This window comes from Xenopus tropicalis, chromosome 2 (assembly GCF_000004195.4).
Source record: "Xenopus tropicalis strain Nigerian chromosome 2, UCB_Xtro_10.0, whole genome shotgun sequence".
Classification (NCBI taxonomy): Eukaryota; Metazoa; Chordata; class Amphibia; order Anura; family Pipidae; genus Xenopus; species Xenopus tropicalis.
The window spans coordinates 82,335,316-82,623,673 of NC_030678.2; the positions used below are offsets into that span (position 1 = coordinate 82,335,316).

At 38.3% G+C, this 288,358-nt stretch overlaps 3 protein-coding genes across 7 annotated transcripts; 2 read left to right on the forward strand and 1 right to left on the reverse strand.

Moving 5' to 3' along the window:
- Positions 1 to 32,130: 32,130 nt before the first annotated feature.
- dlgap3 (discs, large homolog-associated protein 3) lies at positions 32,131 to 190,628 on the forward strand. 5 transcript variants are annotated; one of them, XM_031895633.1, is made up of 13 exons: positions 32,131 to 32,685; positions 100,290 to 100,388; positions 103,613 to 103,697; positions 122,940 to 123,992; positions 130,653 to 130,858; positions 139,150 to 139,213; positions 143,129 to 143,363; positions 174,591 to 174,928; positions 176,114 to 176,199; positions 181,819 to 182,246; positions 184,518 to 184,609; positions 188,370 to 188,513; positions 190,311 to 190,621. In XM_031895633.1, exons 4-13 carry the CDS (start codon positions 122,997 to 122,999, stop codon positions 190,527 to 190,529), a joined length of 2,808 nt encoding a protein of 935 aa, XP_031751493.1. In that variant the 5' UTR covers positions 32,131 to 32,685; positions 100,290 to 100,388; positions 103,613 to 103,697; positions 122,940 to 122,996; the 3' UTR covers positions 190,530 to 190,621.
- A 29,501-nt stretch (positions 190,629 to 220,129) lies between these two features.
- Positions 220,130 to 221,074, forward strand: LOC105946653 (olfactory receptor 11L1). Its single transcript, XM_012958160.1, has one exon. The coding sequence runs from the start codon at positions 220,130 to 220,132 to the stop codon at positions 221,072 to 221,074; it is 945 nt and encodes a 314-aa protein (XP_012813614.1).
- A 23,737-nt stretch (positions 221,075 to 244,811) lies between these two features.
- Positions 244,812 to 268,408, reverse strand: htr1d (5-hydroxytryptamine (serotonin) receptor 1D, G protein-coupled). Its single transcript, XM_002938835.5, has 3 exons — positions 267,871 to 268,408; positions 249,152 to 249,217; positions 244,812 to 247,336 (listed from the first exon to the last, which is right to left on the reverse strand). The coding sequence occupies exon 3, from the start codon at positions 246,826 to 246,828 to the stop codon at positions 245,698 to 245,700; it is 1,131 nt and encodes a 376-aa protein (XP_002938881.3). The 5' UTR covers positions 246,829 to 247,336; positions 249,152 to 249,217; positions 267,871 to 268,408; the 3' UTR covers positions 244,812 to 245,697.
- Positions 268,409 to 288,358: the final 19,950 nt, after the last annotated feature.

Below are 288,358 nucleotides of genomic sequence, written 5' to 3' on the forward strand. Positions count from 1 at the left end.
TGGCAAGTAAGTGGATCTTCTCCCGGATCTTCACCTATGGGTGGGTGATATTGGGCTAATTTGGTCGCTTGGCCCTGGGGCCAAATGATTGAATAAGAACGGCGGGTTTAGGTGCCATTGGTTTGGGGACCGCCATCAACGAGTTAATACGATCCCTGATCCGATGGAAAAATCAAACCTGCCCAATCGAAATCTGGCCGATTTTAGGCCAGATATTGGTCGGACATGCCCATTGTTCATGCCCCTACACGGCAGATTGGCTGTCGAAACGGTCTAATCAACCCGTGTATGGCCACCTTTAGGGTGTTAATCCTGCAGCTGGGGCTTACATGTTGCCAGATTCAAGACTTTCTTCTTGTACTATTTGTGACATAACAAACTGTATAAGTTGGATGAAACCATGAGATATTTCTGTTTATGCTGAAATGTACCCCCTGCCCCCTCCTACCTGTTGTAGCAAATGCATTGTGTAGGTTAATCTCATCTAGGTGTGTATTGTGTGTAGCCAGCCGGCTCTGTCTGGCCCTTCTAATGTAATTGCCCCTATTGTGAGGGCACACAAAGCCAGACCCCATAGTGACACAATACACATAGTTACCCCTTGTGAGAGCAGTGCTTTGTCTGGTAAATGCAAAAGACTGAACTGGGCATGCTCACTAGGTGGCTTCCCATAGGCCCAGTGGGATTAGCTATGATTGGCCCCTCTGGAAGCTGCCTTTGGGTTGGCAGAAGGAATCAAACCCTGTTCTGCATTTACGACAGGGGCTGCTCCCTTTCTGGCTACAAAGGTGGCTGCCAAGAGTTCCAAGGAGCCTTTTGTCTGGGGTGTAGCCTCGCTACGGCAGGACACCCTCCCCTGTGTTCCCTGGAATCTACCTTAGCTGCGGCAAGAAGATTCCCCCCAACTGTGTGTATTTCCCTATTCCCTAAGGAACAAGAGTGCAGGCTGGCTACCACCTACTGGCTTATGGAAACCTGCTGATGGCTACTTGCCATTTCTCCAATAAACGCCTCATCCTGTGATACCAACTGTTTGCTCTTTGGGTCCTGCCCTATGTCTGTGAACTCACGGCCCTGAGGTTGTGACACTATTGCCTTTTATTTGTCTATTTTCTTTCTCTGTGAAACATAATTTACTCATATGGCATCAAGGATCATTAGCATTCAAATGACTGGTTTTATTTGTCATTTCTTAATGTTACAGCCAAATACAGTATTCGTTGGCAATTTTCTTCAGAAGCATTTGTTGCCAACCTAAAACACTTCAAAATTACAGAATTATTATTTAATATTATCTATGGGGCAAATATAAGCAAGCAGATAAACATGGTCTGTATTTCTTTCAGGGCTTTAACAAAATCTAATTTTGACCTCATTCCTTCCCAATCTGAACTACTGCAGCCTACTGAAAAACTCCTTTGCCTTATATCCCACACATGCCCCTACTGGCCCCGTCATTAGTTACTGTCATTTCCACTTTAGTTATAAATACTGACAAAATATATACTACAAACTGGAGTTACCATAGTCATTAATGCAGTCAAGTAAAAGAGTTAGTTTAGGATTCTGAAGGGGTCAGGAAAACAACAGAAGCCACATATATTGACACAGATAAGCAGGAGAATTTAGAGAGACTGTTAATTATATAGGGCTGGCATAGTTTTTTTTCTCAGGAAGGAGAGCAAAAGCTATTATGTTACCCAAACTAACCATACAATCTAGGCACAGATGGAAGTAAACCAGCACAGAGAGGTCCAGACTGAACACTGTTTGTCAGTGCTGTCCTCTGCAGCCCTTCTGTATCCACTGCATTGTCTGTGCTGTTACACTGCCTGTGTTTGGAAGCTCTGTTTTCAGGAGGGCAGGTGGTGGGAGGCACATTGGCTACCCCCGAGGATCATTACTCCATGACAATTTGTTTGAGTACTTATGAATATCCCAGGCCTGCTGGTCAATTTATACTGTCATGTTTTTTTCAAAATGCATCAGTTAATAGAGCTTCTCCTGCAGAATCCTGCATTTAAATCCATTTTTCAAAATTGTTTTTTTTTTTAATATTTAATTTTGAAATTTCACATGGGGCTAGCCATATTTTTCATTTCCCAGGGTGCTACAGCCATGTGACTTGTGTGATATCAACCCCCTCCCAGCAGCCGAACAATGGGAAGATAGCAAGATAGCAGGTCCCAGTAGATATCAGAATAGCACTCAATAGTAAGAAAACCAAATCCGGCTTGGGACTCCTTCATTAACATGGGAGTAGGAGACACAATAGGCTATCTGAAAGCAGTTCTAATGTGTAGTGCCCTGGCTCCTTCTGAAAGCTCAGAATCAATCACAATGCACTGAGATGGCACCTACACACCAATATTAAAACGAAAAAAATACATGTATTAGTTCAAAAATAACATTTTAAATGGTAAAGTGAATTATTTGCCATGTAAAGAGGTAATGATACTACATTTCACTTGTGCTTGATATGTTATAAAGAGAAGTAATCTAATGGAAAAACAGTGAAGCATCATGATCTAAGGCAGTGATTCCAAAATTGTTGGACTAGAGGGGGCACTTACTAGGGCGCAACCAGTGGGGTGAAGCTAGGCACATAGCTTTTCTGTCTGCCTATCCCTAGTCTTGAGTTCTGTGCGCAATGCCGAACCCCTATATCTCCCACTGCCCCTGCGCTTCACTCACCCCTTCCTTTTCACCACATGTGCACATGTTCACGTGGGACGGAGAGGTGGCCAGCTAGGTTGCCTACGGAACTCAGCACTGCAACCACTAATCTAAAGGAAAGGCTAGAAATAGTAAAATAGCAGTGTGCACCTAGAAGTCACGGTAAATCCTGAACAAAGTCAAAATAGAAACACTATGATATTATTCTGCAATCTAAAAACCTATGGCAATGCTTTGGTAGTGCAAAATATAAATCTTTTGTGTATATGCTTTGATTACTTACTCTGATGGTGGGTTCCTGCTGTAAAACCTCTTAGATCACACTGGCCACACAGATTTATATAAACAAATTTCAACCACAGTTAAGCTGCATTGTGAAACCAGAAATTTACACTGCAATCAGTGCAAGCAGAGTTAAGAGCCATATTCTTCAGAGGACTGCTGGTCTGTAATAGATTCAAACCCCAGAAACATTTAAAGCGTGCACGATAAATCCTGCACTGTGTTTAGTGGGTATGTCTGAAACCAATATTTATGGCAAATAATACAAATACAAAAAAATGGCCAATTGTCACAGATAAGCTAGCATTGCAAGCAAAAAGTATCAACAGTAGGTTGAATGTCCTAAGGGCATAAAGTTGATGCTTTTCTCTTGGCGAGAGAACTTGGATCAGGGCAAAAGTGTCCCCAGATATATATATATATATATATGGTTGTTTCCCTATGTTGGTAAAAAAGTGGCACACCAAACTAGCCTGATGTTCTCAGAACTCAGAGGAGCCAGAGCTCCAAACCACAGGTAACATAAATATGTATATTCATATCACATAGCTGTGTTTCGTGAGTCTGGAAAATAGGCATTCTTTCTGTTAAATGAATGGTCTGGTATTCACAAGCTGCATATGGAATTCTGTGGTAAAATAACAGAAACTGGGCTGAGTAAGTTCCCAGCTAGCCTTTGAGACCTATTTATTGCACCTAGTTATAAAATTGTAATCAAAGGGATAAAAGGAAAAAAGACAATATAAATCATGCACATTTCCTAAGCAAATGTACTAACTATGCTGGTTTTATGCATACATTTAAGAAAGTGTTCAGTCATTGTTACATATCTTGATAGCTACACACAGAAGTACACAGTGAACTGTGGTAAAATAAAACAGCTAAGAAAAACCATCTATATTCTATTTAGGAAGTGTTTTTGACCAACTTAAAATAAGAGGAATCCAAATAGCAAATTTAAAGCAGATAAGCTTGCAAAGTAACTGTTCAGTTCCCCAGACTTCTTATTTTCAATGTGGAATTCTTGTTAAGACAAATACATGTACCTATTGCTTTAGAGCTCTGCTTAGGACAAGTGCTTGTCTCTGTGGTATTTGCTTTGTTTTTGATGGAAAAATAATGGGGAAATAATAAAAATTCTGCAACCTACATTTTCTTTTGACTTCAAATGACTAGGCTATTCCCTGCCCTGTTGTAGCCAAAACCAAATCTACAATAGAAGGAAACCCAATTAAATCCTCTCTGAGCCTACAAAAACCCACCTGTTAGTTAAGGTAAGTGGGTTATGTTAGCTGATTTGTTTAACCCTTTTACTGCCAGCCGCCTTGGTCAAAGCGGAACTGCCAGACAGTTTTTAAACATTTTGCACTGTTTCAATTTAGGGGCCTTTCCTTGGGGGGACTTTTAGTTTACCCAGGAAAATAATATATTGTTTTTTTTCAGGACAACCTAAGCTTTCAAAATATGGTAGAATTTTTGTGTAATTCCAATTCTGTAACAAGATATAGGCTTCTAAATATCTAAAAAATGGAAAAAAAAATCATATTTTCCATAACATAAACATATACCTGTATACTAGAACCAGAAATTATTTGCATGAAAATACAACTGATTTGGAAAGTACCATGTCAATACCAAATATATATGGAGATTTCTTACTTGTATAGGTCAAAAACTCCCAGCAGTACACTACCTAATTTCCAAAGCACTGCTTCAAAAAGCTGCATACTTTAGATTGCAAGGCCAAAAATTAAACTAACAGAAGGTTTAGCCCAGAAAATTATACATTTTTCGAAAGAACAGATTCTGGGGAATCCAGTCTACTCCAAACTACCAAGTTATAATGCTTTCCTAAAGTTATTGGTTTTTATCAATATTTGTGATTTTTTTGAAAAATCGCTTCAAAGCTTCCAGTCTATAGTATCTTATCTCCTACAGGCCATAAAGTAACCAAATAAAACACCCAAAATTGAACGCCATGGATCCACTGAACAGTTTGAGACCCAATATGTATAGGTTTACCTAAGTATGTTGCATTTAGGGGCCCTAATGGGAACATACCCCCATATGATCTGTCATTTCAGCTTCTGCAAAATCAACACATTTACAGCATTTTATGTGGAATAAAGCTTAAAAAAAGTACACACACCCCAGGAAGCCATATTTTTGAAAAGTACACATTCCTCCGAATCTAAAATGGGTACCCATGTCTTTCTACTCCAAAGTACCAAGCTGCAAAGCTTTACTAAATTCCGATTTTGATGACATTTCTAAATATCACCTCAAAGCTTCCACTTTGCAGCATCTTATCTCGCATTTATTATTAGGTACCAAGATAAAACACCTTAAATTTGAACGCCAGGGGTCCACTGAACAGTTCAACACCAAATATGTATAGGGTTACTTAAGTATGTGGCATGTAGGGGCCTAAATGCGAACATACCCCATGCAATCTATCATTTCTGTCATTTCAGCTCCTGGAAAATCAACACATTTACATCATTTTATGTGGGATAAAGCTAAAAAAAAAAAAAGTATAAATATATAATTTATAAATATATATTTTTGGAAAGTACACATTCTGACAAATCCAACATGGGTAAAGAGTCCTTTCTACACCAAAGTACCAATCTGCAAAGCTTTCCTAAAGTTAGTGGTTTTTATGACATTTCAGAAAATCGCCTAAAAATATTGCAATTTGCCGCATTTATCGCACACAATTTCTTGCATACAAGGGCAAATCACCCCAAATAGGAACACCTAAGGTCTATTTAACAGTTTGCATAGATATACCAAAGTGGTATGTACTGACCCCAAAATGAATGTCGCCTACTTTTTTGAAAGTACACATTCTGATGAATTCAAAGTAAGTAAAGTTATTTTTTTACACCAATGGTAAAGTAATGGTACACCAAAGTAATGGCAAAGCACTTGCCCATTATCAATATATATAGGACATTAAAGGAATAGCATCATGGGAAAACATGTTTTTTTCAAAACACATGAGTTAATTGAGTTTCTCCAGCAGAATCCTGCATTGAAATCTGTTTTTCAAAAACACAAATTTATTTGTTGGTTGTAGAATAAAATTTTAAATGGTGGAGTGAATTATTGAGCAATTATTATTTTTATTGTAATTTAGAAATAAAAAGTATATATCATTATATATATACCATAAAAATCATGACAGTATCCCTTTAAAGGAACAGTAACATCAGTGTTTTAAAGTAATTAAAATATAATGTGCTGTTGCTCTGCAAAAAAATTGTGTTTTTGCTACAGAAAAGCTACTATATAAATAAGCTGCTGTGTAGCCATGGGGGCAGCCATTCAAAGGAGAAAAGGCACAGGTTACATAGCAGATAACAAGTAGATAAGCCCTATATAATGAAGATTTATCTGTTATCTGCTAAGTAACCTGTGCCTTTTCTCCTTTGAATGGCTGCCCCCATGGCTACACAGCAGTTTACTTATATAAACTATAGTAGACTTTATGAGGCAAACACACCAGTTGTACCAGTGCAGGGCAACAGTACATTATATTGTAATTACTTTTATACACTTTCATTTTTTGGTGTTACTGTTCCTTTAAGACATTCTGTGCATTAAGCTACCATGAAATGCCCCCCAGGGATTGTTTGTCAATATATTGCAATCTACTTCAAGCTGGCCAACCACATAAAAGTCATTCCTGGTCTGGCCAGTCCTACACCCACTTTTATCTGACTCATTAAGAATTCTGCTGTTTCATAATACATTTAACAAAGGGACTCAGTTTTACCTGCAACTTACTTGCTTTCCAAGTTAAAACCCCCAAATTGTTAGTCTTTTATTAGCTCCACTGGGACCTGACTGTAGCTGGGAAGGGTGAAACAACAACAAGAAATCCTCTGCACTCACCCATTGTCAATATATACAGTATAGGACAATAAGACATTCCGTGCATTAAGCTGCCAAGAAATGCCATATATTGTTCATATATTTATAATATATACTTGAATCAACGTGATTATTACTTGAAATGTGCACATTATATAAGCTGGAACATGCATAGCACATATTGTTTGCAAAGGCTTTTATTATATATCATTAGTCATATCAGCCTAGCAGAGGGAGTCACTGTTATTAGAACTTTGAATGTGCCTATGCTATAACCTGGAATGTGTATAGAACATAACTCTGTTGTGTATAGTTTAGCCATACTCTGAGTGATATGCCTGAAATTTGTACCTTGTAATCACCAGTACTTGGGGAATGTTAGCAGGTGGGTTTGATAACTTTTGTTTATATATATAACACAACTTACCAGTTAGGCAACAGTGTTTACTGAGATTGTACCTTTGTGCTTGGCACAAGTTGGAGTGCTTGCAGGTGCTTAGTAGCTTGTAGCTATGACATCGAAATTGAATTTCATATATATATTATTTCTTCAAAACACTCTCCTTTGCTATGCCACCTGCACCAGGAGCTTCTCCTGCACATGGGCCATATTGGGGCATGTACACAATGAGCGAGTAACTTGGAAACAGAACTTTTAAAAGAACCTGTTGTTTCCAAATATGCTCTAGCAGGGGGAACCCTGTAAGCTTGTTCTTCAGAGTTTGAATTATTTCATGCAAAATTACTTTTACAGACAAGCTAGGGGAATAGCAGCTGGATTTAAGGAGAGGGTCTAAACCTAGAGCAGTGAGGGCATCTAGAGAAGATATCAAAAGTTAGATAAATCTGGTACAATGTGAATGCAGAAGATAATTTTTGGAAAAAATAAACAAATATTCTTATTACAGATTTATGTCTAAAAGGTTACATTACAGAATTACCATTATTTTTATCTAAACATTAAAATGTTATATTTGAAATATTCTCTGAGAAGAGGTCAGTTGTGATATTTGATCAATATGTTGAAAATGAAAGAATTAGAAATAACTGTGAGTGAGCATGGATGTGAGCATGGAAATCAGAGCAGGTTGTGTAAACCCTGTTTGTCAATGCTATCCCTGTGCTTTTAAATAGGTAATAGAATGAGCACAACAAGTAACAGACAGTGACATAGTTTGTTTTTTTAAAGGAAAACTGTCATGGGAAAACATGTTTTTTTTTAAAATGCATCGATTAATAGAGCTTCTCTAGCAGAATCCTGCATTGAAATCCATTTTTCAAAAATGTAAATAGATTTTTTTCTATATAATTTTACAATTTCACATGGGGCTAGCCATATTCTTCATTTCCCATGGGAAATGACATGTGACATGTGCTCCGATAAACTTGAAGTGATATCTCCCCTTCCCTTTCCTCCCCAGCAGCCTATCCAGCAGAACAAAGGGAAGGTAGCAGGATAGCACTCCCAGTAGATATCAGAATGGCACTCAACAGTAAGAAAACCAAGTCCGGCTTGGGACTCCTCCAGTTACATGGGAGTAAGAGAAGCAATAGGCTATCTTAAAGCAGTTCTAATGTGTAGTGCCCTGGCTCCATCGGAAAGCTCAGAATCAGGCACAGTGCACTGATATGGCACCTACACACCAATATTAAAACTAAAAAACATACATTTGTTGAATCAAGAATACAATTTTAAATAATAAAGTGAATTATTTGCTATGTAAACAGTGTCATTTAGAAATAAAAAGTATATCATAAAAATCATGGCAGTATCCCTTTAAAAATGTCATAATAACTGCTTGAAACTGTTAGGGTATAGAAAACTATGTGTACGTGCATAGCTTAGAGGGAACTATGTCACTAACACAGAGGTTTTCATTCCTTTTCAATTCAAGACCCCTTTTGTGATGCAACAAATGCTAAAGGGATCCTTTTTAGTTTAAATACTAGTGAAAATATGTTTTTCATCCCAAATCTCACTCTAACTAGCTTTCGGGTTGGGACCATGACCACTGTTCCCAGTGTCAGACAGAGATGGCAGGGGTCCACCAGAAAACCCTGGACAATGGGCCTGCTTTCAGAACTTTAATTCCTCCTCTCCTCCCTCAAACTCTTTATTATCTTAGTCTCTTTTCTCTACATACTGAACTCTATTCTTCCATCTATCAAGCTTCCATGTTCCCATACAGAAATAGGGAATGACCATGAAATAGGCTAAATAGATACAAGCAAGAGGGCCCACTGACACCTGGGCCCACCGGGAGTTTTCCTGGTATCCTGGTGGGCCAGTCCGACACTGACTGTTCCCAACCTTTCTAGTGTAGTGTAGTATTGTGGACAAATATACATAAAGCTGGCCATACACGGGCAGATCCGCTCGCTTGGCGATGTCGCCAAGCGAGCGGATCTTCACCCGATATCCCCACCTACGGGTGGCTATATCGGGGAGGCATGTTGGCGAATTCGATCGAATTCTGCACGCGACAATGGGGCAGTCGGTTTCATGTGACATCCTTATTTTTTAATGATTCAGCTCCTGAAAATGTAGTATAAAGGCCCCCATACACGGGCCGATAGAAGCTGCCGATATCGGTCCCTTGGACCGCCTGAAATTGGCCAGATATCGATTGGCCAGGTTAGAAAATCCAGTCGGATCGGGGACCGCATCGGCTCGTTTATGCGGTCCCCGATCCGACTGGATTTTCTAACCTGGCCAATCGATATCTGGCCAATTTCAGGCGGTCCAAGGGACCCATATCGGCAGCTTCTATCGGCCCGTGTATGGGGGCCTTTATACTACATTTTCAGGAGCTGAATCATTAAAAAATAAGGATGTCACATGAAAGTATCATCAGTCTGACTGGAGATCTCTTGGAGAGACACATTTAGCCCTCTGGTTCCAGAAACATTTCTATCCCTCAGGGTGGCGTTGGTGATCTCTGCAGACAACATTACTTTAAAGCTTTATCTTTAGGAAAAAAACAAATCTCCCTGCCATGCTGAATGACTTATTATGGAATATTGAGCTATAGGACTACTGAATAAGGGCAAAGACACAAGAGGCGATTAGTCGCCGTGACATTTAAAAGTCACTTGTGGTGACTAATTGCAGCAATTTAGCGGTCATAGATAAATATACAAGTCGCCACAACTAAATGTGCGTTTGTGGTGCACAGATTAGTTGGTGACTTTTTAAAAAAGCAGTGCAAAGCAGCCTCAATGCAGCAAGCATGCAACTTTATTAGTTCTAGTGCAGTCAGACTAATGAAATAAAATGGCTTATTATAAGGGGTAGATTTAAATGGAATACATTTTCATGATTGTTAACAATTTTAATGATTTTCCTTCTTTATCAGGATTAAATAGTACCAGGGATTCTAATTAAAACAGTGCTCAATAAAGCTTGAATAAAACTTCTGCAGTGCAACATCATTTTTCTGGTGCTTGTATTAAATGTTGCATTTTTCAATGTAAAGTAATATTTGGTTCAAGAATTAAATATTAACTGTAGGAATTTCTGGAGGTCAGAGTAACTGCTAAATGTACATGTACTCTTTTCTCCAAGCACTTGATACCTTAAGAAAATCATTGGGTTTCTGACATGGAAATGGAAAATTTTAAATGAATTAAATAATTCTAGCTATGATAAATCTGGCCGTTAGGGTTACTCCACTATAATAACTGGGAGCCAGGTTACTGCTCAATCCTGTTAAAATATAATCTGGCCAATGATATCATATCAGTGGCCTAATTTAGGGGGCCCAAGGCCCCCAGCAAACAGGTGGGTAATGGGTGGTCGTGGTGGTTGTAAGAGGATTGGTGGTTGGTGGCAGCAGGAGTCTAGAGGTCAGGTTCTCCTCAGTAACCTAACTAGTAGTGATGGCCCCCCACCCTGCCTCTGCACACAATTTTTTCACTGGATTTGCATTGGCGTGATAGTGCAGTGGGCCCCTGAGGGGTGTGGGCCCAGGTGCGATCATGCCCCCTGCACCTATTTACTACCAATACAGCTGCCATGGAACCAAGAACTTATATTATGTCATTCTAATGGAGTCTGGATCTCTAGCATTAATCTGGTAAAACCAGACCTGATATTTGCCATTATCTTCCAATACCTTTTTTAGCTTTTGCATGTGCTTTCCAGTGTTGGGCGTGAGAGTGACACTTATGCTAGATTTTAGGACTCTGCACCTATCAACGGGGGTCAGGGCCAGAACTAGGGTAGGCAGAAGAGGCACCTGCCTAGGGCACAGCGGTGGGGGGTGCTAGGCAGGTACCTTTCTTTTACTTACCTCTAATTCTGGACCCTTTCCCCCCACCGGACCCTGCCACCCTGTGTGCATCAATTGTGCGCTCGCTTGCGCATGTGCACGTTCACACACGTGGGGGGGGGGTGGCTTGTTGGGGCGGGCCAAACCGACCGGGTTGCCTAGGGCGCCTGGTCGGCTTGGCCCAGCACTGATGGGGGTTTGCAAAGGGGACCCTACTGCTTGGTCAGGTAGCTCAGGGTTCCTAGGCATCAATAGGCTCAACAGTGCTTGCTTTTGGACAGAAGACGGGAGGGGCTGAGCGGCACTGAGCATAACTATATGGAAGTCAAAACTGCACATTTTTATGCAAGTACCTTAATAAATGGGGTTTTGAGGCACAATTTACTATATGAAAAAAATGCAACTGTGCTTGCGTTTGTAAATGACCCCTAATGTGTGCAAATAAAAAGTGTAATAACAATTCTGTATTGGGTTTGTCTACTATTTTTTTTTATATTATGTGATTACTAAACGTATTGCATGGAGTATGGATACATGGCAAATGAATGCTCTCTATCTTGACCCACATGCACAGGAATATTCATTGAATGAACACATTTATGATTGCCTGTTATGTCTGAGACTATGAATATGTCCCCTGTGATAGTCTCAGTACATCACTACATTTCAGCAATTAATGTCAACATTCACTTCTCCTATGATATATATATTTTTCAATGTATTATTTAATTTCAGTAATTAGGGAACTTTCGCCAAAACCATAAAAAGAAACAAAACAACCATACTGTCAGGATCAGTACTCAGTCTCCCTCCTTTTACTTTTAAAAGGGTGGTTCACCTTTAAATTAAAGTTTTGTATGATGTAGACATTAATATTCTTAGCCAATTGCAATTGGTCTTCATTTTTTATTTCTTATGGTTTTTTAATTATTTAGCTTTTTGTTCAGCAACTCTCCAGTTTGTTTTTGTAGCAGCTATCTGGTTGCTAGAATGCAGTTTACACTAGCAACCAGGCAGTGGTTTCAACAAGAGTTGGGAACACGAATAGAATTGGGTCTGTACAGAAAGATAAGTAATAAAAAAGTAACAATAACAATAAAATTGTAGACTCACAGAGCAATAGCTTTTTAGCTGTTGGGGTCAGTGACCCCCATTTGAAAGCAGGAAAGAGTCAGAAAAGGAAGGCAAATAATTCAAAAACTACAAAGCGTATATAATAAAAATTGATTGCAAAGTTGCTATGAATGGGGTATTCTATAATATACTAATGATATACTAATGATTTTGTCATGATTTTTATGGTGTACTTTTTATTACTAATTTACACTTTGTACATAGCAAATAAAAAATGCAGAAATGCATTCTACCATTTAAAATGTTATTTTTAAACCAACAAATGTATTTTTTAGTTGTAATGTTGTCAATGTACTGTCAATACAACCCAAATGATATCTGAAATCATTTTGATCCCTACAATGCTGAAATCTTCCCAGCCTTCAGGAAACCTGCTTTTCTGAAAAGGTAAGGGGGGGGGGGGGTCTGGGAAATCACTGGCTCTTATTGTTTTTAATGTATTTGGGGCTAAAATTCCCACTGCTTCTCACTGTATTTAATGTATTTTGGGTGCCACTACTTCTGCCCCTCACTGTATAATATAGTATAATATTAGGATCTGGAGTTATTGTTCATAGAATTCGATCCCATTATTTACAAGTGCATACTGTTTGTATATATCTATTTAGCATTTACTATACAAGCTAATTGAGGTGAATGGCAAATGGGGCAGTTTTTCCATAGTGTATTTTAGCTGGCAGAGAAATGCCTCAAGCCACCCTAAATTATTGGGAGATAATATAGACAGCTGTGCCTGTTTACACACTTACTAAAATTCAGGACAGTAACAGCAGTGCTGTTAGCCCACGGAGGAACTATCAGTTTGGGCCGCTGAATCCAGAGGTGTCATGTAGCTGCTATCTTGTTATCTTCCCATTGTTCTGCTGATAGGCTGCTTGGGGGAAAATGGAGGGGTGACCATATTCTAGTAGCATTAAAGAGTAACTAAAGTTTATCAAAGCACAAGTCCGGGGGGGACCGGGGGGGACCTGGGAAAGTAAGGAAATGGTTTGCCCCAAGTCAAATTTCAAAATGAAATATATAAAAGAATATTTCATCTTTTAAGAAATGGATTTCCTGATTTTCTGCTGGAGCAGCATTATTAACTGATGTGTTTTGACAATGACATGTTTTCCTATGACAGTTTTCCTTTAAGTACTACCCACAAGCTGCTTTGTTGTTGCTGGCTTGTCTTTTCAAAAGGCTTTTACAGATCCATGAAGAAAAGAGGGGAGATTTTGGGGGGACGGGGGTGGAAGGAGTGCTCTGCTGTTGGCTTGTATTGAAAAGAGGTTGCTGTTCAGCTCAGTGGTGCTGAAAGACATTGGGCTGTAACAGACACAGCAGCTTCTGCAATGCAAGTGGATTCCGCCTGCAGATAGAAACATCACCAGATTCCAGCATCTTTCCCCTTTGTTACTGTCACGCCGCTACCACCCGTAGGACAGGAGTTTGCTAAAATAAGGGCAATGACTCAGTGGTAAACGGAAACACCCAACTTTGAATCCATCTGTGCTTCCAGATTGCACACTCCTTAGTCAGCAAAGAGAATGACACATTTGCTTAGTTTTAAAAAATAAACAATTACAAAGGTGTTACTGAGAGACTTCAAGTACCTAACTTTACATAGAGTTCACTTATTTTGCTTCTTTTGAAGTGGGAGATCTATTTTATTATTGGTAGTTAGCAGGCCAAAGGTGTAACGATAGATAAAGCGGACCAAGCAACTGTTTTGAGTCCCAGGTGAATAGAGAGCCCAGTGGGGAGCAGTCTGATTGTAGTGTCATCATCATGTATTTACCATTTATCATCATGTACAGTGGAGGAAATAATTATTTGACCCCTCACTGATTTTGTAAGTTTGTCCAATGACAAAGAAATGAAAAGTCTCAGAACAGTATCATTTCAATGGTAGGTTTATTTTAACAGTGGCAGATAGCACATCAAAAGGAAAATCGAAAAAATAACTTTAAATAAAAGATAGCAACTGATTTGCATTTCATTGAGTGAAATAAGTTTTTGAACCCTCTAACAAAAAAAGACTTAATACTTAGTGGAAAAACCCTTGTTTGCAAGCACAGAGGTCAAACGTTTCTTGTAATTGATGACCAAGTTTGCGCACATTTTAGGAGGAATGTTGGTCCACTCCTCTTTGCAGATCATCTCTAAATCCCTAAGGTTTCGAGGCTGTCTCTGTGCAACTCTGAGCTTGAGCTCCCTCCATAGGTTTTCTATTGGATTAAGGTCCGGAGACTGACTAGGCCACTCCATGACCTTAATGTGCTTCTTCTTGAGCCACTCCTTTGTTGCCTTTGCTGTATGTTTTGGGTCATTGTCGTGCTGGAACACCCATCCACGACCCATTTTCAGTTTCCTGGCAGAGGGAAGGAGGTTGTCGTTCAGGATTTCATGATACATGGCTCCGTCCATTTTCTCGTTAATGTGAATAAGTTGTCCTGTGCCCTTAGCAGAAAAACACCCCCAAAGCAAAATGTTTCCACCCCCATGCTTGACGGTGGGGACGGTGTTTTGGGGGTCATAGGCAGCATTTTTCTTCCTCCAAACACAGCGAGTTGAGTTAATGCCAAAGAGCTCTATTTTGGTCTCATCAGACCACAGCACCTTCTCCCAGTCACTCACAGAATCATTCAGGTGTTCATTGGCAAACTCCAGACGGGCCTGCACATGTGCCTTCTTGAGCAGGGGGACCTTGCGAGCCCTGCAGGATTTTAATCCATTGCGGTGTAATGTGTTTCCAATGGTTTTCTTGGTGACTGTGGTCCCTGCTAATTTGAGGTCATTAACTAACTCCTCCCGTGTAGTTCTAGGATGCTTTTTCACCTTTCTCAGAATCATTGACACCCCACGAGGTGAGATCTTGCGTGGAGCCCCAGAGCGAGGTCGATTGATGGTCATTTTGTGCTCCTTCCATTTTCGAACAATCGCACCAACAGTTGTCACCTTCTCTCCCAGCTTCTTGCTAATGGTTTTGTAGCCCATTCCAGCCTTGTGCAGGTCTACAATTTTGTGTCTGACATCCTTGGACAGCTCTTTGGTCTTTCCCATGTTGGAGAGTTTGGAGTCTGCTTGATTGATTGATTCTGTGGACAGGTGTCTTTTATACAGGTGACTAGTTAAGACAGGTGTCCTTAATGAGGTTGACTAATTGAGTAGAAGTGTCTAACCACTCTGTGGGAGCCAGAACTCTTAATGGTTGGTAGGGGTTCAAAAACTTATTTCACTCAATGAAATGCAAATCAGTTGCTATCTTTTATTTAAAGTTATTTTTTCGATTTTCCTTTTGATGTGCTATCTGTCACTGTTAAAATAAACCTACCATTGAAATGATACTGTTCTGAGACTTTTCATTTCTTTGTCATTGGACAAACTTACAAAATCAGTGAGGGGTCAAATAATTATTTCCTCCACTGTATTTACTTAACACATTTGAATCTATGTGCTTTTTAGACAGAATACCTAAGAAGCAGGTAGTGAGGTAAGTATATGTGGCTTTTGCTATTGAAAATGACCAAAACCAGATGTTTAAAGCTGACAACATTAATTAAAAATAATTGATCACCTATTGCTACAAAGAAACCCTCCCTGGACAAAAAGTAAATTATCCCAGCTCCATTTGGTTCATTGTCACTGTAACATAAATAACAAACCCAGTATTAACCAATCAATGGCAGCCACATCTGTACAAACATCATATCAGCTCAATAAATCAAATCACATTTAGAGATATGTTTAGAACTAGCTAATCCCAGCAAATAAATATAGCACCTAAACAATGTGAGAAACAACCACTGTGTAGGAAAACAGTAATGGATACTGTGATCAATATTCATTAGCTCCTGAATATTGAGAAAACTGACATAAAATGAAAGGGTGAAACAAAATATAAAATGAATGCAGCGCCCCATGAAATAAACAAGCACAGTCTTAGCCATAAACCAATATAGAGAGTGAGCCAAAGTATCCAAGAGCTGCAAAATTAAAGTAAATCTTATAATCCAAACAGAAAGCAGCAAAATCCCATGTTATAAATGCGTTTGTAATCCTCCTATAGATCAATAAGAGAAAGCTCTTATATTGTGTGGTAAGACCTCCTTGTCAGAACCCTTGTTGAAACAGAGTGGTGTACAGATGTATTTATCTATTTAAGGTTTTATCTTGTTACCAGTAAATCAATTCAGACTGTATATATAGAGAATAAAAACTGTATATACCCACATACACACACACAAATGCAATTAGCATATAAATAAATAAACTCTATAACAGAACAGATCTGTGCTTCTGTTAGAGAGCTAATTTATAGCTGAAATTGACTTAGTGAAGGAAATAGCAGTAAATAGCAGGTGAAGGGGTGGGGGTATATGGGTGATCTGATAAAACCTGATGGTCTTATGTGGACTGCCTGCACTCTTTCTCTGTACAGTCAATTAGTGTTAATTATGCAGATCTCTAGAGCCCAAGAGCATCTTCAGAAAAGAGATAACTCAACGAACCTCTTCATGCTCCATTCCCACAGCAATGAGAGGAAAGTGCAGGCGGCTCATTTTAAAGGACATATCAACCCAAAAAATATAATGCTAAGCAACTTTGCAATATAAATGTATTAAAAATCTTTAGTGTAAATGAAATTGTTATTGAAAGCAGAATTTGCTTTACTCCTGGTTATGACTTTTTAAACAATGTTGCAAATGTCAGTCTCCTCCAGCAAGACAGGTCTGTAAATCTGCTGCTGCTTTCCTAGTTATAGCTTCTAATGCTAACGGACTCCTGCACAAATAGGGCAGCCCCCTCATAGAGGAACATGGGGTAATGTAGGTAGGTAATGATAGGTAATGTAAAAGTATCGGGCTACTACTTTTATGGCAAAAGTATAAAAAGCATGCAAAGAAAATGTTATCATAGATAATTTTTAAATATCTGGTGTCAGGTGAAACTTATAATGCACAATTCAACTCATCTGCTCTGCAAACAGAGGGGATCCAAAGCACTTGAGTTCTTACTATCACAAACAGATGGCCAAACAAATCAACACATTCTGATCTTTGTAAATGATCAAGTTTAGAATAAATAATTAGAATGATGTTAATCAAATTAATTGGAGTGGGTGAGGATGTACAGTTAGAATGAAACATCTTAATACAAAAGCATAAGGCAGGAGTTTCACTGTACTTTCACTTCCCTAGACTGTCTAAGGATACTGGGAGGTGTAGACTGGCCATATATAAGAAGGGTTATTTGATCAGTTTAGGCAGTATGCTATTAAAGGTTTGTTGTCACAGCAGCTAATTATAAATATCTATCTTGAAGAAAGGACCAGCAATCGAGTTCAATGTGGATGAAGTGTGAAATGTAATAAACTACAAGTACATGTTGAATCTGAAGAATGGTCCTTCCTTCAAAAGTACGTATATTTAATATGACCTTGCACCAGCTATTGGCCTGGTTAGAATGTTGACACTTCAGCAGAATAGATGTACATAATTCACAGTCAGTGCTATCGTAAAAGGGTTGTAGATCCTTAATATAACTCTCCCATTGTACAACACAGATGTTCAGAGCAGGTGGACCAACTGCAACCGCAAAACAATTCACCAAAGAGAATCATCCAACTTAAACTTACTACAACAGCCATCTTACTAATTATCAGCACAAATCACCATGTTCTTAGCCCACAATGCAGCATTTTCCACACCATTCCAGAATATCTGTGTTGCAGAAAAGAAACTGTGCATGAGGCAGCTTGTGCTGTATCCCTTGATAGTTGCTGACAGTTTGGTACATCTTTTACTAGTTGCGATAATATGGGTGTCAGAGCATGCAGAATCAATATTGACACTTGCATGTGATTTAATTGGTGCAAGTAGGAGCATCTTTTGGCCCAAAATGCAAAGTGGGCCATGGAAATACAGTCTTCACCAGGCAGATTTTATCACGTTTAGCTAGTATAATGGTGCTCACAAAATATAGACAAGAACAAGTAGGTGCAGGTACTTCAAATAGCATTTTTAGTGGTGCAGTTCTCTTATATTTGTGTCTAGTGCCTTCTGATTGTAAAAGAGCCAGTATCGGACAGGCCCACCAGGATACCAGAAAAACTCCCGGTGGGCCCAGGGGTCAGTGTGCCCTTCTTCTCACTCAACCATTTGCCTGGTATGCCTCTACCATGGCCATTACCAATTCTATATGAGAAGAAATGGAAGAAAGGATAGATAAAAGTATTTAAAAAGAAGTTATTAAGAAATTAAAGAAAGTGAGTGAAAAGGGAAGGAAAGGTGGTCTGGAGAGTGGGCCTTAGGTCTAAGGTTTTCTGGTGGGCTTAGCCTCCCCAAACCTGCTTGGCACCTTAAAAAAAAAAACAAACAAAAAGAAAAACCTCTGTTTCTGCAATTTTCTGGAAATTTTCTGTTCCTGCAAGCTCCATTTCTGCTGTAATCAGCTGTGCTCTGATTGGATCTTTCTTCTTGTGGATTCTCCAATCAGAGCACAGCTTTCTCAACAGACAGCAAATTGACCAATCAAGGCACAGATGCAGACAGGGCTCAGGGAGATATTACAAACTGCAGGCAGTGCAGAAATGAAGACTGAAAAAAAGAATCTGCAGGCTTTCAAATGGGGGTCACTGACCCCGGTAGCCAAAAGCTATTTTATAATATATATATAATATTTTATTATTATTGTAATTTTTTATTACTTATTTTTCCATTCAGGCCCCTTAACTATTCTTATTCTCATCTCTTGTTTAAACCACTACCTGGTTGCTAGGGTAAATAAGACCCTAGCAACCAGATAGCTGCTGAAATACCAAATGGAGTGCTGCTGAACAAAAAGCTAAATAACTGAAAAACCATTAAAAATAAAAGAGGACCATTTGCAAATTGTCTCAGAATATCAATGTCTAAGTCATATTAAAAGTTAATTTAAAGGTGAACTACCCCTTTAACCTAACTGATCCCAAACACAAATGGATGGAGAACCCCTCACAGAAGTGTATGTATAAATACTTTTACAAACTAAGCATTGTAGGGTAAAAAAAAAAACACTCCCACCTGCAATTTTGCACAGTATCCCTGGGAGTCAGTGGGAACAGCAAGAGGTTGTTGGGAGGTTAGTGGATTCACTGCTGGCAAAAAAAACTAAGTCTCACATTAGCTTTAGTTCAGTATATGCATGGCCCATCTTTAGCCTCCCCAAACAAAAAAGTCACCCTCTGCCTATGCTGATGTGTTAAATGCCTGAGTAACTACTGAGGAAGTAGCAGGGGCGGGCCGAGCCGACCGGGCGCCCTAGGCAACCCGGTCGGCTACCTCGCCCCTGCACCGCTACTTCGCACCCCCCCCCCCGTGTGTTCTGATGTGCATGCGCAGTCGCGGCACGGTGTGCGATTCGAAGCGGCGCAACGCAAAACTTAACTAGGGGTAGGCAGGAGAGGCTGCTGCCTGGCGCCCCCCAATCGTTGCGCCCTAGGCAGCTGCCTCTTCTGCCTACCCCTAGTTCCGGCCCTGGGAAGCAGATCCTGTGGCCACTAGGGAATGAAGCCTGTTGTACAGGGAGCCCAGTGTGGGTCTGCTTCAGAGTAACATCAGGTTCAACATCCATCAAGTTCAACCTTTTATGCTTATGTAACTTGCCTAAAAAACCTTTCAAAATATTTAGATGGGACCTTCTTTCTTCTGCCCTTGTGTCCGTTGGAAGGACCTACTGGTAAATAAAGCATTAGTGAGATTTTTATATGATCTCCTTATATATTTATACATAGTTATCATTTCACCCCTTAATTGACTCTTCTTCAGTGTAAACAACCTGGCCAGTCTTTCTTCATAACTCAGACTTTCCATACCCTTTACCATCTTACTTACCCTTCTCTGGACCCTCTCAACTGCATATTCTAGATGGGGCCTTACCGGCGATTTGTAAAGTGAAGAATAACACCCTCCTCCCGTGAATCTATACCCCTTTTAATACAGCTCAAAACCTTGTTTGCCCTTGCAGCTGCTGCCTGGCATTGCTTGCTACAGCCACATTTATCATCTTCAAGGATTCCAAGGTCCTTCTCCATTACGGATTTGCCTAGTGCAGTCCCATTAAGTGTATAAGTGGCTTGCATATTTTTACATCCCAGGTGCATGACCTTACATGTATCAGCATGAAATCTCATCATTTTAGCACCTGCTAAACACTTACTTCACATGCACTTGTGACCTCCTAGCACAATACCAGAGAGGGGCAAACAGGCCCTGGAAATTTCTTATACGGGGAGCCCAGGCCTACAAAGTTATGCTTGCAGTTATAACTACATGGCCAAACAACAGGGAGTTGGAATTACACAGGAAAGGCAGGATTCTACCGGGGTATCCTCTTGCATTTATCATGGCATTGACGTGGAAACCCTGGGAAAAATGTTGCTTCAAAAAACATATATCTGATCTTGCTGAATTGTAGCTAATATGTTGAGGTAGGCTGTGAGTTACAAATTAGCAACACAAAGGTAAACTATGGCTTACCAACAGCCCTGGACAGGCAATCTGAATCTGGCAAATGCCTGAAGGGCTGCTGTAAGATGCCATAGACAGTCACTATATAGTGGGCTGGTGGGGTTTTTTTGGGCGTAAGAGTACTTGAAATGCCAGGGTCTATTTTCAATCCCAGTCCAGACCTACTAACTAATGATATTAACACACCCTTTATAGAAGACCCTTAAATTAATATATTTGTCCATTCATTTAAGTCTCCCCACTTCAGAACAGCTTTGATTTTTAAATTAACTGCTAACTACTTGGTATCCCCAGCCCCATTAACTGAGTGGTTTTTGGCTAAAAGATATCTGATCCAAACTAACACACAGTGAGGCTACAGTGGCTACAAGCATGTCAGTCATCAGTGTGACACAACAAAGAAGTGCTGTTGTTTGACATACTCCTAATATAGCTTACTGTAGATCATATTCCTTAAAGCCAAAGATCTGAGCAGGGAGCAAGTCTATGACATACAGATAGCAGCATAAAAAAAGCAGTTGAGAACATTTCATCAGTTAATAAGTCTAAAAAAACAGAGTAAAAAGTACTGCCTCAGGCACATTGCTGTGTTGTGTGCATTACTCTATTCCAATCAGAGTCAGTTAGAAACTAGAATTTTAGGTAGACAGACATCTTCTAAGGCAGTGCTGTCCAACTTCTGCGGTGCCGAGGGCCGGAATTTCTCTAGCATACATGGTAGAGGGCCGCTAATGGAAGCCAGTTTTGGCCACTCCCCCTTTTTGAACCACACCTACTTCAAACCACACCCATTTTATCACAATGGTAGTAGTGCAGCAAAAACCCAAATGCTTGGTCCTCACTTCGGGGATATCAACAGTTATTCATATATAAAAGAATTATATTATGTCATCTTAAGACACACCCTTAAATCCTCCTCCCCTGTGGATAGCACAGCAACCCCCAGCAACATAATTACACACCTTAGGGACCATTTAATGGCTGTTTCCAACTACTAACAAACTCCCAGAACAAACCCTCTCCAGGTTCACCTCTCACAGGCAGCATAGGGCAGGCAGAGTATGGCACACACAGGCAGCACTCTGCCTCCCTTATGCTGCCTGTGTGTGCCATACTATGCCTGCCCTATGCTGCCTGCGTGTGCCATACTCGGCCTGCCCTATGCTGCCAGTGCGTGCCGTGCTATGCCTGCCCTATGCTGTCTGTGTGTTCTATACCCTCCGTGCCCTATACTGCCTATGTGCCATACTTTGCCTACCCTATGCTGTCTGTGTGTGCCATATACACAGGCAGCATAGTCCAGGCACTACATACAATGTCTGAGGTGTGAAGAGGTGAACAATGGAGGTGATTGCAGCCTGAGGTGTGAACACTGCAGGGGGTGAACAATGCAGAAACTAAAAGGTGTGAAAAACACAGGAGATTACATGTTTAAACAATACAGGGGGATTACAGCCTGAATCTGAGGTGTGAGCAATGCAAGGGGCCAGTTAATCTCAGTACTGATACTATTTAAAGTTTACACAAGAGTAAGCCATCAAAGCAGTCAGACAGGTGGGGGGGGGGCCACACAGAGGGGGGTCAGGGGGGCCGCCAGTTGGACAGCACTGCTCTAAGGCAATGATGTCCAACTTATTTCATGTCATGGGCCGACTATGTCTCATGCAGCATATGCAAGGCCCAGATTACATTCAAATAATGATGTCATACAGTAAAACCATAAAAATCCTTTGTAGGGCCATATCCTTCTTGTGGGCCTCCAGTTGGACAACCCTTCTCTTAGGGCAAAGACACAGCGACCCATGCACGATTAGTCGCAGCGACTTATATGAAACCCTATGGTGGTAAAGTCACTGTGACTGTCTTTTTTATAGTCTAATTTTTTTTTAAAGACTAATTGCCCCATGTGTGCCCTTAGGCATCCCAAGCTTTTTTAACATTTTTGCTCAGGGTGCTGCCAGCTTTTGTAATTTTGACAGCAGATTCAGTTGATAAGACATTTTTGGGGGAAATTAACATTCTAAGGGTGAAGACACGCAGAGCTACTAGTAGCAGCTACTTATTGTAGTTATTGTGGCTACTAAAACAGACAATGCTGATCATTTACTGATAATTGTCTCTATGTGTGTTTTAGCAGAGGCAATTCTCGGTATTGTCTATGGCATAGTATTTTCTGGTATTTAGCAGCCATGATATAGTAGCTGCTAATAGTAGCTCTATGTGTCTTTACCCTAAGAGGCCAGGTGACCACTGCTTGCTGTTAACAAGTCAGTGGAATGAATGAATGGGTCCCATATTGATAGTTGCTGAGAAGATCTGATATGCAAGCTTTCAAGCACTGCTGACAAAACAAAAAAAAGCAGACACTGCTTATCTCAGAGAATCTGTTCCTCTACATTTACCATATAGTTAGAGTGGGAAGTGTGTGCTTGTGAGTTCTTTGGTGAAAAAAAATCAATATGTTTACTCATTCCCTAGCAGTTGTTTCTACTGGCAATAAGCGATTCTACTGAGATTTTTTTGTTTGGGTTTTTTTTGCATCATTTGACCTTATTGATTCTTGGCCCCCTTCGCTGTAATGTCATTGTGCACAAGGGACCATGCCTTTAATAATGTTTCCCTCAGCCTTAGCATTGTCACTGTTTTTTCCCATGTTCTGAGTTTTATTTCTCTCATCTGCCATCTGACTATTCTGTTCTTTAAAGGATAAAGGCTATGTGACCTTTTTGTTCCATAGGTCTAAATTAATTCATGTTTAGAGAAACTGATCTAAACTTCATTTTGCTCTGGTCATGACTAGTGATATGTCTGTGCCATCAGCAGTGAGGGTGTGTGTGTTTGTGCAAGACAGGATGGTTTCTCAGGGTTTATATGCCTACTGATTGCTGTCAGTGTGTCCCCATGCAGAAGGATGAACACACTTGTTATGGTGACAGGCCCTGTTGCTTCTACTACAATATCATTAAAGGGATATAGAGCCAGTACTCACAGTTTGTGATTCCATTTATTTTTACTATGAGGCTGAAACACAGGAGAACTTTCTTGCTGAAATATCTCCCTTTTTTCTTTTGAAATAGAGCTAGACCCTCTACAAACATTACCATTCCATTTGACTAATTGTTTTATCATCCACCGTCTTATCCTCGGTATTTCTATTTTTTCTATTTCTTTTTTTCTCTCTCTTTCTCTTTTTAAAGATTCTTCACATCCCTTAGTAACAGTGACTCTTCCTTGGCAACAGGGAGCTTCCACGTAACACTTTTCGACAAACCAAATAGGCAGAAAATAGCTTCAATTGATGACGTAAGGAACCTCTCTGCTATGTGTATGATGCCCCTGCCAAAGCTTAACCCTTTTTCTGCTGAAGGATCCTACAGTGTTCTTGTAAATCCAGTATTAAAAAAATAATGTTTTCTGGTTGCTAAGATGTGGATGAAACCTGATGAATTTATCACTGTGAGTAAAGGAATAGTGTGACTGGCATTTTATATTATATAATAATATCTTTGTTACATGCAATAGGAGAACATTTCTTTCATTTAGGGATAATCATATATAAACACAATTATTATACAGGAGAGGAAGAGGTAGCAGAGCTATGAAGTGAGTATTTTAAGGTGACTTGTCTGCTAAATTGATTTCTGATATCAAACTGGTGCTATGTGCCAAAAGTGAAGTTCTCTATCCTACATATCAAGGGCTTATAAAGAAGCTATCTGTAGTTCTCATATTTAATAGAGAGCATCACCCCCCAGCATCCTCATCAGCCTTTGTTTGTAACTTAGCCCCAACTTGAGGACCTTGAGCACTGCTAACCAAACCCTGCAAGATATGCCAAGCTTTTTCACAATCTCAAACTGCACTCTAGCTTCAGTGCAATACTAGTTCAAATCCTTTTAATATCTTGCAGATTTATTTTTTGCAGTGGGGTAAAAATCTTGTTATTGTCTTTTTGATGTCTTTTGAGAAGGTGAAGAAGTTTACACAAATATGGAAAGGATGAATGTTTCAAATTTAGTCTTGAAACATGTAAAGGAAAGAGTTTAACAACATTGCCAATACTGCTCTATGGTGAGAAATAAAGATGCATCATTGAGCTTTGTCATTTCACATCAGTTCTCCTGTCTCTCTCCATTGCCCTTCATGAACCAGGACCACAAATGTCATTTGTACAGTAGGTGAATTGCTAAAGTCACATCTAATAATCATTTCTATCAGGAGAAGAAGCCCAGGCTGCTCTAGAGAGAAAGTAGGGGGCAATATTCTTGGTTACTGTACACTGCGTGAAATGTTTTTCAGTATAGGCACAGACAATAGAAAGGTATTAGGTGACTGGAGATATAGGTGTTAGGACACCTATATCTCCAATCGAGATGAGAAATGGAAAGTTTCCACATATCTTTGGCTACTAGATTGCCAAAATTGCTTATCACATATGCTTCTTGGCACTTATGGGTTGCCTTCTGACCACAGCCTACTCTTAGCCCTGAAATGGAAATGAATACATTTTGTGTCTACTTCCCATGCAGCACTTGGACTGTATTCTGAATTCTGACTAATGCCAGCCTTTTATCTGAACTCTGTCTGCTAGCCTTAAATACCATAGGGCAGTGCTGTCCAACTTCTGTGGTGCCGAGGGCCGGAATTTCTCTAGCATACGTGGTGGAGGGCCGCTAATGGAAGCCAGTTTTGACCACTCCCCTTTTTGAACCATACCCACTTCAAACCACACCTATTTTATCACAATGGTGGTAGTGCAGCAAAAACCCAAATGCTTAGTCCTCACTGCGCAGATATCAACCATTATTCATATATGAAAGAATTATATTATGTCATAAGACACACCCTTAAATCCATATGCCCTCATCAACTGTGGATAGCACAGCAACCCCCAGCACATAATTACATTTCCAACTACTACACAGAGGGCGGTCGCGGGCCACCAGTTGGACAGCACTGCCATAGGGGTTGTATAATTTAAGAAAGGCAGTGTGCAAAGTGTACAACAAAAATGTAAATCCCACACTATGACTTTTTCCCAGTAGTTCACAGTCCTATTTGTCCACAGCCCCTAACCTGAGCATTAGAAACAAGTTTTTTTTTCACTGTTCTGCAGGGTGGATGGCAAGTTAAATACATTTTTCAGGTGCCTGCCACAGCAATTAGGCTGCTGTCTAGCAGGGGCCTGGAAACTGTGATTTTCTGTAGTCGCAGCATAAGAGGATGCTTAGTGACACTTGACAAGACTGTGACATTGTCTGCCAATCCCAACCTTTGCTCTTTTACTTTAGGTGTCTTTGTGGGACCTTCTGTACTTACTTTAGTCCGAAAATTTGTTTTCAATCTCCAAATATACAGTATTAGTGCCTGTGGAGGAACGACTGATTTCTTCAATTATCCTTTGCTATTCCTCTTGGCAGTATGGACCTATCTAAATTGCAATGACCTCTTAAGCACAGGTCAATTGCAACAGAACTGAACAATTCTGAGTACATGCCAAATAAAAGTGACCTCCTGACTGCAGTTTATCAGGAAAAACTCAGCAACTTGCTCATGTAATGCTGTGGGCTCTATACATTATCAGTAAAAATGAATCCTCTTTCATTGTAAATAATTGCTGTTCGGTGCAGTAAAACTGCTTAATACAGACTGGACTTCTAAAAAGATATAAGTGAGAGGATCTTTTATATTTTTTTTGGCTTCTGGAGGATAGTAACATAGTAAGTTGGGTTGAAAAAATACATACGTCCATCACATTCAACCATAATGCCTATATATAACCTGCCTAACTACTAGTTGATCCAGAGGAAGGCAAAAAACCACATCTGAAGCCTCAAATATTAGATATTAGACTCTGCCATATTTTTGCAGCTAGTTTGAGTGGTGTAGCAGAGCTGTTGAGGGGGTAAATTTGACAGACCTAAGGGAGCATTTGCAATACACAAAAAAATGTTTTTACAGGACAATATGGACCTATATAAATTGCAATGACCTCTTCAGCACAGGTCAATTGCAACACAACTGAACAGTTCTGAGTACATACCAAATAAAAGTGACCTCCTGACTGCAGTTTATTAGAAACAAGTGTGTTGGTACCTGCTGTAAAATACAGTATTTGGCGAAAAAATAATGAAAACTGGCATCTACCAAGGAAAGAATGAATTGATAAGCCCCACACTAACGCTGAGTACTATTTATGAATCCTCAATCTACAACACTAGCCCAAAATTTCCTAGCTTCACTAGCCCAAATTTCCCATCCAGGTTCCTACCCTTTCTCAGGGTGAAAAAGTCTATCTCATTGGACCATTCACATTGGATGAAGTGAATTCATCCAATAAAACCCCCGGATCAAGACAGACTCCCATCTGAATGGTATAAGGTTCTGACAGACCAAATAACACCCCAAAATTTACTCTCTCTCAACCATACTCTGGAAAATAGCTCTCCTTCTCTGAAACCCTCATAGTGGTAGTCCTGAAGCTCCTACCAACCCATATCCCTCATTAACACAGATTTTAGCCCTATGCTACCTGATTCACTCAGACCAGTTTGGCTTTATGTAATATAGGTCCACAAATATTAACACATTTTTAAAAACATACAACAATTCTGGGTCCAGAGCAGTGGCCTCACTGAACTCCAGCAAAACATTTAGTTTAATAGCATGATCCTACCTACGAGCGATCCTGCATCAATTCGGCCTGAGCGATCCATTCATCATGGCTTAAAATGCTGTCCAACCAGTTAACAGCTTGGATTAATGTGAATGGCTTACTATCCACCCAGGTTCAACTTAACTGAGAAACCAGACAGGGCTGCCCACTTTCCCCCACTTTTTTGTCCTTGCAATAGAACCCCTAGGAATTGAAATAAGAGACTCCACCGGAAAAATGGGCCTGTCTCTTGCCAGTCACAAAGAAAATCTACCTCTATGTGGACAAATTGTTAATACACTGACTCATTATTAGCCTTACTCTATCTCGTAGATCAATTTGATGCATCCTCAGGCCTTAAGATAAACTTGCATAAGTCCCAAATTGTTCTAATAGACAACCATGCAACCCTAAACTTACCCCTGTACATCCCCCTCAAGTGCAGCTCAGAATTTAAATATTTAGGGATTACCATACACCTAGAGCCATCAAAGTTTGTAAAACATAACTTGGACCCTATTATAATTGCATTATCCTTAGATGTGCAAATCTGGACAAAACTACCACCTTCCCATATGTGAAGGATCAACTTGCTCAAGATGGTCTACCTGCCCAAAATTTTATACCACCTCCACAATGCCCTGATTAATATGCCCAAAAAAAGTCTTGAAAAAAATAACCAACTCATTTACCATGACCCCCCCAAATGCTATGTTAGAAGGCTGCCTAGTCGGTTCCTGGTATGGACTATGCAACCTCTCTCACTGCACACAAGTAGATATTGGTGGACTGACACCAATACCCCACAAAACCTGGACCCAAATACTAAAATACACAAAGGAAAAACCACCTATCTCTAACCACAGGCGGCCATCATGGTTAACTCCAATATCATCCATTTTAGATTACTTGATGACTATATACAGTATATACTGGCCCCTTCAAGGGATCAAATAACTGAAGGACCTTTCATCTCCACTTTCATGCAGATTTGAAAACTTATTGTAGATCACAACAGCTTCCCCTGTTCAGGCACTTCCAAATCCACCATGTGTTTAAGGCACACCTTGACCATACTAAACCTAGATGACATCCTTACGTCGGATGACCCCCAAAGACTGGTATCCAGGCTCTGTCATAACCTGCTGGTGTCATTCCCTGTCCATTTTAACCTAGCAGAGGCTGGCTGGCAAACAGCTAAGCCCAACCAATAACTGTGCCTGATATGGGTCACCATCTGTCTTCATTTATCACATGGTATGGGCTTGCACCATTGTGCAGAACTTTTGGTCCCAAGTGATGGGTTCCCTGGCCACAGCGCTAGAACTAACCCAAATTTTTTCTCCTACAGCAGACCTCCTGTGTATGTATGATTAACTTATTACTAATAACTATGCCAGAATCAGGTTTTGCGCAATACTATTCTATGCAAAAAAAGTGCAATTATGCACTGAATGGTTCCATGCCCCCACTTGTGGGTCTCCCCTCCCCAGCCACTCTGCTACCTGCCTGCGAGGAGGGAAGATGCAGGTGGGCAGGAGACGTGAGCAGGAGGCAGAGAGTGGGCAGGCGGCAGATCTGGGTATGGCTTGATGTGCGCTGGGCCCCTCCAAAGATTTTTTTTGGGGGGGCTTGCGGGACACTAGTTAATCTACTGTTAACTGCCCTGTGTGCCACTGTCTTAAAAGTTCATTTATAGGTGAAATAAGTTAGAATATTATATGCAATATTATAAGCAATTTGGGTACCAGCTCACAGCAATCCTTACATATTCTAAGAATATCTATTGGAATTACAAAACTCAGAATACCTCCTTGCAGGTTGTTATTCCTAAGAAGAAAAGTGACAGTAAAGCTGGCCATACACGCACCGATAATATCGTACGAAACCTCGATATTTGGTGCGTGTATGGCATGTCGGCGAGACGACCGATATCGCAGGAAGCTGCTGATATCGGTCGACTCGCCGATCGGACCGGTTAAAAAATTTTGATCGGGCACCATAGAAGGCGCCTGACCAAAATCTGCCGTCAGGGCTGAATCGGCAGAAGGAGGTAAAAATCCTATTGTTTCTACCTCCTTATCTGCTGTTTCAGCCCTGAACGGTGTGTGGCGGATCTGACGATGTTTCGTGCGACCGATGGTCGCACGAAAGATCGTCAGATCGCCGTGTGTGGCCACCTTAAGTCTCTCTTCTGTGTGTAATAAATTGTCATATAAGATAGACTTATACCACAAATGCAACAATGAAGGTCATTAATTACTTAAACAAGCATAATATCAGATTAATAATCCTGAAAGCCTGAGACATAAAAGGTGGGATGCATGTATAAGAATGAAAAAATGCTGTTGTTATTTGCTCTTGCTCTATTACATTATGTGCTGAAAAGGCCTGGAACTGGCAACTATAATAGGTCTGTTGACTGGAAGGTTTTATAAATCAGTACAGAAAATGACATAGTTATTGCAATTACATGAGAAATTGTGATTTGCACTGTACAAAAGGTACATACATGTGAAAATTATGGCCCCACTTTGAGGTTAAAAATTTGGTTATGGGCCCATAGCTTATAATAAAATAACAATGCGCATGTCAATGCACACATGTATCTGTGAGAGTGATATTCTAAGACAATTTGCAATGGGTCATCATTTTTTATTATTTTTGGTTTATGAATTATTTAGCTTTTGGTCCAGCAGGTCTCCAGTTGGAATTTAAGTAGCTATGTGGTTTCTGGGTTCAAAATTACCCAAGCAACCGGGCGGTGGTTTAAATATTAGTTTGGAAGATGATTTGGAGAGTGCCTGAGTTGGAAGATAAAAAGTAACAATAAAATTGTAACCTTAAATAGTTTTTTTGGCTGCTGGGATCAGTGAGATCTGGAAACAGTTACAAGAAGAAGGCAAATAACTCAAAACCTGTAATTGAAAAGTTCCTAAGAAGAGGACATTTTATAACATATTAATAGTTAATTTGAATGTGAACCATCCCTTTAATTTCTTTAACTATGTGGTCAAGATGCACAGTGTTGTTGGGCGCCAATAGCATGTGGGCTGTTCTTTATATGGGGGTGAAGTAATAGAAACTACCATGCCAATAGGTAAAGCACCCATATATTTTAAGACATATTAAAGTATGTGTGGAATAATGTATCAACCTCCACGGTGGCAATGGGCGAAGTTGGTTCGGGGACCGCATCAACGAGCCGATGCAGTCCCCGATCCGAATAAATCTTTTAACCTGCCCGATCGATATCTGGCAAATTTCAGGCATGCCCCTCGTTGCTGCCCCTACACAGGCCGATAAGCTGCTGAATTGGTCCAAGGGACCGATATCGGCAGCTACAATAGGCCCGTGTATGGCCACCTTTAACCTGCATACAAAAACTACTTAATGTAGTGCAGTGATGTGTAACTGGGGGTGGGGGGGATAAAAAAGCTCTATCCTTGTGTCACATTCCTATAAGTCATGAGGTCCAAGTTCAATACCCATATCCGTTATTTGGCTAAATAAACAAATATATCTCAGAAAGTCTCTGCTATACAAATATCACATACATATTTTATCTATACATCTCAAACAGTGGTCATTGTGGCCACAACCAACATTTGGTGGCCAAATAGTGACTATCAAGGGATTGCTGGATCCACAGGAAAACTCTGGTGTACATAATTTTAAGCATTTAATTAGGAATATATATGTAGTTTACCTATAACTCAGATCCACAGAAATCAGAATTAACATTACACATTACATTGCCTGCTGTTCATCTGTACTCAAGTACCTGACCTCCCTTCTGCTTCTGAGCTACAACCTCCAGAAGAAGTGAATCCCAGGTGGAAGCAGATGGCACTTCCAGATTCACAGAAATCAGAAAACAAATGTACATTACATGTATTCAGGCACACTGTACAAAGGTTTTTTTTTCAAAATATGTAATAGGGAAGTAAATTTTCTTTTTTTATACAGGCACTTTTTCTATAATATATAAATGATGGTTAGTAAGAGTTCTATATAGAGAGAATTATTGGGATATTTAAGAAGTAGGACTGTCCAACAGGAATAGAACTGCCAATCAGTGGACAGAGCAGCCAATCAATGGGAAAACTGACCCAAACCATACCAGTCTTTGGCTATGGTCACATATAGCTGGTTCTTGGCTTGTGTATAAATGTAGGCCAAGAAATAGCTCAACTGTTTTCCTCAGCCCATGATGCTGTCGGCACTGCGCTGATCGGTGTGCAGTAACACAGAGCGGATTTTGGCGCAGAAACACAAGAATGAATTTTTACGCCATAATCCTCTTCATGTGTCTGCACACAGGCCGATGCAGTGCCTATTAGCACAGACACTGGAGTGAATTGAGGCAAGACGTTTGACTGTAAACACAGGCAGAGAAACAACTATGCGTGACCATAGCCTTAATCCTATACAGAAAATCAAACCTACTTTCTCATAATAGATAAAATCCAGTGGATCTCAGACTGAGACTTGGTGGGTTCCCTTGGAACAGAAACCACAGCTAACAAGTCCTTGCCAATTGGTACATGCTTACTATAGTCCAGGTGGTTGGCTGGAAGTCATTTTAGTTAAAAAAATGTGCCACCCTTTGCAGCAGTGCTTTGGTGCCTATGTAGAAAATATGGCCCTGCAAATACACACAGCATCATGTGACCAGGATGTGGCTCAGTCTCTGGATGAAAAAGAACAAGTATCAGGCAGCAGCTGCCAGGAAGACCAGCAATGTTCTCAGAAGAGGTGCATAGAATCTGCCCTTACTGACATATTTAAAGGACCCGGGACCCTTGCATAAGGTGCAAGGGGGACAAGCCCCCCCTCTGGCAGATGGCTGCGCTCCCCAATAACCTGTAACAGCTATGACGAGTTTGGGCAGATTGTTATAAAGCTATGTGAGCCTATTCCTCTACTGCTCTCTCCTCCTTCTCCTCAGCCTCGCATCCACCATCCTTTGTTCTTCTCTCTCTTTCTATCACTATAAGTCTCCTTTCTACAGACACTGCTCCTTGTCTTGCTTGACTACTAGCCCAGCTATCCTGCACTGCAGCACAGACCCAGGTCTCCTCCCCCATGTAGTCTGCCCCCACCACATTCACCCCCTACTCCTCCCCCCCCATCTCGGGGATGAGACGCTCTGCCCAACTTTCAGCCTGTGCCAAACCCACGGAGTTCTCACTCCGATAAATAATATATCTCCAGAAAAATCCCTGGCAGCCTCCTGCCACGGCGAAGATGCGCTGCGCCCAGGATCTACTGCAGGAGCTGCTGGAGTGAGGAGGTAAGTGTGGTGCTGATGGGAGAGGCTTGGAGCTTGCGCATCCTTTCCTGCTATGTAGCGCTGTGTTGGGTACCGCTCTCTGGGTGCGCACCTATGTTCATTTCCAGCTGGGTTCCTTGCATCTGACACCCCTGCATTTCTAATCTAACTTCTCCTTCCTGCTGTTCCAGAGAGCTGCGGGGCTGTGCATGGAGAGCCGGCCTTGCTGCTCTAACTGGAATGGCTAGGGCATCACTATAGAGAAGCACAGACAGATGCGTTTTAGATCTTTCAGTTAATTATAGTGCGACTGTTGTTGGGTTTCCCCACCAAAACCCTTAACTCCGGTAAGCACTATACTATCCCAATGCACAGAAGTAACGTCATGTCACTCCTGTTATCAGCTGTTATGATTCAATTTTTTTACACTGGGTCTGGGGGGATTCTGTATGGCTTACTGGCATAGGCATGTAAAGCATAGACTGGACTGGTACTGTAACCTTTGTGCCACTCATGCTGGCTGTCAGAACTTTAGATTTTAGTGTCAATTTAGTGTCAATTACTAAGAAGCTGCTTGCCAGGGAGCTAATGAGGAGGGAAATGTAGTTGTATGTGTAAGTGAGTATGGTTCTGTTTATGCTTGATAATAAGGAGGCATGAATTATAATATAGATATATGGAAATAGAGGGTCACTGCTTTGAAATTAACCTACAGCTGCACACAAACATTATTTGATCTTGCTATCCAGCCACTTGCGCCGATTATGTATGCATGCACTTTACTAGCGTTGCATTCATTTGCATCAGTATTCTGAGATGCATCTGACCAGTGCCTGGTATATTTGCAGAAGCACCATAGTCATTATAGATGCATGAAACCTCTGTGTACCAGTGAAGATTACATTTATCACATGCAGATAGTTAAATAAAAGTGAAGAAATTCTACAATTGTTTTACATTTTCACAGCTGAAGTGCTACTTCATTTGAGTGACTGTGTCTGTTTGCTTTGTGTGTCACAAGCAACAAGCATACATGTACTTTTATGACATTTTCAGGCATAGGTCTCAAGACTAGGGCAAATAAATATTGGGATTTTGTGGCATTTTACCTGCAGAACTTGCACTTTAATGTACGCTGCAGTAGAGGGAAGCCCAAACAGTATTTATTAGCAGGATTATTTAAACCACAGTTTAATGTACAGTATGTATAATATGTATGTAATTTGTATGTAACTTCTTGTGCAAGAACCTTGGCTTTTACAAAGAGGGTGTTTTTAATTAGAAAAATGATTAACATTAACTCCAACTTTCACCTTCTGTTAAAAAAGGTCTAAAATGGTGCCATGGGTTTTTTCTTTCATTTTGCCCAAAGATAACTTGTTTCATTTGGACTGGAACATCATTAATGGAAAAGAGGTCTACTATGATTATTTTTAGTAAACCTCAGAAATATGTTTGTCTTTGGCACAGGAAAGTATTAAATCTTTTGCCAGCTCTATGTATCTTTGTATATTTGTTTCGCTGCCCCCTGCCCTTTTCAGCAGTAACTGCAGCCTCTGCAGTGTATGCCACCTAGCTCAAGACCCAAGTTCTGCAGAGCAAGGGTTACAGAGAACATAGCTCTCTCCGAATATTGGGAGTCATCTGAGGTGACAGCAGGTTGCCGTTGTTTCTTTAAGGCGCTACTGTAAAGTTTGGGCAGCTCGCTCGCTGCTTTTGCATGCATTCGCTGGACTTAAATAACCCACAGCCCCCCTTTTACTTGTGTCATTTGTCACTATTTTTAACTTTAACTTTATTGTTCAGTATGAAACAGGTGACATCCCACAATGTTTTCCTGTGCTCTTCCTGCCTGTCATTCAGCAGAAAATGAAAAAAGCAATGCAAAGTCTTCCCCCAGCCATCAGCTGGCACACACTAAATAGTCTCGGGAGTCTAAATGCCATTTAGTTGCACAGTTTGGAACTTTGGGAACCCCCCATGTTCTGTTTTTGTTGTGAGTTACCTTTTCATTGCTTTTTTTTTTACATTGCCCCTTTGCCTATATTGGTCACTAGTTGCTTCGCATTTTCAAATTTTTCATAGCAATATCAGTTTTTATGTTAATTGTAGGAATGCAAATGAATTCAGCTTTCCAACTCTGGCCCATGAAACCATAAATAGTTATGTAGATTTGTTCTACTTTTTTTCCCCCAATCCCCCTGAGTCACTATGTCACCCACTTCTCATATTCTCAGACATGGTGCTATTCAAGACCTAGTCATTATTGTACTATTGATCTGGGTGTCACCTTTTATTTGATGCGAGCAGTGACAGGCTTGGGGAGAATGCAGAGGAGGAAGTATGTGAGGTGACAGATGCTGTGCTCGGTCCCATATGAACTGCAGACATGCCTCCTCCCTTCCACCACAGCTGCTCTGTCAGAATGATGGCTTGGATCTCCGTTCTGTATTGCAGTCACTTACAGCTTCAGTTGAGGGGTAACCCTTATGCTGCTCCCAGATGTGTAGAACGGGTGAAAATAGACTTGTTCGACCTGGTTTCTGGAATATAGCCTCTATGTGTGTGTGTGTCTAGCCGTTCTGTTATGGTTATTATGATACATACTGTCTTGATGTTACCAATTACATGGTTCTCTGTGAATATTTGCAGTATGTTGGCTCAAATCATACAATCATACTTTATTTGAATTTTACTGAAGGACTTGAGGTAGGAAAAGAATATGAAATTAATGACTGCTGCATTTTGCTGTAGATAAATGATGGATGGGGGAAGCAGCAAAGCAATCATAGCAATATTGGGGGTCTGACTGATGCATATGGGTGCAACACCCATTATGTTCCCAAAGGTGTTGTTGCAGTGGCATCACATATGTACTTAACTGATATTTAGGAGGTAAGATTAGTAAAGTACCCTACCCTATGGTAGAAGAACCCTTTTTCTGTATGATAAGAAATTATACCAGAGAATAAGGTCTATTTAACAAGGAATCTTACTGTACAGGCTGTATCGAGTGTATTATGAAATGATTGTATACTAAGGACACTGATATTGGGAATGACCTTATTTTAAAAGCTAGAAGAGAATTTTGCAGATAATACCACATATTTACACACACCTGTTTATTTAAAAACATGGCAACAAAATTGTTTCCCATTACTCCTTATTGTCAGTTTGTGACATTATCCATGTCATGTAGAAAGTCTCAGCAGCACTCCAGATTATCCAAGGCATGTGTTATACCTGTAGCCACCATAAAAACTGCCTGGGTGCTGTCCTGTCTGCGTGACAGATTTGCAGCTGGGCTAAATCATTTATGTAGAATGCATAACCTGACTGCTGCACCACAGCAGAATGTTCCGTGTAGATCAGCGATCTGTGTCGTGACACCACCTTTCAGAAGGGAAACTTATGGATGTTGCTTCTTGTTGTTGAGTACTGCAGAATAGGATGGGTCATAAAGTGATGGCCAGGTTGGGTGGGATATTGGTGGTACTACAGTTTATAAGCTTTAGGCAGTGATTAGTAGGGAGTCATTCAAAGGTGGCAATTGCATTTACATATTTAAATGCATACTTATCAAGGGACATAAATGGCAATAAGTCGTAGTGGAGCTCTAAACGGGAAGTGTCCCATTAAAGTAAGAGGTATAGGTAAATATAGGAACATTTTCATTGATAACTTGATAACTCAAGCATGATTACAAGTCATTTTAAATAGATTTTTTTGCACAGAGATATCTGATATACAGTAATTTGGGAAGACAATCTTGAAGTCCATTTGAAGTAAATAATACTCATTTTTTTAAAACAGTGGCAATTAAACAGTACCTTGTACTGGATCCTAACTAAGTAGTATGAATTCATATTGGTGCCAAATAATCTTATTGGGTTTATTCAGTGTTTAAGTGTTTATAGTAGACTTGAGGTATTTGGATCCAAATTACAGGAAACCCTCGGCCCCAAGCTTTCTGGATAGTAGTTTCCAATTTGCGAAAGCTAGTTTAACACATCTTTGTGGATTTCATATAGAAAATGTTTAAATAGTAAAGATTTTGGTATCCTGGCCAAGTCAGTGGTTGAAACAGCTAAATGTGCAATTTGGAAGATACAGCAGTAATGTTTGATATTATTTAATAATAAGTACTGTCTTCTTTTTTTTTTTTATTTACCAGGGTTTCTTGATAAAACCACTGGAATGGGTCAAGAAGGGTTAAAACAAGCAACAGTTTATTAGACATTCTGCAGGTCAAATAGAGGACTTGATGATGCCTGCAGTATCTGAATGTATTTAGCATTTTGATGATAATTTAATGCATGCTGTTTTCTTAATATCTTGCAGTGCTGTGTTGATCATTGTTCCCAGGCTGAGTAAAAACATTCAGACAAAACTGTTGTGAACAGAACTCTTGGGACAAAAGGAATACACCTACATTTACTTAAAGAGGGGAGGTGTCTAAAGGTGGCCATACACAGGCAGATTTAAGCTGCCAATTTGAGTCCTTTTAGACTAATTCAGCAGTTTATCTGCCTGTGTATGGGTACCCCTGATGGCCCTGCCCAGCCAACATCTGTCTGAAAATTTGACAGGTATCCATTGGGCAGGTTTGATTTTTCATCCAGATTGGGGACTGCATCGCTTCATTGATGCAATCCTCGTTTCAACTGCTCCTCTCTCTGTCATTGTAGGGCCAAACAATCAAATTAGCCCGATATGCCCACCCACGGAAGGGAAAGATCTGCTTGTTTGGCATTTTGCCAAATGAACAAATCTTATAATGTATGGCCTCCTTAAAGGACAAGGTAAGGGTGCTAAGAGTTAATCTCTATCTAGAGGCATACCTCCAGTGGCATTATCCGTGCCCTTAAGACTCCTCATATGCCAGCTGATTTCCTGACAAGAAGCCGCATAGAAAAAAAGCTTAGATATTTAATGGAAATAACCAGAATTCCATGATCCTGCACCAAGACATGCGCAGTTGTGAAGATCAGAGGACAGTGCATGTGCAGTATAAAGTATTTGTGATTGTGCTTTCTCAGAACAGACAAGCAGCACTCACCCTCAATAAACAAGTAAAGCCCTCCCACCACTGAGCACGCACCAATAGCAATCAACAAAGATGGTTTCTATGGTGACACGTGAACAAGGGATTGGGGATATACACACAAATCGCCTACCATTCACAAGATATCATTACTCTGAGACAATCGGTGTGCCTTGTTCTCTGCCTCCTTATCATTTTGCCTGCATTCTACCAGTGCTGTTATACATGATCGCATAAACATGGTTGCATCTAGAGGGTGGGGGAAGATTGGTGCATTCGTGTTTAGATATGGGGTATATATCTATAGAGCAAAGATGGTGGGTGCAGTTTAAAAAAGCACACTGTGGGAGAATGGAGCATTATTTCTAAAAATTAATTTGGCGGTCTGATACAGGCAAGGGGGCTCTACAATATATTATGGTCTGGAGTGGAAGCCTTTCCTTGCTCTTTAAAGGAAAACTACCCCCAGAATGAATACATAACCAACAGATAGTTATCTATATCTATAGTTATATTATGTTAAGGCCTTTTCACATCCTTTCCCTTGATCCCTTGATGGGCAGAAATAATGCAGCTCTAACTGTAACATGAAGACGTATTGAAGCAAAAGGCAGAACTGTCTATTAATTGGCGGATGTGGCCTAGCATGTATGTGTGCCTTGGCTTGTTTGTGTGCACTGTGAATCCTATGATCCCGATAAGTGGCCCTATTTAGGATTACCCAATAGCACATACAACTAAAAAAAGTATATTTTTATGAAAATGGTTTATGAAGCAGGGTTTTACATATGAGCTTGTTTATGCAATATGTTTTTATAGAGACCTACATTGTTTGGGGGTATAGTTTTCCTTTAAGTTTCAGACAGACTATATTCTCTCCCTTGACTTGTATCATGTCAGTAGTGGGATTTGATTAGTCAAAAAAGGGGATGGGTTCTTAGTTTGGACACTGCAGAAGTAGAGATTTGCCATCCATAGAGTGGGGGAGAACTGGAAAACCAGCCTAAAAGTTTATGTTTACAGCTGTGTATATGGAGGTTCATAAATGTACATGTAATCATGTTTTATGGCAAACCAGCGTGTTTAATTTTTTTGCAGCAGATGTGCAAAAGTGTGCATTACTTCTGGCTATGCGCGATGGCCCAAATGGAATGGCCCAAAAATTGTTGCATTGTCAGTTATGTTAGGGTATTGAACATTTTGCACTGATTTGTTGTGTACATACTCTATATTAAAACTATTCTAAAATTAAATATTGCCTGCACCTTTTTCTTGTATTAGTATAGTCTTATCTTGACAAGATAAGACTATACAACAATTTACACAATTTGGTCTAAATAGAATGCACCCAGAATTGCAACTAAATTAAGAAAGTGGATATAGAATTTCAGTAATCAATTTAGGAATACAGGAAGCCCACATTTTTTTATACGGCCACTTTTCAGTACATAAATATCCATTCAAAGCTGTATTCATTCATACTGTAACAATGCACTGGAACCAAAGATGGATTCTTTTATATTGTGTACTTTATTGGGACTGTTACAAAGGACATAGCTGTCACTTGATTAGGTTTATACAACCTTGTCCTACTAACCAGCGTGTTGCCATTTCCTTTTTTCATTTAAGAGATGATTTAAATTTGTTTCCCCTGACAACACTTTTCATTTTTAACTTGGAATTAAGTTTAAACCAATTTCTGCAACCAATAACCTATGTTTTCTGTTGGAGATTACTTACATTTGCACTGTTTCCCTTGACAACACTTCTCAGTTCTAACTTGGAATTAATTTTTGAACCAATTTCGTGCATTGTGCTGACAGTTATCAGAGGGAATTACTTCATCCAATGCCATTTTGTGCATTCCAAATAGTGTGATCAATAAATTCACACTTGACTTCACACTGCTTATATAGGGAACTGAGCTTGCACAGCACATGCCATACACCATTACTATAGATATCATAAATGTAAAGCAACTGAACATAAGTGAACGGCTTCTTATACAGCAGTTATACAGTGCAGTCTCTGATGCTGTGCTGGTACAGTTACAGGAAATATTGTAGATGTAAAGCAAAAACAAATGTGTACTCAATGATGTTTTACTCTGTCAATGGGGCATATTGTGACCCAACAAAGGGGACATTGATTGCAGGAAAATGCTGGAGATATCTGTTGGTCTCTTTCCATTGCCTACAATGGCTAGTATTGCAAGGAGCCCAGGGCCTGTCATTTTAGCCTATGGTAATATATATGTTCTATAATGACTATTGCACACATAGCATGTTATAGTGGTGATCAATTTGTTGGGGCTCCCTGGTAGGTTGTTTTCCACTGACTATAATGGCAAGAGATCAGCAGAGATTCCCTCTATGTGCCATAACCTTTAATTAATTTATGAGGTAATGTAATAACCTGTGGAAAAGATTAATTCATTTCTAGTAACTCACAGCAATCAGTCAGGTGTTTGCCTTTAACCAGCAGACTGATGAATGCTGATTGGTTGATATGAATTACTAAAATTGGAGCCAACTTTGCACCTGTTGTTTGTTACCTCAGAATATAATTACATTTAAATGGCAATTGAAATGGGGTTAGGATTCCTGTGTAAGAATTGTATTCTACAGAGCTTATCTGTTATCTGTTATGTAACCATTTCCTTCCATTTGAATTTAAATGGCTGCCCCCGTAGCTACACAGCACCCTGCTTATGTAAACGATAGTAGTCTTTCTAAGTAGTCTTCATTTTTTTATGTTACTGTTCCTTTAACCTATTCCACTACATTTTGAGGTTAAAACCAAACCCAGTCATACATTTGGGGACATTGTCTCAGAAAATGGTGCAGTATATCACATGTGTAAAAGAAATGTAAACACCCTAAATATCCCCACCCAACCGGGACCACGAGCAATATACTGTATAAACCTGTAAAGCATGTGTTAAAAAGCAGCACTAACATCCAATTCCCTGGGTACAAGTCAGAGGTATAAAACATTGAAAACAATACAAGTTACCTGGAGGGGTGTATGTGTACTACTGTAAATGGTGGGGCTGGATGCACATGCCTCAGACCTTCAGCAAAGGATGCAGCTTCAAAAATGCAATAGTTGAATGCTGGCACAAATCCGGACTTACCGTGCCAACCTACAGCCATTGTACTTTTACAAGTCAGGGGCACGTATCGATGCAACAAGCTGTGAGAATTCTGTCATTGCCATCGTGTTCAGGGTAGCAGTAGCTGCAGGATTCCCCACTGTTATTAGGAATTAATGTCTGATTCATCAGAAGAAGCAAATAGAACACAATGGCACAACTATGCTGCAAGGAGGGTTTTTTTTTATCCAAAAGTACCTTCATAGAATTGCATCGATATGTACTCATCTTAGTGCACCCACGCTTGTAGTTTTGTTTATAAATAAGGCTTATTAGTGTGGATGCTTTGTAAAATATCATATAATATTGATTATTTATTTATGTGGAGATAAGGACATTCATTCTTCCGTGCAGTTGGTTACATATAGCCTGTTAAAGACATTATGGGTCTTCATAATTATCACAAGGCATTTTTGGAAGCACTAAGAATAAATGTGTCTCTTTTTGACTGTCCTCAACCTCAAACTGGGATGTGCAGGGCCCTGGGCTTCCACCCCAGGGGCCCTCACACCCCCAATGGGCCCCGCTGCCTGACCAGCCAATCCCACCCTAAGTATGCATACCTTATACTTAACTTTGCTGGGAGCACCAATGCTTCGGATCGGGTCAGGGTGTGAGGGGCCCACCGGGTTTTTTTCCAGTCTAACCCTGACTGTCCTTTGTATCTGAAGGTGGGGGATTACATAAAGAATCAGTCTAGGGGTGCTGAGAGTACATATACAACAAACCTTTTTTTTTATACCACCACTTTCAAAATTGTTGTTGTATTGGAGCTGTTTGTGGGCAGTGGTGGTCCTCTGTGACCTACAGTTCTGCATCTCAAGATCTGCTGGTAGATCAGTCTATAGATCAGTAGCCTGGTTCAGTGCACAGCTGTGCCAGTGGCACATCATGGTGTCTCCATGGTAACCAGCTGATTGCATGATGCTGGACAGCTGTACTACTCATCCAGCTTCTTCCATGCTGGCTTGTGTCTGTATTGTAGCTGTTCTGCTAGCGAGTAATGGGTTAAAGCTCTTATTCAAATGAACTGTGTTGGCTCGTCTTCGTGCAGTTTACTAGAAAAGGGTTAAGATTCAGCCTCTTCATCTTTTTTTATGCAGGGAGCTGGCAGGAAAACCGCTTAATGTCTGTGTATCCTTGTTTTAGCAGTTCTATATGTGGATTGCTAGCAGGGGTTGTTTAACACTGCTGTACATGCATTGGAATTGATCTCCATATGGTGTTAACCCATCTCCTGCTCAAGAGCAAGCTAGCAGCAACAACCTTTCATGCAGAGAGCCGAGAGGGGAACATGCAGTTCTTCATTAAAATAAGTCGATTAGAGGGTTTCAAGCCAATCCTTGGCTTCCACTTGCAGTGTTTGTTACCTGGATATGCTCATAGCAGTGTGGGCAAATTGATCAGGAGCACAGGGGGATCAGTCAGTATTACCCATTCCATTACAGATGTTACACATGTCCTTCTGTGTAAATATCCAGAAAACAGTGCTGTTGGGTGAATCTCAGGATTGACTAGTCAGTAGTAACCAGCACAGAAAGAGCATGGAGACAGCTGTGCTGTAAGGCTGGTAACAAGGCCAGGAGACCCTGTAAATTGTAGTGGAGGGGGTGCAGTTATTTCTTGTGAAATAACCTGATAATTATATTACAAGTCTTGCTGGTTGACAATTATGCTTTTTGCCAGTGTTATAAATGGGATCAGATGCTGCTGCAGACTGGCTAGTACATAGCCTTGCAATATGTGTCCAATTTCATTCTTAATTAACCATGGACCTTGTTGATTGCATATGTGTCTGGCTTAAATGGGTTGAAGTGCAGCCCTACCCAGAACAATATTTTTATATATACAATCTGGCCAACGTAATTCATATCCTCCATTCTGTTTACTCTACATTTATTGTACACAAGGTGCAGCCACTAAAAAAACACTAGTGAGTATGAGCTCTTGTGTAAAACAGCACTACTTCATTTCTCCTAATTATGGGCAATTCCTTTTTACAGGTTATATGTATGGGCTTCCCTTTTCTAGGCTTGCTGCTGGGAACGCTCTTATCATAAATGCAATTCCAAGAATCTGTGCCTGCATTATAAATGTTAAGGGCTTTTCTGAAACACTGTTGGCATGGCAACGCTGGTAGTTTATCTGGGGTAGAAGGTCCGTAGAGCACCAAGAGTAGGAAGAGCGGTGCATCACTTTGAAGCATGGATCTTTCTTGATGTCCTGCAGAGAAAGACGACTGGGCATTGCTTTGGTATCAGCACACATTAATATATGAGTGAAATATTAGTGGGTGCTGTGTTTGACAGAAAAGGGTTAGCTCAAGGTGGCAATGTATACCTTGGATTAATAGATGCTCATGCCAATATGCCAATGCCGTGATAACAGTAGTGAAAACCCCTTGTCCCGTTGAGGCTTCAAGTATTAATTAACAGTGGAGCTGTAACACAGGTAATACTCCAGTCAATTACGGCTAACGAGTTTATCATCAAGAACATTTTCCTGATTCCCAACAGGATAAACGTACACACCTCTGTGCTTAATCCTGTGGATAAATGCTTCCCTACAGAACAGTCAATCAGGTAGAAAATGGAAAGTGTCATTATTTTTTTCTTATCACCCTATTTCCCCTTAATCCTAGCCATTCATATTGTGATAGGGCGTTTTTATTTTAATGACTATTTATTACCGCTTTTATCTGTGGTATTCAGTCCTAATTCAGCATTGTAATTTCATATTTCCACTTCTAAAAGTCATTACTGAAGAGTCATAAAATAGATTTCTGTATAGGACATATGGCTTATTTTATCATTTTAATTAATCTGCAGATTACTGAAAAATCGGGCTTATTATGTTCTATAGTCACAACATTTGCAGCATTTGTGAGACAATTGCACCAAGTGTCATGCTTTTATCACATGAGCTTTTACACACTGGTTTGGCTGTATTATAGCTGTAGATGTCTCAGGCTGCAGCCATATTGTATCCAAATGTCTTTGTGCTGCGTGCTTATGTAGACACATGTCAAACCCATATGTTTATTCTCAAAGTGAAGCGCACCCACTTCTTATTAGTGCTACCAGTATTCTAGGAGACTACACACATTGGGCATCTACAGACTGAGTGTATTCTGTATGTTCAAGGTTCAGAATGTGAATGTATATGTGAATGGATACTGTTAGCTCTGATACTTTTATTCATATTATCCTTTCTTTTTGTACATCTGCATGTGACTAAAAAGCACAGTATAATACTGAAATTGTATGCAGATACAGATAGAGCAGCACAAATTATAGCAAACTATTCTACCCGTTACTGCACCCAATGCACTGACTGACAATTTCAGCATGTCTAAATGCTCTCTCTTGTCATGCTTATACAGGCAATGAGGAGCAGATTTGCAGAATAGGCATATTATCAATGACTGCTCCATCTGTATTTTTATCATTTGCATTTAATAATGCCTCAGTTTTTGTATTTATGAGTAAATATATGAATGTTGCGTTGTAACACAGTGCAGGGTGACAAAGGGTGAGGCACAAACAGTTGTAGAACGTTTGTTTCAGTTGATTTCACTATATTCAAAGTGTGTTTAGCTGATGAAAGTGTTTGAGCACAAAATTTGGTATATTAGATTCATGCAGCAATGGAACATGTAATAATAATAGTAGAAATCTTATTCAATAAACCTTTTTCTGTTCTTGAGTAGTGATGAGCGAATCTTCCCTGAAAAATTTACGAAACTGCTGGAAAATGTGTGAAATGCGGCTACAGTGTGTGCGTGTAAATTTTTTTATGTGTCCGTGACTTTTTCTTACTCCAAATACATTAAAGTCAATGGCTGTTTTTTCTTGGCAAATTTTTTGTCTCAACAATTTTTCAGCGCAGTTTCATGAAAAAAAATGTGATAATGGCTAAATATGGAATTTTGCAGCAAATCCATGCCTGGCAAAAAAAAAATCACTCATCAAAACTTAGGGTGTAATTATCTGATTTGGAAAGTGCTGAACAATACATGACTGTAAACAAAAATGGACCATTGAGAATTTAACACATATTCATTAGTGGATGATTGCTGTCTAAGAGGTCATGCCCAGTAATATCTATATGAGGTTATATTTTTGCCCACGTTTGTTTTGCGCTCTAACTTACAGAACCATTGTAAAATCCTTCCAACTGTCATGAAATCTCATCGACACACGGCTGCTCAGATTATGAGGCCCGCTGGGAAGGAAATGATTGCAGTGAGGCTCCTACTGTGTCAAGAAGCAATCAAATATTCAAATGGGGTGGGTTTTTATTTAACCAAATCTGCCAATATTAGCCTGGTTGCACATTACTCTAAGCTGATTCACACAGAATATAGATTCTTAGAGGTGCCATTTATTCCATGCACAGAATGTCAGGGAGATCAATTAATATATGTCTGTGCTGCTTTGCATATTAAAATGATTAACAGCTCAAGATGTCCTGACCCTGTTAATTGCCATAAGCGTGTTTTCGTCCAGTCTGTGTCTCTGACTGCTTGGGTGCCAGACAAACACCTTGGTTGCCAGCTACTTTTCGGTGTTATATTGGTATTGTAAAGCTGATTTCCTCCTATGTGAAGAGTGTGAGGATATTATTTTAGATTTTTTCCAGTTAGTTGTGAAATACAATAAGGTTACTTCTTTCTCTGGGTTAAGCAGAAAAACATCCTGAACTGTTACATAGCCATTGCATGAAATTTATGTAAGCCTTATATAGAGCTACTCATTATCCTCTGATTATTCAAGCGCAGCGAGTCCATGCACCATGGAGTTTACGGTTTAAAATTCCAGTGCCTCCAGTGAGGTTGAAGGATGATCGGGGGGTTTGGTGAAGGTCACAAGGTGTTTTTACAACTGAACCCAGGGCAGCAACAAGCACAAATACAGAATTATCCACAGCTACAATACCTATGCTAATTATTAGAGCTCAGACCAAGTAATGTATCCTTGGAATCCTAAAACCTATGGAAGATATATATATTTATATATTTATAAAGATGCAGTTATTTGCTGCCCTTGCTGCTCCAGGTGAACTATAGTTACAGTGTAAACCCTATGTAACACTTATCATTTCTAGTGTAATTTAGCAACATAAAATGCTTTTGCCTTCTTTAATTCATTTAATTCATAGAAGAGCTCTCCCATAACCTTGCTAAGCAGCAGGCCCAGACTGGCAATCTGTGGTTTCTGGCACATGCCAGAGGGGCTGCTGTAAGATGCTGTAGGCAGTCACTATTTATTATGGCTGTGGGGGCAGGTTGGCCCTATGGGGTCTAAGTGTTCTTGAAATGCCAGGGCCTCTTCTGAACTCTAGTTCCTAAAAAGGAGATTCAGAAACGACAGATGTGCAGTATCAACTTGTTGTTAGGGGATATAAGAGACATTGCTATTTTCTTAGGGACTTCGATAAAGTTAAATCAAACTAGTGAATTGTGACTTTTGAAAACACAGGACCACTATTATATCTCCCAGTCAGGTAACTACATAAAAATATATGCATAACTATGACCATTCATTTGTAGGTTTGTCTACCCAGTAAAGTCATGAGACAGAAGGTGTTATTTGCCTTGTTGATCTCCTTTTACTTGTAAAACAGCACAGATGTATGCCTTTCTACTCACCTAACTATGCCTCAGTATTGGAAAATGAAATGCAATGTAACTTGCTATGATATGGGCACCCTGGGTACAATAAACATGATGATAACAATAGCATGTCTACCCTCTTGAGCCTTTGTTCTCCTTGTGGTGATGGTTGCTTAGGAGATTTCAAGAGACCTCTGCTGGTCAGGATTTTGCTGGAGATTTCCTTAACAGACCTGCCATTAACCTGTCATATGTTACATTTTCACTAATGAGATTTGGTGGTGAAACATGCTTACTGAGGCATTATATATAATTTATTCTGAACATAGCTCTGATAGCAGCTTTAATATTTTACCTGACAGTAGCATATTTCTGATTAAAGTTCTGTGTGCATGCTGCTTGTATATGATCTGTATACATACAATGTATGAATAATTGCATTTGGAGTTGTATTGGCACACAACTGAACTCTCACTAATTTGCTTTTAAACCTTTTAAACTTCCAGAGTTTCCATGAATATCAAGAAATATTCATTCTTTGCAGATTTTATCCTATTTGGCCTACAAGCTGTCCCCCAGTTACTGCTTCGGCCAGTCCAATACTCTAGTAACCCCTGGTCTTAGGGCATATAAAATGATTTCATCCTCACAGGTACATTCTCAGCAATAAAAACAACGCACTTATCAGCTAGCAGCCATTTTCATTTCAGTAGAATGGGGAACACTTTGTCCATGATATTACAAACTTCTACTGAGTATGGATCACTTGATAACTCCTAAGTCAGCATTTGCCAGCAATACCTGCCCCTATCTTTTTGGTGTAATGAGATATCCTGAAGAATATTATCAGTACAGACGCAGGCAGCCTGCAGATACTCTACTAAATCATATCTGATTCCAAATGTGTCGCTCACTAGTGCAGCTAGGGACAAGAGGAAAAAATATTCTCAGGATTTTTGTGTTTGCTAAAAGAATCACCCACAATCCCATCTGTTGAAACTATTAAACACATAAATGAAATGCAGGAAATGTGACACCAAGGAATGCAGTGTCCAATAAATCCATTTAGTGGATCTACTAGTCTACAACACAACACAGGCACTGTAGGTGTAATTTTGGTATTAAGAAAGGGTAAATAAATTCATAAGGCATAAATCTTGGCTGTCAAAATTCTGATGCTGGGGCTGATTTACAAATGGACAAGTGCATTTATCAATAGGCAATTAGTTTTAAACTGTGTGCTGCTATGAGGAAATACATATCTACATTTGTGAATTGGTATTCAATAAACAAAAAAAGGATTTTTTTTAATGAGAAAGCTTCTCAACATTCAAAATGACATTATATTTGGAAGTTCACCTTTAACCTTCAACCTGCCACCAACATAGACGCTATGTTGATGGTAAGGGAGTTAATTGAATGCCACAAACACCAAATCTACATTTCTACATTCTTTTTAAAAGAGGAGTTTGCCTTTAAATTACATTTTTGTATGATGTAGACAGTGATATTCTGAGACACTTTGCAATTTTTTCTCATTTTTTATTTTTTGTGGTTTTACAGTTGCTTAGGTTCTGTTCAGCAGCTTTTCAGTTCCAAATTTCAGCAGCTAGCTGGTTTTAATTAAAGACTGGAATATGAATAGGAGAGGGCTAAATAGAAGGATAAGTAAAAAATAAACAATAACATTAAAATTGTAGCCTCACAGAGCAATTATTCTTTGGCTGCCAGGTCAGTGATTTGAAAGCTGAAAACAGTCAGCAGAAAAAGGTGAATAATTCAAAAACAATAAGAAATAAATAATAAGGACCAACTGCAAAGGTGTTAGAAATAGGATATTTTATAGAAAAAACAATAAAATAACAGGTTTTTGAAAAAACCTGTTTAAGTGAATGGGAAAAGCATATCATTTTACAAAGCATTATTTCAAGAGCAGCCTTGGCTGAAAGGGTTGCATTATCTTTTAGACCAGGGATCCCCAACCTTTCTTACTTGTGAGCCACAGTCAAATGTAACAAGACTTGGAGAGCAACACAAGCATCATAAAAGTTCATGGAGGTGCCAAATAAGGGCTAAGATTGGCTATTAGGTAGCCTCTATGTACACTATCAGCTTACAGGGGGCTTTATTTGGTAGTAAATCTTGTTTTTATTCAACCAAAACTTGCCCCCAAGTCAGGAATTCAAAACTAACTACCTGGTTTGGGGGCACTGAGAGCAACATCCAAGGGGTTGGGGAGCAACATGTTTCTCCTGAGCCACTGGTTGGAGATCACTGTTTTAGACTGTTACAGTATTCCAAGCAACTTTAAAGGAACAGTAACGCAAAAAATGAAAGTTTTTTAAATTCATTAAAATATAATGTACTGTTGGTCTGCACTGGTAAAAGTTGTGTATTTTCTACAGTAACGCTTCTGTAGTTTATATAAATAAGCTGCTGTGTAGCCACGGGGCAGCCATTTAAGCTGGAAAAAGGGAGAAAGGTTTTATCTGTTATCTGCTATGTGCCTGTGCCTCTTATCCTTTGAATAGCTGCCCCCATGGCTAAAGAGCAACTTTGTTTATATACGCTTCTGGAGAAAACACCCCGGTTGTACCAGTGCAGGACAGCAGAATATTATACTTTTTTTATTATTACTTTTATACACTTTAATTTTTGGCTTTACTGTTCCTTTAAATCTGTTATTCAATCTTGTGATGTTGGATTGTTTTGGATGTATTAGTCCTTCCTACACCTCCTTTTTACATGGTTTAAATGGCGCTAAGGAATAAATTCTGTGTGCAGATTCACCCACAGTGCCCCCTGACTCGAATGGATTCTGTTCTCAAGCTAGCCTTGGTTACTATTATAACCATGGCTGTGAAGACAGAACTACCCATTTGGCTGTAGAGCGGCTTTGTTTTCTGTGCTGTGAATACATATCTCTATGTGTTTACAGGTATGAGACCTGTCATCCAGAATGCATGGGACCTGGGTTTTTTTCAGATAAGGGATCTTATCTGTAATTTGGATCTCCATAACTTAAGCCTGCTAAAAATTATTTAGATATTGAATAAACCCAGTAGGCTTATTTTTACTCCAATAAGGATTAATTATATCTTAGCTGGGATGAAGTACAAGGTTCTGTTTTATTATTATAGGGAAAAAGGAAATCAATTTTACAAATTAGAATTATTTGCCTATAATGGATTCTATAGGAGATGACCTAACTGTAATTTGGAAATTTCAGGATAATGGATTTCCAGATAACAGATCCCATACCTTTACACTGGTAAACTAGTAATGCCCATGTTCATACGTTATCATACATTTGCTATGTCACAAAGTCTGTGCTGTCTTTGTTCCGTAGTTCTGACTCTTGGCTTTGTTCAAAACCCTCGTACATGTCAACTTTGCTTATTTACCTTAAATGACTTTTGGTATCAGAAATTTCCACAACAATTGCAACAAAAAGCATAAAGAATTCCTATGTGCACTGGTCTTCTAAACTTTCTTCATAATGTACTCTGCCAGCCACCCTACATACATAGTAGCAGTCTATTACTATCTGCTGCTGTGGGTTCCTGACTACCACCCAATAAACAGGTACTACATCTTCTCCTCTGCTGTCATTTAACGGTTTGCCTCCACATTATAGAAACCACTACATCAGTGATCCCTAACCAGTGGCTGGTGATGTTTCTCACCCTAACCCCTTGGATGTTGCCAGGCTACACAGGGGGCACCAATAGCCAATTACAGCCCATATTTGGCACCCCAGGAACTTTTTTTATGCTTGTGTTGCTCTCCATCTTTTTTGACATGTGAATGTGGCTCATGGGTAAAAAATGTTGGGAACCCTTGCACTACATCCCCACTGCATTCTTCTGCTACTTGTTGTTGTAAACCTTCTTGCACACCTCCTCTCTGCACACATAGTTTTAAAGCTACAATGGCATAATTTACATTTCATATACGTGCAGTGTCAATAATGTCATTAGTGTCCAATTTGCTTGGTTCAAGTCATGGACCAAACCCAATTTAGGGAGCCCTGAAATTACTGTCAGGTCCAATTTATCAGAGGAGGCTCAATGGATACATTAATGATCACTGCAAGTTGTAAGCAGCATAAATGCGTGCCAGTACCTTTTATTTAAGAGAATAATCAAATCAAGGAGACTAGGATCCCTGTGTATTTGTAACAGTGGTTGCCCATTCATAAAAATTTGGAGCAGGCTGTTAGGATTGAGAAGAAACTCATTTGGTCTGAAATTACCTTTCTGACTGTACAAAATTATATATAAAATTAAGCATTGCTTGCGTGATCTGGAGACATTTTTAAGATATTGATACTTCAAGGACACGGTGGTACAAACATTAGAATTCTTGCTTGCAATGTGTAAGTCAAAGGTTCAATTCCAGCTAGGGCATCATGTTCAAAGAGTTTGTATGATAGTTTGGTGCTTATGTGGGTTTCTTTCCCAACACATACAGGTAGGTTAATTATAAGACTGACATCAGTGTGTGTGTGTATATATGATAGGTACTTTGAATTGTTAAACTCCATGGAGGCAGGAAAATATGTATAATCTTTATAGGGATTTGTAGGATGTGGGGGTGCTATATAAATAAAGCATGATAATAATATAATTAAGCACTTTGAAAAAAAGAATAACCTGCATAGCATTAGTAATGAATTATATGAATCTTGGTGTATCTGTAGCATTTTTATTTCATTCAGAGCCCAGCAATTGCATATGGTTTAGCAAACCTCGCCATCAGTTCCCAATATAGTGTCACCATTGCCAGGTATAAAAGATGTAGCATTAGTGTTTCTGTGTGTAGCAGGACATTAAAAGAATGAAGCGTGGAAGAAAAAATGCACCTCTGATGATGGATTTTATATTGTCTGGGGGTTTTTTCCTGGGCACCAGGCTGATCCTCATATTCTTCTTCAGATGTAATGCAATATAACTTCAGGGTGTCCCATGCAAACATGTTCTAGTGATAGTCACTGCATTTTTAAATGTTTCACAGTTTTTCAAACACCAGAGTTATAAATGGACATGTATTTAAGGAGGGTTACCACCTACCCACTATTTTAAGTTTCACCCTTACCTTAAAGACATATACTAATTGACTTAAATTATTACTAGTGGCAAACAATATATTGCTTCACCTAAAACACATTGAAAAAGAAAATAATGGTAAGCCTGTACATTGTGTTACAGCTTTAAAAGACCCAAACCTGTTCTCATGTGTCATAAGTCTGTGAAGGTTCTCATTCAGCCAGGTCATGGTATATTTGTAGTAATAAGTCAAATAAACTGGACTTGCTGTGGTTTTCTTGAAGATTTCACCAGTCATCCAACTGGCTTTCTCAGTTCAGAATGACTTGTACAAGGATCTTTATAGAATAAATACCCTGGAATGTTGCTCCAATCAGCATAATCTGTTTATCATAACCAGCATGGGGTCAGGGATCTTATGAAGGTGAGGTGTTGATTGTATTAGCATGATTGGAGCTATGAAGTGTAATTATTCCTTACAGGGAGAGGTGTCAAAACAGCATTGTATGTGGCAGACAATAGGTGTCGCACCCCTGCTTTTATTCAGACTTGTTTTTTTCCGTTTTCACATATATGGATTTACCTTTAACACCTCTTTTGAACCAGTCATCTTCCCTGTCCAGGATTTGGACTTGGTAGTCTTCAAATGTGTGTCCTTTTAACTTTAGATGTAGGTATACAGCTGGGATTGTATATTTTGGGTGAACCAGTTACTGCCTAAGTGTGTTGCTAGGTTTAATGCAGACAGGGAAGTGGTGTTTATTAAAGAGCCTTCTAAGTTTTTCTGACACCCCAGCTACATATGGGAGGACTAAGTTCTTTCGCCTGTTATGTTTTCCACCTTCACTCGTAGTTTTGGTGTTATTGCTTCTCTTTCTATCAGTTTTAACAAAAGCCCAATCTGGAAACCCACAAGTTTTAATGGCCCCTCTGAGTTGTTCCAACTTTTTCGCCTTAGCCTTTGTGCTGGTGGGGATCTTTTCTGCTCTGTGGTGTTTGAGGAGAGCCTCAAATTGACCTTTTGAAGACACAAGTATCCTCATCTCCCATGTTCTTTGAACAGTCACAAACATTTAGTTTTTTTCTTGCTAACTATAGTAAGTGCTTACTATGAATACTATGATTTAGGGAAGACAAGCACAAAAAAACATTACCAGCCATTAATCACAGTCACCGCTAAGTATACAATTTGTGGAACCATTAGAACTGGGAAATATTACTACTGTTGGAGAAAATACATTTGTTCTTTTTCTCATCTGTTTACTGACTGGTTACATGTCTGTGGTCTATTGTATATGATTCTATCATATCACTTTCTTTTATTACAACCAAAAATATGCGCACATATCAGAGTAAATTTGGGCAAATTGCTTTATATTGATTTGTATGGGAATCACCTTAAGTGACCTACGGAGCAAGTAGCAATCAAAAGAGACCCATGGGAAATAAGGCTTGGGATTCTGGCATGCCTGGAGTTTTACTACAAGATATTCTTTTGAGACAATGGAAACTGGGGCCACATAGGGGCAAACATATAAATTTGAGATATTATGTCCAAAAATAGGGGCAAACATTTAAATTTGAGGTATTATGCCCAAAAAATTAACCACAAAATCTGAGGTTTACTAAAAGGAGAGTACAATAAGGTTTGGCAACTTAATCTTACTTTGGCAACATTTTGCTAGGGTAAGTTGCCTGCAAAAAATCACCACTGTATTTTTTCCATACAGTTGTAGTGTTGAAAATTCTCTATCTAGATTGTAAGCTCTACAGGGCAGGGACCTCCATCTTCTTCTCTCTTTGACTCTTAACTTATTGCAACTGTACCTTGTATTTATATGTATTTATTGTTATACTTTGTATTTATCTATTATTATTTTAATAACCCCCTGTTTGTATTAATCTATTCTACTGTACAACGCTCCGTACATAAGTAGCGCTTTATAAATAAAGATATACATACATACATACATACATACAGAATTTGTGCCATAAGGAAATTACGTCTATGGGATATTAGCATGGAGGTTGTGACTTAAGTAAAAAGTGGCTGCTCTGTCTTTATAATGGCAGCTTGTCAGCCTGAAACTGGTTATATTTGTCCTCGTACTTTTGATAAATTGGCAAATATTGAAAGTTTATAACTAGAGAAAATTTACCTGGTGCAAAGATGAGAACGTTTGTGATGCAAAGTTAATTCATCAAAACTTGTTGTACTCTCCTTTTTAATAAATTGCCAATGTCATGTTGAATTTTCATTTTTGGTAAATTTGAACTTTTACTTTTTAGTAAACATGCTCCATACACTTTTCCATTTCTAGATGCTTTATTACAAATACTTGTCTTGGAAATAAGATCAGCAGTAAAAATGCCAAATAACATTTTTAGTTCATTTTCAGATTTCTCTACCAGTAAAAGAAAGGTTTTCATGAGATAAACCATAATAAAAATGTTTCCAAATGAACTGAATGTAGCCCAATACACTATACACAAAGTAATCGTAAAAATTGTTTATAACTCATGATCCATAATGCTGCAAATTTTCTTGCACCAAATATAATGCATCTCCCATGTTTATTTGTTATATGACAAATCTAAGTGCCGTGATTTACACAAGTGTAGCATCTAATTATTATTATATTAATTATAATTGTAATTATGGTCAATAAATTCTTATTGGTATCATTCTAACCATTCACCCTGCTTGCAGATTCAAAACATAGGAAACTGCAAAAAAAAATTTCCATCTTGAACCTTGTACTTGGTTTGTAAATGAGTCCTTGGAAGGTGCCTGGCAGGATGCTGGAGTCAGTCAGCTTCTTGTGGTCAGAAGTGGGTGACTTTTGTTCTCTAGGCCTCTGGTAACAGATTTAGATTGCAAGCTCCTTGGAGCAGGGATCAGCAGTGCCAGAATAATCCTGCATATAACTTATATATAATATATATATATATTCATGTTAATAAAGGGGGTATATTTTCAATATAACTAAATCTTTTTTGCTTTTGCCAAGCAGGACTGAGCATAGACAACCCCATGTCATTCTGAAGATCATATATTGTATTTTTTTCACAAATGTGCCCTGCCACAACCTTACATAGCTATAAAAGGATTTTTTTAAGATTTTTAACTGCACAACCCATGTACATCCGGTACCTTGCTGACCAGAAGAATTACAATGCAAAGAAATCAGATAGAAAGGGCTCAGACTTAAACAGCATAAGGTGTCTTTTATAGGAACATAAAGAGAAGTGAACCCCTGCTTAATTAATACATTTGTCTATTTTGCTTTATGTACTTGAAAAAGCAATACTGATGAGCATATGAATGCCTATAATTAAAACACAAAAAACAATGTAAACATCAATTTCATACAAATATTTCATATTTATCTTAATTACATAAGTAGGCTTTTGGCAGAGAGCCCAGAAAACTTAACAAGCAACACCTGCACTTAGATACAATTGTAACTAATAAGCTAAACAGGTCTCTTGGGGGAACTGAGACTTGCAGGGAGTATTGCAGTTATTCTTATGTAGCATGGCTAATACTATCCAAGTTATATGCAGGATTATTCTGGCACTGCTGATCCCTGCTCCAAGGAACTTGCAATCTAAATCTGTTACCAGAGGCCTAGAGAACAAAAGTCACCCACTTCTGACCACAAGAAGCTGACTGACTCCAGCATCCTGCCAGGCACCTTCCAAGGACTCATTTACAAACCAAGTACAAGGTTCAAGATGGAAATTTTTTTTTGCAGTTTCCTATGTTTTGAATCTGCAAGCAGGGTGAATGGTTAGAATGATACCAATAAGAATTTATTGACCATAATTACAATTATAATTAATATAATAATAATAATTAGATGCTACACTTGTGTAAATCACGGCACTTAGATTTGTCATATAACAAATAAACATGGGAGATGCATTATATTTGGTGCAAGAAAATTTGCAGCATTATGGACCATGAGTTATAAACAATTTTTACGATGACTTTGTGTATAGTGTATTGGGCTACATACAGTGGCTTGCAAAAGTATTCGGCCCCCTTGAACTTTTCCACATTTTGTCACATTACAGCCACAAACATGAATCAATTTTATTGGAATTCCACGTGAAATACCAATACAAAGTGGTGTACACGTGAGAAGTGGAACGAAAATCATACATGATTCCAAACAATTTTTACAAATAAATAACTGCAAAGTGGGGTGTGCGTAATTATTCAGCCCCCTTTGGTCTGAGTGCAGTCAGTTGCCCATAGACATTGCCTGATGAGTGCTAATGACTAAATAGAGTGCACCTGTGTGTAATCTAATGTCAGTACAAATACAGCTGCTCTGTGACGGCCTCAGAGGTTGTCTAAGAGAATATTGGGAGCTACAACACCATGAAGTCCGAAGAACACACCAGACAGGTCAGGGATAAAGTTATTGAGAAATTTAAAGCAGGCTTAGGCTACAAAAAGATTTCCAAAGCCTTGAACATCCCACGGAGCACTGTTCAAGCAATCATTCAGAAATGGAAGGAGTATGGCACAACTGTAAACCTACCAAGACAAGGCCGTCCACCTAAACTCACAGGCCGAACAAGGAGAGCGCTGATCAGAAATGCAGCCAAGAGGCCCATGGTGACTCTGGGGGAGCTGCAGAGATCTACAGCTCAGGTGCGGGAATCTGTCCATAGGACAACTATTAGTCGTGCACTGCACAAAGTTGGCCTTTATGGAAGAGTGGCAAGAAGAAAGTCATTGTTAACAGAAAACCATAAGAGGTCCCATTTGCAGTTTGCCACAAGCCATGTGGGGGACACAGCAAACATGTGGAAGAAGGTGCTCTGGTCAGATGAGACCAAAATGGAACTTTTTGGCCAAAATGCAAAACGCTATGTGTGGCGGAAAACTAACACTGCACATCACTCTGAACACACCATCCCCACTGTCAGATATGGTGGTGGCAGCATCATGCTCTGGGGGTGCTTCTCTTCAGCAGGGACAGGGAAGCTGCTCAGAGTTGATGGGAAGATGGATGGAGCCAAATACAGGGCAATCTTGGAAGAAAACCTCTTGGTCTGCAAAAGACTTGAGACTGGGGCGGAGGTTCACCTTCCAGCAGGACAACGACCCTAAACATAAAGCCAGGGCAACAATGGAATGGTTTAAAACAAAACATATCCATGTGTTAGAATGGCCCAGTCAAAGTCCAGATCTAAATCCAATCGAGAATCTGTGGCAAGATCTGAAAACTGCTGTTCACAAACGCTGTCCATCTAATCTGACTGAGCTGGAGCTGTTTTGCAAAGAAGAATGGGCAAGGATTTCAGTCTCTAGATGTGCAAAGCTGGTAGAGACATACCCTAAAAGACTGGCAGCTGTAATTGCAGCAAAAGGTGATTCTACAAAGTATTGACTCAGGGGGCTGAATAATTACGCACACCCCACTTTGCAGTTATTTATTTGTAAAAAATGTTTGGAATCATGTATGATTTTCGTTCCACTTCTCACGTGTACACCACTTTGTATTGGTCTTTCACGTGGAATTCCAATAAAATTGATTCATGTTTGTGGCTGTAATGTGACAAAATGTGGAAAAGTTCAAGGGGGCCGAATACTTTTGCAAGCCGCTGTATATATATATATATATATATATATATATATATATATATATATATATGTGTATATATATACACTTTGCAGCTATGTAAATGGTATCTATAGCCTGTGTTATCTGTCTTTGGCTGCTTGGGTATTATTCCCTTACACTGAATATTGCTTTCAATTTGTGTAAGTTGCTTTCTTGTGTTTAGGGCTCATTACCAGAAAGAAGAAAGCACCAGGACTGAGATGGGATGAAATATTGATTGAAGAAGGGCCGTGAGTTCCTGGGGAGCTCTTAATTATTCAGAAAGACTTTTAAATATAAAACTGAAAGCTATTTCTGAATGTATACCCCCACCACAATTTGATTGTAGTTTTCGGACAGGAGCTGAGAAACCAGCTGGGATTGTGGTAATTAAGAATATATTGGCAGGCACCATACAATGGTTCATTGTTTGTCCTTTCAAATTTTATTAACCCTTTCCACCAGCCAGCAGCTGATGTGCAGTGCTTCAGTATTTATACTGTGTATTAACATCTCCTGTAGTGTGATGGTACATGGGGCTTTTTGTCGCCTGCAGAAAATGGCTTCTCCTGGGGGTGTCAAAGCGCTCAAAAATACCTTTCCATCAATATAAATTGAAATTGTTCAAGATTCATATGATTTGCAGTGTTTAGGTGTTTTACATGCACTGGTTATTTCAGTTCGTACTGATGAAAAGGTATTTCCAGCTGCTGTGTCATCGGTGCGGGAGAGAGGTGATTTCCAGCAGGCCACTAAAAGCACTGCATGCCAGCACCCTACATGTAATCAATATTAACAGGGTATTATGCATCATATGTTTAACAGATATCATGGACTTGGTTAGCGATTAATAGGTGATGCGCCCTTTCCAGACCCCCTCCGGAGCTTGAAAGGTAAGCATGGGGGAGTTAGGGCAGGCAGCATTGCAAAAGCTGCCTCAGGGCAGCAGAGGGACAGAAATTGCCCCTGACCCCAGAGCTACAGCCACCCTGAACATGATGGTAATTTTAAGGTTACCATAGCAGTTTGCATCAATAGGTGCTTACAGAAATGACAAAAGACTGCTATTTACATCATACATCTCCATTTATGGACCCTTTTGTCTTGGTTTAGGCTATACTCTTCTAATTTGCACAGTATGTGACCTTTCCATTAAAAGAGCTTTGATTCTTTTCCAAATTCCTTTTTATGTCCCCTCCTCCATTGTAACTGAAGAAATATCACTCTTCCTACTCCATATCTTAAAATGACAGCTGCTGGTGGTTTGTTGCAGGTGTAGAGGTATTTGCTGGAACTCCTGCGTTTGTAAGGGATACTGTTTCCAGCTCAGTCAGTTTTTATTCTTAGCATTACATTGTGATTTTGCAGCTGTTGCCCTACATAAAGGAACGTTGCTATTTCTGTAACATTAAAGGACCACAAGCTGAGCTGTTACTGGTTCCAGAGAAGCACTAGGGTGTGGAACAACTATTAATTGCTATTCTGACGTCCTTTTTATAATCTACCCTGTGCTCTCTATGTGATACTTATAATTTCTACTAGAAGTGTTTCTGTTTGGCGGAGTTCCGAAGACGGGGAGGTGTTTGTAGAATTCTCCTGTGTCCACTGATGTCATTACTACACCTATTACTTTCTTCAGCACTGGTTTGTTTAACTAGGGTTACCAGATTATCTGATGAATCAGTGACCCTGCTAAAAATTCAATTAACAATGCTACATTATTTGCAGATGCACTGAATTTAATTTAAATGCAATCAATTTACAATCAGTAAACCCTAGTAAAGTAAACCTTAGTGTCACAGATTCTCATATGATCTTGTGGGTGTAATTAAAATGAGCGACTACATTTACAAAACTGTTATACAGGTATGGAACCTGTTATCCAGAATGCTTGGGACTTTGGGTTTCTGGGGTCTTTCTGTAATTTGAATCTTCATACCTTAAATATACTAAAAATCACTTAAAGGAGAAGGCAGGGTAAAAACTAAGTAAGCTTTATAAGAATGGTCTATGTAAATACAGCCATAAACACTCACAGAAACGCTGCACTGAGCCCTCTGTCAAAAGATTTGTTGTCTTTGTTTTCCTGTGCCAGATACACGCAGCTCTCTTCTCTCTCCCCTCTCCTGCTCCCCCCTCCCTCAAGAATGCTAAGAACTCAGTCCCCCCCTTAGCAATGTGGATCTGAGCCAATCAGCAGGAAGCTATCTCATAGTCTAACTAACTGAGCATGTACACTGGTCTGGGCCTTGGTGCAGGAGTGAGGCATTATGGGAACTTTGTTTACACAGCTCAGTGTTTTTTTTTCCTATGAGGCTTCTGATCATCCTAATGGGAGAAATATGGGGAGACTTAAGGGCACTATTGAGAGAACTAAAGGTATGTCTGCAGCTTGAGATTAACTCTTTATTAGCCTTCCCTTCTCCTTTAAGCATTAAACAAACCCAATAGGATTGTTTTGCCTCCAACATGGATTACTGTAATTATATCTTCGTTAGGATCAAATACAAGGCACTGTTTTACAGTGTACTCTTATTACAGAGAAAAAGTTAATCATTTTTAAAAAATAGAATGATTTGCTTATAATTGAGTTTATGGGATATGGCCTTCCTGTAATATGGGACTTTCTGGATAATGGGTTTCCCAGAAAATGGATCCCATTCCTCTGCTTTAATTTAGGCATCCATACCATAAATCTGGAAGCTGTGTGCTGGCTTGCAGGGCTGCTTTAAGGCATTAGTGGGCCCATGGTAACAATTCCATTGTTATATATATATATATATATATATATATATATATATATATATATATTGAGAGATATAGGCAATTGAACACCTCTTAGTTAGCGAGTAAATTTGGGTATAATTAACTTTTTTTGAGTTGTTCTGTTAATCTCTCTCATGCTTAATGGTCTACTATCTCCACTTTGAAGCCTGCAGATAAGAAATGTAACCATTGATGCTTGACTTTTATAACATTTAGGGTTGGACTGGCCTTCAATGCTGCCAGGGTTACCCTGGTTAGCCCCACTCCCAATTGTTCTTATTTTCTCTCTCAACTATTGCACACATAAAACCATCATTTATTTTTGTGTGGTCTTTACTGCAGCAGTTCACTTCTATATATTCAGAACAGTATGTATAAGTGTAAAGATCCCATGATAGAAACAATACAGTGATACTCTGACCTACCTGAATTGTATGCATGGATAGCTCCTCCTTCACATTGTGATGGACAGCATTTCTGGTCCATAGAGAAGGTAGAAGAGGTGTTAGGGGTAAAACTGTGCTTAGTGAAACTATGCTTCTCCCACATTACTGACTATTGATTCATGAGCCCATCTGAAAGAAGACCAGAAAGGGGTATTATGGTTACCCATGCTCACAGCAAATGCAGCATTTGGGTCCCCCTTCTAACCCTAATGTATGCTTAGAGCCTGGGGGATAGAGCCATTCCATGGAGCCTCATTGTATATATAAAAGAGTAGTTGCACTGTCACATAGTGTTAGAGCCATACATTTATACAACAAAATCTAATAAAGGCTAATAAGGCTTGTGATATCCAAAAAAACAGTGTGTTTATAAAACAAATATTTGTTGTACTTCTTAAAGATTGTGAAGGTAACTGTTTGTTCCTCTTTGTATATGTGTACAAGGGCTTCTATTTATTTGCTTGTGTGTACATGGGTATGTAGGGTGCTAGGGGTTGCTTGTATATTTGTATATGTTGCTGTATGGTGCATTTATACATGTTAGAATAGTTGTTCAGTGGGCATTTCCCTTCTGCTTCTCTGATGGGACCAGCTACCCCAGTGTGACACTATTACCATATCCTTCTGTGTTAACACCCAATTCCGTTTTTAGCTTCCCATAGTGATCTCAGCATTACAGCGGAAGTGTGTATGTTTTAGATGTGTGATGTGTGTCAGTGCTGATCTGTGTTCCCCCGCATCCCCGAAAAGAACTAGCAGCGCAGCTCAGGCCCACGTCCTTACTCACCACTAATTGTTGTCAGTTGTCACGGTAACCACTTCTTTCAGAGAGACCCGGCTTACCTCTCTCTTATCTATTCTCCCATGCCTTCCCTCTATAGAGAAGCAGATTGCAGATTTTCTCCAAGGACGTGATGCCTCTAATATTAGGGATATTGTGCAGAAAATGAAGAATAAATGGAAGGCTGCAGTTACAGAAGAGGGGCCCCTGACAATGCAGAAAACCTAGGGAGCTATCTGAAAGGGGAAAATTACTTTAATCAGGTATGTCCAACCTGCAGCCCCCTACTATAACCCTACGAGGGCCTACCAAAAGGAGCGTGTGCCTTAAATAAAACAGCACCTCTGCCTTCAGTTCAAACCCAGCTGACATCTATTCATTCTTTCCTACTGCCCTATTACTGCCTGTGCCTTGCTTGCTCTGTATGATGTCTTTAGCCATTTGAAATAGTTGACTGCTTCAGTTGTTGCCTAGCTTTTGGCTCTTTCCATAGGTTTTGTTCCTTATCATATCAGTATACCACATTCCAGATCCTTTGTCAAATGTCTGGTTCTCTTCCTTATCTGAATTCTGGTGTAATTTCCATTTGCAGCTATTTTTTTGTAGCCATTCTGGTTTTCCTCATCTTTCCTTGAAGTTGTTTGAATGATATCTATTTTTCATTTTGGTTTCTGTAACTCAATCCCCATAACCCTTTTTCCTTTGACTGCCACTCATATTGCTCTTCTCTTCAGTTACTGAGTTACTGGTCACCTCTGTGCCCCCTGCTGGCTCTTTTGCCTAAAGCCATAACCCAGCCTGGATTTCTGTGAATTCCTTGCCTACTGCATTCTGCCACATAGTTCTCCTATCTTATTGTGTCTCATATTCAGAAAGAAGCGGGACAGTACTGACAGGCATAATAAAATGGACATAAAACACTATAATAACAATCAACTGATTTAGGAAGTATAAAAAGAAGCCATTTGCAGAATGGTTTTTGCTAGCTGAGGGCCTTAGCAAATGTTGCTGAGGGGGCTTAGACCCAATAAGAAGGAAAATGCTCTATGACATTGGTGTCGAGCTGGAGGTGGGATAGATAAAGCCCTCAAATAATGTTTAGTTGGCTTGAGCTTGTCTAGGGCCTCAAGGGCTATTTATTAAGTGGACAGCACTGTACTGACAACAGTATATGGAGTTGGGAGAAATTATAAGTTGGTGAAAAGGTTCTTAGTCTTCCAGAACTGGTTTGGTGTTAGACCCTAAATTTTACAATGTTGCCATCTAATGACATATTTGTGAGTTAGTGAAAGGGACAGCACTGGTTTGTCTTTAGACCCTAAGTTTTGTGTTTTTTTTTATATAATTACATTTCTGTGAGTCTTAGTTTAATGGCAAAATGCATGGAATTTCATGAATGGACCTTATGTTAAAGAGGTGTGGCATATAATTATTTATTGTGCAATTTATCTGTACACATTATATTCTACAGTAATAGCAGTGGCATTAGCATTTCATTTAACTAAAGGAAAATTAGATGTAAAATAAAACACAACAAAAGAGAGTTTTTATATATATAATTTACTGTGATGGGTTGCATACAGGAAACAACTTAACATTTTCATAGACTAATTGTATATACAAGAAGATGGCTGTATAAATCTTTGCCTAAGTACAAATTTATTTATTTATTATTCAGAGAGGAATGCTGAGAAAGTACAGTGACATTGTGATGTTATTACACTGGCTAAATGTCTTCTCTTTAACACCCAGGAGATGTGCCCTGTCTTCTAAACAAGGGTTGGCAGCTCATTCCCAGAATCCTTCCTTCCACGCGCCTCTCTCCTGGTGTTTGTTTGTTTTGAATTCAGTCAGCACTTCATTTATATACAGCTTTGTGTTCCCAAATTAGCTTCATTCACGGAGGAAGTCTGGCTGCTGCCACCTCTCCTGGCACATTCCCCCTCCTCTCTCTTATTTTCATGATATTCTCTCTCTCTCTTTCTCTGGCCTGTTTTTGATGTTCTCAGAATCTGCATTCCCAGTATCAGTAATAGCTACATTTCACATTATTCATTAGTATGTCCTTTCTAATCGGCTGGGAAAGGCTTGATAGAATCTCCCTTTTCTTTATTTCTAACTTTCTGTGATATTCCTCTTCTATGCCACTGATATCCGATTACCTGTCTCCCTTTCTTAATTGATTTAGTACTTGTTTGCTCTCCACTATTGTTTTTTTTTTTGCATTTACATTTTAGAGGACATTGTTACACAGTATAATTTAGATTTTTAATATTATGTGACTTATGGAACATGGTAGACAACATAGTAAAACTTCGGCAAGAGCAGGCCCTGTCCAGGGTGCTGAATCTCTTTCTATCCCAGCAATTTGGAATTTGGGGCTAATTTATAGTGAGATAAAATATCCCACACTATTTTTTGGCTGCTAGCTTTAACACCAGGAGCTGTAATGAGAAATGTAAACATTCATTATATATATTGTGTACACAATGGAGCTTAATTAGATTTATAATTGAAACAAATACAATTATGACTTAACTACATATATACATTGCGCAGTTGCTCTGTGATATCACTATGTCCTTGAGAAAAACTGTCAATTACAGGGTAGGGCATAAGGATTTTGTGCTTGAGGCTACTAGCCAGGTTTCTAATCACATGCTTTATTATGTGAAGCAGTTCTAATGTGTTTTTATTGTGCCATAGAATGTAAGAATACAAGGGTAATTTTTAATGTTGATTAGAACCAGTCAAGGTTGTGGCTTACAACCAAGGGATAGTTGTCAGACCCTGGCATTTCAAGTACACAGAGGTCCAAACAGCCCCCCACTGGCCCAATAAATAGTGACTGTCTATGCCATCATACAGCAGCCCCTCTGGCATTTTCCAGAATCCACAGGTCAGTCTGGGCCTAAGCCTATAGGTATACTAGTGACTTGCCAGTTGTAAATGAGTGAATGCCAAAGAATGTTTGAGATTGTAAAACATACCTATATTTTTAATTGTTTGACAACAGCTACCTCACAAGCCAAACACACAATACTCTTGTTTTTTCAAAAATATACCCAATATCAGATTTGGGAAAGAAGGGCTAATGACCAGTTCTAAATGGTCTTCTACTAAATTTGCTGAATTGTCAAATGATTATCTTCACTGTGCCAATAGCAAATGCATGCTAATATGTCTCATATTCTTTATCATGTACTGCCTCAATGCTATCTTGATTTGTACTTGTATTGTTTCTTTCTATTTGCATGTTATCTTTCTTTCCTGGGGCTGATTTGCTAACATGGCTTATCAATTTGCTAACCTAACATAGGTACTATGCATAATATGCTCTTTTGGTGAGAGGCAAGCATTACAAACAGTTCTGGGCTACTATAGTTTAGAAACAGGTATGTTTAGCATGTATACCAACTAAATTTTGCATACAGCCTGAACCAACAGCCTTGTTATTAATACCAGAGTTTGTAGAGAAAACTCTACAAGGTCCACTGATTTAGGAACAACTTATAATATTTTGGTGTGCTCTTTCTTGGTGCCAGTCAGGAGGAGAGCTGAAAGTGTAGCAGTAATGCTGTACACTTGTTCACGATAGCCGCTGAACTACTCTTTTCCCAGTACAATATTAGTTAATGGCATATTCCAATTCCAACTGTCATTTGTCTTTCATAGAAGAAACATGAATGTTTAAAGCACCTATATCCTTTTTTAAAATGTATTCTCTCACCCAGTCTCTTCCTCTTCTTAGTCATTTTAACTATTGATGTGTTTATTCCAATTGCAGCAGCTGGCTGCTGTCACTTTAAACCTACATGCTAGTAGGCAGCTATTTTGATTCCCATCTTTCCCTCCTTACTATTTATCTATCTCATTAGGGTTCTCAGTGTTCCCTTTAGCCCCCACCTTTCTGTATCTTTGCCGTCCTTCTTTCTTGTTTCACTCTCACATCTCTCTTGACTGTCCCCCTGCATATATCTCTCCACTGTCATTATTCTACTTTTCCCTTCTATATCCCTCCCCTATCAATATGTTTCTATTGTCCCCATTTTTTAAACATGTTTTACTTTTCTACTATTGCCAACATCTTTACTCTCCCCCCCCCTCCCTCCATCGTCCTGTCTCTCATCTCTGTGTATCTTCTCCCACTGCTGCCTTGTTCTGTCTGTATCCTAGCAACACATCTGCACATCTGCAGCAGAAGAAGAATTCTGTGGTACCTGCTCCCCCCCTCCCATTTTACTCCTGGATGATCCTTGCCGCTGTTTTTTTTTATAAGCCTCTTTACCAGTAAAGAGCTAAACTACATGCTATTTTAACTCCCTTCCTGCCTTGCAATGGATGCAAATTGCACTATGCTGTGATGTCACCAGGGCCAGTCAAATTTGCCCTTGGATATGTGAATATCTGTGTGAGTGTGTCCACAGAGCTTAGTTGAGGTTAATGTGTAATGTGCTAATATGCCCATATTCAGCTGTTATACAGGTGCAGCCTTCTGCCAATAGCAGTAAAGGTTATAGTGCTGGCAGCTGTAGCACAGTCTGTAGGTGAGAGTATCAGTGCTTTATTAATTGCGTGAAAACTCATTGCATGATAAAGAATTGAGCATACGCTGTCGAACAGGTATGAATTTCACCCGTGTTTATCTGATAATTTAGATTTTTAGTAAGTGTAAGATAATAGGTTATCTACAAACAGTGTCATGGAGTTAATAATGAATGTGATGTGTTGGTGCCAACTGTTCCATTTGCTCACTGTATATTCCAGGGCAATTCGCTCAAGGGGTGCAGCCTTCTTTTATAACAGGAGAAGATTTTTTGATATTGAATAATAATAAGATACTAAAACTTAATCCCCTATGCTTAAAGGTTTTTTCTGCTAGGCTGCGTTTGAATTATCTGTAAGATGAAATCTACACTTTATCCCCTTGTGAAGTTTATCTTATAGCTGTAAGATCTCCACATTCACTCTATAAGGTTGATTGATAGTGCTCATTTGGTAAGATTCTCTCCCAGAGATGCTGGTGTTATAAGCAGGCCTGGGGCATTTTGCTGCCTGGTTTCACCTACAAATTCCCCTTTGTGAAATCACTGTATCAGCAGCATGTATTGGCTCCTTCCCGCCTGACTTCAACCATCATTTAACCAGATCACAGTAACTATTCTATTGATTTGGAACAATATTTATCACTGAAAAATGAATGTATTTATACTGATTATTTATACTGATTTTAAATAAATGATATATAAACGTGCAGAATGGAAAGGACTAAAAATGAATCTACAAAGCTGTGCAGATGGCTGTGATATAATGTGTAACATTGTGCCGTTTATTTAACAGTCGCTTAAAAATACAGTATTTTATAGTTGGTCTGACTAAGAAAGCACTGAAGCAGCATTTAATGTTTATCAGCCTAATTTTGCATTCCATTTACATACCTCCCAACATATGAAATCTAAAAATAGGGACTTTGCTATGGCACCTTTTAGCAAACCCCCCAAAGACCGTAAAAAAAAAAGAAATAAACACGTTAAAAAACCAGACATGCTAATAAGATCAATGCAAAAATGGCAATAAGCACTCAGTTAACCTCAGACATGCTGGTAACATCACTGCATAAATGAATAGATTGCCTCACATATACTGGCAAAAGCCACAAACATCCAGCAATCCCAAGCTTCTTTTCTTTCTCTTCCTCCTTTGGCCTAGCATAAAACTCTTGAAAATAGAATAAAAAATGACCATGTCAAAAGAGTACAGATAGGAGGTATGTCTTTAGCTCATCCTACCCTCTGATTGTAGCCTTTTTGCCTGTTAATGCATGCCTGTGCTTTCAGCACCTGCTGGTGCCATATACTGTTGTGGCGGCACATGGGTGGGACTGAGGCTTCCCCTAGAGCACCACTGCTACTGTTACAACAAGGGGGCTTGTCTTACCCTAGGTGTCACTTATACTGGGCTGGCAAAACCTGGAGTGTTGGAGAAAAGGTTTATTGTAAAATTTCCACAGCTTCCAGCATCATTTAACAATTGAAATTATGCTGGCTGAGCAAACGATGTTTACATTGTCCTTAAGGAAAGAGGTTTTTAATTTTGCTTATTGATTTAACCAAAGTTTTTTTATTTTAGTTTTAGTTTTCATTCAAGTTGAAATTCTTTGCTGTCATTATTATCTTGATAATCAATTTCTCTGATGACACATGGCTGAGGCATTCTTACAGCAATAAATACAGTACATCACGTACTACAAACACCTAAACATACAGACTTTTTATTCTCTCCCACACACTGTAACACATTCTCAGCAGTCATTCCCACTCATGTACTTTAGATAGCCCCTCCCCTCATTTACACAAACTCTTTATAGCACTGCCGTTAGGGCAGTATAAAGGCGTAGTCAGGTAAACTAAACCTCCCACATAGCATAGAGCTTTCTTCCTGTCTCCTCCCCAATGGCAATGCTGGCACTTTAAAACTCAAGTCCCCAGGGGGATAAGTTATCCTTTAAAAGTTGTGTATAGGATGTCAATGTTTATCCTAACATACTCATATTAACACAAATTAAAGACTTCATATAATGCAAGCTGTTTTAGTTTGTCTATTTAGCAATTCCAAGCCCTATTTAAATAAATCTGACAAGTCCCATCAGTGCAATTGCATCCTTTATTCTTGTAGGCTAACTTTTCTTCACTGTGGACTGTTTTTAAAACATAATTAAAGGGATACTTGATGTGTGGGATAAGGCATTTATTAGGTATTTAGATGGGTTTAATTTGACAAGGGAAGAGAAGGGATCCCCTTTACAAAAGCCTATTCAGGGGACTTAATGTAACTTGGGCACAAGGCCAATTGATATCATAACCTGGAGCACTGTGTTATTGTCAGCATTTCAGTGGATTATTAATTTAATCAATTAAATAATCAGCACCAGTGCTGACATTAAGCTACTGCTCCAGGCTCCAAGCTGATGTCATTTGGCCTGGTGTCTGAGTGACAGAATTTTGCTTCTGGTTCCTAAATGACTCCCAGAGTGGCCCTCATTTATGAATCAGCGCTTAATTTGGTGCTAATCCTCGATCTCCCATGGTGCCTTGGGACATATTACTGAATTCATTCCTACTTGTGCTTTTATGAGTTCATAAATCAGGCCCATGTGTGGTAAAATCAACAGTATAGAAAGAAAACAGCATTAAGGTAGAGCAATGCACATACTGTATGGCTGATCTTATATTGGGTAGGAGTGAGGCAAGTAACATTAATATCCTCTATATCGTCAGCACACTGTCATAAATTCCCTTATATGTGGGTGAATTATATAAGGTTGGGTGACTTCTGTTTTTACACTCTCACCATATCCCTTCACTAACACTGCTAACCCACAGACAACACAATTTAATGTTTAAGAGCTCATTTACAAAATGTGGGACAGGGTACAAAGTGCTCTGTATTAAGGAGCATGTCCGGGCGGGTACAGCGGCCTCCTCTTTGATACTACCTAGCCTACATTACAGTCAGACATACAAGCAAGACAGACTGGGCTATGGAGCTCTGTACTTTCCACCTACAATAAGTAGATAAGTACAGTACCTTTGTCCCACAGCAGTGGTTGTCCGCCTCTTTCGGTTTAATTCCCCCTTAAAAGGAAAGTCTTTGCTTAGAACGCCCCTTAGCTTATAACAAGGTTATGAAGTGGCAACCATTTAGCCAAAACTCATATTAAAGACTGCAAATAGGTTTTCATCCCAGATCTCATCCTAACTGACCATTTTTCATCCCTTTAATTTGTTAGTCAGTGACATGAAGGGGGGCCACAAAACTGTTCAGTTAGCTTACATTTGATCCTAACCTTCATTGCTCATGATCAGAAGCAAACTAACAGAACAGTTGTGTCCCATGTGGCCCCCCTTCATATCACTGACTGACTAACAGGTTAGAGAACTGTAAAGGAGAAGGTTGTGTTCTGGCTATTTAGATATCAGTTTACTCCAGTCTTACTATGTGGCTAACTATATAACATTATTTTGCACAACCTATCTTTTTACCCAATTTTATTTTTACACTGAACTGTTCCTTTAATGGTCTGTAAGAAGCATTATTCCACTCTTGCCATACCTGTCCTTACAACTAGGCGACACCTGCCCCTGCTCCAGGTCCCCCAGGAAGATGAGTCCCACAGCTTGGGAACCACTGCACTGTACCATTACACCACATTGTTAGTGATGTGCCAACTTGCTGTCTTTCATTTTGCCCAAATCCATTAGCGTCAATGGGAGAGCTAAATTACACTGCTGTTAAGGTGTTTTAACTCTGCAATAACATATACATTGCCCTACATTGGTAGAGAAGCTTATTTCCACTATACTACTTAATACTAATACTACTAATAAAAAAGGTCAATGGGAGAGCTAAATTACACTGCGGTTAAGGTGTTTTAACTCTGCAATAACATATACTGTACATTGCCCTACATTGGTAGCGAAGCTTCTTTCCACTATACTACTTAATACTAATACTACTACCGGTAATAAAAAAGGCCAATTTACAATTAAACACTTTTTTCTAAACATGGCGCCTGGGCAGGGGGAAAGGCTCCTATCCCAATAATAATAATGATGTCTGTGTTTTTTTCTGTGCAACTGACTTCTCTTTTTTAGGTGGGTGAAATTCTATTCTAACTACTGAATGAAATTCATTCTCCCCTAAACATCACACAAACTGCTCTACTTTAATTAACACCACCTCCTGCAATAATGCACTTTGTAGTACTATCCTTTGTTTATATTGTCTTATTATTAACATATATAAAACACTTCTGCTCTAATTTTTAGCTTTATACTGGTAGATAGAGAAACAGGATAACTGCCATATATATTTAGGTTTTATAGTGCAATGGCTGCAGTGTACTTTTATCCTACATCCCTGCTATAGACTGTAATATTACACTGCTCAGCAAATCCTGCACAAGATGTACCTATTGTGCTTGTCATACCTGACCTGCGGGATAATCTTTTGAATTAGAGGAGATGTAGAGGCAACGTCAGTGATCAGAAATACAATGCGGTTCTGATTATCAGCACAGACAAAGAACGATGGCTTTCTGTCTATTGTAAAGTGATCTGACAGCAGATCACCAGGCCGGCTAGGACAGTGCGCCGTTTTAAATGAGCAAGTGATCACTTGACTACAAAATATAAAGGTAATGTCGCATTGCTGGGCACTGCAGAAAAGGCTTAGGCAAGATATTATTCTTGTGCAGGGGCTTGAAGTTGCTAAACTACAAATTCCACATCCCTCAACAATGAGAAGCGATAATTACCTTTCTTTGCAGAGTCAAGCATTGCCCACCATTGTGTTCTAGGTAGAGTTGTAAAAAAAAAACTTGGGCCTCTTAGTATGAGAGACTTGGTGGCAGCTATAGGTGCCTATTTATATATATATTTTTTTAAATTAAAAATTCCCCCAGCCCCGGGTGTAGAGTATTTGCAGAAATCCAGCACCAGAGCTGGGGGCGGGTGAGTGGAAGTGCTGTGTGACATCACCCATGTGGAAATGATGTCACATGTGACCGGCACTGACATCACATGTATGCTGCATGTGATTGTCACTTCCACATCTGGGGGGCGTATTTAGGTCTCGTGCCTAGGGTGGCACCGGACCTAAATACAACATTGACTAGATGTTACTGAGCCTCACAACTTATTCAATTTAGGGCCCCAAAACATTGGTAAGGTGACCTATTCTAGGACTTGCTGGCCCCTTGCAGCTGCAGGGTCTGCTTCCTCTGTAGTTACACTCCTGTATCTGTGCCATTAATAATAAGCAACACTTCTATGAAAAATATATAGATAAAATATATCTGTATATCTGTAAAATATCTGTAAAATATACAGATAATAGGAGTTCTATTACTATATAGAGGCAAGAGGAATCTTGATTTAACACGGCGTATCAGAATGTTGTTAGCGAATTCGCACTGCCTTCTATTTGCTTTCCCTAAAGAGTACCTAAGGTGTCCCTCGGTTCTACTGTCCATGTTTGTATCATAAGTGCTTTTGTGAAAGGATGTTTTGTATAGGCATTTGTTTGTAGATGATTTCTCTTTCCTTCCGACTGTGTAGCTAGTTGCTGGTGATTTTTTTTTTATTCATTATATATGCAGGAAGAATTTACTGTCAGCATTCTAAGCAGGAGTGCAGACACTGCTTGGAACCCAAGGTAAGGTGTGTTATCCCTTCAAAGCAACAGAATGCTGTAGACTTGTATGTAATTAGTATGTGAGTTCTATAGGAGTAGGATAAAGGGCTGGGGTAGCTAATGCAAATAAATACAAACTTTTGACTAAAATATTAATTTTAAAAAGTACATTGGGAGGATTAAATCCTGTGAGTTTACATCTGTCTGTGAAGGTGAATGGGTTATTTAAATCTGCTTCAGCAATAGTAATAAAATCCTGTGTACTTTGGGAATTATTACAAGCTAACATGGCAGAAATCTCCTTGGCTTGTGTAGCAGCAATACCAGGCTCCCCCAACTGCCGTGTCTTCTCAGCAGAGAGGCTCAGATTAAAGGATTAGTGGTCAGTTTTTATGCTTTCCAGATCAAACTCTCTTTTATAGCTTCTTATTTCAAATAAACAAAATGGGCAAAGGGGGAGAGAAAGGCTGGATGAGCATGTAAGACTGTAATATTCTGCTGTCATTGGGAGCTTTCATCTTTCTATACAATTGCTATCCTGACAACAAACGGATTAGCATTGGGACCCACAAACCAGACTGATAAAAAAAACACATAGCCAGTTAGGCAGCACACCAGATGACAGAGATAAAAAGGTACCCTAACTAAGAGTATAGAATACAAGCACTCTGCATTCACTGTGCATTCATATAAATAAATGATACACTCTTACTGCTGTCATCTAAAAACATCAAAGGAAAACAAATAACGCAATCTTCCAACCCCATATTAAAGCCATCACTGGATTCAGTAACATAAAACAAAGAACAGCCTGCTCCATTATAGCAGCTAACGCCAGAGGCCTAATTTAAAGGGGCAGTGTACCTCTGTGTTCTGCAGGGGCTCAATCAATAGGGCTTTTGCTTTTTTTTTTAAACAATTTTTTAACTATGTTTTAATTTACAAAAAAATCTATAATTGTTGTTATTTCTGTTTTGTAATTTGGATCAGTTATGCAGGGAGATTATCTCTGCACTGGTAATCTAACGAAGAGGGATTAAGCAAAGTCCAAAAAAAGGCCACAATTGGCCAACTTTGTGCACTTTGCCCATTGTGTGGGGCAACTGCAGGCAGGTTTATGCACACATGGCATATTAAAAAAAAACTTTTTCTGGCATAATGATGCCAATAATGGATTCACATTGTAATTTATCAGCTAAATGAGAAACATACACATTTTTTATAGGCAGAAATGTGCCAATCACAGGACAACACATTTTGTGGCATGATCTAAAATTTGCCATATATTTTCCATGATTGCAACGGTAACTACCACATATCACTGATGGCAAGATGGCACCAGCAATTCTCATGAGAATATGTCACTGTGTATCAATGCATGGTACCTCATCATTGGTGGTGTTTTGCGTAAGTACACCAAAGAAATTACACATCATTATGGGGAAGAATACTGATACTGATCGCAATAGAATATGTGAAAGTTAAAAGAAATGCCTGTCTATAATCGCTTGTACCTGCTCGTGTTTAATTACACTTCTGATGGGAGTTTTAAAAAAGCAGCATAAAAGCCATAGGGGCATACGAAGCAGATCATCAGCTTTCCCCCACTTGTGTTAACCAAGACTAAGGGGCTGATTTACTAACCCACGAATCCGACTCGAATTGGAAAAGTTCCGACTTGAAAACGAACATTTTGCGACTTTTTCGTATGTTTTGCGATTTTTTCGGATTCTGTACGAATTTTTCGTTACCAATACGATTTTTGCGTAAAAACGCGAGTTTTTCGTATCCATTACGAAAGTTGCGTAAAAAGTTGCGCATTTTTCGTAGCGTTAAAACTTACGCGAAAAATGCGCAACTTTTCGCGTAAGTTTTAACGCTACGAAAAATGCGCAACTTTTTACGCAACTTTCGTAATGGATAGGAAAACTCGCGTTTTTACGCAAAAATCGTATTGGTAACGAAAAATTCGTAAAGAATCCGAAAAAATCGCAAAACATACGAAAAAATCGCAAAATACCGATCATTACGAAAAAAACGCAATCGGACTCCATTCGACCCATTCGTGGGTAAGTAAATCAGCCCCTAAGGAAAGCAAATCTGCAGTCATGTGCTCTTTCCTGTAGCTTTATTGACAAGCATGGCATCAGCATGTGTTGAGCTCCATAGAGCAGATATCAGAGCAGAAATGCAAAAGTATTTATGCTTTGTGTAGCTCCACACAGGCCAACACCATACCTGTCAATAATGATATAGGAAGGAGCGCATGACAGCAGATCTGCTTTCCTCCATCTTAGTTAAAAATGCAGGCAGAGGAAAGCGTACAATCCACTTAGTGTGCCTCTACCCTTAATGCTATTACACTTGCGCCCCCCAACCAGTGTCATATATGACCCCTATTAAGTTTCTTTGCTAAATACCTTTCGTATTAAAAACATTGCCATAAACGGAAAAACTGCAAATGTATATATTTGGCCTGTAAACTACCTGCAACCTGTACTATTCACCTTAAACCCATTAAATATTATATGATTATTATATTTATAAGGTTATTATATTTACTTATATTTATATATGTTTTTCTTTTTCCTAAAGATACAATGTGTATAGACATATTTTACTGCTGATCCTGTCTCACGTCAAACAGATATTTCTGCCAAATCTACCCATCCATAACATCAACATGTAGGCTGTTCTGAAATAATGTGATTTATTTATTTGTAAAAAGCCCACATTTCACTGATGAAGAGCGCTCCAAGTCTTCAGGGTTTGTACAATTTAGTGACAAACTGATGTGCTCACTAATAGAATACAACGGAGTGGCAAATGTATCTTAACTCTGTATATCCTCCCACAATAAAACCGTAAAAGGTCATTACATAGTAATATAATAAGTTAGGTTAAAAAAAGACACACATCCATCAAGTTCAACCTTTTATGTCTATATAAAACCTGTCTAACTGCTGGTTGATCCAGAGGAAGTCAAAAACCCTATTTTCCACAGAGGGGGAAAAAATTCCTTCCTGACTCCAAAATGGCAATTGACCATTCCCTGGATCAATTTATACTAAGAGCTATCTCCCATAACTATGTATTCGCCTTAAGCTGGCCATACACGCACCGATAATATCGTACGAAACCTCGTTTCATACAATATTCGGTGCATGTATGGCAAGTCGGCGAGTTGACCGATATCGCAGGAGGCTGCTGATATCGGTCGACTCGCCGATCGGGCCAGTTAAAAGATTTTGATCAGGCGCCATAGAAGGCGCCTGACCAAAATCTGCCTTCAGCGCTGAATCGGCAGAAGGAGGTAGAAATCCTATTGTTTCTACCTCCTTATCTGCCTGTTTCAGCCCTGAAGGTTAGTGGCGGATCTGACCATCGGTCGCACGAAAGATCGCAGATCACCACGTGTGTGGCCACCTTTAGACTTAGACTTTCCATACCCATTACCAATTGCCCTTCTCTGGACCCTCTCTAATGTGATAACACAAATGTGATAATATCTCATTTAAGCCCTGGAGACAAAAAACATTTTTTTGTTTTAAATTGTATTGCATGAGGGATGGGCAAATTAAGGCACATAGATGTTCTCTCTTTCATCCTCTACCTGCCAGCTAACTTGCACAACATTCAAGTTAGGAAGCACTGCCTGTGACTTTTGTGTTCCTTAGTGCTCTAGCACTTCTGATGCCCTAGAACTTTCCACAACACAGGTATAGCTTAGTAACTTACTTTATATCAACCAATCATCAGTTAACTTTGACATGTTCAGTGCTGTTAAAGTAGATGTCTGAATATTTGCTGAATTAGGTTTGTGCCTGTGTGTGTGTGTGAATTTTCCAAATCTGACTTGCAGTAAATATAATTTTATTTAAAAAAAACAAAAGAACATTTAATTATGTAATGTTTTTGACTCAATGTACAATGTAACAGAAGTCAGCCGATTAACAGGCCTTTAAAGAACTGTGCAGTGCTTTGTGAGAATTGAAGCACTGGCTGAGAAGATCTGGCTTCTGCTGCATTGTTTTAAGACTTAGAAAGGGATTAAACAACCATTTGCTGATACGTGTACATATAACTTTAAAATCATTAAAATGTTCAATTAATGAATACTGCAAAAAGGAAAAAAAGACACGGGGTAGTGTTGCCCTTTTACAAAGCACCACATTTTGAAACCACCTTGACATCTCTGTCTTGACTTGTATTTTTATGAATATTTTTAACCTCAGTAACATACAACTCCCCATTGAATGCTTTCTTTTCTGAAACCTGATGCAATTTTGATGGCAGTTCTACTGATTACTTATACCTTACAGCAACCTTCACAGAACCTGGCATATCCTTCTTTTACTTTCAGTGCCTTGTTATCAAGGACTTCCCCAGATCTCCATTTATCCATTGTTCTGCATATGACAGGTTGTGTAGCCAAGGGAGGGAAGTGTCTCTCGGAAATATTCATTTTTGACTTCAGGGCTCTAGTTTTTTTGCTGCTTAGAAGTGAAGCGGGAGTGGGGGAGTCCTATGTGTGTCTGCATTTCTACCTGCATTCTCATTTGTATTCCACGAATACACTGGACTGCAGGCACCTGCCAAGACTTCAGCTTTCAAAGCTAAGACCTCTCATCCCAGCTCGGAACACAAGCACACATCCTTGGGGCTTGAGATAAGGCAGAGAATGGTTTAACCCTACCATGTCCTTTGTTGGATGCTCACATTAAAAAGGGTTTGTTGATCATCTTATGATGTGATAACCAAGCAAACTTGATTTTACGTATTATTTTATTGCAATATCTATTAAGTAAAATACAAATGCAGTAAAAAGTAAAGCAAATGCATTGGCACTTTGTTATAGCAGGAAACAGATATAATCCTGGGCTACAGCAGTGGGTACTCAGGTATCACAGCTCTAATGATAAACTGACTTTGTGAGGTGCATTTTCAGGATTTAGCAATGGCCAGAGTAAGCAAAGCAACCCTACATTTGCAGGATCCTCTCCTCTTAAAGAATGCCTACAGAAGATTTTGACAGTCTCGTTCTTCTTCTTGACAGCATTTTGAATGATTAAGGGGCAGATTTATAAATATGTGAGCTTACAGCTGCATACATAAACACTCACCCATGTTCTAGTCATTCCTATGGGATCTTTAGAAGAATATTTATCAAATGGTGAAAATTGGAACTCACCATTTGATAAATATTCGTCAAAAAATCCCATAGGAATAGACAGACCGTGGGTGCATTTTTATGTATTAAACTCTAATCTCACATTTTGATAAATCTGCTCCTAAGTGTTAGGGACTGTCACTGTGTATGCTGCAATAAGATTGTTTTAGCCCAGTCCTTTGTTAGAGTGTCAGGAGTACATCTGCAAACATGGCACAGCATTACATTTGGCACAGTACAGCATCTCTTCAGTTTTTCCTCTATATCATCATGATTTTTGGGTGTGAGCACAGTCTGCTGTATTTTCTCTGGGGCTTGCAATCTGCAGTGTATTCAGAGTGAACCAAACAGATTGGGTTTATTTTTGTAGGGCAGAAATAGGTATATATAAAGAGAATTTATGTACAGCAGGAGGATGCAGTATGTTTTTCCCCGCGGAAAAAAAGACACACATATGGATAGAAAATGGAATGTGCATATTTGGTTGCTCAGTGCACAGAAAAAAACACTCTTGCCTACAATAAGCCTTAGGCAAAGAGTAATCATGCTGGGGGAACATGAAGATTGAAGGAATTTATCAAGATTTTAAAAAATGAATATTCAGGGAATACGCTTTGTTTTAAAGAAGGAAACACTGTTACACCCTAGTAAATTATTAGTGTGCAGTTGGCCCCCCCATGAAAAAAGTCATAGTAAGGGCCCAGTGCACTCCACATCCCCCGCCGGCATCTTTCACCTGCCTGTTCCTTATCTCCCCGCTCACAAATAGGAGAGCAGCTGGGAAGGAGTTAGTTCTTTACCGCTATAGAGGGTCTGTTTCCTCTTTAATTATGCCACCGGTTACACATGCACTGTCAAATTTTTACTACCAACCACACAATCTTACTGTCGATCCCATAAAAACACTATTGAAGTCTATGGGAAAAAAATAAACTAAATTAGGAGAAAATTAGGAGAATTTTTTTTCCCTCAAACTAAGGGGCTGATTTACTAAGACACGATTTCGAATCCGAATTGGAAAAATTCCGATTGGAAACGAACATTTTGCGACTTTTTCGTATTTTTTGTGATTTTTTCGGCGTCTTTACGATTTTTGCGTAAAAACGCAAGTTTTTTCGGCGTCTTTACGATTTTTGCGTAAAAACGCGAGTTTATCGGCGTCTTTACGATTTTTGCGTAAAAACGCGAGTTTTTCGGCGTCTTTACGATTTTTGCGTAAAAACGCGAGTTTTTCGTAGCCATTATGAAAGTTGCGCAAAGTCGCGATTTTTCGTAGCGTTAACACTTGCGCGCAAAGTCGCGTCTTTTTCATAGCGTTAAAACTTAAAAGGCGCGACGTTTCGCGCAAGTTTTAACGCTACGAAAAAATCGCGACTTTGCGCAACTTTCGCAATGGCTACGAAAAACTCGCGTTTTTACACAAAAATCGTAAAGACGCCGAAAAACTTGCGTTTTTACGCAAAAATCGTAAAGACGCCGAAAAACTCGCGTTTTTACGCAAAAATCGTAAAGACGCCGAAAAAAAATCGCAAAATTACCGATCATTACGAAAAAAACGCAATCGGACGCATTCGGCCCGTTCGTGGGTTAGTAAATGTGCCCCTAAATGTCACCTATAAGTTTTCACGTGATAAACCATAATAAAATTTTCTCATTAATTTGGATCTGGTCCCAAATACACAGACACACAAAACTACTGATTGATGGAATTTGATTCCCAAATGCCTTCTGTTGGTTAATGGTGGAGTTGATTGGTTTTGCAGAGCCACTTCTCAACTGTATAATTTGTTACCCCATTAATTACAAGGCACATGGCAGTGCCAGTGAATTCAGCATTTGGGGAGAAGTTGCAATTTCATGCGCACTGTAGAGTTGCACCAACTACTCAAAATAATTGACAGATCAGTATTATCAGTCCAACAGTGTTGTCTGTGCACAAGTATACATTGTATTAACACTTGTGTAATTGGGCATGCAGCCAAACAGCATCATATGGCAGCCCATATAATGGCTCTTAAGCAACTGTTTCCACAAACTGCTTGTTGTTAGAGCTTCACTAAACTCCTAATAACCAAAAGAGAATATTAAATACTTGGAACTATGAATAATGTATTCAGACCATTATCTAGTGACGTCTATGAATCCATTAAACCAACATGGAACTTATAATGTGGGATTCTCAACCTCTTACAGTTTAAGGCACTTTGGTGTGAGTGTTTGACTTCCAGTTGATCTGAACTTTTTATTGGTCTCTAGAACTCTCTGAAAGCATCTCAGTTTCTGTGTATTACTGCTTTGTTTCTGGTAATGCTGCTTATGTAATGCATTCTCTCTAATTACCTTTATATAATCAGGGGTATAACTTGAAGTACAGAGGGCCCCCAACAAAGGTTTCTCTGGCCCTTGCCTCCCAGTCTAAACCCTCTACTTATATTTGGTTGAAAACCCCAACATAATTTTCTTTGACTTCAGCTTATTCTTCAGCTTTTTCTTTTTCTTATTATTCTTAGCGCCCCTCCATTTTCTAAACGCTACTCCTCCTACAGTTTTAGGGGTACAACACCCAAACTCCCCACACTTCTTCGCCCTATAGCAGAGCAGGTTGCTTGTGCTTTTGTAAGCGATCCCGCCCCCTGTCTTTTTGTGGCGTCGCTCCGAACCCACCAATTTTCCCATTGACTTTGACAGGGAAGATTTTCAAACTGCTGCCATGCTTACAGCTTTGAAGCTACACCCCCCAAACGGGAATAACATAATCATGGGGTCACGCCAAATGAAACAGTGACATTTGTTAGATGACCCCAAAGTGGGAGGGGCCAACAACAGCCAATCAAATTTCACTGATTGACTTTTATGGGGAAATTGAAACTGCTGCCAATCTTACAGCTTTGAGGCTACACTCCCCAAACTTGAATCACATAGTCATGGGGTCAGCCTGAATGAAAATATGATGATTGTTGGATGCCCAAAAGTGGGCAGAGTTGTGAACAGCCAATCAGATTTTACCTATTGATTTGGCGGAAATGCAACCTGCTGCCATTCTCATACTAATAACACCAGGGTCCCCAAACTTTGCAGGATTAGGCACCAGGTAACTGCAGTTCAAGGTTAGAAAAGGTGGGTGGAGCCACCAACAGCCAATCAGATGTCACTCGTTGACTTTCAGTGGGGAAATTTAAATTGCTGCCATTCAGACACTATTAAAACCAGGGTCCCCAAACTTTGCACAGTGGTTTTTACTATATAACTGTGGTCCAAGGTTAGAAAAAGTGGGCATGAAGTTTGTTTCTAGTTTCCTATTTTTATCTGTTGCTGCACAGCTGAACTGCTCGACTAATTGTTTTCTCTTAAATGGGTCCACCAACCATAATGTGGTCATAATGACAGAAAATGTTATTCTACCCAACTTTGCAATATACATTAAGGGGTGTGTTTATTAACACCGGAGATAAACATCACTGCTATTAATAAATAAATTTTCAAAGGTTGTAAATATATTTGTAAATGTAATTGCATGTGAAAGCTATGTTTGTTTCTTAAAAAAATCACAGTTCAGTGTACTCCAGAGCTTTTAATCCATTTTAGTCATCTGGCTTACAGCATTAAGTCAGAAAATTGAAACAGTCGCAGGGATGTTTCTTCTAATTTGGTCCTTCATATGCAAATTTGGATTTGGCCTAATCTTTCATGAAGGACTCAGGATTTGGGCGAATACAAAAATAGCGGATTCGGTGCATACCTAATACTGGAATACAGGAATAAGCACTGGCATTCAAAGCAGGTACAAGCAGGGCAAGCCCTTGCGAGTTTATTGTGAACGTGAACGTTCACTTGCAAGGGCTTGCCCTGCTCGTACCTGCTTTGAATGCCAGTGCTTATTCCTGTCGTTTATGTGAGAGAAAACAAACAACAGTAACACCAGCGTATGGCAAAGCACAGTAGAGCCAGCTCCTCTGTTCAGGAGTCAGCCATGTACTTACATCTAAAGGAAAAAGGAGACACATTTGAAGACTGGCAAGTCCAGATTCTACACGAAGAGAACGACTGGTTCAAAAGAGGGGGGGGTCGGGGTGCGACATCTATTGCCTGCCACATACAGTACAATGCTATTTTGGCACCTCTCCCTGGAACCTCAAAGCTCCAATCATGCTTACACAATAAACACCTCACCTTCATGAAATCACTTATCCCATGCTGGTTATGATAAACAGATAATGCTGATTGGAGCAACATTCCAGGGTATTTATTCCTGGAAGATCTTTGTCATCCTAAATTCTTAATAGAGAAAGCCAGTTGGATGACTAGCAAAATGTCTTCAAGAAAAAAAAAACCACAGCAAATCCAATTGATTTGACTTATTAATACAGGTATGCAAAAAATAGTTCTTGGGTAGTGGACCTCTTTAAGAACATGAATGGAAATTATGTAATGATATCCAGAACCTTTTATTTAAGATCCTTTGATCCTTGCTGGACAATTTTCCCTGTCAAAACTCCATGTCAGCACTGGGAGTATAGCCCCACCCCAGTACTCCAACAGAAGGACATTCACCATGGCTTTAAAAGCCTAACCCCCCCATCTGCATCTGTTTTGTGCTTCTGCTTTAGTTTTTACTGTCATTGGCAGCTAGTTTTCTTTTTAGCCTTGCTAGCATTAGCATTAACAAGGCATCCTAGGAACTGAGATTATGGACCATTAGATTTTTTTATTCCTCAAAACACATTGCCTTATATATATGGAGTCCTGAAGCTCTTTTGGGCAGGGCTCTCTTCACCTCTTGTATCGGTTATTGATTGCTTTATATGTTACTCTGTATGTCCAATGTATGAAACCCACTTATTGTACAGCACTGCGGAATATGTTGGCACTTTATAAATAAATGTTAATAATAATAATCCTGAGTTTTTCATCAGCAGAAGTGGTGTATGTGGCCCCTACACAACTCATGATTTTTATGCATGGGAGAGGAAGGTGGCAGTTAGCTAAGGTGCAGCTGCTAGTGTCAGAGGTGTCAGCTGTCCCAGCCCATTAGGTTAATGGGGATCCACTCCCAGTTTTTGGAATTCCTGGGATGGATTGTTGTCACCTGGTAGTGGGCAGTTGGCAAACATCTCTATTGGGCTTGAGCCTTATTGCTTTTTTCCCCAATACTGGGGTAGCATTTGTTTCTTTATAAGGAGAAATTGAGGGTTCAGAGCTAGATGCATTCCTCTATATGAAAATGCATTATATAGAACACCAGGCAGTACACAGTGTTTAGAAATGAACAGATTTTTGACTGTCATTGTACATAATATTATGTGTGCTGGGAGCAATTAAAAAAAGAGTTCTTCTTAGAACTGTATTTGTTTCCGCCCTAGATACAACTGATACATGACAGATAACATTGCTCCTGTTTCCAGGTACTTAAGGGTTTTTCCTGGAAATCCAGAGGTCCCCTGATTCTAGCATGTTGCTGAGCATGATATGAAAAGTGTGAAGAAATGTAATTATTGTGCATAGGAGGAAGTCCCAATTGGGCTTGGATTTGTAATTAACTAACTTGTATTTCCAGCCTGCGTTTAAGATTGTCTTAATTTGTAGTCTGAGGTGTAAGCAATCTAGCTGGATTTAAATGACTACGGTTGTGCTAATATAATGCATTTAGGAGCAATGAACAAACTGTACTCTCCACTGTTTTTTATGCAGTAAAAATAAAAAGGCCTTTTCAGCCAATTAATGGAATATATATGGAATAAATGTGAAACATAAATGATTCTAACCTGCATAATGCTACACACAAGCCTGCCCATTTTTAGTTTTGTGCTGGTCAGTCCTACCTTTTTTAAATGTAATTTTAGAGGCATACTGAAATGATCCATCATGAATTTTATAAAGAGTCACATGGTGCTTTTTTTTGTTAATGAAGGTAAGCAAAGCTACAGCATATGTGAGTCGAGGGGATACATCATAGCTCCTCTGCAAAGGCCTCCATTTTCCCTTGGGAACCACCCACCACATGCCCAAATATGACCCCCTCCCCTATACATAATCGTAAAAGTCAAAGGAGCGGAGTTAGGCTGTTCTGTCTGACTGCTTAAGTTCCAGTTGATGCTGATCTGGTCCTGTCTTCAGCTGTGCCACTCTGCCTTTTGTAGGCTTGTATATGGCAGTAATGGTGCTGCTTTGGGAGAGTTGCCTCAGCCTGTGATATATAAAGTAATTTAGTTCTCATTTAAAGATGATATTGCAAGTAAAATTTGATATACCTCTGGGGCTTTGTATTTAGATGATTCTATAAAAAGGATCTGTCAAACTGGGATACACTAAATGAAAGATATTTTTCAACATAACACACACTAAACTGAGCTGGATTGTGTTTTACTGACAGTTAAAATTTGCCAGGTTTGTAATGCTATGTAAGAGTGTGTACTGTACATAAACTTCATATGGAGAAGGCTTTAATGGTGCAGAATGGCTTAGCATAGTGCATAAACAGTCCATGTCATGCAATACCATGTTATACAAAATAAATATTCCAGTATTATACATCTGTGGGTAATAAATTAGAAAATAGAGTGTATGGTGCCCTTTGTAGTGCTGGTGCTTGAGTTGTAGGCAATGATCAAAAAGTAATCCCACAAAATGAATATATAATTAAAAAGAGTCAGTTCAGTTGTGGAGATTAACCATTGAGTATTCCATCCCCTTTATTTCCTGTTTAGCGACTGAGGAACAGTTTTTTCCAATGTTGGAAATGTAGTGCTGGTAAAACTTTACTTAGCACAACCAAAAACAACACCTCTAAACAGGAATCTCTCTTTTAGAAGCATTACACCTACATCCCTCCTAAGTGCCGGCCCTTCCTTGGGGGCACAGGATGAGCCTACCAGTGTTACATTCACAGTCAAGCACAAATGTCCCATAACAGAGATTTGCACATAAATTCATATAAACCTTTCACTTTATTGGCTTTGGTAGATCTTGTTCTTCAGCACAAATCAGAAGAATTCAGTCTGCAGGAATGAGGTGCTCAAACAAAATGCTTGTCTGTAAAAATGTTGGTAGTGCTCTGTGAGGTAGCTCCTTAAACGTTCTATGAATGACATTTTGTGCTGTACGTGTATGAGTGAGCATTGTCTGTTGAAAGCAGGATGAGAATTCCCTATTGATTCAACATCAGATATGTTACTAAGCTCTGACACAGTTTCATGACTATGAGTCGTGATGGCAGAAATGCAACGTGACTGTCTGAAATATTTCTTCAGATTGGGTGTCACACTGGGACAACTGTAACGTCTCTGGGGAATATTGGTAAGGCATGACTAAATACTCTAGCAATCATTTAAAAAGATCACAAAAATTAAATATCCAGTATCAATTTTAAGTATCAGCGCTGCAATTTGTAAGACATAAACAAAGATTAATAGTATGTCTGCCTACCTCTAGTATAGGCTCTACCCCTAGTCTGGTCAGCAGAGTGCAAAGTGGCCATGCTACTGTACTTTGTTGATGATATGGTGCATATTTAGTGATGAACATGCTAGCGTTATAGAATTAGTGCTTCTATGCAGGCTATTGGTACTTCCTAAACTAGGGGTAGGCAGAAGAGGCATGTGCTTATGGTGCAACAGTGTGGAGGGTTGCCATCTGGGTTGCATAGGGTGCCCAGCCAGCTTGTCCCACTACTGCTGCCTGCTGGTAATTATAGAGTTCCTTTTCACTGATCAGAGCCAGGCATTCAAGGTATTCTGCCCAGTAGTGAATGATGCATCGAACTAGCAACCTAACCTGGCATGTCAGGAAGAAAAAGGGCACATGGTATTGGTACTGGGATATTTCTATAAAGTCATTAACATAAAACATGCTTACAACATTCATGTAACCACTGATTAAATGGAGTTATATTTATTGGTTAAATAATGGTATAATAACATCATCATGATTTGTTTAGAAAGAATGCAGTATCACATGGTGATGGTTCTTCCTGGCTTCTAGGACACACACAGTGCATGACTAGCCTGTTTGGTAATGAGCGGGTTACTATTCTCTGAATGCTCTCAACTGGTGTATTAAAATAAAGCATAGCTAATCCCCCAGGTCTCTCATTAGGGGTCTCAGAATCTGCCAGGGCTGCTGTTACTTCAGCTTTGCTGGCAGAATATATCTTTGATCCGAGCTTCATTACCACTCGGAGGATGGTACCTCTAGACACTCAGATAATTGGTCCTTGGAGAAATAGGGGGGATCAGGTCAGAAGGCCTATCTTAATTTGCACAAAACAAAATTAAACAAAACTCCAGTTGCCAGAATGAAGGCAACTGTATGGTATGCTGATTTAAAACTATATTAAAAACAAACAGTATGGAGAAAGTATCTTTTATTGACTAATTGTTCTGCTAAAGCAGTGATCCCCAACTAGTGGCTCATGAGCAACATGTAGCTCACCAACCCCTTGGATGTTGCCCCCAAACCAGGTAGTTAATTTTGAATTCCTGACTTGGTGGCAAGTTTTGGTTGAATAAAATCAAGATTTACTACCAAATAAAGCCCCCTGTAAGCTGATACAGGATGCATAGAGGCTACCTAATCACCAATCTTAGCCCTTATTGGACATCTCCATGAACATTTATGATGCTTGTGTTGCTCTCCAAGTCTTTTTATATTTGACTGTGGCTTACGAGTAAGAAAGGTTGGGGACCCCTGTACTAAAGGAATATGATACATTTTCAGGATTCTGCTGTGCCATGCCCTGGAGCTTATTATGTTCAAAATGTCCTATTTTCATATACCTTTTTGAAATTCTAGGCCAATGTCATTATGGAGCACCCAAAACTCACACTCCATAGTGAGTCTGGCAAACACTTTGGCTATTGTATCCCTGAAAGTGCCCCCTTAAGGTATCGGGTATGTCACTATTTTTTTCAAAGGCTGTAGATTTGATCACTGGCCATGCACTGTGACTTCAGGGTACACATTGGGTTAATAGGCATGCAACTGGATCAAATAAAACTGTAAAAAAAACTTGAATGCATCTAACAAACTCTCAAAACATTTGAAAATCGGAAACTGAAAAAATTGCTTCCATTTTTCATAGGGCACCTCCCGTTGACTTCTACATGAACTCACAGACTTTTGGATGTTAAAGTTTTGTTCAAGTTTGTTTCAAGGAGCCCTAATTTGAAATCATGAGTTCAAAATTACCCCCTTAGACCCCTTAGAGTCATTAAATGTTTCTAATCCACGAGAGTGACACCGTTTTGGTGTATTAACTTTACAATGGGGAACATTTGCATCTTTTCAACAGGTGTAATTATGCCTGGCCCAGGCTAGCGAACTACCATTATAGACATAACTACTTTAGGGTTTCATTATATGTATCATATCGTTCATGCTAATATCCCCCATATGGCATACATTCTATAGAATTGTATGAAGAAAATATGCTGGCAATTACAATATTAAGTAAATACACAATGTAGCAAAAAAATAAATATGTCTGATGTATTGATGCAAACTTTAGTAAATATTTTGGTAATACTCCACAGTGATCTTTACCTTATATCAATGTAAGCTGTCATACTGTTTCTCCTGAGTAGAACTTGCTGAATGTTATAGATGCCAGTAAACCATAGGTCCCTACTGGCCATAAGAATGGCAGAATACTTGCCTTGATTTACCAGCTCATTACAGCTCGATTTACAGACTTCTTAGGCATTTGAGTTTCTGTGGGTTTAGAAAGCGATTAAGGCTATTTAAGACATTGTTTCCATGACAAGGGGACTCCTCAATTGACCCTTCACCTTGAGCCACCCCAATGAACCCCCCTTGTTACATATCTTAATGAAACACCAGAAGACAGAGGTGGAGAAAATGGCCACAGCATTTATTCACATTTTATCAAATAAATAGGACCTTGCCAGCCTAACCCAAGGTAATATTCTAAAGCCATAATTCCATAAGAGGTCACTACTATGCTCTGCCGTTCCTCGCTGAAGACTTGAATGAGTATTAGACTGCCTCTACCTACAGAGAGGATGGCCCCAAACTCTGCTACCAGCAGGAGCTGCATTACCAACCATGAGAGAAGTTCAGCAGCCCTGCTGCCGGTCCTGGATCTGCAGTGTCTCGATGATAGGAAATCCAAGCAGGCTGTCACCTAGCACAAGCAGTAGTAGCGTCTGTATCTATCAATCCACCGTGCAGTCACAGGAGAGAACCTCCTTTCTCCCTCTGCTAAAATGACCTGTGCAGTACTCTGGCAAGGTCCTACCGCTGCTGTGACAAATAAAACTTAAAATATATTATCATATATCCACTATTTTGATCCATAAGAAGGCAAAAAACCCAACCTGAAGCTAGTGCCAATTATGCCTCAAGAGGGAAAAAATTCCTTCCTGACCCCCTCGGAAACATTCCCTGGATCAAGCAATCGTAGTTAACATGAATTAAACACAAAGCTGACTCTCAAGTTTATACCATATAAAGATACAGAAAGCACAATATAACAATTCATTCAGCTAAAATTCCACATTCAGTTATTAATGGATAATATGAAAACCAAAAGAAGAGAAACTCCTGACATTTCCCAAAATATGCAAAAAGGGGGATGGTGGTGCTTTTCTGACATCACATCCCTCTCTTTCTCCGCCCCTCCCCAGGCCAGCCTTCTCCTGCCTTAACTCTTTCCTTCTCACCTAATCACACTTGTAACTGGTTCTGCCAATCTCTAAACATAAACCAGTGTAATCTGGCTGCTGGTTATTCGGATCCCTTGTCATGCAGCCCATGCGTTTATATCTCCAGGGCTTTCCTTAACTGACCTAAGTAATGTTCCTTTTTACACAGTATTTGATTCAGAGCAATGTGTAGGTACTGAGCCAATGGCTTTACCATATGAGCTATGCTGTTTGGCCATTATTTATTTTTTTAAAAATAAATGTTTTATATGGACTAATATTCAGATAACACAATGGCATTAAGCAGAATAAATATACATATATATATATACAAATAAAAATACGTATACAAAAGCCAGACTTTTAACCTTAAGGATTTGACTGTTACTGGGCATATCCTATTTTTGTGTTTGTGTGACTGTGATGGTTGTGTTGCAATACAAATGCTTACATGGTACAAATATCAATAAGTATTTTTTGTTTTGGGTACACTAGTAAAAGCTCCCAGCTGAAACCCATGGGAAATGGCTATCAATATAATTAATGAGTAGCCTGAGTCAAAAGCCAAGGCATTGATTAAACTGTAAGCTATTGGGTGTGATTACTGTTGTGATTGCTAACATGGTTTCTATTCTTGTACCAAATCATTCTTTAGAGAATTAATGACTGCCTTTAAGGAACAGGTTCATGTATCTGTGGATCCAGGTTGAAAACTTTCAGCTCTATTTGTGAAACATACTCACGTGTGTACTATAGTAAAATACATTATGCATGGGCCAAATGATTTTAATAGCAGAGAGCAAAATAATTGCCTCTGAAACTGACCATTTTGCCTTAAAAGGAGCAGCATTGTACTATAAATATCAGTCCTTTCTTTCATTAAAAATACACCCAACTTAAAACCTCTGAGATGCCCTTTTTTCCTAAGCCACAAGGGAGTTTATAGTATGTTCCCCTTGTATATATATGTAATAATCATGTCCCTAAATATCTCTATGCTAGGTACTACAACTCCAGCTACAAAGTGAATCTGCGTGCATGGTGTAAGTGAACAGATAAATAATAGATAACGCAATACCCATGTGTAGCGTCACAGAGATACTGCAGTATGTAAGACCTGACCTACCGATTGTGTAATTGGCAGGAAAACTGAACGTGACATTTGCAAATAACAGGCGTCAGCAAATCGTATTTCCTACAGTGTCTATAGAATAAGCCTTCTTCACATGGGTAATGGATTCTTTTGTAGTTCAATGTGTGTGATCAAAGCAACTATAAAGCCCACAGGCTCTATGTATTAAATAGAGATTACTCTCTAGTTTCTGCTCCTTTAGAGAATGCAGGTAGTGCAAAAAGGAAGGGGGGAGGTGGATAAGAGTTTACACTTAAGAAAGTAGTCATGCACACATCAGCAGTTCTATGCATTATACCCAGTTCTGCAATGTTCTACAATATTAACAATATTTTGGTTTTAAAAAAAATGATTTTAAAAAAAATCCATCAGAGATTAAGAACTCACTTGTGTTTTTTTAAATGTTTTTACCCAATCTGCCCAAAACAAATGTTATCAGTATTCCTGTACTATTCCATTATAACGCAGACCTCATTTTAAAACACTAGTACTTACCATATCATTGTAAACGTAGGCTACTGCACAAGAATTATTTTTATAGAAGCAAATTAAAGGCCTTTATTTTGGTCACACTGCAATAAAGTGAGAGCTTGCAATTACACACAATAAAAGGAAAAAATTGATTTCTTGAAACTCTCTGTTTCTTTGACATACTAAGATATTAGCTATAGTTTTAATCTAGAAGCATACAAATATATCTTTGATGAATGTGGATGGATATAGAAAGCCGTGTACCCAGAGGCAAGCATGCTCGCTTCTAATAACCTTTTCCTTAAACCATTACAAAGCACTGCAAGGCCCAAATGTGTGAGGTCTGTCTCATATGAAGATTGATTGACCTCAAGAAATTTGTTTTAGAGAAAGATACAAGCTAAAATTGGAAACTGCAGTGGGTATGTATAAGCCATGAGCAGGCGAGGGCTATTATAAATGCCTGCTGGAAGCTTTAATAAAGCAGAATTAAAATTTCATAAACATATTTATTTAAAATCCTACAGCCTGTCAGAATATTACTTACACCTCTAGTTAAATGGTCAGCCCAGTGTTTTAAAGTGCTACATGTAACATTAGTTGAGTGTAAAAGACAACTCTATCTATCTATCTATCTATCTATCTATCATCTATCTATCTATCTATCTATCTATCTATCTATCTATCTATCTATTTATCTATCTATCTATCTATCTCTCTATCTATCTATCTATCTATCTACTTTTTGAGAGAGTGAGAAAGTAAATGATGTATGTAACATTGGAGATTTTATTTGGAGTTTTATAGATTATACCTTAGTGTACAAAAACAACAAATAAACCTATCCAACTATTTTAACCTTTGCAAAAGGATGTGTATAATGGGATATCCTTCATGTATCATAGTAGTAACATAGTAAGTTGGGTTGAAAAAAGACATACGTCCATCACGTTCAACCATAATGCCTATATATAACCTGCCTAACTGCTAGTTGATCCAGAGGAAGGCAAAAAACCCCATCTGAAGCCTCTCTAATTTGCCGCAGGGGGGAAAAAATTCCTTTCTGACTCCAAGATGGCAATCGGACCAGTCCCTGGATCAACTAGTACTAAGAGCTCTCTCCCATAACCCTGTATTCCCTCACTTGCTAAGAATCCATCCAGCCCCTTCTTAAAGCTATATAATGTATCAGCCAGCACGACTGATTCGGGGAGGGAATTCCACAACGGAGTGGGTGCCCTCGTGTCCGTTGGAAGGACCTACTGGTAAATAAAACATTAGAAAGGTTATTATATGATCCCCTTATATATTTATACATAGTTATCATGTCACCACTTAAGCGCCTCTTCTCCAGTGTAAACAGACCCAACTTGGCCAGTCTTTCTTCATAACTGAGACTTTCCATACCCTTTACCAACTTAGTTGCCCTTCTCTGGACCCTCTCTAACTCAATCATGTCCCGTTTGAGCACTGGAGACCAAAACTGAACAGCATATTCTAGATAGGGCCTTGCCAGCGCTCTGTAAAGGGGAAGAAAAACCCCCTCCTCCTGTGAATCTATACCCCTTTTAATACAGCTCAAAACCTTGTTTACCCTTGCAGCTGCTGCCTGGCATTGCTTGCTACAGCCAAGTTTATTATCTACTAGGACTCCAAGGTCCTTCTCCATTACGGATTTGCCTAGTGCAGTCCCATTAAGGGTATAAGTGGCTTGCATATTTTTACATCCCAGGTGCATGACCTTACATTTATCCACATTAAATCTCATCTGCCACTTAGCCACCCAGATTGCCAGTTGGTCAAGATCCTGCTGCAAGGATCCTGCTGCAGTGATATGACTACACCAGAAGGAATTTTTGTGGCTGGTTATAAATTACATGATCCAGATGTGTTGCTGTTACTTGCCTCTTGCTTTATATATAGTAGTGGCACAGTACTAGGATTTATCTCTAATTTAAAAGGGATTTGTTTACATTTAGGAGCTATATTTTAGGACATGTTGTCCTTCTTTATGCATCTATATCAACAACATTTTGTATGTTAACACAGAAGATGAGCTAATGGATATTGTTAGAGGGGTGAGCATAGGCTGCATACAAACTGTACCTCTTCACACCTTGTTGCCAGTGTAGACTGTTGTGATGGGCGGGTTGGGGGTATCCTGCCCTGGCAAATACAGAATGATTCTGGGATTTATGTTTAAACCATTTAAGAAGTTTATGAAATCTTAAACCCACATACCAACTGTTAGTGATAAAAGATGTACCTTACAAGTACAGGAATGGTTCTTAAAAAACGATTGGGCAGGTTTGAAAATGTTTGTTGTTATCAATGACATCTGTTCAACTAGGCTATATTGCTTGAATTGATGGACAAACCATACTTTTAAACAATTGTTTCAGGATAAGCTTGGTCCTACGATAACTAAAAGATCTTTTAAAAATCATAACGTGTATGTCCAGCATGGGGCATGTGTATGGCTACCCTTTGGGTGAATTCCAAAAAAATGTGTTATCTTTCTCCCAATGTTCATTTTATCTTCTCCAAATATTCTCCTGGCAGTCTTTATATGATAGCTCATTTAACAACATAGTTAATTGATTTTGTTGTTTTCAATTTAATTACCTGAACATCTGTCATTGTGCTAATCCTCTTTAATTGTTTTGAACTATCGATATACCTGAAGTAATCTAGTGCATGTGAATGCTCATAACAAAGTGTTTGGTTAGTCTGTGACCCCCAGCTGCCTCATGTAAAATGTTATCTGTTAAGGCAGAATTGCATACTGCTGCTCTTCAAGATAGATCTTTTTACTTGCTAGTCCAAGTAAAGTAAAGGCCCCCATACACGGGCCGATAGAAGCTGCCGATATCGGTTCCTTGGACCGACTCGGCAGCTGATCTGCCCATGTAGGGGCAGAAACGAGTGGGCTGGCCGACTGATATCTGGCCTGAAATTGGCCAGCTATCAGTCGGCCAGGTTAGAAAATCCAGTCGGATCGGGGACCGCATCGGCTCGTTGATGCGGTCCCCGAACCGACTGCCCCATTGCCGCCTACATAATCCGATCGTTTGGCCCCGGGGCCAAATGTTCGGATTATTTTTTTTTAACTTCAAGCTCCCCGATATCGCCCACTCATAGGTGGGGATATCGGGGGAAGATCTGCTCGCTTGGCGATCTTACTGTGTATGGGGGACCTTAAGACAGCATTATTGTGCATTTAAGAACTGAATCCATCCATAAAAAAAAAACGTATACATCTATGCTCATTGTCAGTATCACACAGTTGTACTTGTGCTCCATTTACTAAATTACACAATTAAATTTCAGGAGTGAAATTATGCTGTGACTTTCTCTGCACTGCAGTGTGTCAAAACATGACAACTACTGCGTTTGTAAACTCTGTACAAAATAGTATCACACCCTTTGTCTGTTGCTTATCCATTAAGCTTCTAATCAAAGGTCTACATTTGCACCATCAGTTGCAGATTGAGGACTTTAAACAAAGCCTAACAATGTCAGTGCTTGTTATTGTGGTCTGTCCTTGGCTTCCATAAGGGTGAAGACACACAGAGCAACTCGTAGCAGCTACTTTATCACAGCTACTAAATGCCAAAAAATACCCTGCCATAGACAATGCTGAGAATTGCCTCTGCTAAAACACACATTCAAACAGTTATCAGTAAATGAAGTAAAACAAGTAGCTACTACTAGTAACTCCATGTGTCTTCACCCTAAGAAGAGTTAGCACACCCAGTTCCCATAGACTGTGCTTGTGCGCCAGAGGGTTATCAGCAGATTTCTAACTGGTCTTTCTGATGTTGTTTATACTATTCTTTGGTAAATTGCAAGGCCTTATTCCATAAGCAGTCCGGCAGTTAATGAAATTGCAGAATAGATCTAATAAGCAAGTCTGGGTTAATGGCGTCTTTAACATCAGCAACTTCTTGTTAAACACTTGTTTTAAATTTTATACTCCAAACTCTTCCCCCCCCATGCTTTCCTTATTTGAATCTGCATCTATTCACAAAGCATTAGACAAATTAAATTTTATTATGGCAATATTCTAGCTAAAGTTAATGTTGAAGAAATAAAAAGTATAAAATGGAAAATTTGCCAGTAAATGTGCATTGTATTGCCATGGCAGTCCATACAGACATGCCTGCAGTCTTTTTTATATTTAATAAAATGATGGTCTTGTGGCAAACTATTTAATATGTGGTTATACTGTTTATATGTAATGTATATATATATATATTGTTTCTTTATGCACTCTGAACAAACACTGGATCCAATTTACTGGAGTTGACATTTTAAAAATGTTTTAGTGCTACACTGGCCCAAGTGACTAAGGAGCACTTTAGGATGGTGGATTGCTGTGCACTTCCATAGGAAACACTGGTGAACAACCTGCATTCTAAAGTCCCTTAGTTATTGCTATAAGAAACTGTCTCCTGGGTAAATCGGTCCTTGGGTCCAAAGGACATAAAAGAGTGTCAATGTCCTTTTAATTAAGCCGCCCCAATTATATTTTTGAGCATTCAAAGGTCCAAAGCTGTAGAGATCTAAAAAAATAACATATGGCAAATGCAAAATCATCCACATTTTTGTCTTCCACCATCAGATAAAGTTATTATAATACATCCTTCTCCTTTAATGGCACATAAATGTGTATTTTTTGGCAGAGCAGTGAATCACTGCTATAAACAGCTGCCCTACATTTACAGTATTACCTATCACCTTTGCCAGCAGATTGAACTGGCACACTTATTGCTTACTAAACGTTTTGCAAGTCTCCTGACACCATACTCACACTGTAAGCTTTTCTAAAACAGCGACCCTGGTCACCTAAACCTTCTTTCCATCTGCTCATTCCCTTGCCAAAGAATTTATTATATTAAAATGGCTAAAGAACTTATCATCACATTTGTTGCAACTGTCCCATTTTTAAATAGCTGTCATTGAAAAGTAAGGGGTTAGAACCAGACATTGGTAAATACTGTGTTATCACACATTGTAACTACCATTAAGAGTTTAAAGGAACAGTAACACCAAAAAATGAAAGTGTATAAAAGTAACTAAAATATAATGTACTGCTGCCCTGCACTGGTAAAAGTTGTGTGTTTACTTCAGAAAGTCTACTATAGTTTATATAAATAAGCTGCTATGCAGCCATGGAGGCAGCCATTCAAAGGAGAAAAGGCACAGGCACATAGCAGATAACAGATAAAACTGTATTGTATTCTACAGAACTTATCTGTTATCTGCTATGTAACCTGTGCCTTTTCTCCTTTTTTCCAGCTTAAATGGCTGCCCCCGTGGCTACACAGCAGCTTATTATATAAATTATAGTAGTGTTACTGTAGCAAACACACCAGTTTTACCAGTGCAGGGCAACAGTGCATTATATTTTTATTACTTTAAAGCTCTTTCATTTTTTGGTGTTACTGTTCCTTTAACTGGTATGTATTTGGTGATATTTAATGCATTTACATGTAAGTATATGGCATAAAGGTTGGTTTACTAAAGGAGAGCAAAAAATCCAGTACAATTTGCAATTTTTTTTACTTGCATGCAGCAATACTTAATACTTAATACCAGAAGTTTACAAATTCTGCACCTATCTTGTATTGATCCTAGTAATTGTAGAGGAGCCCTATGGTGTAAAGAACTTGTGGCTTACAATTTTCTGTAACCAAAACAAAAGGTAAGCCTAGTGGTGCTCCAAAGAGACTTTCATTATAATATCACTGAAATACCAGTAATACTAAGCAAATTAACAAAACAAGGCAGTGTTAGATTGCAGTGATACCCCCAGACATGGCAATAATACAGTTAAATGGACTGGAATGAAAGCAATGTTACCACAGGCAGATCAGAAATACAATTCCTTTTTTGTATATTAACCCACACACATCTAAAAATCAAGTGGACTTATGAGAACATATGAGCCCACTCAGGCCAGTAATACAGCATTAGCTCAACCTCTCTGTTTCTGATTCATATGACCCCACTGAATAGTTCACTTTATGAGTATTCAAGCACAAATTTTTCCTTTGCTGCTAACTTGCTGAGCAACTTAATTCAACTATTCAAGTTGACTTATTTAGTAAAAGAGAGAGAAAAAAAGAATATGTGTCTGTGTGTAAGGTTCCCATAATTTTAAAACAGAAAAGCAGAACAGATCATGGAAAACAAATATAGTGGCACTTGAAGTGTACACAACTGAAAATATGCAAAGAACAAAAGATATATGTTTGCACATGCTTTGTGAGGTCTAATATTATACAGCGATTATGCAATGTGATAACCAGCATTAAAGTGATACTGACACGAAAGAACAACTTTTAAAAATATGAATCTACATAAAAAGTTGCCTATAGGTCGTGTTGATAATTTTTTAAGGATAGGGCTGCTTTTGTAAGTAATTGTTACTTGAAATCCCAAAACCTGACTGTTTTGCCAGCCTGACTGTCCCTTCTCAACCTGTCAGTTATAGGTTTTAATGCTAACAGACATCTGCTGCACAAATATGGCCTCCCCCTCATAGAGGAACATGGGGGATCAGATAGGGAATGTAAAAGCTTGGACAAATACTTTGATGGCAAAATTATAAATAGCATGCAAAGACAATGTTATGATAGATGTAAAAAAGTTTTCATTTCTGGTGTCAGTATCTCTTTAAATGGGATGACCAAACGCTTTAATTAGTACAGTGATCTTTGGGATAAAATGGTATAGTGACCCAGAGCATTAAATGGCACAATGACATTCAGAATTACATAGCAGACACCCCCTTAACTTTAAATAGCACAGTGACCACAGCATTAAAATGAACAGTGACCCACTCCATTAAGTGGCACTAGAAAGCACAGTTATCAACAGCATCAAGTGACACAGACACCCAGCATTAAGAGGCACAATGGCACACAGCATTGATTGCGCAGTGACCCTACACCATTATAAGCCATAGTGATTTGCAGCATTAAAAGGTGTAGTGACCCAAGTATTAAAATGAAGAATGACTCCCCACTTAAAGAAACAAAGTGCCTCTTAGCACAGAAAGGTACAAGCATTATATGTGACAAACAGTATTTAAATGCACAATGACTATTATTACATTACATGGCACTGTGACGTCCAACATTATTTGACATACTGACCTCAAACTCACTAACTTTCTAATTGCTAGAGGTAAGGAACTGACAGCCAGAATCTCTTCAAAGCAGCTCTTTTAATTCCTACTACATGCTAGGCCTGCTTCTTTTTCACAGGAGGGAGCTGGAGAAGTGGATAGACAGCTCCGTCCTAATACTGTAAACTGCAGCACCAATATTCAGCCCATTTTGATGCACAAATTTTAGCATTGGTCCTTTCTGGGGCAATAATGTGACTACCTCAGTGGCTTTGCCCTTGAGCCAACCATGCAGCAACGATTTTGAGACTGGTTTTTACCACTTTGTCAGCCCCCCACCAAGCTTGTAACAAGGCTATATCTATATATATATATATATATATATATAAAAACTGTCATAGCACTCGTTCTACGTTGCCATAGTTATGATAATCTCATATACAGAAAATATGCATTCGCTCTATTTTTCACTTAACTTGTTTATCAGCCTGGGCCCTTAATGAGAACTTTGGCTTATTCTGCTGCTGCCACTTAAAAGGTCAATAATGACCACTGTTGTAGTCAATACATTTTGTGATCCCACATATATCCTATCCGGGCAACAGTGGATTCAGTTATGCTTGAGGTATTAAGCTTTACCTTGAAGGCAAGACAAGGATGTGGGCAAGATCATAGCTCTTACACCAAGTTTTTATTTTTGTGTTTCCTTTGTGTTAGTCCAATAATGGTTGCCCCTATTCTAACTATATTACATACCATAACTATATACTGCAATAGCAAATGGGGTAGGTGAAAAGAAAGCAATGTCCCAGCCAAAGGATACTTTCTTTCACATTAATTGAATTATATAGCCTTGTTAACTTAATCCTGGAATTAGGTTTATTCATAACATCTGTAAATGTTTTAGCTGTTATGTCTTGACATAAGGGAAAACTCATTGGCTATGTAACCAGATCTGTAGCCATTTTGAAACAATGTAGATGGTCAAATTGGTCAGATATAGAGCTTTATCTAGCCAGTAATATGGAGGAACTTGCTGTCTGTTGAGTATATGACTGCATACTGCATTCCGTGGTATAAATTTTGGTGATTGGATGACTTACGAAGGTGGATGTGGGTGCTGAGATCAAACGGAAACATCTATTACTTCGTACTTCATAAATTAATGGTGGCCAGAAGGGGCAATTTAACGTTTTAGTCACTTATTGATGTCCTCCATGGAGTGTTATATATGTGAGTTATATTTATATAAAATACAAATGGTAATACATCTATTGATCTGCCAGGATGGCATTCTGTTTATGTATCTTTGAGTCTATATGCGTGGTGTGGTTGCTTCATCTTAAGCCACCTGTTAGTCCCTGTATCTCAGCAGGTTTGCAGATGCCCCTTGCTGTTTCCTTGTCTAATTACACCTCTCAGGGTGGAACGCCTCACTAGCTGACAGCTGGTTGTCTTCCAGAAGTGTTATAGAAATTATTACTTTGATCACTGGCAGAGGCACTAGAGGCAATAACATTTATGATAGGCCTGGAAATGGCAGGACCTAAAGAGTTAAGGTAAAATGTTCTAAAATAGAGACTGAGAATGTCTCTGTAGCTAAATTGTTTCTCTTATTTTTCCTCTACCTTCCTACCAACATCAGCTGCAACAGCAGCTTTCAGCCTCTAAAATAATTTAGGAACCATAAAGAGAGACTCGGACTCTTGTCCAAGTATAGTACAGTAAGGTAACGTAACAGAGGTTTATTTTATGTGTAGGATTTTTCTGATCTTAGAATGCTTTCTATATTATTATGTTACATCATGTTTTTAAATTTTTTAAGTTTAATCCTATAAACCACAACGATTGTCAGACTTTTAAGACAGAACACTACATATGCTCCATGTTCTATAATCCTTGGCAAAGACGAAAGTGTGTGAGCCAGCTTCTATAACCTCAGTTTTGCTGATGAGCCTCCATTTTTACAAAATGTTTATCTTCCTTTGTTTTGTTTTCTCTTGCTAAACTAGCTAAACTTCATGTTATTTTCTATCCTCATTTCCTGTTCCCCTCTACCAAAAGCTCTCATCTCATCTTATCAATCCATTTGTTTTTTTTTTCTCTGCCTTCTTTCTTAACCTTGCTCCCAGAAGATTCTCACCCTAGCTGGAGCTCTATGATACTTCATTGTACCTTTGTTGTTCTCACGTATTATTCATTAGAATAGATTCCAGCAGCCTGGGATTAGTCATTTCATCCCAACAAGCCTTAATGTCTCAACATCAGAGTTTTGGAAATATCAATAAAAAGGTATTGAAGGTACTGAATTCTATAGGCATTTCCTGCTATTCTGTGTCTGTGTGTATAACTTATTGATTTAAGACTATTATGGAACAGAAGCATTTGAATTCTATAGATATTTCCTGCTATGCTCTGTGTCTGTGTCGAATCCACAAACCCTTAAGGAATTCAACTTTTAGATCGACACGAAGAGGCTCTCTCATGCGTGTGACCAAACATGGCTGCCTGCTATGAGCATTTTTTGCACAAAATATTATTGTTCCCCTTAACCAGAGTGTGAGCTATTAGCCCAAGTCACCAGTGGGTGAAACAATTTTCATTTGCTAGGGCCCTTTAATGAAAGTGGATTTACACACAATTCATTACAGTGTAAAGCACAACTTGCTTACTGGACAGTTCTGTCCAAACATGTTATTATATATATACAGTATGTATATAAAATGATATAAAGATATACATAAAAATATATATTCTTTTGTACCCCAATCATTTAGATTGGTTTACATTTAAAAAGTAGGTTTTGATGGTGTCTTTTTAAATATAGTACATATCTGCGTCTTTCTTCTTGATATGGACCAGCCTTAAGGTGGCCATACATGAGGCGATTTCGCTCGTTGTGCGATGAACGATTATATCGACAAACAATCGTATGGCGATCGAGTTCCCATACGATATGCCATCCACGAGCAACGATAATTCGGGAAAGATTTCGTCGCAACATTATCGTAAAATACGTACGATCGTACATCTACGTACGATCGAATGTCGTTGACTTCCGCTGCTGGCAATCGTGACATGCGCAGAGAACAATCGTTGAAAGACAAATGTCTGACACTCACACCAACTGGCAGATTTTATCGTTAAACGACCAAAATTTTTAAACCTGGCCGATCGATTTTGGGGACGATAATGTCGGCTCGTTTAGTGGGATGACGATCGTTCGTACACCACCAACTATACGATAACTTAACGATAGCATCGGATCGTTCGGGAATCGGTCGTTTGTAAGTAAAAAATCGGTCCATGTATGGCCACCTTAAAGGTGGTGACCTTCAGACCAATTTGGCAGCTTATCTGCCGGTGTATGGGCACCCCCGATGGATATCTGCCATAAAATTGGTCAGATCTTAATTGGGCAGGTTTGATTGTACGTCTTATCGGGTACCACATTGGTCCTAGGGCCAAATGATCGGATTGGCCCGAGGTATGAATATCGGGAGAAGATCGGCAAATGAGTGGATTGCAATGTGTATGGCCACCTTTAGTTGTTCCTCCCATTCTGCATTATCAGGGTTAAACACCTGGTGTCGGGTTGTGGTTCTGGGCTTCTGTATGCGTGATATTTACCCTAGGAACATTGCGTCTCGGGGAGGAGACGCTCCTCTGGCTGAATGTTAATAGGCTGAGACGAGCATTTCATTAACTAGCAGTGCTGCATTGCAGGATTTCACTAGCTACAGTCCAACTTTCCACTGCTAAAGCTTCAAATGTATTTTGATTCTCTGATAATCAGACTCGGATGATGCTGGTCTTCTATCAGCCAAATGTAGACTAGTGAATGATCTGATCAGTACAAGCAGTGGCCATCATTTATAAATGTATAAATTTATGTATAAATCGAAGGTGATTTTTTACAAATGATACCAGTATCTCATGCTATATCCTTTTTTTGTCCAATTTAGTGTCTATGACTAATTCCATAGTACAGGTATCGGACCCCTTATCCGGAAACCCATTATCCAGAAAGCTCCGAATTACGGAAAGCCTGTCTCCCATAGACTCCATTATAATCAAATAATTAGGATTTTTAAAATTGATTTCCTTTTTCTCTGTAATAATAAAACAGGACCTTGTATTTGATCCCAGCTAAGATATAATTAATCCTTATTGGATGCAAAACAATCCTACTGGATTTAATTAATGTTTTATTGATTTTTTAGTAGACTTAAGGTATGAAGATCCAAATTACGGAAAGACCCCTTATCCGGAATACCCTTGGTCCCGAGCATTCTGGATAACGGGTCCTATACCTGTACTAAGAATGATAACCTCCTGACACAGGCAAGCTGTTTTATCAGAAAATGATACACAGTTTTTTTTACCTATAGGATGCCAATCTGTTTCCTGGGTGGAAAGAACAAGCCTTTTGTTAGGATTGCTGAATGCCCAGGTGCTCCCATTGTATGAAGCGCAATGATAAAAACAATGTGAGTACAAGCTTCTCCAGAACATCTTGGTTTGGAAGTGACAGTAGCTCCAGTGTTTGCTTGCATCAATAGGCGCAACTGCACTCTATTCGAAACAGAAACCAGGATAAACTATATACACAACTATACAGAAGTGCAAGGAGTGTCTTTTGCAAGAACCTTTAAAGGAGAAGGAAAGGCTAATAAAGAGTTAATCTCAAGCTGCAGACATACTGTCAGTTCTTTCAATAGTGCCCTTAAGTCTCCCCATATTTCACCTGTTCAGATGATCACAAGTCAAACAGAAAGAAAAAACGCTGAGCTGTGTAAAGAAAGTTCCCATAATGCCTCACTCCTGCACAGACACCCAGACCAAGTGAACATGCTCAGTGTGTAAGACTATGAGTCAGCTTCCTGCTGATTGGCTCAGATCCAGTTCTTAGCATTCTTGAGGGAAGGGGGTGCAGGAAAGAGCTGCACAGACTCTGGCACAGGAAAACAGAGACAGAGGACAGTGCAGCGTTTCTGTGAGCACTTATGTCTGTATTTACATAGACCTTTCTGATAAAGCTTACTTAGTTTTTACTTTTCCTTCTCCTTTAATTAATGGGATTGTGTTTATGCAACTGTGGGAAAATGTGTTCAGATGTAAATGACCCCTACAATCCACTTTCTTCAGCATCACCAGGGATCATTTACAGCCTTAGGTACAGAGTGCAAAGTACAATTTCAGATGCAAACGCCATGCTTTTTACCCACAATGAACTATTTTTCCGCCAGAGTCCCAACATCAAGTTCAGTTAGCATCACTTACAGTGCAGACATCAGAATACACATATTGATGCAACGGAGGTTACACATTGATGCAAGTGACTTAATGAATTGCGTCAATGTGCACTTTCCATTGCGTCCATTTCCCATAGTCTAGGGAAGGGCTCCACAATGTTTTTTACTTGTGAGCCACACTCAGATGTAAAAAGTGTTGGTGGGCCACACAAGCATGGGGGAGGCCAAATAAGGACAGTGATTGGCTATTTGGTAGCCCCATGTAGACTGCCAGCCCACAGGAAGCTCCGCTTGGAGTAAACCTGTGTGTCTGTGCTTCCAAAACTTGCCTACAAGTATTAAAAATGCCCACCTACTTTGAGGCCACTGGAAGCAACATCAAAGGGGTGCTGAGCTCTTGAGGGGTGTTGCTCTTGAGCCACTGTTTGGGGATCACAAGTCTAGGGTGTATAGAAATTTTTTTTTCGAATTCATTTTCTGAATGTTTTGTTTTAATTCTTAATGTGGGAACAACCATATGATTTTTCTCAGTGTATAAACATCTTGAAAATTTTCCACAAAAGGCAAAGGCAACAGCCACATCTATTGTTTGTGCATGCAATCCTACCTTGCCTAAACTGCCCCAGGCTGCCAGGCTTGTGTGGTTTTTAAAGAAGTGCAGGGTCGGCCCTGGGGAACAAGGCGGTACCCCCCAGTGACTTGTCAGGAGATATCAGTACCTGAATTTGACACTGTATTGAAACCAGTGTATTTCAGTGAAGTATAATGCTGTTTTGTACAATACACTGACTTTATTTTATTATCCCCCTTCCTAAGTAATAAATTACAAGTATTTGAATATAGCAGGGTTTTAGCTGGTAGCCTTTGCACTATATTTTATCTGCATGTTTGTGAGCTTATTTAACCACGTGCATATATACACGTTAGTATACTTAAATTACAAAGCTGATGATTTAATGACAATGCCTCTCACAACAAGTGAACACTGAAAATTAAAAAAAGGCGGCCTTGTAGGCTGCACAATATTATAAACAGTTTATTAATACAGTATATTTCGCATATAAGCAATGATTGTTATTAATTTAGCTTGAACGGTAAATAACATTTAGCTGAACTATAACAAATTGGAAATATGTAGTGTCTACTCTTGTGCATTACTAAATCAGAATTACTGTGAAGAACTAAGGCATGTGAATCCCATTACATTACTTTATGTAATTACGGATGTTCAAGATGGCTACCCTCTGGTGCATTCATGGTTGCCATGGTGACTGTGTTTCAGTTCTCGAAGGTCTATGCACATTTTTCTAAACTCCATTTGAATAGTCTAGTTCTTGTCATAAGTATTTAAATGCCTTTGCCATCAGGCAAAGGCAACCTCTGGTGTCCTTTCCATTGTTAGGAGGCTGCAGTTCGGGTCACATATAAACATAACGCTATAAACATAATGAAACTGCCCTGCATATCTGTTCCTAACTGATCACAACGATGGGAATTATAATTGCTCGCCTCACATTTAAAAATGTTAACGGGAATAGTTATAAATGTTTTTGCCATTAAATTACCTCAGGCCAAATGCACTGGAACTTTTCAGTGCGCCCTTGTGTGAATTACTCATTCAGCAATAATGAAGGGGCCTTTGTCAGTCCTAATGTGTTAGTGGTTCTAATAATAACTACTCAGTATGGCTGCCCTCCGGTGCATTAACAGCTCTTTTGGTGAAATTGTAATAAATATCAGAGTCCTGTGGATCATTTTTACAAACTCAATCTGGGTTTCGGATAGAAGCAAATGAACGACCATTAGGAGCGTATAGCCTTTGCACAGAAGCATATCCATTTTACTTGACATTAGGAAAAGGCAAGATTTATTAACCCTTTTACTGTCGGGAGGCTGCATTTCTGTGCATGTGCCAGATATGTGAAAATAACTAGCAGTGGCTGACTAAAGGGACTAGTAATTACCATACAAAACCAGCAATTTAAAATGTTTGATTTTCTAGCATTAGGTTTTTTTCTAGTTATGTCTCTATATCATCCTCACTGTCTCTCATCAGTTCATCTGCATCAATGTATAGCATATTGTGTATTTAATTATATGGTAGAAGCATCACTGGGGATTGCTTTATATGGCTTTATATGCCAATGCGGCACATAGGGACATGCTTTGTTCATTAGCTCTCTCATTATTCTGTTACAGAACATTGAAATAGATTTTTGATCACTTGACTGCATCAATTTATGTACATTTCTACATGTTATGATAACCAGTGAGGTATCATTTTGCAACCTTCTTTATCTACTCTTACCTATGTAATCCTATGCATTCCCCTATCTACCTACTATTTTCCCTCCTCACCATTCTCCCTCCCTCCCTAGATCTGTTGCTGCATCTGTGCGTTATTCTTTCCTGTCTATTCTCATTCACCTCTCGCTCTGTCTCTCTCTCTGTCTGTCTAGCTCGTGACAGGGGATCCCGCACGTTGTGTTACTGGAGCTCTGCAGACCATGAAGTCAGCGGGATGTTAGACTCCATCTCGGCGCGGTAAGAAAAGCTGAGCTCATTTCACCCTCTGGCTTTTCTTAATTTCCTTGTCACAGAAAAACAAATCAGAAAATCATAAAGCAGTGCTACAGTGCAAGCATTAAGGTATCCTGGTTGTATAAAGAGAAATGCAGCATGGGCAGTTTCATCTGTTGCATTGAGATGTCTGGAAGTTACAAATAACCAGTGTATTGTTTTCATTCCTGTAAAGAAATAGAGAATGTTCACTGTGTGTCTCTCTAAGCAGTTGCTGTTGGGCAGTGTCAGACTGAACTGTTAGGAGACTGGGATTTTTCCTGGTGGGCCCTGGCCTTAGTGGGCCCTGTGACCTTCCTGGAGCACAGAGCATCATTTTTTTTCTGTCTCTTCCAGGATTTACCTTATGTTTTATTTATTTCTATCAGAAAGAAAGATAGGAAATAGGTAGGAGTCTGTGATGGGGTCAGGGAAATGACTATGGCCAAATTTGTCACATATAAGTAGGGGGATTCCAAGGAGCCTGTTCATTTTATAGAGCTTACAAGGGGGGTTTCTCAGAAATGAAAGAGCAAGAGCTAATAGATTCCTCAAACAACTTTATAATCTGGGCCGTAAACAGCACAAAACAGAGAGGTTCCATGCTCGCCTGTCTGCCTGTGCTGCATATCTGTGTCACTACATTGCTCTATGCCCTTACACACAGGTACAGCACAGCACAACTGCCCACATATATTTAGCTCTGAATGTCTTTTTGGAAGCTGCCACACTAATTGGTGTGATATCTCATTTGAACAATGACTCTTAAACATGGGGATAACATTTTTCGCAGCAATAAGAAACAGTTTTAGGGCTCCACCTGGTGGGCCCTTAATACCAGGTGGGCCCTTGGTGCCCCAGTCCAACACATTTTTTGAAGATTTAGATGAAAGCAATACTTTGGGGTAATCAATAAAATCTGACAATGCAATGCTCTGTGAAATGAAGCAGCTGTAAATACATTTTCAAAAAGTTTTGTTGGGTGCTAAAATGTTTTCTCCGATGACTAATATTGCTGGGAAAGACTTTAATGTCTTGAATGGTGTTGAGGTCCTACACAGACTGACATTACTGGCACTGGGCTTTGTCAATGAGTGCAACATTTTAGGCTGGTAATAGCTGTGTGATTTATGAATATGCCCTAAGACAAATATTTTCTATAAACGTATGAAACAAGTGTTTGCATGGGTGTGGCCACTGTGCAGGGTCACGTGAATATAACATTGCTGATAAATTTGTGTTTTTAAAGGGGATCAGTCACCCCAAGAAATAATTCCAAATCCTTTTCTATCAAAATAAACTTTACTTACCCTGTATAAGTTACTTGAATCTTTTCTTCAGTCTTGGCATTCACAATCATAGCAAGTAGACAGGTGCCATTTTGTGGACACTTATTAGGGCAAGTATTTCATCACCCCAAAATCTCATTTATGAGCCACAATGGGGAACGTGATGTCCATGTCCATGCACCCACTACACAATTATAAGAGGGAGTGGCAATGTGAGGAGTGCAGTGACATCTAGGAAGTACTGACTGGAAAGTGAAAGTAAGTCCCTGTCTCAGCAGGGCAGGTAATATATGACAGCTCAGATTTTTTGATACATTTATAATAGGTATGGGTGTTTTTATAAAAAAAAAATGAGTTTGGGTTTCATGTTTAATTGGCAAAGAACTTTTATTATACGGCTTTTATGTGTGTGTGACAGGTTCATGTTAAAAGAGCAAACTATTCAACGTATATATTTTTCTGGGCCAATAAAATTGCGGCATAACTTGAATGCAGAAAACTGTCTCTGTGTGCATACATATTTGCACATTGTGATTATGGAATTTTTGATATTGCGATTCCATATTTAAAAAAGCTTATATAGACACTCGCAGCTCTAATACAAATATGCAATTACAGTATATTTGCGCAATAAATACACTAGCTTTTTAAAAATTAAAAAGCAGAACTAATTTGTTCTCTATGCAAATTATTCAGCCCTGTGCTATGTTTATGGCTAAGCTCCCGTGTGTTCTGGGGAACACTGATTCCCCTCAGCAGCAAATAGGCTTGTTGCAGAAAAGGCACCTAAGCTTTCAGGATACTGTAGGATCTCTCAGGAACAGGAGTTCCATGATGCAAAGCTACTTTGCCATCCATACTTTTTCCCAATGTGGAGCTCCTTGAAATAACTAGGTGTGCTGGGTATTGAAAATCGAAGCCAGTTTCTGGTATGGAAAATCAATTGACTCTGGCAAATCTATATGACATTTTTGCATAACGATTGCATATGTATATTGGAATTATTATTTATCGCACCTAAGCTTACTTTTGATTATTCTAGACTGAACTGTTACTTTAACAACATAAGGTGAGACACATACTGAATAGCAGGGTTCCCCAACCTTTCTTACTCGTGAGCCACAGTCAAATGTAAAAAGACTTGGAGAGCAACAAAAGCATCATAAAAGTTTGTGGCCAAAATAAGGGCTAAGATTGGCTATTAGGCAGCCTCTATGCACACTATCAGCCTTAGCCTACAGGAGGATTTATTTGGTAGTAACTCTTGTTTTTGTGGGGCTTGTTTTTGTTTTGGGGTTTGTGAGCAACATGTTTCTCATGAGCTACTGGTTGGGGATCACTGCTGAAGAGCCTTGCTCTTCTTCTGAATGCATAAATACCAAATTGAGTTAACCACCATCTGGACTAGTTAGAATTTAAAGGGGTAGTTTTTAAAGAGCGATAAAAGGTCTTTTGCCCAAGATAGGGGGTCCACCATTAGAATTTCATCTGCTATCTTTACTTGCCTCTAAACTGAAAAGGAGAAAAAACATTTTACTTATACAGAAGAATAGGCATGAATTATTGTATTATTCATAATTACAGGATATGTCAAAATCCGAATTAAGACCCAAATATTGTCTCACAAAACAAAATGTATTTGACCGCTTTTTTATTTAGTAAGGAGAAAAGTTGGTACCTCTGCCACCCAAAATCACTTTCTCTATACCAAAAAGGAAGTTAACATACCTATCACTACCCACTGGCACATAATAGACATATTAACTTTTTTCCATTTAATATTTGAGCCATGTTCATGTATACACTTCTTGATGAACACTTCTAAAGCTATAATAATGTGATAATCATGGACAGTTTTATATATCTGTTACAGACAGTTGGATCAAAAATAGGGGCTGGAATCCAACTATTCCAAACACCTTTGCTTAAAGAGTCTCAACATTTTATTCTTCTTTCCAAGTGTTATTCTCACTGTTAACCTGATTTCAGTACACTTCTCTGCTGGAAAGAACTTCCAAATTTAGCACTGCCATCAAAATAAATAATTCACAGACCTTGGCATAATGTATGAACATTAGCTATGCATACATTCACTTTTGGTCACAGTACAAGGTGGCAGACCCCCTACTTCTAGAACATAGTTAGACATTTTTATCCATATCTAGGATCCAGATAAAGTTGTGTATATAAATGAATGGAAATCAAAACATTCAAATCAAAATGTAAACCAGTATTCAAAAACAAGTTTTAGACCAGAAGAAATAGAAAAAGTTAATGTACAATATGAATTCTTCTTCTGTAATTTCTCCTTTGTGCAAAGATAATGAAGCTTTTGCAAACCTGAGAAGGTTCAGTGCATAACGGCCCATCCACCAGTCGGAAAAAAGGTAGTGCATTTTATAGTCTGTACAAATATATCATGTATGTATGTAACTTTTATCTGAAAAAGTTATTTTTTTTGCCAAAAAATACTTCAGTTTTAAATATGTTATGGGCACACACATTACACAATGTAATGTGCTCTGCTAGAATGGTGAGTGCCACTTCAGTGGCAGATGGTGTAGAGAGAGTTCCAATGCTCTCTGACTCTTTACGACTGCAAAAACTTGTCTCACAGTTTCTTAAAGAGCAGTCTGTCTGCTGTGTGCTGCTTATTAAGTAAGGGTATTATGGCTCTCTGTAAAGATGTGTGCAAATATCTTCAATTCATAGGCTAAGCCATTGTTTGCCTTTGTGCATTTTTTCCATCTTTACAGAGTATAAAATGGCACTGTATTGTTGATTAGAAGCAACAGTTCATATGCAGATCATATGATCAGGTCACCCTAACCTGACCAACATACAGGTTGATATCTGATTTTTTTGTCACACAGTAGTAAGAAAGGCCCCATATATGGGCCAATAAACTGCTTTCTCAGTCTGGAGGGCCCATGTACACCAAGCTTATGAAGCACAGTGTACACCAGTCAGTACACCAGTGTGCTCTGGGCATCCCAAAAACACAAAAATCATCTACATTCAATGCATCAGAGAAAGAACCCTCATACTGAGGCATCCATACAACTAAACAAACCTGTGAAGATTAAATGATCTGTTATCACATATTAACATTTATCTACTAAGACATAACCATTATTGACTGAACAAATATTCAGATTTGCATTTGGCCCCCATGGCCTTCCTGAAAGTTGTAGTCCAGTAACATCAATGTTTTCATCTTAAAACAATATTGCTTTATAAACCATTTCCTAAGCCCCGCAGGGTCAGTTTCATGCATGGGTATTACATAGGCTTGCATATGTAACTGTTTTTCACCATATGGGCTTCATTCTTGCACAGCATAAGTGTCTTATGATTCCTGAATAGTTACAGCGCAAAGTAGACTATATGTGTTGGCTCCAACTTAATTGAGCCCGAGTAGTGACTATGTGAGGATGAGCCCCAGGGAAGTAAATACAGATCAAGCAGACCCTGTGATTGCTGGTGGGCTCAGGAGTGTAGAGGGCCTAGTAAGGCCCTAATTAATTAGCAATTTCACTATATATCTTGGCAGAATAGGTCAACTAAACACCGTTTTGGGGCCCTAAATTGAATGTACTGTGGAGCCCAGTATCATTTAGTGACACTGGTTATGACACCGGTGAGCCCCTGGTCGCCAAGTTACACAGCTGCAGTGCAATGCCAACTTTTTCATTGAAGATTTGAGAAGTACATGTCCCCAGCAGCAGGTGGACAACAATATCATTTTTAGTATTTAATTATAATGTTATATTTACAACATGGAATATGGAGACCTTTAGCTTTTTTGTTCCTTTTAAATGTACTGGTGGTACTAGAATTTGGTAACCTCCTAGACCTTTACCTCGATATTTTGCAATAATGAGCTGTAACCAATTATGGAATTGCGATTGAAACGTGACTGTAACAATATTAAACATTAATGTCTGGAAGCTATAGTTTGCAGACAATGCTATGTATAATATTAAGCATGTAAAAATTTTCTGTTTTTAGAATGCTGTTGCATTTTACTGGATCTAATTACAGCAGATTAGTTGAGAAAAGGGAGGAAGGGGCAATAAGGCATAAGAATAATATATTAAAACATCCAGCGCCGGATTTCAAATTCTGCCGCCCCTAGGCCACCCCCCCCATTCGTGCCCCCTGCGCATGCGCGACCAAACCCCACCCCCCGTGACGCGCCGTGTCGACGCAAGAGCGCATGCGCAGGCATTTAACTCCCATACGGAGCAGTGGGGAGAAATCCCCATTGCTCCGTATGGGAGCAAAATGTCAAAGTTTCGTTGCGGTGGGGCGGCACGCCGCCCCTAAATTTATGCCGCCCTAGGCCCGGGCCTTTGTGGCCTCGCCACAAATCCGGGCCTGAAAACATCCCAATACAGGAAACCCGTTATCCAGAAAGCTCTGAGTTATGGGAAGTCCTTGGCCCTTTGTGGCACCTTGAGGTGGGCAAGTACTGTCTTTGCTCATGATACTAAATTGTGCAAGACTTTAAGTTCAATGCAGGATGCTGGAAAGCAATTTGACAAAATTGAAAAACTAGGCAGCAAACTAGCAAATAAGTTTCAATGTTCAAGGTTTGCACTTTGGTAAAAATAACAAAAATGCAAGTTATTCACTAAATGATAGTGTCTTGTAGATGTCCTTAAGAAGGATCTGGGTATTTTTATGGATACCGAAGTGTGTAATTCCAGGCAGTGGGATTTAGTGGCTACTAAAGCAAATAAATTACTGTCTTGCATAAAAAGGGGCATTAATTTAAGGGATGAAAACATAATCTTGCCTCTTTATAGGTCTCTGGTAAGGCCTCATCTTGCGCCTTTTTCGTAGCGTTAAAACTTAAAAGGTGCGACGTTTCACGCAAGTTTTAACGCTACGAAAAAATCGCAACTTTTTGTGCAAGTTTTAACGCTACGAAAAATCGCCAGATTTTGCGCAACTTTCGGAATGGCTACGAAAAACTTGCGTTTTTTCGCACAAATCGTATTAGTAACGAAAAATTTGCGACAATTTTCCGAAAAAATCGCAAAATACCGATCACTACGAAAAAAACGCAATCGGACGCTTTCGGCCCGTTCGTGGGTTAGTAAATGTGCCCCCTTGAGTATGCAGTGCAGTTTTGGGCTCCAGTCCTTAAGAAGGATATTAATGAGCTGGAGAGAGTGCAGAGACATGCAACTAAACTGGTAAAGGGGATGGAAGTTTTAAACTATGAAGATAGGCCGTCATGGTTGGGGTTGTTTTCTCTAAAGAGAGGTATTTGGGGGGGGGGCATGATTACTCTTTACAAGTACATTAGAGCAGATTATAAACAGATAGTGTGGGATCTTCTTTCCCATAGAAAAAAAAATGTGGAACATGCATAGAAATTGCACCATTCATTTAGACTTGAAAGACACAACTTAAAGTAGCGTTGGTGGTGAGGGCAGTGAGGTTGGGGAATTCCCTTTCTAGTGATGTTGTGATGGCAGATTCTATTAATGCCTTAAGAGGGTCTTGAATAATTTTTTGAACAAGCATAATATCCAAGGCTATTGTGATCTTGAGGTCTACAGTTAGTATAGGTGTTTGTATATATAGTTTAAATATGTGGTTGTATAGATAGGTTGGTATGAGTGCACTATGGTTTATTTGGCAGGGTTGAGTTTGATGGACTTTGTTTTTTTTTCAAGCTAACTTAACTATATAACTATAATCCTAAATATAGATATTAGAGCAATGATATTAAGAATGAAACCAATCACTTCTGTATTCATACTCAGCGGGCTCATTAAATAAGATTAACTAACAGCTCAAATCCACATGGACATGTACAGTAATAAGTGTCATAAATGTGCTGATATTGTGTAGGTTTCTGTTTCTTTTTTGCGAGTACAGGCATTTTAACGTGGATGTTTCTTATAATTTACAATTATCTTTGACAAGCTAGTAAGTACATGACTAAACTAAATAATGAGGAATATAGATAACAACTACATGCAAGAATATGAACAAATGGTTATGTATAGAAATAACCTTTTCTTTTTTTCAGAAAAAAATGGAAAATGTATAAAGATAATATGTATTTTCTAGGAAGGGGCTAAAACTTTGGGATAGAGAGTACAGATAATATTATCAGGGCTGTTAAAATGCCAGCCTGCAGCTGTTATTGAACTTCTACTAGTAGAGTTGCCACAGAAAAACTGATTCCATTGTTTGGCAGTGACCTAAATGATTGGATCAAGTAGGTGGACGCAATATCCATTTGATCGATGGTCATGTATATGTACCCCTAACGGTTTGAGTACCCTTGCGTTACCAATAGAAAAATGGGTAACCTGAGGGTTGATGGTAATTCTTGTGAATGCCGGTATTGCTGCAGTTCTGCAGGTTGTGGATATCAATATAAGCTCATTTTATTAATTCTCCTATTTTTTTGTTGTCTGTGGGTAGTGGGTCAGGTTGTGGGTAAGGCATTTGCAGCTTGGGTTGGATGTCCAAGCAGGTTAAAATGCATTTTGCAGGTTGTGAGTCAGGTCTGGGTTTTAAAAACTTTAACCAACATCATATTGTCATAGTGTCATGAGGTTGAGCTGATTTGTTGTTTGTAATGCTTGGTTGTTTGTACTGCTTACATTGGTGGTTTGTTAATGGCTACTGAATTAATACTGCTATTCGTTCAACAAATATTACCCTGATCTTCAGGCTGATGCCACACAGGGCTGATTCTTGGCCTGCAGGAAAACACAGGCAGAGAATTAGCCCCTCTGTTGGCATCCGTCTCCTTCCTTGTCTGCACCCGGAAGCATTGTGTTGGTGTGGGTGTAGGCACATGTGGCAGATATAAGGTCTGAAATGCAAAGTCTTGTGTGTTCTCACAGATATTAGCCACATTTGCCAGAACCCAGTGCATGCAAGAGGGTGAAGCCAGCAGTTCTCAGGATCAGCACTGTGTGGAATCACTTAAACTCAGCTAGAGATTGCAATGAAATATATTCAACCCAATTTGACCAAAAAAACAGGGTCTGTTGTTTGATGTTGCTAGAGGCTAAAACTTATCATCTTATAAGCCATATCCTACAAGGGCCCTGCTGCACCTATCCTTATAGAGAACATGTCAACTGATGATTAGTATTCAGCCTGTTGTTTCTATGGTAATGGGTTGGTACGGTTTGGTGTCTCTTGGTATTGGCTCTTTTCCAGAGATAACCTGGAAACTTTGAGCAGTTGTATGACTGCGTTATGTTCAAATTAACCCCTGTGTTACAGTTATCTCTAACTCTGCTTTGCAGAGTAATCTTGCACCCATCTTAAAATATAAATAATATTTTCAATTCATTTATTAAGAAATGTATCTCAAATGTTACAATATACAAGTTCTGGGGAAGCACTGGCAGGTTAAGAATATTAATGTTAAAAAAAAACCCCCTAAAACTTCCCTTTGACAACAATTGTGGAAAATAAAATGGCAGCATGTACCTCTCAGCACTGAACCCATGCTCTGGGGCTCATTTATAAACAGTGGACAAATTTGCATCTGGCCAGTAACCCATAGCAACCAATCAGCCAGTGGCAAGTTAAACACTAAAAAGCCATTATCTCATTGGTTGCCATGGGTTATTGGCCAGGTGCAAATTTGCCCAATGTTTATAAATGACCCCCAGATCTTTTACAACATGCCCATTTATTTAGAATCTTCCCATTACAGGTAGACATGCCATTGTGTCTAAAGCACCTGCTATCTAAATCATCTCTATACCCACAAACCTAGGAACAGATGTTACAACAGAGAGTTCTGGTGTTCAAAAGGGTTAAAGTAGTATAGATGAGCAAATCCCTTCTGTTTTCCCCTTATTGATTGATCATCCTCATTAGTGGCTAGCAGAGGAGCTAGAATCAGCAGATTTAATTGCTCACATACAGCAGTTATTCACCGACACCGTTAAAATATCCCCTGAGGCTGGCAAGGGCAGTCTGCAATTCTGAAAGCCCAAAAATGCTTACAGAAAAACATCCCCTCAAAATGATATGTGCACGATTCCCACATTTTCTGAATAATTTGGCTTTATGGCATATACCTTTCATTTTCTACCATTGTATGGAAAGCATCATGGAAGCCTTTCTTGTGCATGCAGGCCTTACAGCATTGATGTTACCCTTAGACACCACTTCAAATATAGCAGTTTCCTTTTCAGCTATGACAGAAATAGCTAAGGTACTAACAGGTATACATGTAGTTTATATAGCATACATGCTGATGGAGGCCTGGCATTGTACATAACTCTTCCTCTCCCTGTATAACCACTACTTACATACCATATACAGTTTATTTTTACCTTTCATTCCTGCATCACAAACCCTAAACTGTCATTACCTTGACTGCATGCTATTGGCATTGCTCCATTAACCTTGTCACCCCAGAACCTTTTCAGCCAACTGCCAAATGTGTTTAACTATTTGTGTTCAGTGTCTCGCATTTGCATTTCTAAAATATACTTTATTTCTTGTTCTCTTAGTAGATATTTAACCCCTTAAATATGTGAGCTAAATTTCGTGGATAGTAAATATTCAGGGTTGGACTGGGCCGCCGGGACACCAGGAAAAATCCCGGTGGGCCCCGGAGGCCCAGTCCGACCTTTGCTGGCGCTCCCCCTTCTGACTGTTCTTCCCCTAACGCGTTCAATTTACTTGACCTGCACATCACTAAAATACTACCCTTAGTCATGAATAGGTGTTAACCATAACAGTCATTTGATTCTTTTAGAAAGAGGACTGTATATTGTCAGACATAGATTTGGAGAACCACCAACAACACAGTAATAGGGTTTGGGTGTCACTTTCTACCACATCACCTTTTCCAAGCTGTATATATAGTATGCTACATTAATGTGTCACAGAGGGTACTTTCTTCAAGTCATTAATTTGAAGCAACAGGAAACTTGGCAATACTATTATTGGAGATGTGTACACAATCCACTTGTGTTTTTTATCTAATGAGGAATACCATGTACCTAATTGTGGATAATAAACTTAGCTGTAGCAAGTAATGTCAGTGAGGGCCAGCAAGATATTGCTCTGCATTATAAGAGCTGTAAATTAATAAGAGGACTACACTAACAAAGGGTATGGAATATCTCAGTTAGGAAGATAGCTGTCCAAGTTGGGATTGTTTACAGCAGAGAAGAGCAGCCTAATTAGGAATATGGCCACTGTTTATAGCTCTAAAGGGAAGTCATATGATAAACTTTCCTGTCTGTTTTTAAGCAGTAGATCTTCACAGAGGACAAACAGAGTATACCTAGAGATTAGAAAAAATGAAAGTTTTATTTTAAACTAGTTCTAGTAATCCAGTTGTTTTCAGTTAGTGCCCCACCAGAAATAAAGAATTTTAAAACTGCTGTCTATTTTTTATTTCTAATATTGAAGTTTAAAGTTTTGTTTTCCCCCTTCTCATGTCTACCTGAGGGGGGGCTCACTGACTCTTTAAAGAGTTCAAATGTAATACATAAGTTGACGTGTACTATTAGGAAAAATAGTATTGTTTCCACCCACCAAAATGTGGGCTTTATTAGCCTGCACCTACGGTGTGGGAAACAACTTTCCTATGATAGCTACCCTTTATAGTTTCATTTTTTTTACTCATGTCCCTCTGGAGCAGCTGGGGGGGTCACTGACTCTGTATCTGTTCTAACTAATTTAATATATTAGTTGATACATTTCTTATGTTTGGCCCTGCTGAGCATAATCCCAGTGTTTCATTGAAGCCAGCTGTTATAATTAAACATGAATGTTTCAACTGCAATATTGGGAAAACTGTCACAAATAGAAAGCAACTAAAAAAAGTCGTGCTTGGAAGGTGAAGGATTTTTTAGTGACAGCTCTCTCTGAAGTAGTAGAAAGGGTAAAAAGCCTCTTAAACAAATAAACACAATCAAGAAAGGGTAAAAGGGTAAAAAGCCTCTTAAACAAATAAACACAATCAAGAATTAACTAGGGATGCACCACGTTCAGGATTTGGTTTGGGATTTGGCCAAAATTTGGGCTTTTTCAGCAGGATTCAGAAGAATTCACGTGCCTGGCCAAATCAACTGTAAACATTCTCTTTGACATTATCATTTTAACTATTTGTATATTTATTTTAACTTTCTGTATAGTTAAGTGTAAACGTGGGGTGTGAGGTTCTACTTGTTTGTTTTCCAGCAGTATCGCACCATCACTGTACTATTTAAGTCCAGCAACATATATGTGTTTGTAATAAAACATGGTATACAATCAATTTAACAGTAATACAGTGTAGCTCATTCTTGCAGGCCCAGCATGGCGCAAACTATTTATGTGTAACTATATGTATGTATTAAATGTATTTCTACTTATGACAGGTATAGGATCCTTCATCTGGAAGACCATTATCCAGAAAGCTGCAAATTCCATAGGCTTACATAGACTCTATTTTTAGGAAATAATTACAATTTTAAGAAATGATTTCCTTTTTCTTTGTAATAATAGAACATTACCTTGTACTTGATCCCAACTAAGTTGCATAAATCCATATTGGTGGCAAAGCAATCTTATTGGGTTTATTTAATGTTTAAATGATTTCATTAGTAGACTTAAAGGATGGAGATCCAAATACCAAAAAGAACATTTATCTGGATAACCCTGGGTCCCTGTACATACCTGTAAAAAGAATTGTGTTTGTTGATCTAGAAATAAACACTACAGATTGAAAAGTAATAATATTGAAACAAGTAGTTCTAAAAACAGTATTCAAAAAGCAAAGGAGTCAAAATATTGGCCACTGAAAAATATTCCCTTTCCTTGCGGGGCAAACCAATGTGATGTTCGCCCTGGGCCCTGGATACCTTAAAACGGCCCTGCTTACAGAGATGTCTAGACATATGCAGCTTTGAGAAACTGCTCCTAGATAATAGCTTGCTTGCTATTTTTTTTCACTCATTTCCATTTTTATGCACATAAAGGATATAATGAGATGAATGTATGACACTATTCTTGTTGCTGGAATCTTTTTTTTACTTAATGGAATTTCTTGCATAATCTTACCTTTTAATAGTGATCCTATGACATGTCTCCCACAAGCCTCCTTATTTCAGTGTGAATATTGGGTGCTAAAAGACTTTTAATACAATATCTGTGCAATCATGTTTGCAGCAGTAATCCTAGAAAAAGGACCCCTTCATACTGCTCATAACCTGCACAGAGAGGGCAAGTGAGAGAGAGAATGAATCAGTCTGGTAAATAAGGTCCTTTATGTGAGGCACAATTTTGCAAACTTTTTATTTTTAAATTTACACTTGAGAAATTCCTGCTGTATCTTAAATATGCCTTCCTATTGGGTTAATTGCCACCTGTCTCACTGTAACAGATTCATACCTTGTAAAAATGGACTCACTATATTTGAATTTAAGTGAACAAGAACAGCTTGCTACACTGGTAATAATCCATTCCTGTATTTTTTCTGCAGTTTACTAGCAATTCTATACATCAGCCTCACTATATAAAGTTCTTACGTTTAGAGGAGAGTGATAATTTTGGCTAGGTAAAGTACCACAAAGAGTGGTTCCCATTGGAGAATTTTTAATAATGTATGTAAAGTTCTACCTTGATTATTCTCTCCATGTTTATTTGGTTTCTATATTCTTCAGTAGCCATTATTTAGTTTCAGGCCAGGATGTGACTAAGTTTAATATTCTATCTGATCTGCCTTGCTACATTTTGTTCATGTATTAATGCTCACTTACTAAGGTGAAGTGAGCAAAGTACAATTTCAAGCACAAACACCATATTTTTTCCACTATCCACCATTTCCCCCCACATTTCCAGACCCAAATGGGCAATTCTCTTGATGCAATTGCACTACACCTGTGGAAGCTGCCTCCAGTTTGCTAAAATGGACACAACTAAACGTGTACTTTACCACAAATCAAGTGCAGTTGTGATGAACAATTTCAGAGTTTGTGTGGTGTTATTTCCAGTGTTTGGTGTGCGAGTGAGGTGTGCACCCTATTCTTTTGGTGCAAGTGTGCTAAGGGAACTAGGGGGCTACTGCCTCGTCCGGTGGTGGCGGTAGCTCCAGAGTTCCCCTACGTCTAAAGGCACAACAGTGCCCTATTCAGAACCAAAGGCAGAAAGGACTGAGCAGTCCCAAGTGCAGCTATAGGGAGGAGCAAGGAGTGCATTTTGATGCAAGTACCTTTAATGAAAGTGATGTATGCGCAACACACTGCAGGGAAAAGCCCAAGTTACTCACTGTCACTAACCTGGCTAAGGAGTCTTAAAGCCTCCCCTACAAATCCCACAAGAGAACTAGATTCCAAGGTTGAGAACGGACCTGGACTCAATGAAGGAATGGTAGAAGTGCTATGACATGAACTCCCAAAGATGTAGTCAGGATCAGGCAGAAGTCTGGGCAGGCGGCAGTCAAATGTGGTCAGAAAGAAAGCAGAGATTGGTACATGCGGCAATTGCAGTCAGAAGTCAGGCCGAGGTTCAAGAACCAGAAGTTGCGGGAACTCCATATAGAGGCACAACCAGGGACTTGCTAACACTCACTGCACTTTCAGACATAAATGACCCCTCATACCTTCTGCCTCCCTGTTATTTTTACAATTCAATGCTACAGCTTTTTCTTCTTCATATCCACTTTCTCACCTTGTCAGTGCTTGTTGTTTTTTGCTTTCTTCAGTCTTCACTTCACCTTTTTTCTTCTCTATAAAGTGACTAGCTGCTGCAACTACCTTCTTATGTAGATGTGTACAAGTTGCACATGTGTTGTCATTTTAGATTATTTTCTCTAGGACAGGTGAGAAATAAAGAAAAAAGAATTAGCTTTTCTGGGGAAAGTCTCAAAGAATAGTGCAAGCTTTCTCTGTCAGCCTGTCAGGTGCCGTTAATGTCAGCAGAAAAGCTCTCACATTTTCCTTACTATATATATTACATTACATTACATTAACATTTATTTATAAAGCACCAACATATTCCGCAGCGCTGTACAATAAGTGGGTTACATACATTGGACATACAGAGTAACATATAAAGCAATCAATAACCGATACAAGAGGTGAAGAGGGCCCTGCCCAAAAGAGCTTACAATCTACAAGGAAAAGAGCTTACAATCTACAAGGATATATATACTGTATATAGAGAGAGAGGTGGTGCACACCACATTCATAAACCTAACCTGGGTGCCAGAGCAATGGTATTTGGAATGGGTTTTAGAAACAGCAATCAATTAGATTTATTGAAATAATGCCTCATAGTGGTTCGGTCCCCCACAGGAACCTTTGTCAGGAGCAGAATAAAAAAGTGCAACACGGAAGTCACAAGGGTATTGAGTAAACACTGATACATAATACTTGGGGCCTGTCTTCAGGTAAAGGAATTTGCCTCTCCACCATTGATCACGTATAGGAGGGGTAATACTATTGGGTCATGGTTAGTGCTGTCTGTGGTCTGTAAAGGAACCAGTCGGCCAACAACTATTTTAGGCCACACGCAATGTGGGATGTACCAGTGTTTCAATTGTAAACAGTGTAGAGACATAATTAAAGGCAAAGATTTCCAACGCCCTACCAAAGGTGTAAGATTTGAACTGAGGGGTTACCACATGCAGGAAGATTTATGTGGGGGAATATTATAATTCTATGATCAAAGAAGAAAATATGGTTTTACCTTTATCTAAACACTTTCAGGAACAAGAACATGCTGCTAACCAATTAAGGTACACAGTTTTAGAATCAGTTCCACCACTGAAAAGCAGAGGAGACCAGGAACTCAAACTCAAACAGGTATGGAGGATAAAGAGATTAAATTCTCTTTATCCCAGGGGTCTCAATAAGGACTATAGCTTATAGCAACCCAAAAGGAAGAAAGGCTGCACTTCTTGTCCAATAAAAACAGTCCTTTATTCCTTTAAACCATGGGTGGCTACTGTACAGACAGCCTGACGCATTTCAAGTAGAATCCCTTAATCATAGTCCATAATCAAAGTCCATGTCTGATTTCTGAATTCTAGAAGTGCAGAGTGCTGCATTACCCTGGAAGCTAGCACTGTGTAAATAATAACTAAGGCACCCTTTAATGCCCCTGTCAGTGTTGGACTGAAATGCCAGGGGCTGACCAGAAAACCTTGAGCCATGGGCCCACTCTCTAAACTATTATTCTTCCTTTGCTCATTTAATCTATTTATTATCCTGTTCTCATACAGGAATAGGGAATGCCCATGAAGCAAGAGTTTTCCTTGTATCCCGATGGACCAGCCCAACTCCAGCAAATTTTTAGCAGCAAGAGGGCCCGCTGACACCTGGGCCCACCAGGAGTTTTCCTGGTATCCTGGTGGGCCAGTCCGACACTGGCCCCTGTGTTTGCACCTGGGGCTGTAATAAATTAGAATTAATATCTTCTTGAGTTGCTAAGTGGATTATGGTCAAGCTAGTGTTTGAAGTTCCAGAACAGTTGCCAGTGCAATCCAGTAGACTGAATACAGAGAAAGACAGAACATTTCACCAGGGCATCTCCCTCTGGTCCCTGTATTATTAACAGATCCTATTGAAGACTGCACCTAGCTTCATTAAGTAGGTAGTAGAGGTAGTGTATCTCCTGTACATCATTGTCTGGTTCTGATCAGCTATCACACCCAGTCACCCAGGATTCATTCCAGGATATATAATGGTTCACAGTGGCATGTATCCTTCCTTTTGCTGTCCAAAATTAATCATAATAAGGTCAAAGAATCAGAATTCCCATACCTGCTTATCAGAAAAGTATTCCTCTAACTGCAGGGCCAGAAACGATAAAAATAATAATTGAATTGATATATCAGTTACTTAAATTCTGTGAATGTAAAAATATCTCCTTCCTACTGCAGAAGTGTTTATTTTATCACATCATGTATGCTATCAGCTCTGACCCCTGCAGATTTTATTGGCTGCCTAAATCATGACCCCTAAAGGCCTATTGTAAGCAATGGAATTTTAGATAATACAAATAAATGATTTGGTTGCAAAAATACATGGAAATGATTTTGGTAGGAAAAAAGTATCCTTTCTAGAAAACACAGATAATAAAAGAGAGACTAATTGAACATAATGTATAAATACATAAACAGCATTTTTATTTTCTGTCATGAATTAGACCTTCAAGCAATTTACTGTCAGGATAGAGATTCACATCTGCTAATATTATAGGGCAAATCTAGCACTTATCACTATGTTACCAAGGTAGTCATTTGAAAACAATATCCTTATAAATTATAATGTAGACTATACTTGGCCATATTGGTAATGGCCGAGTATGCTTAGTACTTCCACTGGTAATGACCGAGTATGTTTAGTAACATTCTCAGTTAACACTCTTACTTGATAATTCAAACCACGCATATTCCAGACCTTTACTCACGTTGAATAAAATATCTCACTTCTAGTGGGAGGTTGGCACCAATTCTGTACCAGCAGCAATGTTTCAAAGTGTTCAGTGTGCAGGAATACCCAGACCCTGGCTTGTGCCATCTTTATTTTGGCACCTCTGATTTTAATATGTATGTAGACAATGATAGTCTGAGACATTGTGCAATTTCTCTTTTTTATGGTTTTTCAGTTATTTAGCTTTTTGTTCAGCATTTCTCCAGCTTGGTATTTCAACAGCTGATTGCTAGGGTCATATCTTCCTTAGCAACAAAGCAGTGGTTTGAATATAATAAATACTAATTGCAAAGTTGCTAGGAAAATGGCATTATAACATAACAAATGTTAACTAACAAGATAACTTAAAGGTGAATTATCCTTTTAAGCTTTTGTTTTTAAGTTTTATTCCATTAGTCCATATTGGTGATTTCCTTTTTATTTTCTTGGGCACACAGAACAATCAATTTGCACCAGCAGTACTTCTTTACTTTATACATATTCTCTGATTATTTTATTCTCCCAGGCTAAAGCTTGCCCAGAGCTAAAACACTTGCTAATACCTAAAACATCTGTTCGGGGGTGTGTTATCTATTATGAAGTATAATGCTAATACCAAGCCAGGATTCAGAATTCCATTACAGCAGCATACTTTCACTAACTGATGTTTAATGCTGATTATATCTTAGCTACATTTGACAATCCCACAATAGGCTAACTAACTCACAAGAAACTTACAGATAGAACATTTAGAGGATATTGTAATAAAAGGTTGATATAGGTCTAGTCACTTATAGGAATTAATTAGCTAATTGGTTGCTATGGGTTATAATATCTGGGCAAACCTTGCACATTTTATTACATTTCTCCATTAATAAAGACTTAAACTACAGATTAGCCTTTGAAGCTCTGTCACCCTGGGTTCAGTTTTTACTAGGGTATAATCTGCATGAAATGTTATGTGCCCTCCCTGTGTTTGGCAGTTTCTGTCTCTTTCTCTAAAAACCTGCTTCTGGTGAGACTGGGCCAAGAGTGTGGGTTTATTTATATATATATTTTTTCAATTATTTTATTGTTTATTGAAAATGTTCTATAATCCAAAGTATACAGGGCATTATTAACACAATAAAGGTTAATCTTCCAGATCTTACATATGCATCTCTCAGTGTTATATATCCATTTAGATCTAAGTAAGCCCTTAAGCGTAAGTTTATATTTTTAAGTGCCTTTCTTAAAAAACAAAGATGCGCTAAACCAACCAATTAACAGCATTAACCAATTAACAGTATTAGACCAATTTAAACATCTGGCAACTGCACTGTTGCAAAAGTTTTTTGTTAACTAAGCAAAAAGGCATCTGCTTTTACACCATTTAAGAGTAGAAGGAAGCTGTGCATGCAAGCAATTCAGAGTGAAAGATACTCTTTAAGTCAATGGAGGGCTTAAGGCACAGATGAGCTGGGTAGCTATACTATAAATGAAAACATTAGTTGCGGGCACCTTCATAGATAGCAGTGCTTCATAATGTGCCCATACTTGCGTAGATTTGGTTGGGTAGATTTACGGAGGCCATGGCTACCAAAGTTTTAGGGGGCCCTGGGCTGGCTAGCAATGATTTAGGGGGTACCTGCCCTGGCACCAATGCAAAACGTAACTCCTGGACACCAATGTTTTAGGGGGGCCCTGGCTACCAAGTTTTATGTCCTTTGTATTGATGGGAGGGGTCACTGGGGGAGGGGCCATTGGGGGTGTGGGAGGAGGGAGGGCCCATAAAACTTTATTGTGAGGGGCCCCATGATTTCTGATGGCGGCCCTGGGTAAGTTAGCTGATTAAAATCTTATTGCCCAACCATCAGTGCGATTTCACCCTGCGTTGGCATCCAAAAAGCACCATATCCAATTGTTTTGCCCTGAGTGGAGAACTGACAGGATACCTGGAAATGGCTAAGAAAAGGAGACCCACACTTAGCACTGGCTCTGTGTCACTGTGATGAGACAGATGTTCAATCAATACCTAATCCTTTAGCATTCTTATATCCATTTTGGTTTATGTCACGGCACATAAGTGCTAGCTAATGACTTTATAACTAAAACCACTGAAGTCTATATATCAGAGCGACTAATAAGTTTTTGTTGCAAGGTGATTCATAAAGCTGCCATGACACAAATACAGCCACCAGACTAATATGAGATAATGACATTAGCCCATGTTGTACACAATGGTTTCTTACTTTTCATGATATAGATGGAAAGCAAATATTTAGTATTCTGTCTTATTTCATTTTCCTGAACCTTGTTCACCCATTAAAAAAAAGAAGTATTTCATATCTAATTAGTTTACTACTGGGAATAATTAACTGTATTCTAAAACCTTGTTTGAAAAGCAGCAATTAGAGCATTTGAAAGTGGCTGATGTAGGTGTTTGAAATGGAGTCTTGAAATATGACATATAAATTATATACATTTTTCCAGACTAATTTACGATCACTCCATTTTTAATGCTCTCTATTCTCTTAATGTCTTAGGTAATCCCAGCAAGATGGGAAGGGCAGAAAAGATGCCGCTTCTTCAGTATTAACAGGATGAAAGGATATCATGGGGAAGGCAACCAATCACAGCCTCCATGTCACTGCATCCCCGAAACACGAGAAAGAGCACTGGAGTTTTCTCATCACTGCTCTGACCTCCGCAAATCCTACCCTTGCAGCGCCTCTGAGTCTTGTTCCTTGGACCTTCACTATTACCCTTCTAGGAGTGCTGGTGTGACCTCAGATTGCCCAGGTGGTCCTCTGAGCATGCCAGAACCTCGGTCCTCCAGTGGTGGTACATACCCCAGAATGCACCACAACCCCCAGCAGTTCGACTGTGATGATTGTATGGCTGCCCTTGCACACAACTCCAGCAAGATCAATCGCCTACCACCAACCCTGCTGGACCAATTTGAGAAACAGCTGCCTCTGCATCATGATGGCTTCCATACCCTCCAGTATCAGCGTACCAGCACCACAGAGCAGCGTAGTGAGAGCCCAAGCCGCATTCGTCACCTTGTGCACTCTGTCCAGAAGCTTTTTGCCAAATCCCACTCCCTGGAGACACCCTCAAAAAGGGAGTTCAATGGGACCCGGTACGAGGGACGTGGTGGGGATGGCTATCAGCACTCTCAACCTCGGCACAGCAAGAGAAGCAAGAGCAAAGACCGCAAGTCAGAACCCAAGCACCGGTCAAAAATGGCAGGGTGGTGGAGCTCTGATGACAACCTTGACAGCGACAGCAGCTTCTTGGTGTCTGCGCGTCATGCCATGGAGCATGGAGCTCCCTTTGGAGTGGACACTCCTGAAAGTGCCTTCAGAGACTTGACCTTGAAGAGTTTAAAGGGTGGAGGTGGAGAAGGCAAGTGCCTGGCCTGTGCTGGGGTGTCTATGTCATTGGATGGGCAGACACTAAAAAGGAGCACATGGCACACCATGACAGTCAGCCAGGCAAGGGAGGCCTATACAAGCTCAGGGGGCCACCACCAAGACAAGATACTAATGCTTCAGGAAGGCAAGGGGAAGGAACGAGGCTATCATTACTTACAGGTATGAAACAATGTAGTGTTGGGGCTTATTCTCACTAGAAACTTTTCTGAATCAATTCTAACTCCTTTTCATAAGTTGTTTCTTCACAAGATGTACTAAAAATAGTTGGAATAGTTGTATGTTCCCTATAGATATGGTATTACAAAAGAACGACACAGAAAATGCTAAATGATTGCTGACAGAGTTATTTATTTAGTATTTCCTTGCTTTTAGCTAAGGATACAAAAGCAGTGACATTGTAATATAAAAATCGGGGTCAATCATTTACCATAGGTGCTGCTATGGGTTACTGCAGTGATCCCCAACCAGTGGCGCATGAGCAACATGTTGCTCCCCAACCCTTTGGATGTTGCTCTCAGTGCCCCCAAACCAGGTAGTTATTTTGGAATTTCTGACTTTGTGGTAAGTTTTGGTTGAATAAAAACAAGATTTACTACCAAATAAAGCCCCCTGTAAGCTGATAGTGTGCATAGAGGCTCCCTAATAGCCAATCTTAGCCCTTATTTGGCACCTCCATGAACTTTTATTCTGCTTGTGTTGCTCTCCAAGTCTTTTTACATTTGACTGTGGCTCACAAGTAAGAAAGGTTGAGGACCCCTATTACTGCATGGAGGCTAATTTGCCTTGTATCAGTGTGGGTGAAAACACACTATTCTTGTTAACAGGGTTCAGACTGGAATCGAACTCAGGATCCAAAAACAATTATGCAGCAGTGACACCCTTATTATTATTATATATAATAATAATATATTATCTTAGCTTTTTACTGGGAAAAATTGCAAATGGAAAGTAACTCACTTCAAATTATAGTTTTTGTTGTTCTACCTACATCTTCCTGAAACAAATCTAATCACTGACTGGTTACTGGTTGGTGCGGGTTACTGCCAGGGCTGTATTTAGGCGGTGGAGCTATATATGCCCCTATGTTGCAGAAGTGATGTCAAGTGCACGGCAGTGCAAAATGTCTATTCCCCCACTTGTGATTGCCCTCAGCACCTCAACCCCCAGCTCTGCCACCAGATTTACACAGGCATCATCTGGCGGCTGCTGTCGCCCTAAGCACAGGTCCTTGATGGCTATGTATAGATACTACCCACGTGTAAATTTGCCCAGTGTTGGTAACGCTTTATTAATGACCCCTCAGCTTAGCTGTTTAATAGCAAGCCAGGCCACACTGTTACAAAGTTACAAGATAGTGTAACAATGTCAGAGACAAATTTAAAGGCACAATTCATTATTCTTACCGGACTGCTACAGGAAATTCAATATACAAAATGCAGCATTTCTAGTATTTTTAGGCTTTAGTTCTCCTTTAATACCTGGGACTGGATCACTATGAATTGTAAAATGTGTACAACTTCTCGCTTAGTTTTTCCAGTTAATTATCCACATGCAGAGCTGTATTTCAGTAGCATTCGTTAATATAGTTAATATATGAATGCCTCAGAAAAATAAAATGAATACATATATGTAATAAAATTATTGTTTCTTGTATTTCATAAATTTAACATACTATAAATAACATTTATAAGTTATATTCTTGCAATACTAAATCACACTAAAACATACAATATGTGAAAAGATAAATGCACTTATCACAGGAAAGGACATTCTGCCCCAGTGTCTTGAGACTTTATGACTGATTAAGGTAACATTGGCGTTCAGGTAAATTTAATAAGTACAGGTATGAGATCCGTTATCCGGAAACCCGTTATCAAGAAAGTTCAGAATTACGGGAAGGCCATCTCCCATAGACTCTATTATAAGCAAATAATTCTAATTTTTAAAAATGATTTCCTTTTTCTCTGTAATAATGAAGCAGTACCTTGTACTTGATCCCAACTAAGGTATAATTAATCCTTATTGGAAGCAAAACACACCTATTGGGTTTATTTAATTTTTAAATAATCTTTTAGTAGACCTAAGGTGTGGAGATCCAAATTGCGAAAAGATCCCTTATCCGGAAAAAAACCCCTAGGTCCTGAGCATTCTGGATAATGGGTCCCATAGCTGTACCACACGATCAGCAAGTTCATTCATTTACTTTATAGTTAAACTGCATATTGATCACTGGCTGCTGTGAACACATCTACACCACTACATAATAGCCTATAGGTGTTTTATTTTAGTAGTTAGTTGGAATATTGAACCAAGACAATCAAGGCAACCTAGTTAAGTGCTGGTGCATGCAACTACATCATATTCGCTGTGCTGTGATGATGGTGTGATGTGGCATTCATTGTCAAAATAAAAATACATAGCCAACAGGTTCAAAATCTGATTGTAGGTCTTGTGTGTGCTATAATTTGTGACATTTTTTGAGATTCAAGATTTTAACCCCCTGCTTGTTTCTTTGTTCTGCTTGGTTCAGCCTGTTTAACTCCTTGGATACTCCAGTATTGGCCTGTTCCTCTGAGTCAAGCTTTCTCTTAAGTCCTTACTTCCAGGGTCTGAATACCTTGTGGTCGACAATAGCAATTCAGCTACCTTATCTGGCACAAAATAAACCAGCAATATGCCATTACATTCTAACTTTTGGCTTGGTAATTATAGTGCTCTCAGATCTACTTCTGGAAATATACTGCAAGCAGAATAATGTTATAAAGGTCAAAATAGAGACATATGTTTGTATTTTTAAATTTAATGCCGAGAATTTTGACCAGGCAGACTCCCTATGACAAAGAGCCATCTAGGCATGAATCAGGTAAGGCCATTTTTGGAGGGAATCCTTTATACTGGAGCTGATGTAGATACCATCATTAAACCCAAGTTAGTCAAGCCAGGCTCAGAAATGAGTAGCTGGCACTGGCAGCCACAACACAGGAGACTCACTGATAACGGTAAGTCAAAAGGTATAACTTCCAGAATCAGCTGTGTTTGGTCTACTTATACATTTCTGTAAATGTATATTTTGTGCATGACTTTAAGTTTGTATTGCTATCAAGTAAAAGATTTGATAAAAGTCTTAGATACACACAATTACTTTTCAACATAGTGCTTTGTCTGTAACGTAATCTACTAACCTGACAGAGTAGGTTTATGTGCATGTGCTAATTAGTACACACTTGTAACGAGGTGTTGTAATATCTCTTACCATGAAAATATACATCCTTGCATTTTTAATTACTGCTGAGAATTCTGGCTTTATGCATTTGACTGCAATCTAGGCACAAAATGCATAAGGTCATAGACTTTTGGTATATTTTAAACTATTTTTGGAGTGCAGAATGAATCTCTATATTTGGATTATGGAACCCCATTGATACTGGGGCTTCCCCTACACTCAAGTGTTTATCCACCAAAGCATGTGATATCCCTCAGATTTTTATATTTTGTGGGTTTAGGCAGTTTAGAGAGAAACAAGCGTTATACTTATCAGACTATTAGGGTAGGGTTTTTAATCACAGCCTTTGTAACAGTTCTGGAGAGAAAACTATCACTGGACTGGATCCACTTCATCGGATCTCTAATTAGAACCTTACCTAGAATGTTGCATACTCCATATCAGTCTCTGATTTAAAACAAATGATCTAATTATCTGCTGTTGATGCTACTGGTGTTAAGGATATGGATTCTTGTTAAAAGAAGACCTTTAAGAACAAAGTGAGCAACGTTGAGTACAGTAAGTAGTTGTAGTAGATGTTTTTTTCTCTTTCAGTTTTTTTTCTCTCACAGTTACAACATTTTTTTCACAATCTTGGGTGTAGTGGTACAAGAACCCCCTGAGCAAGTGAGTGTATTATGAAATTAGTCCATCTGTGCCCCAACTGTTAACCTTTTTTGTTACCCAAGGAGCATGGTTGATAAATGCTGCTACTCCCCTGTGACACCCCAAGGGAGAACAGCAAACATATCTGTCAGAATAAGCCACCCCCCTGCTGATCTACCTGTGCTTTGCATAAATACACTGTTGTTGAAAGATAAGAACAAGCTAAAGAGCACATCTACTTTGTATCACTTCATATTCTCCATCAGCATTTTGGACAGTGGTTACATACACCCCTCATTGTTACAGTAAATTCAATGCCATTTTGAACCTGAGACATGGGTTGAGGTCTTAGATCCTTGTGGGCATTCCTTGCAGCCTTTAAAATGGACCTTACTTGCTATGCAATCAGATTTGCAATAAATAATATATAATTTAAGGCTGTCAGAGTTTTTGCTCCAAAGGCAGACATACTGCAACTCATTTACAAGAGGGAGGTTAAGAGCGCTGTGCGTAATGTTGAATGATGAACACATTAATCATTATTCAAATGTAATGCAATCAATGTATATGAAATATGCAAATACACATATATGCAGTTCATTATATATGCAGTTCTTTTCCATATGAAAAAAGATAGCAACATGAAATATAATGTGCAAACTATATATAATAAGGCACAGACAAGCTATTTAAAAATTTCTTGCTTAATATTTCACTGTAATGAAATCCGCACTTGTGCCTGGTTATAGTTTTGTAACTGGGACTGTTAAGAAGATTCTAATTTTCCTCTCCACTGATCCAAGCTAAAGCAAACAAAAGAACTTCAGATTTCCTTTAAAAAAAACACATATTTAGCACTACAGATAAAGCATTTTTCCTTAAACAAAAAACCCCCCACATATTTAGCACTACATATAGAGCATTTTTCCTTGAACTAAAAAAAAAAAACACGTATTTAGCACTACAGATGAAGCATTATTCCTTGAACTATGAATATGGAGTTACTGTAGAACACCAGTTTTTGGTTTCCCAGGGGAACACATCAAAATGGCATAAATTCCAGGAAAATGTTAACTCAGGGAAAGAAAACTGTAGCTTGCCTAAATGGGGCTGCGACAAAATGGAAAATCTGGGGCCATAAAATTGGGGTTCTGCTGTACACAATTTTTGCCTTTATTCATGTATGAATACTAATTTCTTGGCTGGTAATATTATGTAGTTTCCCTTATAAAATGTATACAGTATCGGTTTCAACATACATGTTTACAAATCAACATATCTGTGTTTCTTTGTTGTGAATTGTTTTGGTATTTGATTTTAAATGGGTTTGTCAGGGTTTGAGAACCATGGTATTGGATGGACTTATCTGACAGGTACCCTAATACAGGTTTGGTACCTGTTATCCAGAATGCTTGGCACCTAGGGCTTTCATGGATTTCCATGCCTAATGCTACTAAAACAAGTATTATTTTGCCTCCTTGAAGGTTTAGTTATATCTCAGTTAGTATCTGTTTTATTAATACAGAGAAAAAAAATAATTTATAAACATGTTAATTTTTTTTATTAAAATTTAAATGGCCTTCCCCTAATTTGCAGCTTTGTGGATAACGGTTTTCTAGATAACAGATCCTATACCTGTATTGTGTAACCTATCATTCTTATGTAATTATTCTTTTCCCCTATGATCGATTTATTGAGAGGTACTGTACTGGCCAGGTAACAATATGGCTGCTAATATAGGAGGCCAAACAGATCCTCAAATTATTAAATGGATAGCACTTGTGTATTGCTCCCAAATTGGCATAGGGCCAGCTTCTTGCTTCCATTGCAATTCCATACCCCCATACCCACAGGGGTATCTAAATCAAGAGCTTTCAGCTTTTGTTGATTACATAACATCTTGCTATGAAATAAAAAAGCTGTTGAAAAGCAGCAGATATATAATGGAAGGTTCCATGATAGGTCCATTTTTATCACACCTGAAATTCTTTTTTCTTACAAGGTCAGTTTTTCTGCAGGATTTAACAATGCACTTGTGGAATAAAAGCTAGCTGCATTGTTTCAAATGAAGGTTTATAAGTAGAAGGATGTGACTTCAAACATGAAAGGCAAACCAAATTGTATATTCAGCATATGCAGATAATGTGTAGAGTGACAGGGTATTGATTAGGCTTCTCGATGGGACTTCTTTTAATTTACAGGGTATTCAACCTCAGCATGCTTTAAAAATTACACTTTACCATCTAAGATGATTTAATGGTCCAGAGACCACTGAGTTTTTTTGGTGCACTTGAGATTTTTTAATTTTTAGCAGGATTTATTGGTGTGCTAAACACTAGAGGTTTTTCTTGGTGATTTGACTGACACAGATGCCAACAACAGCAAATCATTAGGCCAAAAAGCCTTTTAGTTACCTTTGGTGCAATTATATACTGTATATTGTGTGCATTTACCACTGCAGCTGTTTAACCTTTTTGTCTGAAAGCTTAGAGAAGTGCTGATGAATTCTGTATACTTGGGTAAAAAACTCTTACTGTGTTAAGTGGTTTATTGTGAGGAAGGCAGATATGACTAAGCCAGAGCACAAGCCCAGCACTGAGATCCAGTGAATCCTCGCTTCACCCACAAGCTTGTGCTGAATATGCATGCACCTGCCTTGTGAGCTGTAGGAAATAAATCTCTCATTTCCATTCCTGTTTTTGGTCTGAGATATAAGGCACTTGTTATCTCTTTGTGGAAAAGGAGTCTAAAACACAAAGCAGAACTGAGATTATTTTGCTGCGTTTTTATTGAAGCCGTTAGGTACCCCCCTCCGTACAAAAATGGAAATGATCTTTCAAGCAAGTGATCTTTCAAGGTCACTTGCTGCGTGCAAATGTTCATATGTATGTGAGCGAAAATGAGTGTATTGGCTTTATTAGGCTGACAGTTTTCATTTGTTATGTACACAGGTTCCACCAGATGAATGGGGGGGTTACCCAGCACCAGGCAAAGAAGGAGAGATTCCCTGTAGGAGAATGAGAAGTGGCAGCTATATTAAAGCCATGGGGGACGACGACAGTGGAGACTCTGACACCAGCACCAAAATGTCGCCCAAGGGTGCTACCAGGCGGGAGAGGTATCGCAGATCTTCAAGTGTCGACCACCCCAGAACCAAGTATGAGACCTTTTAGATCTGTTTTAAATTTTTTCCCTCCCTTTCCTCAGTGCTAAGATGTAACATTTTTCTGCAACCTAGTGTCATACAGTTTGTTATTAGCTGAAGATTAAGGCAAGAAAAATTGGAAAACCAATGTTGAGGAGTGAAATTCTGCTTTCAAATATTGAATTCTTAATATGTGGGACTCTGTAAAGTGAAAAATGAAAACTAAACTAATTCATGGGTGACAAATATGACTTTGAGACTTTAATTGGGTCCCCTTAGAAATAAAGTTTAGATACACTGATCTCAGCAGATTTGCTAGCAAAAATGCTAAATCTTTTCAATAATGCATATATTTATAATATAGCTGCTGGAGGTCCTGAACTGCACACCTGTTAAGGGGAGTATGGTTTTGTGGGACAGATTCAATTCAGCGAGAAAAAGTTATCTTGTGGTTTATCACATGTGTAAGATTTAATCCGAGGAGAAAAAAAAATTCTCCTAATTCAGTTCCAGTTTTTTCCCATAGACATAAATAGAGGTTTCACATGATAAATAGTGAAATACGTTTTTCCTAATACATTTTTCGTCCATAAATTTTCACATGATAACTTTTCTTATGGAGGTGAATCTGGCCCTTTGTTTCCAGTATATTTACTAACCTGTTTATTGTAATAATTGTGTCCCATTACAATACTTAAATTATCACATGTATGGGAAGTGAGTGACTTCCCATACATGTGATAATTAATTAATAAACACATACATTAATTCATTTAATAAAGTTTATTAAATAATAATTCACTATCCAGAGAATACCGGCCCCTACTTGCCTAAATTTTCACTAAAATCTATGCAATGTGACATTGAACAAATGACTTACTTTTTCCTTTAGATATAATAGAAGTGATTTACTTAAATAAAGGGGGTATGCAAAGTGGAAAAAAGCAGCTGGTATTGTGCGTTCGCAGTTTGCACGCTGCCTTCCAGTGTTGCCAAATTGCTGCAAGAGAGGTGTCTTTACTCCCATGAATACAACATTGCCTGAGTTCAGTGGCACTGTATTTATGAGGGTGAGAGAGGGAAGCAAGTAAACCTCTCCCATCCCACCCCTGCCTGTCTAACGTACGTTTTATTGAGATTCACAAGTTAGGGAGTGTCAGAGTATTTTTTTTATCAGGCGCAAGATGCAGACCGATTGTGGTTGTTCTGTGCATTTTGCAGTGGATGTGAAAAACTCCTAAAAGTGTGAAATTCTATAATACCTAACAGGGCTGATTTAGCCTATGTAGCAGTGTTTTCTATTTATCAATACATGTAACATATTGGTTAAAAAGACTACAGGCACCCCATATGGTTTGGTTATTTCAGAAACTGTCAAAAGTTCATACGGCTCATGTAAAACCGCAAGTGTAGTCTTCAAAATGCAATTTCAAACACATTTGCCATGTTTTTTTGCCAACAATGCAGAATTTTTACCCAGAATTCCAGCATCATTGCAGTCACAAAGCGGCAATTCTCTTGCTGCAGTTGCACTGTACCTACAGCAATTACAAAAATTAATGTTTCTTCATCACAAATTGGGGACATTTGCACCAAATATTTTTAAAGTCTGTCTGGCATAATTTCTAATGTTTGATGTGCAAGTGATACGTGTGTCCCTTTATATATGTGCGTCATTAGGCGCAGCAACAGAACGCCGGGAGGCCAGTGCCAAGCGCAACTATGTGAAAGTGCAAGGAGTGCATTTTAATGCAAGTGGCTTTATGCACAACTGAGCGCATGGAAAGTGTGGGGTCCGCACTTGCACTTGCAGACATACATGAGTGCTCATAGGTCACATGTACGTCCGCAAATTTGCAATATTGAGCACAATCGCAATATTTGTTACCCACAATGCTGCATTTTGTCCCCATTATTCCAGCGTCATTGTGGTTGTGGTGGGGGGGTGATGTGTTTGGCACAATTGTTCTGCACCTATCCAGTGGCATCCAAAATGACAGCAAATGTGCATGCATGTTATCACAAATCAAATGCAGTTGCACAGAAGTCTGTCTGGTGTTCGGTGTGCAAGTGACATCTGCATCCAATCCTAGGCTGGCTAGGCCCAAAGGAAACACTGGAGCTAGCACCAAGTCAGTAGGTGGTGGTAGCTACAAGGTTCCCCTGTGCCAAAAGGCCCAGCAGCACTTGATTCATAGTGGAAGGCAGGAAGCGCAGAGCGCAAATATACAGTAATGCAAGCAGTGTATTTTGCTGCACCTTTAATGAAAGTTGTTTTACATGCAACTCACTATGGGGAAATTGTGGGGACTGCAATTGCACTTGTGGATGTACATGGGCCCTAGGCTTAGCTATCTAGGCCTTTACTGACTGTTTTTTAACTTAAACAAGGACATTTTGATCTCTAATTTTAAGTAGTGCTGCACACCCATCTCATCTGTTGGCAGACATAACCTATCATTTTTAAAGTTCTAGAAAATGCAGGTGGAGAAAATCTGAACCTCAGCCCTATGTGCCATTAGCCTAAGACATGACTGCATACCTCCCAACATTTTGAAAATGGAGAGCGGGACAAAAAGAAATGCAGCGCGCAACGCGGCAACATTTTTTTTGACGATGCCAATTTTTGCTACCACACCCCCTAAATACTACTCCCATTTGACTAAATTAAAGTTTGAACACATTTCTGGGGTTTTTGGAGTGTTTTATGTGTTATTTCAGTTTTGTTAAAAAAGCTGAAATTGCTCTCAGTTCCCCCAAGATACCTGTTTAGCTTATAAATTACATTTGTATCTCAGTGCAGGTGGGGCATTTTAACTTTCTGGACTCTCTGCCAATAGCTACTTATTTAATTAAATGTGAGAAACAATGTTTCCAAGTGCAGGTGAAGCTTGTTAAGATGGCTGGGCTCCATGCCAAATGCTACTTTTTAATTAAATTTTTAGCATTCTGTGCAGGAGATCAAAGGGAAATGAGGGACTTTTCAGTAAGAATCTGGGACTGCGGGCTGAGCTGTCAAAAGAGGGACTGTTCTGCTAAAAAATTTGGGATAGTTGGGAGCTATGTGACTGCCAAGTAAACACAGAAGTGAATATTTTTAAAAGAATGTTTTAAAACCTTTCTCAGGTAAACATGCCACAAAATATATCTGAAAGATAGTGCCCCATTAACCAGAAAAAAAAAATCACTATAATTGCATTCCTACAATTTTTCCATTAAAACACACACAACATGTGATACATCCTTTTTCTCATTTTGGCACATGACAAATTTGCAGGATCCTATTTTTGCCCCAATTGGCATGAACATGATACCTTTAATGACTAAGTATATTTTATAAAATGTAATAATCATGACTTATTTATATAGTGCAAGAAAGTTACCCCACACTTTCCAATTATTTTTTTTTATAACAAACAGGTAACATTTCTATATAGTTATTTATTAAATGTATCACATTTATTCCACTCTATGTAATCTGGCTAATCAGGCGCTTACATAATGACTCAGGGCAAGCCTGGGCGTCTCCTTGATAGTGTGGGGGGAGAATGAATACCTTTGTACACTATTGTGCAGTGCCTCCACCTAGTGGAATTTAGATGAACACCTTTAGGTAGTCCAAATTAGAAAATAAATACTGCATACTTCCCAAGTCCCGATTGTAACAGCTCAGTCCATAGTCCCAGATTCTTACTGGAAAGTCCCTCATTTCCTGTTGATCCGCAAAAAAAGATACAACCTTTCTATAACTTAATTAAACAAGTAGGCTTTTGGCAGAGAGACCAGAATAATCAAATAGTCAACACCTGCAGTTAGATAGAATTGTAACTAATAAGTTAACAAGTCTCTTGGGGGAACTGAGTGTTTTATTGTGTAATAAAACATAAAACAAGACCCCCAAACCCCAGAAAAGTGTTCAAACTTTAAATAACCTGCCAAATCTTGTAACATAGTAACATAGTAAGTTAGGTTGAACCATAATGCCTATATATAACCTGCCTAACTGCTAGTTGATCCAGAGGAAGGCAAAAAAAACCCATATGAAGCCTCTCTAATTTACCACAGAGGGGAAAAAAATCCTTCCCGACTCCAAGATGGCAATCGGACCAGTCCCTGGATCAACTTGTACTAAGAGCTATCTCCCATAACCCTGTATTCCCTCACTTGCTAAGAATCCATCCAGCCCCTTCTTAAAGCTATATAATGTATCAGCCAGCACGACTGATTCGGGGAGGGAATTCCACAACTCTCTAACTCAATAATGTCCCGTTTGAGCACTGGAGACCAAAACTGAACAGCATATTCTAGATGGGGCCTTACCAGCGCTCTGTAAAGGGGAAGAATAACCCCTTCCTCCCGTGAATCTATACCCCTTTTAATACAGCTCAAAACCTTGTTTGCCCTTGCAGCTGCTGCCTGGCATTGCTTGCTACAGCCAAGTTTATTATCTACAAGGACTCCAAGGTCCTTCTCCATTATGGATTTGCCTAGTGCAGTCCCATTAAGGGTATACGGGGCTTGCATATTTTTACATCCCAGGTGCATGACCTTACATTTATCCACATTAAATCTCAAAATGGGAGTGGTATTTAGGGGGTGTAGCATCTTCAATCTACCGAGGGAGTGCTCCTTCAGAAGATGGGCAGGCCTGTTGCTAGATCTTCAGCTAGGGCTCTCTTTCAAAGGTGTATTCCTTTAACTCCTTTCAGACCCTTCAGCCAGTATCTTAGTTTTGGGGCAGCTTTGGTATAAAACCATGCTGTGACTGCCATTTGTACATACCCTAAGATAAACTTTCTAGTTTTTTAACTTGCCAACTCTTGAATGCTCTCTGCACTCACAAAAGACCCAGCTGGCAGATGAGCTAAGGGTGGCAGTCACGGGGAACTGAGTAGCTCAGGGTGGAAGCCTTGTCAGCACAATTTCCTCAATCAGATCTGGTTTGCCCAAGCTGCCATTAGGCTCCCTTTTTCTCTATTCAAATTTAACATGAGACCCTTAAGGGATGTGACATATGAGGGTGTGTGGCATATACCACCACGAATATACTTCCTACATATATTATGTGGGAAGCATAAAACACCCCCCAGAATAAAACTAAAATGTATATATGGCATGTTAAGGAAACGCAGCATTACTGCCATTACTTTGCTGGGCACGTTCCAGTAGCGACCTACTGTCCATACTTCTGCTCTGTCTATCCCAAACATTTAACTCTGAGTGGAAATCAATACAAACCACTGTCTCCGTAGCTGGATAGCATTTGCTTACCAATGCAAGTCCTTAAGAGTGCTGTTTGTTAAGGTTTTTCCTCTGTTTATGTTCCTTCATTGTAGAAAATGTGTACGTTTTATAGATGAATATATTAGCATGGATGTAGAACCTTGTTATCCTATTCAGTTTAATTGCAATTTTTTATCTCTGAAACTGTTAGCTCTGTGCCAGGGATGGATAGATACTGTAGCTATATATAGAAAATGCTCAATCAAGATTGATTTTCTGTTTAGTTGGTGATACAGTCACAGCTAATAGTATAACTGAGGGAATACCATAATGCTATTTACCGGCAGAGATGACTACTTTTGTTACATACAATATACATACTTACATACATACACCAACAACACATAAAAGATGCTCCCACTCCACCACATGAAGGGTGTCTAAGAGAACACAGAAATATATTAGATTTTGACATGAACAGATAAGTCTTGGTTGAGTCTCTTGCGTTCTAACAGTTCCTCTGTTCCTCATACATGACCATAACAAACATAACAGAATGTTAACTGTCTAAAATGATAGTACAGGTATGGGATCCCTTATCCGGAAACCCGTTATCCAGAAAGCTCCGAATTACGGAAAGCCTGTCTCCCATAGACCCCATTTAATCAAATAATTCATAATTTTAAAACTAATTTCCTTTTTCTCTGTAATAATAAAACAGTACCTGTAATTGATCCCAACTATATATTTATTATTATATTAACATTTATTTATAAAGCGCCAACATATTCCGCAGCGCTGTACAATATGTGGGTTACATACATTGGACAGAGTAACAGAGTAACATATAAAGCAATCAGTAACCGATACAAGAGGTGAAGAGGGCCCTGCCCAAAAGAGCTTACAATCTACAAGGAGAAAGGGTTGAGACACAAGCCCAACTAAGATACAATTAATCCTTATTGGATGCAAAACAATCCTATTGGGTTTAATTAACGTTTTATTGATTTTTAAGTAGACTTAAGGTATGGAGATCCAAATTACGGAAAGACCCCTTATCCGGAATACCCCTGGTCCCAAACATTCTGGATAATGGGTCCTATACCTGTACTATTATATTTAAATGACTTACCTTTCTAATAAGACCATCTTTTGTCCACAGGAAATATACATTTTCTTGTTTGAACCCATCCACCTTAATTTGAGCACACAAATGGCTGTAGATAAAGACCATTTAAAAATTCCCATGTCCAGAGGCATTTCTAGCCCTAATGCTGCCTAAGGAGGTTTTGGCAATTCTGCCCCCCATCAGATCCCCACGCTTACCTGGGGGGGCTGCATCGCTAGTGCAGAGAGCGCAAATGCACTTCCTGCAGCAGAAGAACCAAAATTGTCTCTTGAAGTTACCAGAAGCAGCTTTTTCCTGCCCCTTGTAATTTTCTCAACCTGCCTCATGGCAGCAGTGCCACTGCCACTGTCACTGAGCACTGAGAACATTAGTTCTGTAAGTGCTTATGGCTGTATTTACATAGACTTTTCTGATAAAGCTTACTAAGTTTTTACTTTTCCTTCTCCTTTAATCATAGTGTAGGTCAGGTAAGGTTGCCACCTGTTTGGTTTTGACCCGAACAGTTGGGTTTTTCTTAGGCCATAGGCCAACTGTCTGTTGGATTTTCAGCCTTGTGAAACCCGAACACTAATCTGCCCAATAAATCATCATCATTATTTATTTATGTTGCGCCAGCAAATCAAGCAGCGCTTCACAATAAATTTAACATTAGCATCAGAGGGCCCTGCTCGCAAGAGCTATGTGAAATATATTTATATATTAAGATGCTCATTGCTTGGCTGATAGAACATTCCAGTTTTTCAAAGGGCTGTCCAATTCAAAACTTTCCGTCTGGTTTAAAACATTGAGAAATCTCCACCCCAACATCATAACCCCACCTGACATCATCATGCCTCCTCCCGCTTAACTACCCCACCCCCATGTCATCAGCCCAGCCCATTTGTTTGGGTTTAACCACTAGCAAATGTCACAATCCTAAGGCAAGTGGGGGCCCAATTAATATTCTCACAGAAGCAGAGCAATATGGTAGTCACACAGATTTTGTATGCCAGCTGGCACTTGCTTATTTTATAGCACTTCAAACCTCCCTCTCTTGTGATGTCAATATACATATTCACCCCAACTTCCTTACACTATAATATACCTATTTATGTTCCCTTACTTCCATATTTGATATTTGCAAGAATCATTTTTTCTGACCAAGACAGTACAATTCCATACCTGCTTCTTTCACTCCCTGTCTCTGTGAGCACTCCCACCAAACTGTTTTGCCAAACACCCTGTACTCCTCCAGCCCTGCATTACTGACCAGCTTATGCTGATCTGAAAGAATTTTAAAATCTTCCTAATCAATATCTGTCTAATTTTTGCCAGATATTGGTTGGGCAGGCCCATTGAAGGGTCCCATACATGGACCAATAAGCTTCAGACTCCGCCCAAGGATGGCCACCTTAAGCAACAGCCCTTTCTCTTCTCTTGTTTTATTCCTTAACAGCTAAGCCCCATTTTCTTTGCCCAACAGATAAAAACTAAGGCAGAGATATTGCAATAGAGAGCTGCCACTCCACCACAAATATGTGAAGCTTTCACTACCTGTTGAAAGAGAATCTTGTGAGGACTGCACGTTGTTCCTGCCAGAAAGGATTAATGTAGCACAGGGTGGGGGGATGTGGTTATCTGTAGAGAGTAGGTAGAGAGGGGCAAACTCTTTACTTAGAAATATTTCTTTTGGATAAACTCTTTGCAAATGTCCTACATGCCTTATAGCCTTGATGTAAGTAGTTTTAGATCAATATTTGCTATATATGTGATGTGGATGCCTTATTTGGTTTTCTGTAAAGGGATGGCAAGCTTTTACCTCTACAATATATAAGATAACATTTGAGGTTATGTTGATGGTAATAACATGAAACAATGCGGCCTTGTTTGCATGTACTAGTTCCCTCTTCTCACTCTTTATTAGGTTTCCATGTAAGCGATATTCTGACTCATGTCTCTGTAACTGTCCCAGCTGCTGCACTCCACCCAAAATCCATCCTAAGGGACAGGGCTATGGTCTCTCCATCACGGGTCAGGTAAGATGTTAAAATGCTTGGTTTACATGGGAATGTTGCCTGATGGTTTATGGAATGTTGGCATAATGCATGAAGACCAAAATTTTGCCTGCCTAATTTGCATTTGAAAAAAGCCTGGCTCTCTGAAACATAACCACAGAAACTGGCACACCTTTTAACTAACCATTTAATTAAAGGAACAACAATACTTCAAATAAGATAAACTTATGTAAAATTACACAGAGCCTATTTATCAAGGTGCAAAACAGGCCTTTAATGACCTAAATGAATGACTGTTTTATGGCAGACCCCGGTGATGCTGTCTCGCTTCTTCATTATCTAGTACCGTTTTATGACAGAGAAATTGATTTTTAAAAATCAGAATTATTTGCATAAAATGGGTTCTGTGGGTAATGGACTTCTACCATACCATATCTGTACTAAAAATCAAAGAATTATTTTCTGGTGATAAAAGGAATACATTTTGTTTTACATCTAGTTACTCAGATAACAAAGTCTAGCAAATCGGTGAGTGAAAATTTCTGATTGGTAGCAATACCTGAATCAACGTTTGCGCTTATTTTTAATGTTACTTTAACTTACTATCAAACAATGGAAACTTTGAAGCTTTTTAATAATTATTTTTTACATAAGTGCTCTTTATTTTAAAGATATTACTGCCTTTTTAAAGAACTAAAGTTTAACAAAACAAGTAGGGTAGAAATGTGGTTCATTATGTTATTATGGGTTTCTGTACCAGCCCAAGGCAGAAGCCCTTTAGCAGGGAAGATCTGTGCTCCCAAAGATGCCCCAGTAGCCCCCCATCTTCTTTTCTGCTGATTCACTGCACATGCTCTGTGTTGCTGCCAGTTACTGAGCTTAGGGAATGACCAGTGCCGATCCTAGGGTTGCAGCCGCCCGAGGCCGCCCCCTCTCTCCCACTCAGTGCTTACAACTATAGAATTGGAGTCGGTCCAAAGGGGACTGCATTAGTAGTGCAGAGAGCACCATTGCGTTTTCTGCACTAGCAGAGCCAAATTTTCATTTAAAAAAAATGAAAATTCGGCTCTTAAAGTTACCAGAGGTGGCTTTTTGCCACCCCTGGTAACTGGCCGCTCACTGCTGCCTGAGGCAAGATTTACCTCATGGCAGGAGGGGCCCTGGGACAGTCTCACAATATACTGTATATATAGAATAAAAGTGTCACATTTTAAGGCTGATTAGTAAATAATTCCAATTATTAGTACATGGCAGCTTTGAAACTAGTGCAATTAGCATCAGAATTTAATAATTAACTCTGTAACATCTGCTTAGTAGCTTTTGGCAGAGAGCCCAGAAATCTTAACAAGCTTCACCTGCACTTAGGCTAATGCCACACGTAGCGTAGGGTGCATATTTTCAGCAAGCCGAAAAAACACTTGCTGAAAATACGCTCCATATGCTTTAAACTCCCCCTTCCTGCACCTGAATGAATTGAATACGCTTGGGTGCAGGCACACGTAGCTGATATCCACATAAAAATGTTAGACTTTGCATTTTCTCGCCTTTTTATGTGGATATCGTCTACATGTGCCTGCACCCAAGCGTATTCAATTCATTCGGGTGCATGCACAGGTAGGGGGAGTTTTAAGTGTATGAAGTGTATTTTCGGCAAGCGTTTTTCAGCTTGCCGAAAATATGTGCCGTACGCTACGTGTGGCATTAGCCTTAGATACTTTGTTTCTCAGACTTAATTAAATAAGTGGGCTTTTGGCAGAGAGTTAACAAGCTACACCTGCACTGAGATACAATTGTAACTAATAAGGCTGATGCCACACGAGGCGTAGGGCTGATATTTTCTGCAAGCGGAAAAACGATTAAGTGCTGGGTAAGCATGAAACGCATTAGGCCATATCTGTAAGGGGTTATTTATGTTTTTAATGGATTGAAATAAAATTGTTAACTTTTTAGTGGCTTTTTGAGATTTTTCCTAGCTACTATGCCCCTCAGTGACCACTAAGGGGTTCTCTCTATATGACACACATTATAGTGTTTATTTTTCAGAGTATTTTTCTTCTGTTTCAAAAAAATGTCTTTTTCTGGAGTTAATACTACCAGTCTGGACATGTTTGGCGCCTCCGAGGCAGTTCTGACAGACCATCCTGTGGTCCTATGAGATTACTGATGGTGTGTTCAGAAAATTCTTGGTGGGTGCATTGGCAGAAGAAAGAGTGAGGGAAGTTGCAGTTCCTTCTCATTCCTTGTAAGATCTGAAATTTTGGGCTGTCAACCCAAATGGACACTGTCTATTCTTTCAGCCCCTGGGCTAACTGGATACCTTGCAGTTTGTCTACTGTTAATCCCCAGCATTCATAGCCAAATAATTAAGCAAATCAGTACATGCACTGTAAATCTGTTTTAACTATCAGTTCAACAGTCACTTAGTAATTTAATATTACTAGAAAAGCAGGAGAGGTGGGGTGATTCTGTCACTGCAAAACATCTTTTTTTTACAAAAGGCATCAGTTAATAGCACTCCAGGAGAATCCTGCATTGAAATTTGTTTTTTCAAGGTGGAAACAGATATTTTTATATTTCATTTTGAAATTTGACATGGGGCTAGCCATATTCTTAATTTCCCAGGGTGCTACAGCGTGACTTGTGCTCTGATAAATTTCAGTCACACTTTACTGCTGAGCTGCATGTTGGAGTGATATCACCCCCTCCATTACTCCCCAACAGCCAACTAGCAGAACAATGGGAATATCAGGGCCGGAACTAGGGGTAGGCAGAAGAAGTACCTGCCTAGGGCGCAACAGTGTGGGGGTGCCAGGCAGGTACCTCTTCTTTCACCTACCACTAGTTCCGGGCCCTTTCGCCCTGCCAACGGCCCTGGCAACCCCGCCACCCCGTGTGCACGTAAAAACGTATATATCACTAACCATTTCTGACTTTTATTCTTTCATATCACTTTAACTACCATATTGTCTGCATTTGGCATCCTGCATACAGGAATTAGCAGTCTTGCATGTAGCAGGTTGAAATCCTGCAGTTATGGATATTGACACATAAAATGGATGGAAAATATGGAAAATGCAACATAACTTTTAAGAACTTTTTGTAAAATGTATTTAAAAATCTGAATAGAGCCAGAATAAAGCTTCTAACATGATAATCTAAATACATACCACAGTAGTATTAAGTGACATGTTACAGAATCTTATCAAATGACATATAGATATTAGTAAATATTGCCTTATTACATTTTTTGTCTTAAATGGGATCTAAACTATTCAGGGATATAGCTTCCCTATAAAACATTTGCAATTAACCTTAAAAGTTCTCAAAACGTAATTACAAAAGTGCATGTTACTTTCTTTATATTAACATTTTGTATTTATGATTCTAAAACTCATGAACGTAATTTTTATTAAAAACAAAAAGGTCACCAAAGGAATATTTTCCAGGGTTCTTGCATTTTAACATACATAGTGCATCATAGTCTCAGCTTTCCTTTTGTTGAAACTCTTGCTGTTAAGTTGTTAAGTCACAATGATCAAGTATTTTTGGAATTAATTTACCATTCCACAAAATGTAAAGTGCTAAATAAAAAAAGGTTTGAATGTTCTGTGTCAGTGTGATATCTACAAAAATAGCCTCACTGCCAGCTAACGCTTATGAAATGACATCATGTTATTGGCAGCTGGTGGGATTGGGAACACTTGTGGAAATATTTATCACTGAGTTTTATTAGCTTGGCATTATGTATTGCAACAAAACTTTAAATAAAGAAGGGGCTCAGTCTTTTTTTTCCATTTAATGAAACTCCCTATAATATCAACAAGTAATTCATAGGCAGCCAAAAATGCAAACAGAGAGAATTGATGGTCTAATCTTTCAGTAAGACTCTGTATATTAAAGGAATGCTTACTAAATCTATATTCCTTCATTTTTCAGTTAAAAGGGGAGCTAAACCATCACTCTGGCGCCATGTGTGAGTCAGTTTTTAGTGAGGTGGAATCTCACGCTGTAGAAGCCTTGGATCTCCCTGGCTGTTTCCGAATGCGCAGTCACAGCTACCTCCGTGCCATCCAGGCTGGCTGTTCCCAGGATGACGATTGCATCTCTGTTTTCTCTGTGTCCGCTCCATCAGGACAAGCTCTTGCCAGCAACATTCTTAAGCCCAACACTTGTAAGTCTCCTTTTTGCATTGACCGACTTAATGTTCTGCACTAACTGTGGGATTATGTTAATACCAATGTGCCTTGTCTCTGTGCATTCATTTCCAGCAAAAACCTTTCTGATTTGCCCTGTCTTTCTGTTCTCACTTCTGTATCACTCTTCACTCTTCTGTACTTTATCAATGTAGAGTATCTATAAAGTACAAAGCATCACACACATCTAATTACAGTTTTACCTCTGGGGCTTCTGTTACCTTGCTAAGGCTTTTCGAAAGCCCTTAAGTGCTTACATGTAGCATGGAACAGTAGCTGTACATCAATATTTTATTTGAATGTTTGCCTTGTAAGGACAGTAAGGGCAGTATGTAACCAAGATATTGATGATACGCCCTGATGTCGTATGAATGATTTCATTCCATTCTGCTGATTCGAAAGTCATTGAAAAGATTTATCAGAGACTGAATAGAAAAACGATCAGTACTTAGCTAGATTGATAGAAGAATACAATAGAATACCATGTCCGTTTTCAGAAAACGATGAATGCCAAAGAAAGTATTAGTTGTATAGTCTTGGATGTCAAAGGTTGATTTAAAGGGACAGTAACACCAAAAAATGAAAGTGTATAAAAGTAATTACTATATAATGTAATGCTGCCCTGTACTGGTACAACTGGTGTGTTTTCCTTAGAAAGACTACTATAGTTTATATAATAAAGCTTCTGTGTAGCCACAGGGGCAGCCATTTACAGGAGAAAAGGCACAGGTTACTTAGCAGATAACAGATAAAACCTCATTATATTCTACAAAGCTTATCTGTTATCTGCTATGTGCCTTTTCTCCTTTTTCCCAGCTTCAATGGCTGCCCCCGTGTTGAAATAGCAGCTCATTTATATAAACTATAGTAGCGTTTCTGTTGCAAACTTACCAGTTTTACCAGTGCAGGGCAACTGTACATTATATTTTAATTACTTTAAAACACTTTCATTTTTTGGTGTTATTGTTCCTTTAAGCTTACTCAGTTAGTACTTTACAAACTTCATTAATGGGTGAAGATATTGTGAAAGGCAAATACCTCCTGGCCGGCTCCTTTGGTAGTGGGTGAGCTACATCTGGGCTCACTTTAGCCATTAATTGGCCTCTCCTTACTAGTTTAAAAATATGGTCTGTAACATCTTGTGCACATATTTTAATGTATTTAGAGAATCTAAATTAGTAACTGGTCTTTGGGCATGAACTTAAAAATTAGACTAGACAGAATATAACCTGAAGAATAATCTGTATTATTTGTGTGAAGATGAGTGGACAGCAACAAATGACATTTACCTGTCCTAAGCTCCTTTTTCCACACCAGCAGGGTTGCATGTTTGTCAAACGTTAGATGGTCCCTCTGTCATTAAAAAATATTTGGTTTGTCAAATGTATCTTTATCATAATGTTTATATTTCGAATAGTAACTCTAGCAAACACAAAGATCGGGCCAGTATTGCATAGTATGCAAGGATAATGTTAAGTAGGTCAGGGACTTAGTTACACCACTGCTTGGGGATACAGTGCAACAACAGTTAGTATCCAGTTGGTTTGCATCAAATGGTCATGGTCGCATCAAGTCGCGGTCACCTAAAAAAAACCATTCACACCAAAAAAAGTCATGTCGTTGCCGCATTTCGGAAATTTTTCTGCAGTTTAGCAAATTTTTTGAAAAAAACAGGCTGCAAAATCCGCCGCAGAAATATTATGCTTCACCACAACATAAAAAAAGTCGCCCGTGTAAAAAATGTTGCAGGCGTAATTTTTTTTGACGACTATGTCAAAAAAATTAGGCGAGCGTCAATTTTTTTTGCAAATTTTTCTGCTATGTGAAATGGGACAGATTCGCTCATCACTATATATTGATAGAAAAGGCACTTATTAAATATAAATACAAAGTACAGTTACATTCAAGATTAAAGGGATTCTGTTATGATTTTTATGGTATACTTTTTATTTCTAAATTACAGTGTTTACATAGTTTACATTTTACAAATAAACATAGTTTACAAATGTACAATTTTATTCTTAAACCAACAAATGTATTGTTTTTAGTTGTAATATTGGTGTGTAGGCAGCCATCAACTACTTTCAGGTAACCTATTGTTTCTCTTATTCCCATGTAACCGGGGAGTCCCAAGCTGGACTTGGATTTCTTAATTTCTGTTTGCACTTTTAAAAAATGGATTTCAATGCAGGATTCTGCTGGAAGCTCTATTAACTGATGCGTTTTGAAAAAAACATGTTTTCCCATGACAGTATTCCTTTAAAGGGTAGATTTATTAAAGTGTGAAATAAGAGCTCACCTCAGAGAAAAATCCCATATGAATGAACAAAAAAGGATAGTTAGGATAAATCCAAATGGCAGTGATATAATCAGAAAACAGCTTTCCATGACTTTCAATGGCAAAAATTGATATATCAACCCAAATGCTTGGGACCTGGGGTTTCTGGGTACGTGATCTTTCTATAATTTGGATCACCACACTATAAGGCTACTAAGAAAACAAACGTTAATTACACCCAATAGGAGTGTTTTGCCACAGCTTGCTTAGCTTGGCTACTGTACGCATGCGCAGAAAGCATTTGATGACGACATTTAATCAGGCCCGCATTTGTGGAAAGGCCACAAAGGCCTGGGCCTAGGGCGGCAGAAGTTTAGGGGCGGCATGCCGCCACCGCCGCAAGAAAATGTTTAAATTTGGCTCCCATACGGAGCAGTGGGGACCTCTCCCCACTGCTCTGTATGGGAGTTTAAAGGAGGGTTTGCGCATGCGCACTGGGGAGCGGGCGCGTTGGCGCATGCGCACTGGGGAGCATTCGCGCATGCGCACTGGGGGCTGCGTTCGCTCATGCGCAGAGGGGGACAGCCACAGGGGCGGCCTCGGGGCGCCTCACAGAGAAATCCGGCCCTGCATTTAATGCATTTGCGCAGTTTAGGTATTAGGGTAAACTTTTGCTGGCATGCAGCATTGCCCCATGTACCACAGTGGTCAAATTGACAGCTCTCAGGTTTAACTACATCATGTATATGGCACCAAATGCAACAATTTTGTGAAATCTTTACTATAACAGAAACACACATTCCTGGCTCAAATGGAAAGAATTTGAAAGTAGTCTAGGAAAGTATTGTGAGTTGGGTTCCCAAGGGGCCAGTAACAGCTTTAATGGGACTGTGTTAGCCAATTCTTAATAAAGAAGGCACTTGTGCATAAAAAAACTTGGCTGCAGCAAGCAATGTCAGTCAGCAGCTGCAAGGGCAAACAATGAGAAGAGGCACTTAAAGGAGAACTTAAATCCTAGCCCTCTGATGCAAATATGAAAGTATTTTTTTGCCTACAAGCAGTTAGGCAGTAAAAGTTAAAGTAGTTAAAGTAAAATGTTGAACTTAACAGAATACTGCCATGGGAAAACATGTTTTTTAAAACGCATCATTAAAGGAGAAGGAAAGGTAAAAACTAAGTAAGCTTTATCAGAAAGGTCTATGTAAATACAGCCATAAGCACTCACAGAAACGCTGCACTGAGTTCTCTGTCAAAAGATTTGTTGTGTCTGTTTTCCTCTGCCAGAGACATGCAGCTCTCTGCTCTCCCCCCTCTCCTGCTCCCCCCTCCCTCAAGAATGCTAAGAACTCACTCCCCCCCTTAGGAATGTGGATCTGAGCCAATCAGCAGGAAGCTTCCTCATAGTCTTACAAACTGAGCATGTACACTGGTCTTGCTCTTGGTGCAGGAGCGAGGCATTATGGGAACTCTCTTTACACAGCTCAGCCGTTTTTCTTCCTGTTTGGCTTCTGATCATCTGAACTGGAGAAATATGGGGAGACTTATGGGCACTATTGAGACAACTGAAGGTATGCCTGCAGCTTGAGTTTAACTCTTTATTAGCCTTTCCTTCTCCTTAAATAGATCTTCTGGAGCATAATTCTGCATTATTTTTTTAACGCGCAAACAGATTTTCTTTTATATTGAATTTTAAAATTTCACATTGGCTAGCCATATTCTTCATTTCCAAGGGTGCCACAGCCATGTGACTTATACCTTGATAAACTTCAATCACACTTTACTGGTGCGCTGCAAGTTGGAGTCATATTGCCCCCCTCCCATTCCCCCCAGCAGCCAATCAGCAGAAAAATGGAAAGGTACAGTAGCAAGATAGCAGCTACCCAACCCGGTTGATATCAGAATAGTGCTTAAAGGAACAGTAACTCCAAAAAATTAAAGAGCTTTAAAGTAATAAAAATATAATGCACTGTTGCCCTGCACTGGTAAAACTGGTGTGTTTGCTACAGTAGCACTACTATAATTTATATAATAAGCTGCTGTGTAGCCACGGGGGCAGCCATTCAAGCTGGATAAAAGAAGAAAAGGCACAGGTTACATAGCAGATAACAGATAAGTTCTGTGGAGTACAATAGTGTTTTATCTGTTATCTGCTATGTGCCTGTGCCTTTTCTCCTTTGAATGGCTGCCTCCATGGCTACACAGCAGCTTATTTATATAAATTATAGTAGACTTTCTGAAGTAAACACACAACTTTTACCAGTGCAGGGCAACAGCACATTATATTTTAGTTACTTTTATACACTTTCATTTTTTGGTGTTACTGTTCCTTTAAAGAGATACTGTCATGATTTTTATGTTATACTTTTTATTTCTAAAGTACACTGTCTACATAACAAATAATTCACTCTACCATTTAAAAGTTTATTCTTGAACCAACAAATGTATTTTTTTTAGTTGTAATATTGGTGTGTAGGCAGCCATCTCAGTGCATTGTGCCTGAGTCTGAACTTTCAGAAAGAGCCAGTCCTACACATTAGAACTGCATTCAGATAACCTATTGTTTCTCCTACTCCCATGTAACTGGAGGAGTCCCAAGCCGGACTTGGATTTGTTACTATTGCGTGCTATTCTGATATCTACAGGGAGTTGCTATCTTGCTACCTTCCCATTGCTCAGCTGATCGGCTGCTGGGAGTTGGTGATATCACTCCAACTTGCAGTTCAGCAGTAAAGTGTGACTGAAGTTTATCAGAGCAGAAGTCACATGGCTGTTGCACCCTGGGAAATGAAGAATATGGCTAGCCCCATGTGAAATTTCACAAAAAAATCTGTTTGTGTTTTTAAAAAACAGAGTTCAATGCAGGATTCTGCTGGAAAAGCAGTTCTAATGTGTAGCGCTGGCTCCTTTTGAATGCTCAGACTCAGGCACAATGCACTGAGATGGCTGCCTATACACCAATATATCAACTAAAAAAATAGATTTATTGGTTTAAGAACAACACTTTTAAATGAATGAGATAAATAGAGTGAATTATTTGCTATGTAGACAGTGTAATTTAGAAATAAATAGTACATCATAAAAATCATGACAGAATCCCTTTAAAGAGCATTAATCTTTTTTAAACCTAAATTACTATGCATATTATGCAGTATTATTTCCTACTGACCATACCAGTTTTCAGTTTGAATATTGCATGTCTTAGCCACACGGGGGCTTATATTTTTGGGAATTTGAGGACAGTGTCAAATACATCACAGTATGTTTTCCAGCTTCTGGTGAAACCCTTGCCATTGTATTTAAGGAATTCATTGTGAAACTTCAGTGGATTATGTGCGATATTGTTTCACTGTATATGACATTCCCTGATCATATGGGTGTTGATATATAAAGGAGGGTATAATTAAAAATATGACCGCACATTCCTTTACTGATTAAAATTCCCACACCTTGTGTCTCAACCCTTTTTTCCTTGTAGATTGTAAGCTCTTTTGGGCAGGGCTCTCTTCACCTCTTGTATCGGTTATTGATTGCTTAATATGCATCTCTGTATTTCCAATGTATGAAACCCACTTATTGTACAGCGCTGCGGAATATGTTGGCACTTTATAAATAAATGTTAATAATAATAAATAATAATAAAATTACTCACATCAAAATGCATAGGCTTAATACACAGATAAAAAGCTTTATTTTACTGATCACCTTATAACTAAAACATATTTTCATCTAAAGCCCATGTATTATTAAAAAATAGACTTTTTGTGGTCTTTATGACTGAACAAACTGGGTAAAAAAATTAAATAAATTATATTTATATATATATATATAGATACCAGAAAGGGAAGCACACCCCAATGTTGCAATACCTAGGTGCCCGAGCAGGAGGTCAAAATACAGCATAGGATGTCAGCACTCATAGGGGCTGATTTACTTACCCACGAACGGGTCGAATGGAGTCCGATTGCGTTTTTTTCGTAATGATCGGTACTTTGCGATTTTTTCGTATGTTTTGCGATTTTTTCGGATTCTGTACGAATTTTTCGGATCCAATACGATTTTTGCGTAAAAACGCGAGTTTTCCTATCCATTACGAAAGTTGCGTAAAAAGTTGCGCATTTTGCGTAGCGTTAAAACTTACGCGAAAAGTTGCGCATTTTTCGTAGCGTTAAGTTTTAACGCTACGAAAAATGCGCAACTTTTCGCGTAAGTTTTAACGCTACGCAAAATGCGCAACTTTTTACGCAACTTTCGTAATGGATAGGAAAACTCGCGTTTTTACGCAAAAATCGTATTGGATCCGAAAAATTCGTACAGAATCCGAAAAAATCGCAAAACATACGAAAAAGTCGCAAAATATTCGTTTTCAAGTCGGAACTTTTCCAATTCGGGTCGGATTCGTGGGTTAGTAAATCAGCCCCAGGGACGAAAGTCCCTGTATAGGACTGAAACATCGGAATCAATAAATTTCACCGCTTGATTTTTCACAAGTTTGCCTTTTTTTGCTTTTTTGCTGACATCCTATGCTGTATATATATATATATATATGTATGTGTGTGTGATATATTGTTAGGACAACAACAAAATTAAAGAATTGATACACAGGCCTCTGTATTTCGAGTTGCATTTTAACTGCACTGCCACACCTTCCCATTTAATGTTCTTCTCACTTGTATATAAAGCTTTAGGAATTCCCCAGCAAAGTCAGGAGAAAGTGAAGTAGTAATGAAAATGCTAATGTAGTAGAAAAATTATTATCACCAGGTAATAAAATATCGACAAGTCCTTGTCTCACTTTGCCACGTAGAAGTTCTTCATTTTTTAGCAAGAAATAATGAGATTTTGCCTATTCTGTGCTGGAAAAGTAATTTTAACTTTATTTTACTTAAAGTGAGGGACAAAGTTCTTTTTCGAATGGCAAAGGGAGTAAAATCGAGAAAAGCTGCAGAAATAAATCCATGAAGTCATAAAAATGTCATATTCACTTAAACTATTCTGCTTTATAAATAAAACACCAAGGAGCTGATTTTTACTAACTGAGTGTTGGGATCAGTTAAATAAAAATACAGGATTGGGATCCGTTATCCGGAAACCCAATATCCGGAAGGCTATGTATTTGTATTTGATCCCAACTAAGATATAATTAATCCTTATTGGGGGCAGAACAATCCTATTGGGTTTAATTAATGTTTTACTGATTTTTTAGTAGACTTTAGGTATGGAGATCCAAATTACAGAAAGACCCCTTATCCGGAATACCCTTGGTCCCGAGCATTCTGAATAACGGGTCCTATAACTGTTATATTGAATGTTTTGTAAATAACCATGCTGTTGCTGCCACAAGTTTTGCAGCCATGAATGTATGAGTTTTCAGCCTGTGAGCTGCATTGCAAATGCCCTCTGTTTATTTGTTAAGTAAAGCTTCTGGGGGTGTTATTCTTTTATCTTTAATTAAAATATCCATACCTGTTTTAAATGCAGTCAATTACTTTCTATTTAGCACTTCCTAGATGTCACTGCACTCCTCACATCCCCCTCCCTCCTACATGCTTATGCCCATACAAGATTTGGGGATGATGCAAAACTTGCATTAATAATTAAATAATAAAAAGTTACAAGAGGTAGCTTTTTACTACCCCTGGGAACTTGCCACCTAAGACAAGGTTCTCACTTTGATATAATACCAAATAAATCAAGAGACTATATTCCACAAAGCTGAAAACTTGGAGCCAATGCTCCAGAAATGATGTAGCAACAATAATCAAAATATACTAATTTTATTCAAAAGGCACAAACAAAAAAGTAAAAGGCATTCCCTATCCCATAAAAACAATATAAGCAGCTGTTGTGAAGGGTTCCCTCCATAATCATGTGATCTGTGGTCACGACAATCACCTTAATGCCCTTATTAATAGTATCTCAGCATAACACCCTAAACTGAGAACTAAACAGTTCAACATTACTAATATGTAGTTCTCCAACTGGCAGGCCCGGATTTGTGGCATGGCCTAGGGCGGCACAAATTTAGGGGCGGCATGCAAAGAAATGTTAAAATTTTGCTCCCATACGGAGCAGTGGGGACCTCACCCCCATTGACCTTAACAATACCTCATTTAGGAGGGGATTTACTAACAATCAGATTTTTGTGGTTTTATCTTTTTTCAAAACCATGACTAAACTAATTTCCACGACTGGCAGTCATTTACTAAGAAATCCAAACTGAAAAAGCACAAACGAAAAAAGTTGTGGAAAAACACGAAAACCGCAACCTTTTTTGACAAAAACGTGACTTTTTCATATTGTTGCACAAAAGCCAGTGTAAAAAAAAACGCAAATCCTAAAACCAGGAAACAAATAAAGATCTTCCAGTTCTAAAAGGGACATCTGCCGTTGACTTCTACATGATCTCAACAAGTTTTTGTATTTTTGCATTTGGAATAGTAGCGGTTTTTGTCACAAAATTAATTGAGACAAATTCATGGGGTTTTTCTGCGACAAAAAAAAAGTTTTCGCCAACAAAAAAACCCGAACCTAAAGAAAAAAAAAAAATTGAGCAAAAGTAAATGCCCCTTTAACGTAAATGCATTGGGGCTCATTTATAAAGTTTACACAGTGCAGGATTATTTGCACAGTGAACATATTTGCCCTGCCTGTGTTTATATTTAAAAAGCTGAAAAAGATTGCTGCATTTAATGTGCAAAATTTTATTTGCAGTGCGATTGTCCTTAAGAGTTTTTTTAAATATGGCATAATCACAATTAGTGAATATGCACACACTTTGCTTCCGAATTACGCCACAACATTAGTGGCAGGAAAAAAATAGGTGTACAGATTTTGCAAATTGTGAATTTAGATCTATGCAAAGTGAAAATTGGTGCAATATTCACGCACAACAAACACGCACAGTGGCCATGCTCACACAAACCTCATTTGCAAATTTTTATGTGAAATGTGCATTTCACAGCAATTTGCAGAAAAAGGGTAAGATGGGCATAGCATGTATGTATGTATAACTTTATTTATAAAGCGCTACTTATGTACGCAGAGCTGTACAGTAGAATACATTAATACAAACAGGGGTATTAAAATAGATAAATACAAAGTATTACAATAAGCACAAATAAATAAAAGATACAATTGTAATAAGTTAAGAGTCAAAGACACAAGAGGATGGAGGTCCCTGCCCCGTAGAGCTTACAATCTATATGGGAGGGTAGCTTATAGACACAAATAGGCAAATATAAGTGCTGTAGGTCACAGTGGGTGACATTACAATATAAGTGCTAGTTCCCTGGTCAGGTAGCATGGCAAGATTTAACTGTTTGGGAAAAACACATGTAAAACAAGCATATGCGAATAAAATATGCGTCATGCACGTCTTCAAGATCTGCACCTAGTGGCCACGAATAATGTAATTGTGCTATATCGATTAATAATTATCTTAGGCAAGAATTACTGCAGCTGCTCTGCTCCCATATTAAATAATGCCCCCATAATCTACAGCCCGTATAAGGGTAAATACAAAATAAATATCTACTCTTTGGTAAACAATTATAAAATAATAAATTGGAATTTTTTTCCATACTATTAGTGCAAAGTAGAGAGAACCCTGGTTATGTATGTATATACGTATTCTCTATTTGCTGCTTGGATTTTGATTTCCCTGTGGGGTAAATTGGTCCATTTCACTTGTGTTTGCATCAGTAGAAAACAAAACAATAGGCTTCTAAATATAATTGTGTCTCCAGCAGAGAACCAAATCACACAGAATCCTATTCAGCATGCTGTGAATTCACTGTCTCTGGGTCAACCAAGCATGCACTGTGAGGCCTGGTTATTGCAGTATGGTTTGGTTTATCTTGACAACTGAAGTTGAGTAGGCTAATAGGGTTATTACTATATTAGTAGTTGTACATTGCAGAACGCGTAACTTGCAGTTAAGTCATGACAGGATTCTGGGAACAAATTCCTTTAGGCTCTTAGAAAAGTCCCATTTACATGGGTTTATCCTATAGACTAATGCTTACCCACTGGGTTTTCAATGCAAAAGCCAGGATAATAGCTGATCAGATTCCCAACTACAGACCGGTTTCGCCCTTCTTGGGGCTCATCAGTGTAGTGCAGGGTTTTCTGATCAGCTTAGGTAGAGCCAGGAGTGGGGATTCACGAACAAGCTAAATGGGTTGAGGAGACCGCCTCATACGTATGCAAATAAGTCATAACAGGATTCTGGGAACAAATTCCTTTAGGCTCTTAGAAAAGTCCCATTTACATGGGTTTATCTATAGACTAATGCTTACCCACTGGGTTTTCAATGCAAAAGCCTGGATAATAGCTGAGTTTGTAAGATCTGTTCTTCATTAAATGCCAGTCTTGTGCTACCACATATATATTCATACAAGCTACAATTATCATTCTTCATTTACTGGTTTATAGCATTTTACAGGGATAGTACACTGTACACATCAGCCCCTGCCCCAGTTGATCTTCCCATCACACACTATGGTTAATTTTATCAGGAGACAACCTGCCTGTAATGTTTTGGGAGGAATCCAAAGTACCCAGAGAAAACCCACATAGTCATGAGGAGAACATACAAACCTCCTTGCAGATTCCTACTAAAAATTATATAATATACAGCATTGGCATAATAGGAATGCTTGGGACTTCTATATATGCATATGTATGTATAACTTTATTTATAAAGCAGCGCTGTACAGTCTTACAATACACAAAATTACACACAGGGAAGACAAGTAAATACAATAAATAAGTATAAATACATAGACATTTAGGGCCATGTGGTATGAGACACAGTAGGAAGGAGGTTTCTGCCCTGTAGAGCTTACAATCTAAGTGGTTGTGTAACATATAGGCACAAATAGGAAGGAAAGAGTGCACAAGGTATGGGCAGTTGCTCTTAAGCGCAGAACTAGACAATATAATATTTTAGTGCTCCAGAAGCATACCTCCCAACATTTTAAAAATGTAAAGAAGGACAAAAAGCAATGGTGCACGCAGCTCAGCAAAAATTTTTGACGACACCTCTTAAATACCACTCACATTTAACAAAATTTGTCAGGTTATTTAAAGTTTGAACACATTTCTGGGGGTTTTGGAGTCTTGTTTTATGTGTTAATACAGTTTTGATAAAAAAGGTGAAATGGGCCTTTTTAAATTGGCCCCTTAGTCCCCCCAAGAGACCTGTTAATTTTATTAGTTACAATTGTATCTAAATGCAGGTGTTGCTTGTTAACTTTTCTGGGCTCTCTGTCAAAAGCCTACTTATTTAATTAAGTTTGAGAAAATTTGTATCATTTATCAAGGATAACCCCCAAGCAGTATGCTAAATTAACATTGTTAATGGTCATGCTATCAAAAGTAATGGTAAAAGGAGGAGAAGGGATAGGTTTGGGCGGGGAGACCATGAAGTCTGTTTTAGCTAGGTATGTGTGTATAGATAATGTGTCTTTCTATAATGTGAAGCACAATCAGGGGTGGGCCAAGCCGACCAGGAGCCCTAGGCGACCCGGTCGGCCACTCACACCTTACCACCACCCCCCCCCGGGGCGGCGCCAAAGCACATGCGAGGTGGGGGAGAGGTGCAGGGGGGCGCGATCTGAATGGTCATTGCCTCCACCGCTGATGACAAGCGGCGGGGACAATGACAGAGGAAGAGGACTAGGGGTAGGCAGGAGAGGCTCCTGCCTGGCGCCCCCCAATCGTTGCACCCTAGGCAGCTGCCTCTTCTGCCTACCCCTAGTTCCAGCCCTGAGCACAATGCCTTAAAGCTATTGAAAAAATCAAGTTAAATACCCAGAATGGTTTCGCCATTGTATAATATTAATATTTATTACAGATAAAAAGCAAAAGTGGTTCAAAATAAATTCATTGCTGTACATACACATATATATGTGTATATATATATATAAAGAGAGAAAAAGGAGTGCACCAAGTGCCTGAGTGTGCGGTACTCTTTCTCTATGTCTATTTTTTGACCTGCACCCAGGGCTGTTATTTTGGTGACAGGTTTGCTCCACTCTATCCTATCTTGCATTGGTGCCTGTGGGTGACATTGCCATATTTTGAAGTAACTTGAGCTGCATCATCTTTGTGCTGTTAAAATCTCCTTGTGCAGCCCTTGACCCAAACAAGTCGGTCAGTGCTATTTAGCCATGTTATTTACATGTCATGGGCAGACCAATGGGTTAACTTTAATTATGGCCTATTTGTAGGTACTGTAATTCCTTGGGATTTATTATGGCATTGAGGACCAGCTCTTGGACTTAAATCTAAGAAGGAAAACTGGTGTCTTGCCCTCTCTATGCATGTTTGTTGGGGGGGAGAAACTATTATATTTTTAACATAGCAACAGATCAGATCATTTGTGTTTCGTACAACTTTAAGGCAGGCCATCATATAATGTACTTTTACAGCACCACCAATAAGTAATATTTTTTAAATGAAAACCATTATGTATGGAAACAACCACTGGCATATGCGTGACAGCAAAAACAAACAGCACGGTAAGCCAGTTAGGGCTGGGGATTCTGTCCATTAAGTCACGCAAAAATCAAGCTAGAGTCCTTTATCCTTGTGGGGTTAATTTGCCAGCTCATTCCTAATGCCTGCAATGCCTCTGATCGTTCTTCTTAGCAGATGCCACTGCCATGCTGATTCCCAGCACTGCCTGCTCTTCATGGAGCCTGCGCTTCAATGAATTTTAAGCAGTGTGCAAATCAGGTCGTGCTTGGGCTGGGGGTGGAGGAACAGGAATCCAATTTCAGATATAAGTGTGCATTAAGCATTCATGGATGAACCACGAGTTGCTGGCAGTTCTCTTCCAAGTTCTCCTCATCAGGAATTCTGCATTCATGTTGTCCAGGGTGGGGGGCCCAGAGCTGATAGTAGTCAACTACTAATGTATCAGACAGTTGCTGTACACTGTGCTTTTTGTGTCTGAAGGGACTGAAATTCATGTTGCTCAAATTAAAGCATAATATAATAGTCACATAAGTATATGGGAAAATTTGAATGCGGTGCATGGATATAGCTTTACTGCCGGCTCTGCTTTTCAGTGCTCTAAGCAGTCTGTAATCAATAATCAATATATATTATATTATGATGATTAAATAAGAAAGTAGTGCAAATGATCTTTTTCTTACCAATGCACAGCAAATAATCTATAATTATATATTTGTATGGAAATTTGATACACTTATTTACTCTATACAGTAGGCTTTTTTTAACAAAATGAAATGTAGTAATTACTGTAAAATATGTATCCGTAATCTTTTATTATTTCATACAGTTATACAATATTATATATTGTATGATATAGTGAATAAAGCACAAGGCTGAAGAATAAGTGCTTTTATAAAGGTCATGGAACTCTGAGGTCTAATAACCTCATATTTTACAACAGGGGGTACTTTATTTATTATAATACACAACTTTAAGTAAATCATATGACAGAAATGACATCACTAAGCACCGATTATAATTGATGACATAACTAAGCACTGTTTCTAAGAATATAATTTACAAGATATTCATGGCCCTTGTGTATTATATATCTATTCTTTGCAACTGTAACATAACACATTAAAATTGTGTGGCAGTGGGCACAAATGTTAACTTATCAGCAATTATTGTTGATCAGTGTTCCACAAGTTCAATTGAAATAGTAAATCTGTGTTTGGCACAGGTTACTGCGCTTTGAAATAGTTCCCTACTAAACGACTCACCAACAGTCTTATTTGATGCTCATTGTACAATAAAGTGCACCCATTATGTTAGTTTGTGCAAAGAAGGCAATGAGCCGCTCAAATATGAAGAATGCATACATTCTTTAACTAAAGGGCCCATTAACTAATGTTTGAATTTTGTTCATTTTCGTGAATTGTATTTTTTAGCGCTAAAAACCGTGGATTATACTAATTACACAAAAACATGAAAAATTCATAATTCATAATTAATTAACTGTAAGAACCATGAAAAACACTAATACAAAACTTTGCCATCTAAAAGCTGGTTCAGTCATGTAAAAGTAAATGGGAGCTGTCCTAGGCAAATTATTACTTTATTTAAGTATTAAATTGTTATCTTTATTTAATTTGTGGTTTTAGAGGTTTTTGGGTCTTTTTTTTATTTGTAAGCGCACAAAAATGTTTATGAAAATTAGGATTTCGAGCTTTTCCTATTCTTATTTTTGCAGGTTTTATTGTTCATGCTATTTATATTAGGCTGTTTTAATAAATTACTTAGTGCCTTTTATTACATATTGTGGATAGGCTGGTAAGAAGCTGCCACTTGCAGTTAGCTAGAAAAAGGTTTCATCCTTAACTAGCTAGAGGTAGGGACCACTTATGTCCCTCTGTAACCTGGGTCCCATTAGGGCAGGTAAAGTTTTTTTTTTTTTTTAAACTTTCATCATTTCTACCATTGTAGCACCAATTTCTGTCAGCATTCTGCTTTACTTTGCTAGTCTGTTCTGTCTGCTCCATAATGTCCAAACTAAACTAAAACTTGTTACCATGTTGTTCTTTGATTCACAGCAGATTTATATATTCAGTCCTTAAGGAGACAGTAAGTGTAAATCACTTAGGGGTGCAATATATGAGGCACCCCCTAGTAATTGTAATCACTTACATAATACCCTGGACCGGTGTTTCTGTTATCAGAAAACGGTAACTGTCCAGTCTTCTAGTGAGCACCAAGGAGCGATATTCTTTCTGCTTCTTCTTTCTTCAATCACTTTACTGTGCATGCACCTGTCAAAACAAAGACATGCAGGGAGAGGATCACTGAGAAGACCAGACTGTCGCAGTTTTCTGATAACAGAAACAGATACCCCAGTCCAGGGTTTTATATAAGTGATTACAATTATTCGGGGGCAGAAGCACCAGTCCGGGGGAACCAGGTAAGTAAATACAATCAAATTAACATTTGCTACCCCCAAGTGATTTACACTTTCCTTCTCCTTTAGGCAAAGTTGAGATAGCCGCATGATGTTATTTGATTTTCATATTGCAAACTTTGAAAATTGATTTAATGCCACTAATGCTGAAAAAACTGTCAGTACAGATTCAAGATAATATAATAAGTCACAATGTTTGCCTCAAATGTAATAATTCATAGCAACCAATCAGCAGCTAGCATTTACTGTTCACCTGCTTGAAAGCATGTAGGTGCGGTTACTTGATTGTGTCCAAACTTAATTTTAAAGGACAAGGAAATGTCATATCACTGGCATTCTCCAGTGACTCTAATCACTTATATCCTATCCTGGGCTGGTGTGTTCTTTCCTCAGAAGTACATGAGATGGAAAACTTTTGCCCAGAGTAAATAGTTACAGTCATAAGTGATACCTAACAAATAGGCACCCCTCAGTGAATGTACATTTCCTTGTCCTTTAAAACACCTTATGCTCCCCCTTTAAAGAAAGACCTTTGCTTACACCAATAGACCAATAAGAATTCCTTAAGCACCTAAGGTGGACCAATCCAGGATGTTTGAATCATGATCCACCACCAGCAGTTGTGGGACTTTAGCTCCCATCACCCTCCACCTATCCCTGAATCTACTTACAGAGCAAATAACTTTAATTTGGGTATAATAGGTGTTCTTGAAATAAACATGATTTTTCAGCATTGGATGGATTTATGAAATATACTTAATGTTTTTAATGAACAATAATTTTGGAAGGTGTTATGTGAATAGTAATGTATATTGATGTGGAAACTTGGTTAGAAAAACTATACACACATTTTGCAGTTTCTCTGCATAGGTTGTCATATACAAAAGTGACACATTTTCATTTAAAGCCAGGGACACAACAAACGTATCTGGTGCAGGAATTTTAGTGTAAAATCACTCATATGCTTCCCTCTTTACTGACGCTCAGGACACCACATTCAGCTGATCATTTGCCCCTTACCAGAGGAGATCCTATGTTAAGTGATAGGGAAATGCAGCACTCTAAAACTTCAACAAATTGTCTTTGCCCTCCCTACTGAAAAAAGTATACCTAAACAATATTATCCCATTGATCCCCCACTTCCCAAATATAAAACAAGAGAGCCCCAGCTGTGAACACAGATCCAGCGGCCTCGGCTATGCATGATGTACCAACAGTCTCAACACAAGACATTGGGTGCCTGGACCTTCGGCGAGACTTAAAGAGAAGCTTCCCCATCAGGGCTGCCAGGAGGGGCCACCCTGCTCATTATACCCATCCCTGTAAGAGGGGAAGGGATTCCTCCTTTCTTGCATGTTGTGCAGAATGGTGGGTGAGCTGGAAGGCATCAAAGCTGATCCAGGTAAGCTCAATGGACTTAAATATAATGCATTTTACTCAGGGATATATCTGTAGTTTATGCAGGAGTAGAGAATGAGTAATATGCCAGTTCAGTGCCAGCAAAATTCAGAATCCAGTGCCCAGCCCTATTAGGGTGTGCATAGGACAACTATTTTAAGATTATCTAAAGAATGTGTTAGAACTCAAAAATCATGAAGAATCTTAAATGGCCACTAAATTTTTGTTAATTACACCCATTTGCTCCACACCTCCACACACTATTGAAAAAAAATGAATTTGTATTTATGTAGGACTATCTATTCTCCCTTGTATAGGTGTAGTTTAATCTACCTCTTTCACTTAGAGGCTTGTATTGTTCTTTACAGCTTGTCTTTTAGTAGAGATTTCTAGCGCCGACTATCAGCAGTATATTAGCTGTATTATTATTATTGCTAATATTACCATTTGAAGATGTGAGATGCATATACGATGCCAGAAATCCCAGCCAACAGAACTCCTCCAGGCAGCCCTCTTCTTTAGCTTCTGCTGAAGGTCCTGCACTTCAAGATCCATAGCCGAGGCCCACTCACCCTATTTCCCTTTTTTCTGGATTCTGTAGGCAATGGCAGGGGCTAAAGTCAGAGCAGTACAGGCACCTGCACAAGGGAAAAGTCTGCATCAAATCCACGCTTCTTCCATGTCTGTCCAGAGCATGATCATGTGATATACGTAACAGCGCTGCAAATCATGAAGACAATAGGTGTCAACATTTCTGCTTGGGTTTCCATTTGGCTAAAAAAAAAAGGTTCAGCAAACAGAGGTCTTTAAAAATTGGACTGAAGATTTGCAATTCTAGTCCTCTAGAATTGGAGATGGATGTAGTTTTCTTGAGTGCAACAGCATATCTATTTATAAAACCCGACAATGAATTAAACACCTGGAATAAAAAAAAAAAACCTTGATTCAAGAGCCAACTGGCAACCATTGCCCCTAATCAGATGATATTTTTGGTATGGAATTTTCAAAGTTTTGATTTAATGTGCCGCTACATTTTGCTTTTCAGCCCAAACACATGTTGTGTATTCTATTTGAGCTCTGAATTTGCTGCAGACTTGTGTCTCTTACTACCACAAACAATTATCTACTTCAAACACCTAGCACTAAACACCAAAGTTCAGCTAAAGAGAATAATTCACATGACAGTGCAGAAAGCAAAATGTAGTTAGAATAAGCTAGATCAGAAAAGCTTAATGGTTATAAAATTATTGTTTTGCAATGCATCACATTTCCTTAAACACAGTATCTTTATTTTTACAGCATCATCACTGCCAAATCAGAGGTCCCCCATGAGGTCAGCACTATCACCACCTCAAAGAAGCGGCACCTTGGTCACCTATAGTACTACATCAGTGGAGGGAGATACTGAAGACCAGGAGATTGAAAATAGACGGTGCCAAGGAATGATTATCAATCCATACCTGGAGCACTGGTCCCCAGCAAAAGAGGAAGTGAGAGTTTCTCTCACTGTTGGGAGGCAAATCAAGCAGTCCTTCAGGCGTGTGTCCCCTGGACCTCTGGCTTCCTCAACTGAGGATCCGCTCTGCTACTTGTCTGCACACACAGGTTGGGGGGATGAGAGTGATTCAGACATCCCACCATCTGACAGAGTTCCAGAGTCAGCAGAGTCTACTCAGTCTGAAAGAGATGGCGGTAGTCAGCAAACTGAAATTGGCTCCCTTCGAGGTGGAATGGTGTGGCCTTTGCTCCAGGATCACAGAAAAGATGATGAAGGAGAGGAAGACCATCAACTGGCTTCTTCTCAGCGCAGTGAACATAGTTGTAATGAATCCCTCCTTTCGTCTGAGTACCCTGAAGGTGACCAGGCTTCGAGTGCCACAATGCCAAGGAGACTTGGTCGTCCTCGTGCTAAGGATGACAGAAGAGCTCGTTGGAGGGCTAGCCTCCATCGCCTATTGCAGTTGGAAAAGTTGAGAGACCAGCTGTACCGTCAAGAGCTTGCCTTGAAAGAGGAGGAGATGACCCGTCAAAGGGAAGAGAGAGCAAGGGACAGAGAGCTTCATCGGCAACTCTTGGGTGTACTAGGAGACATTCGAGATGAGCTGAGGAAAAGAAGGCAGGAACGTACACTAGCTCAAGAGGGGCAGGCTTCAGAAGGCAGAGGAACACCATGTAGTGGTAGCACCACAACTGCAAGGAGGGCTCGAGGAGGTTTGTCACGCCCAAGAGGAACCCGAATTTCCTCAGTATCTGCCACACTCCCATGTTCTTTTGCTCAGTTCTTTCTGCAGGATCCAAGAACTGGGTCTTCTATGCCAAGCACTATGGCCAGGGGCAGCAGTGAGAACCCCACCTGGGCCGGGAGTCGACTTATCGGCCCCCTGCGCAGGCGGGGGCAGCCTCGTGGCCGTCCCCGTGTGCACCCAAAACAAGTGGTTGGGGATACTCATGGATAATGCTGAACTGGCCTTTTTCATGTTTTACAACAATAAACAAGGTGTTGAAGAGATTCCTTGTGTCTTTTTTTTTTAATTTCAGTGGTTTTTTGCTTGAAATTATTATTTTTTTTCTGTGGTGATGGTCTTTAAACAAAACCTCATTCTTTATTTAGTGTGACTGATTCTGTTGGAAAAAAAAATACATTGCCTGTTATCTAGGTAAATGGGGCTCTCGCTTATTAAGGTCTGGGTTTGATTCATATTTTAATTTCAAACTCAAGACCAATATCTTACTCTTTTTGAATTTTAAGCACTATTAGGTTTATGTACTAAAATATGCAACATTTGCTACAGGTCTATTCACCTATAGCAACCAATTGGCAGCTAGCATTTAATGGTCACCTTTTTAAAACCAAGTTGCTATGGGTAACTACACCAGGGCAAGTTTTGTGCCTTTTATTACATATGGGGGGTATGTTTAAATGGTAAGTTCTATGCAGCAATGGCCAGAGTTAGAAAAAAATCAAAGCAGGCAGATAAGGGACCCTGTCTGAGGGAAAATTATGCCATAAATAAAGGGTGTCCAGCCTGCCATCCTCTAGTTACCTTTGATTGTTAGTAACTACTGGATAATTTAATTCACAAACTGCTGAACGTGTAGAGGGTGAATATATGTTCTTTATCTATATATAAATTTAACCATTTAACACTATAATATAATCTTTGTACATTTGATATAATTTCTCCTTCCGCTGTGGGACCCAGAGGAAAATACCTTCTACAAGCTGTGCAGTGATGTTTTTAATAATATTCTTTACTTAAAGGACATGTAAACCCCACACACAAAAATGTAATCAATGAACAGCCTCTTCGAAATCTTTCAATACCTGCCACACTGGTTGTCCAGAGGTTAATAGTAAGGCTGCAACATCTCCTTTATCACTTAGATTTGCTTCTCCTCCTGTAACCCACTCAGCCCCCTCCCTCAGGAATTTGCTTAGGCTGTTGGCTTGTGGGCATGCTCAGTTGTTTTAAGCTCAGATTAATAAAAACACCCCCAGTCTAGCAGCCAGTGAAGAGATGGCATTGCTGGTTCCCATAGAAACTCAGCTCTAGCTGTCTTCTTCAATTTTTTTCTCTTTTCTCAGCTTAAACAAAGCAGAACTTTTATCAGAGACAGTTCTGCCTGTGTGAGCCTGTATTCTTGATGAAATGTATGCTGTTTGCAGATTTAAATGTAACTGATTATGTATCCGAGTAAAAATGGCCACCAGGTGAAAGCTGCTATTTGCTTTAGGAAATGTGATGGTGCTGGCAAGCAGAGGGGATATATGCAGTACAAATAATGCCATTTGGGTGGGGGAGAGACGTGCCCAATTGATATACATTGTAGGCAAATGTAGGCTTAACATGTCCTTTAAGATATATATTTAAAATAAAACACACATAACTCATTCTTGCATTATCGTTTCGTACGATATTCGGTGCGTGTATGGCATGTCGGCGAATCGACCGATATCGCAGGAAGCTGCTCATATCGGACGACTCGCCGATCGGCCAGGTTAGAAAATTTTGATCGGGCGCCATAGAAGGCGCCTGACCAAAATCTGCCGTCAGGGCTGAATCGGCAGAAGGAGGTAGAAATCCTATTGTTTCTACCTCCTTATCTGCTGTTTCAGCCCTGACGGTGTGTGGCGGATCTGACGATGTTTCGTGCGAGCGATGGTCGCACGAAACATCGTCAGATCGCCACGTGTATGGCCAGCTTAAGTGCCACAAACACACTGAGCCAAACTGACCTGACTGAACATCCCGTAGGCATATGGAAACTCATCAGGTGAGGAACACATCAATGGGCCAATGTGGTGTTTGTTGAACAGGATTTTCTTACCTGACCAATAGATATCCGGCCAAGTTACAATGACACAGTCCCACTGTTTTAGAGATTTTATTCCATGTAACCAGTTATTTAAGGGAAAGTCGAAAATCCTATATCAGAACTATATAATTAGTTATGTGTGGTTAGGTATGAGTGATCACACAGAGTTATATGATATCTTTTCCAGGAGTGGTGTGTATACTAGACTAGAGTGCCATGCAGAAAAATCATGAAAGTGAATGTTTTTGTAAATGTGCTATTATTATGTTAAACCGCAATGAGTTGGCTGCTTCTGGCAACCTGGCTAGACTTTATGGTTTCTCAAAAAAGAAACTGGGCAGTTAGAGGCATAGACAAATGGATATATAAAAAAAAGTTTTGTAACTCTTCATTGGTGGATGCTTCCTTAGCCAGAAGTGCCTCTTTATCTCCATGGATAATTTGAGTGACAGCAACCATTCACTGACTGAAAGGATTCTTAACAATATACCACTGATTAAAAACACAAGTCTACTGAAGATGGTCAGAATCAGTACGTATTGTGACAAGGAAATGAGCTGTGAATTTGAATTATTTGACCTTTTTCCAATTTTTAGAGCCTCGCGATTAGCATACAGCTGCGCATCAGTCTTGAATTACTCATTTCCCAGCGGGTGCAAGGACATTCAGATGCCGGCTGAGGTCCTTAGAAGCTGTTAATTACAATTATCTTATAAATCAACAATGTCCTTCACAAATCTTTTGGGCTGTCATAGTGTTTGCTTATTTTTTCAATATACTGTTACTTGTTCTTGACATAAGAGGTGCCCAGTAAGATTGGGGCCCTCATTTGAGGGGAAGGACTACACAAATCAGGGTTGCCCAACCTGCAGCCCTCTAGCTGTTGTTGTATTAACAACTCCCACCTTTGGCTGTGAGATGTATGCTGGCGAATGCAGTTCAGCAAGAGCTGGAGGTCCGCATTTTTATAATGGAAATATATCCCTTTTACTTTTATCTATATTCTTTCTTTTAAGCAGCTGTAATTTGGTTTTAATGTTAGTACAGGTATGGGACCTGTTATCCAGAATGCTTGGGACCTGGGGTTTTTTGGATAAGGGATCTTTCCATAATTTGGATCTCCATAACTTAAGTCTGCTAAAAATCATTTAAATATTGAATAAACCTAATAGGCCTGTTTTGCCTCCAATAAGGATTATTTATATCTTAGTTGGGATCAAGTACAAGGTACTGTTTTATGATTACAGAGAAAAAGGAAATCATTTTAAAAAAAATTGAATTATTTGCTTATAATGGAATCTATGGCAGATGAACTTTCCGTAATTCAGAACTTTCTGGATAAAGGGTTTCCGGTTAAGGGATCCCATACCTGTACTGCATTAGCAGTGTATTAATATACAATGGCATTCAGGGTTTTTGGGGGTTGGGTTCAATATTGATATTTTTTTAGTTATTGAAATGCTGTTTGAATGCAAGAATAAGGAGGAAAATGAGGGCACAATAGGATCAAACATACACTGTAAAGAAATGAACTATCCTGGTATTTAAATCCCTTTATGGTTTGTAGACCATATACTGAGCTGTACAACTGGCAGGCTGGGGTAAAGGAAAACGGTTAGCACTTAACACTTTAAGTTTGCTTTAGGTCTATTAACCCAAAATAACTAATATATATTTTATTTGTTGCAGAGTAAGTAACTGATTTAAAATAAAACAAGATGCAAGAACATTGAATGGATTCATATTTTACACCTTTGGGGTTTATCTGCACTAAACCTTGTGCATCCTTTAATAGATTTTTTTTTCTTTGAAGATAGCATCTTTTTTCATGCACCAGCCCAGCTCAGAGCATAGTATACTATTCTGCACAATGTTAAATTGCTTAGATAAAGCATCTCATCATAATAATGCATTGACCTCTCCCTAAATCTCTCACTGTCTCACAGGACACCAGAGCTTCTTGAAAAAATCAGTGGCTGCATTTGGATAATTCAGATGGATAATTAATTTCTTTGTTTGTGTCCATTCAGCATCTGGTACCCACAATACAAATATCTAGAGATGCAGACAATAAAATATTTGAAGCTCTCTTTAATACACAGTTGGCTGCACACAGATGCACTGCCACTGGCCCAATTTAGGCGATAGGAAAATATATGGAAACAGAGGTTCCAGAACACATTGTATATCAAGTCAGATGAAACCCAAAGTATTTTGTCTCTTTGCCATTATGGTGGAATTATGTTTGGAATTTGCAACACTCAAAATACTACAAATACAATTAAAGGGGAGCTCCATCCAAACAAAATGTAAGATTTTTGAAAAGATAACATAATTTCAAACAACTTTGCATTATACATCAGTTAAAAAATATGCAGCATTTTTCATGATTTTTAATGTAATATGGTTTGGATTGGTTCCTGAGCCTGGCCCCCTGTTCTCCTGCTGATCTGGCTGACTAACAACTATAAAATGTAACAGTAGCCGACTGTCCTCAGCCTGCATCCTCCGCATCGCACAATCCCATGCACATGTGATTAAAAAAGGAACATCACTGTGCAATGCATTGTGGGTTATGTAATTCCTGCATGCTGTCTGTAAGCTGTAGAAAAGTTGTTACAATTTGTATGTTTTAGTCCCTCCTCCCCTGCCAGGATTTTAAATGATGTAGAAAGAGAAAAGCTGTTTTGCAGGTGGATTTCAGCATATAAATTGAATTCTTCATACTTTTTGAAGGAACAGATTACAGTGATAGGTATATTAGGGGTTTCTGTGGTGTTTGGGGATCTTTAACAAATGTTGGTTCGCAAGCTGGAGTTCCCCTTTAAGAATCAGGTAAGACCAAAAGGCAGCTGATCACATGTAAAACTCTTGCTAACCCTCAGGTGGAGCCATTCCTTATTTGGAGGAGGTGTAAAACCAGTGGTCAGGTGCAGTGATCTCTAAGCAAGAACTTGCTGGGTGCATGATCATTCTTAAGACTATCAACAAAATTTAACAGTCAGTATAATTTCACCCAATCCATAAATATCTTAACTAAAGTAGAAAGCAATAACTAATAAATATAATATAAATTGCTGCAGATGGCAACGTTTCTGCATAATGAATAGTTAGCAACAATAGTCGTCACGTTTGTTCACTTTGTCAAAAATAGTGCAGATTCTCTAGTTGCCACTTTCCATTGGCACTCATCAACTGCAGCAATAAAATTAAATGTATTGCATTTTTTAAGGCATTGCATCAATGTTTCAGGCCAAACGTGGCCTTTAATGAATACACATAATTATTAGATCACAACAATAATCCAGGGTTAAGCAACTTTTTGCCATAGCTATTGCAGAGATAAAAGTAGTTGTAGTTCTGCTGAACTGATAAAGCTTGCTAAAAACTTTAACCCTAATTATAAAAAAGCAGTAAAATTAAAAAGTGTTCCAAGAGAAAGAACAACTTTAACCCTAATTATAAAAAAGCAGTAAAATTAAAAAGTATTCCAAGAGAAAGAAATTGATACCAATTCTTCATATCATTCCATTGTCGATTACAACCTTCTGACAAAGGAAGCAAGTTATGAAAAGACAATGCCATTAATCCTAAACGAATTTATCTTAACTGCTAGTTCAGGAGTATTCATATAGCAAATAAGTATTCACTCAAATAACTCAGTTGGTCTTTCAGCCACCCCCACCTCCACTGTTTTAGTCTTCGCTAGGAAGTGGCCAGTGCATTAAAAAACAGTGACTGATATCTGAAGCAGGGATACAGGAATGTAACTGGATTGGTCTTGACTGAAAAAGAGTGAAGAAAGTAATAAAATTATGATGCAAAAAAACTGATGACAAAGTTACCAATCAAAAATAACTCAAAGTTATGATGAGGTGAGCTAGTCTGGCTTAAGTTATATTGATGACATAACTGTGCTCACCAAGGTTTTCTAAAAAGCCAACTCAGTACATGGACCCTGATGGATGTACTCATAGACAATGCACTGCAGAACACACTACATTCTCCTCCTACGTAAAACAGATAAACAATCCCATTGTGGTTTAGAATTCATGGCCAAGCATTTGTAATACATAGAGTGTTAGACACAGAGAGCGATAATATGCCAGTGGATATAAATATATTTTTGAACTCGCTGCAGCGATAGCAAATTAGATATGTAAATGCCAGATAACATATATGACACAATTAAATATAAAAAGCATTGACACTGCTTAGCTTCGGTCTGGTCTGGATGATACCCAAATGATAATCATGTTTTAAGTAAAAGAAGTTTTAGAGGCAACTTTGATTTTATAAACGTGCATTTTCCAGTTTATGGATGCAGAATTGGGTGTTAAAAGCAATCCATTTGATCACTGTGGGGTTATGGGGCAGTTACCTCTATCAAATCAAATTTTGTGATGTGGTAACATTGTATCCAGGACAAAACTAAATTAATTATTATTTGCTTTGTGTAACTGCACTAGTGAAATGTAGCACCGAGTATTAAATCAGCCCTTCTAAGTGCATTTTGGGCATAAAAAATTAAAACAATGATAGGGGATGGACAGTGAGCTGAAGATAGGTGGGAGATAACCCACATTTCCTGTGCCAGATGCCTAAAAGCACTTCTTTTTGAGCTATCAGTCTCATCAGTCTGCCACGTGTAATGGCAGTACCCTTTATTTGGAGCTACCTTCAGTAGACTGTCCACACTTCCCAACCTGCATTTTCAGTGAATAATATGCACTGCAGCCATGAAGGACACCATGCACAAATGTGTAAATACATTTGAATAGAAATGGAACACATCTGATATGTTTATGTGATTTAAGCTGCAGGAACTGTCACAGAAATGTATAATTTCTTCTAACCCAAAGTTCTTTGTAAGCATTATTACCCCTTTAAAGTCTTAGCTGAGATGCAACTTGACATAAAACACATTCCTCTTTGTAATACCATGGACTTGTTCTTTCATCTATCATTTTCTTGCTATATGACCCTATTTCAAAAGACTATAAATGTCATAGTGCTGCAATTATTGCTTTCTTTTGACCCAGAGCCTGAAACAAGTGGTGATTGCACTGATATATTCCTTCTAACTCCAGAGTAATAAACAGAATCTCATTCTCCCAGCTTAACATTTTGGTAACCTCTGCCTTGCTGTATGTTTGCTATATGTAAAGCACAGACATTAGAAATATTGAGTAGTAGTAGAACTGAGATAGGTACTCTGTAACCTGTCTTTTTCTTATACATATAGCTAATATATTATATACTAAGGCATATATTTATGTTACTTGTTAAGGCTAAGCCATATATTTACAAATGAATTCACCATTAACAACTCTATTGGTGATCATTGTCTCTAGTCCCTTGTCTGTAATTACTTGCGCTTTATCGCTGTGCCTTAGGTAAAATAAAAGAAGCAATGTTAATACTATGGTAATGCACTGTAGATATTCTAATGATCAAGTCTTCATGTCACAGCAGGAAGGTCATGTGAATATTCTTCTATAGCATTATGTAACTAATGTTAAAGGAGAAGGAAAGTCATTTTGGCATTTTACTGCCAATAGATTCACCACATTAGTGCAAGCTAGAATGCTATATTTATTTTGCAGAAAGCTTTAACATACCTTAATAACCAGCCCTAGAAGCGCCCTTTGTTTGTTTAAGATAGCACCTGCCATTTTAGCTTTGTCTCCGTAACTTCCTGCTGCAGCTCTAGCTGTTGGTAGCATAGATCACACATTCTGATGGGAGGGGGAGTGAGTTCTTATGAATTCTTATGGGAAGGGGGAGCAGGAGAAGGGAGAGAGAAGAGAGCTGCGTAGACTCAGACCCCAGGGATGAATGATTTTTCTGAGAGGAAGTCAGATACCAAAGTACGCAGATACCACAGTGCAGCTTTTCTGTGAGCGCTTATGGCTGTATTTGCATAGACCTTTCTGATTAAGCTTACTTAGTTTTTACCTTTCCTTCTCCTTTAATTATAAGGAATAATATTTATAAGAAATACCAAGTCAAGGGCCTGAGAACACCAAGCAGGCTCTTCTTAATAACATGCCCTGTTCACTTCCAAATTAACCAATTCTACATTTTAAGAAATTATAAGGATATAAGAAGGCATCTTTGAATTCTGTGATCCATATATATCAACCTGTGGTTTTGTGTCTTTGTATGGCAATGACATTCATTAGTTAGCAATATATAGTCTTAATTAATTATGATTATATCATATACAGTATATAATATTTGTAATTACCTCAAGGATACATTATTGCTTATATAATACAAGGGCTTCTTCTAACAAAAGAATTGTTAATTTCAATGAAAGCTATATTTATTATTATTCTCTAGTTTTGTTTCTGGGAATTATTCAACTGCTAATTTGCAGCTTGCAAGGGAAAAGTGATGTGCTGGTCATCAAAAAGTTAGCCCACTCCCTAAAATGGGTGGGGTAAGTAGATAAATATGAAATGGCAGAGGGAAGGAAGAGGCCAGGATGTAGGGTGACCATCACTTGAAAATTCAGAGACATGTTTAATAACGGCATGTTGCAGGGCCTAACTGATTACATTTACATTTAATTGCAATCAGTACAGCCCTTCTAGCTGGATTTTCTAGACATGACCCTGAATTTTCAAGTGATCTGGTCACCCTACCAGGATGGGGTCATGGACACAGTTTGGCCCTCCACAAAAGTTTTTTACCAGCATGTTCCCACTTGTCCTGCAAGTTTTTGGCCAGCTCACACAACATAAAATGGGAACGCTGTACATCTGCCTTGATGAAATGTTATTTTGAGAGTTCCTTAGAGGTCAGAGATATATCACTTTTTAGACATTTTTTTCCAGCAGTTGGCACAAGATGTTGGTTAAGACATGACTTCATAACAGCAACACCAGCTGGCATGATTTTCCTAGAATATCCCACAGAAAGTCCATGTGTAGCCAGATCACAGACGGGCTGGTATACTGCAGTCATTATTCTTATTGTTCCTCCAGATAACACATATACAGTTGGGCTCATAATTTCATAAGTCCAAAGGGCATTAATTGTTGTTCTCTGCAATTTATTTAAAGAACATCTAGGTTGAAAGGACATACTGTTCCAAGCTGATAAAGTAGGTTTCATTTGTCAGTTTTGTATATATTTATACTGTCATGCATATTTATTAGCTGTGTTGTGCAGTGGCTCAGTCATTGCTGTGCTTGTAATATTGTTCTTGTTTCCTTTATTGACCTTGATTGTTTTCTTGCCTCTGGGTCTGAGTTGCTGTGCCCTAGGCTTACCCATTATTAGACAAATGTCATTCAAGGGCAGTCATTCTTCAGAAAAGTCCCAAAGCTCTCTCCAAATGCATTGGACTTCTATATCAATCTTTTCATGCAAAGTTGAGACAGATGAGATGGCAGTGCTACATTTATGGCTTCACTGAAGTGAAAAGGCGGACAACTTCCTCTGCATGGGTGAACTGCTTAACTGGGGTATTTTAAACTCTGCTTCCATGGTTTGAGAAGTCAATAAAGGGGAACCACAAACTGGAAATAAAGTATAAGAATATATGTTCTATGTGAATACCATTGTTATAAAATGCTTCCTCTCTATGCTCACCCCTGTTTTATTACTGTTGTAATTTACTAAAAAAAAATGCACTAATGCTTTAGATATAAGCGCCTACCTTAACTTAAAGGAACAGTAACACCAAAAAATTCAAGTGTATAAAAGAAATTACAATATAATGTACTGCTGCCCTGCACTGGTACAACAGGTGTGTTTGCCTCAGAAACACTACTATGGTTTATATAAAGAATGCAGCTGTGTAGCCATGGAGGCAGCCATTCAAAGGAGAAAAGGCACAGGCACTTAGCAGATAACAGATAAAACACTATTGTATTCTACAGAGCTTATCCGTTATCTACTATGTAACCTGTGCCTTTTCTCCTTTTTTGCAGCTCGAATGGCTGCCCCCAGGGCTACACAGCAGCTTATTTATATAAACTATAGTAGAGTTAGTGTAGCAAACACACAAATTTTACCAGTGCAGGGCAACAGTATATTAAATTTTATTTACTTTAAAGCTCTTTAATTTTTTGGTGTTACTGTTCCTTTAAGTGTCACCTTCATTGTAATAATGGAACTAAAGCTTTCAAGTGGTCAGTGCCTGGTTATTTGTATTAAACTTAAGCGCTTCAGTTAGATCTAAGGAAAGCACCTGGCATCCACAGAAGGTGAGAAAAATCAGAGATGCATAATTAGTATAGTTTAATAGTGCTGCTGTATGTGTGAAACTGAACAGCTGCATTGTACATTGATATTGAATCATTTGAAAAATCACTTGTTTTTCAGAGGCCTAAGGTCATTTTTAAATGCTGAAGTTTCTGGTAAACTTTCCTACGTCAGTTCAGGTCAAAGAAAGGAAGTGTTTCAGGAAATGGAATTCTGGTAAATCTGCTTTGTCCTGAATCTAGATTTACCTTCCCAATCAAGAACTAGCATCTGCAGTAGAGGGGAGAGCTGTAGGAGCAATAACCTAGTTGAGTATATATGTTACATTTGCTTACTAAATAAGATGCAGGACTGTTCCCGGAGGAGGGGTTTATTGCTGTCTAAACCACCCAATTTGGGGACCACAGCATAACACCAAAATATGCATATGTCTACTGGAAAGAATACAGCCAATGTTCTAGCTATTAAATTAAGTCCAGCACCAGAGTTTTGTATGCTTTTACCCCTGCTTGCAATAGATGTCATTGCTAAATGATCAGATGAAAGGCAATTAGGCTCCCAAAGGGAAAGATGAGGAAAGCAGACTATTCAAATATTATAGTTATATGTATAGATATTGTGATAAATTATCAACTAAAAAAGGTAAAAATCAAATTTGACAGGAACATCTGCTTACTTATAGTGATAAGCAAATTTTTTTAGCAGGCATAGATTCACTGTGAAATTCTGCATTTCACCAATGGCAAATTCCCCCAAATGCCCAAAAAAGTGTGTGTGTAAAAATTGTCAATTTCAGGAGTTTTGCAAATTTTCCAGCAAAATGAAACAGGATAGATTTGCTCATCCCATACTTACTTTTCATTTTCACAGCCATGTGTATGACATTAATGTAAATCACATTAATCACTATTTCAAAGGGGTAGTTCACCTCTATTGTAAACTTTTAGTATGATGTATGACGATTCAGTCAATTAGTTTTTTATGATTTTTTTAATGATTTTGTTTTTCGTTAAGCAGATCTGCAGTTGGTAATTTCTACAAAGTCCCCAAAACTGCCTGACAACCTACCATATATTTACCTCTTCTCTGGGCATGTAATCAAAATGTTAGTTTACATAAAACTCACCCACAATCTATTCCGTTTTATGGGATTTGTAGTATTAAGTTGTAAACTCACATTTTGATAACTCTGCCCATAGTATCACCTCAAGTTAAGCGGCTATTGCTATATAATGCAAGGTATGTGCTTTTGGAGTTGCACTTGAACAACAACTAATGGGACCTTGCTTACCACAGCCCATTAAAATGTGTTTTGAAACATTTTCAATTTTTAGGATATTCTTTCATAACTTTAACTTAATATTTCAGTCCCTCTTTCTAGTTTTTTTTTTATGTAATGAAATGTCTGAATGTGTTACCAGGCTTCACCAAATCATGAGGGCAAAATATACCCAGAAAGGGTCACTTCTGTATGAACTGCTTGCATCTTAGATGAATTAAATTATATTGACATTTAATGTTTACATAATTAAAGAAGTTATACCAATTACATCCCAACTAAATCCAGCCGTCTGTGACACATTGCCTGTATCCCAAGAACCATTAGTTTTTGGACATGATTTGCTAACCTGAACACCTATGGCTGGAACTCACATATGACATTTTTGGTGGCAGTTTTATGTAAAAATAAGTCACCATCACCTAGAGAGTATATTGTAAACCATTTTTACCTTTTTACTTTAAGTCTTGAAAGCCCTTTGAAAGTGCAGGTAAATCTTTGTGCGTACATTTTAACTCTCAATGTAAATAGCCAAATGTGTTTTTCTTTCCTGCTTCCCAAGGATTCAAACCTTATGTTGCTGCCTAATATATAGCAGCTTAACCGTGGTTCGTCTGAACCCACCAGTATTAAGGTGATATTTATAAATCATCCCACACAGTTCCCAGATGATTAATATCCTGTATTCTCCGTTTCATTTCATAGAAATTCATATCTCTAACACTCCATGTGCACAAGATTGAAAGACCTTAATATATGGTAATATCTTCTAAATGCTGTGATTATTTTTTTCACCACAGCCTTCAGTTACCGCAAAGCTCCACCACCCATTCCACCCAGGCTCCTCTCCAAGCCCCTCATCTCAGTGACAGCCCAAAGTAGCACAGAATCTACCCATGAAACTTTTCTGCACAATGAGCCTACACGATTGCCTTGGTCCAAAGATACTAAGGGTCACTGCAACTCCAGTGAGAGCTTGGATGGAACCAAGTCCAGGGGGCTGTCTTTGGATCTGGCAACTGCCCAGCACAGAGCTTCACCCAAACCTCCCACTGTGATCAGCAAAGCCCTGCCATTGCAGGAAGAACTGAAAGGAGCTCTCAGGCAGAGGAAATGGCGCCCTTCCATTGGAGTGCAGGTAACTCTTTTTCATGAATATCAGATCTTTTAATACTCACACAATGTTTAAGTGCAGAGTAGATAAATTAAATAGTATGGGTTGTAGAATGAATGGAGTAGCAACTCAAGCTACTTAATTTCGGCCCTTTTGAGATAGATAACATTCACAGTGCATAATGCATGCTGGCTAACAATACAGTCACAAAGGTCTTAGGGAGGAAGTGGCGCACTGGTAATATAATTATCTACCTTGCAAGGACCAAACATGGAGTGCCTATACTTTCCCTGTTTTCATGATTTTTCATGATTGAACTTATGTTAAACAAGGGGGTATACTGCTCCTTGAATGATACAGCTACAAAATTGATGGGATTTTTGCCAAATCTAGAGTTTGGTATACCCCTAGAAAAACAAAAGACTTTTATCTAGCCGGTTCATAAAATTAAAAGTCTTATACTACTAATGAGTAAGATTCATATAAATACATTTGTACTATATTCTGATGTTTTAGAATTTATTAAGGAGGATGTAAACCACGTCTAGCCCCTAAAATGAGGCATTACAAGCTTATGTATAGACAGGATTCTTTAATGAGAATCATACCTACAAGAGTTCTCTTCTTGTTGTAACATGTCATAGGATGATAATTTTTCAGGTTTGAGGGCTGGATTATATTTAAATGCCATGAAAAGAAGTCTATAGACCTACTGAGTTTACTTGGGACAATAAAAATTCCTTAGAGAGGATATTAAAATTACAGTGCAATTTTACATTTTTATTTAATTTTAATTAAATTTAGCAGGGCAGATGTATTCACATTCAAAGCTGTGTTTGAAGCTTGTGATTATCATAAGAACTCAAAAAGGGAGTCAAGTGTAAGAAGAACAGGCAGGAGTTTTAGTGGAGGATCTTGTTTTAGCATTTGTCCCTTTGGCACAGGAGGACTATACTGTCACTCTGTGACTCTAGGGGATGCTGGGAAATGGTTCCTCACAGTAACATGGTTACTTTTCAATCTGTGCAATTAGGTATGTCTGTATAAAAAATACATTTATATTTATTTTTGAAAGTTTAGATAGTGTACATGTACCTTTTCTACATAAGCCCAACTGAATGACAAAAAGGGGCTATATTTTGAGTATTTGTTTTAAATGTATAGTTTTCTTTTAAGGCTCATTAACCAGTTGGCTTTTATTTAATGCAGGTTGAGAATATCTCAGATTCCGACACAGAAGGAAAAAGTCGGAGAGAGTTTCACTCTATTGGAGTCCAAGTAGAAGATGACAGAAGGTGCATGTTTTTCTGTTATTTGGAATTTATAATGTTAAAAATTCAGGTAGACTGAGCTTCAGAATGGTTACGAGAGTGTTTAAGAGATTAAGTGATCCAAATCAGGGGCATAACTATAGTGGAAGCCGAACCCACAGCTGCGAGGGGATGGGGGAGATCTGCTTTCACTATACAGGGGGCTCTTTCCTTTTCTTACTTTCTCCACCCCCATGGTTTTTCCAACTATCCACCCTACCTATTACAATCTCTCCTTCCCATACACTTCCTCGCTCTCCCATAGCCAAGCTTTCCCCATCTATCCACCTCTACTCCTGTGAATCTCTTCCTCCCCAATACTTTTGTTCTCTTTCCCAGCTCTCCCATATCCATACTTTCCCCACCTATCCACCCCAACTCTGTCCAATCTATACCTCCCATACACTTCACCTCTCTTTCTCAACTCTAACATAGCTTTTCCCACCTATCCTTCCCTATGCTTTCCAATCTCTCCCTCTCATACTCTTCCCAAGCTATCCCATACTTATGCTTTCCTCATCTATCCTTTCCTCTTTCTGATTTCTCCTTTCCGTACAGTTTTCCAGCTCATCCATACCCATGCTTTGCCTGCCTATCCACCCCTACCCTTTCTCCACTCTTTTGTCTCTTTCTCTACCTTTTCTTGTGTTCCCTATTTCACCCACCTGAGCTCTTTTCACTTTCTTCCTTTCTCTCTTTCCTTATTTCAAGCCGGGTATCACAACTGTAGCACATCTGTTACGGTCCCACCAGGCCCATAACATTTCTGCCCCCACAATGATAGGATGTGCTTCTTTTAAGTCAAAGTACAAATAAACACTACACTTCATTTGAAAATCACTACTGTTATATTTTGACCTTTAAATAAAATACTAATATACCATTATGTGCAAAGCCATATGCAAATTCACAACTCAGTGTAATTAAAATCAAAGCACACAATGCAATCACAAATTAGGCAATGATTTAAACAAAGTATAAATGCATGTAATCATGATAGTGAAATAAGTTACTTAGCGTGGAATAATGACATAATGCAAATTAATAATGTGACTGTGGGCTTAAATGAAGTACAATTTAATCATGCAACAAAGAGGGTATGTGGCAGGAAGCAGTGCATTACAAAAGCCTGCCGAGAGAGATTAAACAAGGCACAGATATGCATATAGACCTATATCCAAATAAGAAAAGAAAGCAAATTCTATTCAGATCAGTAACATACCACATAGCAATGAGATATGGTGACACTCAGCACAATAGAGATGCATAATATTTATATATTTTATTAGTGGCTTATCTAGAATTAATAAGGATAAATGAAATTACACTGTCAGTAGCTGGAAGCGAATATAAAAGAACAGAAATATTAAACCGTGTACATCATTCGTGATTCGTGACAGACGGGTATAAGTAAAGAGGATGACAGGCTGCTGAGTTCATTGTATCCAGACTGTCTCCATGGGATATTTTCCTAATCAGGTCTCTTTGATACCCTATTGCTATTCCTACAGCAGACCTCTGGTATGTATTACCATAGCAACAGACCAGCCAGAGAGGATGCTGGGTAAAAACAAATTAGGGTTGTCATGTATCTGCAGTAAGTTAACGAAAACTGCCCATTGAGTGAGTAGAAACAGTGCCAGGCAATAGGCAAAACATTTCTCCTCCATAGAAAAGGCTATTCCAGTTTTATCTGAGCCATGGCTAAGGCTTAAAATCACAAAAAGACACAGCTGCCCTGAGTGCTTCCCTCATATGAACAGACAGAATCACACTAAATATTGTTAGTAAGGTAACAAGGATAGTGCAGTACTTCATTCAAAAGCCAAACTCTCTTATACATATACAAATGGATAATTGTTAATTTAATTGTTCATCTATGCTACCAACATATACATGCAGTATCTGATATAATAAGTGAATATGTGATAGTATCTCAGTCTTGCACCATTGGTTAACAATGCACACAAAACATACACATAGCACGTTAGTCATGAGCTATCCTAGGCTTATATACCATAGACAGTATATGCTGAAAACCTTTACTCTGCCATATTCTGCCAATAAAACATATAAGCATACACCATGCATAGATAAAAAGAAAATATTGTAATATGAGCATACACCATGCATAGATAAAAAGAAAATATTGTAATATGAAATGTAACTGAATATTTATGTAACTGCATATATTTTCTGTCTGAAAAAGAAAATAGCATGGCGGATGCTGCCACCTAGTGAAATGTATAAAGATATCTTTCAAATAGCAAGCAGATATTTTCCTGTATTGCAGAGTAGACAACCTTCAGGACTATATAGGAATAATTGGCCATGTAGTATCCACAGAACCAGAGTTTGCCATTTCTGTTTCAGAATTTGTTCCATTGTTTCTATAACCCTATCCACGCTGCTTCTGGCACTTGTGATAGTGTTACACTTAACATGTGGCACTTACCTGATGGCATGGGACAAACCTGAATCACTCCACAGTGGTATTGGGAGAGACTGGGTACCTGATACTTGTTAGCACAGTGCCTCCATCTAGTGGGATCTGGGAGTGCACCTACAAGTGGCCCCACTAGGAACAATAATAATGTACACATAAATACTTGATAAATGAAATAATCTGAAATAAAAGGGGAAAATAATACAAGTAACACTCCTATCCAAGTGACAATTAGGGCCTCACTAACTAACTTTGCCAGCACAAACTCACTAACTAACTGTGGTCAGTCCCAAAACACACAGGGGGTCATTTATGAATCTCAAGCAGTGCACATTTTTTTTTGCAAATAGTTGTTTGTGCATGTCTTTCCCTAAACGCTTTCATTTTGCACTGCTGTGCCCGTCTTTCCTTTTTTCACGAATCACAGTAAAATGCAAATTGCACAAAAAATTTGCAAATGAGCTTACTATTTGTGAATATAAATTTGCAAAATCATTTTAGCACATTTTTTTTCTGGCATAACTCCACAGTTACACAGAGTGTGAGCATAAATATTCGCAATTTGCAAATATGCCAAATTTAAAAAAAAAATGACATTTGAACTGTGAATAAAAATTTCACAATTATGTTTGCACATTAAATGCACCAGTCGTGTCCTGCTTTATAAATATAAACATAGGTAGGGCAAATATATTCACTGTGCAAATTTTATAAATGACCCCCACAGTCTGTATAAATCTTTGAGCTCTCCTTTAGTAAAATGTCATTTTAAATATAGATACTCACTCTCAAATCTCTTTTGACGCTTTACACTGAACCTTCAGGTGAGTCCAGCACATGCAGACATGCAGTGCTACTTACTAACTCATTTAGATACTCAGATGGGATCCCCCTGCAGGTGGTTGTTCCTCCAGTCAGGACTCCTCTCCAGGTGCAGAATCTGCCAGCCTGTTCCAAAGGACAACTTCTTGTCAGGTCTTTCAGCTCTCTGAGCCCACATGCAGCTTCCTCAATACTGGAACTTTCTTTCTACTCCTCCTGGCTTCCTCTGTCAGGCTTTCTAGCTTACTTTTCCTTTGGGTGGCTCCCAGGCTGCTTTGCAACTTCTTGCAGCTCTTAGATAGCTGTTCAGCTGGTTGCTATGCGGCTGCTGACAATAGACATGCTGGCTTCCATATGAAGACACATGCTCAGTGCCTGCTGTGGACAAAATTGTATTTTTCCACAAAAATATGAATCATGAAAAAAATTGTGAATAGTACATGCCCCCCTTTATACCAGCGGAGCAACCCCTTTCCTTTAAGCATTATACCTCCAGCCACTGCCCATAGAACAAACTTGAAAAAACATAGAATCTATGGTGCTAGCAGTCTGGTCCTGGGTGTCTGCACTGTTCTGCAGTGTAGCCGAGGTAAGTATTTAATCCATAAAACTAGTACTTGCAATGTATGTTTTTTATTATACTTTTCATATTACCCATTTGCCTATACAGTATATCTTTCTATTTCATGCCCTGTAATTTAGTTTGTCACTTCACTTTATTGAACACCTTAGCAAGTTGCAGCTGCCTCATCAGTACTGGCTCTATGAACTGCATAAGTGAAGTCAGGAAACTATTTCAACCTCTCTATACATGTCATCTTTCTTTACAATTTATAAAATTGCCATCAATTATATAAGCTATTATATAAGAGTAAAATAGGAAATGAAAGTCACCATCCAGGCAGATCTACCTTCCAGGCGAATAACAAACTAGCCAAGATCTCTTCCTAGGCTAAACACATCCCCCAATTGATTGGTCAGTACACTCTAGCATTGCCATATATGAAGTGTGTGATGCAGGATCGGACTGGGGGGGTGCATGGCCCACTGGGCCGCTTCTGCAGGGGCCCCGCATCCCCCAAAGTGCCCCCCGCATCCTCCACACCCTCCACGCCCCCTAACCCCCCGCAGGGGCTCCTGCCACCCTCCCTACATCCTCCTTAAGTGCGCATACTTTCAACGTGTCAGGGGAGTGACAATGGTGGCCAGGGGAGCGCCATTAGAGATCGGGCCTGGTCCTGCCTCTGATAATGTGCTGTGTGCTGTTATGTGCTCCTCCTGTCTTTCTCCAGAGTTCTGTGCAGTCTCCTGTGTGAAGCTTCTTCCTGAAATTTTGCTTCTTTGCAGGAATCCTCTCACTTTTCAAATCCCTTTCCCTCCAGACTTCAGCAGCCATGATAAGGGAGGAGCAGATAACAGCACACAGCACATTATCAGAGGGAGCAGCAGATGACATTACACACTCCATACTGTATATGGCAGCTGTTAGGGCCTAAGGGTGAAGACACACAGAGCTACTTAGTAGCAGCTACTGGTCACGGCTACTAAACGCCAGAAACTACCTTGCCATAGACAGTACTGAGAATTGCCTCTGCTAGAACACACGTAGAGGCAATTATCACTAAATGATCAGCATTGTCTATTTTAGTAGCCATGATAAACCCTTTCAGATGGCTGCTCATTTATATAGTATTATAGCATTTATGAAAGAAAATAAGTCTGCATATATCTATTAGCAAAACTGATTTTAAAAGCTTGGCAACTGTTTAACAGACCAGATGGGGAACGAACTACTGCTGCATTGTTTCAAAAGTCAGAACCAAAGAACAGAAAGGAGTATCCAAATGCTGCTCTTAATTGCATTAAAATAAAAAATGTAAAATGTATATTGCTTCTAATTTTCATCATGCCTTGTGCGGGTTGTGGGTTGCCTTTTAATGTAATAATTCCTAACTGCTTACTATTATGAACAGGTATTTATAAATCATTAATGCATTCCACAGCACAGTTATTGCTTATACTACTTCTATTATAAGATATAATTATAAGATCTATAATTATAAGAAATATATTTTATTGCTGTAAAATATAAGGGTATTACAAGCCACCTTGGAGTTCTGGGGCTTGAATAAAATCACCTCTCTGTATTAATTCTCCCAATCTCTGTATATAGCAATTCCTTATAACTACTATCTCTATAACACCTCCATCTTTAAATATCTATCTATCCTCACACAAATACTCCCTCTATTTTCACCTACCTCCCCATATAATTCCCCTCTATAAGTCCTAAACCCCTCCAACACTGTTTACTCACTGTTGTTTTAACCCTAAAGGAAGGCAAGATTCAAACGCTCTAACAGTGTGACTGCTGGAGTTCAAGCTGACCTTGAGTTGGAAGGGTTTCCAGGGCTCACAGTTCCCACAGAAGACAAGGGACTTCAGTTTGGGCGCTCCTTTCAGCGACACTCCTCAGAGCCTTCGGACACGAGCCAGCAGTACTCAGTGTACAAGACAGTGCACACCCAGGGCCAGTGGGCATACAGAGAGGACTACCAAATGCAGTATGATACACCAGAGGAGGCCCGGCAAGAGTCCTGGATGAACAGGGGTACTCACAGCCTTCCGGATTCCGGGAGAGCATCTCCTTGCCATCGTGATGGGGAGTGGTTTATTAAGATGTTGCAAGCAGAGGTGGAAAGGATGGAAAGTTGGTGCCAGCAAATGGAGAGAGAGGCAGAAGAGTATGATCTTCCAGAAGAAAGTAAGTGCCATCCAATGCCATTACAACAAACAAGTGCAGATTATGCTTTTGTTGTTGGTGGAGACAGAGTGTAATGATGTAAAGACCTAATGACTTGAGCTTCTCTATGCACATCTCCTTCTTAAACATTAATTAACCATTTTTGGTAACAGCAGTTACAAATTGCTAGATTCTGTTTTTTTTTGCCATATTGCAGTAGTTCACTGGCTACAGATATCTTGGAAGTGGCCACAGAGAGTTGGCCTATATAGAGAATATAATCACACTAGCCCCAAATGATTACTTGCAGTTTAATAATGTTACTGTGGCTCGGTTCTCTCGCGATAAGGCAAGGGTTTTAGAATGGCGCACCTTTATACAATGGCAAAGGTGGGTGCTCTCTGTATGAGAAATCCTCCAGTGTATATACACAGTAATATAAGTAAACAGGGCATTTAAGGAAAATACAAAAAAAAAATCACATTTTTATTTATGCACATTACAAAAACCCCAAAGTGTTTTAACCCCAAATCTCAGGGTCTTCATCAGGGGAACATGCAAAAAATATATGAAGGCATGTGCCCCTAATAACAATAAATAATACATTGTATTTATTTATCAGGGAATACTTCCGTTCTTAAGCTCATTGTTACACATACATTTTATAACATGCCATTAAGCTCTGACCCAGAGGTGTGAACCAACCCCATGTCAATAATATGGATACTTCCTCTTCATTCTAAACAGTAACATGAAATATTGTAAGTTTACAAAAAATGAGTAGAGTGGGTCATTATTCTTGATGAAGCCTATCATAATGACACAAACTATAACATGTTATAATTACAGTCTTTTTTTCCACTGCCGCATGGGACCACTAAATGCAATCCAGGTTCGCAAAAACTAGATTAAATTTGTGCAAAGGTAAAATATTTAAGACAAAGCAATAATGTTTCACTTTGCACATATGTTTTCTGTTAAAAACTTTTACTACATTTCCCAAGTCTTAGTTGATAGAAGCAAGTTGCAAGTTGCTTTTTATTTAATTCGCATATGATTCCCAACAAATGGTTGGATTTGCTTTGATTTGTTGCTGAGGTGAAAGCATTTTAAAGCAGTGCTACACAGAATTGAGGCACTGTTTGCTCCATCTAGTGCCGGCCTTTGATTATTACTTTAATTGGAAAGAAAAAGAGAATCATTCACAGCGGGACATTGTACCATAAGTTAATTATAGAGATACAGTTTAAGGATAGGGCCAATTTAAGCTGCACTTTTAAGAGGATCTGTAAGGATACAAGTTTTTATAGTTTCAAAAAGTATGTACAGCACCATAACCAAAAAATATATATTAAAAAAAACTTGAATTCATCATGTCTTCAAGACTACAAATAAGTACAACTTTTCAGGCTTCCATTGTCCTTTTTTAGAAATGAGTTTGGAATCTTAAAGGCCACAGGCTTTTTAAAGATTGACTGTTTTTGCAATTATGTAAATACTGATGGCAAAATATTTGACTAGCAGATCTAAGTCCAGTTTGACCACTCACATGCTGGGCCAGGCTAATCCAATTATCTGGCCCAAAGTCAGTAACTGGATCATAATAGGGGCTTACAGTAAACATAGGCCAATAAGCTACGTTTAATAAGATTACGTTTAATCATGAAATATACATAATCTATGGCAACATAGATTCCAACACAGCCCTGCACATTGAAGTTTTCCAGTTTAAATGCAAACTTTAGCATGTATTATTTGGGTAATAGAGTTTTAAACAGGGCCTGAACTAGTGGTAGGCAGAAGAGCCACAAGCATTTTCTGTCTGCCTACCCCTGGTCCGGGCCCTTGAGTCCTGGGAGTCACATCTCCTGGCCACACATCAATACCACTTTCCCCCACACTGTCATGAACATACTTTTACGAGGAAGGGGGTCAGTCCCAGAGCAGCTTGCTAGCTTGGCTCAGAACTGGTTTAAATGACGCACTCACTGCTAATTGCATTGTAAGAGACTATAAAGGAATTTACACAGATAGCTGAAGTCAAGCATTTCTAAACTAAAAAAGGTCTCTTGCCAGAAGGGACCTCACTCCATGAACTTAAATAACATATTAATTTATGTATGTATTACAGCTGAATTTTTCTTGCAAACTATACTGAAATTCTCTTTTAGACTTCCATCTTGAAATAATGTTGGGTTCTGTTTACTAAATTGCAATAAATAAAATTCTCAAAATAGATATTTAAGACTTTTATTAATCTAACATATTTCTGCAATCCTCTATTCTTAATAGTCCTGGAGAAGATCCGTAGTGCGGTGGGAAGCTCCCAACTCCTCATGTCTCAGAAAGTACAGCAGTTTTTCCGACTCTGCCAACAGAATATGGTAAGTAGCTGGGATTCCCTTGAGTTTTTTCTTGCAGTGTTCCCTGAATGTTCTGTAACTTCATATATTACATCAGGTTGACATCAACAGCAGGCCATGACTGGCATTTGACAGGCCTGGCAATAGCTTGTGGTCCAATTTATAGGGGCTCATTTACTATTTATCAGCATACACCGGGATCTAAAATGGGATGACCAACTGAAAACACCTTACAAAAATTGCTTGCACCTATTTGTTCATGCATGTGGTTCCAATGTGCCTTTTGCTCCTTGTGTTGTTCATGAAGTGCTAAGATTTGGGCCATTAAAAATACACATTATTGAACTGTTTCTCGCTTGTTCTTGTCACTATGCAATATTGTTTTGCTGATTGTACTAGAATTCTAATTCTAGGCCCCTGTCATTTTTCTAAATCTGTAGGAAAGTACATTAATTTAATGAAACTAGTATAGTGTACCAAGCACAGTTATAATCAGAGCCACATATTAAATAAAATAACATACTTCGATTCAGGTACTTACATGCTTACTGTGTTTAGAATCATGTCAAGGCAAAAAGATCCCAAGCAGATGTGCTGAAGATACTTCCAATGCATTCATACTGTGTATCACAAAGCCCAGGGAAGGAGGGTTTCCATTAGTAAACTTATATTATATATTAATATTTAGCAGTTGATTCTTTGACTGTTTTCCACATAAGCAACCTGAGAGCCATCACAGCCCCTCAACTGCAGTGCTCAGAGCAATGTGCTGCTTCATTATAGTTCACAAGCTGCACGGTGATTTGCAAACATAAAAATGAGCATGTTTTTGGCAAGACAAATAGTAAATGAGGTCTCGTGTTTTGCCCAGGTTGTCTAACTGGAAGCGCACTGGATAGATGCAGCCCTTCAATTAATTTTTATGGCCCCAGCCTACTCACAGGCTCTATAGAATATATATATTACTCTCTACTAATGTACTTTAATTTTTATTAGCCTTATATGACCCCATGGCTTTAATCATCAATGAACAGACTGCAACATTATTATACCTAAGATATTATGGTACAAAACAAAAACCTTGCCATACATAAGAGCATAAGAGCAATGCACTGAACCTTTTTTCCTGGAAACCTTATTTAACTTTTTTTTTTTAAATGAATTGTGTATTTCACAGAATCTGTGCTGTGCAATCACAGGAGTCCCAAAAAACCTTGAATACCTTTGAAGAAAGTTATATACAAAGCTTTGCATACAAAATCTTGTTAACTTATGCTATCATTAGTTTACCTGCGCTAAGCAAAATTGATTATTTCTTTGGGCTACTAAACATGTTTGCCCAATGTTAACAAATAAACAGTGTTAAACTAAAACTGATAAAGTTACAAATGTTATACCTAGTTTTCTTGTGTTATATATGGGCCCAAGGCTACCACATCACCTTTTAGGATGATGGCACATGGTAAGATTTGTCGCCCATAGTTAAATCTGAGCTACCACTGGCAACAAATCTCCCTAAAATTACTTGCCTTGGTACAGGTATGGGATCTGTTATCCAGAAACCCGCTATCCAGAAAGCTCTGAATTACAGTAAGGCCTATAGACACCATTTTAATCAAATACCTCAATTTTTTAAATAATTTCTATTTTCTTTGAAAAAAAGTTCAAATTATTTTTTAGTAGACTTAAGTTATGGTAATCCAAATTAAGGAAAGACCCCTCCAATGAAACCCATGGTCCCAAACATTCTGGAGCATAGGTCCCATACCTATACCATTAAGATTGCTGCAAGTAAAACATAGCATAAAAATGGCAGTCTGGCTTAAATTGCCTTTCCACATTTTTCTGCAATTAAACTAGTAGTATGTTTTACTTGCGACTATCTTACTGTTTGGCAAGTCATTTCGCAGGTGACAAATCTTACTGTGTACCATCACCTTTGGCTTTGAACATCTGTGTCTCTGAAAATACCCACAATACCTCTTCACTTTTTTTTTGATTTCCTGTAACCCCTAATCTAAGCCCTCCTAAGATCAACAGCAGCCAAGCGCATACTGAGCATATTCAGTGGCACCGACACTCAAAAGATTATCTAAGAAGATCAGAAAACAGGAAGCTTCTGTGGACAAATTTGAATGTATGGATCATTACTCTTATAGGAATTAGTTAGGCCTTAACGTAGTATAATCACATTATGTAATTAATATAATATGCTTTAATTTTGCTATAAACAAATACAGGTATAGGACCCATTATCCAGAATGCCCGGGACCAAGGGTATTCCGGATAAGGGGTCTTTCCGTAATTTGGATCTTCATACCTTAAGTCTATTAAAAAATCAATAAAACATTAATTAAACTCAATAAGATTATTTTGCATCCAGTAAGGATTAATTATATATATGTTTGGATCAAATACAAAGCACTGCTTTATTTTTACAGAGAAAAAGGAAATCAATTTTTAAAATCTGAATTATTTGCTTATAATGGAGTCTATGGGAGACAGGCTTTCCGTAATTCGGAGCTTTCTGGATATTGGGTTTCCGGATAAGGGATCCCATACCTGTACTATAACCTTAATATTCTGTGTGTATTCTTGTCTTGCTTCCCTCACACTTTTCATGATTTGAAGATCTGTATTTAGCTGCACATAGTGGTAGCAACTTACTATTCTTTTTTTTTTTTTTTTTTTTAAAAACAACTTAAATTCCCATAATTTCTCTGATCAGAAACTTTCAAATTGGCAGCTCCCACAGCCCACATACAGAACTGTTTTGTCAGTATTAGTTTTGGGACCATACATTCTTTTAGATGGACATGGCACATTGTAGAGGTGCAGAAAAAGGGGGTCCTGTTAGGGGATAATTGTATGCAAAGATGTAGAAATATTTTTATTTGTCATTACTTGGAGATTGGCTTGGAGATTGTGAGAGCATTTGGATGCCTTCTGGGAAGAAGTGGGAGGTATTACATAGTTTCATAGGGTTGAAAAATGGCCATCAAGTTCAACCCTTTCAAGGAAACCCAGCACACATAAACCTATTCTGACCTATCTATACACTCACATACATAAACCTATTCTGACCTATCTATACACTCAGTTAAATAAACCATATATACCAACATTAATACTAACTGTAGATATTAGTATCACAATAGCCTTGGATACTATGCTTGTTCAAGAACTCATCCAGCCCCTCTTAAAGGCAATAACAGAATCTGCCATCCCAACATCACTAGGAAGGGCATTCCCCAACCTCACTGCCCTCACTGTAAAAAAATCACCTATGCTGCTTCAAATGGAAGGGGTGGCCTCTGCGCTGATTGTTTTTATGGGAAAAAACATCCCCTATCTGCCTATTACTGAGACATGGTAGTAGAATCGATAGAGCTCTGAAGAGGGAACCATTATTGAGAGATGCAGGCACATGGGAGATCATGGACCTGTTGCACAGAACATTGCGGGGCCATTGGAAGAGGGCATTGTTTCTGCTACATTTGCATTCATGTGCAACTTAGGATGTAGATTTGATAACTGCTTCTGCCTAAACATCAGAATTCTTCAAGCCTTGCTTTAGAAATTTCATACACATTTACACACAAGCCCTTTTTAGGCTACCCATGAGTATACGGTAGCATTATTTTGTTGGGTTTAAAAAAACAATATTCTAACCTCTGACCGATATAAAATACATTTTGTTAAAATAAATGTCAATAGTTATATGCTGCTTCCTATTTTATGCTTGTTCTGTACCATCTCAATGTCTTATTACTATTTTTAGGACCCCACCTCTTTTCCATTGCCCACCTCTCAGGACCTAGCTGGATTTTGGGATCTTCTCCAGCTTTCCTTTGAAGATGTGGGTATCAAATTTGCCGAACTGCAACAGCTAAAGGAAAATGGTTGGAAACTGTTAGAATGCAAGGTAAGATCTAAATTTCACCACTTAGGAAAAAGGTTCAGTTATGTAATGCAATTGTTTCCTTTTCCCGCTGCCAAATATTTAATAAAAAAAATAACGGGGGGCGTGGCCTGAGCTCAGCGGATAGAAGACGTATTCTAAGCCTTAGAACACATCTTGTATCTTCCTTACCGGGTTGCACTTAAACCAGGGCCCAGGGAACTGAGAGGGACATTGAAGCAGAAACCTGTGACAGTTCACGCTTGAATTGAAAATAAAATGTGGCCAATATGTCTCTGTTGGGGCTACAAAGAGAAGCCAGCTGTGCACTGTGCTAGGTAGCCCTGTAGTTAACCACTAGCAAGCCATATTGAACAGCTAAAGATGACACCCACCCTACCTTGCCCCGCAGCATCCATGGCCAAACGGGCCTGTAGCCGCATCGACCTCCACCGGCAGCCACAAATTGAGGCCCCGGCTTCGGCCTAGCTCCCGTCGGCCATTGTATGGCTCTCACGGAATTGCATTTTAAAATATGTGGTGTTTATGGCTCTCAGCCAAAAAGGTTCCCGACCCCTGTATTAGAGAATCCTGCCTTTGGTTAAATCTATATTTCCTTTTGCATAAACATCTATTACTTCTACATACATGCTATATAAAAGTGAGAGATTTTCCTGATACTAAAGGAAAAATATAATATGTTTAAAATGACCAAGTGATGTTTCCTAGAATACTAAGCACTTGACTGAAGAAAAGAAATTGTATTTTAAAATGAAATTGCATGGTTCTTTGGAAGATGTGGGTCTTTCTAGGAGTTGCAAACTACAACACCTCAGCAAAAACAAAACAGTTGCAAACCTGACATCTCCTATTACTGGCTGATTGCCTTTAACTGCAGCAATGGATATTCCATATAAATTTAAAAAGATCAGCATATGATAAGTTTAAATAAGTAGTTTATTATTATTGCTTATCATGGGACCATGTCTATGCCTAATCTTTGTACTCCCCTTCTTGCAATAAGATTTTTGCAAACCGTACTGACGCAAAAGACATATTATAATTATGGCAAGGCAGTATAAAAGAAGTTATCTGAGCCATGTGTTCAGGTATCGTGAGGGAAAAAAAGATCTAGATTGAATAAATATATTTAATTGAACACAGGGAAAAGAGGAGGTACATTTTAAGGAAGGAGGGGAAAGTAAAACCAAGTTTCATCTCCTGCTCTTTAAAATAACCACACTTTTCTTTTAAAACATACAAGAGTGTTTTTTAAAGAATAAGTAAACTTTTTTTTAAACTTAGTCTGTACCGCCTCCCCCCCCCCCCGAATATACCTTTCTCCCTGCATCCAGATTTATTTGTTTCTCTATTACAGCCAGTTCAACTACAATAACTACTAATATCCTTGTCTAGCCTGAAGCTCCATCCCCTTTGCTTTCTGAGCACTCCTCTCTCTGCTTATGAAGACCTCAAAGAGCTGCCTACTGCGCATGTCTGGTTGATTTTAATTGCAGCAGAGGCAGTGAGCATGCTCAGTAGGCACCCTCTTTGAGGTCTTCATAAGTAAAAAAGCTGCAGTTCAGCTGCTTGTAATAGAGAAACAAAATAAATCTGCATGCGGGGAGAAAGGTATGTTATTGGGGGGCTGTTTAGAGTTATTTTAGGAAATTTTAAAATTAAAGGCTTACTTGCAATATTTTTAATGATTTATGCCTGTTTCTGTTATTTCATTGAATGTGCTGTATGTCTGCCATATTGTATGTGCATTGCATACATGTGTTCAGTAGCAAAGACTGGTTTTTCTACTTTGTTTCAAAGGAGGAGAAGAAGTTGCCCCCTCCGATACCAAAGAAGCCTCTCCGCCAGAAAATACATCCTGTTAAGGATCGCTCCTTGGATTCTGTTGATCGCCAGAGGCAAGAGGCCAGAAAAAGGCTATTGGCAGCTAAGCGGGCTGCCTCTTACCGACACAACTCTGCCACAGAGAGTGCTGACAGCATAGAGATTTACATCCCTGAAGCCCAGACCAGACTGTGAAGAGGACAATGTACACTTATCTTTTGTACGCGCTGTATATAATATTATACATATATATAGAGAAGATTTAGAGATTATTATAACAACAAAAAAAAAAAACACTTAAAAAATGACCACAGCTGTGTAATTCTGGGGAGGCCCCTTTCACCCCACTTAGACCTCTCATCACCAACCCCCCTCCCCTTTAAAGGGCAGAGCTAGATAAACCTCCAGTGCCTCTTGCACTGCTAGGGGTAAAGCTGTATGTAATGGCCAGGGCAGCCCCCGGGACAGCGGCAGCATGAGAAATGCCCATGCTGTTTGGTGAAGTAGTTATGAGTATGGCCACTTATAAACACTGTGTCTAATTCCTTATTTTACACACCTCTACAGGTACATTTATTAAAAGTTCTGTTTGTTTTATTAATCCTTTTACACCTAAAGTCAAAGTGATAGAAATATTTTTATTGGGATTTTGACATTGGATGGAAATGATTTGCTTACACAGTAGCGTGCTTTTTTGCTAGGAAACTTTTTTTTTTCCAGTGGTGTATGAAGCACCATAAACTTCCATGCTGTTGCATTCACATACATTGGGGGTGCAGTCAGTGCAAATGTTCCTGATTTAGATGGAACTCAACTAGCTACTGCTAGTATCAATCACTATATTTATAATATAACACTAGAAATATTTTTATTGGGATTTTGTCATTGATTGAAAATGATTTGCTTACAAGACAATATGTTTTTGTTAGGAACATTTTAGATGTTTGTTAGATGTTGCCCAACAGCAACATAACCTTCCATGTTGTTGCATTCACATATATTGATGGTGCAATCACTGTATACGTTCCTGATTCAGATGGAACTAAATTTTAGCTGCTGCTGGTGTCAATCACTTTATTTATATCCAAACAGTAACATGTAACATGGATACATTTCGTAGATAGAAAGCTTATAGATACAAGGGACACTAATATTAAAATACATATCAGTTTTATATGGAAAAATATGTCAAATATTTTATGGAATTTATGTATTCATATATGTTTAAAATCTAGAAAGTTTAAAGTTAATGTCGTTTTTTTTCATGTTGTTTATTATTTTTTTTCCAAGATTATGTTCACATGTTGGTCTGAGAGTTGAACCCTGCACTGGCTGCTAACAAAACAGCACCTTCATTATCATATGTCTTAAAGGGGTTGTTCATCTTCAATGTCCAAATCTTATTAAACCACCAACAATGCTCTTAGCTTGTCAGAAAATCTATTTTACATAAAAAAAGTAAAAAGGCCACATCATCACGTCCAGGCTTTGCCCTTTTTTCTTATTGGACCAATTCATAATGGCATAAATTGAAAGACAGTTGCATAAGTTAAAAGTCCATTTGTTAATTTCTGCCTTGCAATGGCATAGGCAAACAGACTCAGCATATCTCAAATGTAACATACTGTTATGTTAGATTTGCAGCACTCTGTTACAGGCATGGGAAGCAGTGTCAGACTGACAGTAGACACAGCCAATAGGAGTTAAGTCTGCTGCCAGTACTATGTGTGACATCATATAAGAAAGTAAAAAATCAAATGTAGTGTTTATAGAGGACACTGAGCCCCCTCCCAGCACAGGGTCTGTGCAGAAGTGAAGGATCAGCAGAGGGATGATTCTGAGGTGACTCTCTCTTCCACTGCACATTTTATATTAATATAAACTTAGATTTGTGAATGTTGTACAAAGGTGAACAACCCCTTTACATTCCTTGCAGACATTGGCAATTTATTACCCAGTCTGTCTTATCTGGATTATCACTACAGTCACATTTATGTAATCTAAATTTGTATTTTGAAATTAGTGTTCTATAAATGCCATAGTATCTGTTGGTTTTAAATCAATACAGATTTAAAGGAACAGTAACATCAAAAAATTAAAGTGTTTTAAAGTAATTAAAATATAATGTGCTGTTTCTCTGCAAAAAACTGGTGTTTTTGCTACAGAAAAGCTACTATATAAATAATCTGCTGTGTAGCCATGGGGGCAGCCATTCAAGCTGGAAAAAAGGAGAAAAGGCACAGGTTACATAGCAGATAACTAGTAGATGAGCCCCATATAATGGGGGTTTATCTGTTATCTGCTAAGTAACCTGTGCCTTTTCTCCTTTGAATGGCTGCCCCCATGGCTACACAGCAGCTTATTTATAGTAGTCTTTCTGAGGCAAACACACCAGTTGTACCAGTGCAGGGCAACAGTACATTATATTGTAATAACTTTTATACACTTTCATTTTTTGGTGTTACTGTTCCTTTAAACAAAAGCAGCTTTTCATAGTCTGCATTTGAACTTTTGTTCATTTGCATCCATGTTACAAGCATGCTCAAAATGGCTGCTTTTTCATTGATTCTCAGAATCAGTGATTGCCTCTCAGATGCCAAAAATATAGACGTGTATTAACCAAACAATTTTGCCTCAAATTAGCTTAAATGGAAATGTTACCAGTATGAATTCATTATATCTGCCACCAGGGACACAGGAAAGGATAAAGTGTTATCAGAGAGGGGACAAATCTACTACTTCTTGGAGTATTATGTTCTATTTGAGGTTTGGAGACTGCTTTCTTGCAGATGCTTAGAATGTTGCATATTATCCCTTAAAAGTTTGAGTTTTGAGCAAATTCATGTAGAAGAACCCTTTTTCTGGTGGACCACCAGTTCTAGCCAGCGATGGCATATTTTTCTCTAGATACTATATTCCTTAAACAAGGGTTTTTACAAAAAAAATAGACAAAGATGAGATATTTGAAAAGATGGTCATTTGCAAGTTTTCACTTGTCTAATGGTGCAATGGACTTATAGTTACCTATGGGGATTCTGTGGCCATGCGCCATGCAAGGTTTAAACCTTGGTGGAAAGTGGCTTCATCACTTGTAAAAGGATATTTCTTTGTGTGCACCTTAATAGGTCAAAGGCTAACTTAGCACCTGTGCATGGACACACACTAGCATGACTATAAAGGCACAAGCACAAAGTGAAAAAGGAACCTGAGTCACTATAAGTAATCGCACTTTAACTATTTCTTGATATATACTTGGATACAGAAAAAAATACAAAAAAGCATCCAAGCTTTCTTGTACTAGTTTGTTCTTCTTTTTACAAGTCTAAACTATAGTCTAAAACTTTACACAGATTATAACTAGTTAGGTGTAAGTGATAACTTATCACGTATCTGGTTGCCTTAGGAATCCATTTAAAATCTGTATTGTAACTTACTGGAAGTTTTGCACCCCATAGTAATGGGAAGATGTACATGTTCCATACATGATATTAGAAATGGTGTCCATGACATAATTATACAACTTTTTATAAGTGTCCTGTTGTTGGAATCTGCAGATTTGTGGGCCTCTTTGAGTTTTGTAGATTTTAGATGCTGCTGAGAATGGCAAGGATGAAACTGCACTACTTCTGGACATTTATCGCCTTCCTGTCAGAGAATTTGCCAAATTCATTACATCATGGGTACTTTGACTATTAACATACTCACAGGAGATGAACAGACGCATGCTTCTTTTTCTAGCTGACTGTATTTTGCCCTTTGAAAAATCATCAAAAATAGGATAACAACCAATAGAAAATAGGTTTATCAGCACTGATTAAACTAAAAGTTTGATTTTAAAAAGAGTAAAAAGCAAGGCCTAAGTTTATTCAGACATACAGATTTTTCTGAAATGTTTTTCGTCATTTATTTTTTACAAAGTGCCAACATATTTCCTAGCGCTGTACAGTAAGTAACAGCCTGGAGAAATATTAACTTTATTACAATATAGACTTATAGCTTGGTCCAATAGATAACAGAGACCAAATAAGGGTTTTGGACATTTCGGTGAGAGTAACTCTTGCACTGCAAATCTTTGCTTTTTTTGGTTTATTTTTCAGACTGTTGTGTTTTTGCCTTAATTTTGGCAAATGTTTATACATATAGCAGCATGATCAAAACACATATAAAAGTCTATTCTCCAAATCAGGAAGGATTTTTGCAGAAAAAAAAAGGATATTTATATCGTTTTTAGAAGGTCATTTGTTTACGCAGACAGAAGTGACGCAAAGACCGTACCAAAGTAAAGTCATGGATGCGAACTTAAAGATATGTGATTAGATTGCTTAAAGAACAAATCAGTGCTGCATTTGCTAGCTGGTATCTTGTACAAAAAAGTTTGTTTCTGAAGGACATTTCTGTACCTCACAACCATGTTATCTCTGTTGCCACATATTCTTCAAATTCCTCACAGCATCTTTGTCTAAACATTAACAGGGCAACGAGAGAGCGTGCAGATCCCATGCGTTTTGGGGAACCCTTTAGTGTAAAGGGCCATTAAAGGGATCCAGTGATCCACAAACCAACATAATGCACATTTTACTGCATAAATGAGTTATTTAAAATAACCAACTGCTGATTAAACATGTTTCAACAGAGAGTATTTTTTCTATCACTAGTATATCTGCCTTTCTTTCCCTGTAGCAGTATGGGTTCCCCCTTAGACTCTCTGATATAATGCAACTATGTAAAGGCGATTGAACACATCTAGCCTTTATGGTTTTAACAGGAAAAGTTGGAAAAAAATCTCAACTAAAGTTATGTTATCAATTGCTCTCGAGTGACATGCTTTAAGCCTGACAGAGTGCTTTAAGCTCTTTTATATATATAGCCTAATAATAAATTAGCAATTTTGTAATAGTAAACTTCACAAAATTCATCTGTTATCAAAGAAAGCCAATGGTAAAATATCCCAAACTATCCTGCAAGATTATATATATATATATATATATACTTTCGACAAGCAGAATCCGCACTCACAGAACTAGTGTTTCGGCTGGTACCCCAGCCTTTATCAAAGTTACACATCAGTGCAAGTGAAACCCATATATACCATTTTGATAAAGGCTCGGGTACCAGCAGAAACGTTAGTCCTCTAAGTGCGGATTCTGCTTGCCGAAAGCTTACATTGAGATTTCTGAGAACTGCACCCAGGCGTAATATCTCCTAGTAACGCGAGTGCTGACATCTTTCTTTTATTATATATATCCAATATAAAATTAAATGAAAAATGCCCATCTCAGCAAACTGTTATCTTCCATTCAGTTAAACAGGAAATGCCTAGAAGAAACTTCTTTGAGGAGGTTCCCAAATAAATGGGAGTTGGATGTCTGTGAAGTTGGGTAAAGTGATTGCAATGGCTCTACCTATTAGGGTCAAGGTAATTACAAAGTCATCCTATCTGCCGGTTTTAGTCAGCCATTACCTCCCAGTTCTTTGATTAAGCACCATCCTATTCAGCATCTACCTCAATCTCAGTCTTTCACCTTTTCTGTTTGGAAATGGCAGACATGGCATTTTGATTGGTGCTACTCGGAATCCATTTCATTACATTATTATAATATTGCAGACAGTTCATGTAAGAAATGGGTAGGAGTAAGCAAGGAAGCCCTATTACATGTTAACTTTTGTCTCTGGGTTATAAAAAAAATAATAATGTACTTATCCTACTGTGGTCTGGCTCAATTCCCTAAAAATATACAAACAGAAGGGAAAACAAAATAATCAATGCTAGCATCCCTTAATTTTATTAATCATTGGCACGTTACTGTTTGAGGTGATAGGAAAAAGGTAGCTGCATACAGTCCATCCATGTAATTGAAGACTTTACTTGTAGCTCCTATTATTTACATTCTGGAGATACTTCACTGCACTGTACCATAAAAGCACGTGGTTCCTAGATTATTACTTGCAACTCATTATTCTATTTATTATAGCTTTTATTATGCTCATGATTAGACTTGTTAATATTATTGTTGTTAATGCCTTTTTTCTTACTTACTCTTTTTATGCTTCATTTTAAATGTTTCCATTTATGTCTTTGTTTAGTTGTGTAGAATGCGGAATGAGATTTCCTCCTCGCCCTGATCCCTTCTTATATGTCATGCAGAATAATTAGCTTTGCCACTACCATACAGGCTTAGAAAGTATTGCTCTGCAATCTTTTGGAGCTTCTTTGGTTGTGAATGTGTTATACAATATAGGTAAACCAGATATATAATTATATGTATTTATATAAATACCATTTATAGATGCATTCTTACCTAATCCCATATATACTGTATGGGGAACAGACTGCCTGACAAATAAAGCCTGTCTATATATTTTTTTGTTTTGTTTTAAATAGGGCTGGGATATTAACCCTTTCCAAACAAAATGAACCTGCAGTACAGGTATGGGACCTGTTATCCAGAATGCTCAGGACCTGGGTTTTTCTGGATAAGGGGTCTTTCCGTAGTTCGGATCGCTTACCTTAAGTCTACTAAAAAAATTATTTAAACAGTAATTAAATCCAAAAGGATTGTTTTGGCTCCAGTAAGGATTAATTATATCTTAGTTGGGATCAAGTACAAGGTACAGTTTTATTATTACAGAGAAAAAGGAATTCATTCTTAAAAATATGAATCATTTGTTTAAAATGGAGTCTATGGGAGATGGCCTTTCAATAATTCGGAATGTTCTGGATAAGGGGTTTCTGGATAAAGGGTCCGATACCTGTATATTGCTTTTCTGTGCATTGTACACAGAACATGAAAGCTTCTTTGATAATAACAGGTGGAGCTGACTTTTAAAAAAGACCAATGTGAAAATTTAAACAACATAAACCATTTTGGAAGTACATATAGCACCCCAAAATGTACCAAACGTAGTTTCAGATCAATTTGAGCTTATTTGGAGGTGACGATGTCAGGAATTTCTGAAAGGGTTTGATTTCCCATGCTGCCTTTCACATGGATTAAAATTCATGGCCTCTGTGGACTCAATATATTGCTCAATGTTCCATAAGACAGTGAAGGTATTCATCACTCTCATAATTATGGCTTGCCACGTTGCACAGATGAAACTGTGTAGAAACGCTTAACTCTGTCTTTGATATTTAACTGTAGCAGATTATGCCAATGTTAAAGGCATTATCCTTTTGAAAACCTATGTCATTTGTGTCTCCCAAGGGTATTTATTTTTATTTTTTTATATGTGTATGTCCTTGTGCCTCAAGAGGGCCAATTTATGATAAGATAACAAAAGCATTTGGAGCCAGGAACAAAATAAAGAGTTCATATGCCAAGATTTTTTTAAAAAATATCTTAAAATCTCCAGTCACTTCATTTTGGACTAATAGAAAAGTAGTGGAGATGACGTTACGTCTTTGGAGTGAATTAGGCGAGTTGGAACACCGTAATTGTCTTCTATTGACTTTGGGCAGTTGCCTTCCCATCTTGTCTGCCATCTGAAATTAGATACAACTGCTCTGGGATGGAGTTAAGCCTGAAGAATTTTCATTAAAAAAACAGTAAATACTGCAGCAATACCTCTGAAATTTGTTACTTTCTTATTGTGTTTACTATTGTGTATTTCTACTTACAAATTATTACTTGGTGACATTTTTGTCATTTGTCAGTATTCAGTTTCACCATTTCCTTTCTTTTATTAGAAATCCAGTTAAAAATGATAAAAGTTTTTACAAGATATTATACTTTGTGTGAGGGTAGTAGGAATAATATCTTCTATTTACTTGAAGAGGATTAAGTATCAGGAATGAGGGCAACAAGGCTGGACATTAAAGGGATACTGTCATGATGTTTATGATATACTTTATTTCTAAATTACACCATTTACACAGCAAATAATTCACTCTACCATTTAAAATGTATTTCTTGAACCAACAAATGTATTTTTTAAGCTGTAATATTGTGTGTAGGCAGCCATCTCAGTGCATTGAGTCTGAGTCTAAGCTTTCAGAAGGAGCCAGTGCTACACACCTATTGTTTCTCCTACTCCCATGTAACTGGAGGAGTCCCAAGTCAGACTTGGATTTCTTACTATTACTGTAAGTGTATTCTCATATTTGCTGGGAGCTGCTATCTTGCTACCTTCCCATTGTTCTGATGATTGTCTGCTGGGGGGTAAGGGGGGGGGGTGATATCACTCCAACTTGCAGCTCAGCAGTAAAGTGTGACTGAAGTTTATCAGAGCACAGGTTACATGGCTGTGAAAATGGCTGTGAAATTTCAAAACAGGAATGCAGGAATCTGCTGGAGAAGCTCTAATAACTGATGTGTTTTGAAAAAAATATGTTTTCACATTAAGGTTGACAAGTTTTTTGTTTGACTATAACTGGTATCTTTATGCAACCAGTCTGGTTGTTACTGTTTTATATTTAATTATTCACTGAAGAAGTTTAAAAAAATGAAAAACTTCATCAGGGCCACTTCTGCCATTAGACAAGGACCGTGCACCAGGGAGCATTCATTCTAGTTACCTGCCCATTCATTCTAGTTACCTGGAGTACAAGTAACTCTTTTTACTTAAAAATGTTTTAATAGGAAGTATGGCTATTTTAGTGTAAGACAGAGCATAGTACTTCCTCCTCCCTGTCCAGGTCCAATAAGGAGGACAGCTACACAGTGTAGAGGGGGCTACAGCATATCTTTGCATCCTTACATGGCATAATAACCCAAAGTGGCCCTGATCTAACCCTATTTACTTTTCACAAAGTTGATTTTATATGTTACACTGGGGTGTGAGCACCGGTTAATTGTCTTTTGCTCTGTGTGTCCTTCTTTAACCAAGGATGTCGCTGAAAGCAAATTTTAGGCTAGACCAGCTCAAGCAATCAAAATATATGATAGGGTGCAAAAGTTATAAATTCTTTGGGCCTGATTCACTAAAGTTTATCGCACGCTTTTTTGCGGTAAAAAAGACGCGACAATTAGCGCGCGATTCACTACAGCATTACCGCATGCGATAAGTCGCATTTTCGCATGCTGTATTTCTCGCGCTAGTTTTACCGCATGCGTTCATTTCCGTGCTGAAAAGAATACGATCGCATGATTCACTATAACTTTTGCGCGCTAAATATCGCATTCGGCTATGCGAAAATGAACACCTACTACAGGCAGGCGAAAAATTATACAAAAGTACAGTAAATGATTTTTTGCAATAAAATATGGACTTACAGTGTTATTTATTCAAGTCTGTGTTTCCCCTAGAGTGACGCAGCCGCCAGTTTGCAGCGAAATGTTCATTTTTAATACAGTAATTTTCAGCAAGTATTGGCGTGTATGGCTAACATGGCGTGCGTTCATTTGCGCGACTATTTATATTTGGCTACAAGTGATGAAGTGTTTCGCCAGGCATGGATTCGCAGCGAATTTTTGGACGTGCGCTGAATTTTTTTGCGGCGGATTTTTTCATGCGTTTCGCAAAACAATCCGCCTATGGCAAAACGCCTGAAAAAATTTGCCACGCAAAAATTCACCGCACATACAAAAATTTATACAAGCGTCAAAAAATAATAGTCACAGCAACAATTTTTTTGCCCGCACAACATTTTTGCCGTTTCGTGGATCTTTCGAAAGATTTTCTAAGTTTTCACTAAAGATAACCAGAACACATTTGCTCATCACTAGTGGCTACTATTTATAAGCATCTACTATTTATATGATACCATTTATATGTGGCTAATATTTATATACACTATTTATATGCGGCGACAATTTATATACACTATTTCTAAGCTACCATTCATATGCGGTGACTATTCGCGGGCGTAATTTAGCACATGTTCCAGCAAATAACGCATTGAAATAGTCTTCGCGAGTTAAATAACGCATGCAATATCGCGCGTAAAAAAGCGCGAGTATGCTTATAGTGAATTGTGCGAAAAATTAAGCCGCGGTAAAAATTTTAGCGCACAATAAAAACAGCGCACGTTTTATCGCCCTTTAGTGAATCAGGCCCTTTATTTGATATTTACAGGTTAATGTAAAAAAAAAGGCTTACGCATATCTAATAACCTATGTCTGACCTGTAAATGCTACCTGTTGATTCATTGCTATGGGTTACTAGACACGTAGCAAACAATATTGTTTTTTACAATCCCCCCATGATTTTAAGAATATGATGCCATTTTAATTATCAAATATAGTATTTAGTTGCATTTTGCCAAAGTAGAATATTTAATAAAGACAATCTTCAAAATGTTATTTTCATCATTTTGGCAGTTTGACAAAAGGAAATGCATACCCTAGACAGTTTTGTTTAATTTTTGTATGTTTTCCTTGTACTGGCTATGAACAATGTAGGGCCTAGTAACTTGGTTACTTCCTAACAAATCTGCTGTGGGAGGATAATCACATATGTCTTAGATTTACAGAATTACTTTTGTGGAGATAAGGACAAAAGTGGTAGCAAAATAGAACAATGGATCTCTAAGGCATAAATAAAAACTTGACATTGTGTACAAAATCCTACAATTCAAATACACAATACTGTCGCCATAAATATTTTATTAGAGCTAATTTTTTTTAAAAAATTTTAAAAATGTTTAACATTTTAAACACTAAATACTGATAGATGTCACTTGATGTTGATTTTAGACTATCCCTTCTGCATGAGATTAGACATTGCCTAACTAAATAAGATTTGTTTTCTAAAATGCTTATTAATACTTGAACTTTTTACGCAGTCATTTATTTACATGTTTTCTGGCTAAATTTTATACACATTAGGCACAGGGACAGCTTAATGTTAAGGCACTGGAGTGATATAATCTTTGTGCTAGTGATGAATAAGGAATAAAAGAGTAAAAAAATCATGATTTTGGAGAGTCAGTGGAAACGTCAAAGGCAATGATGTTGTAACACATTTTTTCTATTTCCTGTTTCATTCTGCACTGTGAATCACCCTTTTGGGAAATGCTGTTCTCTATCTGTAAGTTGGTCGGCAGCGTCAGAACATTTCATGTAATTTGTACTTTTCATAGGCTTAGTTTAGGGCAGGATGAGGACATTTAGCGAGTGTGCATTTTAGTACATCAGAAGTAGCCATGCACATTGATCCAACTTACATGATATCTGAAGTGAACTTATTTTGCAACAGAATTGATTGTACCTTGGACGCCAAATATATATAGCTAATATACTTTGGCATATGCGCGAAAACATTGTTATTTTTTTGTACATGTCTGGCAAAAATACAATTAATGTTTCCTGTGATACATATACATTGGGCAAGTATCAATTTTTAATTGTTAAGCATAAATCTCAGGTCATTTTAGTAAATAGGAAAAAAAGCATGATTGTAGATGAGTTTAGTTTGTATTGGCAGCTTAAAGGTGTGTGTAACTGTATAAACACACAAAATACTTGAACCTTTAGATTGACTGTTAGATTGGTTCTCTACCTGTGAACCATTGCTTAAAACAGTTTATAGTACAGTGTAACTCAATTTACACGTTTAACCACATACAATAGAAATTAAACCAAGGAAAAAGACAACATATTCTAGGTCCTGCAGTGGTATTACATTTACACTCATTCAGACTCATATAATACTCTAGAATCATAAATTAGTTTGTTCATGTGACTGTAGGAATCCTAAGGGTAAGTAAATGTACAGTATATAAATGTGTGGTAAATCAGGAGGTTTTTAAAATTATTATTTGTCACATGTTAGAATGCATTTGTCAGTGCTATCACCTATACATTGCATCACATTTTTAATTAGTAATGGCTGATAGTGATGAGCGAATTTTTTGGCAGGCATGAATTTGCAGCGAATTTCGCCATTGGCAGATTGTTTCACGAAAAGTTGCGCTTCCATCAAAATAGACTTGGTCGCTTAAAAATGGGCGCAGTTGCAACACAACTAGACGTGGCTGCAACAAAAAGATTGTGTAACAAACGCGTTGCACAGATTTTTCGCTGTTTCTGAAATGTTCTTGTCGCTTCGCAGATTTCTGGCGAAGCCAAACGGGACAGATTCGCTCATCACTAATGGCTGATTAGTTAACAGTATACAGGTATGGGATCCGTTATCTGGAAATCCAATATCCAGAAAGCTCTAAATTAAGAATTAAGGAAAGTCTGTCTCCCATAGACTCCATTTTTATCAAATAATTCAGATTTTTAAAATTGATTTCCTTTTTCTCTGTAAAAATAAAACAGTGCTTTGTATTTGATCCCAACTAAGATATAATTAATCCTTACTGGATGCAAAATAATCCTATTGGATTTAATTCATATTTTATTGATTTTTTTGTAGACTTAAGGTATGAAGATCCAAATTACGCAAAGACCCCATATCCAGAATACCCTTGGTCCCGAGCATTCTGGATAACAGGTCCTATACCTGTGCCAGTCATATGAAAACTGTAATTTACATCTTGGACATGGAGTAAACATGAAGCTACAAACTGGTGCATTCACATGGATTATCTGGAAATCAGGTCTATTAGGCTAAGTGGGCACTGTAACTATCAGGGGCAAAGTTTGCTGAAGGTATAGCAATCCATATCAGCCAATTAGCAAGTAGCATTTCCTGTTTTCCCATTTGAAAGTGAATAGTTGATAGTATGGTTTACTTAACCTAGAGCAAACTTTGCACTTATAAGTACATTATCCCCTTAAGGGCAATAGCATGAAGGGTATTTTAGATAGCAGTGCTATTTCTAGGCAGTTATCACCTGACCAGGACTGGTACAAACACCTAAAGGAGAATTCAATGGAAGTCTATGTGTGGCACCTTGTTTTTAAGTAGCCATGAAGATACCACCCATTATAGTCTTGTATGGAAATCACCTGGAAGTGTTTGTAAACAAAAGTGCCCCAAGTGCCATTACCCTAAACCTTTGAAGTGGTAGAGATTAAAATAGAATATTGAGGATCTTCTTCAGGAACAATATAATGTAAGCTCTCACCAGCCCCTATTATGGGAAGAAGCACTCAAGTATACTGGAACCCTTTTACTGTGAGGATCTCAGTACCACTGCATTGTCAACTTTTCTCTGCTTCCAAACCACTTAGCTATGTGCCTCATGGAATCTTCCACTCTTTTGGCTCTGTAAGACAATACAGTGACTGTGACATGTGGTTCTTTTTCATTGTAATGACTTAGCTGTAATGAAATAAAGAATTATTTGTTTAATGAAGCACATTCAAGGCAATTGGATCTGAGTCCTCACTGTTTATATCTTTCTTGGAGGAACAATTAAAGGAAACCTTTTACATTTCCCCCCAGCCACCAGTCTTCTCTTGCTTTTAATACTGCAAGATTAAAATAAAAACCAAATGTTTTATATCACACATGAAATAGCAAACACAATTGAACGCTGATTTTTTTCTGCAGGCCTAACAAAAAGGAAACATACGTATTTAGCACAATCTGCCCTGCCTGTCTAAATGCACTAGTCCCCTTGATATATATACTAATTTGTGTTCTGTTTTCATAGTTTTACAGGGTAAGATCAAGGATTCAAGTGATTATAATATTCAGTTAATCTCCCAAGGCCAGTTAAAATGAGGCAGGGCTCATTATGGCATGAGGGGACCCAAAAATTCCACCCCACCCTAAACATTGTACATAAGTTCTCATAACGGCATGTTCATTTTAACAGAGTATTATCAACATTGCATGCACTGGGCATATTTATAATTTTCTAAGTATTTTAAGAATGTGATATCCTGATTTTACATCATTGGCTTGGTGTAAAGCCATACATCATAACATATTGAAGCTCTGCACACTATTGTGTTGTGGTACTTTTTTTACTCTAGACAAAAACATTCCATTGTAAAGTAAAGCCACAAAGTAAAAGGAAAATTTTATCTTAGCTACAATTTTGTAAGTTGCTTTATTAAATCTTGACATATCTAAATGTATTAGATTCCTTGTATTGATCTGTCTTGTCCCTTGGTCTAGACCAGGGTTCCCCAACGTTTTATACCCATGAGCCACGGTCAAATGGAAAAAGTGTTGGGGTGCAACAAGCGTGGAAAAATTTCCTGGGGGTGCAAATAAGAGCTATAATTGGCTATTGAGTATCCCCTATGAGGACTGGCAGCCTATAGAAGGCTCTGTTTGGCTTTACACTGGATTTTATGCAATCAAGACTTACCTCCAAGCCAGAAATTTAAAAATGAGCACCAACTTTGAGGTCACTTGGAGCAACATCCAAGGGGTTGGTGATCAACATGTTACTTGTGAGCCACTGGTTGGGGATCACTGGTCTATACCCAGGCAACAAGGACAGTGAAAGTCTGTAGAAAATTACAAAATTTATGCCCAATAGTCTATTGCAAAAAAAGTGTCATAAAAGGCCTCTGATATGCAATTAATTTGCAAGAACATGGTATACCTGTATGTATATTTTACTTTCAAATATAGGAACAATTGAGGTCATATCCCAGTCCATCATGATAATGACCAGACTTGTACACCCTTCCCTTTTTGGGGTCCAATATTTGGCACTGCAGGATTCATAAACAAGTCCACTTGACAGCATGCCAGGAAAACAGCAATTTGGGGCACAGAATAGCAACGTTTCAAGCCTGTGTGGCTCTTTATCAAGTTACCAACTAAATCTGGAACATAACAAATATGTATATATTCAATCAGGGTTTGTATATATTTATTCCTCTAACCACATATAGGTATGGTGCATTGCTTACATGCATAGAGAATAATCTGTTATCATTTGCAGTGCAAGGCCCTTAATCCAACCCTAACTTTGTTTATGTGCCAACCTTAATGGGGTTGTAGATGCTATGGTGTGAAAGGTCTTTGTTACAAAGAATGGCTGTTCAAGCGGGGATTGTTCACCCTGTAAATGTTTACACTGGAGTGTATAGGATCGGTTATTCAAAAACCAGTTATCTAGAAAGCTTCAAATTAAGGGAAGGCCATCTCACATAGAGTCAATTTTAAACAAATAATTCTACCATAAAAAATTATTTCCTTTTTCTCTGTAATAATGAAACAGTAGCCTGTACTCAGTTCTAACTGGGACATAATATATTCGTATTGGAGGCAAAACCTTTTGTTCAAGTGAATTAACTTCTACCAAAATTTAAAGTGATCAAGAGGAAGTTACCCTCCAAAACCTTCTCCAAATTGCCAGAGAGGGGAATGATAATTTGTTCCTGGCTCAGTTTGGGTGAATCCTTGGACCCGCTTTGTGCAAGCTTTTTCAGTTTAAGCCACTGGTATCTTTTTTGGCCCCTTTCTTCATCCAAAGCCTGTTAGGTACCTCCACAAACCTTGGCTTCTCTTGCCATTTTATTCCAACCACCACTGGCCTCCTGCAGCCATCTATCCTGGTCCCTCACACTCAAACCCAGCCTATTCCTTATCGACCCACCAGTTCCATTATTTTAAGCCAGGCCACCACATTGGTACAACAGGTTCCAAACAAAAGGGAACCCAGCGGGTGTAGTAGTGACACATAGTTCTTAGTTTAATTCCCATATAAACTGCTCGGGTCAGGCAACTAAATGTGATGTTTTGCTTCAAAAGATCTGTGGAAAGGGGAGTTGTTGAGCTCAGAAAAGGATAAAGTTGATAAAGTTGCAGGTAGGCAAATGAGAGCATGGTGAGGGTACAGTGCAGCTACAGCATCAAGTGGTAAATCAGGTAAGAAATACAGGCTGACTTACATAAGTAATGAAGCAGAGGAGAAATGCAAGCTGAACTGAAAAAGTGGTTTATTAGGGGTGTGTCCTGAATGAAGCAGATGAGGATCTCTCATAAAACAATGAGCAGAACAGGGAATGCGTTCTAACTAGAAACCCAAGTAGTAGTCTAGTAGTGAGTAGTCTACCTCAAAGAGGCTGTCAATTTGGTGGAGGATATCAAGTACCCCTGCATGATGCTGTGGTATATGGTTTTTACAGAACAAGGATGACTGATCATCCAAGGAGGCCTGGGGGCTGTAAGAACAGTAACTCAATAGTAAAGTTAAGGTGGCAATACACTACAAGATCTGCTATTTTGTAGGGGATCCCTCAATATGCCCAAATTTGGCCCTAGAGCTAAATGATCACATTACAATGAAGGAAATAGGCACACTCAAAGCAAGAACCACATCAGTAAGCTGATGTGCTCCTTAATCAAATGGGAAAATCAAGCCTGCACATTTACATCTGGCCACCTAGCTACTACACCATTGAAACTTTAAGATTCAGAAATATAAACCATTGGCAACTGCTGGTAAATACCAATAGCAACAGACCTTAGTTTAGAAATTAAACTTATGTGCCACTATAATGTTGGATCACATACTACCTACTTGCTCAGGGCATACCTCCCAACTGTCCTGATTTTCGAGGGACAGTCCTGATCTTAACAGCTCAGCCCGCAGTCCCGGATTCTTTTGAAAATTCCCTCATTTCTATTTTTGATCTTCTGCAATAAACGCTGAGAGCCCACAAACTTAAAGGGATACTGTCATGATTTTGATGGTGTAATTTTTATTTCTAAATTACACTGTTTACTGTTAATTCACTCTACCATTTAAAATTTTATTCTTGCTACTGTAACCCCTATTTGGCGGTGAAACTAGGCAGCACCAGCCAGACTTTCCTCAGAGCATGGGTTACATAGGACTCTACACACCAGATGGGCTTCCGCTATTTGGAAATATCCTTGGGGTTTAGTGCGACTACAACTCCCGTGGGCTGTGTGCAAAGTAAACGAAGAATGGGTTGCCAGAAGGTTCTTTGTGGTAAATCAGAACTTAACACAGCCGACTATGGATCAGGGATAGAAACTGACATGATACCTGCGTCTTAACCGTGGTCCTACTCTAAGGCAATAATGCCTGTAAGGAAGGGAACTTCCAGCTAGTCTCTCCTGGTTGGAGTCAGAAACTGCTCTTACTAACTAGTCTCACTAATCTCACTTTCCTAGAAAGTGCTCTTATAAATTATCCTTAAACTTACTACTCTTCATTCACGGGGTCCCTGTTCCCCGACTTCACTAGAGCCAAACGTAGCCTCTAGGGTACTCGCCACCAGGGTCAACAGATGCAGCCAAAGAGAAAGTCCCACCCCCTTTTCAAACACTATATTAGAATGCAAAGGGGGTGGTCTACCGAAAAACCAATAAGGCACATATGCTAATGGAACACTAGATACATGGGTCTTTGCCCAGTAACAGGAAGAAGAAAACAGTAGGGTTTAAAGCCATAGGGACATATACACTATCTTCCCATTGTTCTGCTGATTGCCTGCTGGAAGCGGGGTGATATCACTCCAACTTGAAGTTCAGCAGTAAAGTGTGACTGAAGTTTATCAGAGTATCTTTGCAAAGGGGAAGAAGCACACCAGTGTGTCGGCAATGCCTTTAAATAATTTATTTGCAGAAATGGACAAACAGCACAACTTTCGGGGGTGACCCCTTCTTCAGGTGCATTGCACTGGTGTGCTTCTTCCCCTTTGCAAACATACATGGAAAAAAGGCTTGGGAGCGGCTGTGGAAGTCAAGCACCCTTTGAGAACATGTATGTACGTGGTGTGCTGAAGATTTTTCTTTATGAAGTTTATCAGAGCATAGGTCACATGGCTGTGGCATCCTAAGAAATAAAGAATATGGCTAGCCCCATGTTAAATTTCAAAATTAAATATGAACAAAATTTGTTTGTGTTTTTGAAAAAAGGATTTCAATGCAGGATTCTGCTGGAGAAGCACTATTAAATGATGTGTTTTGTTTTTAGCAAAACTATAATAACCCCCAGAAATGTGTTCAAACTTTAAATAACCTGCCAAATTTTGTAAAATAGGAGTGGTATTTAGGGGGTGTGGTTGCAAAAATGGGTGTGGTCAAAATTTATTTTTGTCCCTCTTTACATTTTTCAAATGTTGGGAGGTATGCACAGGGTGAGATAATTACCTCTTGTAACTTATTCTTATCTCTACCACACCACAAAAAAGCAGAGAAAGGGGGGAGAATTTTGGTTATTTGTTTACCCCTCTTACCCATACAGGCTATAAACACTGGAATGGTGGGTCAAAAATATGATTTCTCAGTGAAGCTGGATCTTGGGATCTCACACTCATATTAGGTGACTTTTAATTCCATTAAAAGCAATGATAGATATCACCATAAAAGCACCTGCTAGAACTAAGGTTATTTAACTGTAATTATAAGCACTGTAAGAAAGACAATTGCTTCAAATGAAGCAAATAATAAGGATCAGTATACAATAATACTTCAAACTGCAATTAAGTGGAAGGTTCATGTAAGAGTAGTTCTTTTTTCTATTGGTTGATTTTAAGAAAATGTAAAAAATAGGTAAAAGAAGCAGAATCAGATGGATTATCGCAATTCAGCTTGCATTATTAATGTGTTGGGAAAAAAAGAAGGACCAGGGCACAAAAAAATTGTTAATGATGTATGATGAGGTACTAAAAAGCAAGTAGATGCTTGGCAGAATCAAAATTGGGTATATATGTCTTTCTACTACATATTAAGAGCTTTGCGACAAGAAAATTACCCCCAAACTGCAATGGGCGCTAAACTTAGAGGCTTATTTATCAAAAATCGTATTTTTGTACATTTTGAATAACCTCAAATTTAAAAAAACAAATTTTTATTTATTAAAAAGTCAGAATGATATATGCGATGCAAGCAAATAAAATTAAATACCTCTACTTCATAATTTTCTTGTCATTTTAACAGGTTGCAAAGCTGTCTGCCAAATCCAAAACGCAAAACTATTTAACTGTAATGCTTTGCTAAATCCTAATGTTTTGATGAGATTTCAGAAGATTACCCCAATGCTTGCATTTTAAGGCATTTCATTACCCATGTTATTAGGTACCAAAATAAAACATTCTAAATATGAATGTGAAGTAAATTCACCAGAGTGTGAATGTGATAGGGACCTTAGACTGCAAGATCCTTGGGCCAGGAACTGATGTGAATGATGTATAATGTCTGTAATGTGCTTTTGAATCATGTTGGTGCTATATAACTACCAGGAAATAAACAAATAATTCCAGAATTATTGCAACCACAAGGTGGCAATGTGCTTAGCAAAAACAGTCATATTTGGCAAGATTTGGATGCAATTACCCATAAATGACATGCGCACCTTATTATTTAGTTGTAAGTTTGCTGTATCAGTTAATGGAGAGCCAGCCCTGGGGCTACTGCCACCTCCAAGATTGCTGTACCTACAGGGTCACATAATTAACAAATAGCCAGTCAGCTAAACTATGAAGCAGCTTTAGACACAAGTTTGATTTTTACGGTGTACTTTTTATTTCTAAATTGCACTGTTTACACCACAAATAATTCACTTTATCTTTAAAATGTTATTCTTGAACCAACAAATGTAATTTTTTTTAATATTGGTGTGTAGGCAGCCATCTCAGTGCATTGTGCCTGAGTCTGAGCTACATATTAGAACTGCTTTCAGATAACCTACTTACTTCCATGTAACTGGAGGAGTCCCAAGCCGGTCTTGGATTTCTTACTATTGGGTGCTATCCTGATATCTACTGGGAGCTGCTGTCTTGTTACCTTCCCATTGTTGTGCTACTTGGAGGGGGGTGAGTAAAGTGTGAGTAAAGTTTATAAGAACACAGGTCACATGGTTGTAGCACCCTGGTAAATGAATAATATGGCATGTGAAATTTCAAAATTAAAGATAAAAAATCTGTTTGTGCTTTTGAAAACCGGATTCAGTGCAGGATTCTGCTGGATTAACTGATGTGTTTTGAAAAACATGTTTTCCCGTGACTAGTGATGAGCGAATCTGTCCCGTTTCGCTTCGCCATAAAATTTGCGAAACAGCAAGAAAATATGCGAAATGGTGAAAAATTCACGAACTGCATTTTTTTGCGTGACTGCGCCCTTTTTTGATGTGACTGCGCCCAATTTGATGTGCAAATAAATTTGTTGACGAGTGCTGAATTTTTCTACAGCGAATTTTCACAGAAGTTTCTCAAAACAATAAATGCGGAAATTCGCTGAGAATCCATGCCTGCCAAAGAAATTCGCTCATGACTATCCATGACAGTATTCCTTTAATGAATGGTGCCAATTAATGCAAGGACGCTCTTCATAAATGACTCCTTTTTTTCCACAAGTCATGAGGTGCCATAAAAAAACTTTGAAAATATGAATATATGAAATAGGGGATTTTGAACACTTCGATGCCCAGTGTGCATACCTATGTGCCATGTAGACACAAAAATATACCTTTTGCATACAAATTATGTTATTGTTTATATTTCAACTACTGCAAAAAAGTAAGTAAACCCCAAAACACTATAAATTCTTTCACCCAGATCCAAACTACCAAAAAACAGAGGCTAAAGGTTTTTTTTTAAAATTTCTAAAGATCATCTAAAATATTTACATTTTCATCATCATATGTCCTACATATCCTTATATAAAACATCATTATATGAATGCCAGAGGTCTACAGAACAGTTTGCTGCTCAATATGCATGAGTGGCATGCAGTGATCGCAAAATGAATACAGTGCATATGAATTTCTTTGCTGGAAGTTCAGCTCCTGCAAACAAAGCACACTGTCTGCATTTTATTTTTCATAAAAACCCCTAACCGTACGAAGGCCCAAAGGAAACCAAATATTTTTTGGAAAGTACACATTTGGTTAAATCCAAAATGGTAAATGTGTTTTTCTATTCCAAATGCAAAGCTTAACAATTAACAAATAAGCAAGACAAAAATGCAACAAAATCACTAAGAATCCAACAAAGTTGGATGCAAATAAATAAAACAAAATAATCGATCTGACAGTATGAATAGTAGTCAAAATACCTGATACACTAATCATTATAATAAGCAAATACAGGTATGGGATATGTGCCATAGTGTAGATGGAAGCGCATGAAGTTAAAAACAAAATGAAAATATATATATAGTGTAAATCCGTGGAATAAAAGAATCAACTCAAAGAGAGAGGACGTGTATATTAAATCAAACACCACTGTTGGAAAAGGTGACCCAAGATTAGATGTTATAACTGCTCACCAGATCCACTTAGTAAGAGGCATATAAGTCAGTCCCAGCCAGGCATTGATTGAAGACCCAGTATCACACAATATGTGGGATAAAAGATGAGGCAAAAATAGTATAATAACGTTTAATAAAATCAAATCCTGCACATTGCAGGCTACTTACAGTGTAGTGAAAGTATCAAAGCAGAATCAAATAGTAGCTCGACGCGTTTCACGTGCTGCACTGCACGCTTCCTCAGGAGCAAGATAAAGTAAACTAACCACGGCCTAAATATCCATATAAATAACCATCTTAATTAAGACTTAAGTGAAGTAACCACAGGTGAAAAACCGGAACTACGTGTATGGTCCACCAGGAGCAAAGTCGCGTGACCACGACCATACACGTAGTTCCGTGTTCCGTAGTTTTGTGCTAGCGCAACTTTTTTATGTGTGCAACTTTTTTCTCACTCAATAATCCACAGGAGTTTTTTCTCTGCAAACTTTTGTTGCAGGGAATTTTTGCCACAGTTTCACAAAAAATGTCAGCAATGGCAAAATCTGGAATTTCATCATGAATCCATGTCTGCCGAAATATAGAAATATATAATTCAAAGCTAATTTTTCCCCAATGTATTTTTAATATCCTACCTTAATAACTTAATGCAAGCATTTTTTTAGCTTCCAAATTAATATTGTATAAACAGTGCTGTGTATGTTTTATACATATATATACAGGTATAGGCATTTTGCATCCAATAAGGATTATTTATATCTTAGTTGGGATCAATTACAAGGCACTGTTTTATTTCTACAGAGAAAAAGGAAAATTCTGAATTATTTGATTAAAATGGAGTCTTTGGGAGACAGGCTTTCTGTAATTCGGAGCTTTCTTGATAATGGGTTTCCGGATAAGGGTTCCCATACCTATATATACATATATATATATATATATATATATATATATATATATATGTATATTTTTTTATTTTTTTTTATATATTTTTTATTCAAATCTGTGATTGTTAAATGTATTATCACAAATGTAATCTATAATAAAACATATTTTGACATTTCATCTTAAAGATGAAAGATAAACTGTGGGTAAATTCACTGAACGTATTCTACAGTGACCCATATATAAAATGTCAGGTTTAGTGTCATTATGAAGTGTCAGTTACAAAACACAGTTGTACAATATTATGTTGAAAAAACAATGAGCAAATGCAATTATTGCATTAAGTGTCCAGATGTTTGAAAGAGATGTAAACACTATTAATTAGTGAGACAAAAGGCATGTCTCTAGATAACATTGTATAAAACTCCCAAGGCCCTTTGAAGTGTTTTTCTGCTTTGACTACCTGACTTATTAAATATTTTTTCTTTGTAACACAAGTGAGTTATCAGTTAAACAATGTCACACATATTTTTGGAGACATGATTTTCTTTAGTACCTAAATTATAATTACATTTCATCAATGGTAAATAAAGTAAAATTCTACCAAATATTTTATCACCTAAAATGATTTGCTTCCAATAGAACATCTCTAATTACACTTCCTTTGCTTAATTAATCTTTCAAAAAATGATTGACTATGCTGTACAAGCATACATATCTTGAATTGCTTTAGAGCAGTAAAGTCCAGTTTGTGAAAACTTGCTTTTCAGCCATTAGATATTTTACTAAACTGTGAAAAACTATTTCAGTCATTTCAGTGTGTTCAGTTGACTGAAATAAAATCATATCCTATGTAGTCCACTTTTTCAGCTAAATGCAAAAGTCCTTGAGGAAGGAAGCCAATTTGTGACTGAAATGTTGAACTATATATTTATCAAGAGATTGTCCTTTTTGAGTGCAGTATAGTTCGACTATAATAAAATAATTCAGAATTTTGTTTTCACAAAAGCACTAAAATAGTTTATCTTATTAATTTCTTGAAAAGATCCCTTTTTTAGTTATTTATCAAGTGTAAAAAGCATAAAAACTCCAATATAAAACTTTGTGATCTAAAAACTGGCGAGGTCATGTAGAAGTCAATGGGTTGTGTTTATACCCTCTTTTCCTGTGTTACCCTGACACAATAGTATAATAAGAATTGTCTTCCCTTTCTTTGATTGCTGATTAGTTGTGACTGTTTCAACAAAAATGGATATTTCTTTTCACATTTTACTTGTGAAGGTTTTTATTTAATTTCTAGACTAAGCTGTTTTTTTTGCCACACATTTGATTTTCTTGACAAATAAATGGAATAACAACAAGTCAAAAAAGTGGTGAGACCCACCCCAGAACAATGGCAAGAAATACTAACAGCATATAAAGAAACAACTAACTGCACTAACCATATAGAAGTGCACACTAAAATCACGCACAGATGGTATCTAACGCCTAAAAGAATAAGCTAAATCAACCCACAATACTCAAAGCTATGTTGGAGACAATGTGGACAACAAGGAATACTCTTACATATGTGCTGGCAATTCCCTTCAGTAAAACCTTTCTGGACAGAGGTCTTCAACTTAATTAAACATAAACTGGGATGGAATCCACCTTTACAACCTCAAATAGCATTACTGCAATTATACCCGCCGGGCACACCACCTTCCAATAAAAAGCTTTTATTCCACATCTTTAACAGCGCTTTCCCTCATTGCAAAACTGTGGAAACAACCTTCCACCCCAAACATTTAATTCAACAAGTTAACTTGACAATGGATAAAATGACAGCCACCACCCCCCCACTGCAAATTGGTGAGACCCATACTTCATTTTTGTTATATTATTTGGAATGTAACATAGGGAGGCTGATTTACTAAATTTTGAGGTCAAGGGAAAAAAATGAGAGCGTGAAAAACATGGCAAACGTGCCCTCCTTTTTCACAATTATTTTTTTATTATTTTTTTTTTGCAGATGAAGCTTGCATACAAGCAAGAATCACATTGTTCCAATCATTTTTAATGGCCAGAAGTCAGAGTCAGTTAACATAACTGAATAGTTCCCCCTCTGTTATTGGTTTACTGCATATGTCTATATGAATCCTGGCATGTTATTTCCTGACTGCCTGTGCTAAAGATTTCAGCTATCTGAGTTCAAGGCTTCTACCAGGTTCTTCTTTCCTTCTCCCACTATACAACCCCATCATTTTGCTTTGCTCCTGACTCAGAAAAGTTGTTTATGCATTACTCCTTGAATTAGAAAAAAGACCTCTGAAGGGGTCTCTTGCGCTCCACTCATTATCTCTGACATCAGCCATGATCAATGCAGTGCAGGAGACACTGTCAGAGGAGAGCAAAGAGGTTGCTGTCAGATGCAAGGAGAAGCACTTGAAGAACATTTAATTAGGTCAGTGTCCTATTGATGTCGTTAAAGGGGACATGGCACCCTAAGAATTAATTCCAAATGTATTTCTATTGTGTGTATCAAACAAGATAAACCTCACTTTATAAATAATATAAATCTTTATTTTTTGTCTTGGAATTACACAATCACATCGACTAGGCAGGTGCCATTTTGTGGACACTATTTTTAAGGCAAGCTTTGCATCATGCCAAAATGTTGTCTATGTGCCAGAATGAGGGGCCTGATACACATGCCTATGAAGTGGCTACACAATTAGATGGTGAGGAGGGAGCTGGGATGAGAGGAGTGCAGTAATTTCTTGGAAGTGCTGAATGGAAAGTGAAAGTAATTGTCTGCCCTGCCTCTTTGCCTAAACCAGGATTTTTAAATTCATTTATAATGGGTATGGATGTGTTAATATAAAAAAGGAAACTGGATTGACCCTCCTCAACAATCCCATTCACATGTTACACTTCAAATTACCCTAAAGATTGATGGTTTATTTTCCTTCCTTAGACTAACTACAGTTGTAGAATTCTAAGTGTATTTATAAATACACTTAGAAATGAATAGAAAGTGGGTGAATTTTTCTGTGGTGAGCTCTAATTTCATATTTAATAAATCTGCCCCTAAGTCATAAATAACCATGTGCTGACCAAAAGCAAAGCCTTAGCACTTTTAGCACTTTTTTTGGTCAACAGCAAATGGGAGGTGCTACAGAGGGGCAAGAAGAACCTGGTACAAGCCAACTCTCAACTGGCTGAGATCTATGGCAGAACGATTTTAATAGACAATTTTCAATAAATTATTTTACTCAAAAAATAATTTTAATAGTGAAAAAATCCTCATGATTAGTGATGAGTGAATTTGTCCCATTTTGCCTCGATGTAAAATTAGCAAAAGAACAAGAAAATTCACAAAACAGCGGAAAATTCGGGAAACACATTTGTCACACGGCTTTTTTTGTAGCCTGCCTCTTTTTTTTTACACGCCTGTGCCCATTTTGACTTGACCACACCCAAGTTGCTGTTACCATGACTTTTTTTGACGCATGACAAATTTTTCCACTGAAGTTTTCGCAGAAGTTTTATGAAACGATTCGCCAATTCACTGCAAATCCATGCCTGCCGAAAACATTCACTCATCACTACTCAAGAAAAATAGTTTAACACCAATTAATTATTATTTACAGAATATCTGCAGGAAATTCCCCTATTAGAGCAGATATAGACAAAATGGACACATTTTCAAAGAAATTCAGCAAGTGGGCCTAAAATTAAAAAAAAAAAAAATCACTTTTTTTTTTAACAAAATGTATTTGAAAACCAATGCCTATATTATTATATTCTTAAAGATTCGACTTTAACATAGTCTTATAGGCCTATACCTCTTATTTATGGTCATATTCAAAATCTAACCAAGACCACGGCCAAGCTCTTTCAAGGTTGGATTCTTTAGTGTATTCTTGTTTAATAATTGATATTGTCTTGAATTGCATTACACTTGAATCATAAAATTCAAATGACTTTCTTTATAATGTTACTTTTCCAAGATATGAACTTTTTTATAGTAATTCACAACCCATGAAGACTAACATTTACTTTTTTTATGGAGATATTCTTGCTGTTTGAAAAACATTATATAAATTTCATAACCAAAACTATCAATAACCAAAACTACCTAATCACCAATTTTTTAACTTTTATTAAAGAATCCATCTATATAGATCTATTACCAGGAAATAAAAGTAAGGCCATGAACAAAATCCTCAAATTTTGTCTAAAATTAACTAGTGACCGTCTTATGCCGGAACTAATTGTGAGATTATTTTCTAATTTTGGTTTATGATACAAAAGTCAAATTAACCAAAAAGTGTACCTGCCTGATACTTAATGAAGACTTGCTATATATATGGTCTTGTAATTTACCATTACCTTAATTAGCCACTTGTGACTTTAATTATCAATTGTCCCACAGAGAAAACTATCATGTCACAGTAAAGGATATAAGTCACTCCCAAAACAGTCATGTTGCTGTTGTAGGAATTGGCAGCAGAAGTGTACATCTTGTTTCTATGCCGTGAATGAAGAGTATACACTAAGTTTGTTTGGTGAGTGTTTGAAATTAATGTATTTTCAAGCATTATTTGATAAGATGAGGCACTGCAACAAGTTATTAGTTACATTTGTTTTATACTCTCTCTCCATGTTCATTGCTTATGTATAAACCACTACTGAATTTACACAGCGCTCTCTCAAAATGCTTGTTTGTTGTAGAAATTATTTTCTTCATAAACCTTATAAACAAATATTGTGAGCCTGTAGCAATGGCAGATTTTGCAAGTCTTGAAATGGAACATAGAAGTAATAGTAGTGTTTTGTGTGTCCTGGCCTACTAAAAGGAGATCTTAACACAAACAATTTATGCAAACCTAATCAGGGTGGTTTCTCTGAGCTTATTTACAATTTACATCTATTTTTATTATATTGGTTTCTGAGATACATTTAGAATGCTAATAGCAGGGTTTTATCTCTACTGAGATAACCCAAGGGTTGTCCACTTCCTAAATCCCTGAAATACACTAAAAGTGCATATATATTGTTGCTGCAATTCTGGGCTATCAAAAAGCTGTTGAGTTGAAGCCTACCTAGTACTGTAAAACTGTGTAAAACTATGCTAATATCTCAGAAGCGCTTCCATCTAGTCCTTCTTCTTGGTGCACTGGCAGGCAGCATGTTGTCTGTGAGTGCCCCCAAGGAGCAGATTTTGGTGCAATAACATGAAAGCATGCTTGTCAGTGCACCAAGAAGAAGTGGACACAAGTGCATTGGCTTTTTTTCCACCTGTGTAGAAAATGCATGCAGTGAAAATTTATATGATTAAAAAACTTGTTTAGATACATTTTACAGAAGGGTAATGAATTACAGATTTTTTTTTTTAAACTTTGTCAGTCCACTTTTTCAGTCTTACTCTAAAATTCAGTAAGGCCATCCCTTGGCTCACGACAACGAATACAAGTATATGAAAACATTACTGGTTCAGCCATGAAACCATAGTTCCAAGATTATCTGGGACAGAAAAAAGTTAACTCCAAAGATCTTCAAAAGAGGCAGGAGAATCTATGAAAAGAAATAAGCATTTTCCAGAAATCTCACCCCTATTTTATATACACACACATATATATATATATATATATATGGACTTATTATATATATATATATATATATATATATATATATATGTGGACTTTTATTTATATATATATAAAAAGTCCACATATAGCTTTGATGTCAAAAGGTAAGTGACATACTCAACTTGTGTACACAAGTCAAATGTCAATAAAAAGTGTTTAAGAAAAACATAGAAATTAAACAATAAATGTAATCAAATGAGTCTGTGTCATTATTATTCAGTATAAAATGACTACTGTCTGTGTTGCAAAGCTAAAGAAATGTAATGTGACAAAATACAAAAGTCAACTGCAGACATGATCTATTCAGTGTAAAAGACCCCAGACAAATTATACCACTATTATAAAGTAGTCTGTGGATGCATAGATGTACAGTATATAGAAGTTTCCTTTTTCTCTGTAATAATAAAACAGTGTCTTGTACTTGATCCCAAATAAGATATATTATACATTATTGGAGCCACAACAATCCTATTGGGTTTAATTACTGTTTATATCATTTGTTTTAGCAGACTTACAGTAGGAGATCCAAATTACGGAAAGGCCCTTTATCCAGGTCCCTAGCATTCTGGGCAACCTATACCTGTAATGTCTACGGCAGGGTATTTTCTTGTGTTTTGTAGCCACAACAAAATGCAGGCTAGAAATAACACAAAAAGCAAAAAAACTGTGTACATGAAAATAGTGAATCAGTTTATGTGAAAGAAATGTTTAGGCCACTGTTCCAAACAAATATATGCTCTATACTATGTCTCTGCTCTCTTCTTATTTGTTATACTTACTGTAACATATGAATTTAAAAAATTGTAATTTTAGAACCCTTGCATTTGTTTCTTGTGAATTACAGTTAAACCTTTTACAACAAACTGTTCATATAACAAGCTTTCATAGAGTTCTTATGACAGACCAAAAGAGGAAATACCTTTAGCTTAAATTTACAAAGATTCAATAGTAAATTCCAGAAAAAAAAATGACAAAAAGAATCACTAAAATATAAAATATAATTTCATCCTGTACTCATCTTTTCAGAAATACTTAGAAGAAAAATGTAACAATATTGGAAAAATCAATGTAAATGTTAATAAATAGGCCTCTGTATTTCTTTTTTACTCTATTTGTTTTTGACTATTTTTGCTTTCCCTAGCTTAGTTTTCTATTTATCCTGTAGTTTCTAATGCCCATACCCTTTGTTATTCCCTCATGTAGTCTTCTGGAAATATTATAATCATTTTATAGGAAACCAGAAGGGGCTATGGACTAGTGACCAAGTGGGCATTATCTGGCACCACTGTGCACATAATAAAATAAAAATTACAGGAAACAGAATATTCGAGGCATGGAATAGTAAGGGGGGGGTAGATAGAATGTTCAGAGAGATACCATTAAAAAATGTCAATATATGCATTATCCTGTAATTAAAAAAAAGCCAAAAGTGTATTTGCATGTTTAATGACCCTTTAAAGTGATACTGACACTAAAAAACTACTCTTCAAAATATGAATGTACATAAAAAGTTACCTATAGGTCATGTTGATCATTTTTCACTGATAGGGCTGCTTTTGTAAGTGACTGTTACTTGAAGTTCATAAACCTGACTGTCCCTTCTCAGCCTGTCAGTTATAGCTTCTAATGCTAACGGCCTCCTGCTGCACAAATATGGCCGCCTGCTCATATAGGAACATAGGGATTGTATGTGTAATGTAAAAGCATCAAGCATCAAATACTTTTAAGGCAAAATTATAAGTAGCATGCAAAGACAATGGTATGATAGATGTAAAAAAAGTTTTAATTCTGGTGTTAGTATCTCTTTAAGAGTGATTTGTTTTTTTTGTTATTTACACACCGATTTTTCACTTTACTAAATATGTTTAACTTGCCTTAAAACAATACTACATTCTTACCATGTCAAACAAAAACTGATTAGTTTGTAACTAAAATTTGTGAACATTTTAAAAGAATCAGGCTATTCTGTTTTTAAATCTCAAATTGAGAAATTAACATGCAAAACTTTTTTACCCAAAATGCTTTGAGAAAAGACTGAATGTAAAACTTTAGGCCCACCACAATATTTATCTAATAAATTTAGGCCCGCCATAATATTTATCGAATGTTTAAAATGACTGTATTTCATTGGAGAAGAATGGAAATATTGTCAGTTATACTATTATAGTCATAATTTTACAACATATGCATGTACATTATGTTCTGTTTGATTTCTAGCAGTTTTGTTATTCTGGAAGAATTTGACCTATGTCCATAACAATGCAAGAGGAGAACACAACATTCATTTTGGAATTCCACCTCCTTGGATTTCAAAATCTTCACAGTTTGAAAATAGTCTTCTTCATTTTTCTTTTAGTCACTCATATTGCAACGTTGTCTGTAAATATCTTCCTCCTAATAACTGTGCGCTTTCATCGCCACCTTCACAGTCCTATGTATTTCTTTTTAACCCAACTGGCGTCATCTGAAATGCTCTTCACAACAACCATTATCCCTAAACTGCTGCATATGACCCTCAGGGAAGGAATCACTGTATCTGTGAGTAGCTGTATAATACAGCTTTACCTGTTCTCTGTTTCAACCAATGCTGAGTCCATCTTTCTTACTGTAATGTCCTATGATAGATATTTAGCCATTTGTTATCCACTGCGCTACAGTTCTTTAATGGATTTCAGGTCCTGCCTCCAGCTTGCGATCATCTCTTGGACATTTAGTTTCATCTCAACACTTATTGTGATTATTCAGATATGCTCATTGCAATTTTGTGGCTCTAATGTGATTGATCATTACTACTGCGATTTGACACCGGTACTGGAACATTCTTGTTCTGATGTATTTTTTGTGAGACTACAGATATTTGTGTTTTCCATCCCTATAGCAGTTTTGCCTTTTGTCTTTATCATTATCACTTATATACGCATAGTCATTGCTATTCTCAAAATCCCTTCCACCACTGGAAAACAAAAAGCCTTTTCTACGTGCAGCTCACATTTAATGGTTGTGTGCATTTATTATTTGACACTGATAACTATTTATGTAATTCCTTCAGGAGGGTCCTCCTGGGGATTAAATAAGTTTCTGTCACTGCTGTACACTGTGGTAACACCATTGTTTAATCCTATTATTTATACTTTAAGAAATCAAGAAATCAGATCAATAATAGAAAACAAAATTTTTAAACAAAAAAAACTTGTCCACTTTTAACCTATATTTATTATTTTATGTTTTGTTGCAATATTATGGGAATATTTGTATAATAAATGAGGGACTAGTGCTCACTGCTCAGTAGCAACTATAGCAATTCATAAAAATCGACAAGTTGGGCAACTTGCATATAGCGTCTGAAATTCGAGCATGGGTATTGCACATAAACCCTACATTTTCCTACCATATATTTAAGTTGGGCACATCTGCCCCACCCAGATCACACCATTTGTATTGAATATAAACCCTCCATTTACCAGCACCATCACATTTTCCTAAAATAAATAGCAGCTTTCATCCAGCAGCCAATTTCCCTTTTACACATATTCAGTGATATTTACATCTGCAAACAGTGCTAAAAAGTTGAAATGAAATGAATGATGCAGGCTTACACAGGCATAACAGGGTCACATAATTAACAGATGACCAGTCAGCTCAACTATGCAGAAGTACATGAAGCAGCTTTGTACCTTTAAATGGATACTGTAATGATTTTTATGGTTTTTACTTTTTATTACTTATCTAACGATTCCATTTTCTTATTCAAACCACTGCATGGTTGCTTGGGAAAATAAAACACTAGCAACCAGATACAGTAGTTCCTGAAAAAACAGGAACAAAATGCTAAATATATAAGAAACCATAACAAATAAAAAATTAAGCTCATTTGCAAACTATCTCAAAATATCACTTTCTACATTATAGTAAAAGTTACATGATTCTATCATGATTTTTATGGTGTAAATTTATGGAAAATTATTCTTAAACCGATAAATATATTTTTAGTTCTAATATTGGTGTGTAGGCAGCCATCTCAGTGCATTGTGCCTGATTCTGAGCTTTCAGTGCTACACATTAGAACTGCTTTCAGATAACCTATTGTTTCACCTACTCCCATGTAACTGGAGGAGTCGCAAGCCGGACTTGGATTTCTTACTATTGAGTGCTATTCTGATATCTACTGGGAGCTTCTATCTTGCTAATGTACCTTCCCATTGTTTTGCTGATATCTTAAAATTCACCATAAAACTTTACCAGTTTACTAAAGTTTATCCCTAGTTACAGCAACCCCTATTAAAATCATTTCAATGATGCAATATTGTTTATTTTGCAGATTTTTTTTTTCAATTTCCTTTCAGGCAGTAGGGATTTGCTCAGGTGAACAGTAATTTATTGTTTGGATATTAATTAATCACAGGAGAATTCTTGACAAAGCATAAACTCCTCACAGATTTTTCATCCGCTGCTTTAAATAGATAAAAGATTCTTGATATTGCAGCACTACGGATCTAGTGTTCCACTGATGGACACCATTTTGCCGTTTTGGTATTAAAAAGGGGGGTAAATTAATTTAATTAAAATCATAAATTATATTTTTTAGTGAATATATAAACTGAGAGAACAATCTATTGTGCATCTTACTTTTACAGATATTGTTTAAAGTGAAGGAGTCTGCTATGTCTATGATTAATATGGGTTAATTGAAGAGATGTTTGTTTTTTTAACCAAAGTCAAGTATTTTACTTTTATACATTTTATTTTATACAATTTAGTTGTCCATGTCAGCTTGCTAATTTAAACTTTTTCATTTCTAAATTTATTTTCTTTTTGGTTTTGGGTCCCAAAGTTTTTGTATGTTATGGCTTTCAGAAGAGAGTTTTCTAGTATAAACAACTTCTGCTCGCCTCTTTCCCTTTTCTCTCTCCTACCGATCTGCTGCCTCCATTCTTCTCACCTCTTTTCCGTTATGTTTTACCACCTTTTCCCTCTGACTCGTTTCATTTATGGTTCCCCATCTTGCTATGTTAATCATGGCCGCACTTGTCTGCACTGAACAACAATTCTGAAACTTTTCAATTAAAGGAGAAGAAAAGGTCAAAATTAAATAAGCTTTATCAGAAAGGTCTATGTAAATACAGCCATAAGCACTCACAGACAGTCCTCTATCAAAAGAAACACAGGTCTCTTCCTGTCTCCTTTTTTGGGAACATGTTCTTTGGTATCAGACTTCCTCTCTTTTAGGGCTCCTTCAGGTTTGGGGCACAAGGCTGCTCAGTTCTCTCCTCTCTCCCTCTCCACCTCCCATAAGAATGCATAAAAACTCACTTCTCCAACCCGTAGGAATGTGTTTTATTTTAGGTCCTATTATTATTAGTAAAAAATTATCATTAACAATAGTTCATTTATTTGAACCCCCACAATATGCCAGTTGCATCTGCACTACAGTTTAAACAAATTTTGCTTCCATAATTTAAAGGCACAAGTTTATATGTTTACACTGATACAGAAAGTGATATGCTGAGCTTCACTGTGCCACAACATTTGATTGGTACACTAAATATATATCCTAAATGTTATGTTTAAAGGAAATGCCAAGCACAATAGCAAAACAGCACCTACTGTAACTGTTTTTCTATATTCAACTGCCTTGAGGGGTGAATAAAGGTCTGTAGTTATTTCAAACCTGAAACAAACGGTTAGTGCAGTCTCTATAATAGCTTGGGTCAAGTTGCTATTTATGATTTCATCTATCAAAGCAACCAGTATTTCCATAGATATGGCAATATGAATATGAATAAAAAATCCATTAATCATACAAAATCACTTTTTCTTTGCCTGATTTTCCTGTTTATAAACTATTCTTGTTATGAGAAAGAGTTACAGTCACCAGTAATGAATTCAGCTTTTTTTCTATAGTTACTTTACATGTTGAAAAAAACGCTTGCCAACCTACTATATTTTTTCAAGACAATGGAAAACCAGACAGTGATTACAGAATTTCTTCTTTTGGGATTTTCAACGATTCATAATTTCAAATATTTTATTTTTGCCATATTCCTAATATTTTACATAGCGACACTGATTGGTAATTCCATGGTTATAGCAACGATATCATGTAGCCGCCAGCTTCATTCTCCAATGTATTTCTTTCTTTGCAATTTATCCTTATCAGAAATATTATTCATCACAAATATTACCCCTAAGATGTTATTGGTCACATTGAAGGAAGGTGACTCGATATCTGTCCCTGAATGCATCTCCCAGTTACTCATCATGTCAGCCTTAACAAACACAGAGTGTTCCATCCTTACAGTCATGTCTTATGACCGTTTTCTGGCAATCTGCAAACCACTGCATTACAGTTCTATTATGGACTGGAAACTTCAGCTCCATCTAGCACTTTGGTCATGGATTTTAAGTTTTATGGCAACTCTGTGTGTTGTATTGCAAATATATTTTTTGCAGTTTTGTGGTCCCAGTGAATTTGACCATTATTATTGCGATTTTGCCCCAATAATTAAGCACTCTTGCTCCGATACATACTTTTTAGAACTTGAAGCATTTCTTTTTTCCACCCCTATAACCCTGTTCCCATTTATTTTTATCATTGTGACCTACATATGTATATTTATTGCCATCCACCAGATTACCTCCAGCATTGGCAGGCAGAAAGCCTTCTCTACTTGCAGTTCCCATATGGCTGTGGTGTCTTTGTACTATGGAACATTGGTGACAATTTATGTGGTTCCAGCTGTTGGTCACATCAGGAACATTAATAAGCTCCTGTCTTTGCTCTATACTGTTGTAACCCCTTTATTAAATCCTGTTGTATACAGTATAAGAAACCATGAAATTCGCATGGCTTTAGCAAAGTTCCTCTTCAACAAAATTTTTTTTTTTTAAGGAACAAATCCCTGGGTATTAGCCAAGCGAGTAAATAAAATGGTATTGCAGAGAGCGGATATCACAAGTAATAAGTAACTGCCAAATTTAAGTCCCTGTCATGTTCTGACACAGGGCCACCATAAGAAATTTGGGGTCCATCAGAAATTTTAGGGGCCTATAAAAGTTATTTTTTGCAACCACCCTTAAACACAAGCTGACAATTTTTTTGCCATGCCTATCAATTAGATTTTGCTAGGTCTTTATGGAGGTGTTTTTTTTTCAACCACAGTTACTATGATATAAACTCACAAGTCATTTTACTGAAAAGCAAGGAGTAAATAGAAAGTAACCAAACCTTAGTGCTGCTGGGGGGCCTAGGAACTATATAGGACCCTGTGGGAATTTGACGGATAAGCAGCTGCAATATAGGTTTATAGAAAATATCTTCCCAAATCATCTTGCTTTGGGGCCCAGTAACTAGTTATTCCACTGGTGAAAAGCACAGGTAGGTGATAGCTAATATATCTAAATACTGTATGTAAATAGATCCAGTGGTGTAACTTCAGGAGGGCCCAGCCCCCCCAAAAAATTTTGTCTCCCCATCCCATGAAATTTTGTTCACATTGCAGGTTGCGCACAAAGTCATGGGTCAACTTCCACCCCACTTAAGGCCTCCTGTTTCCCCAGCCCCACACCTTCAGGGTTTGTTTTATAGTTATGTCACTGAATAGATCACAATATAACAGTTGATGTTAGTAAGTAGTAGTAATTTATCAGTCAGCCAGTCAGTTTATTGGATTGGAGTTGGCCTTAAGTTTTTTAATTCATTGGAGATCAGGGGAATTTGCCCTAAATTTACTCCATACACACCTGCCTGCCCCTGTCACACTGCTTTGGCACTACTTGCTACTTAAGGCACATACGTTTTTATGTAAGCTTTAACATAATTTACGTAAGTTTTGGAAATTGTGTAACTTTTTTTTTTAAAACATATGTTTTTGCATAAGCTGCATAAATTGCATACATTTTAGCAAAAGTTACGCCTCATTTACAAGGTGTGCGTAAAGCCAAAGATGCAATATTTGAAAGCAAAAAGCCATGTCTTTTACCCACAATGCAGTGTTTTGGGAAGAATTCCTGTATTGTTACCAGCGTCACAACGTGCATGCAATGCACAAATATGGATACAATTAGGGTCTGTTTTGGTAAATTATCATTTTGACCAGTTTTGGATGAAGGACAGTTTTATTACCTGATATTCAATTCTGAATACCTCCTCAAGTGTTGTTTAAACTGAGTGGGCAGATTTATACCATAACTTTTTCCTCTGGGATTAAAGTGCTTCAGGACAGCCAAGGATGAACTGTGTATATTGAGTGGCTAGGATAATAAGTACATTGTTCTCTAAATTGTACAGCTTTTATACTATATTCCTTAGTGAATGGAGGCTGCATTTATCATCGGGAGTTACAAACATTTGTTGACTTATTACAAGTGGTCAATTCTCCTCTGCATGTGATTTGCAAAACGCAGATGAAAACATTTTAGATTTTGAGTATTATATGAATAAGGGGTCCATAGAAATATGTTAAGCCTTTTCTACACCTCTCACTAAAGAAAGAACCTGAGATTAAGTACAGGTCTGGGCTCAGGGGATGAGTGGCATGACAAGATATGATTCTCACTGTTGGGGTTAACAGGATAAGATAAAGAGACCAGGTTAAGGGATGGCTAAAATGTAGACAGGCAGCAAGGCAAAGGATCAGGAACCAGAGAATCTACAATCAACATGCAAGGATCAGGAATGAAAAAAGCCGGAACAGCAGACTTACAGCCTTTCCTAACAGGCAAAGTAGAATAGTCCACAGTGTCAATTTAAAGGCACTTCACATGCCCATAATTACATTTGCCAGGGGCTGCGCATTTTATACACTCTGGACTAATCTGCACTGCTAAGTGACTTTCTATTGCTCGCAAAGGGGTGGTTCAACTTTAAAGAGATACTGACACCAAAAATGAAACCTTTTTTACATCTATCATAACACTGACTTTGCATGCTATTTATAATTTTGCCATAAAAGTATTTGTCCGATGCTTTGACATTACCTGTCTGATCCCCCAAGTTCCTCTATGAGCAGGCTGCCATATTTGTGCAGCAGGAGGCCATTACCATTAGAAGCTATAACTGACAGGCTGAGAAGTCAGGTTGGCAAAACAGTCAGGTTTAGGAACTTCATGTAACAATAACTTACAAAAGCAGCCCTATCAGCGAAAAATGATCAACATGACCTATAGGCAACTTTTAAAATAGATTCATATTTTAAAAAGCTGTTTTTTCGTGTGTTCGTTTTTTCTTTTTTATAGTTTTTGAATTTTTTGCCTTCTTCTTCTGAATATTTCCAGCTTTCAAATAGGGGTCTCTGACCCCCTCTAAAAAAACCAAGGCTTTGTAAGGATACAAATTAATTATTATTGCTAGTTTTTATTACTAATCTTTCTATTCAGGCCTTTGCATATTTGTATTCCAGTCTTTCTTTCAAATCAGTGCATGGTTGCTATGGTAATTTAGGCCATGGCAACCAGATTGGTGAAAAGCTACTAAATAAGAAGCTAAATAACTGAAAAACTACAAATAAAAAAATGAAGACCAATTGCAAATTGTCTTTGAATATCACTCTCTACCTCATATTAAAAGTTAATTTAAATGCGAACAACCCCTTGAAGACACTTTTATATGAAAGTGCAATACTTTGTTTTACTTTTTATGATAATAAAACAATTGCATGCAGTGCCCCATGAGATTTTTATAGTGAATACTCTGGTGGTTTAAAAGACATACCATCTTTTAATCATTTGTGTGCTGGAACATTTAAGATCCAAACACGGTTTGTGTGCTGGAACACTCAAAACTATCTCTCTTTTTCATAAAATTCGTATTCCTCTTTCCCCTCTCTCTGTAGTGAAGTTTGTCACCAAACCGGAACATAAAATGCACCCATCGCTGTGCTTAACCTACCCGGACCACTACCATGGTCCCTCCATCGATGAAAAAGAAGCAGCGGCAAATGATTTCAATGTTCCAGCAATGTTATACACGTTAGTGGATTTACTACGCATTATAGTGGATTTTGTAATCATATTGGTAGCCCCCCTTTAAATCAAAGGTGATATTCTTTTGGTGAACACCTAAATGGCTTCCCAATTTTTTGGAACCATAGCTGGATGATTAATATGATTTGACCCCTCCACCTCTACCTCATGAGCAAAGGAGTAGGGGGAAAGAAACAAACTCAAGGAATCATCTGCTTTTGACTGAATGTTATTAGTGTGACTTCTCAGCCTCAGGACTGATTTAAGATGCCATTGCCATAGGTACATTTAACTGATGACTCCCCTTCATCTCTAGAACCAGGTTAGCACATGTGCATAACAGAAACCATGGGCTGAGTCAGTCAGTCATGTGTCTTTATGAACAACACTACCCTTTAGATGGTAAGCACTTTGAGTAAAAACCTCCAATCCTATTTTTGTTTTGTTTGTAAATTATTGTAATCCCCTGTTTGTTATAAATAAGTGTAAAGCACTGCATAACTTACACTAAATAATTAAATGGTTATTGATGATGATAAGTGGAAAACTATTTTTTCCAGCCCATAAGGCTTTCTGTTTTTGTTGGTTACAGGTCTGTGCCAAGCTGGCCAGGCACCCTAGGCCTGGTTGGCTTGGCCCGCCACGATGCGCACACACAGGGTGGAGAGGTTGCTGGGCCCGCTCGGGGGTACTGCAGTGGGGGGAAAGGGCCCAGAACTAGTGGTAGGTGAAAGAAGAGGTACCTGCCTGGCATCCCCCCCCCCAGCATTGCACCCTAGGCAGGTGGCCCTTCTGCCTACCCCTAGTTCCGGCCCTGGTTGGTTATCATTTTCTGTTTCTGTTGGTTATCATGTGCACACGTGTCCACCTTCACCTAGCCTCCATCTTGTCCCTTTATCAATTCCCACCTCACAGGAAAAGAAACATAATTCGAGACTGCTTACACTCACAAGTGATTGTGTCAGTTCAACAAACCACTGCTTCAAGGGCTATTACTTCAACATCTTTTCAGTGCCCAAAAAAAACCAAAAGGCAGGGGTTATCGTTCTCAATCTCTGGCTCTTGAACCAGTTTGTGAAATATGATTGTTTTAAAATGAAGTCTCTGCCAACCATTATTAAATCCTTTCAACATGTACATGTTCAAATACACATAAAGGATGCCTACATGCACATACCTATTCACCTCAATCACCAGCAGTTCCTGAGATTCTCTATAGGCGACCAACATTTCCAGTTTTGTGCTCTTTCTTTTGGGCTAACATTGGCCCCCGAGAATATTCTCAAAGGTTCTCAATGCCCTTTTAGCAACACTACGGGTTCATGGCATTCTGATCACAGCCTGTCTAGATGATATCACAGCACCCAACCCATCAGTACATGATCATGTGCATTCAGACACTGGGAAAACATGGCTGGATTATCAATCTAATGCTGTTCCAAAAGCAATAGGACCTCCTCCCAGAGCTTTGACAATATTTTCAAGCCTTAGTCTATAGTGTATAGCTACTTGGGATTTTAATTTAGTCCTTACGGCACTCCTTGTAGTTTGGAAAGTAGTTCTCCTTCTGGCTCTATGCTCAGCTCGCAGAATTTCAAATCTTTCTGCACTTTCCTTTAAAACTCCATGGACAGTTTTTTACCAGGATAAAGTTGTACTGCGTACAGTACCTACACATCTGCCGAAGGTTAGCCAGTAGGTGGCGCTAAGCCCACCTGTAAACCAACTTTTGTTCAAAATGCCTTTTGCTACAAAAAGGAATGGTTTATGTGTGTGTATTATTTATGTTTCACTTCTGTATTATTTATATACCTGTATATTAAACATCCCAGCTCACCTGCCTTGAGTTGTCTATCATGTAATACCTGGGGTCTTAGGCCAGTCTAAACTGCCAATCTGTGGAGTCTCTAAAGCCTGAATCACTATCTGAAATTAAATAGTTTTTTTGTCACCTGACATCTATAATATCACCCTTGCTCTAGTTCTAAATTAACTCTTTTCCCCCTGAAAAAGCTAATTGTGCTTTATACATATTTTTTGTTTTTTTTGCACTTTTTTCACTTTTGTCATTGTTATGTTCATTTCTAGTCAGTTACAGGGGAGCCGTCATGAGATTGTATAGCTGGGAAACAAACCAATGTTGTGTTTCAGTGCCAGTGTTATAGTGCGAGGACATGACAGAATATCTGGTGTCAGTAACGACTGTGTCTCACTGCATATAATGTGTTAGTTTTGTAAATACAGACTGCATTTGACTGTATATAAGGTGCCTGGAATGTTGGTACCGACTGCCTTTATCTCTTTAAAACTAACTAAAACACATTTAAGCACTATACCATGATAATGGACAATACACTTCAGATGAAACTCATCATTGGTTCTTGAGTGGGAGGCTATTATTTGTCCTTCAGATATGTTTTCTACAGTTTTGTAGTCCCAGTGTATTTGATCATTATTTTTGTGATGCTGCTCCATTTCTTAAACATTCCTGTTCTGATGTATCACTTTTGGAAATGGAAGCTTTTTTTGCTTTCCACTCCTGTAATCATTTTTCCATTTGTTTTTATCATTATGACCTATGTGCAGGCCAGGATTTATCGCACAGGAAAATTTTGCCCGCATACGGAGCAATGGGGAGAGGACGCACATAAACTTTAGCGCATCCTCTTCCCAATGCTCCGCATGAGTTCTGACGCGCATGACCAGGTGCACGGCCTATCTCTCGCTCCCTTTCAACCACCCCCTTTCTTTAAATAAAACGCGTGACAACACCTTGATTGGATGATATGGCCACAGCTTTATTACTTGACAAACAGTCATAAGTAAACATTTTGACATTATACCTTGTATGTTAGTACCACTATTAGTATAGTAACATTATAATAATTTATAACAATTTATAACTTTTAAGGCCCTCTGCCAGTCTGCCCTTCCAGATGCCAGCAATACCCACTAGCCGCTTGTACCTAGCTCAGTGGGTACGCATAGCGTTAATATCCACACCAACCATCCACAAGGGACCACGCCCCTGGGTAATTAACTGACCATATCCCACCTCACCGTGGGTACCCACCTTAGGGGTTGCCCCAACGGTCCAGTACTGTCCAACACCATGCCCGGCAGACTGGCAAAGGACCCGCCAACGCTGTGACTGCTAATTAATGCTTGCTTACTGCTTGCCCTATAAGATCCCCTTACTTTCCCAGTCCTAAACTATATACTTGCTTCTCCTTATTTTAACATAGGGAGGGTGGGTGGGCCTCTTGTGGCTGCCGCCTGACCTTTTGCGCCCGCTTCCCGCGCTGAGTGGCCCTCCCTCCCCTTGCCCACTCCTTTTGTACCCCCCTTTACCCCCTGATTTGCTCTGTCCAATCCCTGCTTGTGCAGCCTGCCCTGTCATGCAGGCCCTCCCCCTACGCTGCGCCCGTCTCCGGGCCTCACTTGACAGGGGGATTGGTGCACGCATACGTGGTCGAGGTGGGCGGGCGACCATACGGGCGGGCTCGGGGCGCCCCAATCAGAAATCCGACCCTGCCTATGTGAGAATCTTATTTGCCATTTTTCAACACATATAAACAATATAAACTCTTATCTGTCTCTTCTGTATACCACAGTAACTCCTTTATTAAACCCTATTATATACAGTACAAGAAACCAGGAGATATGGGCAGCTATTGATAAATATTTCTGTGCACCAAAAACAACGTACATTTAATTTATAAATTGTAATTCATAAATGTTTAAATTATTGTAAAAGTATCAGTTATTATTTGAGGGAGGCAGCTAGTTCCTAGCAGCTCCGATGCTGATTCCCTGCTCTCACCTCACTTGCACTTGGAGAGGGTCAAGGGGGCCACATCTTAAGTACAGAGAACACTTTTGTGCATTCTGCACTAAAAGAATTTCTAGCTGGTTATTTTTCTTTTCTTTTTCATGAAAACAAAGGTTCATGGAAACCATATGCATTCTGGAATACATTACATTCAAGGTGATGAATCCAGCAAATATTCATTAATTATGCTGATCACATGGTCTGTTTGAAATTTTTCCTAGTACAGTACATTTGTTGTTCAAGTAGGCCTTATTTTTTGCGGAAGATGACACCCCACAATACTTAAGCTTGATGAAGACTCAATGATTTCTGTCGTGATTATATATTATGTTGAATATGTATAGAGAAGCACGAGTCTAAATGATTTCTGGGGATATACCAGATTTGGGCAAACAAACAAAGACCAGGCTCATTAAATACAAAATGATTGCTTACCAACAGGGCAACCTGGTTATCTTTCAATAGTTTTGCTGGCCATATAGTAAAAAGGATTCTGGAGAACATATCATTTCTTCCTGTATAACTTGTTTCAGAAATAAAATCACCTTAAAAATAAAAAGAAGAAATCTAAATTACCTGTTAAAGTGTTAATTGTAACTAATTTGTATTTACCCCAGTTTACTCTGGGTTTGCAGTGATTATTACTAATATTTAAAAAGTGAATAATGTTCAATGACTTATTAATAGATCCCTAGGCTTGTCACCTAATGGGTGAAGTCAGAACACCCAAGACTGTGGTCTCAATAGTACTTGCCTACCACTCTCATTAGAGAAACTAATTAGCCTGTAAAACGACAAATCAAGGGTGCATTAGAAAACAAAAAAGAAATTAGAAAATGACTCGGACAGTTTCAGTTAGCCAAGATCTACCTCAGCATCTGGCCAATTCATTATGTAATCACCTAAACAATTCATACATAGTTCCAATGCAAAATAAAATGCAAGAGCATATTATCAACTCCACAATGGGGCAGTTATTGAATTTCTCACAGTATAAAATATTCAGTGCTATATTGTGCAATTAAGAAAGTGACTTATTGTACAGCGCTGCGGAATATGTTGGCGCTTTATAAATAAATGTTAATGTAATGTAATGTAAAAAAGTGCTTGTATATAAAAATAAACAATTTAAACATAATTTATTAGCAGTTCATTAAGTATGTGGGTCAATGAATAGTACCCAAATTTACCATAAAATCACCACCTTTATAAATATGAAAATTAAATTGGTGAATTTGCAATTGATAGAAGGTATTCCAAGACAGTTACTGTCTCAATTAGTTGCTAACTGCTCCCTGGGTATATCACCAAGTGGGAAAAGTGAGAACACCCAAACTGTGGTCTCAATGGTACATTGCCTACAACTCTCATTAGATAAACTAATTAGCCTGTAAAAGCATTAATCGAGGGTGCCTTAGAAAAGAAATTAGAAACTGGTTCTCTTGATAATTGTTAAAAAATCTCAGCAGGCCCATTCAGAATTGATGCAGGAACTTTCCATTACCCAGGATCTACCTAAGTGGCTGCCCAATCATTATGTTACTTTAAAAATACACTAAGGGGGATATTTACTAATCCACGAATCCGAATCCCGAAAGGGAAAAATTCGTATTGGAAACCAAAATTTTGCCGTCTTTTCGTCGCCGTCGCGACTTTTTTGTATTTGTTGCGACTTTTTCGTTGCCGCTGTGACTTTATCGTATTTTGCGCGACTATTTCGCCGCCGTCGTGATTTTTTCGTATTTAGCAATTGTAAACAGCGGAAAAACCAATCCGATTTTTTCGCGACGAAGACGAAGTCGCGGTAAATATACAAAAAAGTTGCGGCGGCACACTGCATAACATCTATTTAAATACATATGCTCAACATTTCATTGGTTGTAGGGAGCATCTGTCAACTGATCACATGTAAAAAAAACCAACCACATAGTGCGACCAAATACACCTGTAGATTAATGCTCCTTACTCTTTTGATTAACCATTGTACGTTCAGCTTTACTATATGACAAAATGGCTAAAAATCCAAATCCGACAATTCGCCAGCTAAAACCCGACGAGATCATGTAGAAGTCAGTGGCAGATGTACCTTCCATTCCCTGGAGCATCCTTCTTTTGTTTTGAAACATTAGAGGTTTCAGATTTTTGGCGCTGTTTTTTGTGCGACAATTCGAAAAAGTAGAGGTTTTGGTGCAACAATTTAAAAAAATGTGACCCCCACACAGACTTTTTCAGTTCAGATTTTTAAGTAAATATCAGATTTTTGTGGAAATGAGTTTATTTGAATTATAAAAAATAAAAAAAATTTGAAATGTTAGAGTTTAAGTAAATATGCTCTCATGTTTTAAGCTTCTGGATTAGCCCAAGGCAACTACAGCAGGGAAGATCTGTGCCTCTGAAGACACTATCAGTAGCTCCCCATCTTCTTTTTTGCTGCTTCCCTACACATGTTCTGTGCTGCTGTCATTTACTGAGATTAGGGACTGCATACATAGAATATAAAAGTCACAATATGTCTGATTAGTAATTAATTCAGCTTTACATTACATGGCAGCTCAGAAACGAGTGCAATCAGAATTTAATAATTAGCCCTGTAGCATCAGTTTATATGACAGATCAGCCTAATATTCTGCTTGTGACAAGCTTAAATTCTCAACAGCTGCTCAGAACACATTGAGCATGTGCAGTGTCACAGAATCTAAGATGGGGAGCTCCTGTGACAACTGGTGCATTAAGTTCAGTATATAAAATATGGCATTTCTAGCCATGTTCATTTTTTGAGTTTAGTTCTCTTTTAAACTGACCTTCTGCCTTAAAGTATTGCTCATTGGTTAACTATAAAACAAGTAACCAAAACATTAAAGCTTACTTTTTGTCTTTACTAAATATACATTCCTATGGTGACGTGTGTAAATCCAACAAGGTAGGTGGTTGCTTATGCACCAGTTTTAATAGCCATGAACAATAACATGTAGGGGTGCAGATATTTTCGCATCAATTTAAAAAATGACCAATGCAGACCAAGGCCAAATAGATAATATACCATTTTGCTGATATGAGTCATGAGGTCTCCTCCCAAACAAGTGCTTAATATAACCCCACCCCCAAAACAATAATATTGCCATAGATCCACTTAGGATATTGGATCTATATCTATATCAGTGTTCTCCTGTTTTATATCAAGCACTGGTTGAGGAGGAGACCTCAGGATTCCAATATCAGCAAAATGGTATTTCATTTATTCTCACGAAGAGTGTATGGATTTAAATAAACTGTGGTGTGATGGAAATACTTGCTAAAGCCTTGTCAAAACTTGCGTAAAATGATTTTAATCATTTGTTTTTTAGTCTGTCGATAATTCGAGTTATTAGCCAAACACTGAATCTATTTTTTAGCGCAAAAAGTCGCAGAGAAAATCCAGGACAACTTTTTTGAAATTTATTATGTGACTAAATGGCTACAAATCTGAATTTGCTAGGTTAAACTTGCCAAGTTCATGTACTGTAGAAGTCAATGGCAAAGGTCCCTTTCCTTGAAGTTCTTTATTTTGTCTTGAAACTTTAGAGATTCTGCTGGGTTTTGTCGCAGTGACAATTCAATAAAGTCAGGATTTTCGCAGCAACGATTCTTTTAACTGTTCTCACAGCGACTTTTCCTTGCAACTTTTTAAAGTAAATATCAGACATTTGGGAAAACGAGTTTATTCGAATTTGAAAAGTCAGGTGAGATTTTTTAACAAGTTCCAAGAGAATCAGTGAAATGTATTTTCTTTTTTATTTACTAAGGCACCCCTGATTTGTAGTTTACAAGCTAATTAGGTTCTCTAGTGAGAGTGATAGGCAAGGTCCACAGTCTTGGGTGTTCTGACTTTCCCCACTTGTTCATATCCCTAGGGATCAGTTAGCAATTAATCGAGACAGTAGCATTCTTTCAAAGCTTCTAACTCACCAAATTTTAATCTTTAATGTTGATTTTATAAGTAATCTTACACTGTAAATTTGGGTACCATGAATTAACCCAAGTATTTAATGAATTGCTAATGAAAGATATTTTAACAATTATTTTATATACAAGCACTTGTCACAATTAGCACTGTTATAGGTGATTCATATTTTTGTAGTAGAGACCTCTAGAAAGGTTGTCTATTCTTCTATTTTTGAGGTAGCTGAATCAAGCTATCTGAAGCTTCTGTATTCTTTTAAATAATTGAACTACATAGTTTTTTCTTTGTTTTAATAGAAATAAGACTGAATGATCAAAACCATCTGAGTTGTAGCACCCAGTTCTCACACTGCGTGTCCATTGGGGCTCCCCTTCATGGAGTTCCTCTGCCCCAGCAGATGACTACCATTCGTATTTACTTGACCATTTCACCAACCTGGCACACTATATTACTATTCCAAACTTCCTACAAAGGAAATGACAGCAGAATCTTTTTGAGAAACATTACATTTGTGATTTATCTGATTAACCCCACTTTTCTGGAAAACCAAAAAAATTCCTAATATTAAAAACTGCTACTATCATGCTACTAAAGAACATAATGTACATTGTAAAAGTGGTCAGAAGAGTACTCAGAGCAGTTTTATGTTGTTATACATATGTCCTCTTTACTAAATCAAAGAGAAACTGAGTTTAGTTATTAACGCTAAAACAATATATACCTTGCCTCCATCTCTCATATCTCATCCTTTGATAATCACCCAGACTTAAACCTTCTCCCAAACAGTGAAGCAGCTAATTCAATAACTCTAATAAATAAATCCAATAACTCTCAAGTCTATTAAGAATAAATAACTTTGTTGTACAGCATTTTGATAGAGAATTTTCTCCAAGTGTATTTATAACACTACCCCAATGAGGATTTAGAAACCTTTGGTTTCTCAGAAGCTCCATATGTAATGGTTTTATTTATAGCTTAGTTATAGATGTTGAATTTATAGTCATTATATTAATTATTCTCCATGGAATTTCCTCAACATTAGTATTCTACATAGAATTGTCACCAGATCTGAAAAACAAATAAAAGCCAGAAGTGATCTTGATTTTCAACAATTCAGATGATTTCCTGTTCTATAGGTAAGTGAGAGGCTTGTGAAGATCTTTCCCAATATGATTGTAGGACCAGTTACATTAAAAAGTGAAATGAAAATATTGTATCTGATTATCCAGCAGCTACAAATAAACTTTTTTCTCCATTATGTACTTTTGATTTTTTTTTATTAATAAATACCTATTGAATATTTTTTATCAGATAGGAGTCATTAAATCGGTGACTTTGGGTGCACCAACATAGTTATTTGGGTGTACGCTACCTATTTTTTTTTTTTTTTTTAAATGTCCGCAGAGAGCAAAAAATGGCATTTGAGCTTTATTTATTCTCAAATATACCCACTGTATTCTACAGGACTAATCTGTTTATTTATGTAAATTATACTAGTGTTTCTGACACAAAATTATTTTTCCAGCACAGGGTAAAAGTGCATCATATTAAATGAATATATAACACTCATTTTTACTTTAAAAACATTTATCTTACTTAGGATCATAGGATCAATAGAGTAGAAAAGAACAGGTGCTCATGCTGCATCTGTTATACACTGAGGGGCTGATTTACTAAGACACGAATTTGAATCCGAATTGGAAAAATTCCGATTGGAAAACGAACATTTTGCGACTTTTTCGTATTTTTTGCGATTTTTTCGGCGCCTTTACGACTTTTTGGAAATTATCGCGACTTTTTCCTTACCAATACGATTTGCGCGAAAAAACGCGAGTTTTTCGTAGCCATTCCGAAAGTTTTGCAAAATCTGGCGATTTTTTCGTAGCGTTAAAACTTGCGCGAAAAGTTGCGCCTTTTTCGTAGCATTAAAACTTAAAAGGTGCGACGTTTCGCACAAGTTTTAACGCTACGGAAAAATCGCAACTTTTTGCGCAAGTTTTAACGCTACGAAAAATCGCCAGATTTTGCGCAACTTTCGGAATGGCTACGAAAAACTCGCGTTTTTTCGCACAAATCGTATTAGTAACGAAAAAGTTGCGATAATTTTCCGAAAAAATCGCAAAATACCGATCATTATGAAAAAAACGCAATCGGACGCATTCGGCCCGTTCGTGGGTTAGTAAATGTGCCCCTGAGTGTTGTAGGTGTAATTTCTATTAAGGTGCATAATTGCCAAGGTTGCATTTGTCCACAATCATTTTGTATGTACATGTATGATGTGAATAAGTAAATGTTTTGAGACAATTTACTATCATTTTGTTGCCCATTATTGTTGTTTTTGCCTATCTTTCTTTTGTATCACTTTTATAGGGGGATGTAGCAAAAGTCATAAACAGGAAAAAAATGTGCACAAATAAGAATACAAAAGTGAAAATTTTTCATTAAACTTTTATTGCATTGCAAATTTCAATTGCAAACTTTGGCGCAAATTTTTCTTTTAGAAGTTTTATTACATACATTGTGCAAAAAAAATAAAATTCGCAGACTTTCTTCCACTGTCAGAAGTGGTTGCTAAACAGTTTCTGCATTCGCAAAGCCCATATAAAATTGTCGCAATGGCAAATTTCTTTGCACAGAGGCGTTGCAAATAATTTTTCCATTACCAACTTTTATTACATTCCCCATGTAAAAATATAGCATTGTCTGTTGCAGTCAGTCACTAACCCAAGGACCAAAAGAAGATTAAATGGTGATGCCACCTCCAATCTGCCATTCAAAATGCCCGATTGCTTAGGTAAACACGATTCTGAAAATATGGAAGCTGACAAATACAAAACGATTTAATACACCCTTAAGTGTTAGCTTTAATAGAAATGAGCATGTATATGGGCTGTGTATAAAACTAGCAGGCACCCTGTGCAGTGAAGATGGGAGTGCAACTCCCTGCGGCTCCCAGTTATGCTCTGGGAGATTTTACCTCTAGTCCTGTTTCTCCGCTGGGCCTCAGCTGGACTGGTAGGGAGGATTTCATGTTTAGTACAAGTTAGTAGTGACTGCAGAGAATAATCAGCATCACAGCATGAACTTCATTTACTGAAACTCCAAACAATATAAGTAGGCATGAAGGTTCACACCCTTCTCCAATTTGGGAAACCTATTCCATAAATACTTTAGCAAGTCACTTTACTGCATCAGTGTTAAATTTTTTCATTTCCTGTACCCCAATTTAAAAAGCCTTTTAATCTGCTGATTATGAGTTTGTGCTCTCAGAACATTAAAAATAATCTTCTTTATAAGATATGACACTTTTTGCAAAACTCTCCCACCTCGTGGAGATGCTTTTAGGATCTAAGCTGTCAATATATTATTTGTATATATCATTGGACATTAGTTCATATATCATATTGAAAGCCATAGTAAGCATTAAAGTCTGAACAATACATTTCTCAAATAAGGGGATACCAGTGTTTTTCTTAGAAAGAACATGTTTGGGGGCCATTAATATTAGGTTCTCTGGTGGGTCCTTGGTGCGCTACTGGGCATGTTATATGATTACTAAATCTGTTAGGTATGCACCATGCTGACTATTTGGCTGCCTAAAATTTGAGACTGCTGTTTTGAATTTCTTTTGTGAATGAACATATATTAAAAGAGAAAAATGCATATTATAGGGGGTCTTAAGTTTGCTTCACAATTAACACAAATATCCTAAATTAACAACTGACATTTCTGCCTAGTAATTGTGAACTCGTCCATTCTTAAAAAAAAGTTCTTTTTGTTTGCAAGAAAACACTGGTGCTAACCATGCTTGCCATAACCTGCAATCTGAACTACTAATATGAACTAGTAACCAATGATATATACAAATAATATATTTACTGCTCAGATTATAAAAAGGATCTTCACATGGTGGGGGTTTTTGCATACTAATGTCAAATCGCATGGACCTGCAGTTTATTTCAACTACAAGTTTCCTATTCACTGTAATGGTGGTGTATTCCCTGAAGGGATTATTTGGCCACTGCTCCAAATGGTATTATTACCCACAGTACACCATGCTACATGCTAACTTAACTATTCATTATAGCAATAATAATAATACAATTTTGTTATGGTATCTCATACTTTAACAAAAAAAAAATCTTTTTTTTCTTCAGATTTATGTTATTTCCCAGTTGTACATATGTCACTACAATGCAGAAAGAAAATCAGACGGTTATTTCAGAATTCCTTCTTCTTGGATTTTCAAGCCTAAGAAGATTCAAATATTCACTCTTTACTACATTTTTTATTCTTTATGTGGCATCTATTGCTGGAAATTCTTTAGTGATTGCAATAGTGTCCATCAGTCAGTCACTTCAATCCCCAATGTACTTCTTTCTTCGGCAGCTCTCCATAGCAGAAATATTATTTACTACTAATATTGTTCCAACATTATTAAGTGTTGTATTTAAAGATGGGGATACCATATCTGTTCCTGGATGCATTGTCCAGTTCATAATGTTTTCAGGCTTAACAAACACTGAATGTTCCATTCTCATTATGATGTCCTATGACCGATATCTGGCCATCTGCAAACCATTGCACTATACCATGATAATGAACAGTACACTTCAACTGAAGCTTATCATTGGTTCTTGGGTGGGAGGATTCATTACTACACTATCAGTTGTCCTTCAGATATGTGTTTTACAGTTCTGTAGTCCCAATGTATTTGATCATTATTATTGTGATGTTGCTCCATTACTTAAACATTCCTGTTCTGATGTATCATTTTTGGAAATGGAAACTTTTGTGTTTTCCACGCCTTTAACTATTTTCCCATTTGTTTTTATAATTGTGACCTACATAAGGATCTTATTTGCCATCTTCCAGATTCCAAGTAATATTGGCAGGCAAAAGGTCTTCTCAACTTGCAGTTCCCATATGGCTGTTGTGTGCATGTACTATGGAAGCCTGGTAACTATTTATGTAGTTCCATCTATAGGGAACACATGGAATGTAAAAAAATTTTTGTCTTTGCTGTATACTTTAGCGACTCCTTTCTTAAATCCTATTATATATAGTATAAGAAACCAGGAGATACGCATGGCTATGCAGAAACATTTCTGTCGGAAAAAAGCAATGTACATGTAATATACTACTATAAATATATAATCAAATGAATGCAAAAAAAAATACCAGTTATACTCTAGATAGTATTGTTATAAAAGGTGCAAAGTTTTTTACAGGTCTAGTAGCTATGGTAACAAATTAGCAGGTAGCATTTACTTGTCAGATGTTTGAAAGCAAGCGTCTGATCTACAGTATGGTATACTAGACCTGGGAATGTTGTATTTATTGTATTCCACTGGAGATGTATTAAACTCATCCGAAGTGAGAAAATGTTTATGAACAGTGTATGAAAGTACATATGAACAGTTTATCCTATTCAGCTGAAGGTTTGGCTTTGTTTCCTTGCATCAAATTAGAAACATTCAGGTACACTCAGGATATTAACCAGGGGATCTTTGTTTGAGGTATGCATGAATACAAAGTATTGAATAATAGCTAATGCATGATAAAATACTGGTAGTATCTCATATCAGCAGTATGTTCCAATTTTAACCATCTTTTCTTGGTTAGGGCAGATCCCCCTATCTGTCATCATGCGTGTATCTCTTTCCTTCTTAATTTAAAACCTGCGTTAGCACAATATCTGAATATTACTAAATTGGGTATCTTATTGATCTAAGACATCTCCCAGTATAATCACAGTGTCCTAACAGATATCTGTGCAGTACATTCTTTTGAGACTATTAGTATATTATTTAATGCTAATTATGCTATTAACAGGAGACACCATAGGTTCTTTTTCTATACACAAAATGCGGAGAACCTGCATGGAGCGATTTTGACCCTAAAATGTTCTATCTTAGTGCAACTACAGTATCTAAAAGCAAAGTGCTTTGCATCTATTTTTCTTCAATTTGTACACTGTCCCATAATGGTTTCATAACTGAGAACTATATGTACAGAGACATTTTTATGTGTTCTAATTATTCCTTAGTAACCCTGAATATGTTATATGTAATATGAAAAGGATTTCAGGTATATTATGTTTTGATAGCTTACCCATATGTGAATCTATGTATATATAGTTTCAAGTACATTATTTTAAAAAATCAGATATTTTTGTGAGCTTAGTTCTTTTAACAAACAGCTCTTTTTCAATAATACCCAGTAGGGCAAAAGAACATAAATGAAGAACTGACTACAGATTGTGAGGCTCAAGGGAAATCTATGTGATGTGTGCTCTACAGAAATACAATACTTTCTGAGTGAATTTATTATGCATTGCACAATCCTATTCTTAAATAGGCCATGAAGTGTCTGTGGAGGACTTGTCAGTTGCCGGTCAGCAGGTGCGTGTGTTTAGTTGCCCACATGCTTGCCTTATATGGAACATCAAGTTGTACATCTTTGCATTACCCAGTGAACTGGGCACAAAGATTTGCATAACTATCACCAGGCACAATTGCTGGTCATGCTGGTCATTTAGTAAATGCACCTTAATGGGTCTTAAGCTAGCTATACACGCACAGATAGTATCGTACAAAACGTACAATATTCGGTGCATGTATGGTGGATCGACGAGATGACCAATATCTCAAGATCATTGGATATCGGTTGTCTTGTCGATCGGGCAGGTCAAAAGATTTTGATCGGGCACCGTTGAAGGCGCTCGTGCAAAATCTGCATTTAAGGCTAAATGGCCAGGTGGAGGTAGAATCCCTATTGTGCTTACCTCCATATCTGAGGATTTAGTCCTGAACATCAATGGAGGGAAAGATCGTTATTGGTATGTGTATGGCATCCTTTAGTGAAATTTAGTTCCTTGTAATTACATGCATGCATTGTATGCAGAAATCCAAAAAAACTTTTTTTTCACAATTGAGTGCACCACTGTTACCAAGATAAGTTCAAACGTTTTAAATGAAATGGCTTATCAGCCAGCACCCCATTATAACTCCTGAGTTTTATTCCTCTCTATTTACACTTAGTGCAAGGGGGCATTCTAGTGGATGTTTACATGCACCCATGGGATGTGTCTGGAGCTACTTAGTATCAGCTACTTGTCACAGCTACTTGTCACAGTTACACCAGAAAACCCCTTGCCATTCATACGTAGAGACAATTATCAGTAAATGATCAGCACTGTCAATTTTTTGTAGCTGTAACAAGTATCTGCTACTAGTAGCTCTGTGTGTCTTTACCCTTATGGCTCAACCACTGGGCAGAATGTCGCTTTAGTTGTGCAACAAAAGATTGATTTGAGCACAAAAGTTATTTGCAGGTCTTGTCACATCATTGCCGTTAGCTTTTGTCATTTTTAGTTAGTAGTGTTTTTTTATTGCTGAATCATGAACAATGCCTTCAGATAAATAAAAAAAAAATGTATTGATCAGTGTTTGTCAGTGTAGCTTGTGTTCAAATAGCTGAACCGAATGAATCCCTTAAATAGGCTAATCAAATGTAAGGAGCTAAAGCTTTTTACAAAGCTCTGCAGCTCAATAACTGAAATGAAAATCAAATTCTCAAGACTTTAATGGGCAGATGACTTAAAAACACTGTTATAAACATTTAAATAGAAATTAAGATCTTGGTAAAGCTTCCTTCCTATTTTGCAAAAAACCATATTTGAAAAAAAATGTAGAAAATTGTCATGGGTGAAGCCCAGTTTGAGTTTTAGCTGTGGTTCTATGGGCCCTTTGCATTCCAATGTCAGCACTAACACAATACAATCAGTTAATAATTTTACTCTTAAACAAGTTAACTTTTAGTATGTTATAAAATGGTTAATTCTAATCAACTGTTTTTCATTTTTCCTTTTTATAATTTTTGAAATATTTACCTTCTTCTTCTGCCTCTTTCCAGCTTTCAAATGGGGGTTACTGTCCTCCGAAGCCAAAAAACTATTGCTTTGTGAAGCTGCAATTTTATTGTTACTGTTTTTGTTACTTTTTATTACTTACCTTTCTATTCTGGCCATCTCAGTTTCAGTCTCTCATTCAAATCAAAGCCTGGTTGATAGGGTAATTTGGACATTAGCAACCAGATAGCTGCTGAAATGTTTTAACAAACTGGGAAAATAAATACATTTAATAAAGTTTATGAGAATATTACCATTGACTTCTATACAACCTCAGCAGCTTATATTTGATGAGTTTTTTTTTCTGGCAACTTTTTCTCTTTTTCTTTAATAAATCCTGACCATTTGAGGTTTAGAAAATACTTGCGCTTTTTTTTGCGTCCCCATTTTTTTTCCACATTTTTCCCAAATCAAGAAAAACGCCATCTCACTTTTTGATAAATCACTCCTTTACTGATATTTCTGTAGGCCACGTAAATTACCATTCAGTTTGTCTACCTCACTTTCATTGCAATTCATCATCTTAAACTTGGTCACATTAAATATTTAAGATCTAAAACCCTAGTCCTTTTAATAAATCATTTAACATTTGACTAGCTTGTGTTATCATCAAAATACACAATTGTAGAAATTGCGAATATAATAAATGGTCATGGGACTAGCATTGATCCCTAGGGACAATTGGTTACCTTTACTTCCATAGCCAAAACTTTATCCGTTCCATCTCACCTCCAATACTTGCATTACAGAACTTCCTGTTTTCATGTATATTTTATATGGTGGAGATGTTCATTATAGATATATTCTACTGTATTTGATGTGTAAACCTCTTCTTTAAAATCTTAAAGATGTGATAAACAATAACCAGACAGACAACCTTACCATAGTTAAGTCTCATGGAGAGTCAGACACAAAAGCTTCTTATTTATTTATATTTCATGGGTTACTTTCCTTGGAAATAGTGACCTGAAGAACCCCAATCTAAATTGTTTAGAATTGACCACATTTGTAGGTAAAAAAGGCTATAGAGCCCTAACCAGTCAATATAATCTTACCCCAGACATTGGAGCGTTATTCTGCTTCTGCTGCTTGCAGTAGGTGCACCTCCGGTTATAGCTACATATGGTAACATACATCATTATTGTGACACTATCCTAAACACTCATATGTAAAATAGCACTTAAAAGATATTGATGCTGCTTCTAACTCTTTCCAATACTTACTGCTCTCCAGCATATGCATTATAATATATGATATCACCACATAAAACTATCAAGCTTTTTTTAAAGAAGTGCCTTTATTTTCCTGCTTTTTCATATTTTCAGTGCAGACATTCTTGTCCTGGTACTTCTATCACACAACAGTATGGTACTTAATTTATTTTACATCCAATCCCAAGAAAAGATAAGCCTATGGGTCAGATTTATCAAAGGTTACATTTAAATTGCATATTTTTCATGCAAGTTACACTTTTTTTTCAATTTCATTGAAAACTTTTCCTAACCTTTGACCAAAGCCAAATATTTCAATAATACTAACTCATTTGTTAAAGTTTGCATTTTTCCCCTCTTAACCGTAATATATTAGCTTTTAGAAAGTGAAAACTGTTCTATGAGCCAAGAACTTTCGATCTACTAGGCTTAAAAGTTGTGAAACATTTTCTCCCTGTGGGAATATTTATCTCTATGCAGGAAAAAGTATTACAAAGCAAGTGCTTTTAGATTAATTTCACTCAGGAAAAAATGGTAGAAAAGAATGATAAATGAGGGAGAGTTGAATATCTGTTAAAAAGAAGTTTTTTTTCTTGGCCTTTGATGAATCTGTCCCTATTGTTTGCATCTTGTTTGCCCCTCTTCTTTGCAAGTTTGATTTTTTATTGAAATTTGGCAGCACTTAGGAATACATATAACTTTACACAGTATTCACCAGAAAGTCCCAATAACCTGTGTAAAATACTGTTTAAATAAAATAGTTTAATATTTGGCACTGTCCTCATATTAGCTGAATGGCTTGATCCAAGTACAAACTCATTTACATTAGGATTTTTTTTTTAAATAATCTGTTTTACTTTGTGCTTGCAATATTTACACTTGTATAAAGTTTTTAAACATTCTTTCAGAATGCCCCAACTATCTTTTTTATCCCAGCATTCAACTTTGAAGTGCAGTATAGATCAGTAAACCCTAGGAGGCATTGTTGAGTCGAATGAGTTTTTGAAATGCTTTTTTGAAATCTTCATTGAACACTGTATAAATCACAGGGTTAATTAGGGAGTTTAGATATCCCAGCCAAGTGAAGAAATCAAACAGTAGTGGATCAAACCAACAGGCATCTCTGCAAATAGGTAGGACCAAGGATACTACAAAAAATGGTAACCAGCACACTATAAAGGCCCCGAGAATTATGCCAAGGGTTTTGGTGGCTTTCTTTTCTCTGGCTGCAGACAGTCTCTTTCTTTCTATAATACTATCAGCCAACTTTATCTTGATGTGATTAATACAGACCGGCGTTTCAGAAGTATGTGGATGTTCCATATGGACATTTGCATTGATTGAACAAAAGGAAGACCCAGTTGATCCAGTGATTAGCTGTGCTGTAGTAAACCTTTTTCCATATATAGACGGCGGTTTTAGTATCCGTGATCGTGCTGCTATATAAATCTTCCCATACAGCAAAATTAGAAGTACAGTTGGAATATAGAATGCACCACATGTGGAGTATATGGTGTAAGAGATCTGGTCAGTATTGATTGTACACACTGTAAGTTCTTCATGAGCTTTGGCTTGCCTCCAAAAGAGTGGTGGGATGGAAATACATATGGATATAATCCACACCACCAATATCATCACAGCTGCCCTCCTAGCTGTCCGATGTTTGGTGTATTCCAATGCATCTGTGATAGCCCAGTATCTATCCAAAGCAATGACACACAGATGCAATATAGATGCAGTGCAGCAAGTTATGTCTGAGAGCAACCATATGTCACATACAATTTGACCAAATGTCCATGTATGTGTGACAGTGTATGCAATGCTTATAGGCATTACCAGGATAGACACTAACAGATCAGTAAAAGCTAAGGAACCAATTAGATAATTTGCAGGGGTATGGAGCTTCCGAGTCATAACTATAGTAATAATGACAAAAACATTCGATAAAAGGGTTGCTAAAGTTATAATAGATAAAAGAACAGCAAGAGCGATCTTTAGTCCTAAAAGTGTGGACTCTTCCTGTCCTATCATAATGTCGGAAGAGTTCAAACTTTCTGATATAATATGAATGTCTTGATCAAATGATGTATTATAATGTGTCATTTTGTCCCAAATCTCCTAAGCAACCCTTATCTATAATTGTATGAATTGTACTCTTACGTAAGTTAAAAGGATAATGTTTTTTTCTAACAAAATACCCATAGTTCACCTTATATCAAATTTTGGAATTATGTTTAATATCATGCTTTTTATTTATTTTAATATTAATAAAATCCCCAAAATAGGTTAAAAGGTCTAATATAAAAACTTTAAATTCTGCTATTTGAAGCAAAACACCCCCTGTATCTGAAGCAAGATACCCCTACCATGTAAAAGTCTTTGAAGAGATGCCATCCGAAATTCTTCAATTGTGCTATTTACAAGCATTTTGGAAACTCAAATCAGAATGCTAATAACATTTACTTAACATTCATGTCTCTCATTGCTCTTAAAGGTCTAGTAAAAAGGGGCTCCGCCGATGACAGTTTCAGTCCAGACGTAGAAGCATGATACTGTACTGACTGAAGTATACAACTTGATTGCCGAACTGTCTTTCATTTATCCATTTGCCCTGGTAGAAAAAAAGCAACATTGCAAATAAATTTTAATATAGTCGATTAAATACTATATTATATACTATATTAGTGGCTAGCTCAATATCTCAATAAGTAAAGTCAGTAAGACAGAACCTTATCACTGATGAATAAGTTTTGTAGTTAAGTACCCTGCTGTTACTCATACATGTATTCAGTGACATTTTCCAACAGATGAAATATGATAGTGGCCTGGATTGCTGTCTGCTTAAAATGACAGGCATTAACAGTGTATATTGTGAAGTGAAATAGTTGTCAACCAACATATGATTGTCAGTTAAACCAACAAGGCAGATGCTGCTATCAATAGTAATTACATTTACAAATGACATTTATGGACTTTCCCTGTAACAAGATATTGGAGATAAAAGATGTGATACTGTGTAGTAAATATATACCAGGCTTTGCAAAAAGAAAAAAAAAAAAAGAAGGGAACCTATTTACTTGAATCAGAGATAAAACGGCTTTATGTTTAGCTCTGGGAAAGGCCTTTTACAGAAATTATCACAGAATGTACTGAAAGTATAAAAATTACATACTCAAGAGAAAGTACAGTGTATGTAGAAAGGGCTGGGTGCATTTATAACAAATGACGAATTGCTATATAACTAGTGTGGACCAACACAGAGCAAATATTAGCATGAAAATGCATACATTCACGTACTGATATGTGCTCCACGCAGGCTGACACCAGGCCTGGCAATGGATCTATGGGGGTGTGCGTGTAAGAGCAGATCCGCTTTCCTTCTCTTCTATAAAATATGCCTATAGAGGAAAGCAGTAGAGGGAATATTTACAGTAGCTTCTGTGTATATGTAACATAAGTCACCTAGGTAAATCATTGTTCTGATTTTCTGTATAACTGTTATGTTACTCACTAAATATTGCATTGTCCCCTTTTTATATGAATAATGCAACCATGGTGAAATTTTAACCCCAACTGGAAAATAATTCACCTAGGTCTGCCTAGTAACAATGTCATACAGATTCATTTTATTAGAGGATTGAATGTTGCCTAGATAAAATGAATTAGCTTTAGTAAACTGGGCCAATATCTTTTAATTCACCACAACCAGGGCTGCTTTAACATACTGTTAGTCCCAGAGCATAATGTGCACACCTCAAACTCCTCAAGCCCCCCGCCCATTGAATCTGCTTTGATACTGCTGCTGCACCACTTAATATTTATATTAGTTCTGTCTGTACAAAAAAAGAAATGTGCATAAAGTAATTCATCCCCTTTCATGTTGAAGTGCTAGTGATGGATTGTGGGACTTTGGGAATTCCATCTGCTTTGCATGGTGAATGGTGCACAGATTGTCTGAAAAGCAGAAGGATTTCAAGTCCCAGAATCCATCACTTTAACATGAAACTAGGTGACGTTGACTATGCAGCCTAAGGAATTGTGGGGTGAGAATGATCAAAGCCAGACTATCATGGTTTCCTTTCAATCTGAGTTATAATATGGATGTATAACAATAATATTTATATCTATTTTTGATAATTCAGTTTCTATGTACTTTTTTTTACTGAATGAGCCACACTGAATTAGATTTTGTCAAAAAGGGGTATTATTTCCCTAAAATAGAAAACACAGAACGAGGCTTCATCTTAACACTATAATTTAAGGGATGAATAGATACACTGAGCAGACATACTCATCAAACAAATAACATCAAAATGGCCTAGGGCATGATTGAATTATTAAATCTAAAACAAGTAGACCAAAGTAATACATTTGAAAAATGTGTCTGATATTTAAATGGCTATGTAATGATACTGTACATTCTTACCTGCTCAGTGAAGAATTTGAGACACTGAAAGAACTTTCACAGGGCATTCTATCAATGGCCAACATTCTATAAAGGGAGGGAAACAATGAAGGAAAGATTAATATACATATAAAGTCATTACCCCTGAATATATTATAGCACAATACCTCTTCAAGTACCTTGCATTCCCTTAGATCTTACAACTTAGAAATACATCAATAGCCATGCTAAATCATTGAAAACACTGTCAATTTGTGACACGGTAATACCAAGCAGTATTACATACTCCTGATGAGTAATACAATGCATCTAAGTGCAGCACCGGCCCCAGAGGCCCCACCACCAGCGGCCCCCGAGGCCCAAGGACCAGAGGCCCCCGAGGCCCAAGAACCAGAGGCCCCCGAGGCCCAAGAACCAGAGGCCCCCGAGGCCCCAGACACTACCCCCCTTCTTTCCTCCCCCAGTTTCCCCCCAGGCCCTTGAGTTCTCCCCCCAAGCCCCAGACTCCCCCCAGGCCAAGCGCTGGGCACCAGGTTCTCCTGCAGGCAAGGGACCATCACGCCGGTCAGTGCAGGAGGACCTGGATTACATCAAGGCCGAGCTGGCCCAGCTCCGGCGGGAAATGGCTGAAATGCGAAGAGACATTCGAGAACTCAAGGGCAGCAAGCCCTAAGTTTTACTTTCCCTATTTTTTTCCCCTTTAATTGTTAAAATAAAAGTTTTTATTTTTCTACTTTTTAACTGGTTAATGTCTAATTATTTTTCCTTCCTTGATATGGTATTCTATACTTTCATGTAGTTTCCCCTACACTCTTACATTTAGCAGTAACAGCATCAATATGCTATATGGGTTAAATGTTTGCAAATATTCTGCCAACAATTTTGTCTTTAGCCCATTTTGCTGAATAGTAAAACTTGCGTTAATTAGTACGTAGCGTATTTTCTGGCGAGTGTGATAACTGCCAATCAAATGTTGTGTTGCCAGAATAATTGCAATATTATATTTGTTCCCGTTTAATAAAGTGCCCATAACATATTTGCCATTTATTCTGTGTCTAAAATCTCCCACTTAATTTAAGCCACTTTAGCAAACGGACCCCTAAGTATTTGGCTAAATATTCTTAAATGCCCCCCCCCCCTATTTTATTATCTCTAGCACTTCTTTTTTTTCTTACTTAGATTTTTATTGTTTTTTGGTTTTTTTTTTTTTAAAATAAACATTTATACAGCACCTCTCTAGCACTCTGTGCTCTCCCAGGGCAAAATGTCGCCAGTTTTATGCTGCCGATTGTCGCGTGCGTAATGTCGCGACAATTAGCGCTTGCGATAAATAGCATGCATGTGAAAAATACCGTGCACGTTATTTATCGCGACAGAAATATCGCATGAAGTATCGCGCGTAAAATAGCGCAAGTATGCTTATAGTGAATCGTGTGAAAAGTCACGAAAATTAAGACGCGATAAAATTTTTACTGCACGCTATAAATAGCGCACGTTTTATCGCACTTTAGTGAATCGGCCCCAAGGTCTCTTAACTATCAACAAAACAACAAGTGGATTTTTTGGGGAGAAGAATGGTGTCATACCCTTTAAAAAGAGTTCCGGGTACAGATTTTCTTCAAACCAAAATAAGTCTGCCAGTCACCCACTATTTCAATTTTAGCCTAGGATGTACACAAATGAATCGTACAATTTTTTAAAGTTACAGTGGCTGTAAGCATAACCCTATTAGTAAAACTATTGTAGTAGTATTATTATAGTAGCAGTGTTATTATAGCTAGTGCATAATTATCTATATTAATATTGTCTTGGTATTCTATCAAATCTTTACTCTTTGTGTTTAGAATCATTTATGGTACATTTACATACTTTTAATGCTCATAATATAATTTTCTCTTATTTAAAATGTTAGCTCTTTGTGAAAACCCCATTGCTCTGCAGTAAAAGAACATTTTATTATTCCACTGCATTCGTGTATTGCTCCTTGAAATATTGTAGATACCTTGAATACATAAAAACATGAATAAATTACTTAACATTTCCTTTTTCATTTCTCTGGAAAAAACACCAACTCAGATTTTTCACCTAGTGGATAATATTATTGATGATCCTATAAACCATTGCTTTAAAAAAAGAGTGTTTTTTACTACAATCAGCATTTGTGTTTGGCATTATATATGTAAACCATATAAAATGCCCAAAAAATAACATGAACAACTATATACATAGGAAATAATAACAGTCCACACATATAACTGCCATGCTAGGCTATAATAGGATCAGTGGGTAGCTTGGTTTCATCAATGAAATAGTTTAATAGAAAGCTGAGGAAAGTAAAGTATTTAAATAATAATATTGTAATAAAGTGAAGCCAGGCAAAGAATCCCATAGTTTTATATAGTTTTTGTGCTGCCACCCATTTCCTGGACAGATAAGAGTGGGCTTCTGTTTAGTGCTATTCAACTACTACAAGGGCAGACCCACTGCATTTTATAGTGGAGATCATTACACTGCACAATTACTGCTAAAAGACATAGGCGTGGATTTTTATAGTCCAGCAATATGTTTTCTATGCCCATTCAGTGCTTTGTGTATTTGTTCTTTTGCAGTCATATAAAAAATAAATCCAGAATGTGCAGAGGACGTGCTGTTATTATAAGGTATCACTGAACAATATAAAATACATAATTTGAATAAGCACCCAGTAACAGGAATAGTGAAATAAAGGTATCTCTTCCCTATGATGTTAGCTACAGGGAATACTGTAGAGATAATACATCATAATGCCCCTTTCATAATGGACTGATGAGAACAGGTCTTTAATTTGTGCCATTCCAGATTTACATAACCAGTTAAAGTAAGGGTCCCTGACTTCCTTGAAAGTGGTGGGGCTTCCTGCCAGAGGGGTGGGGTATGCCACCAAAGGGGTGTGGTATGGGTGGATAAGGGGCATGGCCATATGGGTATAGGAAGCGCCATTATTCCTTAAGGCAAACCTAGTTGCTGGCACACTCTCACTGTGTTAAAATTAGATTGTACTATGTTTGTTTTGTATATTGTACAATTATCTGCAAGAATTGCACAAAATAGTTGAAAAAAGAGTGCCCAGATGAAGGATTGGGAAGTAAAATTATGGACCCTGTGTCAGATCAGTGCGGCAAAAAAAATATAGACGTGGGCGACACTGATCCCTGTGCTGCACCCACAAAAACAAGTCTCCTGAAAATGCCTCTTTGCCTAAATCACAAATTGCCACAGGTAAAATACATTACTTGCCGTGATTACATCAATGCCTTCCTTTCAGACATTAGGATAATGGAACATGGGGCAGTGTTTTTTGATTATCTGTAACCCAAATATCCAGAAGTCTCCAAATTATAGGAAGACCATTTCCAAAAGAGTACATTTCAATCAAATAATTCTAATTTTAAAAATTAATTCTCTACAATAATAAAACAGTAGCTTGTACTTAATCCCAACTGAGCTACATGAATCTATATTTGAATCACCTAAAGCTGGGCTTCAGAATAGGTGATTAAAAAAAAATCTGAATTGACGGTGCAGGACTCCCAATAGAAATATCATATCACTGCCTATCCCATTTCCTGTACCAGTGCCCCTGGCTATCATTTCTGCTTGAATAAAGACAGCATATTTGTTATATTAACAATGTATGATGCAAATATTACATGCAACAATAATATATAATAGAATATATATATATATATATATATATTTAAGTGTACTCCAGGGTCTTAAATTAAAAACTCAGTCTTTATTTCAATATTGCCATCTGATCAACAATTCGGCTCTGGCTTAGAGCCTTTCTCAAGATACATATATATATATATATATATATATATATATAATACATCTAAGAAGCTGGCACTCACGTTTAAGTCCAAAAAATCATGCCTGGGTGCAGTACCGGAATATGGAATATACAAAAAAATGCAGGAAGGAACCGCTCTCACAGGTCTTAGTCATCCATAAAGAACTTTATTGAGATAGGCACGACAACTGACGTTTCGGCTGAACCACCAGCCTTTGTCAAAGTTACAGTGAGACGTATACACACACCTTATAAACTGTGCATGGCGGGAAAACTGCAATCAGTAAGTGAACACACGTAACAAATTCAAATGTGATGACATCACCAACCTCCCCGTGTCAAAACCACCCATCTCAGTCAACCATAGACTGCCGAGAGTGAGACATAAAAATATAACATAAATGTAACAAAATAAAATATACAGACAAACATATCGCAACAAAATAAAGAAAAACAAAAACGATACAAACTTATTGAGACACTGTATACAAGTTAAAAGTTGTATACAGCGACTGTAGTACCTAAGGCATTCAGCATAACAGCCGCCTAGCTTCTGCTCCCTAAATGTGTCGACACTCGAGATATTAGTGCCATTGTACTTTTAGTGCTATACATTCTTTCGGCCATCTACTGTCTCCAGATGCATATAGGAGTAGTTCTACCTTGATCCGGGCTTGAGCACGCATACAGCATTTTTTTTAGCTACATCTGAAATCTTTGTGGCTATCATAATAGTGAACAATCTGCTGTTAGAAAACTTTTAAGTTGTATACAGTGTCTCAATAAGTTTGTATCGTTTTTGTTTTTTTTATTTTGTTGCGATATGTTTGTCTGTATATTTTATTTTGTTACATTTATGTTATATTTTTATGTATCACTCTCGGCAGTCTATGGTTGACTGAGATGGGTGGTTTTGACACGGGGAGGTTGGTGATGTCATCACATTTGAATTTGTTACGTGTGTTCACTTACTGATTGCAGTTTTCCCGCCATGCACAGTTTATAAGGTGTGTGTATACATCTCACTGTAACTTTGACAAAGGCTGGTGGTTCAGCCGAAACGTCAGTTGTCGTGCCTATCTCAATAAAGTTCTTTATGGATGACTAAGACCTGTGAGAGCGGTTCCTTCCTGCATTTTTTTGTATATATATATATAATAGAAAGAGTGCCGCACACATAGGGACTTGATACAAAAGAAAAAGTTGGAAAAAAATTCCAACGTTTCGAGCACAATCTGTGCTCTTCCTCAGGGACAACCCCCCCAGGGGGGTAACCAAGGGTTACTGCATTAACCCTTGCTGCCCAAAGCTGCACCAAGGCTTCATGACTGGCCTAGTTTATTTGCAAAGTGCATTAACTTCAGTTCTGGCCAGAACATTAAACTGCCCCATCAACAGCATCCCTCCTTCCTGTTCTTCAATAATTTCATCCTGACTTATCCATGTACTGGGAACCAGTTTATGGGCCAATTCCATAAAACCATTTTTTTTGTTGGCAAAAGTTTTTTTCAAGAACCTTACCTATATATATATATATAGGGATATACAAATTCCCTAGGCACTATTTTAGGAATTCCTTGCGGACTCCAGACTTTATAAGTGCCTTCTTCAAATGCTCCATAAACATAAACCTCTGCTGTTCTGATTCCATAACTAGTGCCTGCTACATCCAGTGAGTTTCGGTCCTATAGTACACACGGTGTACACCAGGTTCCTAAGTAGTGTTATGTAAATAATATGGTATTTACTGCAGTTTATCCTCTCATAAAAAGGTAAATTTATAGGTATTACTTCTGTTAAGGTACATTAGGTTTACTTTGTATTATTGTGATGTTGTACATTGCTATTTGTTAAACAAAAGAAAAGGTTACTCAAAATTCTCACTTTAACCAAGTGTAATGACAAAGAGAAGTTAATTGCTTTGGGCTACTAAGTGTGATGTATAGAGTGTCTAAATATCAAACATAATTTATGCCAAATGGTCAGAGAGTACTGTGAATATTAACAGTAAAGGTCCTGTCTATGTGCAGTTGTGACCCTAACATATTGAGAACTCAATGTTGCAATACTGCATCCATATGTAAGACTTCACAAGGGCATTTGGGTTACCCATGCGACAAAATAATAGCCGCGGGCGACAAAACAAGAGCCGCGGGCGACGAAACAAGAGCCGCGGGCGACGAAACAAGAGCCGCGCGACGAAACAAGAGCCGCGGGCGACGAAACAAGAGCCGCGCGACGAAACAAGAGCCGCGCGCGGCGAAACAAGAGCCGCGCGACAAAATAATAGCCGCGGGCGACAATTTTTTTTGTCGCACGACATTTTCGCCGTTTCGCGAATTTTTCGCCGTTTCGCGGATCTTTTCAAAGATTCGCGAATTTTTCGGCGAAGCGAAACGGAACAGATTCGCTCATCACTACTTTCCACCAAGGGATAAAGTTTGGCAAGACAAACAGCAACCAAAACTGAGGAGTGCCTGGTGAAATAGGCCTTACACAATTTGGCGCTGTGAGCAGGGTATATCACTTGCATTGCCTTTTAACCATAGAAAAAGATGGAAAGCTCTGTCAGTTCCCAAGGTGAACCAGCTAGTGGAGCCACCATGACCATGTTACCTATGCCTATTATTGGAGTTACAAAGTATAACGGCACTAATATGGATATCAGTGAATGGGCAGAACAACTGAAAAGTACAGCCCGTTTATATCATATACCATCAGAGTTTCATGCAGATTTAGCCCTGAACTCTCTTGAGAGAGATGCAAGAAAAACGGTTCTCCTTATCCCAGAAGAGGATCGGGGTACTCTTGGAGAGATTTTAGGGCACCTTGAAACACTGTACGGTGATACAACATCAGCAACTGCTCTGCGGAAAAAACTTTTTACCCGGGCTCAGCGGGAAGGGGAGTCATCGCAACAATTTGCTCTAGCGTTGCAGGAAATTTGGGAAAAGCTAAAAAGGAAAGAAAACCGAGGCCTTGGTGAAGAAGATAAATTGCTGCGAGATCAATTTGTTGCTGGGCTACGAAGTGTTCCATTAAGACAAGCCTTAAAAGAGAGAGTCAGGGCTCAGCCTGACATTACATTTCTTCGAACACAAAAAGAGGCCATAGAGCGGGTGCAAGAAGATGATGTTGGGGCCTATGCGGTTATGCAACAAATGACAGTATTGTCACCTCAGGCAACAGTTACAGCACCCCCTACAAGCTAGCCTTCCATGGAAACTCTCTCACATAACCCACGTAGGCCTTTATTAGTTTCAGCTTGAGTAGCCATGCAAGCTCCTGCTTTTAGGTCAAACACTTTTTAAATAGATGTTGGTTTTTTTTAGAGCAGCACATGTACAGATTCATTCTCTCTACTTTTTTCACAGTCCCCCTAGTTATCCATTTCTTGGTGCAGCACTGCACTTCCAGTTGCCCTCCCCATCTACTATTCTCTATTTCATACTCTCAGTTTTAATGTGTCAATCCCTCCTCTATACCCCTGATCCTCTAAGCACCATTTACAGCACTATCAGGTTTTTTCTCTCCTCCCTCACTCCTCTGTGCCAGTCTAAGTGCCATTCCTTCTCTCTTTGTATATCTCTCCTCGACTTTAATGAGTACTAGTTCCAGACCATTCCAGACCCCAATGCATCATTCTCTTCAACCTCAAATGCCAATATCAACCTACCTTATTAGTGAGAAAATAGAGAAATACTTAACCAGCACCCGACCCTAACCTGCCCGCTCCCAACCCTACCCGACTGGGCTTCTCCCCTTTATTTATAGACCTGCGTCTGCCCCACAATATCGGCACAAAAGGCGTATAAATTCCCAAGCCAGAACCGGAAAGCCGGCATTGTTAGGTCACGGGCAGAGAGGATAAACGGAGGCGCTCAACCCGAACCTGCCCCCGACCCGCACGTGATGTGTGAGGTCGACCTGAACCCGCTCAACCCGCGGGTCCCGTAGGTATCAGGCCGGCCCACACATCACTATACCCTGTCTCTCAGATACACAATTACCTCCCCAATGTGCCACCTTTGCAACCCATTTGCCAATTCTAACTCTTTTTCTCCTCTCCCTATATATCATTCTCATCCAACCACCATGTGTCAGTTACTGCCCTTTTCATGATTCTATTTGCTATTTTCATTTGTTAACCTCTGTTCCTGTTTCTGCCCATATGCCAGTGTCTGTAATGCCAGTCAACATGCTTCTCACCCATGTGCCATTCCCCACGTGTCACTTACTGCCACATTCACTGCTCAATGCTGCTCTTGTGTTCATGGGGGGGGGAATATGAATAACTTGTATTGGGCCCCAAAGTTTCTTACAGTACCTTATATACTCGAGTATAAGCCGAATTTTCCAGCACTCAAAATGTGCTAAAAAATGAATCCTCGGCTTATACTCGAGGCAAGAATCCTACCGGCGCAGGTCCCAAGTAATCCGTCAGTGCTCCTTTGTATTCCGGTAGTGCTCATCCGGCAAAGCTCCTCCAAACGACATGTGAGCGGCAAGACTCACGGGGAGACTCGCGCCGCGCCGCTCGCACCCCCCCTCCCCTGTGGCACGGCTCGGTGCGGCTTGGCTCTGCACAGCGCGGCGCTACCCTCCATGAGTCTCGCCGCGTCCTCATATTGCCTCCTCATATAGAGGAGCTAAATCTACAAATCTACAACATCTGCGAGCCGCTCCCCGTGCGTCCCGTCGCTCCCTCCCCCCACCCACCTGTGTGTAGTGTGCGTACCCCCAAGGAGTCTCGCCGCGTCCTCATATTGCCTCCTCATATCGAGGAGCTTTACTAAATCTACAAATCTGCAGCATCTGTGCACCGCTCCCCGTGCGTCCTGTCGTTCGTCACAACCTTCCCCGCCCACCTGTGTGTAGTGTGCGTACGCCCAAATGTTGTTTGGAGGAGCTTTGCCGGATACTAAAATCTGCATTCAGGTAACGGCTGGAAGCAGGTTCTAGCTACACTCCTAGGGATAAACCATCTGACAGTTAATCGCCTAATTGTCGACAGACTCTTACCACATTCCTAGTAATAGTAGTAATAGTTCTTTTATGGAAAGGAATGTGGCTCTATTTATATACCAGTTTTAATTGCCCCCAACTTGTCTTTAAATCTTTGCAGCACTGATACCACATAGCAATGCCTTGAACCATGCAGCTTTACTGAAGACCAAACATTTTATTCATGTATTCTGTTGCAGGCTTTAATGAGGTCTGCATGCAGTTTGCCTAGTTCAGCTGGTGTTAGAGATCAATGATGCTGCAGAGCTGCCCTCACATCTAACACCCTATTGAAATTGATGTGTGCAATATCATAGGAATGCCAAGGTTATGCACAGTGCAACATGAAAACGTTATTTCAAGTACCGTATATACTTGAGTATAAACCGATCCGAATATAATATATAACATAATATATTATGTTGGATACTTATGTTAGGCTTATACTCGAGTCAACATGTTTTTCCAGTTTTCTTAGGTAAAATTAGGTATCTCGGCTTATATTCGGATCGGCTTATACTCGAGTATATACGGTAATTATTATATTTTTATTTTGCTGTGATTTAAAAGTGTTTTTTATTGCACAAATAAAAGGTACTGGAATACAGAAGGATATTTAGGAGTTGGGCATTTAGTGATTTGGCGAAAGTCTCCCTTTAACATGGTTAGTATTCATGTCACTTTAAGTAACAGGAGCCCCAGGGGCATAGTCAGCAAGACAAGCTTATGCAAAGACCAATTACAAAACTGCTGGACTATTCCTACAAAATGAAGTGAATCAGCTTACCGTAGATAGCCAGGGGGTTATGCTGTTTCAAAATTATTTATTTTACTAAACCTCTTACATTTCTGATTTTTTTTTATTTTGAAATTCAAATAAACTTGTTTCCATGAAAAATTTATGAAAATTTTGAACTTTTCAAATTGTAGCAAGAAAACTGTGTCTTTTTCGAAAAAAAACCCCATAACACTGCGTCAAGAATCCAAAACTCTAAATGTTTGAAGCAAAAGAAGCATCCTCCGGGTAATTAAACAGACATCTGCCATTAAAGGACATGTAAACTCCACACACAAAAATTTAATCAAAGAACAGCCTCTTTGAAATCTTTCAATACCTCCCACACTGGTTGTCCAGAGGTTAATAGTAAGGCTGCAGCATCCCCTTAAGCACTTAGATTTCCTTCTCCTCCTGTAACACACTCAGCCCACTCCCTGAATTTACTTTGGCTATTGGCTTGTGGGCATGCTCAGTTGTTCTAAGCTCAGATTACTAAACATGGCCTCCCAGTCTAGCAGCCAGTGAAGAGATGGCATTGCTGGTTCCCATAGAAACTTTGCTTCAATTTTTTTCTCATAACCTCCTCTCCTGAGCTCAGCTCAAACAAGACAGTTCTGCCTGTGTGAGCCTGTTTTCTTGATGAAATGTATGCTGAATAAGGGTCTGTGTGTGTAGGCTGTTTGCAGTATGGCCACTAGGTGAAAGCTGCTATTTACTTTATCTCAGCAAGTTTTAGCTGGCGAATCTTGGAAAAGTTGCAACATTTTTTTTCTGTAACTTTTAGTGCTAAAAATTAGAGTAGAAAAATGAAATTTGGCCATTAGTAACTGGCCTCTTCAATTTCGAAGGTAATAACAGAAACATCTTAACAATGTAGATATTGTTGATATGTAATAACACCAATTATTAATAACACAACAATATTACATTATCACCGACAAAAGTGATGGTATCTTTTATCTATTTTACTATAAATATAACTTACTTGTGCCCTTTCCTGTGTTGTATTTGCATAATATAATCTCAACACCATTCATAACTTTTCTTCCCATTGTAATGAATATGCAAGGCTTTTTCCCTCTGAATTGCAGAGGTAGATACCTATAATACCCCAGATAAAACAAAAGTATTTATCAAATAATTAAAGTAGAACAAAGTTATAGACCAATTATATGAGTGCCTCTTTTTCACAGAGAGTTGATGTATGCAACTCAGCTTTACATATTAAGACATGCATTCCATCAAGTACTCTAGCCTATAAGGATGTCCATAAGACCAAAAATAGCTATTGTCTCCCAGTTTATATGTGCCTATCTTCTTACTTGTTATAAATTATATACAAAACAACTACAAAAATATTATGGATGTTAAAAAGCCTTTTGAGAAATGCAGTCCATCTCTCAGTAAGTGGAAACTAAACCAGTCTGCCCAATTTAGTAAGCTCAAGAATTGAACCACACAGTTTATACAGTATTTGCCTTTTCTAATAGAGCATCTGCTCCAAGCGCCAGGTGGCTGCAGATGAATGAAACCAGTCTGTTGAAGCACTGGTTATAAAGGAAGGGTGTGTACAGACACTTAGACCTTTCAGGGTTTTTTTGTTCCCTTTGTAGAAATTATATAACCGATTCCAATGACTTGTACCTACAGTATTTATGCACAGAGAGCAATATGTTGCAGAGGGACACCATTCATTACAACAGAATGTAAAGCCTGCACCTTGTGTAACTATGATGTTGCAGTCAGTATATGTTTAATACATACAGTTACAACAATTTTTTTACTTCTCAGGCACCTACATAATTGAAAATATGTTTTACACTAGCCTAAAATAATACAGGGTTCATTTATTAATAGAAGAGGGGGGAAAGTGTCAAAGCACCACGTTTTTTTTCAAAAATGCATTGTGTCCCTACTATTTTGCACCTGCCACTGTCGTGTGGAAATCTTTGCACTCCCAATTGCCATGTAAGCAATGCAAATGGAAAGCACATGTATCTTGCCCAAGTCTGCGCCCTAGCTGGTAAATACCTGAGCCTAGCAAACAAACGGAGAAAACGTAAGAGGAATTCATTTAAAGATTCTGTGCCAGACTTTACCTGTATGTATGGATGTGAGCACAAGTCCGTGAGTAGTAGCTCACCATAACCTAATGAATCAAAAGTGACAGTAAAGACGCTTGTTTTATTGCCGCCTACAAAACCCATTTAGGCAACAAATAACAGATAATACATTTTCTCCTGTCCACAATGCTATTTTTGTGTTATTAGGATGCTTTGTAATTAGCATCATAACAGAAACATTAAATTATTTACATTTAATGACAGTATGTCATTCCCTTTATATATGAAGTCAATAAGTGGTCTATGTTATTGCTAAACAGATGGCTGATAACTTTGCCCATAGACTAATCACCCAAGACATGTGAAGCAGGGAGTGGGTAAGGCAATGAATTAGACAATAAGTGGTCACATTGGTTAACATAGCCTCCCCAGATGTAGAGATGGTCTGGCCATGGTACAACATCTCAAACCTTTGATTTGAATGGAGAAAAGTGTAATAATTATCCTTTAAGATTGTAAGCTCTTTTGGACAGGGCCTTGGTCCTGTAGGTCTTTGGTTTTAGAGAACCAAAAGAGAAAAAAAAAACATTCTAAAGGAATTTGTGGCAGGGTAGGAACAAGGCTAATAATATCTTATGGTCGCTGAAAAACAGTTTATGCTACATTAAGGGGGGGATTTATTAAAACTCCCTTTTTTCGATTTATATTTGTTTGAAACCACAAAAATAACTCATTTCCATGAATGGCATTTATCAAAAGATTTAAACTGGAAAAAAATGAATGAAAAAAGATTTGCTGAAAAGTCACGAAAACTTTTTCGACTTGACACACGACAACTGCGACTTTTTCGATTTCACACAAAAGCCAGTGTCACATAACCTCTAAAATCATGTAGCAAAGAAAAACCTCCCAATTGTAAAAGGAACACCTGCATTCTACATGACTTCTACATGATCTCGACAGGTTTTAGCTGGCATAATCGACACAATCGGTTTAGTTGCATAATAAATCAAAAATTATCCAGGACAAATTTATGTTTTCAGCAACAGATATCCCAACCAGAAAAAAAAGCCTTTGTAAATGCCCCGTTCATCATAAATTCTACTACAATGTTATTTACACATGCACACACACATGTTAACATGTAGCGGTAACACATTTTTTTCCATTTTCATTTTATTAACAGCAATAAGGTTTTCATAGTGGTGCCATTTTAAAGATGGCTATCTTAATAATCCAATATACAGACCTACAGATACTGCATAGTGGATTTGTTAACATAATATACTTGTGGAAATGAATTTCCCAATCTTTTCCGGAATCTGTTATAGAAGAATTATTAATTTCAGCTGTGATTGTTGATAAAGAAACAGGTCATACATTGTTGTTAGGGGCATAGATGCACACTAGCAAATTAGGCTCATTTATCAATATAACCATAAATCCCTACAATGGATGCAAAGGTACTTAGTTCTGGGGAAAAAAATATTGCATTTTGTATTAAAAGCATGGAGATTTGCATCTGGATATTGATTTGCACACTGCTCTCTGTTTGTAAATGAACTCCACAATGTCTTCTGTACTTGCATCACATCTTTGATTTGAATGTCTTCTTTTTTTGCATTCCTTTGGTTATTTGTGCCCAACATTATATTTGTTAACAAGCCCTTAGCAGCCATTTACAACTACCCTGGCTGCAAGTAGCCATCTCAAACAAAGTTAGAGCTAGAGGGCTAGGGGATAAATGGTTTATTTATTTAGGACACAAACTCTACCTCATATCAGGGAGTAGGTATTATTATATAAGGAGGTAATAAGTCAAAGAGTTCAACAAAGGCACATCTGCCCCCACCACAGTTGCTGGGGAGGGACTATTTGTCTGCTATCCTGGGTGGGCATGGGGGGTCCTAGGGACTCATTTACAAGCCACCATCTGTACAAGATAAAAGCATGAGGTTCACAGAAATCAATTAAATGACCTAGTTTCTACACCAAATATTAGGGAGGATGCATTTAAACACTAGCAATTGTGTAGTGCATACATCAAACACATTTTTGCTGAAAATACTGTCTGTGCTCATTTCTTTAGAGGTAAGTTCAGTGCATCAGTGGATGTGGGAAACCTGGAAGGTGGCAGTAGCTCCAGGGTTCCCCTGCGTTAAAATAGTTCCCTGCATGTGATTCACAAGAGGAGGCAAGATGGAACCAGAGCCACCAAGTGTAACTATGCAAGGAGATGTTTTAGACACAAGCACCTTTAATAAATGGCACAACATCTGCAACTGCTGTTGTGCATCATAAATGACTCCATTTGTCAACTGTGCAAGTAATTTGTCTGCAGTTGCCACCAGAGATTAGAAGACTGGAAATTGAATAGAATACAGTGGAGTCTTTCTGCCAGGTTTTTGCAGTAGGGGAAAAGGGACAGAAAAGGGGACTCCTCGTTATACATGTAAGAATATTTCTTCATTAAGCAATGCACTTAACAATCGTAATAATTATTAGGGTGATCTAAGGAATTATTTGCAGGCAATACTCTGCTACAGTTATCTAATGACCACCAGTCCAAGATCTTCTAGTAGAAGATCTATCATAATCTATCATATAATCTACATATAGTAAAATCCAATGTAATATGAATATTTATAAATCTGTTCAAAACTATAAACTGTGTATTTTAAATAATGCAGTACAGGTATGGGATCAGGGGCGGCGCCCTAGGCAACCCGGACAGCAACCCGGACGGCCACCGCCTGCGATGGGTCATTTCCCCCGGACCTAATGACAAGCGGCAGGGGCAATAGTAAAGAAGGAGGACTGGGGTAGGCAGGAGAGGCTTCTGTTTGGCGCCCCCTAATCGTTCGCCCTAGGCAGCTGCCTCTTCTGCCTACCCTAGTTCCGGCCCTGTATGCAATCCCTTATCCGGAACCCGTTATCCGGAAAGTTCCGAATTATGGAAAGGCCATCTCCCATAGACTCCATTATTAGCAAATAATTCTAAGTTTTAAAAATGATTTCCTTTTTCTCTGTAATTATAAAACAGTACCTTTCACCTGATCCAAACTAAGATTAAAGAAGAATTAATTCTTATTGGAGGCAAATCCTATTGGGTTTATTCAATATATAAATTATTTTCAGCAGACCTACGTTATAGAGATCCAAATTACAGATCCCTTATCCAGAAAACCCCAGGTCCCAAGCATTCTTGATAACAGGTCCCATACCTGTACCTGCTAAAATATATAAAGGGCTTTAGAGGTCACTTTAATGTTAAGAATAAAATCCACCAAGTGCCATGTTACAATTTGTGTTAAAATACAGACACTCATCTGTATAATACTTTATGACAACCCCCATCTGTTAGAGTCAACTATATTACTTACTATTACCAGATATGTTATTTGCACACATTCCTTTGCAATGTGTTAATTTAACTTGCTGCACTGGATCCTGAATTCTGTCAAAATCATCATGTACCTAATCCTCTGCAAAAGCCTTAGCTACTGTACAGACATCTTTAAGCATAAATTCCAAAGCCAGCCCTTTACCCCAATGGAATTGTAGAAGGAATTCAATGTTACAATGAACATAAAAGGAATATACCCACGAGCAAGGAATATACCCACGTAAGAATATGTTAGCCTTGTGCAGAGGGAGTCTCTCTGGCTTTACACAAGCCCCAATTACAATCAATATAAAGCCAAATAGGTTTCTTTCTAGTGTTAATGAAACTGTCAGGTTCTGATAAAAGAACCCTGTGCATTAAGCCCTGAAAATGTATAACTGGACAGGGGTCAGATTTCTTTTTACAGAGAGCCAAGCATATCTGAGGCAAAATACAATTAAAACTAAATTACTGAAAAACCATTTTGCTCACTGAGCGTGTGTTTTATGTCACGGGCGGTAACATTACGTGACTGTATGTCTTAGTATAAATCATTAATAGTATGATTAGCATAGTAACTAGTTCATGCATATGAGGCCTGCTGATCTACAGTTGTTGTTAGTACAATGCCCACATCATCATCTGCTGAAGTTACAGTGCTGCAACATCAGTTACAGTTACAGCCTATCAAGTCCCTATAGAATCGGTTAACATGTGCTTACACAGTGAAAATAGCTTCTTGCAGCCCCAGGTGCACGCTGTACCCACTGCCCGGGCAGATAAATTCAAGAATGAAGAAAACAGCAGCACTCCGGTTGTTTTGAAAAATGTGAATCTTTACTAAGTGCCAAAGCCTATCAAGTCCCTTAATGGGTTAAACTAGGTTTTAGCATGAATATACAGATATGTTGCTGTTTGTTCTTACCATGTCCTCATGTGCAGAATATGGAAATAAGTGGCCACCATGTTGCTCTATATCTACATTACAAGTTGTAGAGCACATTGTTATTCTAATATTTTGTCAACAGAGGGAGCCATAATATAGTATTTTGTAAGAAATCAGCAATGAAATGGGATAATCGAATGAATAATGTGGGTAATTTAAACACTATGGTAAATCGCACTGGTATTTTATCAAGTTTCCTGTGTAACAGGTTTCTACATAACAGAGACGTATAAAAATATAGACGTTTTAACTGTTTAGTATTCTGTTTACAAAATATGAATGTGAATCAGTATGTGAAACAGTGCAAATATGGCTAATAACACATTTATGTAAGGGATTACTTATGAGCAGGGATACAGTGTGCAAAGTGCAAAGTGTAAAAGTCACCATGTTTTTTGCCCACAATGCAACATCCCTCCCCCACAATTGAAGTATAAACTGCAGCAATATGGTGATGTGTTAAAACACATGTAATTGTGTTTTGATACAAATTAGATGTAGTTGCACTGAAACGCACAGGTTTTTGCCATCATGACTGCAGTTACCAGTGTTGCTCCATCAACTTTTAGAAGTGCAGCACCCTCACTTGGGCAATATCTTCGAACACCAGACCTTTATTTTAAAGAGGAAATAAATAAGAATTATATGAAGGGGTCTATTTAATAGTTTATTAGTTTAATTGAATAAAAAAAGCATGAATGCAAAATTAACATAATACAGCTTTTATAACCAAGTACTGAAAAAATATGCAGTATCATTTACTCTATCTGCACCTTGGTTATTGGTTAAAAACCTTTCTTCTCCACCTTATTGATGACAGGGTCCCTATTGTTAGCAATTATGGTTATTACTTTGAGCAAAACACTTTTAATTATTAATATATGTTTATAATATTCATTAGACTATTATTGACAGGCTTTCCTGAATAAAATTAATTCATCCAATCCTTTTCTTTGTAATACATGCAATCAATTAACTCATGTCTATGGCAACTATTCCATGGATTAGATCTCTAATCAATAGCCATTAAGGTCTATGCTTTGGTTCTATCTAGAAGATAATTATGAAGCTCAAAATGAGTATTTTAAGCTCGTCTCCAAGACAAAAGCAATTTTAAATATTTTAGAAATATATTATACTGCATATAATTTATAGTAAAATAAAAATACAGAGAAAGGCAGGGAGAATGAGAGAAGAAAAGGAGAAGAGCGGGGATTTGAAGCACAGAAGAAATAATGACTGCCTGTCCAACAATTCGCCAGCTAAAACTTGCCAAGATCATGTAGAAGTCAATGGCAGTTGTCCCATCCCTGGAGGATCCTTCTTTCGCTTTGAAACTTTAGAGGTTTCACATTTTTGACGCTGGTTTTATGTGCAACAATTCAAAAATAGAAGTTTTGCAGTGGTCTAAGCAACCTGTGATCTCCCACTTATTGCCAGTTTTAGGTAAGGACATAATAAGGAATTGGGGTCCTTAACTGGAAATCCATTTGTTACCTGACACATGACAATGAATAACATTTTGTACTAACCCACACACTATATGTATTTAGTATGTATACGGGTTCTCTACACTATCCAGCTGTTCTTGAAAATATCATAGTATTTGGCTGTTGTAGTTAAAACCAGATGACCACATGTTGGACTTTTTTAGGGATTTGGGATATCAGAGTACAGCAGTATTCTCATGTTGATGCCAACTTAATTTCTATTTTTTACTATGTATATACATATGTGAGGCTAAGACATCATTGGCGCAGAATGAAATTTTGCACAATAACAATTCAAGGTAGTTTCTAGACTGGATTCAAGGGTTGCAAACCTTTTACAATGAGACACTACAGACTATAAATCACTTAAGCTCATAACCTTCTAGCATAACCCTAGTCAGTTTTAGTTTATTACTTAAGCTACAGAGAAAACAAGGCAACACCTCACTGGTTGCTTTTGACAAATAGAGCTCATGCCTTCATCCATTGATGCAGCATAAATTACCATTTCAAGTCAGTATTAGTTCCATGTAATTAGTTCCCCAACCCATTAGATCCTACAGATATTAACTCTTGGCCTGGCACAACCAGCACAATCACCCAAAGACCCTGGTTCTATTAATCAGAAAAGAGTTAAATTAAGAATAATGTTTTAGTTTTAAGCATATGTATTGTGTTTTAATTGTAAAGCTGTATGTTACTTTACCTAATATGGTATATATGTATATATATATATTCATTCCTGCAGTGGACTTTTTCACCTCTGGAAAGACATTAAGTATGACTCTCTTTTAACCCTCAGTGTCAAATGCAATGATACAAGTAAAACACCATGTTTAAGCCTCTTGCCTCTGAGCCTGTCTAAAAAATGAATAGGTCGGCAACCAAACTCCCTCTCAATCATTAGTGAGTTAATTGTCCCTTTCTAAAACAATTATTCACACTTTAACCCATTACAACCCACCAGCTTCTCTATATGCATTTTTCTGTGGCTGGTTGTACAGAATAACAAACCCTAATCTTTCAAATGCAGGAAATACTGTACTATAACATTGCAACTTTGCCTTTTTTCTAGTTTTATTTTTAAGTTGCTACTGCAGTTTTGTTTGGGAACATAAATTTTACATTGTCTTTTAGGCTCACCAGTAATAATAGCAGCGTCAATGGACAGCTGTATAGCTGAAAGCATAACAGTTAACAAAGCTAAGAATAGTTTGCATGATACGAAAAAAAGAAACTTACCAGAATTAAGGACATTGTCACTGGCAATCAACCAAGGTGCACCGCAGACTTTGAGAAAGAATTTGTAATCCACTTTTAAACCTTCTTGCTTCTGTGAAGTGGCTTCCTTTTCTTCATTGTCCTGCTGTAACTGTAACTGACAGTTGGAAAATCTGAATGTTATCTGGACTGTATTTCTGGCAAGGTTATTCTCTGCACCAAGCTTCTTTCATAAAACAGTAAGAGCAGCTTTAGCTACTGACGCTGTCTTAGGTACATATTGATGTAGGATTCACTGTATGAGCCTAGGGAGGAGTTTCACCACTCACATCAGCACATACAAAATAGATTACCCACCTCCGAAGGTTCCAGTTTTAATGTGCTTACGTGCAACAGACCAAATGAGTGAATAATTTAGAGCATATTATGCATGTTATCATTTTGACTGGGCAATTTTCTGAAAGATTTTGGAAGCCTCATCAACATTGTTGATTCACATGCTTACATGCTGTAAGGAGAAGTTGACTCAGAGAGCTTGTAATGTATGAAAAGCCTAATGTAGAAGGTCCAGGTTTCTCTTAGCACTGGAATATGCTTACATTTATATACAGACAAGCAATCAGCAACCTTTGGCTCAGATACAGTATGCTGACTCGCATTTGTGCAAATGCATATAACCACATTCCTATCTGACCTGATGATAGAATTTTGCCTATCTGCAGTAGTCAGATATTTATAAAGCTTTCCAGATGCTCCTAACTTGCTGCTGTCTAGAAACTTGATTGATCTGTTGTCCCAAGAAATGTCAATGTCTTTACATTAAATCACCTTATTAAGGGAACTGATAAAAAGACTGTCTGGTCTGCTCTACCAAATGGAGTTTAAGGATAGGATATACAGTATGTTTAAGGACAGTAAGGTCACTCTGACAAGGTGTTTAGTTATCAGCGCAATAAGGAAGCATTTTTAAGATTCAGTCCATTCATTAAACATATTATTTTCTTCGTCCACTTTAAATATTGCATTCAGGAGTCACTCACACAGACAAACATGGCAGTTCAGTTTCTGAGATTCCCAAGATTGTGCCTGTGTATTGTTAGTGGAACAGTTAAATTGTACATACTTGGCAAGCCATGGCAGCTTTGGCTAAAGAACTGACTTGTGACACTGAAACTGAAAATGCAGTTAATATCATTGTAGTTTAGAGGGCAGCATTAAATTACATTGTAATATAAAGAGCAGTATTGCTGTGCCTACAGTGTGTGTAGAAACATTTTGAGGGACCTTAATAATATGGGGTGAAATGGTCCTTCTCTGGAGAAGATCATACTTGTTTGCTCATACTAGGCAGAGGGACCCAAAGCCTATACAAGAGGATTGTGGCAGATATGGGTTTGTGTGGACCACACAGCTATAGTGGGCCTGGAAGTTCCAGCACTTCATCAATGCTAGTTTACTGTGTGATTCCATGTGACCTCTGTACAAATTAGTATGTAGTTCAACCAGAACAGGTAAGTTTCGTTCGAACACTCCGAGCGTATTTTCGGCAACTTTTTCGTACTTTGCGACAAAATTTGTGCAACAAAATCATATTGTTGCGCCGAGTACGAAAGTTTCGGATTCATTCAAGCTTTGTTATCGTGACTTTCCTTGGGCCAGGTCGAAGCTGCAGAGTGCCATTGATTCCTATGGGAGACTTCCAAAATCATGCAAAACAATGTCATTACTCACCTGCAGTGTCACATTGCCTGGATCACAAGACTTGGATGTTTGTTGAGTGAAGGGGGTTGGGTTGATTTCTGCCACAAACTGTCTATGATGAGGTAGAGGGCAGAGCCCTTGAAATGTTTGCATTCCATCCCACTAAAGCTCCAAATAAATCAAGCTGCTGCAGTGATTATTATTGTGTTGGGTAATTAAGTGTACATAGTGCTCAGTGCATACCATTTGCAGTGGAAAATAGGTGAAATTGGGTATACCAAGTGCACCAGTTAAGCCAACGTCATGTTCACATACCTCATCCCTTCCAGGCCAATAACCTTTACCTTCTCTGAGCAAGAGTGAAGGGTTGGGAAGGATAAGTGGAAGTTACTGCCTTCTAAAGATGATAGTAGGCTTTAGGAGTTCAAACTGCATTTGCATTATCTTTTATATTGATTAGGAGAATAGCACAATTACCCACTGCTGCTGCAGTCATAACTCACTGAAAGTTTTTACCTTGTCCCAGTATTTTTTGAGCTAGAGACTTAGCATTTGGAATTGAATAGCAATTGTTTATTGAGTTGCTCTAGCTAAACATTTTCTTATCTAGAAGCAATGGTTGATCTTACAGAAATTTATTTTTATGGTTTTTTAGCTTATCTAATGAAAAAAAGAAGTCTTCAGATGCAGATTTGTATCTGATGCTATTGTTTTTCTACTCCTGTGAGCAGGTCTTCAGTTATGCATCGCTTTAAGTCACATGACATACACGGTCCAACTAATACAGAATGTTAAACAACTGGCCGACTAGCCAAACTGATGCGTAGTGTACAAAATACCAATAGAAATTTTCCATCAGAACAGATAATCCAGCAATCCTGGTGGATAGAGGATTATCCCAATGGCCCCTTAACTTGGAATAAATGCCTAGATGGCCATAAATGCCTAAAAATGGCTAAATTGCTTGACCAAATCTGGGCATTTGTGGTCTGCTTTTGTCTTGCAAAATGTTCTGGATAGGGTACAATTTTAGTTACTGGAACCCTACATAATGACTTAAAGCAAAGAAACAACTTTTTGATGTGGAATAAGCCCTGTCTTTGTTTCATGTGCTTTCCCATGAAAACACCATTATAGGTTGTTGGAAATCTGAAAGGGACCCTAAATATATGTTTCTTCTTATCAAACTGAGTCTGCCTGTTGCAGTTCAAAATTATAGGATGCCTGAATATAATAATACACAGAGTTCTTTTGTTTTATTTCCATTTGATTTCAGTGTCCATTGGAACAGAATGAAAAATGCTGTGGGAGAAATGCTGAAGGGGAAAGGAATCTTTAATGGTGGATCTCTTGTAGGAATAGACAAACAAGTGCACAAGAGATAGAGAGAGCTCTTTGAAAATAGTGGTGTATCCTAACAGTAAAAATATCTGACAGAATATGTGATAAAGGGCAGCATCCTAAAGCAAAACAATATGGAAACTGTATTGCAGTCTTAATAATATTTTGTGTGGCTGATTTATACATAGGCGCTAAAATGGCACCAGTGCAGTTACCCACAACAATTAATGTGGAAGAAAATGTAATTTTATTGGTTGAGATCAAAAACCTGAAAAGACTGATATTTTTTCACCAAAAAGTGTATGCCACCTTTAAACAGGCCTTAAAGGTTTCCTATGATCAATTACATTTTGCAGTGTAATAACTTTGTAAGTGTTTGTGCAACTTTTTCCCATTTAAGACTTTTATTGCATACTATAGGGGCCATTTATGACCTCCTAGGCATTGTATACATTAAGGGGTGTCAGAAAATGTAACCAGATTTGCATTGTCTGTAAACAGTGCAATTCTAGCAGTAATGGGAAAATTAAAAAAAAACTTTATAGTAAAAGGAGGTTTTATTTACAAAATGCATTATACATTAGGAGCAGATTTACTAAAACGTTAACTGTCATTTCTGTGACTTTTTCAAATTGTCGCTCTGAAAACTCAGATTTTTTAATTAGTTGCACAAAAACCAGCGTCAAAAATCCGAAACTTCCAAAGTTTTGAGGCAAAAGAAGCCCCTTTCCAGAAAGGGATATCTGCCGCTGACTTCTACATGATCTCGGCAAGTTTTAGCTGCCCAATTGTCAGAATCCCCCAGAAGAGGAGGCTCTTGCTGTGGAACAAAATGAAGACAGGACTTGGGAGAGCATAGGTGGGTGAATTGAGAGCGGTGGGGTCAAGAATGTGGGTAGGTAAGTGTGTAGCAATGATCTAGGGTGAAAACCAATTGCCGTTTGGAGTCAGGAAGGAATTTTTTCCCTTCAGTGCAGATTGTGGGTTTTTTTCACCTTCCTCTGGATCACTGGCTGTTCCAATGCACAACCCCCAATTGATTATTTTTTTTTTTTGTAACTTGAATTTTTATTGAAAAGATATTTCAATGGTTTGCATACATAAAAAAGAACAGTGAAAGAAGAGAGGAGAGAAAAGGAAAGCAGATAGAAAGAAGATCAGCATGACATTCATTTTACATTTAAGTTTCAGTTTCAATATCAATTTTAATGTTAATATTAGTATCCACGGAGACTCAAAGGTTTGAAGCTTACATTTCCCAAGGAGACCATATTTGGAGAAAATTTGGGGTCTTGTCTTGCAGCCGGGCAATACTTGATTCAAATAGCTTATTACTTTCCACTCTGCATTTTATTTCAGCTAAAGACGGTAGGGTGGATATTTTCCACTTTGCCGCAACAGCGAGACTTGTGGCTGTGAGAATATGATTGATCAGAGTTTGGGTAGATCTGTGGGTCCGTGGGAGTGTTTTGCCTAAGAGAAAAGTACTTGGGTCCATCTCTGTATATTTCTTGAATCCGTAAGGTGAACATTGAGGGAAGAGGGCTCCTGTGCGCCTCATTCGGCTAAAAGTGACTGGCCCATTGGGTAAAGGGGCAATTAGCACTGTTGGGGGCTGCTCAAAATGGGCAAGGGCAGGGTGGGTTGGGTAAACTGGGTGGTCTTGCTGATAGAGAGGTTTAGTTAAACAACTGAATGGGTTACTATCACTGCAGGGGTATTACAGTGGGTTCTGCTGTTGGACTTAATTGGTTATTGTATACACAATGGGGCTGAAAGACACAGGGAGCCATACACACAAATATGAGGGCAAACTAGCTAATATATTATTATACATACTAGATTCCAATAATTAAAATGAACTGCTTTACTCCATAGGCCACAATGAAACAGCTTTTCTAAGACTGTGCCCCTTTCTTAATACTGGAATTTCAGTCACTTCCCAACAGCACATTGTTCCTATAGTAGACATTTAGTATATGAATGTGCTTAATATAGGGGAATGTCTAAGCTGGATTTTTAAGGACACCTCTCTGTACAACCTTTGGAGTGGGGGTTCCTGCTAAAGACATTCCATTTCTTCGCAACCCTGATGATGATAATGAGGTTTGGTTTTGTACAGTCACTCACTACAGTAATGTTGTTGCAGTCTGGACTAGAATGGACTGAGGCTTCACCTTCTGAAGGGCACCAAGTTGGACCTGACTGGTCTACAGCAGGAATAGTGTATTCTGCTATGTGCAGTGGCATAGGGCTCAGGGAATGCTGGGACTAGGATTGATGGGGGACTGGGAAAAATGGGGAATAGCTGGTGGGTCCCATAGGTTTAAGTCTGCTCGGCCCATAACAGGGCAGCTGGCAATAAATAACACCTGATAAAAATTAATATAAACTTTAAAAAACTGTAAAGGTTATGACCCATGCCTTAAAAGTTGTCCACAGCAGAGCTCCCCACCTTGGTTCTTGTTAGGCCATTTTTGAGTGTCAGTGGCACTGCACATACTCAGTATGCTCTGGGATGTTGTTGAGAAGCTAAGCTTTGGATCCTCAGAAATCATCAGAATATTAGCAAAAAGTGAGGTTTCATCTGTCAATAAGGACAGCACTGAATTCTATGCCACCCTAAAATGTCTATATTAGTTACTGCGAAATTCTGCATTTCTGCAAAAATTTGGCGCAACAAAAATTGAGTGAGTAAAAAAGTTGTGGTTGCATCAAAAAAGTTGTGGTTCCATCAAATAAATCAGTTGTATCAAATAAATCGCTGTTTCATTAAAAAAAATGAGTGTTGGGTAAAAAAAGTTGCACGGTAGCAACATTTTGAGATCCTTGGGTGATGAAAAGCCTAAAACTTTTAATAATAGGCTGAGTGTAGCTGTCATAGCTCCATACACCTGCGTAAGGCTGTTAAGTCTGGGGACTGGACTCCTGTAGCATACCTCACAAATATTCTGCTTTTCATAGGATATTCCCAATTTTCAACTCAATTTAGCAATTCCATATAATTAAAAGTCTGCCTTTTGTAGCACTGTCAGGAGATGAGATGCAACATTACTCTTGTTAGATTAAGTGCTGACAACTTGTCTACACCTGGAAATGAGACATATTTAGTAGCAGATTGTTTGCTGAGCTCTTCTAAAAACTAGGCTGGGGAGCTTGGAGGACTGAGAGTGTCTTCAAGAAATAGTGGTGCCACAATGCACAATGAAATCTGGGAGTCACACAGTCTTTCATGAAATTCTTGGGGCCATAAAATGTCATTAAATGGGGAAGGCCACAGTGTTGCTGTCAGTGTCAGACAAGAAGATCTGGGATTGCATCTGGTCCCGCTTCATACTTCCCGCTCCACCCTTGTACTTCAAGCTTTCTTGTAGCCAAAGTTATGAAGTTGGGGGCCACACTAAATTTGAGCAGTCAGTTGTCCTGGATTGGAGGGGGCACATAAAGGCTGGCTCAGTCCAAATGTGTTATCATAACACATTGGTTGTCATAACGCAACCCTGTTGTCATAAAAACATTGGTGCACCTTTTCTAGTTCTCTTCTAGTGCTTCTTCTAGTTCTTGTAGTATTGCCATTCCAACCATGCAAAATGTGATATTTTGGGCTTGGCTTCAAAGTGGGGACAAACAAAAGTTTTAACACCACTGTAGCATGGTGGTTTCTTCTATTCCTTTTTTGACATTTTATATGATTTAAGGCAGTGCTGTCCAACTGGCGGCCCGCGACCCCCCTCTGTGTGGCCCCCCACCTGTCTGGCTGCTTTGATGGCTTACTCTTGTGTAATATTTAAATGGAATCAGTACTGTGATTAACTGCCCCCCCCTGCATGGTTCTCACCTCAGATTCAGGCTGTAATCAGGCTGTATTGTTTAAATATGTAATCCCCTGTGTTGTTCACACCTTTTAATCTCTGCATTGTTCACCCCCTGCAGTGTTCACACCTCAGGCTCAGGCTGTAATCACCCCATTTTTTCCCTGTTCACACCTCAGACCCACAAATAATCCCACAAATAATCCCTGCACACTACAAAAAGAACATATACTAAGGTGGTACTGCAATTAAAAAGTTTTTTAATATATAGTTATTGTGCAGACTGTAGGAGCAGTGCCAGCATTGTGTCACTGTATGCTGCCTGTGTGTGCCATACACATAGGGCAAGTAGAGTATGGCACACACAGGCAGCACAGGGCAGGCAGAGTATGGCACACACAGGCAGCACAGGGAAGGCAGAGTATGGCACACACAGGCAGCATAGGGCAGGCAGAGTATGGCACACACAGGCAGAATAGGGTAGGCAGAGTATGGCACACACAGGCAGGGTAGGGAAGGCAGAGTATGGCACACACAGGCAGGGTAGGGATGGCAGGTTTTTGCTATACTACAACCATTAATATGGGTGTGGTCATGTGATAACATGGGTGTGGTTTCAAGTGGGTGCAGTTTCAAAAAGGGGAGTGGTCAAAACTGGCTTCCATTATCGGCCCTCCACCAAGTAGGTCGGAAAAATTCCAGCCCTCGGTACCACAGAAGTTGGACAGCACTGATTTAAGGTATGCTGTAGTCAGTACTACTGCTGGCTGTGACTCATAATTGTTACCTGTGCCCATAACATCAGGGAACATCGGTTTATTCAAATGTAGTATGGAGTATGGAGTATAGGTGCAGTAGGTGTGGACATACACAATAATTCATGTGGCATACTAATTTTATAGAAACACACACATAAATCAGAAAGAAATGTGTAAATTCAGACAATGTCCCATTTTACCACATTTTCAGTTATACAATATTGGACAGACAGCCAGAGGACTAGTGTGCAACTTTTCCTAGCAAATTGTTAAGTAAAATAGACTGTGTGCAGTCTAAGGGAAAATAATGTGCCATAAAAAATACAGGACAAGTTGATATAACAGCACATATATTCAACTAATATTTAGAAAATAAATTCAGGTACCTTTTTGTTTTCTTTTTCTTACTGTGACACACAAATAGAAGCCATTTTTAATGGGTACAGTGAGGGAATGTAAAAACATCACATTTCTTGCTGATGGCAGAGACTTGCACTGCAGTTACTTTAATAAAAATGACAGTTTTATATTCTTTTCTTATTATGCTTGGTTATAGCTGAATGAGCGCAGCCTGCAATGTCGCCATACAGTTGCTTGCACTTTGAGCTGGTTTACTAACATAGGTGCAAACTTGCAGAGAACCTTAAACCATAGCAGTCTATAAGAAATTACATTTAAACAGGTCATTGCAACTGCAAAGGTAAATCAGTCCTTTTGCCTCCTCATAAAAATTGGCTTAGTTTCAGTCTAGAAAGCGTTATCTAGGGCTTCTGGGAAAGATCATTTGCTTTCAGCCAGGTGACTAGTAAATTCGACTTACTAATTAGTTGTTATAGGTTACTAGACCTGCTGAAAACTTTGGATCTTTTCTTACTTTATCCACATTGTGGGGCACATTTACTAACCCACGAACGGGCCGAATGCGTCCGATTGTGTTTTTTTCGTAATGATTGGTATTTGGCAATTTTTCGGAAAATTAGCGCGACTTTTTCGTTGCCATTCCGAATGTTGCGCAAAATCTGGCGATTTTTTCGTAGCGTTAAAACTTGCGTGAAAAGTCGCGCCTTTTTCGTAGCCATTCCGAAAGTTGAGCAAAATGTTGCGATTTTTTCGTAGTGTTCGGATTCATTCAAGCTTCAGTATGGTGACTTTTCTTTGGCCAGGTTGGAGCTGCAGGGTGCCATTGAGTCCTATGGGAGGCTTCCAAAATCATGCTAAGTCTGAAAGTTTCGCCCGCCGCTTACGAGCGCTCAATACGAAAAAGTCACAACAAGATACGAGCGAATCGTAATGGCTACGAAAAACTCGCATTTTTTCGCGCAAATCGTATTGGTAACGAAAAAGTCGCGACAATTTCCGAAAAGTCGTAAAGGCGCCGAAAAAATCACAAAAAATACGAAAAAGTCGCAAAATGTTCGTTTTCCAATCGGAATTTTTCCAATTGGGATTCGAATTCGTGTCTTAGTAAACCTGTGTCTTTATGTTTTTAAAGAATATAATTAGGGCTTATCATTAGTTTCTGAAATTTAGTTTTTGAAATTAATTGGCCTTGTGTTAAATAGTGAGTGTAGGGACCCATAGGGTTAAAAGTTCCCTATGGCTTTAATCCCTAGAGGTTCAGTTCCCTTAGTTCAGTGGTTCTCAACCTTCCTAATGCCGCAACCCTTTAATACAGTTCCTCATGTTGTGGTGACCCCAAACCATAAAATTATTCCTAAGACCATCAGAAATATGTGTTTTCCAATGATCTTAGACGACCCCTGTGAAAAGGTTGTTCGACCCCCAAAGGGGTCGCAACCCACAGGTTGAGAACCACTGCCTTAGTTGCTGGACAGAAGGGAATGTATATAAGTAAGTTCATTTCCATATGTATGTTAGTGGCTAAAAGGTAAGTTGACCACTTCCCGGCTTAGTTTGATATAGTGCTGGGAAAGGAGTGGCACTTCTTCTTTGCTTCCACCTGAGGAACATGGTGGATGTCTGCTGTGAGCCTGGGCACAGGCCTAGTTAAAGTTGGGGAACAGGGCCAGTGAATGAGGCATTAGATTGTGGCAGGGGTAGTCCCCATACTAGTACACACTCTAGAAGTGTAATGCAGTTAAGGTTGAGGTAGAAAGATCAGTTCTGAGCTCCTAAACAGGACTGGTAGGTTTGGAGGTATCTCTCCCAGGCCACATTGCTTGTAGTGTAGGGATCCAAGTGAATAGGGAATCAGGACAGAGAATTCCCTGAGGGATCCACTACGGGGGGGGGGGGGGGGGGGTTGTCGCAGAGGTGAAGTGAGATTCCTGCCAAGTTTGTCCTCATGAGAGTGTCAGTTTGTATTACACTCTGCATGTGATGTTGCCTGTACCACTTGCCCCAGAGAAGCTGTATTGTGAGTAAACCCCGTGGAGCACTTGTTATTTTGTTGGTAGCAAAGACCTCTGGAACCCTCTGTTTTTATTTTTTTGTATAGTAGCAAGAGAGGTGTAGTAGCACAACACCCTTACCTTCCTCTTCCACTTAGCGAAGGCCCATTCTGAGTGAGAGAGTGCAGTGTAAGCCATGTTCTACCGGTACTAGTCCAGGAAGGCAGCTATTGAGCTGAAATAGAGGTTACATGAGCAATGCCTCCTTTTTTGGAAATTAAACTTAAAAATGTAAAATATGCTAATAAAGTCAGGCCTGAGACATTTACTCTCCTTGGAGAGACATGGATCGAAAAGGTTAATGGGCTGTTAATTGGTAGATGAGATTTAACACTGATGGCTGTAAGGTTATCGATTAAGCCTAGAATTATACATGCTATTTTATCAATCAATAAAATTATGCATGACATTTTTTCAAGTGAGTGGGCCTTGGGAGTGTTTGTTCATTATCTTAAAAGTGTTTGGTTTAAAGCAACAGCAGCAATACAAGATGTTAGATTCCAGATTTCACTACATCTCTTGCACATGGGCACCCCCCTGGCATTAGTGATGAGCGAATCTGTCCTGTTTCTCTTCACCGGAAAATTTGCAAACTACAGAAAAATTTGCGAAACAGTGGAAAATTTGTGAAACATGGGTGTAACGTGACTTTTTTGTCATGCGCAACATTTTTTAACGCGACCGCGCCTATTTTGCTGCATCCGTGACTTTTTTTTATTTTTTATGCCAAATTTGAAGTTTAGCAAAACAATTCGCCAATGGCATTAGCCTTTTATGATACTGTTTTCTCTACCCTTGTGCATTTATCTTGACCTTATCCTAACATAAGCTAAATTTAGGGCCACTAAGCTCTACGGGGCAGGGACCTCCATCCTCTTAACTTATTGCAACTGTAACTGTATCTTGTATTTATTTGTATTTATTGTTATACTTTGTATTTATCTATTATCTTATTAACCCCCTGTTTGTATTAATGTATTCTACTGTACAGCGCTGTGTACATAAGTAGCGCTTTATAAATAAAATTATACATTATACAAATAGTAGACAATCTTTTTTATTCTCTGGTCTAGATGACATGTAGACATCTAAAGAAATTAGACTGTTGCTTTTAACACAGGAAATGACTCTTCAAAGAAAGTAATGCAACAATGATAAAGATGACAACGTCAGTGCTACAGTCAATATCCTTATTAATGGAGTCAGGCCAGATTTATTTTATAATTGAAACTATTGAATTAGAAAGGCATTTAACAGAGACATTTAACAGTTTTTCTCTATATTAACAGTAGGACACAGGAGGTTAAACTTGATGGATAATGGATAATTTATCTCGTAAAAAGGATTGCATTATAAATAATATAGTTTGTAATATACTTTATAACTTTGTGCCCTGTAGCACAAACCTTTGCACTCCTAGAGTGAAGCACAATCAATTGTTTCTTTATCTCTATACAGCATTCAAAACATGTAAGCTGGGGAGGTACTTACCAGCTGCTAATAGCCTCAAAATAAATCATCAAAACAAACTAATGTAAAATATATCAGTTATATAAAGAAATTGACATGACAGCATCATCTGCTGGACAGTTCTGTTGACCAGCCTGAAGAAGAAAGGAATCTTTTCTGATGTTGCATAGAAAAGAGAAAAGAAAAGTAATTTGCCATTTCTCTACTCCTTCTAAGCAGAGCAACATCAGAAGACTTCCGTTTTTTCTTCTTAAATTTACTCACGACTATCAGGCCGTTTGGTAGAACTGATGAACATATGGTGCTGTGTCTATTTAATTATATTAGATATGTAAAAACTGCCAACATTTCAGAAAAAAACCAATGACAATTGCAAAAAGGTTAGAAGTAATTTTACAATAATTTTTGTGATTTTACATTTACTTTAAACAGGGCCTGGGAGCAGATCATAATAGTGGTGGGCGAAATGTTTCGCCAGGCATGGATTTGTGGCAATTTCCACGTTTCGCCATTGGTGGATTGTTTCGCGAAATGGATAAAAAAAATTGCTGCAGAAGAATTCGCAGTGCGTCCAGAAAATTGTCGCCCGCGTCAAAAAAGTATAGTCGTGGGCGTCAAAAGAATAGCCATGCAACAAAAGAATAGCCGCGGGCAACAAAAGAATAGCCGCGCGACAAAAGAATAGCCATGGGCGACAAAAGAATAGCCGCGTGACAAAAGAATAGCCATGGGCTACAAAAGAATAGCTGTTCGACAAAAGAATAGGCGTGCAACAAAAGAATAGCCGCAGGCGACAATTTTTTTTGACACGCAACATTTTCCAGAGAAGTGAAACGGGACATATTCGCTCATCACTAGATCGTAATAGCCAGTGGCATTTTGTAATAGGGTCTTTACAAGAACCATGGCTGCTGGAGGACCAACACTATCAATATCCCCACCTACTGTATATACCAATTAGGTATATGGGTTACTTATCAGTCCAGGTGCTGTTAAGTTTCTTTCTTTTGTACTCCTTCTGCTCCCTTTTCTTCGCCTACCTAGTTAACTCCACTTGCTTCTCATGTTTTAATTAAGGGCCAGTATTAACCTGCTTCTGTAATTGTTTGTTGCTTGGTCATTAAGCTTCCAATCTGAGATCTTGCCTCTCTTTGTTTTTGGTTCCTTGTTCCTTAGTCCCTTCCTGAAAAAATTCTAATATATATATTATATACATAAATATAATATAGACATTATATTTATTTATTTTTGTTTTGTACCTCATAATCATAATCATGGCTTTTAGTTTTGGTTATACTACATGTTATCCAGCATATAGGCTGCTACATGCCAGTAACACCCTGGTGGCCAAGCCTGACATGACCCAGCCTGTCTCCTGTTTCTGCTGCCTGTCTCAAATTTCTGCCTGGCTACCTGCTTAACCCTTGCTGCCTGTCTCGACCTGCTGTCTGACTATCGTGCCAAACTCTTGCTGCCTGCCATGACCCAGATCCTACTGACCATGGGTTTGATACACCCCTTGTCTCACCGGCTTCTCTCCACTACGTTGGTTCCCTGTCACCATTCAGGTGTGCCCAAAGACAGTGTGAGGTGCATGAAGGTCTACAATCATCACCACCAAAAGCCTGAAAATAGGTTCACTATATACTAAGATCACAGCTATTACAGTAATAGTGGGGGGTTAAAAATTTTTAGATGAAAAGTTTAAAGCTTTCCCAATAGCAAAATCTGCTTAAGTAGACAAAACACACTGCATTCTCCTGACAGTAGCATTACAAAGACTACTAATCTAAGAAATTTACCTTTTGCATTTTTATTTGTATATTTTATATTTATGTTTTTTGCTAAGCAGGTCTTTAGGTTGCAAAATAAGCTGCTGTCTAGTTAACACTGGTCCTAGCAACCTGTGGATTGAATGATAGACTGCAAGATAAATGGAAAATATAATATAAGGACATGATGAAAAAGGGAACAATGCCCCTTAAGGGTATTTAACCATAGACCGTTTGGGACAGGGTATCGCTTGTTTTCAGTATTTCTTTCAGTACACTATTGGTTAGGTAACACAGCTGTAAAGCCTTTAATAGGATACCAGATGCTTAAGGCGAAGTCACCAAGCGAGTGGATCTTCTCCCGATATCCCCACATCACTTAAAAACCATTACCTGTATGTAAGTTGGGTGAGACCAAGAATATCTTATCTTTGGCATCGGCATTGGTTGGCATCGGCTGGTGTTATTTTTTGAAAAGAGGTGTATTGACTTGTGGTAGGAGTCATGCAATTAGAGTCACTTGGAGGTGCTTAACTAATTGGCAACCCCGACTTCGACTTTACATTTACTTCCCCTTACCAGTATTTTACCAAAAAGCAAAGTATATTAAAGTAAAATGATATAAAGGTATAACTGGTCGTTTGTATATGCATAAATGCTAAGGAGGCTTGGTCATTGCCATTTCATTAAAAAATTCTGTTCTGCAATGGTGTACTCCAGAGCAAATAGCCCAAAGTGGTTAGATCACTGAAATGTTCTTAGGAAAGACTACTTCCCATTAACCCTTGATAGAAAATGCATGTTTGAAACACTGTTGCAACAAAGCAACACTTGGTGGGAACTTTAGTTATGATTGTATGTCCTGAAAGGGGCAGTTTACCTGTATTTTAACTTTCACTATGCTATATATGTAGCTGTTCTAAGCAGCTTTTCAGCCCTCTGATAGTCATCTTCCATTTTGAACAACCTTAGCATTAATTATTAATAAGACTTTTTAATAAAATTAGAAAAGTGCTGATAAAAATGTGCTTGTTTCTAATTTTTTTCACTTGTTATGCTCTTATTATGTTAATGGTTCCTTGTGTGATCTAGGCAACACTTACGCCATAATCAGAAATCCTGCTTGCATTCATGAGCTAAAAGAAAAATAAGTTACATGTAGAAATCTAATCTGTCATAGTGATGTAATTTTAAAACCTTTCACATTGGTTTGTATCATTTTAATTGGCCCAAATGTTGCTAGTATTTGTTGAAATGGTTGTTTTTGGCCAAACCTCATAGCTTGATTAACTTGCTTTTCTAGTCTGAATGAGACAAGTTAGAGCTAATCATGAAGATACATGGCTTAATTTATTTGGCACATGGTTTGATTATAAGCGTGTTTACACTCGTTAATCATCATTTATGTATAAATTATCTCAAACAACAAACAATACACTGGGGTCAGCTTTAGTGTAGATGCTCATTATGATTATAGTGCTCTGTGTTTTTGCTTAGTCTAGACTTAACACTGTGCAGTGTGTTATTATTAGGGTAAATCACTTTAGCAGAATATGAATTATACTGCAAGCTTATTATTAGTGTAGTAAAAAATCTACAGAAATAACTTTCTTTATTGTCTTAGATAAAGCTGCAGGCACTTTGTAAACAGAAGTCAGTTAAGGTACATGCTAGGTGAATACTTATATGAGTCTCACTGAGGAGATGATTATCTACTATAAGTTTGAAGGTGATACTAGTAGGAGACTAACAAATGTGTAATGCTAATGGATTTGGAAGATGGGATGCAGACAAGGCCTGCAAGTAAGAAAAAGAGAAAAATTAAGATATTCTTCAGCAAGCGCACAAACAAAATGGAAGCATTTCAAAAGACCATAAATACAGGAATACCCAGCTTCTCGGTTTCGATGGACATGGAAAAGTGAACTTCAGACATCTTTCTCCGACCACAAATGGCACCAATAAATTATCCACTTGTTGCACAATGAAAGAGCTTATCTATAAAATATACTCCCATTGATATAAAAAGTCCTCACAAAACTTAATAACTTTTATCCCACGCTGCCAGGCTGCTGGTGGAGATGCCATCAAGACCATGCCACTATGTCACATATATTTTGGAGCTGTCACAATCTCAGATCCTATCCCAAGATAATAGCTTTACTCTTAACAGAGAATTGTGGAACGTTCTTTCTCTTCCACAAAAACTAATTACCTAGTCACACCTATATAAAATCCATACTAGCAACATTGAGAAATGCAGCTAAAATGCTAAGCTCACGTTATTGAGGATCCACTTCTACACCTGAAATAATGGGCAAATAAAGTCCAATAGCTTTGGGATATACAAGTGACCTCTCTGACTCAACAAGCGAGCGCACTTATGCATGCACACGGGGGGGTGGGGCTGCAGGGGCCGCCGGAGGGGGTGGGTGCGGTGGGGGTAAAGGGCATGGAATGCAGCAATGAAAAAAGTTCCTGGGGGTGCCAAATATGGGCTGTTATTGGCTATTTGGTAGCCGCTATGTGGACTGGCAGCCTACAGGTTCTGTTTGGTAGTATACCTGGTTTTCTTGCAACCATAACTTGCCTCCAAGCCAGATTTGAGGCCACTGGGAGCAAGATCCAAGGTGTTGTGGTGAGCAGCATGTTGCCCACAAGCTACTGTTGATAGATTACTGCCTTAAGGGTTTAGAAACCAATAGCTATTTTACATGCTGTCTCTTGCTAAATAAATGAACTAAACACCAATGAGGTTGCTTTATTCAAAAGATACTAATCATTTGCTCACAAGCACATAAACCTGAAAACCATTTAATATTTAATAGAATTTTCAATAAAATATTGTTCTATGACTCCCTTATATTGCTTAGAGCAGATATATTAAAGATCTTTTTTGTTTTCCTTTTTACCAGGCTGCTGCTTATATCTACCACGCCATAGCACAGAATGGAGCTGGACTGATTAAAGCGGTGTAATGAATTCTGATGAACTGACACACTGACTTTTTTGTTTTTGACACTTTGGGGCACATTTACTAACCCACGAACGGGCCGAATGCGTCCGATTGCGTTTTTTCGTAATGATCGGTAATTTCGCGATTTTTTCGTATTTTTTGCGATTTTTTTCGGCGTCTTTACGATTTTTGCATAAAAATGCGAGTTTTTCGCAAAAATCGTAAAGACGCCGAAAAAATCGCAAAAAATACGAAAAAATCGCAAAATTACAGAAAAAGGCGCAAAATGTTCGTTTCCAATCGGAATTTTTCCAATTCGGATTCGAAATCGTGTCTTAGTAAATCAGCCCCTTAGTGTGAGTAATTATTGTCTCCAACCATGATACAAAAGACTAAAATTGTCTGAAAAAAATAGCAGTTACAGATTTTTCTAAATAGTGTTGTGACTTGTGATGGGTTAATTTTAATATTGGATTTATTACAGTCCATCACAACCTTTATGGAATGGTTGAGGTTGATTCATTTATGAGTATGGGCACTGTGCATCCAACACCTAATTATAGACTGATTCTGATGTGTTTCTGTGTGGGTACAGTACGTTAGTAGTTATTCCATGAGCAGGTTTATAAAATGTGTGTTTGCGGTTATCAGTAATAATTTACTAAATTGGAAAGAAGCATACGAAATCCAAAAAAGATGGAATGACACACTGTGCGCGGATGATTTTCCAGCATTTGGAGTGATCAACCTTTGCATATCTCCCCTTCCAAACAATTCTATCCATGTGACATAATCCTTTGCAGTAATATGTTTGCACAAAAAAATCAGAACATTATATCAATAAAAGCATGACTGGAGAAGCAGCAACATATTTCATTAAGTAAAACAATTTGTTTAAATTTGCATTCAATACTGGGGGGATTTTTCAAAAGGGCTGGTTTCAGATTATTATTTCTAAACAACCTTTCATGGTATAAGGGAACTCCACCATGAACATTTCACTTTAACATGTTTAAGTTTATATAAAGTGTAAATAAATATGAATAAATAAATACCTATCACTCACAAAATGGCACGAGGCACACACAAGCACCAAATGTTTCCTAAAGAATGCCAAACAACGTGGGAGGGAATTCCAGCTTTTTCCAGTAAGGATGTCAGATGTGACACATCCACCCATCTGTACCTTAAATAAGAACAATCCTGAAAGAATGCAGAGAAATAGGAAAAACAACGTTCATATAAAAACAAATAAAAAATTATAAATTCAAGAAAAGGTTAAACTAAATAGAAATGACGTGGATTTCACAGAGATGTTATACAGTACTAAAATTCTGCAATACTGCAAATTGAATGAACTTCTTAATCTGAAGAACATATATGAGGTTTTAATCCTGTCCAGAAGATTAACTATAGGGATCATTTACTAGGACCCCTTATTTTTATAGAAAAGCACTGCTTTAAATATGCAGGTGACAAGGCCAGGTCTGGCCTCTCTTAGCAATGCATCTCTCTGTACTGATTTATTATCCAGCACAAGGTGGAGAGCACAGCCTGACCCAGGACAGAAGTGCTTCCTGAATAAGCACTAAGGGCAAGGGCACAATTCCTCTGCAGGCATTTTTTTTATAGATGCTGAGAGTGGATCCACTCTTATGTGCACAACCCTGTAGCTCCATTGACAGGCCTGGCGTCGCCCAGGGGGTCAGACTGGGGGTGCAGGGCTCACCTGGGCTTCTGCCTCAGGGGCTCCTGCACCCCCAATTGCCCCCCCATCTTCACCCCCCCTCAGAAGCCCCCAATACCCTCCTACTCCCTCCCCCGAAATCTCCTGAAAGAAACTTACCTGCGGTGCATCGGGGAAGGGAGAAAGCGGATCACGGGAGCACTGATCTGCTGGCTTCACCTGCAGAGGAAATTGGTGAATGCACTTAGTGTGCCCTTGCCCTTAATGCTTATCCAGGGAGCACTTCTCTCGTGGGCCTGGCTGTGCTCTGCATCTTGTGCAGGATAACAAAACAGTACTGCATTGCCAAGACGTCACCTGCAAATTTAAAGCAGTGCTTTTCTATAGAAATAAATAAGCATTCCATATCTGGTACTGTATCTCATCACACTTGGTCCTGCATTCACTTTCCTTACAGGCTATCTTTTTGGCCATCTTGCCTGAGGCAATGCTTCAGCTTCCACTGGGCATATATTAACACTCAATATTATTGCCTCAAAGGGTTTATAAAGGATCATTAAGCAATCTAACAGCATGATCCGGTTTTAAGAAGTGCAAATATTTCAGCACCATGCAGAGTTTTCCATTCTATGTCCTTTACTGTATTTTTATCACTGTATCTAAGGATGCTCTGTCACCTCTAATTAGTGTATTCATTTTTTATTTATTTTTTTTAAACAAGCCAAAAAGAGGAAAAAATTAAGGCTGTAAAAAACATATGTGTCGTGGCACAATTTTGCAGTGTAATGTAATACAGGTATGGGACTTATTATTATCTAGAATGCTTGGGACCCAGGGTTTTCTGGATAAGGGATCTTTCCCTAATTTGGATCGCCATACTTAATCTTAAGTCTAATTAAAAAAAACCTAACATTTAACCCTTCTGAATGCTAATTAGCATATGCTAATTTATGCGAATTCAGATTCGTTTCAGCCAGGACCGTGGATTTGGCCGAAACCAAACCCTTCCTAAAAGGCCAAATCCTGGCCGACTACCAAACCGAATTCTGGATTCAGTGCATTCCTACTTTGTAATATGTGGGTGTACACTCAATGCACCCTAATATACAGCAGGCACCCCTGCTCCATAGAAAATAATGGCAGTGATGAGCACAGCTGCTTTGGTTTGCAGTTTATTTGGACAAAAGTAGTGGCCGTCTCATTGGAACTGTTCCCCTCCTCCCTAATTCCCTTATTGTGGAGGGGAATCTAATAAACCAGGGGACTTTGGGGAAAAAAAGCCAGAACACATGAAGAAAAGGCTTTTCTGTAAAAACCCTAAATATATTTGTCCATCTTCACAGACATTACATAGATTGAACTGGAAGAACCTTCTTTTATACAGCAAAGCATTTCAAAGTTACATTGCAGATCCTTCAGTTTAAAGATATGAAATAACATAAGGAAAGTGAGGACTTAACTCATATCTTTAAAGTGGACCTGTCACCCAAACATAAAAAGCTGTATAATTAAAGCCCTTTTCAAATTAAACATGAAACCCAAAATAATTTTTTTATTAACACATCCATACCCATTATAAAAGCATTTTAAAATCCCAGCTGTCAATCATATATTGCCTGCCCCGCCTCTATGCCTTAGGCATAGAGGTGGGGCAGACAGTTACTTTCACTTTCAATTCAGAACCTCTTAGATGTTGCTGCTCTCCTCATATTCCCCCTCCCTCCTCACCATGTAATTATGTAACCAGTGCATGGGCACGGGCATCTGGTCCCCCCATACTGGCACAGAAACAAGATTTTGGCAGGATGCAATGCCTGCTTTGATAAGTGTCCACAAAATGGCCCCTGCCTGCTTGCTGCAATTGTGAATTCCAAGGCTGAAGAAAATAAGATTAAAATAATTTATATAGTGTAAGTAAAGTTTATTTTGCTTGCCAAACACAATAGAAAACAATTTGAAATTATTTCTTAAGGTGACAGGTCCACTTTAACAATAGATATCATATATATGAAAAAACCTGAACAAAATGGACTGGACAGTGTCAACCTATGCCTCCCCAAAATCTAATTAGTAATAATTTGTGTAACCAAGATAAATGAGTATATATAATTAGCAATAACAATGTGAATTGAAACATAGATGGTCTAGCATTTAACACAGAAGGTCTAGCATTGATGGTTTTATGTTAATTATACAAAATGATACAAAATGTATACAAAGATTAGAAACTAAATTTTAGAAACATTTTTATATCCAGGGGGGCTGGAATAGAGATAGATAATAGATTTTCAGGTTGCTTTTTGTGCACTTGGGCAGGGGTGGTAATATAGGTTGCACCACTCCCCCCCTTTTTTTTTTTTTTTTTGCTTGGAGCCTGGAGCCTGGAGCCTGGAATCATGCAATTACACCCCTGATTCTGGTCTTCTATTGATATATGATTCAATTTACCCATCTTGTTTCTCTAGTTTGCGTACTCTTTCCATCTTCTCTTGTAACAAGCTGTCATTGCCTCAGCCAAATACTACTGTATGTATAATGCATGTACTTCTGCCTTTTCTTACATATAAGGCTAATGTCACACCAGGCTGTTACTTGGTGTTA

Excerpts from the sequence above, each read along its gene's own strand:
- dlgap3 (XM_012956347.3), top strand. The coding sequence starts at position 122,997 with ATGAAAGGATATCATGGGGAAGGCAACCAATCACAGCCTCCATGTCAC. Across the intron at positions 176,200-181,818 it reads CAAGTAGAAGATGACAGAAG|GAAGGCAAGATTCAAACGCT; the intron begins GTGCATGTTTTT and ends TTAACCCTAAAG. Across the intron at positions 182,247-184,517 it reads GTATGATCTTCCAGAAGAAA|TCCTGGAGAAGATCCGTAGT; the intron begins GTAAGTGCCATC and ends TATTCTTAATAG.
- LOC105946653 (XM_012958160.1), top strand. The coding sequence starts at position 220,130 with ATGCAAGAGGAGAACACAACATTCATTTTGGAATTCCACCTCCTTGGA.
- htr1d (XM_002938835.5), bottom strand. The coding sequence starts at position 246,828 with ATGACACATTATAATACATCATTTGATCAAGACATTCATATTATATCA.